This window comes from Brachycentrus maculatus, unplaced genomic scaffold (genome assembly GCF_059751285.1).
Source record: "Brachycentrus maculatus isolate JH-2025_06_01 unplaced genomic scaffold, ASM5975128v1 h1tg000905l, whole genome shotgun sequence".
Classification (NCBI taxonomy): domain Eukaryota; kingdom Metazoa; phylum Arthropoda; class Insecta; order Trichoptera; family Brachycentridae; genus Brachycentrus; species Brachycentrus maculatus.
In genome coordinates this window covers 1-263913 of record NW_028281630.1, presented here as the reverse complement: position 1 = coordinate 263913, position 263913 = coordinate 1, and the positions used below count along the sequence as shown (strand labels likewise).

Below are 263913 nucleotides of genomic sequence, written 5' to 3'. Positions count from 1 at the left end.
CACCCACTCTTATATACATATTTATTTTATCTCTTAAATATTTTTTAAATAGTTATTATAACATAAATGTGAAATTGTTAGTTGGCTTTATTTTTATTGATGTAACTATTTTCGTTAATGTAGTGTAATGTTTATTATTGTTTACAACATTTTGAGTGTGTCCAAATACTTGTTCACAAAATCTGGATTATCTCCAATTACAGCAGTTATTTTCATATTATTTTTTGACATCTCATCAAAGATGAAGAAGAATATGGAAGTCTGGGCATTTACGGGGCTGACGACCGTCATAGGCTGGTTTAAGTGATCACTTTACACACGTGTAACATTCACCAATTCTACCCATTATTGACAACCATAATACACAAATTCTTGGAAGTTCTATACATATGAACCAATTTAGAAACCTTGTTCTTGAATCACTAGAACTTCACTAGAGACATCTATTGGTGAGATGTAAAGAAGCTTTTTACTAAGCAGAAACTCTTATGTCAAAAAATAATATGAAAATAACTCCTGTAAGTGGAGATAATCCAGATTTTGTGAACAAGTGAGATGTCTTCTTCATCTTTGATGAGATGTCAAAAAATAATATTTATTATTGTTAATGTAACTATTTTTTATTATATACTTTTTTTAATGTAAATCTGTACAATTCTTGAACAAATAATAAAAAAAAAATATCCGTGATTACTTATTTCTATGATTGATTTCACTTCGTCGATGTCATTATATGACCTAAATATTACTAATAGTAAATATGATAATTCTAATATCAGCTATAAAGAATGCAATCCAATAGCGCAGCTATTTCATGCAATGCGGGTCGCAGATATAAAAAAGTGTTGTAACAGTAATACTGTATTTCTGGGTAGCTATGCCTTATGATTTGTATTTAACATATCGCTCACTCCTTTTAAGAACGTCATAAATAAAAATCGTGAATTTTGAGTTAAGCATGTTTTCCGAATGCCCAGAAAATGTACTATATCCCAGCAAAAGAGGCATATTTTTAACTTAATATTTACCCGCTACAGGGCAGAAAATGTTGTTTTTGCATTTTGAAGAAAAGGTATTGTTTAATTATTTTTTTAAATAAACTAATTATTTTTCAAATGGAGAAAAAATCTTCAGGTTTTACCTTAAAAGATCTGTTGCACAGTAAAAAGTTCAATAAGTGGCTTGATATTTATTTTTAAAACATTGTGTTTTATTTTTAAATTTAAAAACGTTCTCCTGAAAAATCGAGTTTTTTCATTTATGACGTTCTTGAAAGGAGTGAGCGATATCTCAATGGAACTGCATTTTATATACACAACGAAGGTTTGATAGTCCCAAGAATTAACAATAAAAACGGGAGTCTAACACTGCAGTATATCGTTCCTAACATTTTTAATTTGTTGCCGACGGATGTTAGAGGTCAAAATAAGATATGGAGCAAAGGCAAAATAAAGGAATGGGTAAAATGATCAAGAGTTAATTGAAAAATAGTTTAAATTCTTAATTTTTTCTCTCTTTTTTTATGTGTATGGTAGGTTAAAATGGATAAAAACAATAAAAAATGTATGTAAAAAGAACTCCACCAACAAGACACACAAGATGGCTTGGTGGGTCTCTGCAAAGAATATGTAAAATATGTTTTAAATTATGATGTAAATATAAAAAAAATATATAATGAAATAACAACTAAGTATATAGAACATTTTGAGTATGAACATGAAGAATAATATGAAAGTCTAAGCATTTACATGGATTACGACCGTCATAGGCTTGGTTAAGTGATCACGTTACACATAATTTGTTAACAACATATTTGATCAATATATCCAGGGGTTCCGAGTGTGTAAAGTGATCACGTAACCAAGCCTATGACGGTTTTACGACCTGTGATTGCCCCGACTTCTATATTCTTCTTCATCTATGTTGAGATGTCAAAAATGTACAACTATAATATATTTTGTCCGACTCCGTAGTGTTATGGTCAGCACGCTCGGCTACCGTTCTGGAGGTCCCGGGCTCGATTCCCAGGGGGGGTCAAATAAATATAAGTGATTTTTTCACTATAATATTTATTCCATGTTACCCTGTACTGTTGCCTGAGGCGGAGGGCTGATCACCTTTCCTTCATGTGTAAACGATCAAGATAACACTGCGTTTATATGATGCAGTGCCCTATGCACCATCGGGGTGCGGGTAAGGGTTTGAAGATGATTAGTATATAGTTTTTTTCCACTTAAAATTTGTTTTATTTGACAAACGACCAGTGACAGTTTTGTCGTTACCAACATCATCAGACTCGTGGCAGGCTTGACAAATATCTGTGTTATATATATTTAATGTAATTATTAGTGAAGTGAACTTCTCATAAATCCATTTCAATACTTTTATCGTTTTCTGCGGTCGCATTGCTAGCAGTAATAGATAAGTCTGATACTGCTAGTTTTAAAATTAGTGGAGCATAAAATTTATGCATATTTTGTCCTCGATTCAAAGCTAAAAATGGATTAAAAGGGAAAGTCACACATATATATATATATATATATATATATATATATATATATATATATATATATATATATATATATATATATATATATATATATATATATATATATATATATATATATATATATATATATATATATATATATATATAAATATATATAAATATATATATGTCTGTCCGCCTCCGTAGTTTAATGGTCAGCACGCTCGGCTACCGTTCTAGAGGTCCCGGGTTCGATTCCCAGGGGGGTAAAATAAATATGAGTGATTTTTTCACTATAATATTTATTCAATATTACCCTAGACTGGAACCTGAAGCGGAGGGCTGATCACCTTTCCTTCATGTGTTTACGATCAATATAACACTGCGTTTCTATGATGCAGTGCCCTGTGCACCATTGGGGTGCGGATAAGGGTTTTTATTATTATTATATAAGGACCGTCAGTTCATTTAATCTTCACATTAGTTTAAAAATACCATAACTTGGCGAAACAATTGTCACAAAATTGATTTTTATGTGTTTTTTCAACAGTAAAATGCAACTTAGTAGACTCAAAAAATCAGTGTTTGATTCAACATTTTATACATATTTTATTTTATTTTATTGACATTCGATTAGGGCCTTCGACATTCAGTGTTGCCAGTTGCGACGCTGGTAGTGAGGTCACTTGGGCAAGTAGGCGCGTGATGATGGCAACCTTGATTGTAGCGAATTTCTTCAACGAACTCAGCTGAAACGGAATTGAGTCTTAGAGTCTAGTCATGCAAACAAAAAAACGCGATATCGTAATTCTTTTGTTTCGATTACGTAATCCGATTTTGAATCAATTAAAGATGGACGGTGTTGATGTCAAGAAAATAGCGCAGTGTTATTTTTTAGATAAAACATATTATGGGTGTCCCAACTTGATATGAAGCATCTATCGTTATATTTTATTTGAGTGAAGATGGAAGTCTGAGAATCCCAGGGCTTACGACCTGGCATTTGGCTGGCTTATGCGATCACTTTGTACACATCGCTCACTCCTTTCAACAACGTCATATATCAAAAAACTTGATTTTTCAGGAGAACGTTTTTAAAGTTTAAGAATACAATAAAATGTATTTAAAATAAATATCAAGCCACTTACTGGACTTTTTTACTGTGCAACAGATCTTTTTAGGCAAAACCTGAAGGTTTTTTTCTCCATTTGAAAAATATTAAGGATATTTAAAAAAAATAATTAAACGATACCCATTCTTCAAAATGCAAAAACAACACTTTCTGCCCTGTAGCGGGTAAATATTAAGTTAAAAATATGCCTCTTTTGCTAGGATAAAGTACATTTTCTGGGCATTCCTCAAAACATGCACAACTGAAAATTGACGATTTTTGATTTATGACGTTCTTGAAAGGAGTGAGCGATATAGTTACATAGTTATTTTATTTTGTTAAACAATAAAGTACCCGATCGTTAACAATTTAATATGTAAAAATATATGAATTAGAATCGAATTCTTATATTTAGTATAAATTAAAGAAATGACAGAGATTTTTTGAAGATGAAACGCTATCACATGTGGGTGGTTTCATGCATTCGTACAGAAGTATGCACGGTTATCTAGAACGCGTCTCTCGTATGTAATTCCGTTTTGTTAATCTCTACAAATAGAAACTTTGTGTCACCTCTGACTAACTTACGTACCTGCACCTATACTCATAATGTCTGCTAATTATGTATTACGACCCAAAAGAACACATTGTATGTGTCATTCGTCTGTGGGATCGCACTTCGACTGCATTCAGTCTAAAAAAGGAAAAAATCCGGTCAAATGAAGAAAAATAAATTTCTTCTTGTTGGGTTATACATCCAAAATTAAACAAGGTTTATTGGATTGAATTCTACATTTATTTATGTATATGTTGAGTGTTTGATAATGTCTTCATAAGACGAAACGCGTCACGTATTGATATATACATAAATAAATGTAGAATTCAATCCAATAAACCTTGTTTAATTTTGGATATATTACCCAACAATTCAATATGGAATTCTACCAACTGTCTGCAGTTACGATAAAAAACGTTTTCTTCTTTTTCTTTTGCATGTTGTAGGCCTTGTGGCTTGTTTTTAAGAGGGATTAGCCTCCTGCGATGTCAATTCCCAGCTGTCAATCCATCTCTTTAGTGGTCTGTCCGGGAGTCATCTTCCTTAGGGTTGGCCGTGCAGCGCAATGTGGGAGAGTCTAGATGGTTCCATTCTCCTCACATGCGCATACCATTGAACGTCCATACCATACGTACCATAGAAATGTCCTGTTAATATTATACATACTTAAATTCAAGTGTCGCCGCGTGTAAACAATTTTTATCTGCCATGATAATCACAAATATAATTTTCTTTGCGTTGTTTTTTTATATCCAGATACAGTTTTCAGATTTTCAAAAAAAAAGTTTATTTTTTAATTTTTTTAATTTTATTTATTTAATATAGTTACATTTTTAAGTACAAGATAATAAATTTTCTAAACATTTATACATATGGCATACTTTTAGTTTTGGATTCGCTGTGCCTCTCCAAAAAGAGACTGAGCTCTTGTGCTTGGAGAGGGACTTACGCTCATGGTATTTTATTTGTTTTAAACCTATTTTTATATAAGGGACTTTCGGCTTTAACAGACACCCCCTCCCCCCAATTAGTCCGCTGTATCGAGGTTTTACTGTACTTTGTTTTGACGACATTCAGAAATTTCTTTCAACAAATATATACAAAGTAGAATATCCAATTTTCAGAGAAATTCTTGTAAATTGTTATTAAAATTCGTTTAAATCATTTTATGTATGTTTTTTAATGTCAATTTGTTATTTATGTTTTTTTTAATGTTCAAGTACTATCTACCATCTGATTGCAAATAGCTATATGGTATCAAACGTTTTGATCAATATCACTAGTGTGTTTTTAGTTGGTTGGAAGATATTGCTTTTTAGCAATAAGCCCGCCAATGTACTTATTTATTTTCTGTAAACGTAGTTAAAATAAATAAATAAATTTATTATTTACAACATTTTGAGTGTGTCCAAATACTTGTTCACAAATCTGGATTATCTCCAATTATAAGAGTTATTTTTTGATATTATTTTTTGATATCTCATCAAAGATGAAGAAGAATATGGAACTCTGGGCATTTACGGGGCTGACGACCGTCATAGGCTGTTTTACGTGATCACTTTACACACGTGTAACGTTCACCAATTCTACCCATTATTGACAACCACACAACTCATAGAACTTCAATGTAATTCAAAATCAACTATAAAGAACTTCCAAGAATTTTTGGTTGTCAATAATGGGTGGAATTTGTGAATGTTACACGTGTGTAAAGTGATAACTTAAACCAGCCTATGACGTAGTCAGCTTCGTAAATGCCTAGACTTCCATATTCTTCTTCATCTTTGGTGAGATGTCAAAAAATAATATGAAATTTATTATACTGATTTCGTGTTCGACCACTATGCAACTGACTAACTGTGTGGAAACTGCAAAACTGGGATATTACAATATCAAATTATAAATTTTATAAAATCAATCTTTATTCGGATTCGTGCGTGCGGAAAGCGCTGGAAAAAAATCAGGCCTTTCATACCATCGACTTTCACCGATATTAGCCCAGTTCACCATAAACGATATGATAATAACGATGTTACATCGTTTATGGTAAATTATCGACGAGTCGGCGGTAACGAAAGTTCTCGGCGACTTTTTGTCTTTCTTCGCTGTCGTCAAAACAGGGTTGCCGAAACTCTAAATTATTTTAACACGCGTAAAAATATATTTCAGAATATTTGAAAAAAAATCATTCAAACTAAGTATAATCCAAATATTATGTAAAAACATAATATTTGTATTATACTTGTATTATACTTGATTATCTTCTTCTTCTTTCTGTGCCACTTGTAACGAAGATCGGCGATCATCATGGCTATCTTCCCTTTTGATGCTGCAGCTCGGAACAGAGATTTGGTGCTTCTGCCAAACCATGGACGTAGGTTTTTCAGCCATGACGTCCTTCGGCGTCCTTGAGTTCTTCGCCCCTCAATCTTTCCTTGTATGATTAGGTGGAGAAGAGGATATTTTTCATTTCTCATGACGTGTCCGAAGTACATCAGCGCACTCTGCTTGATGGTTTGTAGGTATCTGCTTGATTATACTTGATTACATTATTTAATGATTTTTTTCAAACATTCTGAAATAGATTTTTACGCGTGTTCAAATAATTTAGAAAGGGTTATAGAAATATTCTCTAATCCTTATCCACACCTATGGTGCATAGGGCACTGCATCGTATTGTCGCAGTGCTATCTTGATCGATACTTATATGAAGGCAAGGTGATCACATCAAAAAACTTGATTTTTCAGGAGATCGTTTTTAAAGTTTAAATATATAGTAAACTGTATTCAAAATAAATATCAAGCCACTTATTGAACTTTTTACTGTGCAACAGATATTTTTAAGTAAAACCTGAATGTTTTTCCCCATTTGAAAAATATTTAGTATATTTAAAAAAATAATTACAATATACCTTTTCTTCAAAATGTAAAAACAACACTTTCTGCCCTGTAGCGGGTAAATATTAAGTTAAAAATATGCCGCTTTTGCTGAGATATACATAGTACATTTTCTGGGCATTTCGAAAACATGCACAACTGAAAATTGACGATTTTTGATATTTGACGCTGTTGAAAGGAGTGAGCAATATGTATTTCTTCAAATATATTTTTTAAAACCCTGAACAAGATTAGATTTTTTTTGTTGTTGATATAATTTGGGTTGAATTGAAGTATGTGGTCAATATTTTTCTTATATCTTGCTTCACGACCAGATTTAACAAGGCGATGATGACTTTCTTTCACGGTCGCTCGTTAAATATAACTAATCAATCATGAATATTGGATCCAGATAAATTATTCAAAAAAGAAATTGGATGATTGACACATTGAGCGAGCAGAAAACTGTTTAGATTCAAGACGAAGGCATTCAAAACCTGTCGTCGGAACGCATCGAGACACGTGTCACAATACGTTGGATGCTGGGGGGGACTTACAACAGCGCCTTGAACCCTATCAAAACATTATAAAATTAAATAACTTAGTTTTAACCACTTTTATATTATTTTTTTTTGACATCTCATCAAAGATGAAGAAGAATATGGAAGTCTGGGCATTTACGGGGCTGACGACCGTCATAGGCTGGTTTAAGTAATCACTTTACACACGTGTAACATTCATCAATTCTACCCATTATTCACAACCACACTACTCAAATTCTTGGAAGTTCTATATATATGAACCAATTTAGAAACCTTGTTCATGAATCACTAGAACTTCACTAGACATCTATTGGTGAGATGTAAAGAAGCCTTTTTCTAAGCAGAAACTCTTATATTAATACGATTTAACCTACCGGTTTCGACAAGAACCTTGTCATCATCAGGGTTTATTTTAATTAAAAAATATTAAAAACATTAAAACACTCGCACCAAAAACTTCCACACACTCCGTAAAATCATAAAATTTAAAATTTAATTTTTTTCCTCATTAAACCAGATTAAGGCACAGAAACGCTTGGCCAGGCGCAGCTAGTTATAAATATAAATATGAAATATGTAAGTAAACTGAGCAAATTTTGAATGTTCGTTCGTTTTGGTATTTAACTACATGATTGGACACAACGCAAGTGTAAATTTGCATAATCAAAACATCCGTGATGCACCATTTAATTCAATGATTCACAATTGTAAAGAAAACAATAATTATGCAACTATGAATACGCCTACTTCAATAAAAAAGCTTGACTTTGATTGCATCAGCGATCAAATTATACTGCAATATTTTTATTTTCTACTCTATTAAATTATTATACAGGGTGGCGCAGAATTAAACACCTTATATCGGATGATGTTATAATTTTTGAAAATTGCATCGTACGTCAATCATATTTGACATATCGCGCACTCCTTTCAAGAACGTCATAAATAAAAATCGTCAATTTTCAGTTGTGCATGTGTTCGGAATGCCCAGAAAATGTACTAAATCCCAGCAAACGCGGCATATTTTTAACGTAATATTTACCCGCTACAGGGCAGAAAGTGTTGTTTTTGCATTTTTAAGAAAATGTATAGTTTTTGTATTTTTTAAAAATATACTGAATATTTTTCAAATGGACATTGTATTATATTTTTAAACTTAAAAACGTTCTCCTGAAAATCGAGTTTTTTTTATTTATGACGTTCTTGAAAGGAGTGAGCGATATGTCTTAGAGTTCCCAGTCGGATCACCAGGCAACTGACACTTTAGCGCTTCCCACGAGTAGAACAAACTCCAAACAGAGTTCCTATATTTATCGCTTATCTAAATTGGTTAACGATGAATATGAGGATTTTGATATGTTCTACTCGGCATAGTCAGCGCTGAGATCACTAATATTGTAACTCGACATTTATATTGTGGTGTGTCCCTAGTTTCATATAATTTGTCTTGAGCTTTGATCTTTCACAAATTAACAAATGTGTGTGAGAGAGAGAGAAAGCCGCCTTCAAACATTTGACATACCTTATCATGCCAATTTTTCCTCGGTCGTAGTCTGCTTCTTTTTCCAACTACGCTCGCTTAATAAATTTGTTTAGCCGTTCTTTCTTTCCCCGCTCAGTCGTTCCACGTGTCCAAACCATCTCAACACACCTTTCTTAATTTAATGAGGAGATTCACGAATGAGGTAGAGGCGAAGATTGTTTTCAAGGACAAGGCCTACCCCTGCGTGAAGCGGCGTTTTGGTTAGCTAGTTAGTTTTTTTTTCAATTTGAAATGCGTTTGAACTAGATCCATGTTTAACACGTTAGTTCATTACAAAATTAACAATGTGTTTGCATACATAAGTGATACGTTATTTGAAATGCACAAACATTAAATTCAACATGAAAAAACGTATGTTCGTTGATTCGCGACATCGTCCTAACACGTTCTGAATAACCAAACGGGGAATTGTCGAAACACGCGTCGCGTGATTAGTAATAACAGTAGCGTGACACGGGTTTCAAAGGTAGCCATTTTCTAATTACCTAACGTCCAAGTGACTCTAAAACCTTACTACGGCTTACGCAACACCGCAAATCATTTGGTTCAATAATGGGCAGAATGGTGAAAGTTACATGAGGGCATCAAGCCACTTATTGAACTATTTACTTCGCAACAGATCTTTTTAGGTAAAACCTGAAGGTTTTTTCTCCATTTATATATTTAGTATATTTAAAAAAATTAAACAATACCTTTAAAAAAACATCACATTCTGCCCTGTAGCGGGTAAATATTAAGTTAAAAATATGCCTCTTTTGCTGGGATATAGTACATTTTCTGGGCATTCAGAAAACACGCACAACTGAAAATGACGTCGTTGAAAGGAGTGAGTCATCATTTGGTTCAATTATGGGCAGAATGGTGAACGTTACATGAGTGCATCAAGCCACTTATTGATCTATTTACTGTGCAACAGATCTTTTTAGGTAAAACCTGAAAGTTTTTTCTCCATTTGAAAAATATTTAGTGCATTCAAAAAAATAATTAAACAATACCTTTTCTTCAAAATGCAAAATCAACACTTTCTGCCCTGTAGCGGGTAAATATTATGTTAAAAATATGCCGCTTTTGCCGGGATATAGTACATTTTCTGGACATTCCGAAAACATGCACAGCTGAAAATTTATGATTTTTGATTTATGACGTTTCTTGAAAGGAGTGAGCGATATACGTTCCAGCAAATGTAAAACTTGTGTAAAACTCGGCAAAGCATTTGTGAAAGATCTCTCGCACGGAGGTTCATGTACTAACCACTGTGCCACGGAGTTGACTGGGAACGCCAAAGGTTTATCAATAGAAGTCTGTTCACTTTTGTAATTCTACACAAATGTGTAACGCTATCTTAGAACAATGGGAACCGATGATGTATCCGTTTCTAGGTCACCAACATGGGAGTTTACTCTCGACCAAGGAATGAACGGTTATTTTTTTGACATCTCATCAAAGATGAAGAAGAATATGGAAGTCTGGGCATTTACGGGGCTGACGACTGTCATAGGCTGGTTTAAGTGATCACTTGACACACGTGTAACATTTACCAATTCTACCCATTATTGACAACCACACTACTCAAATTCTTGGAAGTTCTATATAAATATATATATATATGTATGAACCAATTTTGAAACATTGTTCTTGAATCACTAGAACTTCACTAGAGACATCTGTTGGTGAGATGAAAAGAAGATTTTTACTGAGCAGAAACTCTTTTATTAGTATGTGTAGTCCGAATTCTGGATTATAATCACATACATGAGAAACGCCAGAAAACATCATTTTTATTATTTTAGCTTATAATTTGACCACTTGATTTATTTACAACATTTTGAGTGTGTCCAAATACTTGTTCACAAATCTGGATTATCTCCAATTACATGAGTTATTTTTTGACATCTCATCATTTATTCGTCTCACCAAAACGTAATAAAGCTCTTTTGCCTAGCGGCTAAAATATTTTCAATTTTGTTCAGTAGATAGCGTTTTAGTATTAATCAGTCTTGATTAAGAAGCTGTTAGCTTCGAAACCGATAGACATTATAGTTAAGTTATAATAAAATATTCATAGTGATTTTAAAACAAAGTCACATTTTAATTATAAAATGGAAAATCACAAAGTTAGTGCTTCAAATATAAATTTTATAAAAATATTTTAAAATAAGCTTTACCTCTTTTATATAATACATACATGAAACTTACTTAATATACAGTAGGCCCTGTATAATAGAATGCCACACCACTCTGTCTTTGCAAACATTCTTCGCCTCTTCCACATTCATGCATCTCCTCATACAAACCCGCCGATTATCGGTGGTTAAGTAACCTTCTTCTTCTTCTGCTTCTGCTTCTGCTTGGTGTAAACCTTGTGGCCTGTTTCTTAAGAGGGCTTAGCCTCCTGCGATGTCGATTCCCAGCTCAGTCAGACCATCTCTTTTGTGGTCTGCCTGGGAGTCGTGCTTCAAATATAAATTACATTAAATTCCTGATTTCTTAAAATCATTTATAATGGAAATGTAACCTTTTGGTGAGGACCTCCACAAATATGGTAATTTTTTTTATATGCTGTTCCCGTTGGTTTTGATATATCTCCTGGCTTTTCAGACGGGGAACCGCCTCTTCTTAGGCTCCGTTCACACGTATGCGAAAATTGAACAATGATTTAACGTGTTTATGTCATAATTCAGTGACTGAATCGCCGGAACCATCGGCTTCTTTCACCTGATCTCTGCGCGCAGATCACACATCCGTGGGAGCGCACGGCTGGCTGCGCTAAGGGTCATCAACCCACCACAAATGGGTTATAATAACCCCTCCATTTATCTGAAATCTCGGCCGATTTTCGTTAAGCCTTTCAAACATATTTAAAAAAAAAAACATTATCAGTTCGCTAATCTGAATGATTTCGAATTAAATGCATTTCTAAACTAATTATGGTTCCCCGTAAGCATGTAACTTTAAGGGTGTACTCTCAAATATATAAAGTGTGTACTCTCAAATATATAAAGTTCGTACTCTCAAATATATAAAGTGTGTACTCTCAAATATATAAAGTGTGTACACTAAAATATATAAAGTCAGTATGCGACCGGCTGAGCGAGAAGCCGCTCTTGTCGTTCGCGCACAATTTTTGTAGAATGTATATTTTATTTTGTATTATTTTAATTTTATTTATGTGTCAGTCACCCCGTAAAAGGATGTTTCTGTCAGTGTCACAAGTATTATTTTTATTTACAAACAAAATAATAATAGAAAATGATAATAAGAATCGTTAAGAGAGCGATTTATAATTTTTTTAGTTCGCTATGCGAATTGCTCGTTATAAGAGATTCCACTCTATTTATTTCGAAGAAAAACAACGAAAGAATACGAGATTCCAAAAATATGGCGTGGGTTGTACATTTATTATTATCTTCATGAAAGATAACATATAAATCTCATAAAATAATGATTTTTTGTGGGCAAATTATAATATTATAGTCTGTTCAATGAACCTCAATCTACGGTTTCCTAATAAGGAACCAAGTTCATGGTCGTTACGTCATTACTCAATTCAGTCTAACTATTTGTATGCCACACCGCCATGCGCAAAGTAGAGAATTACTCATATTAATGGGGGTATTATTTATCTTTTATGGCGGTCTGATACTATCAGCCATCAAACATGATGGGAATTTTTTTTAGACAGTGAAAATATTTTTCCAATTAAAGTATAACTTTGTTTTAAAATCACTATAAATATTTTATTGTAACTTAATTATAATGTCTACCGGTTTCAAAGCTAACCGCTTCTTTTTCAAGACTGAAAATCACAAAGTTATTGCTTCAAATATAAAAATATGTGTATATAAAAAAAAAATGTTTTACTTAAATTGAAAATACTTTCACTGCCTTCGGTTCGAACCGACTCTACCACAATTTGACACCTGTTTTTGATAACAAGCCTCTTAGGCTCACGGAAATAGAATAAAATTGAAGTTTACTTTATTAGAGAGGTAGAAACGTTATATATAAGATGTTCTGTATATTTACCTATTATGTATTTCAAAAATGTATTTTTGTAAAAAAAAAAAAAATAATAATAATAATAAATAAAATATATATATATATATATATATATATATATATATATATATATATATATATATATATATATATATATATATATATATATATATATATATATATATATATATTATATATATATATATATATATATATATATATATATATATATATATATATATATATATATATATATATATATATATATATATATATATATATATATATATATATATATATATATATATATATATATATATATATATATATATATATATATATATATATATATATATATATATATATATATATATATATATATATATATATATATATATATATATATATATATATATATATATATATATATATATATATATATATATATATATATATATATATATATATATATATATATATATATATATATATATATATATATATATATATATATATATATATATATATATATATATATATATATATATATATATATATATATATATATATATATATATATATATATATATATATATATATATATATATATATATATATATATATATATATATATATATATATATATATATATATATATATATATATATATATATATATATATATATATATATATATATAATATATATATATATATATATATATATATATATATATATATATATATATATATATATATATATATATATATATATATATATATATATATATATATATATATATATATATATATATATATATATATATATATATATATATATATATATATATATATATATATATATATATATATATATATATATATATATATATATATATATATATATATATATATATATATATATATATATATATATATATATATATATATATATATATATATATATATATATATATATATATATATATATATATATATATATATATATATATATATATATATATATATATATATATATATATATATATATATATATATATATATATATATATATATATATATATATATATATATATATATATATATATATATATATATATATATATATATATATAATATATATATATATATATATATATATATATATATATATATATATATATATATATATATATATATATATATATATATATATATATATATATATATATATATATATATATATATACAGTATCTACTCAATGAATTAGGGCCACGCAGAATTTCGCGCGATTTCTCAATTCAAACAGGAATAACTCAGAGAAAACCTTGAATAAAACAACATTGAATTTTATTTACATGAACACTTTACTACGCTTAAATAATGCATATATTTTCATATAAATATAGCTAGTATTTAGTATTTCCACCTTTGGCAGAAATAACTGCCTCAATTCTTTTTGGCATACTTAAAATGCACTGTTTTATCATGTTTTTTATTTCTTCGTCTTCTGACCAAATTTTTTGAATATTTTTTTTAGACAGTCTACTGTCGGATTTGGAAATGAGTATACCTTATTTTTTAACATGCTCCATACGTTTTCTATAGGATTAAGGTCCGTAAAATTTCCAGGCCAGGGGAGCAAAGGCAGATTTTTGTTAGACAAAAATTTTATTATTGATTTAGCCCGGTGGCAAGGTGCCCAAACCTGCATAAAGGTGTATGGACCTTCTGTTGGGTCGAGTGTATGGTAGAAGGGCAATAAAATTCGTTCGAGGACCTGCTTATAGGAATTTTGGTTCATTGTTCCTTCCACAAAAAACAACGGCCCAGGTAAATTGTTAATAATACATGACCATATCATTGTTGCAGGGGGGTGTTTGATAACTTTTACCACACAGGCCTCATTGTAACGTTCCATTGGTGTTCTCCTGACGAATCGACGGCTCTCTGTCACGGCTTCTAACCGGCACTCATCACTAAAGATGATCTGAAAAATAATGGAAATTTAAGTTTAATTCAAATATATAAGTTTATTTACTAAAATGATATGTTGAAAATTCAATTTAAATAAATACCTTTTTCCAATCATCTACCGAGTAATTTCGATGTAGCCTGGCCCATTTTAATCGATCCGCTTTCATTCGTGGTGTCAATTTTGGTACTTTTACAGGGCGCCTGCATTTCAAATTTACTTCGTAAAGACGTCGCCTCAGTGTTGATACCGATATATTTATACCCTCTTCTTCCAATTTTATTTTTAATGTTTTTGCTGATGCACTACGGTTTTCTAAGGCACTTTGAACGATTTTTCGATCAGTCCTCGGTGTTGTTTTTCTAATCCTACGACAGTTCTTTCGCCGATTGCTGGTGGCGGGTGACTGATTTTTTATTGATTTTGAAATTCTGTCCACTGTTTGACGAGAAACGTTTTCTTTTTTTGAAATTTCTCTATTAGATAGTATTCCTAATTTCAGTAGCACTATAACACTAGACTTTTTTTCCTCAGAAATGTCTTTATTTTTTCCCATTTTGTCCTTTTCAAAAAAACACTTGTGTTTACAAAAAAAATTATACTTTATTAACTAAAATTAAAAATTAGGTTTTTTTTTACAAGACACGATAACTATATAACCTCTCTGAACAAAACAACAACCAGAACTCAAGAAACTTCACTAATAAATGAGACAGGACTATTTTTTGAACTTTCAAACTATCTGTCTACCTGTACTAATTAGGGACCTTTCTCAGAAAAAGGGTTTGAAATTTGGAAAGGCTTATATAATCCAGGTATATATATATATATATATATATATATATATATATATATATATATATATATATATATATATATATATATATATATATATATATATATATATATATATATATATATATATATATATAAATATATATATATATATATATATATATATATATATATATATATAAATATATATATATATATATATATATATATATATATATATTATATATATATATATATATATATATATATATATATATATATATATATTTATTTATATATATATATATATATTTATATATATATATATATATATATATATATATATATATATATATATATATATATATATATATATATATATATATATATATATATATATATATATATATATATATATATATATTTATATATATATATATATATATATATATATATATATATATATATATATATATATATATATATATATATATTTATATATATATATATATATATATATATATATATATATATATATATATATATATATATATATATATATATATATATATATATATATATATATATATATATATATAAACAATATTATCATTATGTTGAACCGTTATTAAGAACATTCCTAAACCAATTCCGAATCGCGCTAGCTCTTTCACGCGCTTAAAGACTGTCCAAGAGCAAATGAAACGGCGATAAGCATGATCGAAGTATCTATTGGTGGCACTGCGATAGAATCATTGCCTTCTAGACAGGTGGAATAGTAACACACATTCCTGACATTCCATTCACCAAATATTTGTGGATGTCGACTTTCGTTATCGATGCCGACCACTGCACGCGAGTCGAGAATAGGGCCGCGCATACTAATGAATGGGGTACCTACCTGATTACGAAAACAATGTGAGGATGCGACATCAACCTGTTAAAATGTTAACAGTTTATTCACAACATTATGAGTGAATAGTTGTTCACATATCGCTCCTTTCAAGAACGTCGTAAATCAAAAAACTTGAGTTTTCAGGAGAACGTTTTTAAAGTTTGAAAATATAATACAATGTATTAAAAATAAATATCAAGACACTTTTTGAACTTTTTACTGTGCAATAGATCTTTTAAGGTAAAACCTGAAGGTTTTTTCTCCATTTGAAAATATTTAGTATATTTAAAAAAATAATAATTAAACAATACCTTTTCTTCAAAATGCAAAAACAACACTTTCTGCCCTGTAGCGGATAAATATTGAGTTAAAAATATGCCTCTTTTGCTGGGATATAGTTCATGTTATGTGCATTCCGAAAATATGCACAACTGAAAATTGACGATTTTTGATTTATGACGTTCTTGTAAGGAGTGAGCGATACCTGGATTTTGTTCACTCAGGAGTCACAATAATTCGAATTTGTCCATATATGTAATGGATTTTCTCCACTTTGGAATTAATTTTACATTTTGTGTCGAGTTGTGGTCTCGTGGTTAGTGTCGCGGACTCTCAAGTAAGAGTTTCTCGGTTCGGACCCACTCTACCATAATTTGATACCTTTTTCTAATAATGAGCCTAAGCGGCTCATTATTAGAAAAAGGTTCACAGAAATAGTATCAAATTGAAATATTTGTAGAAATAATAAAAACACAAATATTTATATTTTTTATAAAAAAATAAATAAAAAAAGACATCTAAAGTGTAATGGTCAGCACGCTCGGCTACCGTTCTGGAGGTCCCGGGTTCGATTCCCAGGGGAGGTAGGAATAAATACGAGTGATTTTTTCACTGTAATATTTATTCAATATTACCCTGGACTGGTACTTGGAGCGGAGGGCTGATCACCTTTCCTTCATGTATAAACGATCAAGATAACACTACTTTTATATGACACAGTGCCCTATGTACCATTGGGGTGCGGATAAGGGTTTTTTTTTTTACTAAACATAAATGAAGGAAAATATGGGAATATTTACAGGGATTATGACAAGTCATAGGCTGGTTAAGTGATCACTTACCACGCGTTCAATATTCACCATTCTGATGATTGACAACCACACTACACAAATTCTTGGAACTTCTAAGATACATTGAGCAAACTCGAAACGCAGTGATTGATAATCCAGATTTTTCCAGATAATCCAGATTTGTGAACAAGTATTTGGACACACTAAAAATGTTGCACTTAGTATTTATTCACAACGTTTTGAGTGTGTCCAAATACTGGATTTTTTCCAATTATTTGAGTTATTTTTATATTTTGATATCTCAACATAGACGAAGAAGAGTATGGAAGTCTGGGTCATTTTCAAACACCGAATTTTGAAAATGAAAATGATATGGCTGCATCGAAGCACGCGTCACAATAGATTTTAAGAAATAGTGGTATTTACTAAGTAAAACTCAAATTAAAAATTGAAATATTGTCTTATTATACTATAAGCTACTATGATTGCGGGTATGCACCTCTAGGTGCCATGGCCAATGCTGCTATGTAATTTTTCCTGTACCAAATGAACATTTTGACTATGGAATGTATTACCTTTCCTTGTAAAAAATGCACCTTCCCTAATAACTTTTAAGAAACGTCTGAGACATTACTACCTATCATTAGAATCCTAACTGTCCATCAAACCTCCTCTCTTAGTCTTTCCCTCTACCTCCTTCCCTAAACTCCCTTTTTCCTTTGCCCTCCTTATTATCGTCAATTTGTAATAATATGCTCTTTTATATGTTCCAGCACTATCTACCCTCTGATTTTAAACAGCTTTATATCGGCTGCCCAAACTCAAAACACAGTGAGGGACTTTTTTTGTAGTACTTTTTTTTGCATTTTCGGACTAAGTAGATTCTAATTAGTTCAAAAATGCAAAAAAACGCACTATAAAAATGTCCCTTACTGTGTTTTGAGTTTGGACAGCCGAGCTATATATGGTATCAAACGTTTTGATCAATATCACTAGTCTATCTTAGGTTAGTTGGAAAATATTAATAATAATACTAAGACCCTTATCCGCACCCCAATGGTGCATAGGGCACTGCGTCATATAAACGCAGTGTTATCTTGATCGTTTATACATGAAGGAAAGGTGATCAGCCCTCCGCTCCAAGTACCAGTCCAGGGTAATATTGAATAAATATTACAGTGAAAAAATCACTCGTATTTATTCCTACCTCCTCTGGGAATCGAACCCGGGTCCTCCAGAACGGTAGCCGAGCGTGCTGACCATTACACTACGGAGGCGGACATATATATATAATCAATATATAATGTATATAATATAGCTCGCCAATGTACTTATTTATTTCTGTACATGAAGTTTAAATAAATAATGAGACTTTCCTTATCCGCCTACGTAGTGTAATGGTCAGCACGCTCGGCTACCGTTCTGGAGGTCCCGGGTTCGATCCCCAAGAAGGGTAAAATAAATACAAGAGATTTTTTCACTGTAATATTTATTCAATATTATCATGGACTGGTACCTGAAGCGGAGGGCTGATCACCTTTCCTTCATGTGTAAAACGATCAAGATATCACTGCGTTTATATGACACAGTGCCCTATGCACCGTTCGGGTGCGGATAAGGGTTTTATTATTATTATTTCTTAATGACATGAAGACCAGTACTATTTACCCTCTGATTGTAAACAGCTATATATGGTATCAAACGTTTTGATCAATATCACTAGTCTGTTTTTGGTTGGTTGGAAAATATTGCTTTTTAGCAATAAGCCCGCCTATGTACTTTTTTCTTTTCTGTATATGAAGTTTTAATAAACATTTTGTTTTATGGAATTCCAGGTAGAAAGCGGGAGAGAAGAACTGAAGAAAGAGAGGGAAATTCTACAAATGGTGGCCGGCTTGGGGCTTGGTGACGATGGGGACAGAAGGGAAGTCCCACCGGGAATGTACCGCTTACCGAGGTAAAGAATCCTGGAGTGACGCAAACTAACCTAACCTTACATTACTAACCTTAAGATGCTATCTAACCAATTTGCCAATGTGTGGTCCTGTGATTAGTGTCGCGTACTCTTGAGTCAGAGTTTCTCGGTTCAAACCCACTCTACCTACCACTATTTGATACCTATTTCTAATAATTAGCCGCTTAGGCTCACAGAAATATGAAATTGAAGTATTTTTTGTAAATGATAGAAACACAAATATTTATCTTTAAATATAGCATTGGCGTGTATGTATGAAGTGATGCATGAATGTGGAAGAGGCGGAGATTGTTTTCAAATACAGATTGGTGTGGCGTTCTATTCACTCTGCCCTCCCTGCGTAGAAGCAACATGATGGTTAGTTTGTTATTTTTTTTAGTTAATATATTTTATTTTATTTTATTTTTATTTATTTATTTTCATAATACATAGATACATTCAATATACATATTCATTTCATATACACATTTATTATACGTATTACGGCTCTTTAGGCATGGCCTGTATTGAGCCGAATACTAACATGGTAATACAAAGTTTATATATATTTTTTTTAATTTTTAATATATATATTTATTTTTTAATGATTAGATTATAAACATAACATACAGGAGATACAAAAATAATTTATGTTTTAAGGTTTTTCAATGTGATAATTACACCTGGACTTTAATTAATTCACTTTCCACCTTGTCCCTTCCAATGTTAAGTAACCATCGACGGACACTGTTCTTAAAGACCTGATCACTCCTGGAAATCTTAATGGTTTCGGGCAGCAAATTAAATATTTTTGGAGCGAGGAAAGAAAAATTTTTTTGGGCAAAACTTGTTTTAATGGCTGGGCCAATGTAGTTTTTATTTAATGCTGCCCGGGTTCGAATAGTTTGTTGCATTCTAACCTTTTCCATTTTATTCCAGAAGTGAATCAGTACTTCCTTGACGAACAGTTGCCGTACGTCTAGTACCATATAGCTTGTAAATAGCTCATTGGATGGGTGTGTCGAGTTGCATTTATTTATTATTCTTAGGATAAGTTTTTGTACTTTGAAAATAGGGTCTAGCGTGTATATACATCGCTCACTCCTTTCAACAACGTCATAAATCAAATATTGACAATTTTCAGTTGTGCATGTTTTTGGAATGCCCAGAAAATTTACTATATCCCAGCAAAAGCGGCATATTTTTAACTTAATATTTACCCGCTACAGGGCAAAAAGTGTTGTTTTTGGATTTTGAAGAAAAGGTATTGTTTAATTGTTTTTTTTAAAGATACTAAATATTTTTCAATTGGAGAACCTTTAGGTTTCACCTAAAAAGATCTGTTGCACAGTAAAAAGTTAAATAAGTGGCTTGATATTTATTTTTAATACATTTATATTATTTTTTAAACTTTAAAAACGATCTCTTGAAAAATCAAGTTTTTTGATACATGACGTTGTTGAAAGGAGTGAGCGATATGTGAAAGTTTAAGGTAGCTTATAGTAAAAAATAACTTCAAAAGTCAGTTATAGTCAGTTAACGCATGGCGAAATCGACTGAAGTGGTAGACCAGCCGAGGACGGATAAGGGAGAATTCTACTGTACTCACTTTACTTGAAAAAAAGAGTCAATATAACGGATATGCCTTTCAATTTAGATAAAATTTTACTGATTTTTTTTCAGATGATTTGGTGGAGTCAAGACAGACACGGTGTAGTGGAAAGGGGGCAGCTATAGAATATCCGTCATTCATGTCATCAGGATCAAGAATCCTGGAACACATCTCCCGGATCAAGAATTCACTGATATATTCAACAATATAAGGTCACTTTGAATGGAGAGCGTCTAATTTTGGGGCGGCAATGATCACTCCAGAATTTAATTGGGAAAACCCATAAATATTATTACAAGCACACATTATTAAAATATTATATATTGTGGGTGTACTGGCAAAAATCGTTAACTCGAAAATCGTTAACCACCATTTATTTGGTGGTCTGCCCAGTAGTCTAATATTAATAAACAAACAATAAATATGTAATTCTTTCTTTCTGACTTTGAAACGAGGCTTTGAAATGATAATGCAGAAGGTAAAAATACCCTTGCTCTCCTTAACCGGATCCACGCGGCTCGCATAACCGTTTGTGTTTTTACAAGACATGCCCCATACGCGGCTGACATAAGCGTTTGTGTTTTCACTTTGCTCCAAGTTTCGAACCTCAGTTCAACTTGGAGGGATTTTTTCATGGTGTGGAACTTTGGATAAAATAATACGTCAATCCTCGGCCTTATGACATCTGTTGAAATATCTGACTAATAATTTGTAATATCACAAGGATAAATAAAACAACAGATCCCTGATTTTTCTTGCGGTCGGTAATTAGTCCGCGCCATAATCATGCCCTATATCTGTCTCACTCTCGACGCTACGCATCGCCAGTGGGTAAGAGTGACACACGATGCGTGCTTTGATTTATTTATGTTACGATCTAATTTGTTTATATTACGATATATTTCAAGAATAATGTGACACACGTGTATTATAGAGTACCAAAAAGGCACAATGAATCCCATTGAACGTTTTTGTTTAGGAAAATAAATCGTTTCATAACTAAATACATGATAAAAGTAATAATTTAAAAAACGGCGAAATACAGCCGCGCACGAGCGTCTCTTAGGAACAAAGTTAACGCGTTTAAAAGGTTAAGCATCAATCGACCGATGGGTAGAAATACGTTTCCCGTCCTTAGTGTGTCAATATTGTATATAAATTGGGGTTCCACCAAGAAATGTCGGTATAAAACTTAAATATTCAAACGTTTTATGAAAAGTGCCAACCGACAGATGGTGTTCACATTCAATCATTCTTTTTATATTAAAAGACAATGCCTAGAAGCTATCACACGAGCTACGTGTATAATTAGACCAATTTTATATCTCGTGTTAAGGTCACCAAGTACTCCCGGCTATTAAAACACAAGATACAAGCGACATGTTGTGTAATTCATATGAAAATTATTAATAAACACTTTGGTTTAAATCACAGATTCCCAAACTTTTTTGCCGCATAGACCGCTTGTCAATTTTGTTGCTCTCCGTAGACCCTTGCCTGTCTAATTTTGAATTTTCATACAGTTATCAATATCAAATGTGTTTTTTACAGTTAAGTCTGTGTAAAGTTTTCGGTATAAATGTCTTCTTCACTGTTTCAAACCCTCATCCGCACCCCGATGGTGCATAGGGCATTGCATCATATAAACGCAGTGTTATCATGATCCGTTTAACACGTGAAGGAAAGATGATCAGCCCTCCGCTTCAGGTACCAGTCCAGGGTAATATCGAATAAATTTCTTCTTCTAACCCTTATACGCACCCAATGGCGCATAGGTAACTGATCGTTAACAAGTTACAAAACAAAACTTGTAAAGTGTTGGCCAGTGTTATAGGAGTTATTTTTGATTATTTTTGACATCTCAACATAGATGAAGAAGAATATACAGATACTATACTATACAGAACTTAAAAGAATTTGAGTAGTATGGTTGTCAATCATGGGTAGAATTGGTGAATGTTACACGTGTGTAAAGTGATAACTTAAACCAGCCTCTGAAGGACGTAAGCCCCGTAGATACCCAGACTTCCATATTTTTTATTCTATTATCCATATTATCTATTTTGAGATGTAAAAAAAAAATATAATAATATAACCTTGTTCCATTGAAAGTATATGTTAATATGCATGTCCTTAAATTTTCACAAATTTACATAATGAGATGTGCATTAGTTTTGAGAGGAATTTCTCTCCCACAGTCGTAAGAGTGAATTAAGATGCTGTAAGATGTACCACGTACCATATCTCCTGGCCATATGGGATTCATGAATATTTATCAGCATTGTAACATATAGCCGTTTGCCAACAATGGATGATGGAAGTTTCAATTACTGTGCCGGTAATTATTCATAAAACGGAGTGGATAGCTCTTACATTGTGTTTATGGATGAAGTCACATTGAAATATATACCGCACACTTCAAATTTGTATGTTGCGTGTAAAAAATAATTAGGACACCGTGTAAAATTTGTATTCATCGCTATTCTTAAAGCTTCAATTAATATTAGGGGTGGCCAAAATGAAACTTGAAATGTTCTTAACCGGATCCACGCGGCTCGCATAATCGTATGTGTTTTCACAAAACATGCCCCATACGCGGCTGACATAAGCGTGTGTGTTTTTACTTTGCTCCAAGTTTCGAACCTCAGTTCAACTTGGAGGGATTTTTTCATGGTGTGTAACTTTGGAAAAAATAATACGTCAATCCTTGGCCTTATGACATCTGTTGAATTATCTGACTAATAATTTGTAACATCACAAATAAAAGAACAGATCCCTGATTTTTCTTGCGGTTGGTAATTGTCCACGCCATAATCATGCCCTATATCTGTCTCATCGCCAGTGGGTAAGAGTGACACACGGTGCTTTGATTTATTTATGTTACGATCTTATTTGTTTATATTACGATATACTTCAAGAATAATGTGACAGAAGTGTATTATAGAGTACCAAAAAGGCACAATGAATCCCATTGAACGTTTTTGTTTAGGAAAATAAATCGTTTTTTAACTAAATATGTGATAAAATTAATCATTTAAAAAACGGCAAAATACCACCACACGGTGCGCACGACGCGCACGGGCGTCTCTTAGGAACAAAGTTAATGCGGTCAAAAGGTTAAAGTACGCATAGGTGATCGATTTAAATAACTTTTTTTTTAATGTTACTTATATTGGTTTCTAGATTCGATCATGTAAAGCTGAACACACCAATCAGTGCATAAATTTATTTGCGTTTTGCGTATTTCTTCTTTTGTGCGTATCATGTCAGGTCCCCCTGATGTCGTATTTCACTTGTGGGTAATTGTCCTTGTCTTGGGCAGGTCTAAACAGCGCCTCGACAGTCCTGATCCCCGTCCAATCTCATATATTCCGGAGCCAGGAGATCTGCCTTCTGCCCACACCCCTTCCACCCTCTATTATGCCTTTTGTGCGTACTACTGGCTCCATATATTTAACGTCCATAACTGTAAAGCAATGTAAACCGAGAAAAAGTAACGAATACGTTCCCATTTGAATAACCGAAAAAAGTAACAATTCCCTATCAGAATAATGGTTTGTCCCTGTTCGATTCCTAGATGGGTTAAAACAGTATAAGGAAACTGAATTTTATATAATAAAACAACAACTATTTAGTTTTCTCCACACATATTTTATTTGATCATTCACCGCGTTTCGTCATTACCAATGTCATCGGACTGGTCTGAAAAGATGAATTTTAATTTTAATTTTTGGAAAAATAATATGAAATCATAGTTTTCAACCCCTGCTTTGTTGTGTTTATAACATAGAATTTTATGTAGCCTCCCATCGGTCTGATGATGTAGGTAACGATGAAACCCGGTCACTGGTCCAATAAAATAAATGAGGAATGAACTGTGTACTTATTTTATCATATAAAACGTAGTTCCGCCAAGAAAAATCAGTACAAAATTTGAATCTTGTAAAATGTCGTTGGTTTGCGTTATTCCGTTGATGTACCATGAGTCTTCTAGCGTTTCAAAACATCTCCTACCGGCAGTCATTACGAATGCAAAACATATTGGACATTTCGCTCACTCCTTTCAACAATGTCATAAATCAAAAATTGTAAATTTTCAGTTGTGCATGTTTTTGGAATGCCCAGAAAATGTACTATATCCCAGCAAAAGCGGCATATTTTTAACTTAATATTTACCCGCTACAGGGCAGGAAGTGTTGTCTTTGCATTTTGAAGAAAAGGTATTGTTTTAATTTTTTTAAATATAATAAATATTTTTCAAATGGAGAATAACCTCCAGGTTTTATTTAGAAATATCTGTTGCACAGTAAAAAGATCAATGAGTGGCTTGATATTTACTTTTAAAAAGTTGTACTGTATTTTTAAACATTAAAAACGTTCTACGCCTCCGTAGTGTAATGGTCACCATGCTCGGCTACCGTTCTGGAGGTCCAGGGTTCGATTCCCAGGGGGGTTTAATAAATAAGTGATTTTTTCACTGTAATATTTATTCAATATTACACTGGACTGGTACCTGAAGTGGAGGGCTGATCACTTTTCCTTCATGTGTAAACAATCGAGATAACACTGCGTTTATATGAAGCAGTGCCCTATGCACCATTGGGGTGCGGTAAGGGTTTTGTTATTATTAAAAAAGTTCTCCTGAAAAATCACGTTTTTTGATTTATGACATTCTTGAAAGGAGTGAGCGATATTGGACATTTGTTCCACATCTTAGTTTGGTTGCCTAATTTGTATGCAAGACGACGCGACTGTTACTAGAACTGTGTTACTCAACCCATAGTTGGTATCCGAATCATCGAGAACTTGCACTCGAAATATATTTGCATATGTTTAACAAGCATTGACACTACATACATAAATTAGTCCCTGTTATATATGCCAATGTATGTACATATGTATACATACATTCGAAATCCGGAAAATACGGAATATGGAAGTCCAAATTTGGGAAAATCCTAACAAGATTTTGAAGACAAACATTTGTAGGGAAACATTTTGAATAACAAGCAAAGACTGAAGAACACATTTATCCTCTTATTCTTGTTCTTCTTCTTACCCTTATCTGTACCCGATGGTGCATAGGGCACTGCATCATACATAAAAGCAGTGTCATTATGATCGTTCATCTCATTGTGTGCATACCCAGATTAGTTTAGCAAGGACATTCTAGATTTGTCTCTCCTAGAAACCAGTCACTCACTTAGAGCTACCTAGTAAATAATGTCCGCCTCAATCAAGATAACACTGCGTTTATAAGATGCAGTGCCCTATGCACCATTGGGTGCAGATAAGGGTTAGAAGAAGAAGTAATCAAACCCTCATCGGCACCCCATGGTGCATGGGGCACTGCATCATATATTAAAGCAGTGTCATCTTGATTGTTAACACATGAAGCAAAGGTGATCAGCCCTCCGCTTCAGGCACCAGTCCAGGGTAATATTAGATAAATATTAGAGTGAAAAATAACTTGTTTATTTGACCCCACCCTCTGGGCATCGAACCTGGGATCTCCAGTGCGGTAGCCGAGCGTGCTGACCATTACACTACGGAGGCAGACTTGAGTTACTTTAAAATTCTTTAGTTACTACAAACTTTTTAATGTCACAACAGTTTTTATATTGCTCATACAAAATTTCGCTGTTTTCTTACCTAAATAGACTATCCTACTCATTATATTAGCCAAGGTGTTTTTGACAGTTAATATTGAAACGTTCAGAGACATCTCTTGGGATAATTGTGACATACTTTTGCACCATTTACATCTTCTGCACCCGGCACAGGAGACTATCATATTAAAACTGTGTTATCTTGGTCGTTAACCTCTGCAGTAGTAAGATATTAATGACATTTTTATACATCATTTGTTCAGTCAGTCAGTTGATTTTTATATAAGGAAATATATGTATATTTTTTGTACGGTATCCACCGTAGAAACGGGGAGTTCAGTATATATTATGGGTATCTCAACTCGAGACAAAGCATATATCATTTTTATACGAAAGTAGATGGAAGTCTGCGCATGTGTATAATACCGATAGATGGCGAACCATCTACGAAGTCTCATCAGACTTTTATCTTTTTTTGTATAAAAATGATAGATACTTCATAACATAACACATATTAATGATAGATACACATCCATCTTTTTTCGTATAAAAATGATAGATGCTTCGTCTTGTCCGCAGGCTTCCATCTTTTTTCATAAAAAAATTATAAATGCTTTGTATCAAGTTGAGATTCCTTTATAATATTTAATTAAACTAAACTTTTATTCACATTTCGCTCATTCCTTTCAAGAACGTCATAAATCAAAAAACTTGATTTTTCAGTAGAACGTTTTTAAAGTTTTGAAATATAATACAATGTAATAAAAATAAATATCAAGCCACTTACTGAACTTTTTACTGTGTAACAGATCTTTTTAGGTAAAACCTGAAGGTTTTTTCTCCATTTGAAAAATATTTGGTATATTTAAAAAAATAATTCAAAAATACCCTTTCTTCAAAATGCAAAAACATCACTTTCTGCCCTGTAGCGGGTAAATATTATGTTAAAAATATGCCGCTTTTGCTGGGATATAGTACATTTTCTGGGCATTCCGAAAACATGCACAACTGAAAATTGACAATTTTTGATTTATGACGTTCTTGAAAGGAGTGAGCGATATGTTATTTATTATAATATCTTAGTTTTAATGATTTTCAAATGACGGATATAATTAAGCTTCCTTTCTAAACACCATATCATTTTTCTTTTATTGTGTAAATAATTTGAACGCTGTAAAGTGCTTTGTTTAACGTAGTTACTAAATTTACTTTATTATAACGATTTTTGGCCATGGTTTTACAAACTTTGAATTATTTTAGTTTTAGTTATAATTTATACTGTTTTAACGTAGACTTGCTTAAGTTAAAATTCAAAAATGGTCATAAATATCGTAATGTCGGACTGTGGTCCCGTGGTTTGCGTCGCGGGCTCTGAATCAGGTTCAAGGTTCGAACCCGCTATACCACAACTTTTATATCTATGTATATTGAAAAGCGGGCAGCTTATGCCTGTAAAAATAGTGTGTAATCATAATATTTGTCTATATATAATAAAAAATCAAATATTTATATGTTTTATATAATATTAAAAGCATTGTCTACTTTGTGGTATGGTAATAAAACTCTCCTTACCATTCATTATTTACTTTGTGTACTACCACTTTATATTTTTCTGAATAATCATACCATCATCAGGTCAAATGTAGTCTAAATTTGACCTAACCTCCATATCATCAATCTAGATTTTGCTGTGTCAATGAGATGCAGTGCCCTATGCATCATTGGGTGTGGGTAAGGGTCAGAGAAGAATTTAGAATAGTAAAATCATTTTCATAAATCCATTATAAATTTTTAAAAACCTTTTATATATGTAAATACACCTCATAGATTCATAGAAAAGTTTGTCTTTTAAAAAAATATATTTTTGTATAAAATAATAAGAATTTCAGATATAAAAAAAGATGAAGCGCAAGACAAATCAATTGCTGCAATGGTATATTTTTTAACATTTTTGTGAAATTCAGTTTTTTTCTTCTTCCTTTCTTAGAGTTACAGTAGAACCATTCTAAATTGTCAACTTAGGTACTGGGGCAACTAAAAGTATGTTTGGAACTCAAAAAAAGATCAAATTATCAGAAAATACAGAAAAATACAGGCAAATAAAAAGTCTTTTAACTCAAAAATGACTCTTTGTTTGTTTTCTACATTAAAAACAATGCGATATACCGCACAAAGGTTTTCCTAATATCAATTTGGACTTCCAATCAGTTTATACCATTTCTGTCATGTGTAAAGTGTGTGCATTCCCAATACCTTTATATATCATATGTACTACAATACTATTTGTCGTTAATTGATTATTGATCATATATAATGTCACATTGCTTGCGGGCGGTTTTTTCATTAACCCTGACCCTTACTATACTCAGACAGTCTGCCGCCCAACGCTCAGTATACTAATCACAAGTAACCGCAAACTCAATTCCCATCTGAACAATATTTTTTGGCATCTCCCGCGCTCTACCAAAAGTGAGCAAATAGAACGCTTATAAGCGTCTCCCGCTCTCTACCAACAGTATATTGAAGACGCTTTTAAGCGTTTGCTGCACAAAATTTTTGCATCATAGATACAAAATCGTCAATAATTGAACACTGCTCAAAAATGGTAGATGTTCATTCAAGGAAGTGTGTAATTTTGCTGTATCATTGTCATTTATATATGTGGAAAATGGACCCCTCTTACCGCTAATTTATTTGGACGCTCTATGTGGGACTAACTAACTAACTAACTAACTAACCATCACGCCGCTTCCCCGCAGGGGTAGGCAGAGAGAATAGAGCGCCACACCACTCTGTCCTTGCAAACATTCTTCGCCTCTTCCACATTCATGCATCTCCTCATACATACCCGCCGATTGTTACGACTCCTAACCTGACCACTTTCAAGTATTTGGCATACCTGATCGTGCCATGTTTTTCTCGGTCTTCCTCTGCTTCTTTTCCCGCTAACATTCGCCTCATAAATTTGTTTTACCGTTCTTTCCTCACTCATTCGTTCTACATGTCCAAACCATCTCAACACACCTTTCTTAATTTTATCGATAATGCTTATCTCAGCTTTGCATTCCTTCCTTATTTCACTATTCGCACATCTATCATACATCGTTTTGTCGCACATTCTTCTGAGAGATCGCATTTTGACTGCATTCAGGATATTACTGTAATTGGTTTATGTTAAAAACCATTAAAATAATGTATTGAAATGTTATTTACACACATTTTTTTAAAACAAATACATTACCTTGTATCTATATATACCTTTTAAAAACAACCATATCATATATACATACAAATATTGTAATATTTAGTACTTTACCGAACTCATATGTTTATGAAAACAAGTGTAACACAATTGTACAGAAGAATTATTAAAATGTAATCGTTCGTAAATAAGAAATATTAATAAAGATTTATATAGCTTATTGTTTTTATAATAGTGAAAGGCTGTACGTGCCATTTATGGAATATTTTCTAGAAAATATTCATAGTTTATTTTTAAGTAGTTACGTTTAGAAAAGTAGATTTATAAAAATATATTGCTTAGATAATTTAAATAGATTTCATGTAATCAATGTTCATTCTGTGTTTCAACAGATTAAATTGTTGATATGTCGCTCACTCCTTTCAACAACGTCACATATCAAAAAACTTGATTTTTCAGGAGATCGTTTTTTAAGTTTAAAAATATAATAAAATGTATTAAAAATAAATATCAAGCCACTTATTGAACTTTTTACTGTGTAACAGAACTTTTTATGTAAAACCAGAAGGTTTTTTTCTCCATTTGAAAAATATTTAGTATATTCAAAAAAATAATTAAACAACACCTTTTCTTCAAAATGCAAAAACAACACTTTCTGCCCTGAAGTGGGTAAATATTAAGTTAAAAATATGCCGCTTTTGCTGGGATATAGTAAATTTTCTGGGCATTCTGAAAACATGCACAACTGAAAATTGTCGATTTTTAATATATGACGTTGTTGAAAGGAGTGAGCGATGTGTACTTTTATTTTATTTTATAATAATTAATATCATGCTCAATATATTCTATCATAAAATGTCACATGTATTTTTACATTCCTTATCTTGTAACATTATCCAGACCAATTTGATATTCGAGTGAAGGATTATGCTTATATACATATATACTTATATTTTTTAAAATATAAATGGTAAATGAAACTAATGTATTTTGAGATGTATACATAAATTTAAATTAACAATAAATATTTAAAAATAATATGCTGTCTTTTTAGTGAAAACCTCAACCTTTACAGCTTTAGTGATTACGCATTTTTATCGATTGTTGCGCGGTATGATCGATAATCCTGAAATTATCCGAAGCATTGGTCTGTATGTTCCCGATAGTTACCTAAGACAGCGTGGGCATATATTGTTTCACATTTCTATACACAGGACCAACCTGCCGATGGTTATGCCTGTAGGAAGAGCTACCGCTATGTTGAGCAATATCACATTGGATATTGATCTGTTCCATGTGTCCGAAGGAGTTCTCCGAAGCGGGATTCTTCTACACCTTTAAGTCTTCTTGCTTACTTTTACTTTTAATATATACGCCTTGAATATTGTTTGTTATGTATATATTATTTTTTTATTGAATAAATTGATAATTGAAAATCACTCTGAAAACTCCCATCACATTCCCAGGTTTTGTATATAAACTCTCGGTTTTCATTTGGACCCATCCATGTAAAAACAAGAAAAGATAACCTTAAAACGGTATTTAATCAATCACGAAAAGCTTCTTGTGATCAAAGATTTGAGTGTGTGTTATTACGCACTAACAGGCCAACCTCCTGCACCGTATACCCGTTTCCCGACCCAAAGTCATAAGGAGAAATACCAAGCAGACCTAAGCTACGAAAGCAACCCTAATAATAAAAATCTTTATTCCAGCTTGACTAAGTGGTGGGTGCAATACTTAGTCAGCCATATATTGTAGTCATACAGGAGAAAGAGACCAAGTGTATTTTTTACAAAACCGTGATCATTGACTATTTGATATCTTACTAGCTTAATATTGCCCTGAAAATAATCCCTAAGGATTTTAAACTTGTGAGTATAATATATTGACTTGGTAAAAATGACTTACTGCATTGATGTTTATTTTGTTGCCAAGCAAATGTGACTTAAATGACCCTTCTGAACGTTTTACATTTTGTTAGTTTGTCACTTTCTCCTGTAAGACTACGATATGTTTTACAACATTTTTTTTTTATAAAATGAAATTAAAATAATAAACAAATAATAATAAAAATAATGACAAGAAAAGAAAGAAAATTTGGAGAGACGTAGACGAAGATTAGCTCGCTGGCAAACGCAGCACTGTGCTCCAGTGCCACCACATGTCCAGCCCCCATCTGTGCTCCACGACCCGCTTTATGATGAGGTTGGAGCTCTTCATCAGCCTTTCCCGGAAGCCTGCCACTCGGTGCCTTGAGGGCCATCCCAATGTGGTAGGCGTGCTGTGGCAAACATACCACTCGCGCTGCAGTGTCGAGGTAGCTTCATTTAAGCTCTGTAACCGTTGTTATAGCATATTTTCATGTTCTTTAAGCTTCGTTGTGTAACTTTACACCACAGCTCACTGCCATAAAAGAAAAAATACATAAAATAAACATTTCCTACTCTTAAAGATCAACCAGTTGAAGGCAGGGTGTGACTCGAAGTTCCGAGATGATCTATGCATTGACTAGTGCTATTAATATTATTTTTAAAAAGATTAAATTTATAGAAAAATATTTGTATTTCCATTATTCACTCAAATATTTCTTATTCAAACTATTTCTGTGAGCCTAAACGGCTCAATATTAGAAATAGGTATCATATTATGGTAGACTGGGTTCGAACCGAGAAACTCTGACTTAAGAGTCCGAGTCACTAACCACGGGACCACAACCCGACACAAATTATCAATTTCTCAGACGCCATCTACACGTCAAATACAAAACTGAATTAAAATTTCCATCGATGTATCATGAGAGCTATAAATATTGCATGTATTTAGCGCCATCTATGATCATTGCGTAAAATGTATGTAATTCCGACTGAGCAATGCTCTGCGTGTTGCGGATTCTGTTTATCTAGGCGCTTAGTATTTTAAACACAACGAGGGCACTATAATTTTTTTTCATTAGTTAGCGTATATTACATCAAATACAAACTATTTTTTACACTTAATTTACATCATATATATATATTTACATCTTCTTACAGTAAACAAACCATTTATTTTTTGACATCTCATCAAAGATGAAGAAGAATATGGAAGTCTGGGCATTTACGGGACTGACGACCGTCATAGATACATCTCACCAATAGATGTCTCTATTGAAGCTCTAGTGATTCAAGAACAAGGTTTCTAAATTGGTTCATATATATAGAACTTCCAAGAATTTGAGTAGTGTGGTTGTCAATAACGGGTAGAATTGGTGAATGTTACACGTGTGTTAAGTGATCACTAAACCAGCCTATGACGGTCGTCAGCCCCGTAAATGCCCAGACTTCCATATTCTTCTTCATCTTTGATGAGATGTCAAAAAATAATATGAAAATAACTCCTGTAATTGGAGATAATCCAGATTTTGTGAACAAGTATTTGGACACACTCAAAATGTTGTAAACAAAACATTTATTTTTAAATTCTTTCATACTCTTTTCATTCTTTATACATTCAGGAATCTCATCATACACACAATAGCGAAATAGACATGGCGATCGAGATAAAAACCGAATAAAAGAATTTATGTAAAAAAAATAGCTATTAATGTAACTGAACTTTTTGTTTCAAACACCGTTTCTGTATTTTAAATCTTTTGCATTATAAAACGTAGTAAAAATACAAATACAAAAATATCTATACAATGTAAATACAAAAAATATCGCACAAAGGCATGGCCTGTGTATGGGTATACAATATATTTTAGATCATAGTAAAGGCCACTGGCAAGAATACAATAGATATTATAAGTAGTAGAACTACAATAAAAGTGTTAATATAAAATACAAAAAATACAAAATATTTGTCTAGCAGAAAACCAAAAACAAATTAAAAAAACAAAAAATCTCAATACTGTAATTAAAAACTTAATCCAGATTTTCTAAACAAGTATTTGGACACACTCAAAATGTTGTAAATAAATTATCAGGTCAAATTATAAGCTTAATAATAAAAATGAAAATGGTATTTTCTGGCGTTTGTCATGTAATGTGTGTGATTAAAATCCAGGACTCGGACCTCACATACTAATATAAGAGTTTCTGCAAAAAAAAAGCTTTTTTACATCTCACCAATAGTTAGATATAATGTCAAAAAAGTCCTAAGTTAAAACATGAGTTAAATAAAAGTAATATTTTCACTTCAATATTTCTACAACATTACGCTGGACTGGTACCTGAAGCGGAGGGCTGATCACATTTCCTTCACGTGTTAACGATCAAGATAACACTGCATTTATGTGATGCAGTTCCCTATGCACCATCGCGTGCGGATGAGGGTTTAAAGAATAAAGAATAAGGATTAAAAAATACATAAAAATAATTTTTCTTTATATTGTATTTAAAAACAAAAAAAAACTTTTTTTGTTTTATTTTTTTAATCGAGCGTGAAAACACGTCTAGCCCTCGGTGCAGCCGAGTGCGTTGTGATTTGAACGCCCAAGATCTAGCTAGGCCTTAAGAATAAAATAAAAAATAATAGTTAAATAAAAGTTAAATAGTTAAATAAAAATAATAGTTATGAACGGCTAAAATGAATTTATTTCGTAGTATTACCCTGGACTGGTAGATACCTGAAGTGGAGGGTTGATCGCCTTTCCTTCATGTGCCAACGATCAAGCTAACACTGCGTTTATATGACGCAGTTCCCTATGCACCATCGGGTGCGGATGAGGGTTTGAAGAAGAAAGGAAGTGCATAATGTAGAACTATGTACATCGTAGCACTGTACTGAGTGGACTCCTCACTAAACTACTTCATTCTGTATCACATTGATGATAGGTAGTACCTATTTTTGTCCGCCTCCGTAGTGTAATGGTCCCGGGTTCGATTCCCGGGGGGGGGGGGGTAAAAAATAGTGATTTTTTCACTGTAATATTAATTCAATATTACCCCGGGCTGGTACCTGAAGCAGAGGGCTGATCACCTTTCCTTCATGAGTTAACGATCAAGATAACACTGCGTTTAAATGATGCAGTGCCCTATGCACTATTAGGGTGCGGATAAGGGTTTGAATTAATTTGAATTAATTAATGATACGGAATGAAGTCGTATATATGGGTACATGTGTGTAATAAATTAGCAGTCAGCGGTAATACAGGTAGACTAGAAGGTAGGTGGATTATAGAAAGAGATCACACATCATCTCTCCCGAGATATGCTGGTAGGTAGTTAGGTAGGTCCATCACGCGAAAGAAATGGCCACCGTCCCGCGCGAACTCAGAGCGGGAAACCGCCATTTTGTTGGCCTTCCGAAATCGGTAATCTACTCACATTTTGAATTTATCTGACATTTAAATTTTGGATTGTTTATGACCTCAGAACTCACTTATTACGAATTATTTTTATAAAATTGCTATAAAATTATTTTTTAAATATTAAATTTTGATTAAAAAACTAGACATTTTTATTTATTAATTTATTTAAACACAGACCGGTGTGGCGTTCTATTATGTTTGCCTATCCCTGCGTAGAAGCGGCGTGATAGTTGGTTAGATACTAAGTTTCAGATTTGAACATAAATGTACCAGCTTAAATTGCGGTGTTTTATCGTGCCGAGGACACAGTCTACGAAATTAATTTAAAAAATAATTATAATGTAAAAATATTGTTTAAGTGATCAAATACGACATGACTGAATGATGCGATCTATTTCAGATATGCACACTTCTCTGCAGGGATAAATGTATGTATTTATTATTTATTTATTTAAAAATAAATAAGTACATTGGCAGGCTAACTAAAACTTACTAACTAACTAACCATCACGCCACTTCCCCGCAGGGGTAGGCAGAGAGAATCGAACGCCATACCACTCTGTCTTTGCAAACATTCTTTGCCTCTTCTACATTCATGCATCTCCTCATACATACCCGACGATAATTACGACTCCTGACCCGGCCGCTTTCAAGTATTTGACATACCTGATTGTGCCAAGTTTTCCTCGGTCGTCCTCTGCTTCTTTTTCCAACTACATTCGCCTCATAAATTTGTTTAACCGTTCTTTCTTCACTCATACGCTCCACATGTCCAAACCATCTCAACACACCTTTCTTAATTTTATCGATAATGCTTATCTCAGCCTTACATTCTTTCCTTATTTCATCATTCGAACATCTATCAAACATCGTTTTGCCACACATTCGTCTGAGCGATCGCATTTCAACTGCATTCAGTCTGCTTTCATCCTTCTTTTGCCAACTCCATGCTTCGCTTCCATACATAAGGGTTGGAACCAGAACTCCATTGTGTACTGCCAGTTTAGCTTCCGCTGATAGATTTTTATTTGCTAAAACTGATTTTAGTGCACCATTCACTCTGTTCCCAGCGTTCACTCTCCTTTCTATGTCTTTATCAATCTTTCCATCCCTAGAAAACATACTACCCAAATATATGAAATCATCTACCTGTTCCGAAATCTCCCCATTTACCAACATTTCACACTCAGATCTACATTCATCTCTTTCAAAAACCATGATTTTGGATTTGGCAGGCGGGCTTATTCCTAAAAAGCAATATCTTTCAATCAACCAAAAACAGACTTGTGATATTAGTCAAAACGTTTGATATCTTATACAGCTGTTTCTAATCAGAGGGTAGTAGTACTTGAACATTAAAAATATATATTGCAAATTAATGATAATAAGGAAGGCAAAGGAAAAAGGGAGTTTAAGGAAGTAGGTAGAGGGAAAAACTAAGGGATGAGGTTTGATACACAGTTAAGATTCTAATGATAGATAGTAATGTCTCAGACGTTTCATAAAAGTTATTAGAGAGGGTGAATTTTTAACAATAAGAGGTAACTCATACCATAGCCTGGCCGCTTGAACAGAGAAGGAATTACTGAAGAATGAATTTACTACTATACGTATGAATGATGAACATACTTTTAGGGATAAATGTATCGACTTTTATTCTGCATCCAGAGATTATAATAATATCGAAATATATATCGCTCACCCCTTTCAAGAACGTCATAAATCAAAATTCGTTAATTTTCAGTTGTGCATGTTTTAGGAATGCTCAGAAAATGTACTATATCCCAGCAAAAGAGGCATATTTTTAACTTAATATTTACCCGCTACAGGGCAGAAAGCGTTGTTTTTGCATTTTGAAGAAATGGTTTTGTTTAATTTTTTTTAAATGTACTTAATATTTTTCAAAGGGAGAAAAAACCTTCAGGTTTTACCTAAAAAGATCTGTTGCACAGTAAAAAGTTTAGTAAAAGGCTTGACATTTATTTTTAATACATTGTATTACATTTTTAAATTTAAAAAACGTTCTCCTGAAAAATCAAGTTTTTTGGTTTATGACGTTCTTGAAAGGAGTGAGCGATATGGTTAGTTAGTTAATTAGTGGATCAGCTGCTCCGGCGCCCAACTCTGGAAGGCGCAAAGACCGCGACGTTCGCGCTTAACCGTAAAATGTGAAATTGGCCATTGATGGTATCCGTTAGTCGGTGCAGCGCTGACCACCGCCAGTGTGAAACTATCTCTCGCCCATATTGGCAGGCCTGTCGCTACTCGCTACTCGCTACTCCGGCGGCTGGCAAATCAACTCCAATCCGGAACGCCGCGAAACGTCAAACGTTCGAACGCGGAAATTTAAAAAAATCGAGATATTTGAATACGAGCGAATAAGTACAAAAATAAACGGTCAGTGGAATATTTATTAAAAAAAATAGACGCGAAGTACCTACCTATCTACCCGCATTATTTATTTATTTATTATTCTTTAAAGTGTTATAATTATTTTATTGAAATTAATGGTGTTTAATTTATTTATTTTAATGCTGTGAATATATATTTTGTGACAAGGATTTTTGCATTTTTGGGTATTTATTTTCATTAAAAAAATACTTACTAACTAAGCATCACGCCGCTCCCCGCAGGGGTAGGCAGAGAGAATAGAACGCCACAACAACATGTCTTCTAAAATAATCTTCGTCTCTTCCACATCCATGCATTTCTTAATACATCTTCATCAAACCTTCATCCGCACGCACCCGATGATGCATAGGGCACTGAATCATAAAAACGCAATGTGATCCTGATCTTTAACACAGGAAGGGAAGGTGATCAGCCCTCCGCTTCAGTTGCCAGTCCAGGGTAATATTGAATAAATATTACAGCAAAAAAAAAACTTATTTATTTAGTCATACATACCCGCTGACTATTCCGACTCCTGACCTGACCATTTTCAAATATTTCAAATACGTGCTCATGCCAAGTGTTCCTCGATCTTCCTCTGCTTCCATACCAACTACATTAGCTTTATAAATTTGTTTTACTATTCTTTCTTCACTCATTCGATTCACACCCCCAAACTATCTCAATACACTTTTATTTATAATCATATTTAAACTATTTTTTTGGGTCCTATATACACCTCAATGGTGCATAGGGCACTGCAACAGTTTGACACGGTATTTAATTGATCAATTATCCTGTGAAGCCAAGGTGATCAGTACTGCGTCCGAAATTTTTGAATCAAAGAGTGGAATATATTTAACGGAATACAAATGAAAGTAAAGAAGTGTGTGAAGGATATTACTGATATACAGGAAAGGAAACGGAGGAGGAATAGTTGTCAGGAAAAAGATAATAGCAATTACATCATGGGCACTCGGGTTTGCATACTCTTAATCGTATAAACTAGACACTGCTAATTTGTCCTTTGATGGGATGAATTCATTGTTTTTTTGTTTTTCTTTTAAGTATACTAATAGTATCAAAGAAATATGTTTTCATTGCCAGGTCGTAAGCCCTGGGATGCTCAGACTTCCATCTTCTTTCATATAAAATGACAGATGTTTTATCTCAAGTTGAGACTCCTATAATCTCGAATAAAGTAATAAGGTATAATCACCCGGGAGGAATATCTAATTTAACATACTCAACCTATAAAGGATTGTGTGAGACTCGTTTTGTGTTCACAACAGCCGATATAATCAATATTTTCATTCATTATTTTCCTTTGATAAATTAGCCTTCTAAAAAACGTTGTTTTCGTTAGTTGGTAACGAATGACGTCACAGAAACGAATCCACACTACTGCTATTACAGCTCTATAAAGCAGATACATAAAGGATACGCCCCATAACACACCCGATGACGTAACATTTGATGACGTATAGCGGTGTCCGTTTTTCGTTTTATTAAAATATCTAAAGTTTAAACCTTCATATCTACCTTACTTCTCTACAGATTTCAATAAGAATGTTACTGATAGTCTTGTGATTTTTCATATTAATTTATTAGTCAATAATAACACATCATGACGATGATCCATTAGAATTCTGAACATTGATGATAGAAAGAAAGGCAAAGAGGGTTGGATCACGTAAGGAGTTGTAACTTTTTGTTTTTATAGAATTATAATATTTCAAAGAATCTTTTTACTGAGCAGAAACTCTTTCATTTTTATGTAAGGTCCGAATCCCTGATTAAAATCTCATACATGAGAAACGCTAGAAATCTCCTTTTCATTTTATTGTTTTTTATTATTTATTTTTATGTCAAAAAATAATATGAAAAATAACTCCTTTAATTGGAGATAATCCAGATTTATAAACGAGTATTTGGACACACTCAAAATGTTGCAAATAAATTAACTGGTCAAATTATAAGCTAAAATAATTCAAATGAAAATGACATTTTCTGGCGTTTCTCATGTATGTGATTATAAACCAGGATTCGAACTTCACATACTGATATAAGAGTTTCTGCTCAATAAAAAGCTCTTTTAATCTCACCAATAGATGTCTCTAGTGAAGTTCTAGTTGTTTGGAGACGTTCAAAATATTTTATATTAAATTTGTCCGCCTCCGTAGTGTAATGGTCAGCACGCTCGGCTACCGTTCTGGAGGACCCGGGTTCGATTCCCAGAAGAATAAATAGAGTAAGAATAAATACGAGTAATTTTTTCACTTTAATATATATTCAATATTACCCTGGACTGGTACTTGAAACGGAGGGCTGATCACCTTTCCTTCATGTGTAAACGATCAAGATAACACTGCGTTTATATGACGCAGTGCCCTATGCACCATTGGGGTGCGGATGAGGGTTTTATTATTATTATTTAATAGTTATGAAAATCACAAATTGATGATAATAAGGAAGGCAAAGGAAGAAGGGAGTTTAGGGAAGGAGGTAGATGATAAACTAAGGGATGAGAAGTGATGGACAGTTAGGATTCTAATGATAGATAGTAATGTCTCAGACGTTTCTTAAAAGTTATTAGATAAAAATATATGCTATATATGTATGCATGTAATATGTTTATATAAATGACTACACTATCAAAATTCTTGGAACTTCTAAATATAACAAAATCGAAACACAGTGTTTGAGTTCACTAGAATTTCACTAGAGAAATCTCTGGTGAGATGAGAAGCTTTTTATTAGCAGAAATTTAAGCAGAAAATTAAGCGGAAAAACTAAGGGAGGTTTGATGGACAGTTAGGATTCTAATGATAAATAGTAACGTCTCTGTTTCTATTTTTTTCTCAACAAAAATAATTTCATTTTCATTCCAACAATACGGACATAAATAAATTCACATTGTAAAACTTATTATAATACTGGGCGATTTGTAATTCACTTTTACTTAATGACGTCTTTGAATATATTAACAAAATCCGTTTCGTACAACGCTTCTATGCACATGTGTAATTAAAGCGTGTGTTACCCACTGCTCGAGTGTATATGTGGTCTGAATCTTCCATTGCGGCGGCCGGAAATGGACCGGAAACGCCGGAACGCAAGTCGGAAATAGTCGAAAAACGTTACACACTCTGCCTGTAATAAGGAACCAACCATAACCAAAATATTTTTGACATCACAGCATATATGAAGGATAATATGGAAGTCTGGGTATTTACTGCACTTACACCATATAAAGTGATCACTTAAACTAAACTATGACAGGTCATAAGTCAATAATAATGTAAATATTAATAATGTTAATAATTTAAATATAATAATGTAAATATACATCCTGGAAATAGTCGAAAAACTTTACACACACTTCGTGTAAAAAGGAACTTACCAGAACCAAAATATTTTTTACATCTCAGCATAGATGAAGAAGAATATAGAAGTCTGGGTATTTACTGGACACGTGTATAAAGTGATCACTTAAACTAGTCTATGACAGGTCATAAGTCTACTAGTATTCATGTAAAATAATTCGGGAAGAATATTGCATAAACATCATGAAGGTCTCTGCAAAATAAAATAAAATTACACAACTAAACAATAGATGGTGCTGTGAACTCACAAGTGAAAGAAGGTGCCAATTTAAAGGTTTATACAACTTCCAAATTTTTAGTATTGAATTTGTCAATCATGGGTGGAATGATGAATGTTAAACGTGTAAAAAGTGATCACTTAAATCAGCCTTTGATAGCTCATAAGCTCTGTAAATACCCAGGTTACCATATTTTTCTTAAAATATGTTGAAATACCAATATAAATAACCCCTAATAGGACAAACCCAGATTTGTGAACTAAGATTGTGACACACTCAAAATATTGTTATAAGAACCACTTAAAATTTTGATTGAAACACTTCCCCTTCTTTCTTCTAACCTCTATCAGCACCTAATGGTGCATAGGGCACTGATTTTTACAGAATCAGTGTAATCTTGATCTTTAAATACCTAAAGGGAAGGTGATTAGTCCTGCGCTTCAGGTACCAGTCCAGGGTAATATTAAATAAGTATTAGAGAGAAAAATCACTTACAGTAGGTACACTCCCGATTTTCCGTTGCTGGGTTAGCGGATAATCCGGGACACTTGATTCATTGTAAAAATATTTTATTAAAACAGAAATATTTCACAATATTACTTATTATGTCGAAACACGTGTTGAGGGCCGAACGCATTTGTTGTCCGCAGTGATAGAATAACAGTATCTCACTTAAAAGTCACGTTTATGGCTTAAAATATTTATAAAATACCTTGAAAAACTATTTTTAAATCTGTTAGTCGTCATAATATTTGTGATAAAAGTTCTCCGGCCTTATCGGTGCGATTTATACGACGAAAGATCCTTTGTTTCGGTATTAGAGTACAGATTCAATGATTCGGATCTTCTAAGTGATCGGATCTTATGCACCATTGATCCAAACAATACTTTGTGGTATTATACTATTAAAATTATCATTTTCATGTGCAAAATATCAATTTTTAGGTTAGTTATCTCTAGTTGTGTCACACTGTCAATGAGTGCGTCTTACTAAGTAAGTACGTATACATAAGCGCATATCGCTCACTCATTTCAAGAACGTCATATATCAAAAATCGTCAATTTCCAGTTGTGCATATTCTCGGAATGCCCAGAAAATGTACTATATCCCAGCAAAAGCGGCATATTTTTAACTTAATATCTACCCGCTACAGGGCAAAAAGAGTTGTTTTTGCATTTTGAAGAAAATGTATTGTTTAAATATTTTTTTAAATAAACTAAATATTATTCAAATGGAGAAAGAACCTTCAGGTTTTACCTTAAAAGATCTGTTGCACAGTAAAAAGTTCAATAAGTGGCTTGATATTTATTTTTAATACATTGTATTATATTTTTAAACTTTAAAAACGTTCTCCTGAAAAATCAAGTTTTTTGATTTATGACGTTCTTGAAAGGAGTGAGCGATATACACGGTACTATTTTAAATGTATCAGTATTTAAATTTTTTCATGGTTTTTTTTTTTTTATTGAACATCCATATTGCATTAATTTTTTAAACTTGTAATAAGTATGTGGAGGTCCTCGACAAAATGTTACATTTCCATTTTTTTTTAATTACCTAACGTCCAAGTGACTCTGAATCTAACTACGGCTTATGCAACACCGCTTATCATGACCCTACTCAGGCTTCAACTTTTTAAGTTTCATAGCCTATTCGTGAGTGGATTTACTCTTTATGTTTAAAGTTACTATAATTTCATGTAATTCATAAGTGAAAATTCTAGGTAAAAACACAGTTACATTTCCAATATTACACAAAATATAATTTAAATGCAAATCTGTACTGTTTACTGTATTCTATCGAAATCTTAATTAAAGTTGCGACAAAACGTGACCAATCCTGTGTAAACCAATATGAAATCATTAAATCGCACCAAAACGTGTCAATTTTACATGTTAGAATTCCTGATTACTTAAAATCATTTAGAATGGAAATGTAACGTTTTGGTGAGGACCTCCACATAAATGCAATGATCCTAGATCATATAGGCAGATAAGTCGGGCAGATGTTCATTCAAACCCTCATCCGTACCCGATAGTGCATAGGGCACTGCATCATATAAACTAGCGGCCGTATAACTATAAGGTATGGGCGTATATATGATTTTTCTGCATCTTTAACTAGAGCATTCTTTTGCGACATTTTGAGTATGTTTAAATACTTGTTCACAAAATCTGGATTATCTCCAATTACAGGAGTTATTTTCATATTATTTTTTTAACATACTAATATAGGAGTTTCTGCTTAGTAAAAAGCTTCTTTACATCTCACCAATAGATGTCTCTATTGAAGTTCTAGTGATTCAAGAACAAGGTTTCTAAATTGGTTCATATATATATAGAACTTCCAAGAATTTGAATAGTGTGGTTGTCAATAATGGGTAGAACTGGTGAATGTTACACGTGTGTAAAGTGATCACTTAAACCAGCCTATGACGGTCGTCAGCCCCATATTTATGGCCCAGACTTCCATATTCTTCTTTTTTTGATGAGATGTCAAAAAAAAGAGTATTGTTCCTTATTTTCGATTATTTGTTAATTTTAACGCTTTAATTTTTAGTTTGTAATGTGGTTGTTAATTAAAAATAAATAAAATTAATTGAATTGAATATTGAACACGCGTGTGATATCTTGGGACAACTGTATGGACCCTTGCACATCCCGTTAGTCGTCAAATTTCATTCAGTGTTAATGATGATTGCAGTTCAGACCGCGTAGTGAGTTCTGCACATAGTATATGGAGCAACCACTGGCCTAGATTCGACTACCGACCATCATACCTGTTCTGAAACTTGAATCAGCAGAAAGCTATTAAGAGATGTGATAAACAATACTATCTGAGATAAAATCACGATTTTATGGAAAACAGTAAGTGTTTTTCGTGGTCTCTAGAATTTATGTCAAGGGTTGTGATGTACGTATACTCAAACTATATATAGAAGCATATATATATATATATATATATATATATATATATATATATATATATATATATATATATATATATATATATATATATATATATATATATATATATATATATATATATATATATATATATATATATATATATATATATATATATATATATATATATATATATATATATATATATATATATATATATATATATATATATATATATATATATATATATATATATATATATATATATATATATATATATATATATACCATATATTTATATAGTTTGTGCTCGGATATTTTATTTTATATTATTTATTTAGAAATTTAACAAGATAAGAATATTAACATAAGTACATTGACAATAATGAATGACAAATAAAACAGGTAATTGTAACATGTATAAAATTTCACAAATGTTAAATGAGTTAAAAGTAAACAGAAAGAATAAAATATATCAAAAGTTAAGAATTGATTAATCGATAAGCAGACTTAATTTAGAGCTTAAGTAAAAATAAAAATTATTAAATTTAAATAAAAATTAAACAGTTATAAGATGTACAAGTTGAAAAGAGCAGTAAAGTAAAATAGGTGCTATAAGGCAACAGCAGAAAAAAAACAGAAAACAAAATAATTTGATATTACCCTGGTACCTGAAGCGCAGGGTTGATCACATTTCCTTCATTATTTTAAGATAATACTGCTTATACAAGTATACAATGCATTGTCCTATGCACCATTGAATGCGGTGTGTGAGTGTGTATATGCAGGGTGTCCCATAATCCAAGATATCCATCTTAAATTGTGGTAGGTCAGCTCATGAACCACCAAAAAATGAAAATATGTAAATAAATCGTTTATATTGTGTAATACCACTTTGAAAATAATTAACAAATTGAATGTAACTACGGGTCCACTTTTCCCATTGTGATTCAGTTGTTTTTTTTTCTCTCTTTCAAAATTTAATTTTTGCATAAATATCAGACCGTTACAATTTAATTTTCATCTACATTTGACCTGATGATGAAATGATTATTTGAAACTGGTAGTCACAAAGTAGTGTTTTTTTAAGTGGTATTACACAAAGTGAACGATGAATGATAAGGAGAGTGTTTAAAAAATTGTAAATAAATTCATTCGGAAACCCATACCAAAAAAGTAACAGTTACCTATATTACATATAGCTCACTCCTTTTCACAACGTCATTTATCAAAAATCGTCAATTTTCAGTTGTGCGTGTTTTCGAAATGCCCAGAAAATGTACTACAATATATCCCAGCAAAAGTGGCATATTTTAAACTCAATATTTACCCGCTACAGGTCAGAAAGTGTTGATTTTGCATTTTGAAGAAAAAGTTTCGTTTAATTATTTTTTTAAATTTACTAAATATTTTTCAAATGGAGAAAAAACCTTCAGGTTTTTCCTAAAAAGATCTGTTGCACAGTAAAAAGTTCAATAAGTGGCTTGATATTTATTTTTAATACATTGTATTATATTTTTAAACTTTAAAAACGATCTCCTGAAAAATCAAGTTGGATATATGACGTTGTTGAAAGGAGTGAGCGATATATGTATTAAACTATACTCCCTACACTTATTAAAAAAAACTCTGCGCACGCCACTGTCTACCCATAAAAACCTTTATTAAATAAACTGTAATAATAATTACGTCATACGTTTTATACAGTTAGTTCCGTTACCTGCAAAAATCCTTGTGCAAAATTATTCAACATTTGTGCTTGCCCATTGTAAATAATCATTACTATCCGTCATAAAAGTGAAAAGCGAGCCGTTTTGGGATCAAACTGTGAAAATAACTGTGGGATATCGCCGAGAGCTCGACGGAACGCATTATTTTAAGAGTGGGTGAAAAGTGGACTCACGTGGGGAAAAGTGAGGTAAGAAAATTGTGTTATTATATTTGTGTAACATGTTTATTTTCCGCGTTTGTGTAATGACGCCTTATCGTCGAAATTAACGGCGTGTTCCTACTTGACGATGCAACGAAATGATGTATGTATCTGGCGTAGGTATACGTACCAGAGGCGAACAGTGATTGGAATTATCTTCTGACATTTCACTTAAAAAAATATAGTTTACATCATAATAATCTTTTTTATAAAATACAATGTAACGTCCAATTTGTTTTGGAAAACGTCCAATTGGATTTGTTAAATGTCCAATTTGATTTGTTAGGCGTCCAAATTGAAATAAATAACCAGTATATCAATAGTTTGCTTCCTTGTATCCTCTTAAAGGCAAACCGTTTTTTTTATACGAAAGAAGATGTAAGTCTGATCATCCCTGGCATTTGTCTGGCTGAAGTGATCCCTTTATACACTTTTGTACTTTCACAATTCTCTCCATTGTTAAACATCCATTTAAAATTCATTTTTATTAACGAAAAAAACGTTTAAGATAGAGGTAAAATATTGATTAATATTTTTTCAAATTATGTTTTTTTTCTTCAAAAAGTAAATGCCAAGCCATTACAAAGACATAAAAATTTATGAATTAAACATTTTCACTTTTTTTTTTTCAAAATAAAAATACCAAAGCTGGTTTCTTGACCTATTAGGAAAGCAGAAAGTTCAGCAGGCATAGAATCCTGTTTATAAACTGAGAAGCATGCAAAATCCGATATTCGCGGATAGGTGTCGAACCAAAACCAAGACGAGGTCAATAAAAAACTTGATGCAGTCTGTAATCTCAGCCTTAAAGGTTAAATTAAAACTCTCGTTTTTGTGAAAAAATCATGTGTATTGGGATTATATAGAGCTACACAATCGAATATAAATATACGAGTAACTTGATCGATATTTCACTTTTTAAATGCGTTCATGATACAATATGATTTCCAGCCGAAATGAAAGAATTCGTTGATTGAAGATATAATTTTAGCGTGAGAATAATACACCATTGCTGAGTGATGATAATTATCATGTAAAATGTATCGAAATCTCACTGTGAGATACTAAAATAATATCATATTAAAATTGATGATACCATTCCATAACTATGTAGGCTATATTCGTAGAAATTTTAAAAAATATATGAAATTATTTTTAACCCAGAGGAAAATAATTAAAAAACACAAGTGATATCATGCAGATATTGTGAAACTCTCCAAAGATCAATAATAAAGCTCTTGAAAAAAAAAAACAAAAAAACTCGAGTATTATTTATTGATTCGGCATTAACTTTGTGGAATGACATAATTATTTTATTAAAATTAAACACTTGAATAATCCACTTTATCGAGTTTTATTTTTATTTACGACTAGTTTCAAAAACGACAATTGTTTTCATCTTCTGGTACAGTTAGTTTTAATTTGTAACAGAAGATGAAAACAATTGTCGTTTTCGAAACTAGTCGTAAATAAAAATAAAACTCGATAAAGTGGATTATTCAAGTGTTTAATTTTAATAAAAAAATACTTGTGCATTGGAGGTCACTAAAGTGTTAATTTACGTCATAATAAAAATACCAGTTGTGTGTGTTATTTACATGTTTTTTTTAGTTTGAATTAAACATTTTACAAACCAATTTGGACGCCTTATCAAATTGGATGTTTATCAAATTAAGTTGGACATTTTGAAAACCAAATTGTACGTTTTATAACGAAATTGGACGCCATACAAATTAACTCGGACTTTCGGAGTAGAATCTGTACCAATTTCGAAGCTTTGTTCTTGTATCACTAGAACTTCACTCGAGACATCTATTGGTGAGAAGAAAAGAAGCTTTTCATTGTGCAGAAATTTCTGCTCAATAAAAAGCTTCTTTTCATCTCGCTAATATTGTTCTTATTTAAGAACAATAGTAGTGAGATGAAAAGAAGCTTTTTATTGAGCAGAAATTTTTGCTCAATTAAAAGCTTCTTTTCTTCTCACCAATAGATGTCTCTACATTTGTAGAGACATCTATATGTCTCTAGATTTAAGAACAAAGTTTCGAAATCGGTTCATAAGTAGAATCTACTTAATCCAAAATGGCAAAAAAAAATATTTAAAAAATGTCCCTTACTGTGTTTTAAGTTTGGACAGCCGACTTCCATATTCTTCTTTATATATTCATCATGTTGAGATATCAAGATATGATTATTGATTTTTCCTCTATCTTGTAAGAAATAATGCGTGATGCATTTATCAAATTATCTTTCCAGACAAATCATTAGTTACAGTACTTTTCTTAGTATTACAATATATAACTCACTGTGGCTGATACAATATATCAACACGCACAAAGTATTATACTAAGTATCAACAGTAAACGAATCATATCGCTCACTCCATTCAAGAACGTCATAAATCAAAAAAAAAATTCAGAAGAGCGTTTATAAAGATTAAAAATATAATACAATGTATTAAAAATAAATATCAAGCCACTTATTGAACTTTTTACTGTGCAATAGATCTTTTAAGGTAAAACCTGAAGGTTTTTTCTTCATTTAAAACATATTTAGTACATTTAAAAAAATAATTAAACAAAACCTTTTCTTCAAAATGCAAAAAAAAACACTTTCTGCCCTGTAGCGGGTAAATATTAAGTTAAAAATATGCCTCTTTTGCTGGGATATAGTATATTTTCTGGGCATTCTTAAAACATGCACAACTGAAAATTGACGATTTTTGGTTTATGACGTTCTTGAAAGGAATAGGCGATATGATTACGTCTTATTACTGTTCACAATTCTTATTTACCATAAAGGCTTGTCACGCATTTAACGCTTTCTTAAGGGTAGAGTTTCGAAATGGATAATGATGTAATCTATATCAGGGTGGCCAAAATTTTAATCTATCTAAATATATATATATGTATATATATATATATATATATATATATATATATATATATATATATATATATATATATATATATATATATATATATATATATATATATATATATATATATATATATATATATATATATATATATATATATATATAATATATATATATATATATATATATATATATATATATATATATATATATATATATATATATATATATTTTATTTTTTTTTTAAATGCCGATGCTTACTTATACTTAATGGTGTATAGGACACTGTATAAAATTTATGTAATGTCGTAGTCATACAGGAGAAAGTGACCAAGTGCATTTTTTTTATAAAAATTTGATCACTGACTTTTGATATCTTAGTAGCATAATATTGCCCTGAAAAAAATCCCAAAGGATTTTAAACTTGGAAGTATAATATATTGAGTTGTTAAAAATGACTGCATTGATGCTTATTTTCTTGACAAGCAAAAGTGATTTAAATGGCCCTCCTGAACATCTTACGTTTTGTTACTTAGTCACTTTCGTGTATACGACCACGATATATGTATATAAATGTATATTTATATATATATATATAAATATATATATATATATATATATATATATATATATATATATATATATATATATATATATATATATATATATATATATATATATATATATATATATATATATATATATATATATATATATATATATATATATATATATATATATATATATATATATATATATATATATATATATATATATATATATATTTATAAATATACTTAAATATTTGGATACCAAGAACTTCAATAACCTTACTACAGACATAAAAAATATATGAAAGTAGTAAAAAATAAATAAAATGAGTTATTTTAATCTTAGAAAGAAGCAACAAATATCGTTCATATAGACACAATATCAGAAGAAATGTGTAGGAAAAAATCTAAATCACTTAATTCTGTCCTATATGTAGGATGCTATGAAGAAATTCAATGAAATTCGCAGAACTTAAAGGGTTTATCCCCTCTTAAGAGTTTTTTGTCCACCTCCGTAGTGTAATGGACAGCATGCTCGGCTACCGTTCGGGAGGTCCCGGGTTCGATTCCCAGGGGGGTTTAATAAATATAAGTGATTTTTTCACTCTAATATTTATTCAATATTACACTGGACTGGTACCTGAAGTGGAGGGCTGATCACCTTTCCTTCATGTGTAAACGATCGAGATAACACTGCGTTTATATTAAGCAGTGCCCTATCCACCATTGGAGTTTTTACCGTTAATTTTGCAACAATTATTATTAATTACATTCATTGTGTGTAATGTTATAATTATTTTAGACGAAGTCATAATTTCGTTATTTGTGAATAAGACACTTTCTCCTATATCATATTGTTCATAGAACTAACTGATACAGTAAAACCTCGATATAGCAGACGTCTATTTAACTTAGGATATAACGCACGAAAAATCAGGTTAAATGTAAAAATAATTTAAATCGGCCCGTTGATATTATACACGCGTAAATTCAAGTGTCGCTGCATGTACCTACACAATTTTTAGCGGTCACGATAATCACAACCTTTGTCCCAAAACTTTAAAAGTGCCAACAAAACTTGATTCCTTTTTATATATCAAACAGCAACGTCAGTTTTCGACGAGTGTCCGAAGACAGAAAATTTAATTTTGTTTGTGTTTTGTATTGTTTACTTACATATATTTGTTATATTTTCTCATTTGTTTATTTAAAATATGCTTTCTTACCTTATGTTTTTCTCATTTTTCTTTTAAATATGCTTCTTATGCCTATTTATTATACCTGTTTATTGTTTTTATATTTTGCCATGTATTAGTTTTGGTTATTTTTTTTATACCTTTCTTGTAACTTTATTATTTGTGTTCCAGTTTTGTTAACCTTAATCCCATGTCCCTAAATGAGAAATAGAAATTACTTATCGGAAATATTATATATATGACATATGTTTGTAATATGTTTTGAAAAATAATTGAGTAAATAAATATATCTAAAACATTTTGTACATTTAAAAAAAAATCGATACCTATATTTATAAAACGGACTTTTGGCTTTAGTGGACACCCCCTTCCCCACAACTCGTCCGTTATATCGAGGTTTTACTGTATTTATAGATGTTTTTTTAACATTACCTCCAAAGTCGAAAGTGCTTGCTGAATTGCATGTAATCAAAGATCACTATTCTTATCAATGCTACGCATTCCATGGACCGATATGGTCAGTAACGCAAATATGCTCCAAAGAGCAAGAGCAGTAGTTGAAATGTAGTTTGTCAGGTGCCGTGGCGTAGTTGGGTAGACGCTCGACTGCGAAACCGGCGTCGCGGATTCGATTCCCACCAAGTGCAAAATAAATTCAAGAAACAACATTTTGAGTGTGTCCAAATACTTGTTCACAAAATCTGGATTGTCTCCAATTACAGGAGTTATTTTCATAACTCTTGTAATTGGAGATTTTGTGAACAAGTATTTGGACACACTCAAAATGTTGTAAATAAATTATCTGGTCAAATTATAAGCTTAATAATAAAAATGAAAATGGTGTTTTCTGGCGTTTCTCATGTGTGTGATTATAATCCAGGATTCGGACCTCACATACTAATATAAGAATTTCTGTTTAATAAAAAGCTTCTTTACATCTCACTAATAGATGTCTCTATTGATGTTCTAGTGAAACAAGAACAAGGTTTCTAAATCGGTTCATATATAGAACTTCCAAGAATTTGAGTGGTGTGGTTGTCAATAATGGGTAGAATTGGTGAATGTTACACGTGTGTAAAGCGATCACTCAAACCAGCCTATGACGGTCGTCAGCCCCGTAAATGCCCAGACTTCCATATTCTTCTTCATCTTTGATGAGATGTCAAAAAATAATATAAAAATTCAAGAAAGATTAATTTTCAATTGTTCTGGGTGTTTGTGATGTATTTTTTACATTTACCTTCCCTATCCTTACTATTTTGCCTGCAGAATAGCCTATTTAAAAAAAAACACAAAGAAAAGTAGTGGAAGACTGAGATAAAGATGAGATAATATGGAGGAGATGCATGGATGCGGAAGAGTCGAAGATTGTTTTCAAGTACAGATTGGTGTCGCGTTCTATTCTCTCTGCCTACCCCTATGGTGAAGTGGCGTGATGTTTAGTTAGTTATTTTTTTCCTCGTGTAATTAATTATCTTTGTGTCTGATTCTGTGACGTAACGCTAAAAAGTTACCGACATATAATGTTACGTATTTAATAATACGTTACACTTGTGTTTTAAAAAGGTCTTGCTTTATTTTGAATATTCTGATAGTTCCATCATACGAACCGAGATTACTTCCGATTGCGTATTTCCGGTACTAGATATACTATTTCAATATAAAAATACCATTCTAATATCTAAACCAGGCATGGGCAACCTTTCAATTTTCAATTGAATTTATTTATTTATTTATTTACGCTTGGATGGCTTGATTCTGGCCAATGTCTGTACCCGACGGATTCTCCAGTTCTTTGGACACGTTGCGCGTGGCAACGAGGATAGCCTGGAACAACTGGTTGTGATCGATAGCCTGGAGGGGAAGAAAGGGAGAGGAAGATCCCCACACGATGAACTGATCAAATTGAGGCAGCAGCAGGCACCTCGGTGGTTGGAGCGCAACGTGCAGCGCAGTCAAGGGATAACTGGAGAAGTGTCATTGCTTCTGCAAGGGTCACAACCCTCAGCAATGAGGAATAAGACGGAGAAGAAGAAGAATTTATTTATAATTTCTACCAATGGCTAGATGGCAGCACCCTTGCAAAGTGAAGTTGTGCGCGCTCACCCCACAACAGCGTCAAGATATCTTTTATTCTATGTCGTCATACTTAGAGCAATTAAAAAAAAATCATGGGGATGGATCATTGCCAGATGGGAAGAATATCTAATTTAACATACTCAATATATAAAGGATTGTATTAGACTCGTTTTGTGTTTATAACAGCCGATATAATCAATATTTTCATTCATCATTTTCTTTTGGAAAATTTGCCTTCGTAAATACGTTGTTTTCGTAAGTTGGTAATGAATGACGTCACAGAAACTATGGACTTATTTTAATATTGGTAACGTTGCAAAATTATTGGCGGCTCTATTTGTTGACGTCTATGTACTATTTTAATTAATGTAATTTTTAAAATAACTTCTCCGCAGTAAAATAATCAGTTTAATTTATAACATACTTATCATTGTACGTCATTGTATTTTGGTGTACCGCAAATTTTCCTTATGACCAAAAGTGCTCCATGACTTTAAGGTTCAGAATCACTGATCTAAGCTAACACCAAACAAACGTCCATTTTAACAGCTACAATAATAGGTGCCTACTCGTTAGATCATCAATTATTAAACAGTTCATTTTGAAATATTATAGGTAGTCATTTCATGTATGTAAATATTTTTTGCCGAACCTACATATTTAAAAAAAACGGATTAAAGTGTTTCAATATTATGTTATATGAACGAACTTAATACATGCATGTTTGATTTTGAGGTTATGATTTTAGTTTTACTTACCTATAATTTATCAAAACAACGAATAGCGATGAGGAAATTTAGCATTTAGGGCATCTATTTGAATATTTATGGTGGAGTATAAGATACGAGTATGAATAAGAAGTATGAATAATGTAATATAATAGGTATCGTAATATAGACGAATAACGAAACGGACAGATCCAAGGATCTATAAGAAGGAAGAAGAAGAAATGTGTATATATATATATATATATATATAAATATATATATATATATAAAAAAAAAATATATATATATATATATATATATATATATATATATATATATATATATATATATATATATATATATATATATATATATATATATTTTTATATATATATATATATATTTATATATATATATATATATATATATATATATATATATATATATATATATATATATATATATATATATATATATATATATATATATATATTTAAATTTATATATATATATATATATATACATATATATATATATATATATATATATATATATATATATTATATATATATATATATATATATATATATATATATATATATATATATATATATATATATATATATATATATATATATATATATATATATATATATTTATATATATATATCTTTATCGTTTACACATGAAGGAAAGGTGATCAGCCCTCTGCTTCAGGTACCAGTCCAGGGTACCTGAAGCGGAGGGTAGTCAGTCCATATTGAATATATGTTACAGTGAAAAAAATCACTGATAATTATTTTACCCCCCTTGGGAATCGAACCCGGGACCTCCAGAACGGTAGCCGAGCGTGCTGACCATTACACGACGGAGGCGGATAATATATATATATATATATATATATATATATATATATATATATATATATATATATATATATATATATATATATATATATATATATATATATATATATATATATATATATATATATATATATATATATATATATATATATATATATATATATATATATATATATATATATATATATATATATATATATATATATATATATATATATATATATATATATATATATATATATATATATATATATATATATATATATATATATATATATATATATATATATATATATATATATATATATATATATATATATATATATATATATATATATATATATATATATATATATATATATATATATATATATATATATATATATATATATATATATATATATATATATATATATATATATATATATATATATATATATATATATATATATATATATATATATATATATATATATATATATATTTACATATTTACATATTCTTACAGTGAACAAAACATTTATTTTTAAATTCTTTTAGACTCTTTTCATTCTTCATACATTCAGGCATCTCATCATACATTTTCGAACCCTTATGCATTAAACAATGGCAGTCTTATTTTATCCATATTTCTAGTAATATGTTCATGAAATTTTTGTTTTAAAACTATTTTATCCTTAAAATATTTGGGTAACTTATCTTCCACTACCTCAGTACATAGCAGCGTACAAAGACAATAATATTTTAATGGGAAGTCAGAGCTTATTTTTGGGCCAATTAATCACAATAAAATAACAGCTAGATTTTATTGTACACATAGTAGTCAAAAAGTCGTAAATCCGATGGCGCCCACACTAGAATATTCAAGTAATTGTAATATTAAACGATTTCGTTTACCAATTTTAATTAAACTGTAGAACTAATTGAGAATATCGTGATATTTCAAATAGTTGACTTATTATTCAGTGCAGTCGAATCACATTCACTTTTGTCTTGGGTAACAATTAACATGTCGAAAATTACGTTGCATTATCGCGCAAATCTTTACTGCCGACATATGTATAAATATTCTTCTTTTTCATCTTGGTGTAGGCCTTGTGGCCTGTTTTTAATAGGGTTTAGACTCATGTGATGTCGATTCCCAGCTGTCAATCCATCTCTTTGGTCGTCTCCCCGAGTCGTGCAGTGCAATGTGGGGGAGTCTGGAAGGATCCATTCTCTTTACATGCGCAAACCGTTGTCTTCGTCGTTACATTCCCCACGACATCGCTCTCTCCTTTCAAGAACGTCATAAATCAAAAAACTTGATTTTTCAGGAGAACGTTTTTAAAGTTTAAAAATATAATAAAATGTATTAAAAATAAATATCAAGCTACTTATTGAACTTTTTACTGTGTAACAGATCTTTTTAGGTAAAACTTGAAGGTTTTTTCTCCATTAGAAAAATATTTAGCATATTTGAAAAAATAATTAAACAATACCTTTTCTTCAAAATGCAAAAACAACACTTTCTGTCCTGTAATAAATATAAAGTTTAAAATATGCTGCTTTTGCTGGAATATAGTACATTTTCTGGGCATTCCGAAAACATGCACAACTGAAAATTGACGATTTTTTATTTATGACGTTCTTGAAAGGAGCTAGTGACATCTTCGATCTCACATATTTCTCTTATCCTGGTGTTCTTTATTCTATTTTCACCTAACCATCTAAGCATTCACATTTCAATAGATTCTAGTTAATATCCTTGTTGACAAATCTGGTTGTCTGCACTTAGGAGTTATTTTTACATTTTGACTCCTCAACACAAATGAACAAGAATTGAGTAACGTGGTTGTCAATCATGGGTTAAATGGTGAATGTTACACGTGTGTAAAGAGATTACTTAACCAGCCTATGACAGGTCGGAAGAGCCCTGTTAATACCCAGACTTACGTATTCTTATTTATCTACGTCGGTATTTCAAAATCATAGCACATTATTTTTTATGATGTATAATACTAGTTGTCATGTTATTTTTTGACATCTCATAAAGATGAAGAAGAATATGCAAGTCTGGGCATTTACGGGGCTGACGACCGTCATAGGCTGGTTTGAGTGATCACTTTACACACGTCTAACATTCACCAATTCTACCCGTTATTGACAACCACAAAGTTCTTGGAAATTCTATACATATGAACCAATTTTGAAACATTATTTTTGATAATATTATATATAATAATATACACACAAAAAAGAAAAATTATTTTACAATTTTTACAGTAGGTTATTAGTATTATCTCTTATATTTCCCATTCCTTTATTTTGCCTTTGGTCCATATTTTTGTTTGCCCTCTTACCTCAGTCTTCAAACAAATTAATTATATTTTAGAATGAACTGTATATTGAAGTGTTTTACTTCCATATTGATCGTTTACTTTTGAGAGGATTTTCTTACATTTTAATTATTTATACGTCGAAATCGAAAATTTTCGCTGGGCCAGATGAAAATCTTTACATAAATTTCTATTGTGTAGGATGCAACCTCATTGTAGAGATCTCATCACCTTCCTTCCGGGTTGGGTAATTTAAAGAGACAATCATTTACAGCAAAACCATCATTGTCAAATCATTGCAGTCATAATCATATTAGCGTTGTTTTAATGCATCACGGTTGTACAATCATGTTATTCGTGAATCATTGATATTAAATAATACGTCATTGTTGTTATCGATGTACGCCATTGTTGATTTTTTGTTTACAGTTCATGTTATGCACAATGAGCAAGTGTTTTTCTCTCTCAATAATATCCGTAAAACGAAAATATATACACACATCTTATTCTTCATTGCTTCACCCCAACTTATCGTATTTGTAAACTGTTAAGGTCAGCTATCCTCGTCTTCGAGTTGTATGTTTTTCAATTATATGGTATACAACGTCACCTAGGCCATGCCTTCAAATCATGTTATCTTTCTACAGCATCCATGAATTCTTTGATCTTTCTATGGATGTTTTTCAAGGAAGATCCGTGGCGATCTCCTGGTTTACAATATGTTCAGGTTCTTCGCGGCCTATGTGCACCATCTCAATTGCCTTTTCTTTACGTTACTATTGATATCAGTTTGAACTCCATATTTTGTCTCTAAGGGACACAGCTGACCATCTAAGCATTGGCATTTCAGCAGTTTCTAGTTGCCTAGAGTAGGTGTTATACATCCTCCAGTATTAGGAGCTATAGTCTGACAATTCCTCACTCCTTTCAACAACGTCATATATCAAAAATCGTCAATTTTCAGTTGTGCATGTTTTCGGAATGCCCAGCAAATGTACTTTATCCCAACAAAAGCGGCATATTTTAAAATTTATATTTACCCGCTTCAAGGCAGAAAGTGTTATTTTTTTTAATTTTAAAGAAAAGGTATTGATTAATTATTTTTTTAAATATACTAAATATTTTTCAAATGGAGAAAAAACATTCAGGATTTACCTAAAAAGATCTGTTGCACAGAAAAAGTTCAATAAGTGGCTTGATATTTATTTTTAATACATTTTATTATATTCTTAAACATTAAAAACGATCTCCTGAAAAATCAAGTTTGTTGATATATGACGTTGTTAAAAGGTGTGAGCGAATTGTTTGGTAGACTTTTCCCTTTTAAGCTTGGCTGCTGTTTTTGGGTCACAAAGGACTCCCGTCACGGATCGGATCTTCATCCATTGGATCTTCATCCCACATTAATTCCTTGTAACATCCTTTATTAGTACTTGATTACTTACTTTAGCCTTCCTCTTGTATCCAGCATTGAATAAAGGCTTCCCTCTTAGACTTCCACAGTTCTTACTATTTATTAGTGATTAGTGATTAGTGATATTTAAAGGAGTCGTTCTTCGGTATTTATTTCTCCATTTTACTGTATTAGTAGGATGACAGCATTTATATATACAGGGTGTCCCATAATCCTAAGTATTTCTTTTAAGGGGTGTTAGGCCAGCTTATTACTCACCAAAAAATTAAAATATGACCTTAGTAAAAGTGCCCTAATTTTTTGTAATATATATTTCCACTTTTACGAATTTCCCGAACATCTACGCCTAAGATCAGTTTTTTGAGTGCCACTTCTTCAATTTTTCATATTTTGGGATTCTAATTTTTGTTTCGTAATACTGAATAAAAATTCTAATAATCGCATTATAAAAGTCCAAAATATTACCATTACTGGCTTGCCTTGGCGGAAAAAAATATTAATGCCCGGTCAACGATTTTAAAATAAACCTTTAGGTGACTTTGACTCTTCGACCTGAAAAAAAATATAACGCTAACCTGGCAAGTTATTTTAAAAGTTTGTCATATATCGCTCACTCCTTTCAAGAACGTCATAAATCAAAAAACTTGATTTTTCAGTAGAACGTTTTTATAGTTTAGCAATATAATACAATGTATAAAAAATGAGTATCAAGCCACTTATTGAACTTTTTACTGTGCAACAGATCTTTTTAGGTAAAACCTGAATGTTTTTTTCTCCATTTGAAAAATATTTAGTATATTTCAAAAAATATTTAAACAAAACCTTTTCTTCAAAATGCAAAAACAACACTTTCTGCCCTATGGCGGGTAAATATTAAGTTAAAAATATGCCGCTTTTGCTGGGATATAGTACCTTTTCTGGGCATTCCGAAAACATGCACAACTGGAAATTGACGATTTTTGATTTATGACGTTCTTGAAAGGAGTGAGCGATATATGTACATACTTTATATACTGTAGCCAAAAAGATTATCATTATTAGAGTTCACAAACCACGTTTTCTTGACGTAACCTATCATATTATGGTAATATCTATGGTGCTACAACTGCAAAAGACTTGGCCTACCTTACATTACTATGGTCATGGTTGTATCTTCAGATAGATATTTCGAATCCGAACCGCACAGACCCTATTACGAGTCATTAGTTCCGCTGCGCTTACACTAAACCGCGGAGCACTTAAGGTTGAATTAAACTTTATATAACGTCAATTTATCAATTATTCTTCGAAATATCCGTCTTAGATCTGATTTCTGCAGAGTACAATGGAGACGCATAGTAAAACACACATTCTCTTTTCCAATACTAATATATTCAACACATTTCGAGTGTGTCCGAATACTTGAGATGTGTGGGATGAGAAAAACTTCTGTCAGAGATTTTTTCTATTTGTATGTGAGGTCCGAATCCTGGATTAAATTGACATACTTGAAAACATGACATTTGATTTATTTTTACTACTACTACCATTACGCCGTTTCCCCGAAGGGGTAGGCAGAAAGGATGGAACGCCACATTCTTCTGTACTGACATACATTATTTAAAAAAATCTTTTTTGTAACTTTATTATTTATGTTCCAGTCTTGTTACCCTTATCCCATGTCCCAAAATGAGATATAGAAATTACTCATCGGGAATATTGTATTTATATATCGCTCACTCCTTTCAAGAACGTCATAAATAAAAAATCTTCAATTTTCAGTTGTGCATGTTTTCAGAATGCTTTTTCAGCAAAAGTGGCATATTTTCAATTTAATATTTACCAGCTACAGGGCAGAAAGTGTTGTTTTTGCATTTCGAAGAAAAGGTATTGTTTAATTATTTTTTTAAATATACAAAATATTTTTCAAATGGAGAAAAAACCTTCAGGATTTACCTAAAAAGATCTGTTGCACAGTAAAAAGTTCAATAAGTGGCTTGATATTTATTTTTAATACATTGTATTATATTTTTAAACTTTAAAAACGTTCTCCTGAAAAATCAAGTTTTTTGATTTATGACGTTCTTGAAAGGAGTGAGCGATATGAAGGAGTTCCAAAAATTATAGTAGTTTGGTTGTCAATCATGGGCATAGTGAATGCTGTTACGTGTGTAAAGTGATCACTTAACCTGCCTGACAGGTTAAGGCAAGTCATAAGCCATGTAAATATCAAGACTTCCAAATTCTTTTTCATCCACGATGAGCGATATGACTTTGTATGTAATATGTTTAAAAAAAAAATAATAAAATAGATTTGCGCCGATATGGTCTTATTGACGTCGATGATTCAGCATTTGTGTGCGCATTTGCAATTTTGCGATCCCCAAATGTAAAGTGAATCCAGCGGAGTGTAAAAAAGAAAGTTATTATCATTCTAATCACTTCTCCCGTACAATATGCCCATCTCTCACCACTTACTCACACTCATCGAACATTCACTGTTTTCCACATCACACACATGAGTTTTCTTTAATTCATTTTTTTGTATAATTGAAATATTATACTTTAACTTAATTATAATGTCTACCTTGATAAAGAAGCGATTAGCTTCGACACCGGTAGACATTATAATTAAGTTATATTATAATATTTATAGTGATTTTAAAACAAAGTTACATTTTCACATTATTTTGTAACATCTCATCAAAGATGAAAAAAATATGGAAGTCTGGGCATTTACGGGGCTGACGACCGTCATAGGCTGGTTTAAGTGATCAAGAAAGAGGTTTCTAAATTGGTATATATATATATATATATATTTATATATATATATATATATATATATATATATATATATATATATATATATATATATATATATATATATATATATATATATATATATATATATATATATATATATATATATATATATATATATATATATATATATATGTATATATATATAACCCTTACCTGCACCCCAATGGTGCATAGGGTACTGCATCATAACGCAGTGTTATCTCGATCGTAAACACATGAAGGCGATCAGCCCTCCGTTTCCAGTACCAGTTCAGGGTAATATTGAATGAATATTAGAGTGAAAAAATCCCTTTTATTTATTTGACCCCCTCTGGGAATCGAACCCGGGACCTCCGACGGGAATAAGGAAAGAATGAAAGGCTGATATTATCTTATCTCACTGTTGATAAAATTAAGAAAGGTGTGTTGCGATGGTTTGGACATGTGGAACGGGTGAGTGAGGAAAGAACGGTAAAACAAATTTACTAGGCGAGATTTAAGACAACTTTAATACTGAGGAAAACTTAGCACTATCAGATTTGTTAAATGCGGCCAGGTCAGGAGTTGAAATAATCGGTGGGTATGTATCTCCTCATGGAGATGCATGAACGTGGAAGAGGCGAAGAATATTGTGAATATTGAAGACAGAGTGGTTCTCTCTGCCTACCCCTGCGGGGAAGCGGCGTGATAATTAGTTAGTTTAAGTTAGTTTTATTGTATTATATTACGTTAAATATCAAAAATGATTCAGGACAAACAGTTGTTTTTATACCACTTGAGTTAATTAATGACTTTATTGAAAACTTCCATCGTCAGGTCTGAATAATAACAGTTATTATTCAGACCTGACGATGGAAGTTTAGCTTCCGAAACTAGTAGGCATTCATTCACTCAAGTGGTATAAAAACAAGTGTTTCCTTGATCATTTTAACATGTCTTACAAAGTAAATGCCGAAACAATAATAAATAAAAAACGTGATATATCCATATGCATCTTCATTGGAAGCCTGTCACTCTATACCTTATCAGCCCATCCCAGTGTGTTACATATACTAAAGAAAACATACGTTAATATAACGTTCCCATGTATAAATTTGACTAAATTTTACATAAATTTGTTCAACCGTTGATTTTCAACGTAAATCCATTCGCCATTAGATTTATTACATAAGTAATTTCTCTTCTATCGGACCCTGTGATGTCGATTATTTTTTACACCGATAAAAAATGTGTACATAATCGAATTGATAATAAGTAGTCGTTTAGTCACGATAGAGACGTTACCGAGTAACAGGGCTTCAAGTTACAGCTCGCCGACCAGTTATCCATCAATATATTCGTAATATTTGGGTATTTCTACGTCTGGCAACATTCTTCTACCGTTAGGCGAATCAAGCATCAAAATTATTATTCAATAGCAAACACACTGACCTCTTGATATCATATTTTGGGTGTTATTTCACATAAACTTGTTAAAAATATTAGTGATGATATGTAGAATAGTAGATTGAGGTCAAAAGTCGACCGATCGGTCAATAAATTGCCCTAACATCTCAACATAGATTTTTTTCTGAATATTACATTTGATTTGTAGATGAAAATGTTTGTTTTTTACCATTTGAGTGGTAAAAAACAAGTATTTTCATTTACAATTTAATCATGTATTACCACATAAAGAATCCCGAAACAATAAATAAAATATATTACATTTAATAAAAACTATTTTAAAATTATCTGGTCAAATTATAAGCTTAAAAAATAAAAATGGAAATTGTATTTTCTGGCGTTTCTCGTGTGTGTGATTATAATCCAGGATTCGGACCTCACATACTAATAAAAGAGTTTCTGCTCAATAAAAAGCTTCTTTTCATCTCACCAATAGATGTCTCTAGTGAAGTTCTAGTGATTCAAGAACAATGTTTCAAAATTGTTTAATATATTAGAACTTCCAAGAATTCGAGTAGTGTGGTTGTCAATAATGGGTAGAATTGGTGAATGTTACACGTGTGTAAAGTGATCACTTAAACCAGCCTATGACGGTCGTCAGCCCCGTAAATGCCCAGATCTCCATATTCTTCTTCATCTTTGATGAGATGTCAAAAAATAATACTATTTTTAACACTTAATTTACACTTTACATAGGTATATGTATTTACATTTTTTTACAAAATACAAAACATTTCGGTTTATTTAAAAGTTGAAATATTTTTTGAGTGTTTTCTTTCAGACACTTTTCATTCTCCATAAATTACATTTGGACAACTCATCATACACTTCCAAACCCTTATACATACATTATTTCCTATTTTTTATGGCAGCTTTATTTTATCCTTATTTCTAGAAGGTACTGTTTGTGTTTTTTTTTTTATTTAAGCTATTTTTCCATTTATCGTAAAGAAATAATTAACAAAATAAGCTTATTATAATATTAGTCTCTTTTTTATAGGGAACCAGTTGAGTTCTTCCCTCATTTTTTGGGAGAACCCCCATAAAAAGTTGCATTTTGTTAAAAATCAATCGTTAGACTTCATTCATGAATACGGCAATATAAAATATACCTGTATTTCTGTCTTATGATTTCGCATAAAAAATTAAGTCAATGTTATACCGTTGGCATTTAAATGTTACGGAATAGATTAACATTATCAGAAATTTATTAGTATCATTTAAATTAATTATGTTTATTGAGTTTTATTATAATTATATTTTTTTTAACCTTAGATTTCGGGACATTCGTATAATTTACGACGGATATCCAAACTGTGAGGAGCACTGAGGCAACACAAGTAAAGAATGCAGTGACAACTACCATGTATGTGTTTTAATTTTTTCACTTATATTTTATGTTCGCATTTTATGGAAATTTCTCAAAAAAACGCGTGGCACTTGTTTTAACTATTTTTATTTTTATTTTTATTACTAATATTTTTTGTTTCTTTACTTCATTTACATTACGTTTAAAACAAACTATTTACGTATTACAATATACAAAACATGTATTTTTAAATTCTTTCAGGCTCTTTTCATTCTTCTCTTTATACATTCAGGCATCTCATCATATATTTTCAAACCCTTATACATTATACATTTTAATAAACGTATTTCGTAAAATGTGAATTTTTCTTATCGTCGTATAAAATATAAAATACCCGCTATTAAACATAAAGTTGAATTTACTTATAAAAACACATAAATATGACATTTCAAACTTCTAAATGTATTTTTCCAGTTTATAGAAGGTCTCAATTTTTTAATACTGCATCGTTAATTTTATTTAAAAAAAATTAAACACTTGAATAATCCACATAATGAATTTGATTTATATATACGACTAGTTTCGAAAACTTACAGATGTTTTCATCCTCTGGTAAAAATTAAAACTAATAATTGCTTTATCATTAAGTGGTTTATTCAAGTGTTTATTTATTTTTAAATAATCACACGTCTTTCCACAAAGTTAATGCCGAATCAATAAATAATATCATTAATTTTAATACAATTACATATTTTCGAGATAAGGTTTTTTGCCAGTACACTCAATTTATGTTCCTTATTTCAAGGAAGGCTGAAAAATCGGTCAAAAGTGGGTATGATAATCATGTCAGTTTATGGAGTTGGAGACCGTTGATTATCATCTTTTCACTCCTTTGAGTTGTCCTTTTCTTGGGTCCCTCCAAGTTGCCTTTTTATGGCTGAAAATCGGTCAAGCATCAGCCTAAAAATCACCTCAGCTTATCGAGTCGGAGATCTTTAGATTGTCATCCTTTCACTCTTCCAAGTCTGTCCAAGATGTCCTTCTCCCATGGCTGAAAATCAGATAACTTGTTTGAACCAAACAAATCAGAAATAAGATCTTTTTGTACAGTTTGTACGGATGTACATGACGTCTCTCGTTTGCGCAGAGATCAACAGCCCATGGCCGCGTATTGGTTTACCAAGACAGCCGTCTCGCCTTGAGGGATTACTAGGTCGATATCATCTTGCGAATTAGCATTAATTAGTATATTTCCACGCGTTTATCTACTTACGCGTATAATCCGCATACCGATTCCATGAAGATATGCTTCATTTTCTAATACTCACTTTTCTTTTACAATGATTAAAGAAAACACATCGTTTTTTACCACTTGAGTTTTATTATAGACTACACGTTTCAGAAGTTAAACTTCCATCATTCAGGTCTGTATAATAACTAAAATATAAAATATAAAATTGTTCTATAAATAAGGAGAGGGGAAAGTAAGGGGAAGGGGTTAGTCAAGGGACGTTTTTCCTTTGTTTTTCTTTGTTTTCAAACTCCGTCAAACACGCTTCAAACACGCGTAACATTCACCAATTCTACCCATTATTGACAACCACACTACTCAAGTTCTTGGAAGTTCTATATATATGAACCAATTTAGAAACCTTTTTGAATCATTTCTTCTTCGTCTTTGATGAGATGTCAAAAAATAATATGAAAAAAACCCCTGTAATTGGTGATAATCCAGATTTTGTGAACAAGTATTTGGACACACTCACAATGTTGTACCATATTTATTGCTAATTCTTGGGACTATCAAAACCTTCGTTGTGTATAAATCATATGTCATGGTTGTGTACTAGAAGGCTTTAATTTATAGCTAAAAATAAATGGATCTTAATGAATCTAGTAACTTGATTAAGTGAACAAGACTTCTTATCAGATCGTCCACTTTCAATTATGGTAATTAAACGCCTTAACGCCTCGAGAGGCAACATCACTGGGACAAAAATAATAATGAATTATTCCATGGAACCTACGCCAACTGTTTTATTTTGTTTCTAAATATTTCAAGTGAAACCGGCCCTAATTAGGTCTTGATTTTAATTTAAACCATGTGCCATTTTATAGCGTTAAAAAATGAAAAAATTCTCGTTCTGGAACGTTCGTTGAATAATCTAATTCAGTGTTTCTGTTAAATGTTTCATCATGTAAAGAGTCCGCCTCCGTAGTGCAATGGTCAGCATGCTCGCCTACCGTTCTGGAGGTCCCGGGTTCGATTCCCAGGGGGGGTTTAATAAATATAAGTGATTTTTTCACTCTAATATTTATTCAATATTACACTGGACTGGTACCTGGAGTGGAGGGCTGGTCACCTTTCCTTCATGTGTAATCGATCGAGATAACACTGCGTTTATATGAAGCAGTGCCCTATGCACCATTGGGGTGCGGTAAGGGATTAAAAAAAAAGAGTCCATACAAAGAATAAATAACCTACTCTTATCCATTTAAAAACTTGTACTTTCTGCCAAATTACGGTCAGAAATGTCCTTAAAACCTTTTCCATTTAAAATATGCAATTTTTACTAAGTTACAGTCGAAAATGTCCTTAAAATCGATTTAAATCCACACCGATTCATTATAAATTTTGGAAATTCCCAACGACAACAAGCATAATTTTTTATTAACTCCAAAACTTTTGCATTTTATCTATGCTTTTGTCCGTTCAATAAATATCATTTTAACAAATTATTAAAGTGAATTGATTCTTGATCACTATTTAATGAAAAACATCGTTTTCTACTAATGCACAAGTTATATTTCTCTTTCTCTTTAAAAGGAATAACCCACAAAGCCTCTATTAGAGGCTTGTCTGCAGGCAGGATAGTAAGGATTGTGAATGTCAATGCAAAATATATATCACAAACACCCAGACCAATTGAAAATAAATCATACTTTATAAAGTAAAGTAAATATTTATTTATTTGACTTACTTATGGATATTATGTATATAAGGCTTTCTTCTTTAGTAGTTGATACATATTCTTACATAGATTACGTCACACTATTCATAAAAATCTTAACTTCAGTCACAACATTTTTTGATGTATAAGGGTTTGAAAATGTATGATGAGATGCCAGAATGTATAAAGAATGAAAAGAGTCTGAAAGAATTTAAAAATAAAGGTTTTGTTTTCTGTAAAAAGATGTAAATATATATATATATATATATATATATATATATATATATATATATATATATATATATATATATATATATATATATATATATATATATATATATATATATATATATATATATATATATATATATATATATATATACATATATACATATATATATATATATATATATATGTATATATATATATATATATATATATATATATATATATATATATATATATATATATATATATATATATATATATATATATATATATATATATATATATATATATATATATATATATATATATATATATATATATATATATATATATATATATATATATATATATATATATATATTTATATATATATATATATATATATTGAGAAAATTTACGACCCAATGATTGTTTAATTTTTTTTTTTGAAGTTTTATTTGTTATTAACTTTGCTTATTATGTACAAGGTTTATAGATCATTAACTCTAGAACACTACCCTCAACTTTATAGGCATGAATACTACCGTGGGGTACCTGAGTACCCCGTAGATATTTATGAGTTAGAAATAAAACTATTAATTTATCAATTTATTGTTTGTATTTACTCAAATGTACTATTACTTAGGCATACAAATAAAACAAATTGAAATAATTTTAAAAATTTTTGTTTGCAAAGATTGCATATTTTTATATGATGGGTGCACAAATATGACGACGACAAGAGGAGCACGCGGTCCTCGATTTCCTATCTTTTATATGCGGACAGAAGCAGCAGCGACCGGGTTTGGTATCTCGAGGGACTGGTTCAGCAATGTCCATTTCATTTTTTAGAATACCATGTATAGATTCCCTTATATCCCGGGGCAAACATGGCCATTGTAATTTTTCTTGCATATACATTGTTATAAGAGATTTTGCCATTTCCTTAAAAAATAGACGTCTTTTCGGAATGAGTTTCTTGTCTGGACTTCTTGACATAGTATAAAAAATCCAGGATTTTACTCCTACTGTATTTGAGAGGGTATAGAAAATATACAAAGGCTATCTTCTCGTTTTTCTAGACGTAGAATACTTTTTACTCATCTGGTCAAAAACATCAACCCACATTTTATTTTATTATAAAATACTATAATTTCTGGCAGTAGTACTTTATTATCTTCATCGATACGATACCACGAATGTCATCTTCATCGCCACTATCAGCGTATTCGCAAGCAACAAGAGTGGAGTAGTGATTTTGAGAATTAACACCAGGCTCTTCTAAAAAGCGAAAATCTTTAATGAGGTCATCCAGTTCATCATCTGAAGCACCTCTAGTATTCAACTCCTCATTATCCAAATCTTCTAAAAACACTGCTTTTTCACCATCAGTTCTAAGACGTCGATTTGATCTATGAGACATAAGACTAACAAAAACGTAGATTACTTGTCATGGAAAATAACAAACTTATAAACATATGTAAAATAGAATAATAAAAACACGATTTTAAGTGATAATAAAAACATGATATACCTAATAAAAGAGTTAAATATTTATTTCAAGAATAATATTGAATAAAACTTACCAATAAAGTTCAGCCGCCTTCGAATTTGAGAAAACTTTGACAACTACTACCGTGGGGTTCTAGAGTACCCCGGAACACCCGCCCACACGTCTGTACCTGCGCGACAATAGCGTGCGATGGACAGTTCGTCGCAGTAACTAATAATTTGAGATTAGCTTGAATAGCGCAAGTGTGGTTACGATATTTTTTTTAAATATTAAGTTTTTTAAATCTTGTGGGGTACTCCAGTACCCATGATAGCGTTTAAGAGTTAAGTGGATTTAAGTTTTTTATAGCTGAAAAAATGTTTTACTTTAATCTGTGTTGGGAACAGGAGAGATAATCTAGTTTGGGGCAATCAGGATCTTCTCAGCATTGATATATAGACGACGCAATGCAAAATGTGTATGCATACTCGTATGTAGAATATGGAACCCTTTTATACATGATATCGAAAATTGGGATAGGGTAAGAAGTTTCCAGTATCAAAAATCAGCACATGCAAAAGATGTGCATATACCCAGCGTTATTAATTTATTATGTCTATGGTTCTTCAATTTATTCTCATTCACCAAAATCTAAATTTGATAATGGAACGAAAATAAAATACATTTAAAAAATACTCTGGTTCTATTCACCTCAGTACGGGGTGAATAGAGACAGTGCAGATTGATCATAATGTCGTTTGATAATGATCGTCGGCGCATCAAGAAACTACTATCATCCTTGTTGATGCTGGAAACGATGAGAAACGTATTCTTAATATTGTATGTGCATATGATTAGCCAGAAATGCACAATCTGCTCAGGAAAGTGCATAAATTTGCCGCTCGTAGATACACGCAGCTAAATGTACCACCCACAAGAAGTGTTATATTATACGATAATCATAAATTCCTAGATGCACTGCATTCCTTTCTGCATGTCTCGTGTACCAATCATAAACCACAAAACTGATTTGTGTTGCAATGTCTGCTGATCACAAATAGTTTCACAAATTTCCTATTTTTCACAATTTTTCATTAATTGATTCGGCAGTCTCTTTGTGGTTATAACTATCCATTTTTAATTTGTTTTATTTTAATTTACTATGAGGTTAAGGGATCTTGCATCCCTTATGTCACTGCCACCATATTAGGTCTTTTGTGACCTCCCTCTGTGTCATAGCTCAAATTCAAGTCACCTGTCTTGGTGGTAGGAGCTTCACCTTCTCGAAGTCTACTTGTGGTCCTCCAAGGATGTGACTTCGTTTGCGATCGAATGCGTCACAGTTATAGAGAATGTGTATTTTTTTATGTTTTACTTGGTAAATACCACTTTTTCTTACGATATTTTTTAAATTTTTAATCATGTAAAATTCAAAACAAGAATCTGCGAACATGCATTAAATTTTTAAACTTTAAAAACGTTCTCCTGAAAAATCAAGTTTTTTGATTTATGATGTTCTTGAAAGGAGTGAGCGACATGTCACAATAGATTTTTAGAAATAGTGACATTAACCAAATAAAACTTCTTCCTGGCTAAATTCCAATTTTTTGTCTTTGTAAACTGCTGGGGTCAGCTCTCCTCGTCCTCAGGTTATAGGTCCTTCTGTCCTGGACAACGCCACCTAGGCCATGACTTTGAATCATGTTATCTTTCTGCAGCACCCATGAATATTTTGGTCTTCCTCTAGATAACTTTCGAGGAAGATCCATTTCCATTTATTAATAACCAAGTAATTAAAAAATTTAAAAAATTCAAGTATCTCATTTATTTTATCAGACAGTGGATTGTCCCTTTGGGTTATTTTAATTAAATTAAACACTTGAATAATCCACTGAATTGAGTTTTATTTTTATTTACGACTAGTTTCGAAAACGACAATTGTTTTCGTCTTCTGGTACAAATTAAAACAATAATCCCTTTGGGTTTACTGAATTACTTCTCAATCTTCTTCTGCTCCTATTTTCATCTTCATACATCCGCCACATAAGTTTATTTTACCGTTCTTTCTTCACAACACAAATTTAAAAAACCAATTGTTCAACTAAATTCACTGATTCAATCGATCGGCTGTTATAAATATCTGCGAATTTTTCTCATTATAAATAATTTAGCGATAATTACAACCTACATACTCGCGGCGATTTTAACTGATTGAAAAATAAGTAGGCTTAATTTTTCAATTAATTTCATACATATTTTTTTCAAAATAGATACGCATAATGTAAGTATAGTGTTGGGATTCGGCACGTTTGTGTTCACCGTTCTACGATCCGTTATTTTGCATGGAACGCAAATATGCTTACATGACTGATGGTACTGTCACTCGCGGAAATGGTCATTATTATATTAACGTTTCGAAGAATAAATTATAATCTATATAAAAATAAATCGCCTGTAGAAATAAATTCACCGTTCTGGTGGTCGATTATGATGGATAGATTAGTATAGAAAACTTTTTACTATATTTTTGGTAATTATAATAATAAGTCTTTATTCCAGCTTGACTAAGTGGTGGGTGCAATGCGTAGTCAGCCATATAAGTTTTACAATTTTTTTTATAAAATGAAATTAAAATAATAAATAAATAAAATAAAGAAAAGAAACGGCGAAAAAAAAAGAAAAACTAAGGTAATAAAACAACAACAAAAAAATATTATGTACGGAATTTTGAGTAAGTCTGTCCAAATCTGAGTTTTCTACACTAATTTTTACATTTTAAATTTTATTTTTACTTTTATTTATTTTTACGTTATTTTTACATTTTTCTTTGATAGATAGTTAAGTTAAGTAAATTTTTCTTTACTTTTGGAATATAAAAAAAATTAAAAAATACATATTATACGCAACATTTTGAGCGTGACCAAATACTTGTTCACAAATCTGTATTCACTCACTTAGGAGTTATTTTCACATTATTTTTTTGACACCTCAACGTGGATGAAAAAGAATTTGGAAGTCTTGATATTTACAGGGCTTATGACCTGGCTTTACCTGCCTGCCAGGTGTCAGACATGTTAAGTGATCACTTAACACGTAACAACATTAACTATACCTATGATTGACAACCACTCTTCTAAAAAATTTGGAACTCCTACATATATGATCAATCTCATGACATATGTAGTACATATGAATTATTACTTATCCCTTTCTTTTTATTCTTCTTTTGCTTCAATATACTGTCTTTGTAAACAACCTTTGCCTCTTCCACATTAATGCATCTCCCCATAAATCCCCGCCGATTATTCTGACTCCTGGCTTGACCACGCCCAAGTAATTGAAACACTTGATGCTAAAATTTCCTCGGTTTTCCTCTGCTTTATGATAAGTATTCATTTTCTTCTTCTTTTATTGCTTTTCGCCCTACAAGAGTGTCAGTCTACCCTAGCAAGTGTCTAGTTGATAATAATAATAATAATAATAAAATTCGTTAATTTGTATCGCGCCATTTTTGTAAAATACTACCTCAAGGGCGCTTGATATCAATCATGTAATACATATCGAATCGCTCACTCCTTTCAACAACGTCATATATATAAAAAAAAAAGATTTTTCGGGAGATCGTTTTTAAAGTTTAAGAATATGATAAAATGTATCAAAAATAAATATCAAGCCACTTATTGAACTTTTTCTGCGCGACAGATCTTTTTAGATAAAACCTGAATTTTTTTTCTCTATTTGAAAAATATTTATTATGTTAAAAAAAATAATTAAACAATACCTTTTCTTCAAAATGCAAAAACAACACTTTCTGCCCTGTAGCGGGTAAATATTAAATTAAAAATATGCCACCTTTGCTGGGATATAGTACATTTTCGCGGCATTTCGAATACATACACAACTAAAAATTGATGATTTTTGATATTTGATGTTGTTGAAAGGAGTGAGCGAAATGTCAAATTTGTAGTAGGTACGTCCACACTTAAGTACTTACCTAAAGTTGCGTTTATTTTTTTAATAGTATTGAAAGTGAAATCATTGAAATTAATTTAATCAACTAGACACTAGCAGCTTCTCGTTTATTCGGCGCTTTCTAGAACATTAACGTGATACATTTACTTGAACTTGTTCGTAAGTAGACTCCGGTGGGTACCTGAAATCGACTTGCTCTTTTCTTCGTGCGTAGGTACTCGCTTACATTGCGCATTTTTCTCGGCTTGCAACACTCATAGTCCAGATTCATGTGCCAAAAATCGAACGGTGATTTCTATAATCGAATTCTAGCTTTCCAAAGATAATTTGCGCGGAATCTATGGATTAAATTATTTAGAATGTAGCGTAGGTACTTATTTATTTGCCTACATATTGAAACGCGCCGATTGTCTAAAAACATAGGAAAAATATAACTGTTTTTAATTTGGGTTTCTGTTTGTAAATATAACTATTTCTTAAAATCCATTTTGACGCGTATTTCGATGCATTACGCATTATTTTCAAACACCGTATGTGAGGATGTCTGTAGGAAGGGATATAGTTAATTTTCATTGAAAATGTACATTGATTGAAGAAAACACTTGTTTTTTACCACTTGAGTTTTATTATAAACTACATGTTTCAGAAGTTAAACTTCCATCATTCAGGTCTGTATAATAACTGATATTATATATATTTAGTTATTATACAGACCTGAATGATGGAAGTTTAACTTCTGAAACATGTAGTCTATAATAAAACTCAAGTGGTAAAAAAACAAGTGTTTTCTTTAATCATTGTAACATGTCTTACCACAAAGTTAATGCCGAAACTATAAATGAAAATGTGCATACTATATCCCAGCAAAAGCGGCATATTTTTAACTAAATATTTACCCGCTACAGGGCAGAAAGTGTTTTTTTGCATTTTGAAGAAAAGATATTGTTTAATTATTTTTTTAAATATACTAAATATTTTTCAAATGGAGAAAAAACATTCAGGTTTTACCTAAAAATATCTGTTGCACAGTAAATAGATCAATAAGTGGCTTGATATTTATTTTTAATATGTTTTATTATATTTTTAAACTTTAAAAACGATCTCCTGAAAAATCAATTTTTTGATATATGACGTTGTTGAAAGGAGTGAGCGATTATGTTCTCGATGTAATATGTACCTACCTATTATTACCTATACTTTTTTAAAGTCTTTTACAATATCCCAGCTATTACGAATGATGTGTAACTAAATAGGCATAATATGTAATTATTGTCGTGGTTAAGAAATGCGTTTGCACAGTAACTGTAAGCCTGGTTGTCCAGTCCAGTGGTCTCCAACCCGTGAGTCGCGTGCCAGCTCTACTCGCATAATAATAAGCAAGGTTAATAATAAATGTAATACCCATCTTTAAAAAAAACATCCAATTCAGAAAGCGACCGACCGCGCGACTAGCCAGACGTATTTCCACGCACAATTTTTTGTTTGTTGGAATATTGATTGGAATATAGAATTTTTTTGTAGAATATACATTGAAAGAATATTTTCATACATTTTTGAACTCCTTTCCTTTCAGTTACTTTTTTCTTTTCTGAACTTTTTTTTAAACTTATTTAAACAATACAATAACGGTGTTTTAAAAAAATTCGTTACGTTACCTGGGTTTAAAGAAAATTAAGTAATCGCGCGACAGTCAGACGTATTTCCACGCACAATTTTTTTTGTTAAAATATTTATTAGAATTGTTTTGTTTAGAATATACAAAAAAAATATACATATTTATATTTTTTTAAACTCTTTTCCTTTCAATAACTCTTTTATTTTCTTAAATGATTTTTTTAAACTTATTTTTTCAATAGGAAAACTGTGTTTTAAGAAAAATTCAATTACGTTCAATGTTCGTTGGGTTAAAAGAAAATTAAGTATCAGGCTATTGATTACTGGGCCTTAAATTAAAATTAGGCCTTTAATTAAAATTAAAAAGAGGGGCCGATCGAGGGAATAAACGCCAGAGGACGCCCACGCCGCGAATACCTAAGCGACTTATACGAAGACATGGGCTGCTTGACGTATGAGGAGCTGAAGAGGACTTCCGAAATAGGCTAGAATGGCGAAAGAGATGTCATCCGTTGCTACAGACCAATCTGCAGGATTGAGACCAGAGTGAGAGAAATTAAAATTATTAAATAATCTAAAATTTAAACAACAATCAACGTCCCTCTATCAGGGAGCCGCTGTGAAATTATCAAACGTTGACCAGTCGCGGCGATAAAAAGGTTTAGGACCACTAACCTCTAGATGCACCGCTTACCGCCAACCGTTAGCGCGTTTCTCGTTCTAGTAGGAAGAGGGCAGTTTTTTAACCTAACTGAGAAAACGGTACTAGACCCAGAAGAGACTAGACCTACTCCACCCGAGCAGTAGGTCAGGATTCAGTGCACGAATCAGGTACTAGTATTTTAACATACTGACTCGATCTGTATATTCAACAGTTATCTTTACTTGGTCCCCTAGTTATTTAGAAATTGGAACAGCGGTTACATATCTCTCACTCCTTTCAACAACGTCATATGTAAAAAAATCATAATTGTTAGTTGTGTATGTTTTCGGAATGTCCAGAAAATGTACTATATTCCAGCAAAAGCGGCATATTTTAAACTTAATATTTACCCGCTACAGGGCATAAAGTGTTATTTTTGCATTTTGAAGAAAAGGTGTTGTTCATTTATTTTTTTCAAATAAACTAGTTATTTTTCAAATGGAGAAAAAATCTTCAGGTTTTAACTAAAAAGATCTGTTGCACAGTAAAAATTTCAATAAGTGGCTTGATATTTATTTTTAATTAATTGTACTATTATATTTTTAACTTTAAAAACGTTCTCCGAACGTAGAAGAGGCAAAGAATGTTTGCAAGGACAGAGTGGTGTGGCGTTCGATTCTCTCTGCCTACCCCTGCGGGGAAGCGGCGTGATGGTTAGTTAGTTAGTTTTAAAGCGTTCTCCTGAAAAATCAAGTTTTTTTATTTGTGACATTCTTGAAAGGAGTGAGTGATATGGTATTTTACCCAAGAGGGTCATATGTTGTAAACATAATCTTCTTTTCCGAAATTTTTAAGATGAACACTCTCCTATCTGTAACCGGAAACATGTTGCGAGACCGGGTAAGAAACACTGATATCCGGAACATGTCGCTCACTCCTTCAACAACGTCATATATCAAAAAACTTGATTTTTTAAGAGATCTTTTAACGTTTCAGAATATAATCAAATGTGTTAAAAATAAATATCAAGCCACTTATTGAACTTTTTACTGTGCAACAGATTTTTTTAGGTAAAACCTGAAGTTTTTTTTTTATTTTTATAATTGGAGATAATCCAGATCACACTGAAAATGTTGTAGATAAATTAACTGGTCAAATTATAAGCTAAAATAAGAAAAATTAAAATGATATTTTCTGGCGTTTCTCTTGTATGTGATTATAATCCAGGATTCGGATCTCACATAATAATAAAAGAGTTTCCGCTGAGTAAAAAGCTTATTTTCATCTCACCAATAGATGCCTTTAGTGAAGTTCTAGTGATTCAAGAACAATGTTTCGAAATTGGTTCATATATAAAACACTTCCAAGAATTTGAGTAGTTTAGTTGTCAATAATGGGTAGGATTGGTGAATGTTACACGTGTGTAAAGTGATAACTTGAACCAGCCTATGGCGGTCGTCAGCCCCGTAAATGCCCAGACTTCCATATTCTTCTTCATCTTTGATGAGATGTCAAAAATAATATAATGTACGTTAGTTTACTTGTTAGTTTAGTTTTCTTGTCGAAATGACCATTAACTGTTGAGTGTAAGCTGTTTAGTCTCAGTTTCACTAAATTATCTTAAATTACACATTTTAGACAGTGAAGCCGAGTTCGATCACGTAATATAAAGTCAAATTGTTCATTTTGAATATTTGAAGTTCGTAAGAACCAGGTATTTAACGTTTTAATATTTACATATAACCGTTATCACGACTCTCTAAATATAATTTGTATGACTTGGGGCCATATAAGAAATCGTAGTGCAGAGGAGTGTTTGACGTATTTTGATTTTATGACTCCCTTAGGGGGCTTGTGCATTGCATAGAATTTTACCGTGCGGCAGTCCGGTTTAGAAAAATAAAAGCGTGTGATTTTTTCACTGTAATATTTATTCATTATTACCCTGGTCTGGTACATGAAGCGGAGGGCTGATCACCTTTCCTTCATGTGTAAACGATCAAGATAACACTGCGTTTATATGACGCAGTGCCCTATGCACCATTGGGGTGCGGATAAGGGTTTTCCATGTATATATATATATATATATATATATATATATATATATATATATATATATATATATATATATATATATATATATATATATATATTTATATATATATATATATATATATATATATATATATATATATATATATATATATATATATATATATATATATATATATTTATATATAAATATATATATATATTTTTATATATATATATATATATATATATATATATATATATATATATACATATGGATTTATGATGCGAATGTAGTTTAAAAACTTAGCAAAAGAAGACCAAGGGAATCTTGGCATGATCAAATATTTCGGAATAATCGCGGGTACGTATGAGGAGATTCATGAATGTGGAAAAGGCGAAGAATATTCCCAAAGCCGGAGTGGTGTGGCGTTCTATACTCTCTGCCTACACGTCCGGGGAATAAGCGTGTTAGCTAGTTATATAGTAAGCTTTATTTAAACTCATGTACAGCGCTGATTGTTTATTTTTTAAATCATTCGTGTCACAATTTGACATGACATGAATTGGGTGTCAATTTGTTTAATTTACATAATATGATATAAATATACATGTCATATAAGAGGTAATACGATGTCAACGTCACCTAGATTCAACATGCTACTGACATAAACAAATATCTACATATATATGTATAATAGATATCAAATAGGCCTCCGTGAAATGACTCGTATTATCTTGATTCAAATTAACATGTTAACACGTACGAGATCAACAAAAAATCGACATAATTAATTATTAACGGAAACGGATGCCGTTAAAATCTAGCTCATATATCAAAAACAGATACAAACGTTTTATTTAAAACGTTTACTTATTAGTGATCTTGATTAAAACATGGATTTGAATTATGGTTCAAGAATTTATTTACAACATTTTGAGTGTGTCCAAAACTTGTTCACAAAATCTAGATTATCTCCAATTACAGGAGTTATTTTCATATTATTTTTTGACATCTCATCAAAGATGAAGAAGAATATGGATGTCTGGGCATTTACGGGGCTGACGACCGTCATAGGCTGGTTTAAGTGATAACTTTACACACGTGTTCACCAATTTTACCCATTATTGACAACCACACCACTAAAATTCTTGGAAGCTCTATATATATGAACCAACTCTGAAACATTGTTCTTGAATCACTATAACTTCACTAGAGACATCTATTGGTGAGATGAAAAGAAGTTTTTTACTGAACAGAAACTCTTTTATTATCATGTGAGGTCCGAATTCTAGATTATAAGTCCCTCAAAAAGTTGTAAACAAAAATAATAATTCCTAATTGGAGATAATCCAGATTTGTAAACAAATATTTGGACATACTCAAAATGTTGTAATTATCCTTTTTACTTTAGGTTTTACTTAGTAAATAACACTATTTCTTAAAAAATCAATTGTGACAAGTGTTTTGATGAATGATTAAAGAAAACACTTGTTTTTTACCACTTGAGTTTTATTATAGACTACATGTTTCAGAAGTTAAACTTCCATCATTCAGGTCTGTATAATAACTGAATTATACAGACCTGAATGATGGAAGTTTAACTTCTGAAACATGTAGTCTATAATAAAACTCAAGTGGTAAAAAACAAGTGTTTTCTTTAATCATTGTAACATGTCTTACCACAAAGTTAATGCCGAAACAATAAATAAAATATTAGTGTTTTGATGTATTCCGCATCATTTTCAAAAACCAGAATGCGTCGGAACAAGTGTCACAATAAATTTTAAGAAATAGTGGTAATTACTATGTAAAAATTAAAAATTAAAAATGGATAGATTTTGCCACAATGTGACTGCTGAATCAATCAATGAAATTGTTTTAAACATCTCTAACAGCTACTTTTTTTTACTTTTTTACTTTACTTACTTTTTTCATTGAATCTCAAATAAAATCATGTGTATTTAATTTGACAAATATGTATAGTCTGGATTCACGATTTTTTGCTACGAAAATGAAGACTGAGTTATAAAAATATTCAACGGTAGCAATATATTTCTACTAATCGGACACCTTAGTAATTGAACATCGTTAATTTCGGCGAGCGCCATTAATTACGTTACATCTGAGGAATGTATTGGAATGAACGTATGTTAGTTAATTGAGCCGTTTTAATATGAATTTTACAGCTGTCGGATCGATTTAAGCTGTGACACAATTTCCGGTGGACATTGCTATGTTTCTTGTTCAAAATGATTTACTCACACTCATCTGCCGATAAACTGCGAGGTGTTCTCTCCGCTGAGAGATAACATCACGTATCACGTTATCGTATGTACGGTAATACCTCGTTTAGTCGAATATTGAAGTTTCACCATACTAACGTGTAAAGGCGACTTGCCGTAACTCAAGTTGCAGCTGTTTGGCGTAACACAGCTCGAAGCATTCTTATAACTGGCCTCTATCGTATACAATCACAGATTTTGCTCTTTCTCTTTCCTTTACCGAGATATTAATTATCAAAATAGTCGAAAAATTGTATTAATTTGATACATGTTTTGGCAAAAGGCATCATTTTAAGTTAACTATAACCTCGTTTTTGTCCGCCTCCGTAGTGTAATGGTCAGCACGCTCGGCTACCGTTCTGGAGGTCCCGGGTTCGATTCCCAAGGGAGGTAGAATAAATATAAGCGATTTTTTCACTGTCATAATTATTCAATATTACCCTGGACTGAAGGTACCTGAAGCGGGGGGCTGATCACCTTTCCTTCATGTGTAAACGATCAAGATAACACTGCGTTTATATGACGCAGTGCCTTATGCACCATTGGGGTGCGGATGAGGGTATTATTATTTTTTTATTATAAACTCGTTTATCTCAAAACTACTGTTTTCAACTTTTTAAGTTTCATCATTGATGTATTAAATTATTGATAATATGACACTGGCTACTATGTAAATTTGCCTTTGCATATTAGTAAAGTAAGGGTTGTCTTTATCGGTTGACTAATTGGACCAATTTTATTTTAAATAAAACAGCATAAGAAATTGTAAGCGATTACTCCTTTTTTGGGGTTTTTTACTATTAACTTTTATTTATTGACATTTTTTTATACATTTAATTTGAAATATTATGATTAAATTCATTTGCTAGACATTTCTACTTTTAGCATATCTTAATATTAGTCACGCTGTTCCTCTCCAATAAAGAGACTAAGCTCTTGTGCTTGGAGAGGGACATACAAACGTTTTTTAAGTCAAAAATTAAATAATAGTTTTGAATATGCCATTTGAATTTGACATATTGAATTATTGACAATATGAATAGCTACTATGAAAATCAGCATACCTAAATGACCCGATATCACAATAAATACTGGTAACAATGTCTGAAAGGAAACACATTTTGTATAAAAAATAGAAATATTTGTGTTTTTTTTATTATTTACAAAAATACTTCAATTTCATACTTATGTGAGCCAAAGAGGCTTATTTTTAAAATAGGGATCAAATTGTGGTACAATGGGTTCGAATCCAGAAACTTTGAGTCAAAATTGCGCGACACTAACCACGGGACCATAGCCCGGCCCGACACGTTCGAAAGATTGTTAGAAGAAGTCAAATTTGCGTTTTTACGAATAGGGAATAAAAATAACAAAGGATTTTATAATTTTTTTTTACTTGGGACATTATTTAAGATTTACATATATATATATATATATATATATATATATATATATATATATATATATATATATATATATATATATATATATATATATGTTCCGGATAATAAAATTCTTGTAAAAATACCTGGAAGAGAGACGGGAGGAAGGATGAGGGGAGAGGAGAAAGATCAAAGCTTAAGTCACAGACAAATTTCTTTTCTCGTTTTGTATGATGCAGTGCCCTATACACCATTGGCTACGAATGAGAGTCAGTAATATTAATTTTTATTTCACTTAGTCCGCAATTTCGGCATAACCTATTATGATCCGTACTAAGCGAGGTATACCCGTGATTATCATATCTTGGATGTATTGTAAATTGGAGAGCATTAGAGCTAGCTGAGCTATGTGCAAGTTGTAACTAATTATGACCGCGTGCGGTTCCCCTACTTTGAAAACTGACCCAACTGGTTGCGATCGATCAGCGTCGGATTGTACGTTAGCTTTTTTTTAAAGCTTTTTTGCAGCATTAGCTTTTTTTCAGCATTAGTAAAGGTTGAAAAAAATAATACTAGGAAAGGTGATACGCAAAATTTAGTGAAATTGAGTTGAACGATTGATTTACATAGCAGTTTAAAAACTGACTGTCGAATCAATTAATGAAATTTAAGAGCAAATTAAAAAAAAAATTTGTACGATTTTTATTAATATTTATTTATTTAAAAAAAAAAACATATTACATACATGAGTCCTGTACATGCTTGTTTAAAATATTCCCTATGAGTAATTTCCATTCCTCATTTTGGGACATGGGATTAAGGTTAATAAGACTAAAACACAAAAAAATAAAGATAAAAAATTAAACAAAACTGACTCAGGGCTAAATATAAAATATAAATCAATAAACGGGGTTTATGTTCAAGTATGAAACTAACTAACTTTCACACTTTTTTCTGCAGAGGTAAGCAGAGAGAATAGAACGCCACACTAATCTGTCTTTGCGAACAATCTTCATCTCTTCTGCATTCATGCATACCTGCCGATTATTCTGACTCTTGACCAGATCGCTTTCAAGTATACCTTCTTGACCATGCTATGTTTTCCTCGGTCTTCGTCTGCTTTTGTTTCCAACATCATACCTCATAAAATTGTTTAACCGTTTTTTCCTCACTCATTATTTCAAGTACATATTTAAAATACTTGATCAATTCCTCACCTGACTTGTTTGTGAAGACAGAGTAGTGTGGCATTATTTTCTCTCTGCTTACCCCTACAGAGAAGCGGCGCGATAGTAATTAAATAAAAATAAATAACATTTATGTTAGTAATATTAGTATATAACCACTCACCTAGATTTTTCTGTCTACCAGTTTCGAGACGTACCCGTCTCGGGTGACGGGTAGTATTGTTTGCATGCAGTTGTAGTGATTGTCCTGACGAAGAGACGGGTACGTCTCGAAACCAGTAGATATAAAAATCTCGGTGAGTGACTATATACTAATATTTCTAACATATTTGTAAAAAATAAATAAAAGTAAGAATGACTAACCACGAAGTAAATGTTGATAAAATTAAACAACTTTGTTTTAACCACTTTTTTACTTTTTTTATTAGTACAATTTAACCTTCCGGTATCGACAAGAACCTTGTCATCATCAGGGTTAAGAGGAAGTTTTTGGTAAGGGAGTGTAATTAATTATGAGTATTTTAATGTTTTAGAATTTAATAAATCCTGATGATGACAAGGTTCTTGTCGAACCCGGTACGTTAAAGTGTACTAGTAATACAAAGTTGTTTAAATTTATAAAGTTTATAAAATGTGCCACAAAGTATCTGCGAAAAACATTCAAGAAACAAAGTAAATGCTTTAAATATTAATCATATTTTTCATAAAATTCATGCATTATATGTAATCCGGCCCTGGTCAATCGGGTCTCAGCTGTCAGGAAGCGCTACAGCTAAAGATATTATTACTGTACGAATATATTGCAGCTAATATTATACTGACCTTGTTTCTACTGACGGTAGTTCACGATCGAACAGATATGACCCTAGAACACAAATCGTTACATCTATATTGTATTTTTTTACCGTAGATTTGCCCAGAAGCAAGCCATAAATAGTCATTTTAAACACATACACACCTGTATATTAAGTAAAAGTTATTTTTTTGATACTTTAATATATAATTACAGATGATTCGGTTATTAAGCTGATATTCTCGCTGTATTCCATGTTTCCATTCGCTGTTTTGATATGAAATTAGTTATTGAAAGGTGAAGAGTCAAATAAATATATATATATATATATATATATATATATATATATATATATATATATATATATATATATATATATATGTATATATATATATATATATATATATATATATATATATATATATATATATATATATATATATATATATATATATATATATATATATATATATATATATATATATATATATATATATATATATATATATATATATATATATATATATATATATATATATATATATATATATATATATATATATATATATATATATATAAATATATATATATATATATATATATATTTATATATATATATATATATATATATATATATATATATATATATATATATATATATAATATATATAAATATATATGTATATATATATATATATATATATATATATATATATATATATATATATATATATATATATATATATATATATATATATATATGTGTTTCTTCATCTTCAAACCCTCATCCGCACCCGATGGTGCATAAGCACTGCATCATATAAACGCAATGTTATCTTGATCATTAACACATGAAGGAAAGGTATTCAGCCCTCCGCTTCAGGTACAAGTCCAGGGTAGTATTAAATAAATATTAGATTGTAAAATCACTAATATTTATTTTCGCCTTCCCCCCTGGGAATCGAGTCCGGGACCCCCAGCACGATAGCTTAATACGCTAACCATTACACCACAGAAGCGGACAATTAAAATATATAGGTACATAATTGTATTTTTTTTAAATCCAATATACATACATTCTTTAAAAAAAATCGGGCGTGAACAGACATTTGACCTCTCCGGCGAATATCCCCTTAATAATAATCTTAAAAACGGTTTTATACGAGTGTTTTGTTACGAGTGGCATGTGAATCGAATGCGTGATGAAAGAGTAATAAAACTAATTTATGAAGCTAATGTGGCTAGTAATAGAAGCAGAGGAAGACTGAGGAAAACTTGGCATGACCAAATATTTCAAATACTTGAAAATGTTGAGTCAGGAGTCGGAATAATTGGCGGGTATGTATGAGGAGATGAATGAAAGTGGACACAGATTGGTGTGGCGTTCGATTCTCTCTGCATACCCCTGCGGGGAAACGGCGTAATGATTAGTTATTTCGTTAGTTAAATATATGTTTTTTTTCTTTCATTAAATAAATTGATTAAAATTGAAACAAGTTTAACTGCTAAAAATGAAAGTCTTTTAAGGTCATTCATTTTTTATTACGAATGGGTGATAGACAATCATAATTATTAAAAAAAAGTATGTATATAATCGTTTCTCTTTAATCATGAGTGACGTTTTGTGTCGAGAAGTAAGTGAGCTGTGAATTATTGTCGAGATCGTGTGTTCGAACCCTGCCCGCGGCTTACTTGACAGCTATTTCGTGTGATGCGTGATTTTGGATTCGTTGGAAAGTTTCGACAAAACTTAACACATCGCTCACTCATTTCAAAAACGTCATAAGTATATAAAAAACCTATTTTTGATTTTTCAGGAGATTGTTTTTAAAGTTTAAAAATATAATAGAACGTATTTAAATAAATATCAAGCCACTTATTGAACTTTTTACTGAGCAACAGCTCTTTTTAGGTAAAACCTGAATGTTTTTTCTCCATTTGAAAAATATTTAGTATGTTTAAAAAAAAATTATTAAACAATACATTTTCTTTAAAATGCAAAAACAACACTTTTTGCTCTGCAGCGGGTAAATATTAAATAAAAAATTTGCCGTTTTTGCTAAGATATAATACATTTTCTGGGCATTCCGTAAACATGCATAACTGAAAATTGACGATTTTTGATATATGACGTTGTTGAAAGGAGTGAGTGACATGAGTTGTTTAGTACAGTATATTTTATTTAAATATAATGAACAATAAATTTTCTAAGGCCCAACATACTTAATTTTCTTCAAACCCAGGTAACATTTGACGTAATTTTTTATCTTAAAACACCGTTTATGCATTGAAAATATAATTTTTTCATCAAAACAAATATATAGTTTTTAATGTCAATCATGGGTAGAATGGTAAATGTTACACGTGTGTAAAGTGATCAATTAACCAGCGTATGACAAGTCGTTAGCCCTGTAAATACCCTGCTTCTTCTTCTTCTTCATTTTGTTGTAGGCCTTGTGGCCTGTTTTTAAGAGGGATTAGCCTCCTGCGATGTCGATTCCCAGCTATCGACCCATCTCTTTGGTGGTCTGCCCGGGAGTCGCCTACCATAGGGTTGGCCGTACATTGCGATGTGGGGAGTCTGGATGGTTCCGCTAAATACTCAGACTTCCATATTCTTCTTCATCTTATTTTATTTATTTATTGATTTTATTTGTTCGGGAATTGTACAGCTTTACATTAAAATATATATTTAAAAAAACAGGTGTATTAACACCAATAAACATTACATTACATTAACAAAAATAGTTATTTTCATATTACTTTTTGTCTTCTCATCAAAGATGAAGAAGAATATGGAAGTCTGGGCATTTACGGGGCTGACGACCGTCATAGGCTGGTTTAAGTGATCACTTTACACACGTGTAACATTCACCAATTCTACCCATTATTGACAACCATACCACTCAAATTCTTGGAAGTTCTGTATATATGAACCAATTTAGAAACCTTGTTCTTGAATCACTAGAACTTCACTAGGGACATCTATTGGTGAGATGTAAAGAAGCTTTTTACTAAGCAGAAACTCTTATATTAGCATAAACTCTCATATTATATTATTCTTCATCTTTGATGCGATGTCAAAAAATAATATGAAAATAACTCCTGTAATTGGAGATAATCCAGATTTTTGTGAACAAGTATTTGGACACATTCAAAATGTTGTAAAAATAGTTAGGTACATTACTAATAATAAAGACAATTAAAAAATTCCACATTTATGTTATAATTACTATTAAAACATAAAGAGATAAAAAAAGAAAAATCTGTCTCTGTTGAGATGTCAAAAATGGAAAGATAATAGTTTATTGTGAAACGGTAAAAGAAACAGTATTTTTTTATTCCAATTTGTTAAATTGTTTTTCGCTAACTCTAAAAATATTGCATTCTTCTGCTTCTTTCAGACGTTCTTTGAGTTATAAGTTATGGCAATATATGTTAAGATATTATACTTGACCCAATACATCAAGAGCTTTGAATTGTTAAAGATTTTGACGGTGTCAAAGTTCGTACATTTATAAGAGAGCTTTCTAAATGCGGTCGAGAATGACACACGGTATCTAACTGTTCACTAATGTATATATTAAACAAGTTCCATTTAGCGGTCATACTGTGCAAAAAATATTCATCTTCTTCTTCCTGGCTCCATCCCAGCTTATCGACTTTGTAGACTATTGGAGTCAGCTCTCTTCGTCCTCAGGTTGTAGGTCCTTCTATCATGGACAACGTTGCCTAGGGCATGGCTTCGAATCATGTTATATTTCTGTAGCATCCATGGCTTTTTTGGTCTTCCTCTAGATGTCTTTCGAGGAAGATCCATGGCAATCACCTGGTTCACAATATAATCAGGTTCTCTGTGTCCTATGTGCCCATACCATCTCAATTGCCTTTCCTCTTCCTTACTATTGATGCCTGTTACGCCCAGGCTTCCAGGAATGCGTGAACTCTTGATTTTGTCTCCAAGGGACACTCCAGCTCACCATCTAAGCATTCGCATTTCAGTAATTTCTAGTTTAAATCATTATTGACAAATCTGGGTTTTTCCACTTAGGAGTTATTTGTTACATTTTGACATCTCAAAAAAGATGAGGAAGAATTTTTGAGTAGTGTGTTTGTCAATCATGGGTAGAATGGTGTTTTATTTATTGTTTCGGCATTAACTTTGTGGTAAGACATGTTACAATAATTAAAGAAAACACTTCGTTTTTTACCACTTGAGTTTTATTATAAACTACATGTTTCAGAAGTTAAACTTCAAGAAGAAGTTATTATTATTTTTAAGTTATTATTTTTAGAAGTTATTATACAGACGTGAATGATGGAAGTTTAACTTCTGAAACATGTAGTCTATAATAAAACTCAAGTGGTAAAAAACGAAGTGTTTTCTTTAATTATGGTAGAATGGTGAATGTTACACGTGTATAAAGTGATCAATTAAACCAGTTTATCGTCTTCATCTATGTTGAGATGTAAAATACAGATGACTGAGATCGAGATAATCGATGTTGTATCAATGAGTTTATTTTTCTTCTTCTTCTACTTGGTGTAGGCCTCGTGGCTTGTTTTTAAGAGGGATTAGCTACCTGCGGTGTCGATTCCCAGCTGCCAATCTATCTCTTTGGTGTTCGTCTACCTTGGAGTTGGCCGTTGAGTGCAATGTGAGGGAGGGATGGTCCATTCTCCTCACATGCGCATACTATTGTCTTATTCATTGCCTTCCCCACCTAACGACATCTTCCATCTCGCATATTTCTCTTTCTTCTTCTTCTTCTTCTTCTTCTTATTATTATTATAGGCCTTGCGGCCTGTTTTTAAGAGAGATTAGCTTCCTGCGACGTCAATTCCCAGCTATCGGCCCATCTCTTTGGTGGTCTACCCGGAAGTCATATACCATGGGGTTGGCCGTACAGTGCAATGTGAGGGAGGGATGGTCTATTCTCCTCACATGCGCATACCAATGTCTTCTTCATTTCCTTCCCCACCTAGTAACATCTTTGATCTCGCATATTTCTCTTTGAGTTTATTATAAGTATGTAGTAACTAATTACTGAGAGCTTAATAAAAATAGCTACGATGTTGGATGACTACATCTCATATAACTTTAATAGACTGAATATGATATTAATTTTCCTTGATGTAGCGACTTTCATTGGCTTGAATTATACCGGATTAATATGTAGAACAGCTCAAGTTTGCACGAACAACTTAGATATCTATAGCAATCGACACTGCACAGCAGCGTAAAGATCCTGTCTTAAATTCGACATAATTTCATTTCTGCATTCCAATAATCTACAATAAGTATAAAGAACTCGCTTTCCAATACATTGATAATTCGAGATATGTTTTACAGGCAAATTACCATAATTTTCTCGTTTATTCTATAAATATACAACGCAAAATGGATGTTTTTATATAACTACTAATTAACCATCATAACCAAACAGGGGTAGGCAGAGAGAATAGAACGCAACATTAATCTGTCATTGCAAACAAACTTCGCCTCGTCAACTTTTGTGCATCTTCTCATACACATATCGCTCACTCCTTTCAAGAACGTCATAAATCAAAAAACTTGATTTTTCAGGAGATCGTTTTTAAAGTTTAAAAATATAACACAATGTTTTAAAAATAAATATCAAGCCACTTATTAAAATTTTTACTGTGCAACAGATCTTTTTAGGTAAAACCTGAAGGTTTTTCCTCCATTTGAGAAATATTTAAAATATTTAAAAAAAAATGATTAAACAATACCTTTTCTTCAAATGCAAAAACAACATTTTCTGCCCTGTAGCGGGTATATATTTAATTAAAAATATGCCGCTTTTGATGGGATAATTTACATTTTCTGGGCATTTCAAAAACATGTACAACTGAAAATTGTCAATTTTTGATATATGATGTTGTTGAAAGGAGGGAGCGATATGTGTATTGATAGTTTGTATAAATATTATCAGTAGGGTGAATAATCTAGTGTCTGATAGAATAAATAATAATTTATTGTTTTTTTTTCCATTTTAATTTCACTTGTATACTCCAATTAATTAAATTATATTAAAACACTATAAGAAAAAAATGAAAGGCTGAGGTTAACCCTTTGTTGTCACACAATCTTCCGATTGAGATCATGCATAGGAGCACGCTCGGTTTACTCGGTCCGATACGTTGTAAAAATATTTGAAACTCACGAAGAGCGAAAAAAAAATGGAAACATGAAAAAATATCAGGAAATGGAATGTTCTGTTTATGTGCAGAATAAAAAACAAAGAAATGAATAAATGTAAAAACTATTTTTTATAGGGGGAGGGGGTAGGGGATGTACCTAAATGGCGAACTGGTTCTTGAAAAAATTTAATCCCATCACTGCCATAAGGGATATGTTTAGCATCCTTCTCTCAGTATGTAATAGGAAAATTTAAAAAAATTAAGAAACGTTTGAGACATTACTATCTATCATTAGATTCGTAACTGTCCATCAAACCTCCTCCCTCTACCTCCTTCCCTAAACTCTCTTTTTCCTTTGCCTTCCTTATTATCATCAATTTGTAATTTATGTTTTATTTGAATGTTCAAGTACTATCTACCCTCAGATTGCAAACAGCTATATATGGTATCAAACGTTTTGGCAAATATCACTAGTCAGTTTTTGGTTGGTTGTGAGATACATATTGTTTTTTTAGCAATAAACCCGCCAATGAACTTATTTCTTTTCTATACATGAAGTTTAAATAAATAATAAGACTTCGGAGAATTTTCTGTAATGACATGAAGACCAGTAACTACACATATGACCGCACGGACGGTATCTGTCAACTAACTGTTTGCGTTTATGTAAATAAACTGGTCTTACATACGTGCACAGACCATTAAAATACTCAACGTCACATACGTACTTGTGTTATACTCAGAGTGTGATTTTTAACAATGCTTGACGTCTGAAACAATTGACTTTAAAACTGAAATAGAGACACATAAAACATACATAGTATTTTTTGACATCTCATCAAAGATGAAGAAGAATTTGGAAGTCTGGGCATTTACGGGGCTGACGACCATGTTTCTGCTAAATAAAAAGCTTCTTTACATCTCACCAATAGATGTCTCTAGTGAAGTTCTAGTGATTCAAGAACAAGGTTTCTAAATTGGTTCATATATATATAGAACTTCCCAAAATTTGAGTAGTGTGGTTGTCAATAATGGGTAGAATTGGTGAATGTTACACGTGTGTAAAGTGATCAATTAAACCAGCCTATGACGGTCGTCAGCCCCGTAAATGCCCACGCTTCCATATTCTTCTTCATCTTTGATGAGATGTCAAAAAATAATATGAAAATAACTCCTGTAATTGGAGATAATCCAGATTTTGTGAACAAGTATTTGGACACACTCAAAATGTTGTACAAACATAGTACTTTACACTGTTTTTTCTTGTTCATTCATCTCTAATCTTAGTGAAGTACAAAATGATTTTTTTTATTTTAAGGTATATGTATGCATTTCCAATATTGCACAAAAAATCCTTAAAATGCAAATCTGTTCTGTTTACTGTATTCTGTCGAAATCTTAATTAAAGTTGCGACAAAACGTTACCAATCCTGTGTTAAACCAATACGAAATCATCAAATCGCACCAAAACGTAATAATTTTACAAGCTAGAATTCCTGATTACTTAAAATCATCTGGAATGGAAATGTAACGTTTTGGTGAGGAACTCCACATGTACATTATGTGTAACTTTTTTACATTTCAATCTAATATTACAGTACTTGAGTAGCAATACAGGTACTGTACTGTATACTTTATTAAATTTTCAATAATTTTTAATCAAATATAGGTTATACATAAGAGTTTCATGTAATAATTGATGTATTCTTTAGTCTTTGCATGTTTTTAAAATGTCTTCCTACAAATATTTATCTTCAAAATCTTGTTTGGATTTCCGGGGTGCATACAATAATTAAATAATGAACCTTTAACCATGCTTTGATAATTTTAAGGCCCCGAAAAATATTAAGTATTTCTAAAAGGTTCCCTTACAAAAAAACGTTTGAGAAATACTAATCCAATGATTTAAAAATACTACATCTTTTTTTTATGTATTTTTTTTGCTTTTTATAATAAATTTATAATTAAAAGTTCAAAAAAATATTTAATCTTAATAAAAAAAAGGTCCCACAAAGGTAGGGCATACCTTGTGTGTGTGATTAAATTAAGCGTTATATGGGTATATTTTAAATGTACATATTTTACGTTTTAAATTAATTATGAATCCAATAATATCGCCTACTTCAAGCATTGCAGATAATTAATGAATTATGAAACTTTATTTTTCGAGGACGTAAAAAATGAAAATAATAGGTGCAGATATCACTCCTTTCAAGAACGTCATTAATCAAAAAACTTGATTTTTCAGGAGAACGTTTTTAAAGTTTAAAAATATAGCACAATGTATTAAAAATAAATATGAAGCCATTTATTGAACTTTTTACTGTGCAACATATATTTTTAGGTAAAACCTGAGTATTTTTTCTCCATTTGAATAATATTAAGTATACTTAAAAAAATAATTAAACTATACCTTTTCTTCAAAATGCAAACACAACATTTTCTGCCCTGTAGCGGGTAAATATTAACTTTAAAATATGCCTCTTTTGCTTAGATATAGTACATTTTCTGGGCATTCCGAAAACATGCACAACTGAAAATTGACGATTTTTGATTTATGACGTTCTTGAAAGGAGTGAGCGATATGTTTTCATTACATCAATTTCACGACTAAATGAAAATAATTAAGGTCAATATTACAAGCTGATTTCGTGACCTTAAATCATTTAAAATTGCTCCCACTAAACCTGTCTCATGAGTAGGTTATAATATGCAAAAAATAAGATGGATGTTTATACGAGTATTGTAAATATGTTTTTAAACAATTTAAATCCAATGCAGTACATATGTCGCCTTTTTGCATTAAAACTGTATAATCTCAAAACATACTAATTTTACAGGAGAGCGTTTTAAACGTTTAATGTTTTTAATAATAATGTTTTCTTGCTAGTTACATTATCTCTCTTTCAAAGTAAGAAAATTTTTTATATTTTTAAAAGTATTTATTCGGCAGTCACTCGGTGAAAGGATGTTTCTGCCAGTGTCAAGTATTATTTTTATTTACAAACAAAATAATAAAAGAACATAATATTAGCAGTTAATACAAAATTTCATAGTTTAAATGCTTTATCATTTTAGAAATTTTGTTATATAGTAGCCGAAAGGTAGGTCAGAAAAATAATCGTTTGGGTTTTAATACTTTTCTACAATAGATGAAATATTATTTTTTGACATCTCATCAAAGATGAGGAAGTCTGGGCATTTACGGGGCTGACGACCAATTTACATCTCACCAATAGATGTCTCTAGTTCTAGTGATTCAAGAACAAGGTTTCTAAATTGGTTCATATATATAGAACTTCCAAGAATTTGAGTAGTGTGGTTGTCAATAATAGGTAGAATTGGTGAATGTTACACGTGTGTAAAGTGATCACTTAAACCAGCCTATGACGGTCGTCAGCCCCGTAAATGCCCAGACTTCCATATTCTTCTTCATCTTTGATGAGATGTCAAAAAATAATATGAAAATAACTCCTGTAATTGGAGATAATCCAGATTTTGTGAACAAGTATTTGGACACACTCAAAATGTTGTAGATGAAATGTTGCTTGATTTTTACGATTTAATTTGAATTTGAAGAATTAATTTAACAAATACGATAAAATTTAAGGAAAAAATTTATATCTTTTGTAGTAAAACAATAATATTTTATAAAATATTTATTTCTTTTAGTACAATTGTAAAATTATTCTACTATATATGGACTAAAACTTTGGAACAAAGCGAGCGTTTGTTGAACTACGCTCTTTTGTCAATACTATATATTGGAGAAGCATACTGGTGATACTAAACGTTTCCGCATATTAATTTCGAAAAATTTTGTACAATTTGTGCACTTATAATGTGAAGAATCAGTCTTTGAGACTTTGTATGGTTTTAAAATGTTTTTCTACAAATCGCTCACTCCTAGTCAAGAGGTCAAGAACGTCATAAATCAAAAATCGTCAAATTTCAGCTGCGCATGTTTTCGTAATGCTCAGAAAATGTACTATATCCCAGCAAAAGCGGCATATTTTTAACTTAATATTTACCCGCTACAGGGCAGGAAGTGTTGTTTTTGCATTTTGAAGAAAAGGTATTGTTTAATTTTTTTTTAAGCATACTAAATATTTTTCAAATGGAGAAAAAACCTTCAGCTTTTACCTAAAAAGATCTGTTGCACAGTAAATAGTTCAATAAGCGGCTTAGTACTTATTTTTAATATATTGTATTATATTTGTAATCTTTAAAAACGTTCAAAGGAGTGAGCGAAATGTTTTTCAAAAAAATATTGTTTTTCTGAAAAAAATTCTTGGGTTCCACTGTACAAACTTATATTTTAAATATTTTACGAGTACTTATCTTTGCTTTCAATATCCGAACGTTCTATAGTAAATGCATTTTTTTATTACATCATTATTCCCTTCAATAAATACAATGTCCATTTCCTCTTTTAAGTGACCGTAACTTAACTGTACAGCTACAATGTCTTACGTCTCAACATAACCTGTTCAATTCTCCAGTATTCTGTGCCTGTGTAGGTCAATAATTCGCTCACTCCTTTCAAAACCGTGATAAATCAAAAATCGACAATTTTCAGTTGTGCATGTTTTCGAAATGCCCAGAAAATGTACTATATCCCAGCAAAAGAGGCATATTTTTACCTTAATATTTACCCGCTACAGGGCAGAAACTGTTGTTTTTGCATTTTGAAGAGTATTGTTTGATTATTTTTTTTAATTTACTTAACATTTTTCAAATGGAGAAAAGATATTCAGATTTTACCTAAAAAGATCTATTGCACAGTAAAAAGTTTAATAAGTGGCTTGATATTTATTTTTAAAACATTTTATTATATTATTAAACTTTAAAAACGATATCCTGAAAAATCAAGATTTTGATATATGACGTTGTTGAAAGGAGTAAGCGAATTGTCGGCATAGGATTTTTTTTTATTGAATATCTTTTTTTATAAAATACACATTTAAATAATACAAAATAGTTGGTAAATATACAATACATTTAAAATATAACGTTTCTACCTCTCTAATAAAGTAGATACTTGTGTTATGTTGTGTTGTGTAGTAGAGAGGGAGTTGGTTTAACAATTTTTTATATAAACAAAGTAAATTAAACAATTCAAACCCTTATCCGCACCTCAATGGTGCAAAGGGCACTGCATTATACAAACACATTGTTATCTTGATTGTTAACACACGAAGGAAAGGTGATCAGCCCTCCGCTTCAGGTACCAGTCCAGGGTAATATTGAATAAATATTATAGTGAAAAAATTATATAAATTTTTTGACCCCCCCCTGGGAATCGAGCCCGGGACCTCCAGAACGGTAGCCGAGCGTGCTGACCATTACACTTCGGAGGCGGACGAAATAAATTAAACAAAGTAAATTATAATTAAAAATAAACAAAGTCCATAAAAAAATTTAAAAAAATATTCCTCGGTATGGAGTCTAGGTAGGAGTGAGTCTTATATCGCTCACTCCTTTCAAGAACGTCATAAATCAAAATACTTGATTTTTCAGAAGAACGTTTTTAAAGTTTAAAAATATAACACAATGTATTTAAAAATAAATATCAAGCCACTTATTGAACTTTTTACTGCGCAACAGATCTTTTTAGGTAAAACCTGAAGGTTTTTTCTCCATTTGAAAAATATTCAGTATATTTAAAAAAAAAAATTAAACAATACCTTTTCTTCAAAATGCAAAAACAACACTTTCTGCCCTGTAGCGGGTAAATATTAAGTTAAAAATATGCCACTTTTGCTGGGATATAGTACATTTTCTGGGCATTCCGAAAACATACACAACTGAAAATCGACGATTTTTGATTTATGACGTTCTTGAAAGAAGTGAGCGATATGTGTTTTTTTTATTTTAGTTTTAAAGGTTTGATAACTTTTTATAGATTTTAATTTTTCCGGTAGTTCATTTTTTTAAATTACCTACGCACGTATAATGGTTTAACGCTGCTGTTGTTTTACATCTGTGCTATATTAAATTATTAGAAAAACATAGGCATTTATTATTTCCTTTGCTTTTTATGATAACACTTATAGATCAATTAGTGCATTTCAATAACTTCTAGCTAAAAAAATATTTATTGTAATCTGTGTTAGGAACAGGAGGGGTAATTATTCAATTTCAATGCAATTCAATTTTTTCAATAATTAATATATACATTACAAACTAACATTTAAGGCGTATACATTAAAAAAATAAATTAAAAAATAAGCAAGAAGACTCTTGTTAAAGGTGTAGAAGAATCCCGCTTCGGAAAACTCCTTCTGACACATGGAACAGATCAATATCCAATGTGATATTGTTCAACATAGCGGTAGCTCTTCTTCTTATTGATAGTGTTTTTTATTTCCTTCTTTTCTTCTGGAGGTCCCGGGTTCGATTCCCAGGGGAGGTCAAAAGTGATTTTTTCCACTCTAATATTTATTTTCAATTTCAATTTATTCAACAAAAAAATAATATATGCAAAACAAACAATATTCAAGACGTATATATTAAAAGTAAGCAAGAAGACTTAAAGGTGTAGAAGAATCCCGCTTCGGAAAACTCCTTCGGACACATGGAACAGATCTATATCCAATGTGATATTGTTCAACATAGCGGTAGCTCTTCCTACAGGCATAACCATCGGCAGGTTGGTCCTGTGTATAGGAATGTGAAACAATATATGCCGACACTGTCTTAGGTAACTATCGGGAACATACAGACCAATGCTCCGGATAATTTCAGGATTATCGATCATACCGCCAATCTAGTGTGGGCCAATCAGGAACTTGACAGTATTTGCTCATTGCTGGGAGGAAACCACGTTGCACTCCTCGGGAGAAGCCGGACTGCTGACTGTCGTCAAAAAGCCTTCCGTTCCACTAGAAGACGGTTCGGCATATTGCGTTGTAGCTTGGTTTATGGTACCAATGTCCTTCACTAGTTTTATGACGTATATGAAACCAAAGAATGAAAGGCTGAGTAAGATAAGCTTTATCGATGAAATCTCATTGAAATAAATATTATAAACATTATTTTATTTTTTTTCAACATTTTGAGCGTGTCCAAATATTTGTTCACAATCGGGATCGGGATTATCTCCAAGTATAGGACTTCTTTCATATTATTTTTTGGCATCTCATCAAAGATGAAGACTGATGAAGAAGATGCCCAGACTTCCATATTCTTCTTCATCTTTGATGAGATGTTAAAAAAATTGAAATACTTGGTCATGCCTAGATTTCTTCAGTCTTCCTCTGATTCTATTAAAAACCACGTTCGCCTCATAACTTTGTTTGACTGTTCACTCATTTGATTTACTTCCCCAAACCATCCCAACACACCTTTCTTAATTTTATTTTAATTCTATCTTAAGAAATAAAATTATATCAAATATATTTGATACACTGGATCATGCCAAATTTTCCTCAGTCTTCCTATGCTCCTATATCCAACTACATTCGCCTAATTTCTTTCCTTCCATGTTCTTTCTTCATTGATTCGATTCACACGCCCAAACTATATCTTTATTTTATTTTACTCAAATTTTATTTTAATTTTTAAGTAATATAAACGTTATGAAAGGTATATACCATAAATAATTCCTAAATAATTCAAGTTTGCTTTGTATCTAGACTGTTAGAAAATAAAACATAAATCATACCAAAAATTAAAGTATTCTTCCCCACTAATCACTAGTAGCGAAACTGTGAAGATTCTAATTAATTACCAATTTATTATAATCAAGATATATACTATTAAAATGTAAATAGCTCTACGTACGTATTTCTAAATTAATACGATGTTTTAAATAAAGAAATAGTGAAATTATAAAATTAGTTAGTGCTGCTTGAATAATAAATGTAGGGCAGTGTTTCTCAATAAGTGGTACGCGTACCTCTAGATATATCGCTCGCTCCTTTCAAGAACGTCATAAATCAAAATACTTGATTTTGCAGGAGAACGTTTTTAAAGTTTAAAAATATAGTACAATGTATTACAAATAAATATCAAGCCACTTATTGAACTTTTTACTGTGCAACAGATGTTTTTAGGTAAAACCTGAAGATTTTTTTCCATTTGAAAAATATTTAGTATATTTAAAAAAAATAATAAAACAGTACCTTTTCTTCAAAATGCAAAAACAACAATTTCTGCCCTGTAGCGGGTAAATATTAAGTTAAAAATATGCCTCTTTTGCTGGGATATAGTACATTTTCTGGGCATTCCGAAAACACGCACAACTCAAAATTCACGATTTTTGATTTATGACGTTCTTGAAAGGAGTGAGCGATATATCACTTGACTAAGATAATTTAATAAGTAAAAAAATTACACACACAACAATTACAGAAATATTTTATTTATTGTTTCGGCATTTATTTTGTGGTAAGACATGATGAAATTATTAAAGAAAACACTTTTTTGCCATTTAAGTTTATTTAAGACAACTTGTTTCGGAAGCTAAGCTTCCATCTTCAGGTCTAAATGTAAACATTAGACAGCTTAAATTTAGTTCTGAAGATGGAAGCTTAGCTTCCGAAATTTGTCGCCATAAAATAAACTCAATGGTAAAAAAACAAGTGTTTTCTTTAATAATTACAGAAATGTATATTTTTTCAATCGGTATAAACATGACATGAATGTGTAATATTTTTTGTTTAATATATACAGGGTGGCCAAAATTGATCACCCTATCGGAAGATGTTATAATTTTCTCAAATGGCGTCGTACGTCAGTCATGTTTGATATTTATGAACTAGACAGCTGAAGTATACAAACAGATTGATAAAACGGGCACAAATGTGTATCAACACTGGCGGTAGCCACTTGACTGATATAATCTTTTCCACTTAACAGAAACATTTTGTAAAGGTCCAAAAAAATATTGACATCAATCAAGTATTTTTTTTAAATTTAAGACTTAATGTGTCGGTGGAATTCTTTTTAAAACGTTTTTTTAAATAATATTTATATGGATATTTTATATACACTTGATATGAAAAAAATATATGAAATTTCATCCCTGCGTGATAATTATAGCCCGTGTCAACGAGGCCCCGAAAAATTTCGAAATAAGTGAACCTAAGTGGAGAAAAGCCCGATTTGTGAACAAGGATTTCGATAATGTTATCGAACTTCAAACTTCAATTTGATTAAATAATTATAATTTTTTATACACATTATTACACATTTAATGATGTATTCAATATAACTGAATTGATCGATCAAGCCGTCAATTTTACGGTACCTTTTTACCTGCGCTACATCGTAATAATAGTTTTGCCAACATCATTTATGGCTAGATAATATTAAATTACTAGCGAAATTCCGTTAGGCTGTCCGTTTTTTCTATGTCTCGCCTACCGACTGCCTAAAATACAGATACCGATCCGTACAATTATAATTTCCGAGTTAGGGATAACTGATTTTAATGTAATGGTTTTAAGGGGAGAAAGACATAATGCAAAAATCGAGTCATCGAACTCGAATAATTTCGTAAATAACCACACTACTCAAATTCTATATATCGCTCACTCCTTTTAACAACGTAATATTTCAAAATACTTGATTTTTCAAGAGATCGTTTTTAAAGTTTAAAAATAAAAAGGTTTTTTCTCCATTTGAAAAATACTTAGTTTATGGAAAAAAAAATAAACAATCCTTTTCTTCAAAATGCAAAAATAACACGATATATGACGTTCTAGAAAGGAGTGAGCGATATGTTAGAACACCTGTCTTTGCGAACATTCTTCGACTCTTCCACACTCATGCATCTCCTCATACATACTCATAGTAGTATTTTATTCAACAACGAAAAAAATTATATATATATATATATATATATATATATATATATATATATATATATATATATATATATATATATATATATATATATATATATATATATATATATATATATATATATATATATATATATATATATATATATATATATATATATATATATATATTATATATATTTATATATATATATATATATATATATATATATATATATATATATATATATATATATATATATATATATATATATATATATATATATATATATATATATATATATATATATATATATATATATATATATATATATATATATATATATATATATATATATATATATATATATATATATATATATATATATATATATACGTAACAAACAATATTTAAGGCGTATATTAAAAGAAAGCAAGAAGACTTCAAGGTGTAGAAGAATCCCGGTTCGGAAAACTCCTTCGGACACATGGAACAGAGCAATATCCAATAAGATATTGTTCAACATAGCGGTAACTCTTCCTACGGGCATAACCATCGGCAGGTTGGTCCTGTGTATAGGAGTGTGAAACAATCTATGCCGACGCTGTCTTAGGTAACTATCGGGAACATACAGACCAATGCTCCGGATAATTTCAGAATTATCGATCATACCGCGCAACGATCGATAAAAATGCGTAATATAATACTCATATTTGACATCTATAGAGACATTATTTATTACAATATCGTTATAAATATCCAATTTTTTTATTTATTATTATTACCAAGTTATTCATTACTGTGAGAATGTTTTGTCAGGAAGTTTTATACAAATTAATTACATAAAAAGTAACATTCTTGAGCAATCTTTATAAGGTTTATTTTGTACCGGTAAATTTACGCAAATAAATACCATAACAATTCATTTTTTACCCAATACTTAGAAATAGTTTGACATAGATTTTATGCTATTTCCGTATTCACTAATTAATAAATACAATACTAATTTTAAATGTCATCATTCTTAATTGAAATAAGTAAATATGTATTACCATATATCTACTTTTCCTTATTTTATTTGCATATTTATATTATTCTGTTTCAATATACTCGTATTTACATTCTTTTTAAATTTAAGTTAAACTTGGTAATTACCAAATATTTCTTAAGATCCATGGTGACACGTCGCTCACTACTTTCAAGAACGTCATAAATCAAAAAACTTGATTTTTCAGGAGAACGATTTTAATGTTTAAAAATATAATACGATGTATTAAAAATAAATATCAAGCCACTAAAACCTGAAGGTTTTTCCTCCATTTGAGAAATATTTAAAATATTTTTAAAAAATGATTAAACAATCCTTTTCTTCAAAATGCAAAAACAACATTTTCTGCCCTGATGCGGGTAAATATTAAGTTAAAAATATGCCTCTTCTGCTAGGATATAGTACATTTTCTGTGCATTCTGAAAACATGTACAACTGAAAATCGACGATTTTTGATTTATGACGTTCTTGCATGAAAATGATGCATCCCGCATCATTTTCAAACACCGTATGTTATACCAAATGAATGCATCGAAACACGTGTCACAATAGATATTAGGAAATAGTGGCATTTACCAAGTAAAACTAAATTAAAAACGGATTGATATTACTACAAAGTGACTGCCGCTTGTGTTATTATTTTAAAATTGTTAACTTGTGTTCGTCCGCCTCCTTGGTGTAATGGTCAGCGTGTTAAGCTACCGTGCTGGAGGTCCCGGGTTCGATTCCCAGGGGGGTTGAAAATAAATATTAGTGATTCTACACTGTAATATTTATTCAATATTACCCTGGACTGGTTCCTGAAGCGCAAGAGTGATCACCTTGCCTCCATGCAAGTAATGATCAAGATTACACTGCGTCAATTCGATTCGGTGCCCTATGCACCATTGGGTGCGAATAAGGGTTACAAGTAAGTAATAAAGTAATTATTTTATAATAACAAACGAAAGAACGAAACAAATTAATTGTATGTATTACTTTTTAAATACCACATATCGATAATTTATTAACAACATTTTGAGTGTGTCCAAATACTTGTTCTCGAATCTGTATTATCTCCTATTTTAGGAGTTATAACATTAATCACATAATTTTTTTGATATCACAACATAGATGAAGAAGAATTTTGGAAGTCTGGGCATTTACGGGGCAAATCAATCATGGGTAGAATTGGTGAATGTAACACGTCTGATCACTTAAATCAGCCTATGTCGGTCGTAATCCCCGTAAATGCCCAGATCTCCATATTCGTCTTCATCTATGTTGAGATGTCAAAAAAATAAATCGACATATTTATTTTCAATTATTTATTTTTTTAATATACCTACATATGTTTATTTTCAATCATTATTTTTTTTAAATACCTATTTTTTTCACTCTAATATTTATTCAATATTACACTGGACTGGTACCTGAAGTGGAGGGCTGATCACCTTTCCTTCATGTGTAATCGATCGAGATAACACTGCGTTTATATGAAGCAGTGCCCTATGCACCATTGGGGTGGGGTAAGGGATTTATTATTATTATTTCATATATTTTTTTATACGAATACTTTTTGTATGCGTATAACATAATAAAAATGTATGCACTATTACAAACATATTGAGATGACTAAAATTAGGTGTTTCATTCCTTAGTCTGGTTGTTGAATGTACAGTGTAGGAATTGGTAAATAATGAAGTGTTATAACAAGGAATGGAAAGTATGCTGGAAAGATTTTTTTAAATATAATTTGAAAGCCATGTGTGTACCGAATCTTTTAAATTGTCCAAATACAACGGTAATCTGAACTCAAAAGCCAAGAATATAAAGCATCCACTGTTCTATTTGCTTCTTGCATTTCCAATATGTTGGCTATTTTTTTTCTAAAATTATTTCTGACAGATGTATTACGATAACTCTTTGCTTAAAGTACAGAAAGTTCAAATTATAACCCGTTAATTTGCAATAACATCTGGCGAAACATATGTTAAATAAACTAATACTTATAATAACCGTTATTTATTTTATGGCAAGTAGCTACCTCTGCGGCGGATTTGGTTGCCCTAAATATTAGATATTTATTGTTAAAAGTGATGTATCATACTACTCCAATCAAGTGTTTAGAAGTCGTGGAATTGTTATTTTCATATTAAAATATATTTATTTATAAATCAGTGAAGAGCAAATGGAAAGGAAAAAGATCTGTTGCACAATAAAAAGTTCAAAAAGTGGCTTGATATTTATTTTAAATCCATTGTATTATATTTTTATATTATTATATTATTTACTATCGATAAAATTAAGAAAGGTGTGTTGAGATGGTTTGGACATGTAGAACGAATGAGTGAGAAAAGAACGGTAAAACAAATTTATGAGGCGAATGTTAGCGGCAAAAGAAGCAGAGGAAGACCGAGAAAAACATGGCACGATCAGGTATGCCAAATACTTGAAAGTGGTCAGGTTAGGAGTCGTAACAATCGGCGGGTATGTATGAGGAGATGCATGAACGTGGAAGAGGTTTGTTTGCGCGGAATGTTTGCAAGGACAGAGTGGTGTGGCGCTCTATTCTCTCTGCCTACCCCTGCGATGAAGCGGCGTGATGGTTAGTTAGTTAGTTAGTTAGTTTTATATTTTTAAACTTTAAAAACGTTCTCCTGAAAAATCAAGTTTTTTGATTTATGACGTTCTTGAAAGGAGTGACCGATATATGTTTTTCTTAATTTCTGAACATATGGTTTTTATTTTTTTAGACCCTTATCCGCACCCCAATGGTGCATAGGGCACTACATTATAAAAACGCAGTATGATCTTGATCGATAACATACGAAGGAAAGGTGATCAGCCCTCCGCTTCAGGTAACTAGTCCAGGTTTACATAACACATGGTTTACGAAGAGATATTGTTATTTATGATGTGAATCTGTTTTTGTATGAGTTTTGATGATGCAAGTATCCGTTTGCTAGGTATATTTATATATTATTCTAAAGTAACTAACTAACTAGCTAACTTACCATCACGCCGCTTCCCCGCAGGGGTAGGCAGAGAGAATAGAGCGCCACACCACTCTGTCCTTGCAAACATTCCACGCAAACAAACCTCTTCCACGTTCATGCATCTCCTCATACATACCCGCCGATTGTTACGACTCCTAACCTGACCACTTTAAAGTATTTTGCATACCTGTTCGTGCAATGTTTTTCTCGGTCTTCCTCTGCTTCTTTTCCCACTAACATTCGCCTCATAAATTTGTTTTACCGTTCTTTCCTCACTCATTCATTCTACATGTCCAAACCATCTCAACACACCTTTCTAAATTTTATCGATAATGCTTATCTCAGCTTTGCATTCCTTCCTTATTTCACTATTCGCACATCTATCATACATCGTTTTGTCGCACATTCTTCTGAGAGATCGCATTTCGACTGCATTCAGTCTACTTTCATCCTTCTAAAGTAAGAAATAGTAAAAAAAAAACAATATGCATATTTGGTAGAAAGGACGGTAAAACAAATGCTTGAGGTGAATATAATGTTAATGTGGGCAATAGAAGCACAAGACGACCAAAGAAAACTTGGCTTAGTAAAATAATTTTAATACTTAGACGTGGACAGTCCAGAAGTCGAAATAATCGGCGAAAATGTATGTATGAGGAAATACATGAATGTGGAACGGGCAAAGAATGCTTACAAAAACAGAGTCGTGTATGTTTCGGTTCTCTCTGCCTACCTCTGTGAAGAAGCAGTGTGATGGTTAGTAAGATAGTTATATAATTATTGTTGGAATCTCTTTAATAGAAAAAAGAATAAAATAAAATAAGAATGAAAATGAAATAAGAACGAAGGATGAAGGATGAAAGTAGACTGAATGCAGTCGAAATGCGATCTCTCAGAAGAATGTGCAACAAAACAATGTATAATAGATGTGCGAATAGTGAAATAAGAAAGGAATGCAAAGCTGAGATAAGCATTATCGATAAAATTAAGAAAGGTGTGTTGGAGATGGTTTGGACATATAGAACGAATGAGTGAGGAGAGAACGGTAAAACAAATTTATTGAAAAACAATATTATAAAAAACATGGCACGATCAGGTATGCCAAATACTTGAAAGTGGTCAGGTTAGGAGTCGTAACAATCGGCGGGTATGTATGAGGAGATGCATGAACGTGGAACAGGCGAAGAATGTTTGCAAGGACAGAGTGGTGTGGCGCTCTATTCTCTCTGCCTACCCCTGCGGGGAAGCGGCGTGATGGTTAGTTAGTTAGTTAGTTTTAAAATTAAATAAAAAAAAAAGTTTTTTCTTTTGTATATTTTTTGTATGAACTAATCACCTTATATTTATAACGGAAACATTCGCGCATAGTGTGTAAAAGAGATTAATGGACGACGTTTAAATACCATTTTGTAAGTATGATTAATTTGTTCCCCAAAAGATATGTGTACAGTTAAAAAGTAACGAATGGTTTTGTTTAAAACGGAAGAAAAAAATGTATTCAACGTTTTACAAAAAACACGGAACGAGCTGTAAGTAACTGTAAAGAAAATGTAGGAATTAATTTAATTTAACTCTTGATATTTCTATTTTAGAATTGATTATTAGTCGATTTTATAATCTGTTAACTATAGTCAGGTAAACTAAAATTGGGTAGGATAAAATTTCAAATATTTGGGATTCAAATAATATATTCAATAGCCTCCCTACGAATATCAAAAAAATAAAGGTGAAATATAATTATTTATTACAACTCTATATAAAAACACAAAAAAATTATACGAAAAAATGACTATTATGTATATCCTTAATTAAGTGCTTTTTAAAGAATTTAATTTTTTAAAGAAATGTATAAGTATTGCCCAGAGTTTTTTTCATTTATCAATTTTAGAGTACCGGTAGTACAGACCAGAAACAAAACTTTATTCATATGATCCCTGAAATGCATACGAAATCCTACCAAAATTATTTTTTAAATAGAGTCTGCGATATCGCTCACTCCTTTCCAGAACGTCATAAATCAAAAACCGTCAATTTTCAGTTGTGCACGTTTTCGGAACGCCCAGAAAATATACTATATCCCATCAATGAGGCATATTTTTAACTTAATATTTACCCGCTACAGGGCAGAAAATGTTATTTTTGAACTAACACCCCGGTATATTGAACAGATAAAAATATATATTTAAAAATCTTGCTGCCCCGCACATTGTCTAAGTCTTATGAAATCTCTTTCAGTTTTTCGTACTTTGTCCTTTTATTATCAAGCTCGCAAAACTGACAAATTCTGAAAATTTTCGACGTAAATCGCGGGAGAAAAAAACCCAAAAGCAGCAATAAATGTACTTAAATATCGGGACTGTAATACTTAAATGTAATTGGCGGGAAAATATTAAATCCAGGAACGCAAAATTTAGGTTTTACTACATTACGCGCGCAATAATAGGCAATAGAATTTACTAAAATATCGGGACGGAATTAATCACACGCAATTGGCGGGAAAACGTAAAATCTGGACTTCACTGCACATTTTTGGATGGGCAATAAATGTAATTAAATATCGGGACTGAAATAATTACATACAACTGGTGGGAAAACGTAAAATCTGGACTTCACTGTACATTTTTGGATGGGCAATAAATTTACTCAAATATCGGGACTGAAATAATCACAACTGGCGGGAAAACGTAAAATCTGGACTTCGCTGTACATTTTTGGATGGGCAAAAAATGCACTAAAATATTGGCACTGAAATAATTACACGTAACTGGCGGGAAAACGTGAAATCCGGGGTCGCAAAATCCGGGTTTCGCTATATTTGGACATGCGTGTGATTAATTCAATATTATGGGCGTAAGGTTAATTTTAACCGCTTCGTCTGGCATCGGCTTCTCATCTCGCGTGATGAGTGCGGCCGTCTCGATATTCGATCATTATCACGCATCACAATTCCCGAGGTACTCCAGAGGTCGTCAACCAGCGGTTCGCATTCCACTTTTATAGATGTTCATACTTTATAATAAAATAACAACTATGTAATTTATTCTAAATTAATTTTATTTGACTAGCAACCGGGTCTCGTCGTAATTGACATCATCCGACCAGTTTGATGAAACCCGGTTGCTGGTCAAATAAAATTAATGTGGAAAAAATTACAAAGTTGTTATTTCATTCTATAAAATGCAGTTCCACAATGAAATGTTGGTAGACCCGTTAGGGTTAGTTATAACCAGAGCCTGTGACTAGACGTTCATTTACTTCTTCTTTTTCTTCTAACCTTATCCGCACCCAATGGTGCATATGGCACTACATCGTATTGACGCAGTATCTTAATCGTTACTTACATTAAAATTTACATTACAAATATAAATATATTAGCAATTACAAATAATTTAAACGTAAAAATTAAATGATTTATTGTAACTGCAGAAAGTTGGTAAAGTTCCATATTGAATTATTGGGTAATATATCCAAAATAAAACAAGGTTTGTGGGATTTAATTCTACATTTATTTATGTATATGTTAATACGTGACGCGTTTCCTCTTCTTAGGACATCTAAGAAGACTTCTAAGAAGACGAAACGCGTCACATATTAAGATATACATAAATAAACGTAGAATTCAATCCAACAAACCTTGTTTTATTTTGGATATATTACCCAAGAAGTAAAAATTAAAGACTTCCCCACCCACCCTACTCGCCTGATCTCGCTCCTTCTAACTTCTTCTTGTTCCCCAAACTCAAAAGACATTTGAAAGGAAGAAAATTTGAGACGATTGACATCACAAAAGAAGCGTTTCAGGACTTTTTTGGAAACACCATTGGGATAAGTGTGTGCGTCGGGGAGGTGAATACTTTGAAGGGGACCCAGACATGTTACTTCTAAATAAAAACTCATTTCGTTTTATGACGTCAGTCTACGTACGCTAGTAAATATGGCTGATGGGTACAAGTAAAAGTATTTATTGATTTGGCGTTTAATTTGTAGAACTCCATTTTGATTTATGTATTAATTTTAAATCAAACACAGATTTTTTGAGTCTACTAAGTTGTATTTTATTAACAAAAACACATGAAAAAATTATACTGTGACAATTGTTTTCCCTTGTTAGGGCATTATTAAACGAATGTTAAAATACAAGTAAAAGGTTGAGAGCGGCTGGTTATTCGATCGCCGTTTACCACACATGTGTACCGGCTATGGACACGTACGTGTACTGTTAAATGTTTATTAACTGATCCAGTTTTCTCTCGGTCTGACCACCAATAAGGAACACGATGCTACCAGCTGCCTACTTACTTAATTCCCCTTTTCGTTTTTCAATTATAGCTTTAAAAATATTGTAAAAGCCGTCGTGATTGTCACTAAAAATAGTTAATGGTTTGTTACATAAGGTTTATTGACAATACAAGCGCGATACGATTTATGTATGATCTGCATAGGTCCATAGGAAGAAGTGCGGGTCGCCAACGGTCGTTTTTCAGTACACGTGCTCCAGGCAACATGGCGGGCATCCATTGGCTGACATCATTCCCCACTCCTTGACATTAAGGTTGTCATGTTGTATTAAATTGTTAATTTTCCCAAAATATCTTCTTCTTCCTTCTTATAGATCCTCGGATCTGTCTGTTCCGTTATCCGTCTCTTGTGACGTAGACTGGCATCGCTTTTTTTATTTTGTTTTAAAATAATAAGCAGCAAAGTCTCTACTTTTAGAGACTTGTCTGCAGGTAGGATAGTAAGGATAGGGAAGGTAAACGTGAAAAATACATTCACAACATTTTAAGTGTGTCCAAATACTTGTTCACAAAATCTGGATTATCTCCAATTACATGAGGTATTTTCATATTATTTTTTGACATCTCATCAAAGATGAAGATAATATTTCTTCATCTTTGATGAGATGTTAAAAAATAATATGAAAATAACTCCTGTAATCGGAGATAATCCAGATTTTGTGAACAAGTATTTGGACACACTCAAAATGTTGTGAATAAATTATGTGGTCAAATTATAAGCTTAAATAATAAAAATGAAAATGATATTTTCTGGCGTTTCTCATGTGTGTGATTATAATTCAGGATTCGTACCTCACATACTAATAAAAGAGTTTCTGCTTAATAAAAAGCTTCATTTCATCTCACCAATAGATGTCTCTAGTGAAGTTCTAGTGATTGAAGAACTATGTTTCAAAATTAGTAATAAAATACTGCTACTTAACACGCCATACGAGAGATTTTTTACTGTATTTTTTAAATGTTTATATTTTCATAAAAAAAATTTTTCAATCTTTGTTTTCTATCATTTGTTATATGCAGATATTTCAATTTGATACTGTTTTCGAAAAAGCCCAAATAGAGGCTTGTGTTTGAAAATAGGAATCAAGTTGTGTCAGAGTGAAAGTCAAAACAAGAGCTTCTGACTCAAAGTGGCTGACATTGTCCACGGGATCACAAACCGACCAAATTTTATATGATTTTTTTCAGTTTTAAACTACAATTGAAAACCTTGACCCCTCACATACAATATTGCCTCAAGTACGGTAAATACGAGTATATATGACTATTGTAAAAAAAATTGTATGCATTTTCCCGTGCAATTTATAATTTTTTCTTTACTTTCATGCTACTAATTAAAAAATGACAAAACAAAGTTAACTACAGCATGTTGTTTTATTTTTCGCAATGCTACCTGAATATCTTAAGGGTGGACTCTCAAATGTATTAATTAGGTACGCGACAGGCTGTGCGAGAAGCCACACGTGTTGTCTGCGCACATTTTATTTTAGATTATATTGGAATTTGATTTTTTTTATAAATATTTTAAATTTGAAAAAATCATAATTTTTTAACTCCTTGCCGTTCAATGACTCTTTCTTTTCAAAAACATTTGTTCATTTCGAAGAAAACTTATTTTTCGAAAACCTTTGATTTGAGAACTCGATTTAAATAAATTTGAGAATCCAGATCATGTGATATTTTGAGGAAAATGGTCGATATACTCGCTATTAAGGCCTAGTATTAGTTAAATAGCAACTTAATATTTTTTGAACCCAGGTAACATTTGACGTGCCGTAGAACGGGGCTACTTGAACTTTGATGTGTTACTTGAGCCCAGAACATAAAAAATAATATGTATTTGGTCTACAATAATGAACGTATTGACATGATTCATTGTTTCCCTAACAGGTGACACTTATTGCCACGATACTTCGATCGATACCACGATATAAATATTTTTTTGTACTCGGCTCAAGTAACACATCAAGAATCAAGTAGCCCCGTTCTACGGTAAACGTTTTTTTTAACACCATTTTTTAGTGAAAATATGATTTTTCTTCGAAATAAATATATGATTTAAAAAATAAATTATTATTATTGAGTTATGGAAAGGTTTCAATACATATACCAAAAATATTAAAAAATCCAATATATAGGGGAGAGTGCCCATGAGTGGGACAAAGGATGAATGGGACAATCGTCAACCAGGCCAACCTATTTTTACAAAAAAAAATCTTAAATTACCCAACATTAACGCTACGATATAAGACAGATTAATCCTCAAACCTCAGTTCTCGACTGACAGTGAAGCGAGTAAGACGTGTTACTTTTTTTTGCGTCAAAAAGTAAATTATTTACTGTAATTTGATTTTGTTTGCACATATAAATTGTGATAAGTGCTCCAATTGATATATACAATTATTTAAGTCGAAAGTCATATTTAAGTATGTATTCTGAAAAAAATGGGCGTATCCCGACGACCGACTCTATGCGTTGCCGGAAGCCAACAGAGTTTTATCAATGCTAGTTTAATAAAAAATATTTTTTTTTTGTTACAGATGACAGTTTTAGTGGCTCAAAACGCATCCACTTAAGAGAAGATTAACGTTACTATGCTGTGAGGAACAACGAAATCAACAAGGTAAATGGTATTTTTCATTCGTATTCTCAAACCATGTTAAAATTTTACCTCATCACGAAAACTTTTTTATTTATTACTGATTTTATATTACTAACTCCCGATTCGCTCGCATAAGTGCATAAGACACTGCATCAATTAATATTTATCATATCATTTATTATATGAAGATAAGATGATTAGCGCTTCAGGTGCTCAAGGTTAAGGGGTAACTCGCGATCTGTATGATTCATTATGCGTATGGCTGCACTGAGAGCCAGTCGTCACTTAACGGGAAAACGGGAAAAAAAACTCCTAAATGTTGCTTATATTGAGCATTGCGCAGCGAATACGTCCACTCCGGAAGACCACTTAAAAAGTGTACCAATAAAAAGTGGTTAAAACAAAGCTGTTTTATTTTATAAAGTTTATAAAATGTGCCACAAAGTATCTGCGAAAAACATTCAAGAAATGAAACTAGTCACGTCTAGAAAAAACTATTTAGTTGTTATTTTATTATATTAATCATTTACAACATTTTGAGTGTGTCCAAATACTTGTTCACAAAATCTGGATTATCTCCCATTACAGAAGTTATCTTCAAGAGTTTGAGTACCTAGTGTAGTTGTTAATAATGGGTAGAATTAGTGAATGTTACACGTGTGTGTTCTTCTTTATTATTTTTTTTAAATTTATTTAATATATTAACATTTTTAAGTATAACATAATACATTTGAAACATTTATACATAAGTATGGAAAACTTTTATATTTCGATTCGCTGTGCCTCTCCAAAAAAGAGACTGAGCTCTTGTTTATTAAGCAGAAACTCTTATATTAGTATGTGAGATCCGAATCCCGGATTATAATCACACACATGAGAAACGCCAGAAAATACCATTTTCATTTTTATTATTAAGCTTATAATATAAGAGTTTCTGCTTAATAAAAAAGCTTCTTTACATCTCACCATTAGATGTCTCTAGTGAAGTTCTAGTGATTCAAGAACAAAGTTTCTAAATTGGTTCATATATATAGAACTTCCAAGAATTTGAGTAGTGTGGTTGTCAATAATGGGTAGAATTGGTGAATGTTACACGTGTGTAAAGTGATCACTCAAACCAGCCTATGACGGTCGTAAGCCCCGTAAATGCCCAGACTTCCATATACTTCTTCATCTTTGATGAAATGTCAAAAAATAACATGAAAATAACTCCTGTAATTGGAGATAATCCAGATTTTGTGAACAAGTATTTGGACACACTCAAAATGTTGTAAATAAATTATCTGGTCAAATTATAAGCTTAATAATAAAAATGAAAATGGTATTTTCTGGCGTTTCTCATGTGTGTGATTATAATCCGGGATTCGGATCTCACATACTAATATAAGAGTTTCTGCTTAATAAAAAAGCTTCTTTACATCTCACCAATAGATGTCTCTAGTGAAGTTCTAGTGATTCAAGAACAAAGTTTCTAAATTGGTTCATATATATAGAACTTCCAAGAATTTGAGTAGTGTGGTTGTCAATAATGGGTAGAATTGGTGAATGTTACACGTGTGTAAAGTGATCACTCAAACCAGCCTATGACGGTCGTAAGCCCCGTAAATGCCCAGACTTCCATATACTTCTTCATCTTTGATGAAATGTCAAAAAATAATATAATATTAACTAACTAACTAACTAACCATCACGCCGCTTCCCCGCAGGGGTAGGCAGAGAGAATAGAACGCCACACCACTCTGTCTTTGCAAACATTCTTCGCCTCTTCCACGTTCATGCATCTCCTCATACATACCCGCCGATTGTTACGACTCCTAACCTGACCACTTTCAATATTAATCATATTTAAACATTTTTTAAAGATGGTGGCCGAAAGGGCGGGGGGCAGGAGCTCCAGTTTCCACCTGTCCGGCCGCGACAGTGTGTCGTCCGCCTCGCTGTACAAGCAGAGGATAGACAGCATGTTCGACGAGGAAAGGAGCGTCATCAGCCACACGTACGGCGTCACGCAGCAGCCCAGCATCCGATCCGTCAGGAACAAGGTAAACAAAAAACTGACCAACCATTCAATTTAATTTATTTCAATCAATATATACAGTACAAACTTTAACAAATATAAATCGTATACATTAAAAATACATACAGACCAATGTTCCGGATAATTTCAGGATTATCGATCTTAACGCGCTACAATCGATAAAAATGCGTAATCAAATACACATTCCTTCTAGTAATTATTTACCTTACTTATTATGCACCTGGTTTATAGATCATAAAGTGAATTTTTGTTTCTTGTAGCTAAAAAACATGTTTTATTTTAATTTGTGTTGGGAACAAGGATAATAATCTATTGCGAGCCAATCGGGAACTTATCAGCATTTTCTCATTGCTGGGAGGAAACCATGTAAAACTCCTGTTTTCAAAAGGAGAAGCCGGACTGTTGACTGTCGTCAAAGGGCCTTCCGTTCCACTATTAGTCGCTTGTCTCAGACTATAAGTCTTTTTTTAGATGGGAGTTGCCTTTATTCAATTCAATTCAATTTATTTATTTCAATTAATCTATACATTACAAACTATAAAAAATTTAAATCGTATACATTAAAAATACATTAAAATAAAATATATGCAAGAACTATTGCTAAAGGTGTAGAAGAATCCCGCTTCGGAAAACTCCTTCAGACACATGAAACAGTTCAATATCCAATGATATATTGTTCAACATAGCGGTAGCTCTTCCTACGGGCATAACCATCGGCAGGTTGGTCCTGTGTATAGGAATGTGAAACAATCTATGCCGACGCTGTCTTAGGTAACTATCGGGAACATACAGACCAATGTTCCGGATAATCAGGATTATCGATCATACCGCGCAACAATCGATAAAAATGCGTAATCAAATACACATTCCTTCTAGTCTCTAAACTATCCATCACATTGCTTCCCAGCAGGGTAGGCGGAGAGATTATCGCTCACTCCTTTCAAGAACGTCACAAATCAAGAAACTTGATTTTTCAAGAGAGCGTTTTTAAAGTTTAAAAATATAATAAAATGTATTAAAAATAAATATCAAGCCACTTATTGAACTTTTTAGTGTGCGACAGATCTTTTTAGGTAAAACCTGAAGGTTTTTTCTCCATTTGAAAAATATTTAGAATATTAAAAAAAAAATTAAACAATACCTTTTCTTCAAAATGCAAAAAAAAACTTTCTGCCCTGTAACGGGTTAAGTTAAAAATATGTCTCTTTTGCTGGGATATACTAAATTTTCTGGGCATTCCGAAAACATGCACAACTGAAAATAGTCGATTTTTATTTATGACGTTCTTGAAAGGAGTGAGCGATATGTTAGAACACCTCTGTCTTTGCGAACATTCTTCGACTCTTCCACACTCATGCATCTTCTCAAACATACTCATATTATTCCGAATCCCGATCTGCCCAAGTATATGAAATACTTGATCATGTCAAGTTTTGCTCGGTCTTTCTCTGCTGCTATTTCGAATCACATTTGTGGCTGTGGAGGTAGTGATTTCATTTTAAATTTGAAACCGATTCTCTGCTTAATGATTCCTGAGAATATCCTGATGGCCGATTTCTGTTAATCCAGTGTTCATTGTTCAGGTTGATTAAAATTTAATTCGAGTTATATATTTAACTAATAAGATTCTAATTTTGAGGAGAAAACTTCTATTTTAGCCGTTAAACATCTTTATTTTTGGCTAGTATCAGAACTAACATTAATTTACCTGTATCTGAAAAACTAGAGCTGAAAAAATATAGTGGCGTTTTTCAAATCAGCACATTGAAAACGTTTAAAATCAGTTTTTGGATTTCCGGCACCATTTTTTCTTCAATTTGTTGGCCTGTGTTATTCATTATCTTTTTTACTTATACTTTTTATTTACTAATACTTTTGGTGTATGTATTGCATAATAAAAATGTACACACTATTCCATACATAATATATGCACATACTCGTAAATATAATTTTTATATCTACAATACAATATATCATTATTTCGTTATTATTTTCGGCATGTAACGTAATGTAACATCAGTGGCGGTACTTCCCTAGAAGTCCAAAAGCCCGGCTTGCCTAACAACTCCAAATAAAAATGACTAAATCTAGACCAAATGATTAAAAATACTTAATTAATGAATGACTGTTTTTAAATTATCGCGCGCTTACATGATTATTAAACACTATGCATGCCATTATATGGTGATGGTACTTATTGGTTATGGTTAATATCCGACGAAAAAAAAAAAAATAAATAAAAAAAAAAAATGCCGCCTCCGTAGTGTAATGGTCAGCACGCTCGGCTACCGTTCTGGAGGTCCCGGGTTCGATTCCCAAGGGGGTAAAATAAATACAAGTGATTTTTTCACTGTAATATTTATTCAATATAACCATGGACTGGTACCTGAAGCGGAGGGCTGATCACCTTTCCTTCATGTGTAAAAACGATCAAGATAACACTGCGTATACATGACACAGTGCCCTATGCACCATTCGGGTGCGGATAAGGGTTTTATTATTATTTTTATTAATATCTGAGGAAGATATTTTATTTTGGTGAACATTTTCTTTATTTCCAGGTGATGGCTATACCTTACAAAAGTTACATGTTAGCATATTTTTACAATGATTAAAATACATTGTTTATATTTATAATACTTTCTGGGTGCTTACTATACTGGGAATGATATGAGGTGAAGAAATTATAGGTACATCATGTACTCACGAATGTGAAAAATAATGGGCTTGCCTTACTGGTAAACCCTAAGCACGCCACTGTGTAACATATACATTTTTTATTAAGATCACATGTAGAGATAACTTTTGCACAAAATCCACCGTAACTCCTGTTTGAGTCGTTAATTTATTGCGATTGTGTTATTTATGCACAAAAAATACATCGAAAATCGCCAAATGAAGATTACCTTTCCATTTTCGTAATGGATTCGTCCACGCGCCGCCGCACTCTCTCAAAATAAGCCTGTAACAATATTAGAATCGTTATTTAAAACATATGAGAGGAAATGGGCGTGTCCAACGTCATATTAACTACTCAAAATAAGCATTGCAAAATTATAATAAATGCATTATGGTTTAGGAATTACGCGGATTTCTCTATTGACAGTAATTTATGAAGCTTTTCCCGCCAAATAGTGGCAAGTGAATGACATTAAGGTGTGCCAATATGAAAAATAAAAATAAAAAACAAAATTTTCTGTTGCTATTTCTATTTGTCATTTATTCTCCTCGACAATTTTTCATTTTTTAATTGTTTATTTCAAGCCAGCTGTACCCGGCCACAGGTTGTTGTGGCTCAGTCTAGTTACATGTAAAATAAAAAATTAAAATAACACACATTTTTTTAAGTTTAATTTTACACTGCTTGTATAAAATAATTAAATTCTAAAACACAACAAGGCATGCGAAAATCATTAAAAATGATTACAGCTTTCAAGAGGCACATTGTCCCCTGTGGGCAACGTTTAGTATTGCACGAGTTGATGTTACGTTCAACAGATGGCGCTGCCATCGCTGTAAAAAAAAATTAAGAATTTAATCGTACCCTATCTTCGCGACCTGTGCTTTGTTTTGAGCAAACAATATTGCTCAATGTAACGATAAAAATTAACAAGTGAAAATTTTGACCGACATTTATGGGCGTGGTGAAGTATTATTTAAAGAATAAATGAATAAAGTGCAAAAGAGACTTGGCTTAGCTATTGGGAATTTTGAATTTTCGAAAATATTGATTCAAATTTTTTCTTACAGGCCCCTTCAATATCTGGAAGGCTAGACGGTCCAGGAGGGCTAGCTCAGGCCGTGGATTCCATGAGGGGTCGTACTGGAAGCCACGGAGCCAGCAGTCTGCGAAGAGAACCAGCGGATAAACCCAACAGCAACCCGGATACTGGGAGCATCAGCCGAGCCGGAAACTCAGTTCAGGCCAGTATAGAACGCATGTTCAGTGAACTCGCAAAGGAGACTGATAATACCATATCCGGGACTCATACCTTCTCTGTCGACTATCTCGGCTCCACACCTCTTCCCAGGAGAGTCACCAGCCTTGCGGGACTCCAAGTTCCTTTGTCTAAGCTTTACCTGGCTTATAGAAGAACAAAACCTATCGGAACGCTTCACAGCGCTCCTGATCTTGCAGCAAGACTAGATATATCTAGGGCAGGATTACACGTCAGACACTGCGGACCAAAAGGAGAATTAGAGCAATTGAACCCATTCCCGACGATTGCGGTCTGGTCCGCAGTCAAATTCGTCTTGCAACCATCAGAAGAAGATAAAAGTATAATCGAATATGCCTTCCTCCCTTTGATCACCGATCCTGATAATATAGACAAACAGGCTCTCTTCAGAAACTTGGAACCGTCAGAAAAGAAGTTCATCTTAGGGCGAGACGGAAATTCACATTCCCCTCTCTTTACTGTCGTTATGAGGAAGATCGGAGTCGCAAAACAATTAGAGTGCCATGGGTTTGTGTGTCAGACCTCCGAAGACGCAATCGTGATCGCGGCGACATTATACAAGTCCTTGATGGCGCACATGAGCCGCGTGCCGAGAGCGAAAGGCGGAATAACAGGGCCCAGTATTGCCAGTAGCACGCCAGCCCCTGTCCGGCCGCCGAGAAGAAAAAGAGCTCCTTCTACTGTCAGTAATGACAGCGACAGACACTCAACAAGACAAGATACACTAACAAGAAAACAGTCGATAAAAAGTAAAAGATCTCCGGAAAAGGTCAATCCGCCTCCTCCACCTCCACCCCCTCCGAACAAACTCTCAGGAATAGACGAGGTAAAAGCTAAACTCGCGCAAATTAAGAATGCTAATGAAACTAGCAGTGACAAAGAAAGAGAAAGCAAAAGTCCACCCAAGACCATCTACAACGAATCAATGGAATTCCTGAACAAACAGCTCAAGAACACGGAAAAGAACAGCAAAGAGTCATCGCTACGTAGCAAGGTGTCTGAGAGGATAGAGATGTTTTCCGGCTTAGAACGGAGTAAGGACATTCAAAGACCATTGACAGTACCTCCTCCAGTTCCTATAAAGCCGAAAAAAGATGAATCGACAGTGAAAGAAGCGACCCAACCAAAATCTGGACCTCTAGAGCCGTTACGGAGAAGCCATAGCATGAGAAACTCTTCGGAACCCGGTGATATATTGACCAAAGTTGCCATTCCACGTTCAGGTAGCTTCTTGAATGCTAGCGGCCTGAGCAGATATAAATCAACTGGACAGAGGTATGTAAATCTAGAAATATTAGAAATATATTCGATGTCTTATTATTATTATTTATCTGCCTCCATAGTAAAGTTGTCAGCGTGTTTGGTTGCCGTGCCTTTATTTATATATTTTTTTTTTAAGATGGGAATTGCATTTATTATTTACCTTGCTTATTATGTACAAGGTTTATAGATCATTTAGTGGATTTTTGTTTCTTCTAGCTAATTAAATATGTTTTAATTTGAATCTGTGTTGGGAACAGGAGGGATAATCTAGTGTGGGTCAAATAGGAACTTCTCAGTATTTGCTCATTGCTGGGAGGTTGCCGTGCTGGAGATCCCAGGTTCCATACCCTTACTTACTTTTTTTTTATGAGGTCAAGGGATCTTGTCCTTTATGTCTCTGCGACCATATAAGGTCTATTTTGAACTCCCTTGTATCATAGCTCACTCTCAAGACCTATGCGAGTCATGTAGCTCATGACCTGTCTTAGTGGTAGGAGCTTCACCCCTCTTGGAATGTAGTAGTGGTCCTCCAAGGATGTGACTTCGTTTGCCAGCGAGTGGGTCACAGTTATAGAGAATATGGATTGGTGTTTCGTTATCCTCCATACTTCTTACTTACTTCAGCCTTCTTCTTATGTTCAGAATTAAACATGGCCTCCCTCTTGGACTTCCACAGTTGTCTGTTGGACTGTAGGCCCACCACTTTCTTATTGTCATTGGACTCTTGTATGGGGCCTACCCACGCTTCTGCGTCCTGTTCTATGACTCCAGTCAAGCACCTTTTTCGCCCATCTATCCTAAAACATACGAACCATATGACCTGCCCGGTTCGATACCCAAAGGGATCAAAATAAATATAAGTGATTTTAATTTATATCTCATATTTATTTTATACCAAAGCACTTTTTTACACATGTGCCGGTAAAGCACAAAGATGTATTATCTTTACTGTTCAAACAAATGATTTGACCGTACGAACATAGTCCGTCTCACTTCAAGTCAATGTTTCAAGAATAGAAAGATTCACTTATCACAATTTAAGTTTTGTACTGACATTTCTCGGTGGAACTGCATTTTATAGAATAAAATAACAACTGTGTAATTTTCTCCACATTAATTTTATTTGACCAGCAACCGGGTTTCGACCAGCATCTGTTGTAACGACATTCGTCGTAACCGACACCATCAACCCGGTTGCTGGTCAAAGTTCATGTGGAAAAAATTACATGGCTGTTATTTTATTTTATCACAAATTTACAAAATTACAATATATATATATATATATATATATATATATATATATATATATATATATATATATATATATATATATATATATATATATATATATATATATATATATATATATATATGGAAAACCCTTATCCGCAGTGTTATCTTGATCGTTTATACATGAAGGAAAGGTGATCAGCCCTCCGCTTCATGTACCAGACCAGGGTAATAATAAATAAATATTACAGTGAAAAAATCACTTATATTTATTTGACCCCCCCTGGGAATCGAACCCGGGACCTCCAGAACGGTAGCCGAGCGTGCTGACCATTACACTACGGAGGCGGACAATAAATATATATAAAAATATCAAATGTAAAAACTGAAATGCCAAGATTTAATCAGAAGCATTGCTGGAGAAATTAATGGTTATAGTTAGACAAAAAACTTGCTCTTCGCATGTTTTTATAAACTGGTTTTTGTGGATGTGCATTAAAAAAACCCAAGTTTTTTTACCATAATTATAATACACTGATTGCCTTACATGATCTTTAAAATTAAAATAATGTTAAATATTATATCTTACAATTATACCAAAAGAAATATGTAGTAGTGATTTTCGTTTGAGATGTTTTTTGCACACATTTCACTAACATGTCGCTCACTCGTTTCAACAACGTCATATATCAAAAATTGTCAATTTTCAGTCAGTTGTGCATGTTTTCCGAATGCCCACAAAATGTACCATATCCCAACAAAAGCAGCATATTTTTAACTTAATATTTACCCGCCACAGGGCAGAAAGTGATGCTTTTGCATTTTGAAGAAAAGGTATTGTTTAATTATTTTTGAAATATTTTTCAAATGCAATAATTTATGGTATACAGTTTTAACACATGTTAAAACTGTCACATAGAATTGTATAGCTACATAAGGACCGTCGGTCCATTTGATCTTCACATTCGTTTGAAAATGCCATAACTAAGCGACACAATTAGTACAATATTAATTTTTTTTGTATTTTTGTTAGTAAAATACAACTTAGTAGGCTCAAAAAATCTGTGTTTGATTTAAAAATTAATACATAAAAAGCTCATATCTTTGTACAAGTCGCAAATTTGGACCACGTGATATGACTGATGTTTTTACCTTTGAGAGGTAAAACATGTTTTTTTAGTTGCGTTTTGAAAGTTGCTGTGGTTTCAATTGCATCATTGCTTCAAAGATTTTGAATATTTTCATTGCTTCAAAGCATTGTGAACATAGAAAGGAGAGTGAATGCTGGGAACAGAGTGAATGGTGCATTAAAATCAGTTTTAGCAAATAAAAATCTATCAGCGGAAGCTAAACTGGCAGTACACAATGGAGTTCTGGTTCCAACCCTTATGTATGGAAGCGAAGCATGGAGTTGGCTAAAGAAGGATGAAAGCAGACTGAATGCAGTCGAAATGCGATCCCTTAGACGAATGTGTGGCAAAACGATGTTTGATAGATATTCGAATGATGAAATAAGGAAAGAATGTAAGGCTGAGATAAGCATTATCGATGAAATTAAGAAAGGTGTGTTGAGATGGTTTTGACATGTGGAGCGTATGAGTGAAGAAAGAACGGTTAAACAAATTTACGAGGCAAATGTAGTTGGAAAAAGAAGCAGAGGTCGACCGAGGAAAACTTGGCACAATCAGGTATGTCAAATACTCGAAAGCGGCCGGGTTAGGAGTCGTAATAATCGTCGGGTATGTATGAGGAGATGCATGAATGTAGAAGAGGCAAAGAATGTTTGCAAAGACAGAGTGGTGTGGCGTTCGATTCTCTCTGCCTACCCCTTGCGGGGAAGCGGCGTGATGGTTAGTTAGTTAGTTAGTTAGTAATTTGGCATAGGCGCTTTGCATTTTCTTTATTTTTCACTTAACCAGTCTGAGCCACAGCAACGGGTAGGCGGGTGGAGCTACTCATAAATAAATAAATAAAAAAACAAGAAACATTGAAACGTTTTATTAAAAAAGTATAAGTATTTATTTACAATATCAACGTTACAAACATCTTCCATTCATTCATTCAAAAATACAAATTTTACCCCTAGTTTTAGAATATATCAAGACAAAAAGTGGCATTTTAAGGGTTAATACTATGCCGGTTTCATTTATTAATATTTTTACCAAGTAAAATATATTAGATCGCCTCCATAGTGCAGTGGTCAACGCGTTTGGCTAGTATGCTGGAGGTCCCAGGCACAATAAGGTTGAAAAATGAGTGATATTTTACGATAATACTTAATTATTAATATTACCCGGGACGCAAGACTGATCACATTGCCTTCATACAATTAGCACTCTTAATGTAACACAACATCAATGCAATGCAGTGCCCTTTGCACCATTCGGCGCGAATAAGGGTTAGAAGAAGAAAATATACTTTGCTCAGTAAGTTTTCTTCTTACTACCCTTTTCCGCACCCAATGGTGCATAGGGCACTGCATGTGTTGATGCAGTGTTATCTTGAATGTTACTTAAATGAAGGCAAGGTGGCAAGGGACCAGTCCAGGGTAATATAAAATAAATATTAGATTTTAATTATTATTATTATTAATATTTATTTTCGACTCCCCCTTGGGAATTGAGCCCAGGACCTCCAGCACGGTAGCTAAACACGCTAACCATTACACCACAGAGGCGGAGACAAAATTATTATATACAGTATATTTTATACATCCATTTTTAACATATTATTGACTTAGCATTGGATAGAATTGGGGAAAATATTAATTTGTCATTTTATTTCATTTTCAAATTTCTTATCTCACGCACACATTTCGTATGGTTTAATATATATTTTCGAGTAATTTACACACAGAGAAAATTATATTACAATGTGTGTATAATTTACATCTTACAGAGAAAATTATTTTACAATGTGTATATAATTTTTGTTGCACAGGATGGCGTAAAATTAATGAATATCAGAGGATGTTTTAATTTTTGCAAATGGCAGCGTATGTCAATAATATTTGACATATCGCTCACTCCTTTCAACAACGTCATATATCAAAAATTTTCAATTTTCAGTTGTGCATGTTTTCGGAGTGCCCAAAAAATGTACCATATCTCAGCAAAAGTGGCATATTTTTAACTTAATATTTGCAAGATACAGGGCAGAAAGTGTTGTTTTTGCATTTTGAAGAAAAGGTATAGTTTGATTATTTTTTAATATACTAAATATTTTTCAAATGGGGAAAAAATATTCAGGTTTTACGTAAAAAGATCTGTTGCACAGTAAAAAGTTCAATAAGTGGCTTGATATTTATATTTAAAACATTCTATTATATTTTAAACTTATAACTATTTTAAACTAAAAACGATCTCCTGAAAAATCAAGTTTTTTGATATATTACGTTGTTGAAAGGAGTGAGCGATTTGTGAACTAGACAGCTGCAGTATACAAACGGATTGATAAAACGGGTACAAATGTGTGTTAACACTGGCGGCAGCCATATGAGTTGGAGTTTCTAGGTTCAAACCCACTCTACAACAACTTGATATATGTTTTTATTAATAGGCCGCTTAGGTCTATTATATGGAAAATAGCATAAAATGTAAAAATATTTTGTATTTTAAAAGCATTAATAACTTTGTGGTATGGTAATATAACACTCTCCTTATCATTCATCGTTCGTTTTGTGTAATACCACTTAAAACTCTACATCATGACTGTGGTCAATCCATTATCAGGTCAACTGTAGACTGGTTATGATGGAATGGTTATTTTGAAGCCGGTAGTCATAAAGTAGTGTTTTTAAGTGGTATTACACACGTTTTCGTTTAGTTAAGTGAACGATGAATGATAAGGAGAGTGTTATAATAGAAATATTTAAGTATATAATAAGAACACAATTTTTTTTATTTAAAAGAGAAATATTTGTGTTTATTTATTATTTACAATTGTCCGCCTCCGTAATGTAATGGTCAGCATGCTCGGCTACCGTTCTGGAGGTCCCGGGTTCGATTCCCAGGGGGGTTTAATAAATATAAGTGATTTTTTCACTCTAATATTTATTCAATATTACACTGGACTGGTACCTGAAGTGGAGGGCTGATCACCTTTCCTTCATGTGTAATCGATCGAGATAACACTGCGTTTATATGAAGCAGTACCCTATGCACCATTGGGGTGCGGTAGGGGTTTTATTATTTTATATTATTATTATTTACAAAAATACTTTGATTTCGTACTATTTTGTGAGCCTAAGCGGCTCATTATTAGAAATAGGTATCAAATTGTGGTAGAGTGGGTTCGAACCGAGAAATTCTGACTCAAGAGTCCGCGACACTAACCATGTGACCACAACCCGATACATCTAATAATCTTTTTTTTTTACATATTGTACAATAAAAAAAGAAGGTATGTGTCAATTTCATAATGGGAATACAATAATGCATTATTTTTAAACATTATTTTCAAAAATTAAACAAAATTTGTCAATGTTTTGGTGGAAAAAGCTGTCAGGTATTTCAAATATTTATTTTGAATTTTTCTAACTACAAAGATGAGATAATTCTCAAAAAAACAAAATCATATAAGTTTATATATGTCAGATTTGGAAAGGAAATAGCATTCTAAAGGATAAAATTTAAAGAGGGCTATATATACAATGTCCGCCTCTACATATAGTGTAGCGATTACCACGCTGGAGGTCCCGGGTTCGATTCCCGGGGGAGTCAAGATAAATACAAACGTTTATTCACTCTAATATATACTTAATATTACCCTGAACTGGTACCTGAAGCGTAAGACCGATCACCTTGCCGTCGTATAATTAACAATCAAATTAAAATTACATCAATTTAATACAGTGCCCTATGCACCATCGGGTGCGGATGAGGGAAAGAAGAAGAAGAATATATACATTTGGAAATATTTTTAAACACGTCATTAGGTACCCCGGAGATGGTCGGCATAATTGTCAATTTTGCTCGTTGATGCTCCAATTGATCATTTAGAGTGACAACTGAGGCAAATTATGATAATATAATTTATATTTGAAGCACTAACTTTGTGATTTTCCATTTTGTAATTAAAATGTAACTTTATTTTAAAATCACTATGAATATTTTATTACTATAAATATTGTATTAATCAGTTTTGATAAAGAAGCGGTTAGCTTCGAAACCGGTAGACATTATAATTTAAAAAAAAACTAACTAACCATCACGCCGCTTCCCCGCAGGCAGAGAGAATAGAACGCCACACCATTCTGTCCTTGCAAACATTCTTCGCCTCTTCCACGTTCATGCATCTCCTCATACATACCCGCCGATTGTTTCGACTCCTAACCTGACCACTTTGGCATACTTGGTCGTGCCAAGTTATTCTCGGTCTTCCTCTGCTCCTTCTTCCAATTACATTCGCCTCACAAATTTGTTTTACCGTTCTTTCCTCACTCATTCGTTCTACATGTCCAAACTATCTCAACACACCTTTCTTAATTTTATCGATAATGCTTGTCTCAGCTTTGCATTCCTTCCTTCCTTATTTCACTATGCGAACATCTATCACACATCGTTTTTTCGCACATTCTAATTGAGTTTTAATAAAATATTTATAGTGATTTTAAAACAAAGTTACATTTTAATTATAAAATTATGATAATTTTGATTTGTTTACACATTGAATAAAATAGTTTATATACAAATACATTGATCTTAACTAACACAATCGAGTCGAGGCTATATGTATATCGCTCACTCCTTTCAAGAACATCATAAATCAAAAATCGTCAATTTTCAGTTGTGCCTGTTTTCAGAATGCCAAGAAAATGTACTGTATCCCAGCAAAAGTGGCATATTTTTTACTTAATATTTACCCGCTACAGAGCAGAAAGTGTTGTTTTTGCATTTTGAAGAAAAGGTATTGTTTAATTAATTTTTTAAATATGCTAAATATTTTTCAAATGGAGAAAAAACCTTCAGGTTTTACCTAAAAAGATCTGTTGCACAGTAAAAAGTTCAATAAGTGGCTTGATATGTATTTTTAATGCATTGTATTATATTTTTAAATTTTAAAAACGTTCTCCTGAAAAATTAAGTTTTTTGATTTATGACGTTCTTGAAAGGAGTGAGCGATATATGCATCAACAGTTTATATACCTAAATGAAGATTTTACACATACCAGTTTAAATAATTTCTGTATACTGTGTTAGGTCCGCAAAGCGTATACATAATACGGCTGTCCAAATTTAAAACACAGTGAGGGACATTTTTTTTGTAGTAGGTTTTTTTGCATTTTTGGACTAAGTAGAGTCTACTTAGTCCATAAATGCAAAAAAAACCTATTACAAAAAAAAAATGTCCCTTACTGTGTTTTAAATTTGGACAGCCGAATATCGTAGGTGTACTGGCAAAAAACGTTACCTCGAAAATATGCAATTTTGACTTAACGATGCATATTATAAAGTTTTCAACATTCTTTAAACTGGCAAAACACACTGAAATGTCATACATCTGTCGTTTTAAAAGTAAATTCAACTTTAAGATTAAAAGCGGGTATTTTATTCAGTCCGCCTCCGTGGGTAGTGGTCAGCGTGTTTGCTGGAGGTCCCAGGTTCGATTCCCAGAGGGGGGGGTGAAAATAAATATTAGTGATTTAACACTGTAATATTTATTTAATATTACCCTGGACTGGTTCCTGAAGCGCAAGAGTGATCACCTTGCCTTCATGTAAGTAATGATCAAGATAACACTGTGTCAATTTGATGCAGTGCCCTATGCACCATTAGGTGCGGATAAGGGTTATAATAGTAATAATAATTTTATTCAGGCTAAAAGCTTTGTCCGCCTCCGTAGTGTAATGGTCAGCAAGCTCGGCTACCGTACTGGAGGTCCCGGGTTCGATTCCCGGGGGGGTCAAATAAAAAGTGATTTTTTTCACTCTTATATTTAACCAATATTACCTTGGACTGGTACCGGAAGCGGAGGGCTGATCACCTTTCCTTCATGTGTTAACGATCAAGATAACACTGCGTTTATATGATGCCGTGCGCTATGCACCATTGGGGTGCGGATAAGGGTTTGAATGAATGAAAAATAAAAAGCTTTAAATAACAGCGATTATTCAAACGGGGATTTTTGAGTCAATCTTTTATGCCAGTATACCCACGATACATTGTTTTAATTGAATAGACTTTTTAGCTATTTAAAAATATGAAAAAATAAGTAAATGCAGCAAAATATTAAACTGTAATTTCATTTGATATAATAAAATCATATATATTCTGCATAAATAATTTTCTATTTAGTAAATTTTATTTCATAAAAAAAACACTTGTTTTTTTACTACTTGAGTATTAGATTTTATTTTAAATTACTAGTTTTAGCTACAGATGCTTCCATCTACGGGCTGGAATATTTTTTTCTTTTAAAAAGAGTAATATTTGTGTTTTTATTATTTACACAAATATTTAAATTTCATACTGTTTCTGTGAACCTAAGCGGCTCATTATTAGAAATAGGTATCAAATTGTGGTAGAACGGGTTCGAAACGAGAAACTCAAGAGTCCGCGACACTAACCACGGGACCACAACCCGACACTAAGCTGCTTATATTCAAACCCGTAGATGGAAGTATCTGTAGCTTCTGAAACTAGTCGTTAAAATTAAAATATAATACTTGGGCGGTAATAAACAATTGTTTTATTAATAATTCTATCATGTCTTACCATGAAGTGAATGCCGAAACGATAAAAAACATCAATTTTATTTCTGTGATTTACAGACTTCGTAAAACGGAAGTATGACTTTAGCTTTTACAAACGCACACTTTACATGTGACATTCGTTTGAAAATGCCATAACTAGGCGAAACAATTATCACAAAACTGATTTTTTATAAGTGTTTTTTCAACAATAAAATACAACTTAGTAAACTCAAAAAAATCAATCTTTGATATAACATTTAATGCCGTAGAACGGGGCTACTTGGACTTTGATGTGTTACTTGAGCCCAGTACAAAAAAAAACTTAAATCAGTATTTGTTCTACAATAATGAACGTATCGTGGCCATAAGTGTCACCTGTCAGGGAAACAATGAATCATGTCGATACATTCATTATTGTAGACCAAATACAGATTTAAATATTTTTTTGTACTGGGCTCAAGTAACACATCAAAGTTCAAGTAGCCCCGTTTTACGGTACATAAATTAAAATGAAGTTCTACAAATTAAATTTCATCGCCAAATTTATAAATACACACACTTTACGATTGTTTTAAGCGTAAATATACCGTTTGCCTTTCCGCAGTGAACACATATTATAATTAGTTAGAATCAAGTATCTCGTAGCCACTCACTCTCTCTCTCTCTCTCTCTCACAACGCGCACAGCTCATAATTTGATAAATGAGTTACAGTAAAACCTCTATCTATCGTTCCTCGAATAATCGTTTTCCCGGATGTGTCGTTTATTTCTTCTACCCCGAATTCATTTCACACAAAAATAGATCGCATCGATCTTTTCTATCCAACATTTTACCGCATTCATCGTTTGAATTACGCTACATATCTGATATAATTTGTCACAATGATTAAAGAAAACACTTGCTTTTTACCACTGAGTTTTATTATAGACTACATGTTTCAGAAGTTAGACTTCCATCATTCAGGTCTGTATAATAACAATAATAAGTTATTATACAGACCTGAATGATGGAAGTTTAATTTCTGAAACATGTAGTCTATAACAAAACTCAAGTGCTAAAAAACAAGTGTTTTCTTTAATCATTGTAACATGTCTTACCACAAAGTTAATGCCGAAACAATAAATAAAATATAATTTGTCTGTTTTTTTTACATTTTCTCAATTTTGTTATATTGAACAACAATATTTCAACGTGCGGGATACAGACTATCAAAAGCTTGTGTGATGGATACAGATGTCTGAATCTTTGGTTTCTGTTCAACTTTGTATTTTTTTTAATTAATACATTTATTTACATCTAAAATTTGTATTCTTAAAATTTCAACCTACCAATGGTTATGCAATTGGGAGGACGGTATCTTTATTCGAGCGTATATACTTGTGTATTGACTTATTTATTGATTTGGCGTTTAATGTGTAGAACTCCATTTTAATTTATGTATTAATTTTAAATCAAACACAGATTTTTTGAGTCTACTAAGTCGTTTGATAATGCCCTAATAACAAGGCGAAACAATTGTCACAATATAATTTTTTATGTGTTTTTGTTAATAAAATACAACTTAGTAGACTTAAAAAATCTGTGTTTGATTTAAAATTAATAAATAAAGTGTGTTGACTTCTTTATCCCACATTCATTGTTTTCCCGCATTTATAGTTTATTTCACTAGGTCCCTTTGAAAACGATAGATAGAGGTTTCACCGTATTTATAAAACTAGTCAAGTCTTAAAATGTCTTTGTTTGGCAGTTATTTCGAATTTTGGTCTTTCGATCCGTTGTCTAAGCTAGGGAAGGTGAACACGCTTCCCGGGTTGGAGTTTAGTTATCTGCGGTCGTCCCGGTTGGCCCCGCGATGGCTACCGCGCCCTACCCGCTGGTTCATCTTAGTAGGAGGTTTGTTCTGCTCTCCTTGGTACCTGTCTCCTCCGATGTTGTTCTTCTGCTGGTTGAGCATCATCTGCGAGTGCGGCAGCCCGCTGATCATCTGCCTATTCATCCCGGGATTGGACCCGTTATTCGTCCCGTTGTTGGTGTTATTCCCGAGCGGCACGCTGTTCTGCAGCAGTCCGGCTGTAGAAAGCGCCGGATTCGGCTCGCTCATGTTCAGCTGCTCGTTGAACAGCATGCAGAACTCGCCTATCTTCTGAATGTCGCCGTTTTTCCCAGAGTAAAGCGTCAGGCACTGCCTCCAGACGGAGGCGTAGCCTTTCGTCAAGCGCACAATGTCCCCGGGCACCAGAAGCTGGCCCGGCTCGTCCCACACCGACACATTCACGCACGCCGTCTGATCCGCCACTTTGAAAGTCCGGACCTCCCTATTTTCTTTGGTTATGGTCGGCGGACCCACGTCCAAAACGATGAATATGACATTCAAGTTCTTTAACCCCGGCCGCAGATCTTTGATCAAAATGTACTCCATAGCGCTCATTTCGGTACTTATTTATATTAAATACGTTTATTTACTTAAATCTACGAACTTATTCGTATAATACTATAGTATTTCACGATTTAATTTCGTTTTACGGGAACCATGTCACCGGAGAACTTTCGCGGAATTCGCAAGTGACAGAAGTGACAGATGCGAAATGCGGACGTTTTATGAACTGCGACTGCGCAGTACGCCGCACTGCCGCTGCGCTGCGCAGTTGGTAGCGATGCAACAAGAAAAAAAAAACAAAAAAACACAGGGTGTTCAGTCGTTCAATATTTAAAGAAAATAAAAATTATAATTTAATTTAGCGAATGTTGTTGTCTAGAATTTTCAATCGTGAATTAAATGAAATTATCGTAACTTTAAATAAACATACAGAGTAAATGCACTCACAAGTATTTTTTTTTAAATTACCTAGCGTCCAAGTGACTCTGAAATCTAGCTACGGCTTATGCAACACCGCTTTTCATGACCCTACTCATGCTTCAACTTATTAAGTTTCACAGCCTATGCCTACTCGTGAGTGGATTTACTATTTATGTTTAAAGTTAATATAATTTCATGTAATTCACGAGTGAAAATTCTAGGGAAAAACACTCGCATCCACACGCAACTTTTAAAGTTGAAGCCTAAATAGGGCCACGATAAGCGGTGTTGCATAAGCCATAGTTAGAATTATTTGTACACAATGTAATTAAAAAATAAAAATGAACAAGAGGCTAATTTTGTTATTTGGAAAATGTTTACTGTTAACAATAACAATCTGTAGGGAAAAAAAAATAAACTTATTATAAAAATAATATATATTTAAATATATGTATTTATTGGTATGTAACATTATATGTAACTAGGTACATAGAATATTACATATTGGTTTTTCTTTTTTATTTCAGAAACAATGGAAAAAAAGGGGGAGGTTCTCCACTAGGATTTAGTGAATTATTCAATGAATTCAGGGTCCAGGAAGATTTACACAGTATGGACGATATACTCGGGGCCATAATCGACGCGGAAGGAATGTCCTTCAACGACTTGAAACCTATTTACAAAGAATTCCTCCTGAAACTGGCGGTTACGCTCACAAAAGACGAGCTTTTCCAGCACAGCAAGGCAATCATGCGACGCCAAAAGAAGAAACTGCTACGAAGAAACAGCACCGTCCAAAACAAGAGGAAGAAGATGCTGATAGGTGCCAGAGGATTGAAACTAGTGTTTAGAAAACCGTTTGGAAAAGATTTGTTAAAGAATAAAATCTTAAGTCTAGGAGAGAAGAGCATACCGAAAGCGAATACGTTTGAAATGCCGAAGATTGCACACAAGAAAAAACTGATCATCACCTCCGAAAGCTCAGTTTCTACGTCTAGCTACGATTTGAGGCAGTTTCATCCGAAGGAAGCCACGCCCAATCAGACCCCGAAGAGGCAAAGCGTAAAACGGAGAAATTCCAAGCGTTCTGAAAACGCACACCTGATCAGGAAAAACTCCAAGCGCCAGGGAAAGGGGCGTAATACGGACCGAGTCAGCACTTCCGAGGATTCCGATTTCTTGACTTTGAGCAGGAGAGTCGGATGCCAGAACAGAAACAGCTCGAGCGGATACGTGTCCTGTTCTGAATGTGAGTCGGAGAGCTGCGCTGACCGATGTTACTGTGCGGTCAAAGTGAAACCCAGACCACCTCCGGCTCCAGTTCCTTTGGAAACTTGTGACAGGTAAGTTATGTGCTAATTATTTTATCTATACTCTCTATCTCATTTAGTATCTTAACAGATGTGCAAGACTGTTGACTTTGCTCTTACAAGATCAGCCTTGGTGATATCATAATTATAAATAAAAAAAAGTAGAAAAGAGGACAATTTCCATGATAACAATACTAATTTACTTGCTACCTAATCATCACGCAGCTCCTCATAGGCAGAGAAAATAAAACTCCACACTAATCTGTCTTTGCAAACATTCTTTACCTATTCTACATTCATAAACCTTCTCATACATACATATGTATTTGACATACCTGATCATGTCAGGTATTCCTCAATCCTCTGCTCCTTTTTCCAACTACATTTACCTCATTAATTTGTTTTACCGATCTTTCCTCGATCATTCATCCTGACATCCAAACCATCTCAACCCACCTTTCTTAATTTCTTTACTTATTTTACCATTCGAACATCTATTATACATTGTTTAGCCTTACTTTTGTCTGGGGGATCGCTTTTCAACTGCATACAATCTACTTTCATCCTTCTTTCGCCAACTCCATGCCTCACTTCCATACATTAGAGTTAGTCCGAGTGCTTTGTTGTTCACTACCAGTTTAGGTTCTAGCAGTTTAACTGATAGTTTCCAGACCATACAGGTAGGATACATGTTTCGATCACTTTTCTTTTTAAGTTCACAGAAATATCCTTATTCTTAACATGATTGTTTAACTGTTCCAGGGCTGAAAAGTGCTGCGACTGTACAGCCGGAGAATCCAGCCAGTGCTACAGCTGCTGCGGCTGTGACACGGAGAGCTGCGCCGACAGCGACAAGTGCTACTGCCGCACAGTCCCCGGCGTCCGCAGCCTGACTGCCAACAGCCGCAACGCCAAGGGCAGCAACCGGCACTCGCAGAGCACCCGCGTGCCGCTGCCCGCTCACCGCACGGGCACCTGCAAGTCAGGGAGGTGCCTGCCGGTACGGTCTCAGCGGTCTCCTCGACGGAGGTCCGTTCCCGGACCGGCCACCCTCGACTCACTGTACTACGAACCCCTCAGGCCGAAGGCGAGATCTGTCCTTAATCACACTTCCACAGGGCTGGAGTTTTTGACAAAGAGAAACTCACGGTGAGTAAAAAAGTTTTTTGTTACAATTTATTTATGAAATTCGAACGGGTGAAGAAAAAACACTCGCCAACACGCCTTATAAAACAAATTTATGAGGCAAACGTAGTTGGAAATAGAAGCAGAGGAAGACTGTAGAATACTTAGCATTATCAAGTATTTAAAAAACTTGGGTGTGGTTAGACAGTAAAGCATACTTTACATAGGTACCATAAACCAAGCTAGGACACAAAACCCTCTTCTAGTAGAACGGAAGGCCCTTTGACGACAGCCAACAGTCCAGCTTCTCCTGAGGAGTTTTACGTGGCATCCTCCCAGCAATGAGCAAATGCTGATAAGTTCCTGATTGGCTCACAATAGATTATTATCCTTGTTCCCAACACAAATTAAAATAAAACAATTTTTTTAGCTACAAGAAACAAAAATTCAGTTTATGAGCTATAAACCTTGTGCATAATAAGTAAGGTAAATAATTACTAGAAGGAATGTGTATTTGATTACGCATTTTTATCGATTGTGTTGCGCTGTGTGATCGATAATCCTGAAATTATCCGGAACATTGGTCTGTATGTTCCTGATAGTTACCTAAGACAGTGTCGACATAGATTGTTTCACATACCTATACATAGGAACAACTTGCCGATGGTTATGCCTGTAGAAAGAGCTACCGCTATGTTGAACAATATCTCATTGGATATTGATCTGTTCCATGTGTCTGAAGGAGTTTTCCGAAGGGGAATTCTTCTACACCTTTAGCAATAGTTCTTGCATATTTTTTATTTTAATGTATTTTAATGTATACGATTTTTTTTATAGTTTGTAATGTATATACAGTGAAACCTCTATCTATCGTTCCTCGAATAATCGTTTTCCCGGATGTGTCGTTTATTTCTTCTATCCCGACTCAATTTCATACTAAACTAAACCGCATCGATCGTTTCTCTATCACCATTTACCGCATTTATCGTTCGAATTCAGCTGCATATTTGATACATTTTGTCTGCTTTTTACATTATTTCCATTTTTTTTACTTTCAACGGCAACATATGGGATAGAAACTATCGAAAGCTTGTGTAACCGATAGCAGGAGAGGTAGATATTGATGAAAAGGAGCCGCTGCCTGTACCTGCATTTCCAGAAGCGCGCACACTCTTTGAAAGAAAACTTTCTACAATGCACATTCAATAACCGATGCTGAAAAAAATACTATTTGCAAAGCCGAAAATATACTATTGACTTATAAAAATAAAGCAGTTAAAAAACAAAATATTTTTTAAAATTCTATTCAGGTTTGTATTTTTTTTTTAATAAATACATTTGCATCTGAAACATATATTCTTCTTAGAATTTCAGCCTACGAATGGTTATGCAGATTGGGAGGACGTTATCTTTACTCAGTCGTATCTATTTGCATATTGACCTCTTAATCCCGCATTCATAGTTTATTTTAATAGGTCCCTTTAAAAACGATAGATAGAGCTTTCACTGTATTAATTGAAATAAATTAATTGAATTGAATTGAATAAAGGCAACTCCCGTCTTTAAAAAGACTCATAGTCTGAGACAAGCGACTAATTGATGTTGTGTTTGATGGTTTGCGTGGCAGGTTCGACACATTTGAGAGAATGAGTTGCTCGACTGAGGTGGGACGCCCAAGCACCGGCCTTACCCGGGGAGGAAGGAAGAGTTACAGCTCCGACAATCTCCACTTGGATTACGATCTCTTTATGTCAAGCAGAGGCATGGGTCTCTACGGGACCAGGAGCGGATCCATGCAGCTTCCAAGTAACTACTTTATTCATTTGTACAATAGGAAATTTAATGAGTAAAAATCACCTATACATAATGAATTAAACCCTTACCCGCACCCCAATGGTGCATAGGGCACTGCTTCATATAAATGCAGTGTTATCTTGATCGTTTACACATGAAGGAAAGGTGATCAGCCCTCCGCTTCAGGTACTAGTCCAGAGTAATATTGAATAAATATTACAGTGAAAAAGTCACTTATATCTATTTGAACCCCCCTGGGAATCGAACCCGGGACCTCCAGAGCGGTAGCCGAGCGTGCTGACCATAATACTACGGAGGCGGACAAAATAATGAAAATAATCAAGTCAATCATTATTTTTTTGTATTAACACACTTCGGATGGGAAAGGATGGGAAGGTTATTTTTTTGCATTCTGTGCCAGCCTCAATTGAAAAGGCAGAAAAGAAGAAATTATCCGATGTTTTTATATGAATAGTAAATATACTAATCTCTTTGTTAAGGTGTTAACTACAATATATCTACATAATTATCAAATCCCGTCGCCAGCGATCCGCAGGCGCAAAATATACATACCTGAAATGTGTTAAAAGTACCTACCTTCAATAAAAAAAATATACACATGTTATCAGTGTCTCAATTTTTATTTGTAAATGAAGGAATATAGAAGTTCAGACTTCTGAACTTCTATCTTCTCAGACATACCAGGGCCTACAGCATTGAATTTGGCTGGCTTGAGTTATCAATTTTTCTTCTTCAGACCCTTATCCGCACCCCGATAGTGCACAGGGCACTGCATCATATAAGTGCCCTGTTATCTTGATCACTAACACATGAAGGAAAGGTGATCAGCCGTCCGCTTCAGGTACCAGACCAGGGTAATATTGAATAAATATTAGATTAAAAAATCACTTTTATTTATTCAACCCTCCCCCTGGGAATCGAACCCGGGATCTCCAGAACGGTAGCCGGGCATGCTAACAATGGTAACAGTGTAATGACACTGCGGAGACTGAAATTTTAACACTTGTGTAATGTTCTCCATTCTGCCCATCATTAAACATCTATATTGCATTAATTCTTGAAACTGGTTCAATGAGCTTTTAAAATCTAAGAGCCACAGGTAAATAAACTTTGAATGGTTTTGAAATTAAGAGTTTTTTGTCCGCTTTCAGTGATGATGCATCGCTCAAAAGAAGCGTTGATATCCCAAAAGGAAGCGGAAGTAGGAGCCCTATTTTCCGACGGAAGACTACTAAGCGCGAGGAGAGGACTATACCGAGGTCCATCAGCTGCACTAGCCGACTCTTTAGGCTACCTCCCTTAAACATGTCTATATATTTATTTTTTAAATAACTTGTAAATTTTTTATTATTTTTACTTTTTTTAGTAGTTACGAGGTGAAAGTTTTTTACGACGTTTACCTTTAGAGTGCTGAGAATCGGTATAATGACTCTGTTATACTTTGCCAAAAGCGCGGTCATCAATTTATTGACGATGACGCCAGTGTATTTTGGCGGTCGAGATGGGATGTTGTGTCGCAGCATACGCGTTTCTCAAATTCTGATTCGTCAATAATATTCACAAATAAACAAATTTAACTAATTTGTAGTGAAAAATAGAAGTAGATTTTTGTAAAAACTTTGTTTTTGCCCTTAAAATGTCCACTGAATTTGAAATGTGCTATTTTAGCAAAAAAGTCTTCAGCAATTTTAGCAAACAAATCTCAGCACTAAAATATTTAAAAATATGTAATTACATAACATGTATGCATTTATGCATATATATTTAAGAGTTATTAATTGATTTTAAGCAGTTTTAATGTTCTTTAATCTGATTTTGGGGGATATCAATCTCATATATATTAGATTATCTATATATTAGATTATCATAATTTATTAAGATAGCATTTTTCACATTTAATTACTCATTAATACTAAATATTACTATACTGTCTAAAAGTAAAAATTGTACAAACTTATCTCTTTGCAGGAGAGGTATCTATACTTTAGTATGTATCTTCTTTTTCTAACTCTTGTCAGCACCCAATGGTGCATAGGGCACTGCTTCGTATCGACGCAGTGTTTTCTCGGTCGCTAACTACATGAAGGCTAGGTGATCAGTCTTGTACGTCAGCCAATTAGTCCAGAATTTAAGAATGAAGAATTACTTATATTTTATTTCCCGCTCCTTGAGAATTGAACCGGGAACCTCTAAAATGGTGCCAGAATACGCCAACCGCTATGCCACATAGGTGGATAATATTATAGAGCTATTATATTGAGATTATCTTTGTAAATAAACACGGTGAATGTTATATACAAGTTTATATGGAAGTGTTTTAAGTATATAAGTGGGACATTCCATTTTTTCATATGTTACTTTTCTATAATGATTTGCTAATATATATGAAACTCTTTCAGTACATTTTCTACTGGTGTATAAATTAAAAGAAAATTTAGTTTATTGTTTTTAAAAAAATTAAAGGTTTTTTGACGTAATATAATCTATAAATATATTTTGGAAATTTAAACAAAAAAATTCAGAGATATTTTATTATTAATCAAATTCAAGCAAATAGGCAAATCTAGTATTCTCTAATACATGTCCTTATTTATTAAAACCTCTCTTGCAGACAGCTTTGAAATTTTTACTTTTATGACGAAAAATAGCATTAAATATTTGCATTAAACAATGTCCATAGTTTAATGAAATAATTTGAATATTTTCTAAATAACTGGTTCTGGTATAAACATAATATTCATATGCAATCATTAGCTTATAAAAATACTCGGGATCATAAATTATAATCCTCAATTCATAAATTTGTGCATATTGCTAGGAATTTTTTAAACAGTACTTAAAATAAATTGAGCTGTCAAAAAAATTTAAACATTGGATCATCAACAACCAATCAGATAATGGTGTTGTGTCTTGGTATTAAAATGTTAATTGCAATTTTCTCTGAGCATAGCACAGCTATTTTGCATAAGTCTGTTTTGTGTTGTTAATTTGAGTGTTGCCATAAGAACTACAAAAGTACCTTTCCACTGAGAAGAGAATGTCTTCATACATTATGATGTGCAACATGTTAAAAAAATATGTTGCACATCATAAATGTATGAAGACAGTCCTGCGCACCGGATTCATGGATAAATGAGTGGAATATTTTTTTATGTGATGATATATCTGTAGGAGCAGATGATGAGATGCAGATGACATATCGCTCACTCCTTTCAACAATGTCAAATATCAAAAAACTTGATTTTTCAGGAGATAGTTTTTAAAGTTTAAAAATATAAAACAATGTATTAAAAATAAATATCAAGTCACTTATTGACCTTTTTACGGTGCAACAGATCTTTTTAGGTAAAACCTGAATGTTTTTTCTCCATTTGAAAAATATTTAGTATATTTAAAAAAATAATTGAACAATACCTTTTCTTCAAAATGCAAAAACGAAACTTTCTGCCCTGTAGCGGGTAAATATTATGTGAAAAATATGCCGCTTTTGCTGGGATATAGTAAATTTTCAGGGCATTCCGAAAACATGCACAACTGAAAATTGGCGATTTTTGATACATGATGTTGTTGAAAGGAGTGAACGATATGTGTAGGAGCTTAATGAATGTGAAAGATATTCTAGCTATTTAGGAAATGAAAAAGAATAGGTACTTTAGGCAATGAAAGAATTGCATTAATGGCAACACCATTCAATGTTTTATGTACTAGCTAACAACTTGAGAATATATGGAACTCAATGCTTGTTATTTTAAACTATACACTGTTTTAAAAATTCTAAAATATGCACCAATTTATGAATAAGCATTCTAATATAAGGTGTATATAAAGTTTATGGGATTTTTGGGGATGGATAACTTTAAATGTATTGTAAAAAGTAAAAATCTCTTTGCTCTTGTGAATAAATAATGGATAGTTTTAAATAATGTTTTGAGGAGTACCTACTTATAATAATTTGACGGGGGATGATTGTTGATTTATTTTATATAATGGAGAAACCAACCCCCTTACAATTATTATGACATTTCAAAATATAAACTTGTTTAAGTTGATAAACGTAGTCTTAAGTAATTCTGTAACAAATATCTCAGTTTGTGCAATATTTTTCATTTTTTAATTATGTATTACGTTGGAGTTTGTTTGACTCTTTTGATTTGTTTTATTTTAGTATATTTTTTTACAATTTTTGTTGTTATCTTTTGATGTTTGGAAATATTAAAGTAAATCTAAATGATGTTAATATAGTTGTGAAACTTTGTTTTTCAAGCAAATAATGTTTATTTATGATTCAGGAAGCTGGCAAATAATCGAAATTAAAGGGCAGATCAAAATGATATCACAGAGTGATGTGATTAGGCTTATGCCTCATCCAATGTTGGTATTATTTTGTATGTTTCATACAAAATAATACGTTATATATCGCTCACTCCTTTCAAGAAAGTCATAAATCAAAATACTTGATTTTTCAGGAGAACGTTTTTAAAGTTTAAAAATATAATAGAATGTATTAAAAATAAATATCAAGCCACTTATTAAACTTTTTACTGTGCAACATATTATTTTAGGTAAAACCTGAAGGTTTTTTCTCCATTTGAAAAAAATTAAGTATATTTATAAAATAATTAAACAATACCTTTTCTTCAAAATGCAAAAACAACACTTTCTGCCCTGTAGCGGGTAAATATTAAAACAACACTTTCTGCTCTTTGCTGGGATATAGTACATTTTCTGGGCATTACGAAAACATGCACAACTGAAAATTGACGATTTTGATTTATGACGTTCTTGAAAGGAGTGAGCGATATCTTAACACATTGTTGTCGGGCAGTTTTTTCATCAACCCCTACTCAAATTGGTATACTAATTAGGGTCGTATACTAATCACAAGTAACCGCAAACCCAATTTTGATCTGTAGAAGGTTTTTTAGCCTATCTCACATTTAAAAGTAAGCAAAAGCAAATAGAATGCTTATAAGCATCTCCCGCTCTCTACCAACAGTATGTAAAATACACTTAAGCGTTTCCCGCAAACAATGTGTTAAAATCATATATTTGAAATAAAAAAACTTGCCTTTTTCAAATAACATCCTTATTAAAACTGAGTATATCAAATACGATAATCTTCCTTAGCAATCAATATCTTTTTATTGCAATCAAACAGAAGGATGCTGAAGTACAGATCGTTAGAAAAATAAGTTTAAAACTATAATTAAAATCTTGCAATGAAAACTTGTCATATTTTTAAAATTAATTTCGATAATAAAGCATTTACTTATTTATAAGGAGCTGTGCAATGAAGCGTAAGGTTTCTTTTGTCAAATGAAGTAGTATATGATAAAAAATAATAAAATTTCTTTGATTTTTACTGCTATTCAGATGGTGATTGCGTTTTTCTGAATTATTATGCTGTGGTCTTGTTATGCAGACATTTTAGCAACCATTACAGCGGTCATCATCAACTATAATTTTCGACAAACTCTTCCTCCTGGCTTCATCCCAACTTATTGTCTTTGTAGACTATCGGGATCGCTCTCCTCATCCTCAGGCTGTAGGTTCTTCTATCTTGGACAACGTCACCTAGGCCATGCCTTCGTATCATATTTGTACCATCCATGAATTCTTTGGCCTTCCTCTGTCTTTCGAGGAAAATCCATGGCGATTGCCTGGTTGTCAATATGATCAGGTTCTCTGCGTCCTATGTGCCCATACCATCTCAATTGCCTTTCCTCTACCTTACAATAGTTGTGTTTTCCGAAAATTTTCGACAAACTATGAAATAATAACCCGGAAAAACGCAATCAAGTAAAAATTATCATGTAATGAAATTTTTTCATTCACTTCATAGACAAAAGACATGTATTAGATTTAATATATTGTTATATTATTAGTTAAGTGATATTTTTAATGTTTCATACCTTATATAAATGTGCAATTTTTCAATCCCATGTGCAATACTGGAAGATGCAATATATTTTAAATAAATTGATAAGAATTACGAGGCTTTTATTTTTTTACTTAAAATTTTACAAAGATGGAAATTTTAGAGTGTTGTTTCAGCAATAAGTGGTGGACAGACTTCTGCACTCTATTGATGCAGCAATAACATGGTTGTAAGTACTTCTTTTCTAACCCATATCTGCACTCAATGGTGCAAAGGGCACTGCATTGTATTGATGCAGTTTGATCTTGATCATTAACTGCATGAAGGTAAGTAGTTCCGTGCGTCATGTACCAGTCCAGGATGATATTAAATAAACATGAAAGCGAAAATCTTCTTGTTTTCCTTCTTGGTGCCTGTACTCAATAGTGCAAAGAGCACTGCATTGTATCGACGCAGTGTTATCTTGATCATTAATTGCATGAAGGTAAGTAGTCCCGTGCGACATGTACCAGTCCAGGATGACATTAAATAAACATGAATATAAAAAATAATTGTTTTTCTTTACGGTGTAGCCTTGTGGCCAGTTTTTAAGAGGGAATAGCCTCCTGCAATGTAGATTTGGAAATCCATCTCATTAGTGGTCTGCCCAGAAATTGTCTACCTTGGTGTTAGCCGTACAGTGCAATACAGGGGAGTCTGGATGGTTTTATTTTACTCACATACCGCATACCTATCTTCTTTGTTATCTGAGTGTAAAAATCATATATTTATTTAGACTCCCCGGGAATCGATCCTGGAACCTCCAGTATCTCACGATATTTTCCTTCTTGCACATGCTCCGGATATCAATGTTATTAACTGAGTTGATCTGATCAAATATATGATCATTTTCATCGTTAACTGAGATGACCTGATGAAATATGGAAAATGTTAATAATATTAGTATATAACCACTCCACGAGATTTTTATGTCTACCCGTCTCTTCGTCAGGACAATCGCTACCACAGCATGCAAACAATACTACCCTTCACTACCATAGTACCAGGGTACGTCTCGAAACCGGTAGACATAAAAATCTCGGTGACTGGTTATATACTAATACATATTATTAACATTTTTGTAAAAAAAAAATAAGTAAAAATGACTAACCACAAAGTAAATGCTTTAAATATTAATAATATTGAAAATAAAGAAGATAAAAGATTTTTGGTAATATTTTAATAGAAAAAAATTTAATCTATACATATTTACAAACACTATCGTTGTCAATCATTCTTTATCTTACAATCATTCATTGTAACGGAATAATATTTATTCTTGGCATTATCTGCAGACTAACGACTGCGCATATAATAATCAATAACAGTTGAAAAGGCAGCAAAACCAGCAGCGCCTACAATTCCAGCTCGCAAACCAGCTGTAAATAACATAAAAATATATATATTATGCATACAGGTTATCAAAATTTGAAATTAAGTTATGAAAACAGTATTAAAATATCAAGAAAATAATAAAATGATGACGAAATAGTATTATTAACCTATCTATGAATGAGTTTGTGCAAATTAAACCATGTCAGTACATTAGTTTGGCCAAAACCATATCAGAATATCAATGAAACTGTCTGTATTATAATAATTACAGTAAAACTGAAGGTAATTTGTGAAAAAGTCCACAGATGTCACTGCAAGTCCTTTTTTTTTAAATTACCTAACGTCCAAGTGACTCTGAAATCTAGCTACGGCTTATGCAAGACCGTTTATCATGTCCCTACTCAGGCTTCAACTTTATAAGTTTCATAGCCTATGCCTACTTGTGAGTAGATTTACTCTTTATGTTTAAATTTACATTATCTACTGACACTTCGTGATGGAATTGCATTTTAAATATATTATTAGATTAAAACCAATATTTTTAGCTTTTCCACTTTATTTTTATTTGACCAGCGACCGGGTTTCGTCGTTACCGACATCACCAGACTGGTGGGAGGCTATACAAATTGTTATGTTATATATAAAACAAGGCAGGAGTTGATAACCATGATTTGATATAATTTTATTGAGAACTTGAATTCACAAAATTAAATTAATTTCTCAATAAAATTATATCAAATCATGATTATCAACTCCTGCCTTGTTTTATATATAACATAACAATTTGTATAGCCTCCCACCAGTCTGGTGATGTCGGTAACGACGAAACCCGGTCGCTGGTCAAATAAAAATAAAGTGGAAAAGCTAAAAATATTGGTTTTAATCTAATAATATATTTAAATTTACTATAATTTAATGTAATTCATGAGTGAAAATTCTAGGCAAAAACACTCGCTGGCTGCTAAGTCCTATTTTTAGAATATACATTTATATTGAATTTTTTTATCATTTTTATTAAATTTATAACCTTTCAATAACTCTTTTCTATTCAAAAGGATATACAATTTGTTTAAAAAAAATGTATTTTCTCAATGCAAAAACGGTGTTTTAAGAAGAAAATCATTTGCGTAAAATGTTACCTGGATTAAGAGAAATTACTTAACGAATACTGCGCCTTAAAAATTTCCTGTTCTATTAAAACTATTTCGAAGATAAACTTATTTTTTCAATACAAAAAAGGTATTGTAAGTAAAAAATCGATTATGTCAAACGTTACCTGGGTTAAAAGAAAATTAAGTTGCAATTTATCTCCTATATTTATTGGTCAATATCATATCTAATAAGTATCTATAATATCATACCTCTTAGTCCGATAAGACCTCCGGTCACTCCTCCCGCATATGTGCCATTCTTCCAGTCCGATTTCCCCCGAGCCGACTCGATGTTACACTCGATGAGTGCAAACACGGCTCCGATCATGGCAAAGTTCTTGGCGTAGCTGAGCGTGGTCCCCTTCATCTCCCGGAAGATCTCCCGGGCTGTTTGTTGCTTCTCTGGCCCCACACTCGCAACATTCGGGTTGACTGACGACGTAAACAGACCAATCGCCGCTCCCAAACCATACCCTTGTAAGAAAAAAAAATACTGAGGGATCTAATTGGCTGTCCAAGGTCAAAATATAGTAAAGGACATTTATTTGTAGTACTTTTTTTAAGTAGAATCTCCTTAATCCAAAAAAGCAACAAAAAAAAACGTACTACATAAAAATCCCTTACTGTGTTTTAAGTTTGGACAGCCGTAATGGTACGAATTGTAACAAGTTACGATGCGAGCAATGGTATAGTCAGTACAGCGAACCGAGAGCGTTTCGAGTACTCTATCCAATGTTCGGATGCTCGCCGCGAATGTACGTTACGACGAAACGCGGAGGTCAGTGCTCCGCACCTTAAAAGGTGTGTGAGATAAAATGCAGTGTGTGAGATAAAAGAGGAAAGGAAGATATGTTGAAAGCTGTCCCACTGCATTTCTAGATCTGATACAGCATCTAGGCTTCCTGACAGACCTGCTCTTGCAAAGCAATTTTTAAAAGCAATTTGAGGAAAAGAAGAGATAGGAATATAAAAAATTCATTGATAGTACTACGGTAAAACCTTGTTATAACAGTGTAATTGAGAGGAGGTGGCATCTGTTAAAGCCAAAAGTCCGTTATATAAAGATATGTTAAAAAAATATATCCCTCACTCCTTTCAAGAATAAAACAAAAAGCTTTTTCAGGAGAACGTTTTTAAAGTTTAAAAATATAATACAATGTATTAAAAATTAATATCAAGCCACTTATTGAACTTTTTACTGTGCAACAGATCTTTTAAGGTAAAACCTGAAGGTTTTTTCTCCATTTGAAAAATATTTAGTTTATTAAAAAAAATTATTAAACAATACCTTTTCTTCAAAATGCAAAAACAACGCTTTCTGCCCCGTAGTGGGTAAATATTGAGTTAAAAATATGCCTCTTTTGCTGGGATATAGTACATTTTCTGGGCATTCCGAAAACATGCATAACTAAAAATTGACAATTTTTGATTTATGACGTTCTTGAAAGAAGTGAGCGATATGTACTGGTTACCCTTACCCATTAGTGGTGAGTATAAACAATCTCTACTCATGTATAAATCAATACATAAACCGAGTCCAGAGTATTTAAAAGAGCTATGTATTTATAGACGCCTCACTCTTCAATCGGCAATTTTTTTTAAAACAGAAATACTTTTTTATATTATTTACAAAAATACTTCAATTTCATACTATTTCTGTAGGCCTAAGCGGCTCATAATTAAAAATAGGTATCAAATTGTGGTAGAGTGGGTTCGAACTCAGAAACTCTGACTCAAGAGTCCGCGACGCTAACCACGGGACCACAACCCGACACTATAGGTTTAGATATTATAGGTATCTCAACTGTAACGAAGCCTCTATAGTTTTATATATTTCACATTTCACAGTCAAAAAGAACAACTATCTTACCTATAACACAGCTCATGAGAGATTTGAAAGCGCAGCTTTCAACGGCAGATTCGATCATTTTCTCCTCATTTGCTTTTATTTTGACCGGACCAAATGTTCTAGGGATGATGATATTTTCACGATACCTCGTGTTGTTCCCTACCAAATACTTTCCCAGTGAATCCCAATCATTTTTCTCAATGAAAGCCCTCACTTCTTTAGATATTGGAACACTTCCACTTGCGTTTTCAGACATTTTTTCAAATAATCTAATCCGATTTTTTAAAATTACTTAACAGTTAGATCATATTCTGTAATTCTATTCACGATTCACAAATAAATACAGAGAATATTAATCATTTTATCATAACCATGTAATCAAAAATTAAATACTTCGTAATTCTAACCTCAAACGACTTTTTGACAACTGATTCTTTTTATTTGGTTTTAAGGCGCTAGGGAAAAATTTTTCAGGTACACCAACTTAAGGAGTTATATTCGAGAGGTACCTACGTTCGACATTAAAACAAAATATAGTTTTCTATTCATTTATAATCAAAACATATCCAAAATATGTGCCCCATTTTACAGAATACGTGTACCGAATAGGTTCGTCTTATGTATTAAAGTAAAATTTGTAAAGGAAAATATAATATTCATGTCACATCAAAGTAACCCAGAAAAATTATTTGATGATTGGAATTTATAACAATTAAGTACAAACGTTTATTCCTTTGATATATGTATTAAGATCATTCGAAGCCAATTCTCAAAACACTTAGTGTAATTTTCACCTTTAAAAAGTCCAAAACACTTTAGTCAGCACTTTTTCTTTTATTTGAATTTTCACTTGCAATGAGTAGTAATAGCGCCAATTATTTTTGAAATAATTTTCTTAATCATAGTTTTTTTTAACATTGTTATTTGCTTCTCTAATATCAATTGCTATCTCCACATGTCTTTAAATTACATTAAATATTCAAATCACCAATTTAAACCATTATTAAAAACTTATAACTTTTTTTTTTAACTTTTACTTTTTTAGTGGTATAATAGTATAATATAATAAAACATAATTTGGTAATAAATCAAATCAATTATTCTATAATGCTTCTGTTTTTGTAGAACTAAGTGATTGTTTTAAAAAAACATTGAAAGTTAAAGAAATTATTTAAATTGAACCGATCTTTCGCCGATATATATCTGAATGACGGTCATTAGTGTTTTTTTTATATAAATATTAATCTGGTATTATTATTCTATTACGTACAATTTCATGGAATAAAAATTAATATATTCGCCGCAAGTTGTAAATGTAATGAAAAACGTTCACGAATATATATATATATATATATATATATATATATATATATATATATATATATATATATATATATATATATATATATATATATATATATATATATATATATATATATATATATATATATATATATATATATATATATATATATATATATATATATATATATATATATATATATATATATATATATATATATATATTTAATAAAAATAATAATAAAACCCTTATCCGCAACCCAATGGTGCATAAGGCACTGTGTCATATTAACGCAGTGTTATCTTAATCGTTTACACATGAAGGAAAGGTGATCAGCCCTCCGCTTCAGGTACCAGTCCAGGGTGATATTGAATAAATATTACAGTGAAAAAATCACTTATATTTATTTTACCCCCCTCGGGAATCGAACCCGGGACCTCCAGAACGGTAGCCGAGCGTGCTGACCATTACGCGACGGAGGCGGAGGTGATGAAACGCCACACTCTTCTGTCCTGACATACACTCCTAGCTTCCTTCATATCCATACATCTAGTCAAACATGCCCTCCGATTACGCAGACTTTTCACACCGCCAGATTTTAGGTTCTGATTGATCTGATCGTGCCAAGTCTCACATTCGTCATTTATACTTTCTTAGTCATTCTCTCGTTATTAAATTAATGTCTCCTTTGAAAATGCTACACGATATTAAAACATAAATACAACATATAATAGTAAACAATATTTAAAAAGGACACTACATAATTTAAAAACGGTGTCCTTATTAAACAGTGAATATCAAACTATATATTTTCACAGGATTACTTTTTAACTGGGTAAAAATAAAAATTAATTAAGAATCCTTTTTAAAGTTTTATTGTTCAGTAGATTATAAAATATATTTTTTACAATAAATGTAGCAAAAACGAAAAATTATTACATTTTCTGGTTATACAATTTTTCATAAAATTAAAGAGAATAATAATAATCTCCAGCAAGAGCAACTTATAATTTGAGACGATAAAGTAAGAAATGATACAATAAATATTCTCAAATATTGAAATCGTTGTAGAATAGTATTCATATTTACATGAATTCTGTGCAAAAATGGCAAACACATATATTTTAAAAGCATAATAATATGAAAGAATGAATTTCAAATTAATGTTTTATTATTTTTTTAACATCAACATAGATGAAGAAGAATATTTAAGGGTATTTACAGGGCTTACGAACGTCATTGGCCACTTTACACACGTGTAACATTCACCAATTCTACCCATGATTGATAACCACATTCTTGGAACTTCTATATATATATTGTTCAAATTTGAAACATTTTGGTGGAATCACTAGAGACATCTATGGTGAGATGAAAGAAGCTTTTTTGTTTTAAATCAAATAATTTAAATAAAATGTTTAAAGTATTTTTTAACAACACAATATAGTATGTTACATCTTGAAAAATAATTGCATATTAGTTAGTAATAATAAAAATAAAAATAGTCAGATTAATAATGACTTACTTTTAATACATTCGGTAGATTATTATTTCTTTTTAATTATTGATTATAATTTACAATATTACAGTATTTTATCATTATTATTATTACGAAATATGGCATCATGAAAAATAAGATGTATGTACATTTAAAAAATCCATATCACCGAAAAATACATTCGGCACTGGGATTCGATAAGGATATGGACTCTTAAACTGCGTAGTAAAGATAAGTTCAACTTAAGATAACTTTTTTTATAGTAAAAGTAAAAGAGTTATCATCCTTGTGTAGATAACTTTAACTTTATTTTTGGGCTGAAATTACAGTCAAAAATAGATGAGTTAACTTTGTGTAGATAACTTAAACTTTGCTTCTCTAACGGCATTGGCATTTTGTAACAGTATGTTGATCAATATTGTCAAGAAGTTAATGTCAAATTTTCACTATAATTATAAAGAAAAAAAAGCTTTAAGAGTGTAGATTGCTTTTAACTTATTATAACATTTACTTGGTGACAACCGGTTTTAAAATGCGAAAGCCGTTAGAAATAAAAATTCAGAAGTAAAATTATGTACACTATGAAGATAAATGGGTACATTTTTCTTTGAAACAGACCTCCATAATCTACAATTAGTAAAAATATATTAGTTACTCATAAATGTCATAATTATAAATACATTTTTCGGCAGTGTTTCATGAGACGACACATTACGGCAGCCATTAACAATTATTATAGTTTTCTCTTCACGCGAAATGTCAATAAAATGGCGATGGCAAAAAAACACACCTAATATAAAACTACACAATTTTAGTGTTTGATTTGTTCATTCTTTTTGCGTCTCTTCATTGTCTTTCCATCTGCCTACAATAATCGCATATTGATGTAAATGTTCTTCAGGAATACGCCTCCAAATGAATTGGAGAGTTTCCACCATAACATGTTGCGTTCCAGTTGTCTGTTATGTTAATTCTGTCAATATGATCAGACTTGATCGATATCTGTTGGCGAGCCGGCACGGAAATCGATTCATTAAAATTCGCAATAGCAATTTTATAATTTGATATAACCCAGATCCAATAGAGGCCAACAGTAGGCAAGTTCCAAATAATTAATGATACTGAGTTATTTCTGAACGCGTGGAATACAAAATATACTACTAGTGAATAATACATGGGTACCTATTTTTTTTCAAAGGAAAGTACAGTATCGCTCATTTGCTGTAACAATAACATATTAAAATTGTTTTTAGTTATTACTTTAGAAAGATGTGTGAATCTTTAATTACAAATGTAACAATTTTTAACACTCAAATCTCTGCGAGAGACCGTTAGTTTTGAAAACAAACGAGTTTTTACATAACCTCAAAAATATCTACGACCTATTTTTTCACTCTAATATTTATTAAATATAACCCTGGACTGGTACCTGAAGCGAAGGGCGGATCACTATTTCTTTATGTGTTAACACTCAAGAAAACAGTGCGTTTATATGATGCAGTGCCCTATGCACCATCGGGTGCGGATAAGGGTTTGAACAATTATACCATTTAATATGTCACTTTGTTTGATGGCTGCCAATGTTCAATATATCGAAATAATACAATATTTTTTTGATAGGAAATTAGTCAGATATCGAAGAGATTTTTTATCGATTTAAGACGTCATAACCTTACTTTTGATAGTCAACATAAACTTCGAGTAAAAAATAATGCTCGTGTTATGCGTAAAAGAGACTTTTCATAAAATATTGCACAGGTAGGTACCGATATAAATTGTAATTGAAAATCCAATCAAAAATCCTTTATATTTAACGAGAAATAAAAGTTGACCGCCTTAATACGTAAATAAGATGAGGGTAGGCTACGGGAACCTGAACATTCGTAATATCTCTGTTGTATGGATATTTTCTCACATTTTGTAATTTTCGGGTGAAAGACTCAAATTTGTCTCGCGAAGAAAATGGATGGTCTTTTTTATTTAGTACCTAGTAAATGAGCGATACAAAAGTTTGAGCATCTGGGCTTTATGTCAAAGGCTAGAATAATTATTCCGTCAAGTTGGTGCTTGATTTCGCGCGGCAAAAGAAAGCGCGCGCTTTGCAATGTCAAAGTGACACTTGTCACAAAGTGATGCCGCGCATTATTTGACATTTGAACTGAAAATATCGAAGATGAAAGCTAACGCATGACGCGACACAGTATCGTAGTTCCGGTTGGGCTTTAAATTTAAAATAACACCACTTAAATATTCAATAATATATCTATAAACAAAAGAAAAATAAAACAATCACCAGCGCGATACGAATCTACGAATTAATTTGACACTCATTTCAAAAGTTGGCAAAAATGTATCCAACTCATGGCAACACTAGGGTATAAGTGAGTGCCCTAGCCATTCTGTTATTCTCTAGTTCCTACCTACAATTCTTCTTACATTTCCTCTCCCGAATAGCAGAAATGTCCTTCATTTGCGACATTCGTATCTCAAACTACTTCTCAATTCAAGAATTTGGATCGCAGACTGATCACCTTACCTTCACAAATTATGATCAAATTTAATGACCTGATGTGGTCCCCTTTGCGCCATCTGAGTGCGTATAGGGCCTAGAGAAGAAGAATGCTATACCATATATGAGTACAGTAGAACCCCGAAAATCCGAACTACATAATTGGGGCTGTGGCTTGTTCGGATTTGGAAAATTTCGGATTAGCCGAGAATTTTGTAATACAGTACATACATCGTACTAATATCTAGTACTAGTATATAATATTACAGTACTTGATTAGCAATATTGTATATTTTATTAACTAAATTAGGTTATATTCAATAATTTTACGTAATTATAAGTGTGTCTTTGCGTGTTTTAAAAATGTTTTCATACAAATACTTTTCTTCAAAACCTCGTTCGAATTTTCTGCGATTTCGGATTTCTGGGGTTCTACTGTATATCATTCTTATAATAATTGACAGTTTTCTGGCAGCTACACCTTTTAATGCTTAACTTAATAGAGTAATATACAAATATAATATAAATGTACCATAGTTTTTAAGATTATTTTAAAATAAAAGGCAGTAGAGTTTCAAAGGTTGATTCTTCTTTTCAAAATGGTGCTACAGTCGCCATTCCAACGCGAGTGCGAGCCACAGGCTCTGCATAACTGTGTCTGGCCCTCGGATCTCTTCTCGGCCGATCTGCGTCTCCGTACGGTCTCCTGACAGCATCCCATTCCCTGGACTCCACGGGAATTCTTCCAGGGCCATCTTGAGGCCTGTCATACCGGTCATCTAAGGCTGGAACTCTCCCCATTCTCCCAGATTCGATTTGCCTCTGTCTTTCTTCCAGGAGTTCTATCCTTCCATCTCGAATTGGCTCTTTTTTCGGCATTCTTTCGACTGGGTCGATTTTAGAGCTTCTTGGTTCTGGGTCACGCCGTCTTGGAGGTTCTATGTGCTGGACATACCTGATCTCTTCAAATTGCTTCTCGCTTTCGACTCCTTCGTCATCGCTTCTCGAGTCGTGCTTGTTGTAGCGGTTGTCGAAATATTTGTCGTTACGTTCTCCTTTGTACTCGTAGAATCTCTTTTCCAGCTGAGGCGTTCGTTCTCTCGAATCTCTCGATTCTCTTCTTGGTTCTTCGACATGTCTCGAATCACGATATTCTCTAGGATACTTGAAATCTCTTGGTTCTTTGTATTCCCTAGGATCCCTTGATTCTTTGTATTCTCTGGCATCTCTTGGGTCTCTAACATCCTTATATTCCTTGATGTCTCTGGAATTATCTTTATAATCTCGAGCGTCTCTCGGGTCTTTGATGTTTCTCGAATCTGGAATATCCCTGATGTATCGGGTATCCCTGATATCCCTTACATCCTTAGGTTCCTTGTAATCCCTATAGTCTCTGCTGTCTCTAACATCTCTATGATCTCTGTCGTCTCTGATCGGTCTCTGGTCTCTGAGATCTCTCATGTCGAGTGGATCTCTCAAATCGCGACTGTTCCTCTCTTCTCTGAAATGACGCGAGTCTCTAAAATCTCGGACTTCTTTGTCCCTTCCCCTGCTCAGATCTCGTTCGTCCCTTGAATTTCTCCACACGTCTCTGTGGTCTGCTCTCGCGACAACTCTCGGCATTTCTGCGCGCCTGTCCAAGAGTTCGTCCTCCTCGTCATCCCATTTGGACCGTCTGTCGTTCTTCATGTCTGAAGGCGTCAGAGGTCCCCGGGACAGGACGTTGTTCAAGTTGCGTCGGATTTGTGCACGCTTGTCCAGTTCTTCGGAGATCTTTTCCCTTTCGAGGTTCATGAACTTTTCCTTTGCGACGTGGAACCTGTCCTTTGGCGAGACGGAGCCAGCTGCCCTGAGAAGTGGTTTTGTCGGAGACGGAGAACGCGGGCGGCGCGGTGGCGAAAGGGAAACATCATATCCTTCGTGAAGAAGATAGGCTGTACTGTCTCCCCAGTCCTCCTCTGAAACAAGAAGAGAAAAAAATATAAATAACCATTTGTAAACCTTGTAATTCAGTTCAGTACAGAATATCAGCGTTTGGCTTTAAGGGTTATTCCTTTTGCAACAATGAAAAATTATGTTTGCAACAATTGAAAAGGAAAACTAAAACAAAAAAATAAAATTGTATTAAAACAATAAGCAAACATATAAGACATTGTCTATCCTCGCAACATTTAGTAAATACACTTTCTGAGGTAGGCAGTATACTTATTCATATAAAACATATTTAGTGTAAGTAATATCTATTAAAACCATAACTAGAGTGTTCACGAGGTGTGGGCAGATGACAGATCTCTTGGCTCCTGAATATACGAGATTAGACGGGGATCAGAATAGTTCAGGCGCTATTTAGAGCTGCCTGAGACAAGGACATATACTCTCAAGTCATAGTCGAATAGTGGGAACCTGATATGACACATGAAGAGACAAATATAAGATAAAAGATGATTTAAACATGGAAAATTATATTTTAAAAAATACACTGATAAAACAAATTTGTATCATACACCAACTCTTATTTGCTGCTCCAACTGGCTTTTACAAACTATTATTTTGTATATACATATGGTGAACTTTGACAAAGATGTGTGAATAATTAAAGTAGGTCGAAATTGCACTAACAGCGACATAAAGACAAACATAAACTATCACTGACGAACTCTCAACCTGTTTGCGAAGACGTAACAACAACAAAATAATAAATCAAGCTCGCAGAACTCCGGCAAAAAGTTAATTTGAAATAAAAGTTGACAAATTGCTTCAACTTTTAAGCGTCTCTACAGACAGAGAGATTATAATAGCCATCTCAGTGTTTGTTCCAAGAAATATCCCGTTAGCGATAATCTACCTAAGACTGGTTAACCTTTCATGTATTCATCCAAAAATGAAATGTGATACGAAGCGGGGTACTAAAAGCCCCAGTTTAAATTTGTATGGAAATCGCAGTACGGACCTCGTAACTCGAGTCAAGGATTTCATGTCCTCTTCAGCGCGCCGCTATGCGCCGACTGGCAGCCATCTGATAAACGAGAGACCGGAAATCGGATCAAACGGAAGCGGGGTAATCTAATTGTCTTGTGATAATACCAATTTATTGGAGTGAAAGAAATAACATGTCGCTATCAGACTAAAAAAAATGTTCTCATATATAAATACGCAGAACTATTGTGCTTTTTATCAAAAAAATATTTTTAAACATTTAACGATTTGAAATTATAAAAATTAAAAAGGGAATATTTTCTAAAATATACTAACTAACTAACTAACCATCACGCCGCTTCCCCGCAGGGGTAGGCAGAGAGAATAGAACGCCACACCACTCTGTCATTGCAAACATTCTTCGCTTCTTCCACGTTCATGCATCTCCTCATAAATACCCGCCGATTATTACGACTTATTATTTTTCTTAAAAATTATTGCAAAAACTATGGAGTAAGTAGCTCTTATAATACTAAAATTATCGAATTAAAATTTATATACGGGGGATTTTTATCCCCCTATTCGAGCCGGCTAGGTTAAGTGCTAAAATCATCGAAGATAAGCAAATAACAACGATTTCACTCGACACAGGTGCCAAAGAAGAGTCACCATGTAGAAATATACAAGTTTTTGTTTTATTTATATAACAATACTCTTACGATTATAGGCCAAGTCATGACATTTGTTATTTTAAATGAATTGTATTAACGCGGAAGCATCGTGAACTCCTTTTGCCACACCTCATTCAAAATATAACTCTGTTAGTTGTATAATGGTTTCTTTCATCACACTGGTATCGTCTTGCGAGTGATGTCATCAGCTCTCCGATTTCAACTCAGAAATTAACGAAATTAAATATTACATAATAAAGATAATATTTTGAATCCTGCTTGATCGTTTCAAGTATTTTTCGCACGGAAAGCATCGCTCAAGCTGTGTGATTTTTTGTTCACATGGTATTTGCCAAGCCGTTTGAACGTCTCTACTAAAATCAGGTACTTTATTTCAACAAAGACTTGATTATTTTCATTATTTTTACTGCAATTAAAGACTATTACAAAGAGCAACGAGCAAGAGTGAGAAGACATGACTGATATAAATGTCTGGAAGGTGTTCTATCTGGGGCATGTGTTTAAAGGAGAGAAGTACAAGCTATATATTTTTTTAATTGGGAGTTACATTTATTATTTACCTTGCTTTACATACAAGGTTTATAGATCATAAAGTGGATTTTGTTTCTTCTAACAAAAAAAAATACGAGCTATTGCACCTATTCATAAAAGGTAAAATAAAATTTCTTGAATGTTTTCAGCGGGTACTTTGTGGCACATTTTATAAACTTTATAAAATGAAATAACATTTTTTAAAACCACTTTTTTATTTCTACAATTTAACCTACCAACAAATTAGGATTTTTACGGAGTGTGTGGTAGTTTTTTGGTGACAGTATTTTAATGTTTTTGAATTCATATAAACCCAAATGATGACAAGGTTCTTGTTGAAACCGGTAGCTTAAATTGTATTAATAAAAATGTGGTTATGACAAAGTTATTTCATTTTATAAAGTTGGTAAAATAGAAGGTCGACGAGGTGTGGGCAGAAGGCAGACCTGGCTCCGGAATATACGAGATAGGACGGGGATCAGGACCGTCGAGGCGCTGTTTAGAGCTGCCCGAGACAAGGACAATTATTCTCAAGCGATAGTCGACGTCAGAGGGACCTGACATTTAAGATTATTTCGCTTAGCTGAGATAGAAACAATAACGAAAATCGAATAATAAACGAATGGTTACAATACATCATGCTAACAGTCTCGTGAATACATAAGCTAGAGTGGCGTCATTATTTGGGGTATCAAAAAGCAACATGGCGATTTTTGATTGGCGTAAAGAGATTTTGATTATTGTATTTATCATTGATCTCACGGGAAGATCAATCAGTGAAAGATAGTACTTATTGTAAAGACTTAAAGATAAGATTGTATAAATATAAATGCTATACTTTCTATTCGATTGGAAACATGTAAAGACAGTTTTGTTTTCTCTAAGATAAAAAGATATTCGCAAATGATAAAACGTCGATATAACCAACTGCCAAATATCGATATTAATGAATAGTTTCTAGAAAGTGCAAGGTTTAACCTTTGAAAGACAATAAAGTAACGTTACGTAAAGTACAGTAACTCAAAAGGCGAGCGACTGACTAAGACTGGGTTTTTTAATCATCGTTTTTGCTGTGGAACAGTAGAAAATATAAGAGATTTTATTTTCTTTTTTTTATTGAACTTTTTTTTTTACAAAATAAATATTTAAATATACAAAATAGTTGGTAAAATAAACAAAATATTGAAAATAAAACGTTTCTAACTCTCTAATAAAGTAGATACTTTTTTTCTTTTCATCTCACCAATAGATGTATCTAGTGAAATTCTAGTGAATCAAGAACAATGTTTAAAAATTGGTACTTCCAAGAATTTGAGTAGTGTGGTTGTCAATAATGGGTAGAATTGGTGAATGTTACCCGTTTGTAAAGTGATCACTTAAACCAGCCTATGACGGTCGTCAGCCCCGTAAATGCCCAGACTTCCATATTCTTCTTCATCTTTGATGAGATGTCAAAAAAATAATAGATACTTGTGTTTAGAGAGGGAGTTCGTTCGAATATAATAGGTTATTATGTTATCTAGAATAGTTTTATCAAATGGGTCCTACACGTTCAAGTATTGCAAATCCTTTTTTAAAGAGAAATATAAGTATGTTTTTTTTTTTAAATAATCATTTATAAAAATACTTCAATTTCCTACTATTACTGTTAGCCTAAGCTCGGAGTCGTAATAATTGGCGGTTATATATTATATGAGGAGACGCATGTATGTGGAAAAGGCGAAGATTGGTGTTGCGTTCTATTCTCTCAGCTTACCCCTGTGGGGGAGCGGCGTGATGATTAGATTGTTAGTCAATTAGCTGTCAATGTTAATTTTTTTGTTTTTGATATTTAAAGCGTCTACTTTTTTAATAAGTTTTTATTTTTTACGTATTTTTTTTTACAAAAATGTTAGTAATGTTAGTAAATAATTACTCATTGGGATTTTTGTCTACCGGTTTCGAGGTGTACCCGTCTCTTCGTCAGGTATATACTAAAATAGTAATTGTCCTGACGGAGAGACGGGTACGTGTTGGCACCGGTAGGAAAACTCTCAGTGAGTGGTTACATACCAACATTACTAACATTTATGTTAAAAAATAATAATAATAATAAAGTAAAAAAGTATCATTTTAATTTCACTTTGTTACAGTAGAGTAAATATTTAATCAATTTTCGAAGGAAAAAAAGTATATCAGTTAGTTGTAAGAGAATAAAAACAAATTTTAGTTATTTTAAATATCTAGAGTATAATTTTCTTTTCCGTTAGTTGACGTTGATTGAAAAACTTGACCAAATTTATAACATGACATGCAATCTCTCTACGTTGTCTTCCTTGAGTTGGATAGCATATTTTGATCAACGTCACCTTTGATTTTCTTCTTTTTCTTTTGAAATAATAAATCAAACGTCGATACACCCAAAATATTGTAAATAAAATAAATGTTAAATTTACAAACTAACTAACAGAGAATAGAACTTTAAAACAAATTTATGACGCGAATGAAGTTGGTAATAGAAGCATGAGAAAGAGGAAAACATGGCATGGTATTTTAAGTACTTGAAAGTGGTCAGGTTAGGATTCGGAATGATCGGCGTGTATCCGCGAATGTGGAAAAGGCGAATATTGTCTGCAAAGACAGATCGATGTGGCGTTATAATCTCTCTGCCTACCCCTGCGGAAGCGGTGTGATGGTCAGTTAGTTAGTTGGTTAGAATATTGAGAGTTTCCTTCTTGTCCGAGCGTTGATATTTCTCAGAACAAACTGTGAGCGAACTGTTTTTATTCTCGATTTTAAACTGAATACAGTGGAAGTCGGTTATAACGCGGATTTGCGGGCGGTGTATCTGACCCGTGTTATATGATCACCATGGTATAAACGAATTGTTAAAAATTATGATTAATTTATTCTACGTAGCACACAAGATTTTTATCTGTTTTTTCATTATTTTTATACATTTATTTTTAAAATCTTTATAAAAATCATAACACGCGTGTATTCTGCGCACAATTTCTTTTGAATGTATGTTGAAATTTTATTTTTTGAAGAATATACAAATATTTAAAAAAATATATATATTCTTTAAACTCCTTACCTTTCAATTATTCTTTTCTTTTTGAAACTAAACATTTATTTCAAAGAAAAACTTATTTTTTCAAAACAAAAACGGTGTTTTAAGCGAAAAATTCAATACCATTGAATGTTACCTGAGTTTATTTTTTTTTTTGAATTAGGTAATTAAAAAAAAAACTTCCAAGTAACTCTGAAATCTAGCTACGGCTTATGCAACACCGCTTATCATGACCCTACTCAGGCTTCAACTTCTTAAGTTTCATAGCCTATGCTTATTCGTGACTGGATTTACTCTTTATGTTTAAAGTTACTATAATATCATGTTATATCAAAAACACTCGTTTAGTTTAAAGAAAATTAATTTGCGGATTATCAATTATCCCGCTTTAAAATAAAAATGTCAAAAAAAGACAAGCGTTATATCCGAATGATCACGTTATAAAAGAGGCGTTATAACCGGCTTTTACTGTATTCGTAATTTTATCAACGATTAAGAACGTTGTAAGAAAAAAAAGATAATAGTTTTTATTGAGTATGAATTATAACGCTACCAAAATAGATCAGAATCAATCATATCATTATTTTAAGTAAACGCCCTTGAATTTAAACCCGTTAAATTTATCGCTCAGTAACGCAGATTATAAATAATTATTATGTCATACACACATCGATATAATATTAATAGCAATTACGTTTATGGTTTTATATAAGGACCATATAACTAGGCATTCATACGTATAATAAAAGGAATGCAACAATTTATTATATTGTTTTATTATTATCACGATAAACCATTGATACAAGGTCAATTTATTAGATACGAATACAACAATCGAACTAATCTTCATGCAGAGTATTTTTAAAAAGTCCGAATTTTACATATACATACATATGAAAATTTATATATATATATATATATATATATATATATATATATATATATATATATATATATATATATATATATATATATATACATATATATATATATATATATATATATATATATATATATATATATATATATATATATATATATATATATATATATATATATATATATATATATATATATATATATATATATATGTGTGTGTCCGCCTCCGTAGTGTAATGGTCAGCATGCTCGGTTACCGTTCTGGAGGTCCCGGGTTCGATTCCTAGGGGGGGTCAAATAAATATAAGTGATTTTTTCACTGTAATATGTATTACCCTGGACTGGTACCTGAAGCGGAGGGCTGATCATGTGTAAATGATCAAGATAACACTGCGTTTATATGATGCAGTGCCCTATGCACCATTGGGGTGCGGATAAGGATTTTACTATTATATATATATGTATATATATACATATATATATATATATATATATATATATATATATATATATATATATATATATATATATATATATATATATATATATATATATATATATATATATATATATATATATATATGTATATACGCAATCTTAAAATCAATAAAACAGCTCTCTCCAATAAAGAGACTATGGTCTTGTGCTTGGACAGGGACTAACACTCATTATTTATTGTTTAAATTTGTTAGTAATATAAATAATTTTTATTATAATTATTTTATTTTTTGTTTGTTTTTTCCTTCTTAGATTAACGTGTATATACATATTTTTTATTTTATTTATTTACATACATATATAATTGTATACATCTTGTATTTAAAAAAACAATTCAAATTTAAAAAATGCAGCTACCTTGTGTGTCATAATCCATTCAATTAATTTTTAGGGTTTTAATTTCTTCAATTTTTTTTAAATATCTGTAAGAAGGTTATTGAAGTACTTGGTTCCCAAATATTTAATGTTCTGTTGGAAGTGTTTGGTATTGCATTTTGGCATTTTAAAGTCATTTTATTAAAATTAAACACTTGAATAATCCACTTAATTGAGTTTTATTTTTATTTACGACTAGTTTCGAAAACGACAATTGTTTTCATCTTCTGGTACAAATTAAAACTGTATTATGTCATTCCACAAAGTTAATGCCGAATGAATAAATAATATTTCAAAGTCATGTCATAAAGTCATGTTTATAACTCAAAGATGAACTTTTAAATGTTTATACCATTTACTTTGTCGTTCAATTTTACGTTTTGAACTCAAAATAAACGGTAGTTCAAATTCCAATTATTAGATCCACCCTTAACTATTTGGACGTCCGGTGGTTCTTCAACTTTTTGAGGTCATCCTCCTTCTCCAGTATTTCTCAAGCAGGTACCTGTTGAATTATGCGTGGTATGCGCGTGGTACATTGTCCGATGCGTTGCCCCGAGGTCCGCGAAATGCCGTTGTCCTCTTTCGAGTAGTTTTCTCTCGTGAATAAGATTATTATTCATAATTTCGCGTGTGTGGAGCGCTCAAGGTGCGAGATGACACCGTTCTGCGCTATGTGGGTCGCCGTGCGGCTACGTCACACACAGCTTCTCGCAAAAACAGTGTCAAATATTATACCCACAAGTATACTGGCGCAAGTCAAGTAAAATACAACAATATTAAAGTAAAATATAATAATTTCATTAATTAATTCGGCAGTCACTTTGTGGTAAAATCTATCTATTTTTAATTCTTGTTTTACTTAGTAAACACCACTATTTCTTATAATCTACTGTGATTGACATACGGTGTTTGAAAATGATGCAGAATGCATCGAAACACGTGTCACAGTATATTTTAAGAAATAGTGGTATTTACTAAGCAAAAGATTATTTAAAAATAAAATACAATAGTTAAAACACTTACAATTTTCCATATTCTCAATATTATTAATATTTCAAGCATTTGCTTTGTGTCAGTCATTTTTACTTTATAAATTTTTTTAAACAAAAATGTTAATAATATTAGTGAGTAGAGGAAGATGAAGTAAGTAGAGGAAGACCGAGGAAAACTTGGCACAATCAGGTATGTCAAATACTTGAAAACGGCTGGGTCAGGAGTCGTAATAATCGTCGGGTATGTAGAAGAGGCAAAGAATGTTTCCAAAGACAGAGTGGTGTGGCGTTCGAATCTCTCTGCCTACCCCTGCGGGAAAGCGGCGTGATGGTTAGTTAGTTTGTCAGTTTTAGTAATATTAGTATATAAAAGCTCACCGAGATTTTTATATCTACCGGTTTCGAGACGTACCCGTCTCTTTTTTTTTAAAGGAATAACTCGCAAAGCCTCTATTTTAGAAGCTTGTCTGCAGGTAGGATATTAAGGATAGGGAAGGTAGATGTGAAATACACCACAAATGTCGAGACCAATTGAAAATTGGTCTGGGCGTTTCACATTTAATAACTTTCTTGAATGTTATTAAATGTGAACTCACAGTAAAATCGGGATGTAGTGCTATTCTAACGACTTAAAAACTTCTCTATTTCGGGCTTTTTCGACCCATTTGGGTTATAAATGGATGGATTAAAAAATCATATTCTACCACAAAGTGAATACCGAAACAATAAGTAGCGTTCTGAAAACGTTTTGATTAGACTTGAACCAGTATAACCACGAGCCTATAATGAGTAAACCTATTATGTTGAATTTACGGAGTGAATTTCTAATTTTATTGGGTGCGAAAATTAACCTACGGAATGTCCATAAGTCGCTACTTTCCCCAAATTATATGTATTGTTGTATATTTAAGTAGTTAAAATAAATAATGACCCCGAAATGCGGTATACTTTGAAATTATTTATTGATTTGACATAAGCTTTGTGGAGTAACAAAATGATTTAATATGAAAATAAAACGCTTGTATAAAACCACTTTTTTGAGTTTATTAATGTAAACAAGACTAGTTTCGAGAAATACAGATGTTCTCATCATCGGGTGAAAAACTATATGTATTTTAATTTATAATTTTAATTTTAATTTCATTTGTTTCTTTAATTAGCTTATATTACACTAATATAACTATTATTTACATTTAATTTAAATCATATATATATATATATATATATATATATATATATATATATATATATATATATATATATATATATATATATATATATATATATATATATATATATATATATATATATATATATATATTACATCTCCTTACAGTAAACAAAACATTTATTTTAAAATTGCTTCAGACTCTTTTCATTCTTCATACATTCAGGTATCTCATCAAATATTTTTTTTCAACAATGGCAGTCTTATTTTATCCTTATTTCTAGTAATGTGTTCATGAAAAATTTTATTTCACACTATTTTATCCTTAAAATATTTGGATAATTTATCGTTTAAAAATTTATGTATACAGTTCGAGTTTTCATTTGCTGATCAGAACACATGTAGTTCTCAAAACTAGCCTTGATAACATTAATAAAACACAATAGTGGTCATATATAAGTGTTTTATAATCATATTTTATTTAAAAAAAAAAAAATTCGCATAAGTTCATAACTTAATTGTTAGTTTACAATCTGAACAAATTGATGGTGCACAACATTCACCATTCTACCCATGATTGACAATCACACTCCTCAATTTTTGGAACTCCTACATATATCATTAATCTCATGAAACTGTACATATGAATTCACGTGTGTAAAGTGATCACTTAACTAGAGTATGACAGGTCATAAGCTTTAAAAATATTTAGCCTTCCATATTCTTCTTCATTAATGTAACATGTAAAAAAAATAGTTAAATAACTCCTGAGTGGAGAAAACCCAGACTTGTGAACCCAGACAAGTATTTTGACATACTTAAAATGTTGTTATATGGTATACTAACATCCAATAACGTGCTTTTAATATATGCACAAAGCCACTTCCTACCCCACACTAGCATATAAATATAATTTTTTTATATTAACAATCACAACTACTATTTGGAATTTAGAAATTAGCGAGAAAACCCAGACTTATGAAGTGTTTAGACACACTCAAAACGTTGGTCATATCGCTCCTTTCAAGAACGTCATAAATCAAAAATACTTTATTTTTTAGGAGAACGTTTTTAAAGTTTAAAAATATAATAAAATGTGTTAAAAATAAATATCAAGCCACTTATTGAACTTTTGAATGTGCAACATATCTTTTTAGGTAAAACTTTAAGGATTTTTTCCATTTGAAAAGTATTTATTATTTTAAAAAAAATTATTAAACAATAACCTTTCTTCAAAATGCAAAAACAACACTTACTGCCCTGTAGCGGGTACATATTAAGTTAAAAATATTACTCTTTTGCTGGGATATCGTACATTTTCTGGGCATTCTGAAAACATGCACAACTGAAAATTGACGATTTTTGATTAATGACATTCTTGAACGGAGTGAGCGATATGTTAGTCTGACCCTGATACAGGATATTTCGAATTTTGAACTTTTTATAATACTTTTTGTAATTACTTTTTATATACTAATTACCTATAAGTACATAAGTGTTATACTGCTAATAAGGAATAATACAAACTACGTATTATCCAATCACTTTTTTTCCTTTATTTCGCTTTGTATAACTAATTACGATTTACTTTCTTTGTTTGACTTTTTCTTTACTCGCTTTTACGTAATGGGTTTTGTTTTAATACATACATACATATGTGTATTTATAATAAATTTCGTTAGATAATAACGAAGGCGTATTATCAAATACAGTATCGAACAGATTAATTGAAACAAAACTTTTTTGTTGTATATTCGAAAAAAGTTTTGTAAATATATATATATATATATATATATATATATATATATATATATATATATATATATATATATATATATATATATATATATATATATATATATATATATATATATATATATATATATATATATATATATATATATATATATATATATATATATATATATATATATATATATATATATATATTGTATATATATATATATATATATATATATATATATATATATATATATATATATATATATATATATATATATATATATATATATATAATGTCCGCCTCCGTAGTGTAATGGTCAGCACGCTCGGCTACCGTTCTGGAGGTCCGTTTTAAGGAGCATATCTGGCAGTAGTGTACGAGATAGAATAAGAAACACCAGGATAAGAGAAATATGCGAGATCCAAGTCGTTAGGTGGGGAAGGCAACGAAGAAGACAATGGTATGGGCATGTGAGAAAAATGGAACCATCCAGACTCCCCCACATTGCACTGCACGGGCAACCTCAAGGTAGTCGACTCCCAGCAGACCACCAAAGAGATGGATTGACAGCTGGAAATCAATATTGCAAGAGGAGAAGAAAAAACTTTTTTTTAAATACAAAAACGGTGTTTTATGTAACAAAAATCAATTACGTCAAATGTTACCTAGGTTTAAAGAAGATTAATTTGCTATTTCACGTATGTAGGGCCTTAATGTAGGTAACAGATTAATACTGGCCACCCAGTACTTAACAAAAGCCGAATAAATCCAGCTTATCTACATTCCGACGCTATAAAAAACTTGTTTTCTTTATAGTATCTACTGATACTAAGATATATGTGTGTTGTTTATCCACGTCGTGTATTTTATTTTAATGTATCGTCTCCTTTGTGCTTTTGGGTATTTCGGCCGGGACTTAAGATGGGTGAGTAGGTAACTATCTAGCTACTTTATTTTATCTTGTATGATACCAAAATGATAAATAATAAAAATAGTGAAGAGTATTGCTACTATAAACCAAGCTAGGACACAAAATGCCGAACCTTCTTCTAGTGGAACAGAAGGCCTGTTGACGACAGTCAGCAGTCCGGCTTCTCCTGAGGAGTTTAACGTTTCTTCCAAGCAATAAGCAAATGCACTTCCTGAGCACAAATTAGAATATCCCTCTTGCCCCCAAAACAGGTCAAATTATAAGCTGAATTCATAAAAATGAAAATGATATTTTCTGGTGTTTCTCATGTATGTGATTATAATCCAGGATTTGGACCTCACATACTAATATAAGAGTTTCTGCTCAGTGAAAAGCTTCTTTTCATCTCACCAATAGATGTCTCTAGTGAAGTTCTAGTGATTCAAGAACAAGGTCTCTAAATTTGTTCATATATATAGAACTTCCAAGAATTTGAGTAGTGTGGTTGTCAATAATGGGTAGAATTGGTGAATGTTACACGTGTGTAAAGCGATAACTTAAAACAGCCCAGGACGGTCGTCAGCCCTCTAAATGCCCAGATTTCCATATCATTCTTCATCTTTGATGAGATGTCAAAAAATAATATGAAAAATAACTCCTGTAATTGGAGATAATCCAGATTTGTGAACAAGTATTTGGACACACTCAAAATGTTGTAAACGTCATTTTTTTTAGTTAGAAGAAACAAAAATCCACTGATTGATCTATGTATAAACCTTGTACATAATAAGCGAAGTAAATATTTTTTCAATATATCGTGGGTAAACTGACAAAAAACGTTAACTCCAAAATATAAAAATTTTGACTTAATGATGCATATTATAAAGTTTTCAACGTTCCATAAACTGGCAAAATACACTAAGTTGTTTGAAATGTCATATTTATGTGGTTTTAAAACGAAAGTCAGCTATAATATTAATAGCGGGTATTTTATGCAGGCTTTAAAGAACAGGGATTATTCAAACAGGGATTTTAAAGTTAACGTTTTTCGCCAGTAGGTATACCACCGATATATTCTTTAAAAATAAACTAATTATACCGCATACAGGTAAAGTTAAATTTATCTGCAGTTCGTCGTTAAAATGTTAACTTCTGTTTGTAATCGATCCTGACTACAAATATTTTGAATAACGTATTAATATTATGTACCGACTAAAAATCCTTGTCCTTGCATACCTGATAATTTCCTATGTAGGCCTGTAGGGTTCCTTAAGCCTTATTGGAATTCCATTCACGGTGTTTTTATGAAAGGGACTAAATACGTGGACAAGACCGGTTTTGGTACTGTGGAGAGGCGCCCTTCTGATAAAGAATCATAAAATATATAAAAAAAATTCTTGTATACTCTGAAATGTATTTCCAACATTTTGAGTGTGTCCAAATACTTGTTCACAAAAATCTGGATTATCTCCAATTACAGGAGTTATTTTCATATTATTTTTTGACATCTCATCAAATATGAAGAAGAATATGGAGGTCTGGGCATTTACGGGGCTGACGACCGTCATAGGCTGGTTTAAGTGATCACTTTACACACGTGTAACATTCACCAATTCTACCCATTATTGACAACCACACTACTCAAATTCTTGGAAGTTCTACATATATGAACCAATTTAGAAACCTTGTTCTTGAATCACTAGAACTTCACTTGTATTCTTCTTCATCTTTGATGAGATTTCAAAAAATAATATGAAAATAACTCCTGTAATTGAAGATAATCCAGATTTTGTGATTCAGGATTCCAGGATTCGGACCTCATATACTAATATAAGAGTTTCTGCTTAGTAAAAAGCTTCTTTACATCTCACCAATAGATATCTCTAGTGAAGTTCTAGTGATTCAAGAACAAGGTTTCTAAATAGGTTCATACATATATGTAGGACTTCCAAGAATTTGAGTAGTGTGGTTGTCAATAATAGGCAGAATTGGTGAATGTTACACGTGTGTAAAGTGATCACTTAAACCAGCCTACGACGGTCGTCAGCCCCGTAAATGCCCAGACTTCCATATTCTTCTTCATCTTTGATGAGATGTCAAAAAATAATATGAAATGTATTTCATTTAAATAATTTTTTTGTATCTTATTTATTTTTTAGAACAGAAAAAAATTAAAAATACAGTCATTTTACAATTATTACTATATTAACTCTTGATCGTTTACTCATTCCTTCATTTTGATTTTACTTTATATTTTTGTTTTCCCTTTTACCTCCCACGGCAACAAATAAGAAATGATTTGAAAATGCATCGAAACACATGACACAATAGATTTTAAGAAATAGTATTATTTGCTATGACACCCGCTTCACCCATAACGAATGATTGATGGTCCCAAGACTGAACAGTAGAATACTTCAATACATATCGCTCACTCCTTTTAACAACGTCATATATAAAAAAAACTTGATTTTTCAGATCGGTTTTTAAGTTTAAAAACATAATAAAATGTATTAAAAATAAATATCAAGCCACTTATTGAACTTTTTACTGTGCAACAGATCTTTTTAGGTAAAACTTGAAGGTTTTTTCTCCATTTGAAAAAAATTTAATTTATTTAAATAAATTAATTAAACAATACCTTTTCTTCAAAACACAAAAACAACACTTTCTGCCCTGTAGCGGCTAAATATTAAGTTAAAAATATGCCACTTTTGCTGGGATATAGTACATTTTCTGGGCATCCCGAAAACATGCACAACCGAATATTGACGATTTTTGAAATATGATGTCGTTAACAGGAGTGAGCGATATAATAATAAAATGTATTAAAAATAAATATCAAGCCACTTATTGAACTTTTTACTGTGCAACAGATCTTTTTAGGTAAAATTTTAAGGTTTTTTCTCCATTTAAAAAATATTAAGTATATTTAAAAAAATTATTAAACAATACCTTTTCTTCAAAATGCAAATATGTACAACACTTTCTGCCCTGTAGGGGGTAAATATTAAGTTAAAAGTATGCCGCTTTTGCTGGGATATAGTTTATTTTCTGGGCATTCAGAAAACATGCACAACTGAAAATTGACGATTTTTTATATATTTTGGTTGGTTATTCATTAAATTATATACAAAATTTTCTTTAAGTGACGACACATTTGCCAGAACACAGATAATCGTATGGAACTAAGAAGCCATCTGTTGAGTAATTAACATAACAATTTACATGAGTCCGACTACACAACTATTATGATCAGCTAAAATATTGAAACGTGGGTATATTGCATTGTAATATTGAATGTAACTCGCAAATTTGCGTTTCTATGCTGTCACCGCAATATGTTAATTTATAGCGAATTACTGCAAATGAAATCCAATGAATAATGCAATCGTGGATTGTTCAATTATAAACAATCTGCAAATTCACCATTTTATTATTAAAACACATTTACACATTGCCAAACCATTTTATTGATAATCGGGCATGTATTTCTCTTGTATTTTCGCGAGTTCAATTGTAGTGTGGGTTCGAACCAAGAAACTTTGATTCAAGAGTCCAGAACACTAACCATGCGATCACAACGAAATATAAGTTTGACGGTTGTTTTTTTTTTATGAAGGCCCAGCATTTGTTAAGTCGCATTCATTCCTCTTCCTCTGACCGGAGAGGTCACATGTCTCTTCACGTCCGATTTAAAAAAATAATGTATATTGGATTTTTTAAATATTTTTTTTATTAACATAAATTGTAGACGCAATTTAAAGAACAATTTTAAAGATTTTTTTAACCCTTATCCGCACCCCAATGGTGCATAGGGCACTGTGTCATATAAACGCAGTGTTATCTTGATCGTTTACACATGAAAGAAAGGTGATCGGCCCTCCGCTTCAGGTACCAGTCCATGTTAATATTGAATAAATATTGCAGTGAAAAAATCACTTATATTTATTTTACCACCCTTGGGAATCGAACCCGGGACCTCCAGAACGGTAGCCGAGCGTGCTGACCATTACACTACGGAGGCGGAAAAAATTTTAAATTTTTTTAAAGATTTTTAAAGATTTTCCCATTTTAAAATATTTTTAAAAAAATCCAGAGACCCACCAAGCCACCGTGTGTGTCTTGTCGGTGGAGTTATTTTTAAATACATTTTTGTTTTTAACATTTTAACCTAATATACACAAAAAAATATAGGAAAAATTAAGAATATATACTGTTTTACAATTTTCATAAAATTAACTCTTGATCATTTACCCATTCCTTTATTTTGCCTTTGTTCCATATTTTATTTTGACCTCTAACATCCGTCGGCAACAAATTAAAAATGTTCGGAACGATATATTGCAGTAACTCCCATACTTTTTGTTAATTTTTGGGATTTTATTTTTATTTTTTAAGATGTATAGAAAAATATTTTTAAATATTTTCTTACGTCCTAACCTTTCAATATCTCTTTTCTTTTCAAAACCATATATTTATTTCGAACTTATATTTTTTCAGGGCTATATTAAGCTAGTAAGATATCAAATAGTCAATGATCACGTTTTTGTAAAAAAAAGCACTTGATCACTTTCTCCTGTGTGACTACGATATGTAAACTTTGTAACCCTGGAGAATGTTGTCGAGTTGACATAAACGACATAAGTCAACTATGCGATTGCCAAATGTCACGGCTCACAATGCAAATGAGCCAACTCGCAAAATATTCAATAGCGTTCATATCTACACAAAAACAAGCGTTGTGCAAGTCATTTCGAAACGCCTTGCCACGCAAATATGCGACTTAATAGCCTACACAATAAGTACCGCGGGCAAATTGCAATCTGTGATGCATTTTCATGGCTGACCTTTTATTGCAAATAGGAAAAAAAATCGAGAGTTTTCAAAAGAAACTTCTCAAACAGAGATTCGATGATCGGTAATTGGTCGGGAAATAGTGGAGTCCTGGTTCCAATCCCATTCCCATGTAGGGTTAATAATCCAATGTCATAAAAATTGATAATTTTTTCACATTTTTCTGTAATTATTTAGTTGTCCGAATTCATTCTGAATTACTCTATCCGCCTCCGTGGTGTAATGGTTAGCGTGTTTAGCTACCGTGTTGGAGATCCCGGGTTCGATTCCCAGGGGAGGGGAATAAATATTCGTGATTTTACACTTTAATATTTATCTAATATTACCCTGGATTGGTCCCTGGAGCGCACGAGTGATCACCTTACCTTCATGTAAGTATCGATCAAGATAACACTGCGTCAATACAATGCAGTGCCCTGTGCACCATTAGGTGCAGATAAGGGTTAGAAGAAGAATTATCCATTCGTGAGGTGAATAAAAACAACACTTTCTGCCCTGTACCGGGTAAATATTAAATTAAAAATATGCCGCTTTTGCAGGGATATAGTACATTTTCTGGGCATTCCGAAAACATGCACAACTGAAAATTGATTGAACGTTTTTTGATATATGACGTTCTTGAAAGGAGTGAGCGATATATGAACCAACTTAGAAACGTTTTTCTTGAATCGCTAGAACTTCACTAGAGACATCTATTGGTGAGATGAAAAGAAACTTTTTATTGAGCAGAAAATTTTTGACATCTCATCAAAAATAATATGAAAGATAACTCCTTTAATTGGAGATAATCCATACTAAGTATTTGGACACACTCAAAATGTTGTAAATAATTACAAGTCATTAAAAAAGCATCCTGCATGCGAGTACCTACTTTCGTGTGATAAATAGACATAGGGATACATGCATTAAGGTGTTCGCACACTGCACAATACGATAATGCGCGAACGTCCCTGCTTTCTCGACATTCCTCCGCGACGAGAAAGTAATATATTGCCTGGACAAGTCGTTCCGCACACCTGAATGGCGAGCAACCGGCTTTCCTACCTGCCGCCAATTCGTAGCGGGAAGCAGGTGCTCCACTTCTCACAACCCGACAATGCTACGCGCTAACCCCTTCGGCACACTTGCGAAAATGAGACACTTATAAAAACGTCAATTTACTTTTTAATAGATTTATATTATCCACTGACACTTCGTGATGGAATTGCATTTTTAATTTATTATTAGATTAAAACCAATATTTTTAGCTTTTCCACTTTTTTATTTGACCAGCGACCGGGTTTCGTCGTTACCGACATCATCGGTCTGATGATGTCGGTAACGACGAAACCCGGTCGCTGGTCAAATAAAAAAGTGGAAAAGCTAAAAATATTGGTTTTAATCTAATAATAAAAAAAAAGTCAATTTACTGCTTAATAAATAAATAATTTTGCATATATCGTAGTCATACAGGAGAAAGTGACCAAGTGCATTTTTAAAAAAAAACCTGATCATTGACGATTTGATATCTTAATAGCCTAATATTGCCCTGAAAAAATCCCAAAGGATTTTAAACTTGGAAGTATAATATATTGACTTTTTAAAAATGACTAACTGCATTGATGCTTATTTTCTTGCCAAGCAAAAGTGACTTAAAAAGCCCTCCTGAGCATTTTACGTTTTGTTAGTTGGTCACATTCTCCCGTACAACTACGATATATATATTTTTAAACCCTCATTCGCACCCGATGGTGCATAGGGCACTGCATCATACAAACGCAGTGTTATCTTGATCGTGAACACACGAAGGAAAGGTGATCAGCCCTCCTTTTAGGTACCAGTCCAGGGTAATATTGAATAAACATTAGTATGAAAAAAATCCCTGATATTTATTTGACCCCCCCCTGCGAATCGAACCCGGGGCCTCCAGTACTATTTTTTTGCCAAATTTAACATTTTAATAGCCAAGTATAACATTTTCGAGTCTGATGATGTACGTAATGAGAAAGTGGTCATTGACAAAATAAAACATGTTGAAATAGCAAGTAGATCTATATCCCGAAAAAAAACATCATATGGTTATTATTATTTGAAAGTGTTTTCTTTTAACTTTAAGCGTGAAAGGGTTAGGATATTGTGCGACTTGTAATCACAATATATGTGTTTCATGTTCACTTTATATAGAAGATAATATCGGTGAGTTCGAATAACAACTTAATAGTATATATTGTTTAAGTCTTTAGGGCACTCAGTGAAATGACTATAAAATAAGAAAAAATAGCCATTTTCACTTCAATGAAATCGTTCACCAGAAAGTAATAATTTTTTTTTGAGATATAAAAAAAGAAAGAAAATTCGTTAATTAAAAATATTATAATGAAACTAAATTGTGTGCGATCCATAGTGACATATGGGATCAAATGCAGAGCGGACACCGTAGTAACAAAAAACGCGCTAAGAGTGTCAGAAATGAAGAATCTCAGGAGCATATCTGGGAAGAGTCTACGAGATAGAATAAGGAACACCAGGATAAGAGAAATATGCGAGATCGAAGATGTCGTTAGGTGGGGAAGGCGACGGAGAAAACAATGGTATGCGCATGTGAGGAGAATGGAACCATCCAGACTCCCCCACATTGCACTGCACGGCCAAGGCCAAGGTAGAGAAATCCCGGGAAGACCAGCAAAGAGATGGATTGACAGTTGGCAATCGACACACAGGAGGCTAATCCCTCTTAAAACAGGCCACACGACTTATACCAAGAAGATGAAATATTCTAAAGTTACTAATCGATTGCATTTATTTTGACACAACGTTACATTCCAACGCGCGTATTTCTATCCACATTATTTTCAAACACCGTACGCATGTGAAGAATGCGTCGAAACACGTGTCGCAATAGATTTTAAGAATAATGGTATAAGCGAAGTAACATTTAAATTAATCCACTGACTAACCGCGACGGGGGTAATAGTAGAGAAAAATGTTGTACATAAGTGGATTGAGAAAGCCGAAACGAGAGAAGTCTGGAAAAAAATTGGAAGAGGCCTACATCCAGCAGTGGAGAGATGGCTGACAAAGAAGAAGAAGAAGAACAAGAAGAAGATTGATGTAAAAATGGATGGATCTTGACGGTCCCAAAGTGACTGCAGAATCAATTAATGTCAAATCGCTGATGCAATATTTCTCAGTGTCGTTTGTTCGAATTTTCTAAAATAATTGTCGTTCTCTCCATATTTAACTGTAAATCATTGATTTTAATGGCTCATAATTCACTTCTTAATGTTCAATTCTGTATTTTTATTACGGTATGTACCACATTTGTGATGTATTCCTTTACACTCGAGATATCTGCGTAGGGCATCTTTATACATTACCCACCTCCTCTAAAAAATGTTTAAAAAATGAGACAGCATGATATGATTCATTGACTTGACATAAGTTTTGTGCCCTCGGCACGGAAAAACTCAGTGAGGGCACATTTTTGTAATTTAAAATTATATGTATATTAAAATTAGAGAAGGTCATTTTATTCTAAATATCGATGTTAAACTTATTGAAATAAATAAATAAATAACATTATTGTGTCGGGTTGTGGTCCCGCGGTTAGCGTCGCGGATTCTTGAGTCAGAGTTTCTCGGTTCGGACCCACTCTACCATAATTTGATACCTATTTCTAATAATGAGCCGCTCAGGCTTACAGAAATAGTATGAAATTGAAATATTTGTGTAAATAATAAAAAATAAAAACACAAATATATATCTTTTTTAAAAAAAAATTATATGATTTGAAATTTTTTGAACAACCCTGAAGGAATCCCTAACATACTATCTAAAATATATCTGATACTTTTATAAATCATGACGTCAGACCAGACGGATCCGGTATTTCTCGCCAGAATACTGAAAGCCGATATATCGGATTTCGGTAGTCAACAGGATAAAACAATAATATGTTATTTACTTAAGTTAAGTTTTTTTTTAAAGAAAAAAAAATCACCAACAAAAAATATCGACGCAATCACCCAAGATAACTTCAGAGGAATCCTTTTGATGCCAGAGTAAAAGCATTGTCAAGTGAGATCACCAAGCAAAAACCTCCCGATGACCTTTACGAAGATTGTACAAGAAGACAGCTTCCTAAATGCCAAGGACACATTCGGAATGCGAAGTGTTAATTGAGTTCAAACCGAAAAAACTGCATAACAAGACACAAAACATGCTCAAAAAAACGTACTAATAAAATATGTTAAGTCAATTTTATGTTGTATTTTTAATTTTATTTATTTATTGATTTGGCGTTTAATTTGTAGAACTCTATTTTAATTGATGTACTAATTTTGAATGAAACGCAGAATTTTTGAGTCCACTAAGTTGCATTTTACTAACAAAAACTTAAACAATTAATATTGTGAGTCCGTCAAGGACCGTCAGTCGATTTGATCTTCACATTTGTTTGAAAATGCCATATCTAGGCGAAACAATTGTCACAATTTTATTTTTTATGTGTTTTTGTTAGTAAAATACATCTAAGTGGACTCAAAAAATCTGTGTATGATTTAAAACTAATACATCAATTTTATGAATTTTTAAATTTTATTCACAATACAATGAAACCTTGATATAACGGGCTAATTGTAGGGAGGGGGTGACTGTTAAAGCCGAAAGTCCATTATTTAATAATAGGCTTAAAACCAATATAAAAGAAACTCGTATTTGGATATAAATAAACAATACAAAATTATATTTATTGTCTTCGGACACTCGTTGTGACATATCGCTAACTCCTTTCAACAACGTCATATATCAAAAATCGTCAAATTTTAGTTGTGCATGTTTTCGAAATGCCCAGAAAATGTGCTTTATCCCAGCAAAAGCGCCAAATTTTCAACTTAATATTTACCCGCTACAGGGCAGAAAGTGTTGTATTTGCATTTTGAAGAAAAGGTATTGTTTGATTATTTTTTTAAATATACTAAATATTTTTCAAATGGAGAAAAAACATTCAGGTTTTACCTAAAAAGATCTGTTGCACAATAAAATGTTCAAACTTTAAAAACGATCTCCTGAAAAATCAAGTTTGTTGATTTATGACGTTGAAAGGAGTGAGCGATATGACAATTTTATTATTTTTAATTAAAGTTTTACTCGGTAAATACCGATGTTTCTTAAAATCTATTGTCACACGTGTTTCGGTGTATTCCGCATCTTTTGTTTCCACGGTATTTGAAAATGATGCGGAATACATCGAAACACGTGTACCAATAGATTTAAAAAAAAATAGTGGTATTTACCAAGTAAAACACAAATTCAAAGTCATAAAATTGTCATAGTTTCAGTCATTTATCAGTCAGTCAGTTTCGTCTGATACCAGGCGAACATGAGTAGATAGTAGGTGTACCATAAGTATATAGGAACAACTCGAGTTACCCTCGCGAGTAAGATTCTCAGATAACTCGCTTGCTTCAGTACCTAATTACATTCTATTCTGAAGCAATTATTTCTTTTAATTTGCCTCGGAGGTTATATCTGATTTGGGAGGAATGTCTCACCAGTACATGTTCATCTCTTCCTATGTACAGACCAGATTACAATGGTGTTTGAATTATAATGCGGGAACGGTTTTTCACTTTCAGTTCAAGTGAAAATATCATATTATATCTTGAATGTTTTTCGCAGATACTTTGTGGCACATTTTAATAATTCTATATATATATATATATATAAATATATATATATATATATATATATATATATATATATATATATATATATATAAAAATATATATTTATATATATATATAAATATATGTATATATATATATATATATATATATATATATATATATATATATATATATATATATATATATATATATATATATATATATATATATATATATATATATATATATATATATATATATATATATATATATATATAAATATTTATATATATATATATATATATATATATATATATATAAATATTTATATATATATATACATATATATATATATATATATATATATATATATATATATATATATATATATATATATGTATATATATATATATATATATATATATATATATATATATATATATATATATATATAAATAAATATTTATATATATATATAACGTGGGAATATTTTCCTTTTGAAAATTAAGTGTAAATAATATGTAAAGTGGGTGTATAATAATAAAATAAACAATGTGTTGCTTTGTAATTAAAGTTTATTCTTAATTTATCTTTATAATAATTTTTATATCTATCTATCTATCTATCTATCTGATTCTGACAGTTAATAAATATTATCGGAAGTCTTTTGTTTTATTCTGAGCGACGCATGCGGCATCTGGTGGTAGAACTGTTTTATGTAGGTACTTTTTGTAAGTACTTAATAAAATGTATAGGTAGGTACCTAGTTATTTTATTACATCTCCCCCCTTGGGGATGAAAATTCATAGTAAAATTTTCACTCGTCCTCCGGATCATCTCCTTGTAGTGAAGGGACTGGTATAAGTTTAGTGATATGATAAAGTTTTTTTTTTCTTTTCTCCGTTCTTTTTTTTTTCTTTCTTTTTTTTTTTTTTCTTAACCCTTTTAAAGTAGACACAGTTTTTTTTTAATCCATTTGTTTTTTTCTTTTGAATTCCTTCATTTTTATTCTGATCTCTTAAAGTATCTTCTAATTTAACCGAATTTACAACTTTTAATTGTTCATCTGCATTTTCATTCGAGTTTAATACTGGATTCCTGCTTAGACAATCTACTTCTAAATTCTTCTTTCCTGGAGAATATTTTATTTTATCTTGCGTAGAAGTTTTTTCTACTTTATTTTTATTTTCATTTTTCAAGCACTGTTTCTGTGTTCTTTGTATGTCTTTATTTTTATTCTGATCTTTTAAATTATCTTCTAATTTAACCAAATTTACAACTTTTAATTGTTCATTTGCATTTTCCTTCGATTCTATTACTGGATTCCTGCTCATACAATCTGCTTCGAAATTCTTCTTTTCTGGAGTATATTTTATTTTATATTTTGTAGAAATTTTTTCCACATTATTTTTATTTTCATTCTTCAAGCACTGTTTCTGTGTAATTTATAAATCTTCATTTTTATTATCAATCTTATCATCCTCCTTTGTTTTAAACCAGCACGTTGCTTCAGGGTGATATCGAGTTCCCTTATTTAAATTTTCACAAATCTTACATGGACTTTTATCTTTAATTTTATCACTAGTTCTTAGATTTCCACGTCTTCTTTGATTATCTTCTAATCGTTTTCTTTGATCATCTTCTAATTTTTCTCTCTCACTCCGAACATATTGTAGTAATTGTTTTAATACATCTAATGTTTCATAATCCATTTCCATTTAACAAAATTGTCGTTTTATAACGTGGGAATATTTTCCTTTTGAAAATTAAGTGTAAATAATATGTAAAGTGGGTGTATAATAATAAAATAAACAATGTGTTGCTTTGTAATTAAAGTTTATTCTTAATTTATCTTTATAATAATTTTTATATCTATCTATCTATCTATCTATCTGATTCTGACAGTTAATAAATATTATCGGAAGTCTTTTGTTTTATTCTGAGCGACGCATGCGGCATCTGGTGGTAGAACTGTTTTATGTAGGTACTTTTTGTAAGTACTTAATAAAATGTATAGGTAGGTACCTAGTTATTTTATTACATATATATATATATATATATATATATATATATATATATATATATATATATATATATATATATATATATATATATATATATATATATATATATATATTTATATATATATATATAATAACAATAATAATAAAACCCTTATCCGCTCGCCAATGGTGCGTAGGGCACTGTGTCATATAAACGCAGTGTTATCTTGATCGTTTACACATGAAGGAAAGGTGATCAGCCCTCCGCTTCAGGTACCAGTCCATGGTAATATTGAATAAATATTACAGTGAAAAAATCACTTATATTTTATTTTACCCCCCTTGGGAATCGAACCCGGGACCTCCAAAACGGTAGCCGAGCGTGCTGACCATTACACTACGGAGGCGGACAAAAATTATATTTATATATACATAAATACATATATGTTATACATAGAAGAAATTTTGTTTTAAGGCCCGGTGTAAAATGTCATTTCTAAAATCTGGCCTGGCTGCTGAATAGGTTGATCATGACCCATGATCTAATCTGAGTGTGAAAAACTGACCCAAAAGCCTAGGCGCATTTATATATGTTAATGATGTACCTAGCTGAAGCTTTGTAGTACAGCTATGGCCAGGTCTAACCGTGAGATTAACAGCATTATCAGGACGCCGAATATTCGAAGTTGAATATCTCAAAGCAAACATTTTCTAAAATAATTTAATGAAATGTATATTATTTTTTGACATCTCAACAAAGATGGAGAAGAATATGAAAGTCTGGGCTATTACGGGGCTTACGACCGTCATAGGCTGGTATAAGTGATCACTTTACACGCGTGTAACATTCACCAATTCTACACATGATTAACAACCAAACTACTCATTTTCTTGGAACTTTTTTCTATTTATATATACTATATTTGTCCGCCTCCGTAGTGTAATGGTCAGCACGCTCAGCTACCGTTCTGGAGGTCCCGGGTTCGATTCCCAGGGGGGGGGGTCAAATAAATATAAGTGATTTTTTCACTGTAATATTTATTCAATATTACCCTGGACTGGTACCTGAAGCGGAGGGCTGATCACCTTTCCTTCATGTGTTAACGATCAAGATAACACTGTGTTTATATAATGTGTTATGTTACAAAAAATCTAGTTCCTTAACCCCCGTCCTCCCTATATTTATTACCCTGTCAACCTCTATATATATACCCCTAAATATTTTTTGCTGGTTAGTTTGAATTTTCACCTGTAGATGTAAACATCTGTAAGTTTTCGAAACTAGTCATGTATAATACAAATAAAACCCATATTATTTTTTGACATCTCATCAAAGGCGAAGAAGAATATGGAAGTCTGGGCATTGACAGGGCTGACGACCGTCATATTGTAAAAAAATAATATGAAAATAACTCCTGTAATTGGAGATAATCCCGATTTTGTGAACAAGTGTTTGAACACACAAAATGTTGTGAATAAAACTCATTAAGTGGTTTATTACAAGTGTTTATTTTTTTTTAAATAATAAATAAAATACCGCTCAGTAGATGTTTTTTTTGTTTATATGTTTTTTAACAGTAAAATACAACTTAGACTCAAAAAATCTGTGTTTGATTGAACAATTAAAACACAAACGTAATAAATATTGTATATTACAGGTATCTCAACATAGGACGAAGCATCTATCGTTTTAATACGAAAGAAGATGGAATTCTGAGCATCCTAAGGCTTACGACCTGGCACTTGGCTGACTAAAGTGTCCACTTTATACACTACAACATTCATCGTGCTGTCCAGATTGTACCAAAAGCTTTGCGCAGACTTTTTTTGTTCGTCAGGTTGAACAAAACTGTGTCAGCCGCTGAAATACGCTTGAATTGATAAGTTTAGGAAAATTCTATATTAGATACGCGGGGTTTTACCGAACACACTATAAAAATACAAGTGGTCTTCGGAGCATAAAAGTTTGGGAATGTGTGGTTTAGACTATACTTAGCATCAGATATTAAAAGTCATTGTATAAAAAATTACTTCAAAGCAATATCCAATGGCAGTCATTGATTGATCCAACACTCTTGACGCCTGACATAAAAAACATCAAACAACATATTGTATTTTGTATTGTAACTAACAGGATGTGTTAAAAGTCATAAGTTGTAAACTCTGGAAGAGAATATCACGTTGACATCTCAACATAGACGAAGAATATGAAAGTCCTGGTATTTACAGGGCTTACAACCTGCAATTTTAAGAGATCGCTTTAAATATGATGTCTTCTTCCTTGCTCTAGTACTAGTTTCGAGACGTACCCTGCTCTTCGTCAGGACAATTACTAAACCAGCATGCAAACAACTACTCGTTACTACGAAACAGACAGATTCAAAGATGTATTATGTAAGAAGGAAGAAGAAAAATTGTGTAACTAAGAGGTAACAAATCTTAATGAACTTCGTAATTTGAAACTTTATTTAAAAAAAAACAACTTTGTTTTAACCACTTTTTATTGTATTCGTTGCGCAATGCACAATAAAAACAACATTAAATAAATAATAATAATAAAACCCTCATCCGCACCCCAATGGTGCATAGGGCACAGTGTCATATTAACGCAGTGTTATCTTGATCGTTTACACATGAAGGAATGGTGATCAGCCCTTCGCTTCAGGTACCAGTCCATGGTAATATTGAATAAATATTACAGTGAAAAAAACACTAATATTTATTTTACCCCCCTTGGGAATCGAACCCGGGACCTCCAGAACGGTAGCCAAGCGTGCTGACCAATACACTACGGAGGCGAACATTATAATATAATATAACCAATTATTCGTACGGCGATCGAAACGATTTTCTAAAAATCTCGCTAACGGTTCGCTTTAGTATCTGATACATTATTATAATGATTGAAATACCGTTGTGATTATTCTTCATCGCTTTGTTTAAAGCATCTTATTACGTGCTCAAATCGCTGTGTAGCCTAAAACAAAGTTCATTTCATCATTTCATCAGAACGACGTTTGACCTGCCAGTTTGGTGACCCCACTTGATATCTGGGAAACATCTTAATTGCGCCATTGTTGACCCCAAAATAACTCTATGTAGGACTAATCACGGACAAGGGTTTTTTTTATATTATACATATATTATAATTACTGATAAACAACGGAGTCCTGGTTCCAACTCTATTGTATGGAAGTGAAACATGGAGTTGGCAAAAGAAAGAAAGAAGGGTGGTATTGTTTGCATGCTGTGATAGTGATTGTCCTGACGAAGAGACGGGTACGTCTCAAAACCGGTAGACATAAAAATCTCGGTGAGTGGTTATATACTAATATTATTAACTTTTTTGTATAAAAATAAAAAAGTAAAAATGACTAACCACAAAGTAAATGCTTTCAATATTAATATAATAATATTGAGAATTATATTATAATTTAGAGATTAATTTTATTTTAGTATATAATTTTACAATTTAGAGTACCCCCAAAAAATACAAGAAGTACTGATCGGTTCTATATTCCTACCCCATCCTCCAATCATCAAAATTTTGTTACCTTACCAAGAATCCATAATCTTGGTAACACTAGTGAACCTGCAGACATTTTTTCCAACTCCCTTTCTGCTTATAAACAAGCACTACGCAATAGTTTCTGTCAGCTAGACTTTTTATGACTAACTAACTAACTATCACGCCGCTTCCCCGCAGGGGTAAGCAGAGAGAATAGAGCGCCACACCACTCTGTCCTTGCAAACATCAATAACATTCGCCTCATACATTTGTTTTACCGTTCTTTCCTCACTCATTCGTTCTACATGTCCAAACCATCTCAACACACCTTTCTTAATTTTATCGATAATACTTATCTCAGCTTTGCATTCTTTCATTATTTCACTATTCTTTTTATGTATTTTTTATGACTTTTTGTGTATTTTTTGTAAAGTAGATCATACTTTCTTGCTATTTTATTTTATGTATTTGAATGTTTTTGTCTGAATACTTATAACAACTCTATATTTTTTTGTAACTTGAATTTTTACTTTTAAAAGCCGTCTGGGCGTCTGTGTGAATAAATAAATAAATAATATATTTAACTTTAATTAGTATACAAGGTATGCATAAGATCAATCATGTAGAGACAAGAGCCGATTGAAAAAAAACTGAAGACATTAAAATACTTAAAACTAAATTAAATCAATTATATTTATGTGAATTCAAGGAAAAATAATTACTTAAAAAAAATAATTACCTATAAAAATAAACAATACATAATAAGTGTAAGTCCCTCTCCAAGCACAATAGCTCTATTGGAGAGAACTGCGTTATTAATTTAAAGATTGTAAAGTAGAAATGTCTAGAAAATGAATTAAATTATAAAAAAAGTCTTGTAACTGTATTAAATGTCAACAGGATGAATGAATCGATGATCTCATACATTGCTGCTAACGAGATACCACCGGTTCACAGCCTTCTCGGAAGACCATCAAAAAGATGAATAGCTGGGCGTCAACACCACAGCATGAGTCGCTTTCTTGACAGATCAACAGATCTTATTTAAGAAAAAGAAGAAGTAAATAAGTAGAAACTCACCGCTGGAGGTGTGAGGCCTCTCTGGCGATGGAGCCAGATCACTACCAATCCCACTGGATCCTGCCGAAGATCCCACGACAGCAGCGCGAGTGTTTCTCTTAGCCACAACTTGAGGAACAGCTGTTGGAACCCTTCGATTGGTATCGTAGTCTCTCGGAGGAAGCAGCAGCGGTTCTCTTCCGGCCAATCTGGTTCTCAGTTCAGCGGCCAGCTTTTCTGCGACGATTTCTTGTTCAGGATCCAGCCTCATTTCTATAGGAGGTACTCTGTTGTCATGTGATCCATGTCTGATATCTCGAGGATCTATAATATGATCTCTGGTATCTAATCTTGTATCTCTAGAATCGATTCTGGTTTCTCTAGGATCTGTTCTTAGATCTCTGTGTTCAATCCTTGGAGCTCTGAATTCGTTCCTCGTATTCCTGCTGTCGACCCTGGCTTCTCTGGGGATTATCCTGCTTTCGATCTTGTTATCGTAGGACCCGCTTCTGTTTTCGCGGGAGCTGTTTCTTTCGCTGTACCTCGGAAGCTCCACGTCATTTCTAGAGTCTATGTCCGAAGGGATGTTATCTTCTGGAATTTCTGGTTCGTCGTCTTCCTCCGGACCTAGACCAGCTATGGCTCGGAGTTGGGTACACAACGCCTGGGCAGTTTGTTCAGAGTCGCATCGATATGCGTGAGCATGAAGTGGACATCTGGAATATAAGTATACCATATACTGACAATGTTTTGAGTTTGTCCATATAAATATATATTTTTTTATTTAAGTTTTACTTGGTAAATACCACTATTTCTTAAAATATCTTTGTAGGGCTAAACGATTATTGTCACATACTTATACGAATGTAAAATGGTTGATCGTGGGTACAATGGTGATTGTAAGTTATGTTCATATGTAGTAATATCTATTTTAAGTTAGCCCATACGAACACAAAAATTGGTTTAAATCCAGAAGAAAGTAAATTTACCAATGCCAAACAATAAGTTACACAGTGAATTATTTGTGGTAAAAACATTTACCCAACATTTTGAGTGTGTCCAAATACTTGTTCAAAAATATGGGTTTTGTCCCCTTTTATTTTTACATTTTATGAGTTATTTTTACATTTTTTGACATCTCAACATAGGTAGACGAAAGAAAAGATTCTACTTAGTCCAAAAATGCAAAAAAATGTACTACAAAAAAATGTCCCTTACTGTGTTTTCAGTTGAGACAGCCGACGTGTTACAATCGGTTTTTAAGAAAAACGTGGTATTTACCATTTGAATACTGTTTAACTGTCCCGTTCCGAAGGGGGTATCAATTTCTTTACTAGCGCTCCACAGTTTAATTATCGGTGGTACATCGCCAAGTTTGCACGTGTGTGTGTTGTGTTTCCAATACCCAAACGTTATTTGGCAAATACAGAGTGTTTTTTCTCGTTGCTAAGAAAAATTATAAATTATTCAAATTATCTACTAACATTTCTTGGTGCATCGCATTTTTACATTTATTTTATAAAAATCTGCCTTTTTACACTGTAATTAAGTTGTCATAATTTTAATATTTATAAACTTTACCCTAACAATGAGTGGAAAACAATTGACAGATGATATGATTGAGCAACTTCTGAACGATACGGACACTGATGTATCTTTAAGTGATGATGAAAGCGATTTAGGGTTAGAAAATAAAGATGATGTTTCCGACACAGATAACTATATAATCGAAGAACTTTCAGCGTGGAGTCCGTAGATATAGAAGACAACAGTAGAAATGAAGAAGAAAATTTGTTCACTTCCAAATCAGGCTACAGATGGACAGATATTCCTCCACCTTCTTCAAAAACCCATTCCCACAACATAATAAGATCAACATCTGGTATAGCTGGACCACTAGCAGCTGCAAAGAGTATGAAAGAAATGTTTTTTTCTTTTATTACTCCTACCATGATGACTGAGATAATACGTTGTACCAACAAATATTGTGAAGAACGAGGTATTACGGGAAACGCAATAACAGAAAGCGAAATACAAGCTTTTATGGGATTTTTATCAGCATCTGGCAAAAATAGAGGTAGAAAACAACACATTAGTGAGCTTTGGAAAACCAACAGAGTATTTAAACAGTTCTTTTATGCAGCGGCAATGCCTCGTGACCGGTTCCAGTTTATTTATAGCAAAATTCGGTTTGATAACAAAGCTACGAGAAATGAAAGGATGGCTCTGTCTGGCCATAAACATGAGGCAATAAAATTATTTTTTGAACAGTTTGTGGAAAATTGCACGATAAATTATTCACCTGGATCCCACTTATCAATAGATGAGCGCCTAGCTGTCTTTAGGGGAAATTGCCCATTTAAGGTGTATATAAAAAGTAAGCCAGGGAGGTATGGAATAAAAATATGGGTGGCGGCAGAAGCCGATAGTGGATATATTTGTAATGCACAGATTTACACGGGCAAAATTAACAATGTACGGGAGGTGAATCAAGGTCATAGAGTTGTGATGGAGATGGCCACACCGTATTTTGGCAGTGGACGAGGAATTACAGTCGACAATTTTTTCACATCTGTGGCCTTAGCACAATCATTGATGGCGGAAGGACTTTCTCTCACGGGGACAATGAGAAGCAACAAAAGAGAAATACCTGTAGCATTTCAGAAATCTCCTTCACGAGAGTTATTTTCCTCACTGTTTGGGTTTTCGAATAATATGACCCTGGTATCGTATGTTCCTAAAATTAAAACTGCTGTAAATCTTCTAACGACAGAGTTTTATAACAAAAGCGTCGACGTTGGATATAAGAAAAAACCGGAAATAATTTTGCATTACAACAAAACTAAAGGTGGAGTTGATTTGGGAGACAAAATGACGAGAGAATATTCATGCGCCCGGTCTACAAGGAGATGGCACCTTAGATTTTTTTTTGAAATCCTTGATATGGTGGCATTGAATTCTTATTTTCTTCGGCTTAAAAAAAATCCAGAATGGAAACAAAATGACAGAAGTAAGAGAAGAAAATTTATTCAACAATTGGCCATGGAGCTCGTGACAGATAACGCAAGAAAACGAAGCAGATTAAAATCAAATGATAAGCTCCATCAAAAGGCATTTAGCTTATTTGCAGATGAAATGGGGGAAGAATTCCCCTTAGATAAACCATGTACTTCAGCTTTCAATCCACCTACACAACGAGGTCGCTGTAATTTCTGCCCCCGCAAATCTGACAAAAAAAAAACAAAATAAAGTGTGTCGTTTGTGACGAATTTATATGTTTGATACATAAACACGAGGTAAAAAAGTTTCACTGTCCAAACTGTTCATTCAACGTTATGTGATTTTTTATATTGTTTTTTAATGTCTGAATTTTGTAAACATTCTTTGTTTTCTTCCCATAATATAACGACAAATTATAAGCACGCTGTGTAGTATGCTTCACTCTCTCTCCTCACCCCCCCCCCCGCACGCATCGTTCCGGCCAACATCCGGCCGAAGCGCTCCAGTGATGATTGAACTTCGGTTAGAATTGGATGCAATCACCGCAGAGAACTTCTTCGCAACTATGTTTTTTCGAAAATTATTATGTTTATTGCAGAAAAAACAAATTATTATGGATAAAATAGAATAACAATAGTATGATAAACATTTTGGCATAAGTAGAATTTGTAAAAACACTGTATTTATAGCATTTTACTTGGGGTATTGCCAGTACCCCCTTCGGAACCTACGGATTATTTTTTTTTCCTCCGGACCGGAAAGGTTAAAAACATGCTGAGGATTATTTTGATTACCTCGTGGCCGGGTTGTATAGCAGCAGTATGCACACCACAGCATCCCCCTTGGACCTAGCTTCGGTCACACTGTCCGCAGGCAGCAGGTGCTTGACGGTCCTTCCGGCCACGTTCTGCACGATCTTCAACCCCCTGCCCGACACCTGGAGGGTGACCTTGGTGGGCGGGGAGGCCGGGTTGGCCGCGGAGGCGGCCCTGGACTCGAGCCTCGCGAGGGCGGTTAGGGCCTGCCGGGCGCCTGTTGCGCTCCTGGCTTCCTGGGCGCCCAGGAACCAGACGTAGTACGAGGACTTCTTCACGTCCTTCTTGCCGGCCCTTAGAGCCATCTTGGTGATTGGTCGCCGCGGGCGCTATGGGTGGGACATATTGGTAGAGGAAGATGAAGAGATCTGTTGAAAAAAGAAATAACCAATTAGCAATCGAATATAGTGATGTTAAGGAAACCACATACGGAAGTAGCAGTTATGTCTAAATAAAACCTGACATGACCAAAATGCATTCTTTATTTATTTATTTATTGAACGGCTAAAGCCTTTAACATAATACATATCGTAGTCGTACAGGAGAAAGTGACCAACTACCAAAACGTAAAACGTTTAGGTGGGCCATTTAAGTCACTTTTGCTTGGCAAGAAAATAAACATCAGTGCAGTTAGTCATTTTTAACTAGTCAATATATGATACTTTCAAGTTTAAAATCCTTTGGGATTTTTTAGGGCAATATTAAGGTAGTAAGATATCAAATAGTCAATGATCACGTTTTTGTAAAAAAAATGCACTTGGTCACTTTCTCCTGTATGACTACGATATATACAGTATCTAATATAAAAATACACTAATAAATACACTAATAGAGAAACAAAAAGTCTTAAACATAAAATAATAATAAAATAACAAATAGTAAGCACTGGTAAATACACCTCTCCTTCACACATATTTATAAACATTTATAAACAAAATATAAACATTTTTCAAATGGAGAAAAAACATTCAGGTTTTACCTAAAGAGATCTGTTGCACAGTAAAAAGTTTATTTTTAATTCATTTTATTGTATTTTTAAACTTTAAAAACGATCTCCTGAAAAATCAAGTTTTTTTTATCTGACGTTGTTGAAAGGAGCGAGCGATATGCAAGTTCCAAAATTTTTAGTAGGTACTGTAGTTGTCAATCATGGGTAGAATGGTGAATGTTACAAGTTTTTAAATACTATGAGCGAAATCATCTATCAAAATCACAATAAATTTAAATAAACTAAATATAGTGTAATGGTCTGCCTCCGTGGTGTAAAAGTTAGCTTGTTAAGCTACCGTGCTGTATGCCCCGGGTTCGATTCCCAGGGGGGGTTGAGAATAAAAATTAGCGATTTTAAATTTTAAGATTTATTTAATATTACCCTGGACTGGTCCCTGAAGCGCTGGAGTAATCATCTTGCTTTCATATAAGTAACGATCATAATAAAACTGCGATGCAGTGCCCTATGCACCATTGGGTGCGGATAAGGGTTAGGTTAGGTTAGACGAGGCGCTGTTCAGAACGGTATATTGAGATGTCAAAGAATAATATGAAAAATAACTCCTATAATTGGAGATAATCCAGATTTGTGAGCAAGTATTTGGACACACTCAAAATGTTGTAGATATTATAAGTGTCTAAGATATTATGTTGTATCGGAATTTCAGTCGATTCTCATATCAGTCGATGCCTTGACGAATGGGTGGAAATACCCTCATTATTTATGGCTCGTTCGACCCGACAAATTACGGACGACACGTGGATTCCCGGCCGACCCAGCGGGCTCGGGCAAATGTCCCGCCCGGCGTGACACAGTGACACACTTGGCGAGCCGGGGGCACCGGTTCGAGTCCGCGGCGGGGCGCAAGGCGGACGGAAGGCGGTGGCCGCGGAATGCGGTCTTCTTAATTTTGAGTTATGAAGATGAAAAAAAATCGAGAAGGCGTGTGCGTCATGCTTTATAAAGAGGCTCGTAAAATCGTTGGAACTGGCTCTAGCGATTTATATTTGATTTATTTTTATTATTATTTGTACAGAGCATGTCGTAAACCAGGTAATAAGAATAGATCTTCCTCGCAAGGTATCTAGAGGAAGATCAAAAAATTCATAGATGCTGCATAGAGAGAACATGGTTCGAAGGCATGGCCTAGGTGACGTTGTCCATGACAAAAGGACCTACAACCTGAGGACAAGAACAGCTGACCCCAACATTCTACAAAGACGATAAGTTGGTATGTAGCCAGGAAGACGATTATTTGTACAGCGCAAACTCGCTCGTATGAATTATATCATACATATATCGCTCACTCCTTTCAACGTCATCAAAAATCGTTAATTTTCAGTTGTGCATGTTTTCAGAATGCCCAGAAAATGTACTATATCCCAGCAAAAGCGGCATATTTTAAACTTAATATTTACCCGCTACAGGGCAGAAAGTGTTATTTTTGCATTTTGAAAAAAAGGTATTGCTTAATTATTTTTTGAAATATAATAAACATTTTTCAAATGGAGAAAAAACATTCAGGTTTTACCTAAAAAGATCTGTTGCACAGTAAAAAGTTTATTTTTATTCATTTTATTGTATTTTTAAACTTTAAAAATGATCTCCTGAAAAATCAATTTTTTTTATATGACGTTGTTGAAAGGAGCGAGCGATATGCAAGTTCCAAAATTTTTAGTAGGTACTGTAGTTGTCAATCATGGGTAGAATGGTGAATGTTACAAGTTTTTAAATACCCAGACTTCCATATTCTTCTTCATCTATATTGAGATGTAAACATAGATGAAGAAGAATATGAAATATACGTTATTTTTTGTAATTAAACACTTGTTTAACCATTTAATGAGTTTTATTTCATTACACACGACTAGTTTCGAAAACTAACAGACATTTCATACTACTAAGTAGTTTTACTTTTCGCCTGTAGATAAAAGTATACACGTGTTTAGTTACAAAAAAAAATCAACATGTCATTCCACAAAGTTAATGCCGAATCAATAAATAATATGAAATATACGTGATTGACCATCACACGGTTCAAATTTCGGAAGAGATCTCCATGATATATATATATATATATATATATATATATATATATATATATATATATATATAATATATATATATATATATATATAATATATATATATATATATATATATATATATATATATATATATATATATATATATATATATATATATATATATATATATATTATATACATATATATATATATATATATAAATATATATATATATATATATATATATATATATATATATATATATATATATATATATATATATATATATATATATAAATATATATATATATAATATATATATTATATATATATATATATATATAATATATATATATATATATATATATATATATATATATATATATATATATATTATATATATATATATATATATATATATATATATATATATATAAATGTTAGATTCTTCCCGATTTTTTACATACTGGGGTAAACCTGAAAAATGATTTTCAGTTTTTATTGAACTAATAATTTGACCAGTTGTAGAAGTTTTTGAACTGACCACGCGTTGAACTCTACTAAAATAAATCGTAAATAAATAAAATAAAACGTGAGTATTTTTACATACTATCAGTATGTAAAAATACCTACGTTTAAAAAAAAAAATTTATAAAATTTAAAAAATTAAACAACTTTGTTTTAACCAATAATAAAAAAGTGGTTAATTTTATGAAGTTTACCATAGTGTGTTAATTGTGATTTGAGAGCTTTCCTGTTGTGTTAAGCGATGACAAAATGCCGAATGAATGTTTTATCATCAAATTTGAAAAAAAAACTATGTATAAAAATAACGTTATGAAATACTTAAATAGGTTTTTTTCTGAAATTTAATGAGAATCACTTTATTGACATGGTTGACCCCAAATACGTAATTTCTAAAATGTCCGATAATTCCGCATACCCAAAATTTCAACACGCATTTTTCTCACGTTAGGTCAGGGGTGGTCAAACTGTGGCTATACTACTGTTTCAAAGGGTTTTATTACTAATCTCTGTATTTATTTTTTGACATCTCATCAAAGATGAAGAAGAATATGGAAGTCTGGGCATTTACTTGGCTGACGACCGTCATAGGCTGGTTTAAGTGATCACTTTACACACGTGTAACATTCACCAATTCTACCCATTATTGACAACTACACTACTCAAATTCTTGGAAGTTCTATTATATATGAACCAATTTTTGAAACCTTGTTCTTGAATCACTAGAACTTCACTAGAGACTTCATCTATTGGTGAGATGAAAAGAAGCTTTTTATTGAGTAGAAACTCTTTTATTAGTATGTGAGGTCCGAATCCTGGATTTTAATCACACACGTGAGAAACGCCGGAAAATATCATTTTCATTTTTATTATTTAAGCTTATAATTTGACCAGATAATTTATTTACAACATTTTGAGTGTATCCAAATACTTGTTCACAAATCTGGATTATCTCCAATTATAGGAGTTATTTTTCATAATTATGAAAAAGTATTTGGACACACTCAAAATGTTGTAAATTAATTGTTTTAGCGTATATCGATTTGACTGTCATAAGTTGCAATTTGTTGAATATATCCTCTGTGTCACAACATTGAGTATCATATTTTTTAATCAAGATCCTAACTCAAGCCTTATTTTACATCCATAAAGGTGAAAAAAAATCCCATCTGAATTTATTTATGAAAAATTGGCGCACAGAATGATTAAGGTTGGCCACCACTGCATGGGTGAATTTTTATGTAAACACGTGTTACCAAACACTGTCACAACACCTTGATCTCATAGATCAGTTCGTTCTTAGTTCAACTTTGGTGGTCGAAGCACTGTGGGCCAATGGCAATAAGGAAAGGAAAAAATATTTACCAGCTTCGGCATTTATATATTGTAGTCATACAGGAGAAAGTGACCAAGTGACCAGTTTACAAAAAAGTGATTATAAACTATTTGATATCTCACTAGCTTAATATTGCCCTGAAAAAAACCCAAAGCGATTTTAAACTTGAAAGTATAATATATTGGCTTAAAAATGACTAACTGCATTGATGTTTATTTTCTTGCCAAGCAAAAGTGATTTAAATGGCCCTCCTGATCATTTTACATTTTGTCAGTTGGTCACTTGTTCTTGTACAACTACGATATATTTTATCATTTTACGTATAATAAATACTTTTTCTTGTGTAGGCCTTATGGTCTGTTTTTAAGAGGGATTAGCCTCCTGTGATGTCGATTCCCAGCTGTCAATCCATCTCTTTGGTGGTCTGCCTTGAAGTCGTCTACTTTGGGGTTTGCCGTGTAGTGCAATGTGGGGGAGTTTGGATGGTTCCATTCTCCTCACATGTGCATACCATTGTCTTCTTCGTTGTCTTCCCCACCTAACGACATCATCTCGCATTCTTCTCTTATCCTGGTGTTCCTTATTCTATCTCGTAGACTCTTGCCAGATATGAACCTTAGAGTCTTCATTTCTGACACACTTAGCGCGTTTTTTGTTACTGCGGTGTCCGCACTCCATTTGATCCCATATGACATGATGGGTCGCATACAAGTTTTACAAACAAAAAAACAGATAAATATTTTAAGATATTTCGCACATTAAAAGCATTGTAAACTTTGTGGTATGGTAATATAACACTCTCCTTATCATTCATCGTTCACTTTTTGTAAAACCATTTTTTTTTTAGGAAAAAATCTATTTTGTTTTCAAGTTCCGCATTTGGGTTTGGCAATGATGCCTGAAATAAAAGTAAAAAAATAATTCGGTATCTTTTTATTAAAGTCAATTGGTGTTTGAAATTCCTTATCTAGGGCTATGTGCTAACGACGCACAATCACACAGAATCTCAATATATCTGACAATAATTTTGTCCTCTTGTTCTGCGAATCGACCCAGAGTGCGAAGTGTTGAAATGAGTCGTGAAAGTTTGATCAGTGCAGTCGTGAGAACGCGCCACTAACGCCAATGCCGGCGTACTCGCGAAATTAGGACGAGTTCCTATCGACTGAATACCCGATACAACACATTCAACGTAATTACTCGTTAGATAAGTGTTGATTTATACATGTATCGTCATTTTTCTAAGATTTACACGGAGAAGATTTATAACTGTGAAAAAACTCGCGTATTTATAATTTTTTTCCTTGTATACCTAATAACAAGTTACAATAATATGTAATTATATTTAAAAAAAAAACAGTAGTGTAGTTGTCAATCATGTAGTGGTAGAATGGTGAATGTTGCACGTGTGTAAAGTGATTACTAAAACCAGCATAGACTTTCATAGGTCGTAAGCCCTGTAAATACCCAGACTTCATCTATGGTAAGATGTGAATAATATATATATATATATATATATATATATATATATATATATATATATATATATATATATATATATATATATATATATATATATATATATATATATGAATGGTGCATAGGGCACCGCATCATATAAACGCTGTGTTATCTTGATCGTTAAGAAATGAAGGAAAGGCGATCAGCCCTCCGCATTAGCTACCAGTTGAATAAATATCACTTGTTATCAGTGAAAAATCACTTTTATTCATTTGACCCCCCCTGGGAATCAAAACCGGGACCTCCAGTGTGGTAGCTGAGCGTGCTAACCATTACACTACGGAGGTGTACTGACTTTTTTTACATTTTAAACCACGTTTAATTAATTAAAATTAATAATTTCATACTAAAAATACCTTTTTTTTTTGTACAAATGTCAAACCGTAATAATTTTATTTTAATGACCTGACGATGGAAAGGTTATTCCGAGACCGGCAGTCACGAATAAGTGCCATTACACAAAGTTAATGATAAGGAGAGTGTTATATTACCATACCACAAAGTTAAAAATACTTTTAATATACAAAATAAAAATGCCATTTGGAGTTTGCGATGTTTGCACACAGTTTAAATACATTTACAAATATAATAAACTCAAGTGTGTCATTAAAAAGCACTCGTAAAACTTAACACCCTACGATTCTTTAGTAGCGGGTCTCGATTCGCCGAAATTTCGTAACTGAGTTTTTATAACATATTTCTTATACTCCATTTAATTTAGGTAATATTTCAGCCTCCAAAGACGTAGATACAAAGATCCATCCATCTCTTTCCTTATCACGTTTCCCTGTCTTTCGCGTGATGTGAATTTGATTGAAGAAACAGAACCGGAGTAGGGTAAAATTACCTTTTATATATCGTAGTCGTACAGGAGAAAGTGACCAACTAATATAACGTAAAATGTTCAGGAGGGCCATTTAAGTGACTTTTGCTTGGCAACAAAATAAACATCAATGCATTTAGTCATTTTTAACAAGTCAATATATTATACTTCCAAGTATAAAATCCATTAGGATTTTTTTCAGGGCAATATTAAGCTAGTAAGATATCATTTAGTCCGCCTCCGTAGTGTAAGGTCAGCACGCACGGCTACCGTTCTGGAGGTCCCGGGTTCGATTCCCAAGGGGGGTAAAATAAATAAAAGTGATTTTTTCACTGTAATATTTATTCAATATTACCATGGACTGGTACCTGAAGCGGAGGGCTGATCCCCTTTCCTTCATGTGTAAACGATTTAGATAACACTGCGTTAATATGACACAGTGCCCTATGCACCATTGGGGTGCGGTAAGGGTTTATTATTTATTATTAAGATATCAAATAGTCAATGATCACGTTTTTGAGAACAAATGCACTTGGTCACTTTCTCCTGTATGACTACGATATATATATATTGTTCAAATCACAAATTCACTAGAATTTTACTAGACATTTATTTATGGTGAGATGAAAGAAGCTTTTTATTGAGCAGAAACTCTTTTGATGACAGTAAACAATCCGGTTTTTCTTGAGGAGTTTTTAGTGGTTTCTCCAAGCAATGAGCAAATGCCAAGAAGTTCCTGATTGGCCCACACTTGATTATCCCACAGAGTAAATTAAAAAGCGTTTAAGCTACAAGTTACAAACATCCACTAATTGATCTATATACAAAGCTAAAAACCAACTAATTAACCATCACACCGCTTCCCCGCAGGGGTAGGCAGAGAGAATCGAACGCCACACCACCCTGTCTTTGCAAACATTCTTCGCCTCTTCTACATTTATGCATCTCCTCATACATACCCGACGATTATTACGACTCCTGACCCGGCCGCTTTCAAGTATTTGACATACCTGATTGTGCCAGGTTTTCCTCGGTCTTCCTCTGCTACTTTTTCCAACTACATTTGCCTCGTAAATTTGTTTAACCGTTCTTTCCTCACTCATGCGTTCCACATGTCCAAATATCCAAAGCATCTCAAAGCGTCCAAAACATCTCAATGTACAAAGTTTGTACATAAAATAATAAATGCAACTCTCACCTATAAAAAAAATCTCTAAATGTTGAATTTTTTTAAACTTTGATATTTAAAATTAAGTTCTTACCACTAATGAGAACGTGTTCGTATTGATTTTATTTTTCAATAATGAATGAAATACGTTCCTGCATTATTGAAATACAGAACGCAGTTATATTCGTCAAATAAAAAGTGACCAAAAGCCTCTGGTAGGAGCGGCCAATGATCCTAAAACTTGTCGGAACGTACCTCGCCGTATTTTATTGAAACGGGTCAAATATTATGTAATTACTAACAACGCTACTTATGGTAAAAAATACAACTTCCACGAAAATCGTTAGAAGTACCATTCCAAGCTTTTAAGTTATGGTAAATTTCCACTTTGAGACGGCCAGCACACGGGCGTTTTTTGCTTTCGAGAAACCCAAAAAAAAAACCGAATTCGAAATATTTTCCGTTCGGAAAAATAATACTACTAGTACTGACATTTTCCGTACCCAATGGTGCATAGGACACTGCATAAAATCGATGCAATGTTTTTTTGATTTTTTTATAATATGAAGGTAGGTGATCAGCCCTGCGCTTCCACAGACGCTTCCACAATCCCGACCAGCACAACAGACAGACACGGAACAGTGTCAAGGCATTTGCAGAAAATGTTCAGTCAAAAATTGGTCCAGGTGTTGGTGATGTATTTTTCACATTTACCTTCCCTATCCTTACTATCCTACCTGCGGACGAGTTTTTTATTATTTGAATTACCTAACGTCCAAGTGACTCTGAAATCTAGCTACGGCTTATGCAACACCGTTTATCACGTCCCAACTCAGGCTTCAACATTATAAGTTTCATAGCCTGTGCCTACCCGTGAGTGGATTTACTTTTTATGTTTAAAGTTACTACAATTTCATGTAATTCATGAGTGAAAATTCTAGGCAAAAACACTCGCGAAAAGTAGAGGTTTTGCGTGCTATTCCTAAACGTAAAAACATATTTCAATGACGTAGAAAAGAAAAACCCTTTATAACAATGGTAAAACCTCGCGTCGCGATCCCCCATTTTACGAAATTCCAAATTGTGAACGTAATGCCCCCGCAAATCGTAATGACGATTATTGAGGTCAGTGGCGTTTCGTGGGAGGCATGCAATGTTATTGCCATCAAACGCTATTAAATTCGACTGGCAGAAACGGTCGAGTGGGGTTGATTAGGTCAGAGAGTCGAGGTCAACGGAATGCCCGAACAATCCTTTTGACAGCTCAGACAATCCAGACAGATTAATCTCCATTAGATCTGCAAACAGCTCACTTCTCTACTATCTACTGTTATAAAACAGCATTTTTGTCATTGTGATAGGTAGGCACTGTTGTCGGCTCACAATAAAGGAATTCCGGAGTCGATTTGAAATATTCACGAGAGAGCGTTCATTCACATAAAAGATGATCGAATGATTTCATTTAGAAACTAAGTCGGATTTTGAGAACACCAAAGAAAACAGTTGATAAAATATCAATGAGAACATTGATGCAAATATGAAGACTTTCAAGTATTTCTGATGAATAACAAATAAAATTTGATCGAATATATTCATTTTGAACCTAATTGTTCAATATCAGTCGGATTTTGGGATCACCGATTTAATAATAATAAAATAATAATAAAACCCTTATCTGCACCCCAATGGTGCATAGGGCACTGTGTCATATTAACGCAGTGTTATCTTGATCGTTTACACATGAAGGAAAGGTGATCAGCCCTCCGCTTCAGGTACCAGTCCATGGTAATATTGAATAAATATTACATGATCACCAATTTAGTTGATAAAATTGGGGAAATTGACTGGGGTGCCTCAAGGTTGAGTTCTCGGACCTATTTAATGTCTCTAGTAAAAATTTTTGTGATTCAAGCACTATGTTTCAAAATTGAATCATATTCGCTGATAGTGTGTGAAGGAGACGCTTATTTACCAGTGGTTACTATTTGGTATTTTATTTTATTTTTAAGATTTTATTTTTATTTTTTAGTGTATTTTTATATTAGGTACTTTATATACGTATTAATTGTGTTAAAGGCATTAGCCGTTCAATAAATAAATATATATAATAATAATAATAAAACCCTTATCCGCACCCCAATGGTGCATAGGGCACTGTGTCATATTAACGCAGTGTTATCTTGATCGTTTTACACATGAAGGAAAGGTGATCAGCCCTCCGCTTCAGGTACCAGTCCATGGTAATATTGAATAAATATTACAGTGAAAAATTTGTCCGCCTCCGTAGTGTAATGGTCAGCACGCTCGGCTGCCGTTCTGGAGGTCCCGGGTTCGATTCCCAAGGGGGGTAAAATAAATATAAGTGATTTTTTCACAAATATATATAGAAGTTCCGATATATTTTTTTAAATTGGCATAGCACCCGAAATTCAGTGATTCAAGAATTTAAGTACCTAGTGTGGTGGTAGTCAATCATGGGTAGAATTAGTAAATGTTACAAGTGTGCATAGTGATCACTTAACCAGTCTACGACGGTCGTATACCCCGTAAATGCCCAGACTTTCATATTCTTATACGTCTATGTTGAGATGTGTATTTGGGTAGTATGTTTTCTAGGGATGGAAAGATTGATAAAGACATAGAAAGGAGGGTGAATGCTGGGAACAAAGTGAATGGTGCACTGAAATCAGTTATAGCAAATAAAAACCTATCAGCGGAAGCTAAACTGGCAGTGCACAACGGAGTCCTGGTTCAAACTCTAATGTATGTAAGTGAAACATGGAGTTGGCAAAAGAAGGATGAAAGTAGACTGAATGCAGTCGAAATGCGATCTCTCAGAAGAATGTGCGACAAAACGATGTATGATAGATGTGCGAATAGTGAAATAAGGAAGGAATGCAAAGCTGAGATAAGCATTATCGATAAAATTAAGAAAGGTGTGTTGAGATGGTTTGGACATGTGGAACGAATGAGTGACGAAAGAACGGTAAAACAAATTTATGAGGCGAATGTTAGTGGGAAAAGAAGCAGAGGAAGACCGAGAAAAACATGGCACGATCAGGTGTGACAAATACTTGAAAGTGTTCAGGTTAGGAGTCGTAACAATCGGCGGGTATGTATGAGGAGATGCATGAGCGCGGAAGAGGCGAAGAATGTTTGCAAGGACAGAGTGGTGTGGCGCTCTATTCTCTCTGCCTACCCCTGCGGGGAAGCGGCGTGATGGTTAGTTAGTTAGTTAGTTAGTCTATGTTGAGATGTGAAAAAAAAGCAATATAGAATATTATTATTATGATTTCAACACCTAGCATTTCTCTGTTCCCATCAAATACTTAATTTGTTTTATTAATGTTTATTGTAACGGTTTCAAATATTGATGTGATGTCGTTCAATTAAAAATCTCAAACTATAAAAATGATAATGTTATCATTCCGCGGAATTACGGTAGTTTAATCAACACGACTTCCGTCCCGCTGGCAAATGATATACATAAAGAAATTAAAAATATAGTTTACGACTTAATTAATATTTAAACAATTATAGATCTTTATTTGGCATTCGCAAATGGCGGACAAATATATAAATGGCGACGATCAAAAATTATATCAGCACTGCGTGTTCGTAGAAGCACCTAGAACGAGTTTGGTGCGATAATCTGATTGGAGGAACAGCTGTCAAAGTGCCTGTTCATATCCGACACACAACTGTCAACGACCTAGAAACATAAATCGGGGTATGTTGTGAATCATCGGACGTACACGAAGAAGTTACAGAATAGGGACGATGGGCAAAGGAATTTGAACTTGCGTACCCAATAAATATTACAAACCTGATTTAGTAAAAAAACATATTTTATGCATTAATTTTTTAATCAAACAGATTTTTTGAGTATACCAAGTTGTATTTTATTGTTGAAAAACACATAAAAATTAATATTGTGGCAATTGTTTCGCCTAGTTGTGGCATTTTTAAACGAATGTGATGATTAAATGGACTCACGGTCCTTATATGGCTAACGGAGTTCTACAAATTAAACTCCAAATCAAAAGATAAATAAAAATTATTTAAAAAAAGTAAAAAAATAAAAAAATATTTTTAAAATTATATAGGCTCTTCGCTCTGAAATCTATGGCTAACGAAATCATTTGGCATGATATAAAGAAAAAATAAACTTTTTTATTTCTTCAAACCCTTATCCGCACCCAATGGTGTATAGGGCACTCATCATATAAACGCAATGTTATCTTGATCGTTAACAACGAAGGAAAGGTGATCAGCCCTCCGCAACAAGTATTTGGACACACTCAAAATTGAATTAAATTTCTATTAAATTTATTCTAAAATAAATATATACATTACAAACAAAACATTTAAGGCGTGTATATTACAAACACAAATTTAAAAAGAAATCAAAAAGACTCTTGTTAAAGATGTAGAAGACTCCCGCTTCGGAATACTCCTTCAGACACATGGAACAGATCAATATCCATTTGTGACAAATGTGCAAAATGTTGTCCTGTCAACAATGTCATAACTCCAAAAAACTAGATTTTTCAGGAGATCGTTTTTAAAGCTTCAAAATAGAATAAAATGTATTAAAAATAAATATCAAGCCACTTATTGAACTTTTTACTGTACAACAGATCTTTTTAGGTAAAACCTTAAGGTTTTTTTCTCCATTTGAAATAAGCTTAGTATGTTTAAAAAAAATAATGAAACAATACCTTTTCTTCAAAATGCAAAAACAACACTTTCTGCCCTATTGAAAGGAGTGAGCGATGTATTAAATGTAAGTTTCGAGTTTGAAAGTTGTGTCTCAGACATTACAAATAACCAAATAGGATGTGTTATATAAAATTAGGCATGTTGAATTACCTACTGGCCAAGAATGAAAGCGTAACGAATAAATTCGCGCCCGATCAAAAGTAGATGTCAGATTTGTTGACCCGCTGGGAATTTTTAATTCAGATGAATGGTCCGTGGGCTGAATTAATAAAACAACAGAATGATACCATCATGTCGTAAAAACTAATGGCGTTGTAAAATAATTTCGCTACGAGACAAGAGAGTGTCTGGCGATTTTTGGACTTTCAAAATATAATAGATGTCACCATATTGGTAAACCGCGATCGATTTCATTAAGTGAACGTTTTCACCTTTTACTATTATTATAATAAGAAAGGTCCGCCTCCGTAGTGTAATGGTCAGCACGCTCGGCTACCGTTCTGTAGGTCCCGGGTTCGATTCCCAAGGGGGAGGGGTCAAATATACGTGATTTTTTACTTAAATATTTATTCAATATTACTCTGGACTGGTACCTGAAGTGAAGGGCTGATCACCTTTCCTTCGTGTGTTAACGATCAAGATAACACTGCGTTTATATAATGCAGTGTCCTATGCACCATTGGGGTGCATAGGACATTGGGCATTGGACATTGGACATATAAGTATATTGGGCGTTAAGAAATATGGATTTATTGAATATACTTATTGGTCTATTAAATAAGATTACATATCGCTCACTCCTTTCACTAACGTCATATATCAAAATATTTGATTTTTCAGGAGATCGTTTTTAAAGTTGAAAGATATAATAAAATGTATTAAAAATAAATATCAAGCCACTTATGGAACTTTTTCTGGGCAACTGATTTTTTAGGTAAAACCTGAATGTTTTTTCTCCATTTGAAAATATTTAGTAAATTTTAAAAAATTATTAAACAATACCTTTTCTTCAAAATGCAAAAACACACTTTCTTCCCTGTAGCGGGTAAATATTAAGTTAAAAATATGCCGCTTTTGCTGGGATATATGTAGTACATTTTTTGGGCATTCTGAAAATATGCATAGCTGAAAATTGACGATTTTTGATATGTGACGTTGATGAAAGTAGTGAGCGATGTGCAAAATTTCTATTAAAAATTATTTATATCACTTAAAAATATTGTAAAACTTTTCAATGATCCATCAAATCGTTACAAATATGATAATCAAATTCGAATCGTGGCCCGATTGTCCATTTAAAAGCATTTTTTCAACATTTGCGATGTGAAAAATATTCGGTCACAGAGTCGATAGTGACGTGTAGTTGCATTTCAAAAATAGCCATTAGAAGTGGAACAAATCGAGAATGCTAATTTATCGAACATGGGTGACCGTTACGAACGTTCTTCATGCCGATTTCGAACGAGGAACGATTTTTTTCCCTCCTTTTTATGGCTGGTCGTTATTGTTTTTCTGCGGTCATGTACGTTCACATGAAAAAATTATGGAGCGGTACCTACCTACCCAACTACTTTTGTGTAATGGAGTAGAAAATACACGATCGCGAGCGCAAAAACACACCTTTACGATTCGTTTTTTTCGTGTCTCGATTGTGTCAATTTCCTACGTGTAGTTGGTTTTTATTTCATTTTCTAACTTGGGAATCGTTTCCGTATTTTGAGACACCTTTTTATGGACACTAACGCTGGGTTACTATCATTGGTTTTATAATATATATATATATATATATATATATATATATATATATATATATATATATATATATATATATATATATATATATATATATATATATATATATATATATATATATATATATATATATATATATACATAAATATATATATATATATATATATATATATATATATATATATATATATATATATATATATATATATATATATATATATATACATAAATATATATATATATATATATATATATATATATATATATATATATATATATATATATATATAAATGTATAATATATAAGGTGTGTTGAGATGGTTTGGACATTGGACATGTAGAACGAATGAGTGAGGAAAGAACGGTAAAACAAATTTATGAGGCGAATGTAATTGGAACAAGGAGCAGAGGAAGACCGAGAAAAACTTGGCACGATCAAGTATGCCAAATACTTGAAAGTGGTCAGGTTAGGAGTCGAAACAATAGGCGGGCATGTATGAGGAGATGCATGAACGTGGATGAGGCGGAGAATGTTTGCAAGGAGAGTAATGTGGCGTTCTATTTTCTCTGCCTACCCCTGCGGAGAAGTGGCGTGATGGTTAATTATTTATATATATATATATATATATATATATATATATATATATATATATATATATATATATATATATATATATATATATATATATATATATATATATATATATATATATCGTAATTTGCTGCCTGGAACCAATTAACCTAACGTCACCAAATTATGGTCATACGTTAGTCTGGCCCTAACACAGGTTCTTGCAAATTAACCTCCAACCATAATATGGTGCTATTAGAGTTATTTCGATAAGTAAAAAACGTTATAAAATATTACATCCAATTTGAGGTCGTTTCCTTGGTGAGTATTTCTCGTTTTATTTGATTTTTTCATTACCTCATTTGAACACGCTCATTTCCTAAATTGTGTTATTAATCTGAACGATTCACAGATCGGTGCGCGTGAAAACGGCCAATTATATCTGCAGAAGATCTTCATGCATTTCATTATCTATTCTGTCCATTTAGCAACTAAGACTCATCACTCAGGTATATATTACTTCCTTGAGACTTGTTTGTTATGAAATATGTAATTGGTTACGGAATGATAAAGAGTACTCTCTGCTGTATGTTAGACTGTTTATACTAAAAAATAAATATTGTGATTTCTTGAATGTTTTCCAGCCTTTTTCCAGAATGTGCGCAGCTTCATACTGTTTTTTTTGGTAATTCCATTAGTTTTTATTTGGGGTTGCTATACAATGATATAATTTTGTCCGCCTCCGTAGTGTAATGGTCAGCACGCTCGGCTACCGTTCTGGAGGTCCTGGGTTCGATTTCCAGGGGGGGCAAAATAAATATAAGTGATTTTTTCACTGTAATATTTATTTAATATTACCCTGGACTGGTACCTGAAGCGGAGGGCTGATCACCTTTCCTTCATGTGTAAACGATCAAGATAACACTGCGTTTGTATGAAGCAGTGCCCTATGCACCATTTGGTGCGGATAAGGGTTTTTATTGTTTATTATTATACAACGAATAATAAAAAAACATTTGGGATTTTATGGAGTGTGTGGAAGTTTTTTGTGAAAATATATTAATGTTTTTAATATTTTTGATTTAAAATAAACCCTGATGATAACAATGTATTGTTGAAACCGGTAGGTTGAATTGTATTAATAAACAAAGTTAATTTATTTTATAAAAATATTGCGATACTTATACTGGTTATACATATAAACATACGCGAGTGTTTTTGCCTAGAATTTTCACTCATGAATTACATGAAATTATAATAGCTTTAAATATAAAGAGTAAATCTACTTACAAGGGTAAAAACTTATAAAGTTGAAGCCTGGGCCATGATAATCTGTGGTGTATAAGCCGTAGCCAGCTTTTAAAGTCACTTGGACGTTAGGTTATTTAGAAAAAAAGGCAAAATAGGTCCTAATAATAAATAAGTGGAGAAAACCCAGATTTGAATAAAGTAACTAACAATCACGCCGCTTCCCCGCAGGGGTAGGCAGAAAGAATAGAATGCCACACCACTTTGTCTTTGCAAACATTATTTACCTCTTCCACGTTCATGGATCTACAATTGTGAATTTATTAAAATTCCTCCCATAACGTGAGGTGTCTAAAACTTGACGCATCTTTGAAATTTCACTCTCGATTCTGGTCCAAACATCGATTATCGAACCACCGCCTTACATGATTCACTTCAAAAACAATATGAGAGTGAAAAATAATATCTACAACGTTTTGAGTGTGTACAAATACTTGTTCACAAAATCTGGATTATCTCCAATTACAGGAGTTATTTTCATCTTATTTTTGACATCTCATCAAAGATGAACAAGAATATGGAAGTCTGGGCATTTAATATTTAATTCAATAGTCAAGTTTTCTTGACGAGTATATCAATATTTTTTTAATTTTTCATTACCCAACAATAAAAATTTACACATCATGATAATTAATATTAAATTGGGTCGAATTTGGTGAGATTTCTTTTTACATCATTGACAACAATGGCGATTTTCCTGAAAGCAACGTTCGAGCTCGTTCCTAGTTATTCGTTACGAGCTCAAAGTCGCCAATTACAGCAACGCCGGCGCACGCAACGCAACTGTTCCGACTTCTCGACAGCGCGGTGAACACATCTGGTTCTCACAAGCGATCTTATTATGATTTGAGTGAGCTAACACACTTTTTTATAGGCCCGATTGTCAATGGCCCATTTTTTAAAAAACAGTAGTTCGCTTACTGATATTATTTTTATATTATTTTTGACATCTCATCAAAGATGAAGAAGAATATGGAAGTCTGGGCATTTACGGGGTTTACGACGTGTCATAGGCTGGTTTAAGCCATTCAAACCAGATATCCACATTCTTCTTCATCTATGTTAAGATGTCAAAATTAAAATTTGTAACTTCTGTAAGTGGAGAAAGCCAGATTTGTGAATTTATGCATATAGATACACTTAAAATTTTGTGAATTTCAAATATTTAGGAACCAAATATTTCAATAACCTTCCAACATATCGCTCACTCCTTTCAAGGACGTCATAAATCATAAATCGACAATTTTCAATTCTGCATGTTTTCGGAATGCCCAGAAAATGTACTCTATCCCAGCAAAAGAGGCATATTTTTAACTTAATATTTACACGCTACAGGGCAGAAAGTGTTGTTTTTGCATTTTGAAGAAAAGGTATTGTTTAATAATTTTTTTAAATATATATATATATATATATATAAATATATATATATATATATATATATATATATATATATATATATATATATATATATATATATATATATATATATATATATATATAAAACCCTTATCCGCACCCAAATGGTGCATAGGGCACTGTCATATAAACGCAGTGTTATCTTGATCGTTTATACATGAAAGAAAGGTGATCAGCCCTCCGCTTCAGGTACCAGTCCATGGTAATTTTGAATAAATATTACAGTGAAAAAATCACTAATATTTATTTTACCACCCTTGGGAATCGAACCCGGAACCTCCAGAACGGTAGCCGAGCGTGCTGACCATTACACAACGGAGGCGGACAAAAATATACTAAATATTTTTCAAATGGAGAAAGGAGAAAAAACCTTCAGGTTTTAGCTAAAAACATCTGTTGCACAGTAAAAAGTTCAATAAGTGGCCTGATATTTATTTTTAATACATTGTATTATATTTTAAATTAAATTTTAAAAACGATCTCCTGAAAAATCAAGTTTTTTGATTTATGACGTTCTTGAAAGGAGTGAGCGACATAGAGTCAAGTCTGACGATAATTGAGAGTCAGGGTTTACTTTTAAAATCAGTAAGTACTTAAATAATAAACGCAAATCGTGCTGTTGTCAAGAATCGAATTTTCCACTTGAATGATTACCAAACAATGTAACTATGTACTGTTGAAAACTATGTAATAAATCACATGGTGTATTTAAACTCTATCGGCAAGAAAAATCAATATCCATAATTCTTGCAATTTGTTATGGCACGAAATATTATTGTTGGTATTAAATATTATCGCAACATTTTGAGTGTGTCCAAATACTGGTTAACAAAATCTGGTTTATCTCCAATCACAAGAGTTATTTTCACATTATTTTTTGACATCTCATCTCTCTTAACCAGCCTATGACGGTCGTAAGCCCTTGTAAATACTCAGACTACTATATTCGACTTCATTTCTGTTGAAATGTGAAAAAATCATTTAAATTAAATTTAAAAAATAGTTTGCATTCAATATGGAGTTTGTTTTATGAAAATTGTTTATATTCTTCTTAAGAAAAATGCTTATATTCTTAATTTTCTCTCTTTTTGTGTGTATATTAGGTTAAAATGGTTAAAAATAGTAAAAAATGCACTAAAAAAGAACTACATCAAAGAAGAAGAAGAATATGGAAGTCTGGGCATTTGCGGGGCTGACGACCGTCATAGGCTGGTTTAAGTGATCACTTTACACACGTGTAACATTCACCAATTCCACCCATTATTGACAACCACACCACTCAAATTTTTGAAAGTTCTACATATATATAAGAACTAATTTTGAAATATCGTTCTTGAATCATTAGAACTTCACTAGAGACATCTATTGGCGAGATAATAAAAATGAATATGATATTTTTTGGCATTTCTCATGCGTGTGATTATAATCCAGGATTCGGACCTCACATACTAATAAGAGTTTCTGCTCAATAAAAAGCTTCTTTTCATCTCGATGAAACCAAGTCTAAGATGGTAGTAAGCCCTGTAAATGTTCAAACTTCCATATTCTTCTTCATCTATGTTGAGATGTTAAAAAAACTGATAAAAATCTCCTTTGATTCCCCAAATATCGTTACGTCACAGTTTATATTTGGCAATACTTATCCGCTTGTGGTCTATTACCTTCCACGTGATGGCATTCGTGTACATACCCACATTTGCTGCAATTCACCATTAGTACTCGTACATGATTCAATTTCTGGCGATAATTCACTATTTGAAAGGCAGCCAAAGACTGGAATCTAGAAGCACGTTTCATTTGCCAACGTCAGTCGAGTCGTGATCCACAGCGAGCTGTTAAAAATCACAACACTGCCATTCTACATTTACTTCAATCTGACCAAATTATACATTCTGCCCTGTCATTACACACAACACTTCACAGCCAAACTTAATAATGCCTGTAGGAATTTTAATCTTATCCTTTCTCAAATTTTAACAGAGAAATTCATCGTTTTATTATACGAATACATGATAAAATACATGGGGAGGCGATACACAAGTAAGTTTGTAGTAAGATCCTTGCAATATATTAGCTATAGCTAAATTAACCAGCTGCCTGACATGTCACTCACTTCTTTCAAGAACGTCATAAATTTAAAAAAATATTTTTCAGGAGAACGTTTTTAATGTTTAGAAATATAACACAATGTATTAAAAATAAATATCATGCCACTTATTGAACTTTTTACTGTACAACAGATCTTTTTAGGTAAAATCAGAAGGTTTTTTCTCCATTTGAAAAATATTTAGTATATTTCAAAAAATACTTAAACAATACCTTTTCTTCAAAATGCAAAAACAACACTTTCTGCCCTGTAGCGGGTAAATATTATATTAAAAATATGCCGCTTTTGCTGGGATATAGTACATTTTCTGGGCATTCCGAAAACATGCACAACTTGACGATTTTTGATTTTAGACAAAAAATTGACGATTTTTGATTTATGACGTTCTTGAAAGGAGTGAGCGATATCATTACGATTAATTTTTATGTTTCCGCAATTTCGCAATGAGTTGCAACGCCTCCCATATAAGCGATAATGTGTAAATAATATTTAGTTTTAACTGGCAAATTGCTTTCAACACCAGTATCGCAATGCCCTGTATAAGAGATAAACAACATCGTTTTATGGTATGGTTGACTTTTTGTTGAAATACCCATGGTGTTTGATAACATTGTGTAACCTCTCGATTAGATAACGTTTTCAGCGTTACGTTTTTAAATGAAAACCCATTTAATATTGTAAAAAATAACAAGTGGCGTGTACAGAGAATTCAATAAGGTAGGCAGTTGAGGTTGGTAGTAAGGTAAGGTAGATATTCCTTACTAGGGTAAGCAGAAGTACTTTATTGAAAGCTGTCCCACCGCATGCCCAGATCTGATACAGAAGCATCTAGGCTTCCTGACAGACCTGCTTTTGCTAAGCATTTTTTTTACGTAACTAAGTTTATTGAAAATGTGAAACAATATATAATTGTTTACATTTAATTTACATTTAAAAGCTTTCAATATACCTGTCACTGCCAATCTAAATAATGCAGGTATTCCTTGCTAGGGTAGTAGAGATAGGTAGTAAGGTAAGCTAGGTACTACTTAGTAAGGTAGAGTAGGTTCTGGATGCGTTTTTATGTCACGCGGGCGCGGGTATGTAAGGATAGGCACTGCTTTTCTGGGTAAAACATATACTTTAGGCTAGCCACTATTTATTTCATTTTTAATCTCACCAATAGATGTCTATAGTGAAGTTTTAGTGATTCAAGAATAATGTTTCTAAATTGGTTCATACATATATATATATATATATATATATATATATATATATATATATATATATATATATATATATATATGTGTGTATATATATATATATATATATATATATATATATATATATATGTGTATATATATATATATATATATATATATATATATATATATATATATATATATATATATATATATATATATATATAAATATATATAACGTGGTAATATTTTTCTTCGTAAATTGGGTGTAAATAATATGTAAAGTAAGTGTATTATAATAAAATAAACAATGTGTTGCTTTGTAATTAAAGTTTATTCTTAATTTATCTTTATAATATTTTTCTGTCTATCTATCTGATTCTGACAATTCAGAATATTATATTTTTTCTATCTGATGTCTTTTGTTTTATTCAGTGCGACGCATGCGACATCTGGTGGTAGAACTGTTTTATGTAGGTACTATTTGTAAGTACTAAATAAAATGTATAGGTAGGTACCTAGTTATATTATTACATATATAGAACTTCCAAGAATTTGAGTAGTGTGGTTGTCAATAATGGGTAGAATTGGTGAATGTTACACGTGTGTGATCACTTAAACCAGCCTATGTCGGTCGTCAGCCCCGTAAATGCCCGGACTTCTATACTTCTATATTTTGATGAGATGTCAAAAAATAATTAAAAAAAATTTTAAAAAATATTTTTTTTGTATAATTAGAGATACTTCGTTCGAAGGTTTAAACTTTCTCCTGCAAGTTACTCCGAAATAACTGCGCGCATCAATATAATAATGCAGTTGCATCGGTATTTATGTATGTAATTAAGAGTAGTGTAAAGAAAAGGAGCAATTAAAGCACGATTTACTCGTGCCTAGAGTTGTTTGAAACTAGTATTCACTTGCGCTCTTCTGAAATTGACAAGAAAATTCCGGTTTTCTCATTAGCACGAGCATTCGTTTTCCATTAATTATTATAAAAAAGTCAATTGCGGAAAAAGGATGTCAACTCTTTTTGTTTTAATTGTATAAGATATGTAATTATTACATTAAAAAATAATGATGAAAAAAAAAACAGAATCGCAAGATTGTACTGTATAATGTATAAAGGGTTGGAAAATGTATTATGAGATGCCTGAATGTATGAAGAATGAAAAGCGTCTGAAAGAATTTAAAAAGAAATGTTTTGTATACTATAAGTAACATACGAGTATATATTATTTAATTTTTAATTTAAGTTTTACGAAGTATTTTATTTTATTTTTTACATAAATTGTATAGATTGATTTAAATCACAATTTTAAACATTTTTAAAACAATTGCAGAGACCTATCAAGCCACCTTGTGTGTCTCGTCGGTGGAATGCAGTCAATACCATTATTTCAATTGCAACATTTTTATTGTGTCCAAATACTTGATCACAAATCTGGATTATTTCCAAGTAGGAGTTATTTTTATATATATTTTTTGACATCTCAACATAGATGAAGAAGAATATGGAATTCTGGGCATTTACGGGGGCTAATATTTACATATCGCTCACTCCTTTCAAGAACGTCATAAATCAAAAATCGTCAATTTTCAGTGGTGCATGTTTTCGGAATGCCCAGAAAATGTACTATATCCCAGCAAAAGAGGCATATTTTTAACATAATATTTACCCGCTACAGGGCACAAAATGTTGTTTTTGCATTTTGAAGAAAATGTATTGTTTAATTATTTTTATAAATAAATAAAATATTTTTCAAATGTAGAAAAAACCTTCAGGTTTTACCTAAAAAGATCTTTTGCACGGTTAAAAGTTCAATAAGTGGCTTGATATTTATTTTTAATACATTGTGTTATATTTTTAAACTTTAAAATCGTTCTCCTGAAAAATCAAGTATTTTGATTTATGACGTTCTTGAAAGTAGTGAGCGATATATGTAGAAGTACCAAGAATTTGAGTAGTGTGCTGTCAATCATGGGTAGAATGGTGAATGTTACACGCGTGTAAAGTTATCACTTAAACCAGCCTATGACGGTCGCAAGCCCCTGTAAATACTCAGACTACTATATTCGTCTTCATTTCTGTTGAAATGTGAAAAAATCATTTAAATTGAATTTAAAAAATAGTTCGTATTCAATATGGAGTTTGTTTTATGAAAATTGTAAAATGTTTATATTCTTAATTTTTCTCTCTTTTTGTGCGTATATTATATATTGTGGTTAAAATGGTTAAAACAATAAAAAATGCATTAAAAAATTACTCCACCGATAAGACACCCAAGGTGGCTTGGTGAGTCTCGGCATTTTAAAAAAAATATGTTTAAAATTGTGATTTAAATAAATAAATACAATTTATGTTTAAGTATTTAAAAAAAATATATAAGCTAATTAAATAAACAAAAAAGGAAAAAACAGTAAGTCAGATATTAACATTCTATCCTCTCTGCCTACCACCTTCAGGAAATGATGTAACAGCAGATAATTTTAGAATACTCTACTAAAACAGAGACCTTCGACGATTTTTCTTGTATTATTGACCATTATTTAGCAGAAAATGCTACAATCCTTGAATCTATTCTAATGCCAAGGTTGTCGAAACTACCATTTAGCCAGAGCTAGCATTAAGTGAAGTATATGCATTATCATTTATCGTATACTTATCATACCGGACAGTACAGCACGCGAAGCTAAAAATATATACGCCTGAGTTAGGTAATTCATAAATAATTCAACAGATAAATTAATTACAACATTTAGAGTGTGCCCAAATACTTGTTCACAAAATCTGTATTATCTCCAATTACAGGAGTTATTTTCATATCATTTTTTGACATCTCATCAAAGATGAAGAAGAATATGGAAGTCTGGGGATTTAAAGGACTGACGACCGTTAAAGACTGGTTTAAGTTATCACTTTACACAAGTGTAACATTCACCAATTCTACCCATTATTGACAACTACACTACTCAAATTCTTGGAAGTTCTATATATATATATATGAACCAATTTTGAAAAATTGTTCTTGAATCACTATAACTTCACTAGAGACATCTATTGGTGAGATGAAAAGAAGCTTTTTATTGAGCAGAAACTCTTTTATTAGTATGTGAGGTCCGAATCCTGGATTATAATCATAACTTCTGTAATTAGAGATAATCCAGATTTTGTGAACAAGTATTTGGACACACTCAAAATGATGTAAATTCATAAATAATTCAACAGATAAATTAATTGGTATAAATTCAACAAAATAAGAGAGATTAATCGTTTTAACGTAGTAAATTACTTACAACATTTTGAGTGTGTCCAAATACTTGTTCACAAATCTTAAGCTAATCAAATCACAAATCTTGGTCAAATTATAAGCTAAAATAATAAGAATGAAAATGATATTTTCTGGTGTTTCTCATGTATGTGATTATAATCCAGGATTTGGACCTCACATACTAATAAAAGAGTACATGTTAAACCCTGATGATGACAAGGTTCTTGTCGAAACCAGAAAAAGTGTACCAGTAAAAAAGTGGTTAAAAACAAAGTTGTTTCATTTTTATTTTATAAAGTTCATAAAATGTGCCACAAAGTATCTGCGATAAACATTCAAGATATAAAAGAGTTTTTAAAATAAAGTAACAACATATAAAGTTTTTCCATTAATATTTTCATCAGTCTGATGATGTCGGTATATAGAGTCTAGAAATACAAAATAAAACGTTAAGATCCATAATATAATGTAAATTATTAGTAATAAATTATTTTTACGCATAACTGTAATAAGTATATTGTGTATAAGTACATGTTCAACTTTATTGTATAACAAACTTTTATACAATATGGTGTAAGATGTAAAGAACTAAAGGTAACGGTTTTATTGGCAGTGTGAAATTTGAATCGATGGCGTTTCTAATGAAACAATGGTGGCATCATGGGATATTCCCTTCCTATATAGTAGGTACTTAGTATAAATATCTAGTTTAATGCCATGAAATCAATTCATCACTCGTTATTATATCTACAGGTATTTTAACGTAGGTACATGATATTAGTCGATTTCAACGCATGGTCAGTTCAGAAACTTCTATAACTAGTCAAATTATAAGTTTAAAAAAAATCATGTTTTCGGACATCTCCCGGTACACAAAAAATTCTAAAATAATCTTAAATACATTTCATAAAAATCTCTGTTAAATAAAAAGCTTACTCAACTCAACCATAGATGGTGTCGAGAGCTCACATGTGAAAGAAAGTGTCAATCAAAGGATATATACAAGTTCCTAAATTTAAGCAGTGTGGTTGTCAGTCATGCGTATTCCATATTCTTCGTCATCTATGTTGACATCTCAACATAGATGAAGAAGAATATGGATGTTTTGTTTTTACAGGGCTAACTATATTTATATCATATCGCTCACTCCTTTCAACAATGTTATATTTCAAAAAACTTGATTTTTCAGGAGATCGTTTTAAAAAGTTTAAAAATATAATTAAATGTATTAAAAATAAATATCAAGCCACTTATTGAACTTTTTACAGTGCAACAGATCTTTTAAGGTAAAACCTGAACTTTTTTTTCTCAAATTGAAAAATATTTAGTGTATTAAAAAAAATAATAAAACAATACATTTTCTTCGAAATGCAAAAACAACGCTTTCTGCCCTGTAGCGGGTAAATATTAAGTTAAAAATATGCCGCTTTTGCTGGGATATAGTACATTTTCTGGGCATTTCGAAAACATGCACAACTGAAAATTGACGATTTTTGATATTTGACGTTGTTGAAAGGAGTGAGCGATATGCATAAACTTATGTGTATTTGTGTTAATATATATTTTAATTAATGAAATGAAAAAAAAACGGAGGTCATTTTCGCTACGAAAAGGTTTATTTAAAGTACTTATGTGCAAGTTTATAATTGTAGCTGTAGATGTGTAGCTACATTTTGTATATTGTATTTTCAAGGATTATATTGTAAAAGGTTATTTTTTTCTAATTAGTAACGAAACAAACAATTAAAACTTCAATTTATTTCTTGTGTTTTGACACCACAGACTTTGGTAATGTGGATTTGAAAATTTGATGTTAATTAACGCGAAAAAACGTAATCATTCCACCGTAAAGGTCAAAGACCACAAAAGTTCACCTGAACTAGGATGAATCTTACTCTTCACGTTGATTGGATGTCTAATTACTCTCTTAATTTCAATTAATTAACATTGCAAAGCATAAAATAATGTCCGCCTCCGTAGTGTAATGGTCAGCACGCTCGGCTACCGTGCTGGAGATCCCGGGTTTTATTCCCAGGGGGGTCAAATAAATACAAGCGATTTTTTCACTCTAATATTTATTCAATATTATCCTGGACTGGTACCTGAAGCGGAGGGCTGATCACATTTCCTTCATGTTTTAACGATCAAGATAACACTGCGTCTATATCATAGAGGGCACTGCATTATATAAACGCAGTTTTATCTTGATCGTTAACACACGAAGGAAAGGTGATCAGCCCTCCGCTTCAGATACCAGTACAGGGTAATATAGAATAAATGTATTTATTTCCTTTATGTGTCAACAATCGAGGTAACACTAAGTTTACGTGATGCAGAGCCCTATTCATCTTTGGGGTGCGGATAAGGGTATGAAGAATATGAATATACAGTATAACCTCGATATAACGTACTTATTGGGGGGAGGGGGTTTCCGTTAAAGCTGAAAGTCTGTTATATAAGAAAAAGGTTTAAAATAAATCAAACAATTGTTGGGTAATATATCCAAAATTAAACAAGGTTTATTTGCAACATTTTGAGTGTGTCCAAATACTTGTTCACAAAATCTGGATTATCTCCAATTACAGGAGTTACTTTCATATTATTTTTTAACATCTCATCAAAGATGAAGAAGAATATGGAAGTCTGGGCATTTACGGGGCTGACGACCGTCATAGGCTGGTTTAAGTGATCACTTTACACACGTGTAACATTCACCAATTCTACCCATTATTGACAACCACACTACTCAAATTCTTGGAAGTTCTATATATCTATATGAACCAATTTAGAAACCTTGTTCTTGAATCACTAGAACTTCACTAGAGACATCTATTGGTGAAATGTAAAGGTCGTCAGCCCCGTAAATGCTCAGACTTCCATATTATTCTTTGATGAGATGTTAAAAAATAATATGAAAGTAACTCCTGTAATTGGAGATAATCCAGATTTTGTGAACAAGTATTTGGACACACTCAAAATGCTGTAAATAAATTATCTGGTCAAATTATAAGCTTAATAATAAAAATGAAGGTTTATTTGGTTGAACTCTACATTTATTTATGTATATGTTAATACGTGACGCGTTTCGTCTTCTTAGGACATTATCAAACACTCAATGATGTTTGATAATGTCCTAAGAAGACGAAACGCGTCACGTATTAACATATACATAAATAAATGTAGAATTCAACGAAATATACCTTGTTTAATTTTGGATATATTACCCAACAATTCAATATGGAATTCTACCAACTGTCTGCAGTTACAATAAATAAATCAAAAAATTTAAAGTAAGCTTCTTTGTTCGAAATAGTACGGATTGTCTTTGGTATATACAGCATGTTGCATTTACCTTATGTTGCAGATGTAAAATGATGTAATTGCATGTAGATTGCGTAATAACTAGACCCTAGACCCGTTTGCATTCTGCCCGGAACACGCTCGGACCAGGAAGGCTTCCCAGAAGAGATGCTGCCCATAGAGAGATGTCGGTAGTTATATTTAAAATAAGTGTAATATTTCAGCCGATAGTTGTCGAGGTACCGTTGCGGCAAAATTGAACGGAGCAACATACCGACTGCCTTGGGATAACTGGCTCTCACAGCTGAGTCAATGGCCGCACTGCCTACTAGAAGAATTTTGACACAGCGCTGACAAGAGTTGAACAATATCGGCGTCAATAATTAAATACAGGCGGACCTCAACTTTCGCACATGATTGGTTCCTGAAAATGTGTGCGAAAGTTAAATGATCGAAAGTAGAGGGATATAAATTATTATTTTTTTAAAAACACCAAAAATTGTATTTTAAAATTTGTAAAATTGTACTTTAAAAATCACTTGTGATATAAATACAAGTAATTTTTTCACTATAATATTTATTAAATATCACCCTTGACTGGTACCTGAGGGCTAACCATCTTTCCTTCATGTGTTAACGATCAAGATAACACTGCGTTTACATGCAGTGCACTATGCACCATTGGGGTGCGGATAAGGGTTTGAAGTTGAAAGACACAGGGATAACTGACAAGGATAACTGACAGGGATAGCTAACAGGGATTTTAGAGTTAACGTTTTTTGCCAGTATACCCACGATATCATGGTAGGTCTTAAGCTAACGCTGGTTGCTAGTTAAGTAATGTTTTTTAGGTAACCAAATGCTTAGTCGAGGGCACGGAAAAACCAGTGAGGGTAGATTATATTAATTTGTTATTATGTATACGATGAAATATAAATAAATAAATAAATAAATAAATAAATAAATACGAGTATATTCATTACCGCATTAAAAAAATATATAATAAATTGTCATACTTAATTTTTTGCATATAAACAATTTTCTTTCGTATAGTTTTATAATTAAGTATTGTAAAAAGTTTTGAATATTGAAAGCATTAACTTTGTAGATCATATTGATATATTATTTCGAGAAATAAAAATACTTTGTGTTCTGATCCACTCACATTTTTATTAACCAACTAGTTTCGGCAACAACCTGTTGCCCTCTTCAGGGTTACTGGGTACAGGGTACAGGGTTAATAACACTTTTAGTAATAAATGTAACCCTGAAGAGGGCAACAGGTTGTTGCCGAAACTAGTTGGTTAATAAAAATGTGAGTGGATCAGAACACAAAGTATTTTTATTTCTCGAAATAATATAAATACTAGTATATTCATTACCGCATAAAAAAATAATATTAAATTGTCATACTTAATTTTTTGCATACAAACAATTTTCTTTCGTATAGTTTTATAATTAAGCATTGTAAAATGTGCCCTCGGCACGGGAAAATTATTATTGAGAGTACATTATATTAATTTGTAATTATGCGTGCAATGAAATACAATAAATAATGGATAAATATCACTATGTGTGATAATTGGCTAATAAATTAATATGAAAAATCACAAGACTATCGATGACATTCTTATTGAAATCTGTAGGGAACTAAGGGAGATATTAAGGTTTAAACATTAGATATTTGAATAATACGGAAAACATGCGTTCCCATACGTTATCAAATTTCCGTCATCGAACGTTTTATGACGTCATATGGTTTATAGAGCTGTAATAGTAGTAGTATGGATTGTTTGTTTACCACCACACTACCATTTGTGTTATACAAATATGAGGGGAGGAGGGGGGTGGGAGGGTGGACCATAGACATCAACAAATAGAGCCGCCAATAATTTAGCAATGACGCCAACATTAAAATAACTCTATCATTTCTGTGACGTCATTCATCGCCAACTTACGAAAATAACGTTTTTTCGAAGGCGAATTTTCCACAAGAAAATGATGAATGAAAATATGAATTATATCGGCTGTTATAATATAATATAATCCTTTATAGGTTGAGAATGTAATATTAGATATTCCTCCCGTCTGACAAAGATCCATTACGAGTATATTCATTACCGCAATAAAAATTTGAATATTAAATTGTCATACTTAATTTTTTGCACGTTCTAAATACTAACGCTGAAAACGGTGACCGAATTTATTACCGTTATCGTTTTAATAATAATAAATTTAACTCGTACTATACTGCGTGCGGAAAATCGACACTGGATTTTTCTCATAATGTTGGTTTATTTGCCAGTAAATTAAGATGAGAAATCACAAGACTATCGGTAACATTCTTATTGAAATCTGTAGAGAACTAAGGGTAGATATTTTAATAAAACGAAAAACGGACACCGCTATACGTCATCAAATTTTATATCATCGGGTGTGTTATGGGGCGTATGTCTATGTATCTGCTTTATAGAGCTGTAATAGTAGTAGTGTGGATTCGTTTCTGCGACGTCATTCGTTACCAACGTACGAAAACAACGTATATACGAAGGCGAATTTTGCAAAATAAAATGATGAATGAAAATATTGATTATATCGGCTGTTATAAATACAAAACGAGTCTTACACAATCCTTTACAAATTAGATATTCCTCCCGAGTAATAATACCCTATTCGTTCGTTAAGAGAAAAATGTGACTAATTGCAATTTCATAAATTTAAGAAAAATATAAATTATATTTTTATTCTAATTTTTCATATTTTTCCTTCTTATAGATCCTCGGATTTGTGTGTTCAGTTATAATTAATTTAATTTGTATCATACTGTATCCATTCGAAGCGGTGTTATTTTGATTACTCAAGCAAGATTGCTGAACGCTTTAACCACTACAAAATATATACAACGTGGAAAATTAATGCAATGTGGATGTTCAATAATTGGTAAAATGGTGATCGATACACAGGCATATAAAGTGATCACTTAAGCCCGCCGACAACATGTCATAAGCACTAAAAATGACAAAAAAATACAAACTCTTTTACCATAACAAAATGTATAATGTGTATGGGTAATAATGTTATCTATAATGTGTACTTTGATTATTTAAAAAAATAATAGTAAAATGAACTCCCTCTCTTAACACAAGTATCTAATTTATTAGAGAGGTAGAAACGTTATATTTTAAATGTATTATATATTTACCAACTATTTTGTATTATTTAAATATGTATTGTAAAAAGAAATCAATAAAAAATAAATGGACGTCTATAAAATTATATATCTTGTAAAAAAATCTTTAATGGAAAATGAGACTTTTCTATTGTATGTACTTCAATATATATAAAGCAGTAGTGTGGTTGTCAATCATGGGTAGAATGTATAAATATTACACGTGTATAAATTGATCAATAAAACCAGCATAGACAGGTCGGAAGCCCTTTAAATTCTCAGCCTTCCAGATGCTTTTTCATCTCTGTTGAGATTATCAATATAAATAACTAATAAGTGCATACAACCCCAAAATTTGTGTACAATGATTAGGACATTTAGTACCTGAGGCGTAGGACTGATTACCTTGCCATGTATGTATACAACTTTCAAGAAAACATTGCATCGATACGATGCAGTGCCCTATGCACCATCGGGTGGAAAAATGAGCTAGAAGGAGAAGTACGAAAAATATTTACGATATATCTGCTTCTAAATAAAATAAAACCGTTAAATTTTTCTTAAAATATATTATTTAGGTACCAACATAACCACGGTTTTAAAAATCACTAAGGTTTAGTAAGTAGGTACTTACTTGTATAAAAAATAAAATGGGTACATCATTATTTGCGCTAAAGAAAATAGTAGAACATTATTTCTCTGTCGTGTTCCCGCAAGATTTCCTTGCGAAATGTCAGCTCTACCTTTTTGTATGAATCTGTATTTGTATTGTATTTACTAAAATAGGTCCTTAGAATGAAAACGGGTTCAGGTCCTTGAAGACATAAACACAACAAAAGTAAAAGGACACAAGTAAGACTCACCAATACAGAGTTATTCCAAGGAATTCGGTTAATTCTTTCAACTATTTCACTGAAAAAAACCGAAGAAACACCAAATAATTTAACAGTATTTTGAACTGCAGTCACTATGAATCTTTTCGGCGGGCGAAAAGGTCACGAAGAGTGTCAAAAGACGATCAGAGAACGGTCGGCGTTCCTGTCAAATGGCGCGTTCGGTTTCTCGACCAATGGGAGGCGGTTAGTCGGAATTGCGGATCGAGCGATTGGACGTTGTGGAGAAATGGCCGACGGTTCGCGCGCCAAGACGGACGGCTAGATGCGTGCGCAGCGGCGGACGGAGAGCGCCACACTACCGCGGGACAAGTCTCGAGCCCCATGAAGCGATGGCCTCGATAAAATTAAGAATTGCTTCTGGCACGAGCAGACCAAACTGTGGCGCGGGCACCGCTGAAATTGATAACAATAAACCAGTTCCCAGTTATAATAGTGTTAATTTTCTTCTTTTTATAGATCTTCAGGATCTGTTTGTACTAACAATAATACTAATATAAGGAATAATCGGCGGGTATGTACGAAGTCCACCTCCATAGTGTAGTGGCTCGATAGGCTACCTTGCTGGAGGTCTCGGGTTCGATTCCCAAGAGGGTCAAAATAAATATACGTGATTTTCCCGTCTAATATTGATTTAATATTAGACTGAAAGTAGTACCTGAAGTGCAAGGCCGATCACCTTTCCTTCGTATATTTGACGAGTAAGATAACACTGCATTTATGTGATGCAGTACCCTAAGCACCATTGGGTGTGGATAATGCTTAAAAAATGTGTAATTATGTCATTGTTGAATCAAATGAGCGATATATTTTAAATCCCTAAGTAATGCCAATCAATAACCATATTTACAAGTCCTGATAATATCTGATCTAGCAACGAGAACTCCACAAAAAAATATATTTAGCCGGTCTTCATCCCCTGTATTATACTCATTACAAAAAGGAAGCTGAAAACAGAAAAATCAGCGTCAGAAACCCATTAAAAAAAGTTTGACATTCCTCGTTTCCAGCATAACATCGGCGCAGGGCACTCCCGCCTCACGCACACCAGCACAGCTCACCTGTGTTACATTACACCCACCAACACACTCGCAATACACCTGTGGAGCACCCACACCAGCGCATGATCAATTCGCATTCACACGCTACGGCCAGAACTATTCACTTTTAATGTAACAGCATACCATCACACACACAAACACACACATGCCACTTGTGACCAAAATAAGAAATCGGGTGATAAAAAATAAACAGGTACTACTAAATCGAAAATGCACAGCGTGTTGCATTCTTCTACATGACCCTATGGTAATCATAAGTGGTACAACAAGGCACCACATAAAACCGATGCGATGTTATCTTGATCGTAATATATAGTGAATTTGTTCAATTTGGCTACGAATGCTGGACGATATATAACACCTACTCTAGGCGACTAGAACCTGCTGAAATGCGAAATTAGATTTTTTCAATTTATTTAGTGATTTACAACATTTTGAGTGTGTCCAAATACTTGTTCACAAATCTGGATTATCTCCAATTACAGGAGTTATTTTTCATATTATTTTTTGACATTTTCTTCATCTCACCAATAGATGTCTGTAGTGAAATTCTAGTGATTCAAGAACAATGTTTCTAAATTGGTTCATATATATAGAATTTCCAAGAATATGAGTAGTGTGGTTGTCAATAATGGGTAGAGTTGGTGAATGTTACAAGTGTGTAAAGTGATCAATTGAACCAGCCTATGACGGTCGTCAGCCCCGTAAATGCCCTTTTTTGCCTAGAATTATCACTCATGAATTACATGAAATTATAGTTATTTTAAACATAAAGAGTTAATCCACTCACGAGTAACATAGGCTATGAAACTTATAAAGTTGAAGCCTGAGTAGGGACATGATAAACGGTGTTGCATAAGCCGTAGCTAGATTTCAGAGTCACTTGGACGTTAGGTAATTTATAAATATATATATTGAGTAGTGTGGTTGTCAATAATGGGTAGAATTGGTGAATGTTGCACGTGTGTAAAGTGATAATTTAAACCAGCCTGTGACGGTTGTCAGCCCCGTAAATGCCCAGATTTCCTTATTCTTCTTCATCTTTGACGAGATGTCAAAAAATATTATTTTGTAATAATTAATATATACTCATATATTACAAAATGTCCACCAATTATCCGCCTCCGTAGTGTAATGGTCAGCACGCTCGGCTACCATTCTGGAGGTCCCGGGTACGAATCCCTGGGGGGGGGGGGTCAAATAAATTTAAGTAATTTTTTCACTCTAATATTTATTCAATATTACTCTGAACTGGTACCTGAAACGGAGGGCTGATCACCTTTCCTTCGTGTGTTACCGATCAAGATAACACTGTGTTTATATAATGCAGTGCCCTATGCACCATTGGGGTGCGGATAAGGGTTTGAATTGAATTACAAACTAAAATTTCAAAGCGTCTCATCAGAGATGAAGAAGAATATGGAAGTCTTGGCATTTGCGGGGCTGACGACCGTTATAGGCTGGTTTATTCTTCTTCATCTTTGATGAGATGTCAAAAAAAATATGAAAATAATTCCTATAATTGGAGATAGTCCATATTTTGTGTACAAGTGTTTGAAGCAGGTTCTTGTTGCCTAGGGTAGGTGTTATACATCTTCCAGCATTAGGAGCCGAATTGAACAAATTCACTATATATTACGATCAAGATAACATCGTATCGGTTTATGTGGTGCCTAGTTGTACCACTTATGATACCATAGGGTCATAGGGTATATATATATATTTATATTTATATATATATATATATATTATATATATATATATATATATATATATATATATATATATATATATATACATATATATATATATATATATATATATATATATATATATAATTTCTTATTCTAAAAAAAAAAAAAGATTCTTCAAAAGATTATCCAAATAGATTCTTTTAAAAATCGAGCGTAAGGACATTCTGATTTGAACGCTTGAAATCTGGGCCTTAAAATGGCTAACCACAAAAAAATTGTAAAAATATGAATAGCATATGCATTTTTATTCGTATAGATTCTGTACACTTCAGTCAGATGGTCGCTCAGGTAAATGTGGATATTATCGATAATTTATTGATCTTCAATCAAAGGAAAATGAGCACGAGATCGGGTAGGTACTTTCTGCACTCTCTCGAGTCATAAGTTAGTGGAACGCGGCATCCGCAGTTGCAGGTAACCCATATACCCAAACTCTGTTCTCGGCGTCTCGTACTATGTTCGGTCACATCCGACGATCATCTAGTGATCACACATTGATTACTTTAAATTATCGTTACTGCGAAGGCAGTAACGATGTTGCGCAGTGTTGCCATCGCCAGTGATCTAATCTTCCCTCTGAATACTGGGAACAGGTGAATTGCGTACGGAATTTAGTTTTAGCAAATAAAAACCTTTCAGCGAAAGAGTCCTGGTTCCAACTCTGTAAATGTATGGAAGTAGTGTTGGCAAAGGAAGCACGAAATTAGGTTGAATTCAGTCGAAATGCGTTCTCTCAAACGAGTGTGCCGCAAATGGAATAATCGGCGAGTAGGTATGTATGAGGAGATGCATGAATTTGGAAAAAGGGAAGATTGTTTGCAAAGGTAGATAGATTGGTGTGGACAAAAACAAAAACAAAATAATGCACATTTCGAAATGACGACACTTTATGACAATATATCTAGTACATTTGTTATGACGTATTTGAAGTCCCATCCCATTAAAAAAAATACAATGCGAAGTGCGTGCATTGTTTTAGCGTTAAGCTGTTGTATTAATTTTATTGCTAGATTGATATATTCCTTTCAAATAATGTACTAGATCTAATGGATAAATTAATATATTGTACGACGTGTCTTTTTTCATAATATCGTACAATAAGAGCGTTCGTGCACTACACGGAATTTTACCGTCCGGCAGTCCGGTTTTTTAAAATAAAAGCGACTACGACAGTTTAGCGTGATCGAATTAATGCACCGTGATCACGCACTGATCCGAAGAAAGACGGCCAAAAGCACAAGCCAATCCAAGCCAAGCTAACCGGACTGCCGGACGGTAAATTCCTGTATTGCACAAGCGCCCTAAGTCGGGTGAGTGTTTTGACCTCCGCCGAACCCGGGAGACTGACTCACCAAACCCCTGGGGTTCCATCGAACCCAGGTTAAGAACCACTGCGTTAGAGCGATCATTCAATGATCAGAAGTAGTAACAGAACGCTCTGAAGTCTCTCTACATCTTTGTACCTAGTAGCTTCTCGCATGCACTGTTCATACTCGTAAACTAATTCAATATAACATGCCGACTTCCGACTGGTATACTCTGCAGTCTACAGGATGTTACAAACAGATGTTATAACCGGAAGCTGTATAAAAGGTGAGTGAAAATGGTAATGAAAATTATATCGAGATATATTTTCGACTTATGCTTGAATTGGCGGTTTTAAATCAATCTATATCGCGCACCTAGATCAAAACTGTATCGACTCAAAAATTATGATTTTTTAGACAGTCACTTATTCGGATTCTACAAACGAAGACGCATACCATATATCAAATTATCCAATTGGTCAATATCTTAAATATTCTTCAAAATATAGCACTACATGTTCCTTTTTGTGCATAAAAGAGCTCGATTCTCTCTGCCTACCCCTTCGGAGAAGCGGCGTAATGGTTAGTTAGTTAGTTACAATGAAATGTTTTGATGTAAATATTCTTAAATATGCATTGTCCATTCATAAAAGAAAACAGGAAAACTTGTATTACATAAGACGACATCACTATAAGTTTTTCGTCTCTCCTGAAAACACAGTTTTTTGATTTGATACTCTTTTGACCTAGGGGTGCGATATAATATTATAAAAATTAACATTTATTTGTTAAATATATACAGTAAACCCCCCTATAGCGTTGAGATAAATACTACGTTATCGGAGAGAACGTTATAGAGGATAAATGTTTTTAAATTGTATTTTAATATAATAATGGCTCATATCAGTTATTTCGGCTGGTTTTAATGTAAAAATACAATTTAAAACATTAACTTCTTATAACTTTTCTTCGACAACGCGGTACCCGTCAACGTTATAGGGGGGTTACTGTATTTACATATGTATAAATACATATAAACATTCATTTGAAAATTCATATTAACATAATTGACTTTTTTTGCAAAGACCCACCAAGCCACCTTATGTGTCTTGCAGGTGGAGTCTTAAAAAATGTAATTCCAACCCCATCAGCGAAAGCTAAACTGGCAGTACACAATGGAGTCCTGGTTTCAACCCTAATGTATGGAAGTGAGGCATAGAGTTGTCAAAAGAAGGATGAAAGAAGAAATTTGATTATTTTTGTAAAACGTCCAATTTTATCAGTCAAACGTCCAATTTAGTTAGTTAAACGTCTAATTTGATTAGTAAAACGTCCAATTTGATTAGTTAAACGTCCAATTTAATTAGTTAAACGACAAATTTTATTAATTAAACGTCAAATTTGACTAGTTTAACGTCCAATTTGCTTAGTTAAACATCCAATTTGATTAGGTAAACGTTCAATTTGATTAGTTAAACGTCCAATTTGATTTTGAAGGCATCCAAATTGGTTTGTATAACGTCAAATTTTAAGTGAAAACCCTGTATTGTCTCTGTAGAAGTCAGAAGTGTATAATGATTTTTTTGAATGATATTCATAAATCGATTAAAACTTAATAATGAACATAAAACCCAGGTTTTATTCATTTTAAGGTTCCTATGAAACATGTGGTGTTTCTAAGCGGTTCCGTTACCAAAAAAGTTTGAGAGTCGCTCATAGAATCTCAAGTTTTTTCTTGTAATTTAAATACAATCAAACTTTAAATCTGGCTCTGTATAAAACATAAGTAAGTACTTATTAAAATGTTATAGTTTTCTCAGACAGTTAGCATTATCTGGTTATTTATTTTCACATATCAATCAGCGGCAACAATCACAGAAATAAATCCACTCATTCTGAAAACTCCCAAAATGTAGAATACATGATTACATTCTCGAAAAAAGGTACATAGAAAACCAACCATGGCAACTGATATTTTAACTTTATAAAATAAATAAAACATGATATTTTAACAACATATTTTAACTTTATAAAATAAATAACATTTAGACTCTGTTTTGAACCAGTTTTATTTTATATTATTTTTTGACATCTCATCAAAGATGAAGAAGAATATGGAAGTCTGGGCATTTACAGGGCTGACGACCGTCATAGGCTGGTTTAAGTGATCACTTTACACACGTGTAACATTCACCAATTCTACCCATTATTGACAACCACACTACTCAAATTCTTGGAAGTTCTATATATATAAACACATTTAGAGACCTTGTTCTTGAATCACTAGAACTTCACTAGAGACATCTATTGGTGAGATGAAAAGAAGCTTTTTATTGAGCAGAAACTCTTATATTAGTATGTGAGGTCCGAATCCTGGATTATAATCACACACATGAGAAACGCCAGAAAATACCATTTTCATTTTTATTATTTAAGCTTATAATTTGACCAGACAATTTATTTACAACATTTTGAGTATGTCCAAATACTTGTTCACAAAATATTATTTTATTTTAGTATTATTTTTTCAAACGGTTTTAACAAGCACGTTGTCTTTTTCAGGATATGTAAGTAGTTTTGGCAAGCATCTTGTCTTCTCCAGTTTGGAGGTCTCGATGCTTGTCTTCTTTAGGATATATTGGAAGTTTCAACAAGGACCTTGTCTTACTCATGATATATTGGAGATTTCGACAAGTATCTTGTCTTCCTCGTGATATATTGGAGGTTGCGACCAGCACCCAGTTTTCTTTAGGTTGAATAGGAGGTTCCGACAGGTAGCTTGTCTTCTTCAGGATGTCTCTGCGTAATAAAAGCTTTTTAAATCCAATCTGTTGTCCAGTCTGTTGTGAACTCAATCACGGAACATCAAGAGATGGATCATATATGAATGACTTGAATTGGAATTTGAGAAGTGTGAGTGAATTTACGTAATGTACAGGAATGTATGGATAATAAAAACAAGATTTTTCTGAAAACAGAATGAATATACAGTAAAAGCCAAATTTTACGTCCCCGGATTTAACATTTTCCCGCCAATCGCGTGTAATTATTTCAGTCTCGATATATTTTCGTATATTTATTACCTGCATTTAGGTTTTTCCCCAGTTTACGTCAAAAATATCCTGTTATTTGATTTTTGTCTCTAACTGTGACGCTTTTTTTGTACATCAATCGCAGTTTTTACGTTTTTTGTTTGCTTTGTTCCTCAAGTCAATTGCAGTTTTTACAAAAAAATCAATTAAAATGTTTTTTTTAATGCATTTCCCTCCACATTTTTTTCTATGCAAAAATTCTCAACTACATAATTTTCACAGGAAATAATGAAAATTAATTTTTTTTTTCAATACCCCGAATTCATATTTTCCCTTTCTTCTTCTTCTTCTTGGTGTAGGCCTTGTGACCTGTTTTTATGAGGGATTAGCCTCCTGCGATGTCGATTTCCAGCTGTCTATCAAATTTTCCCTCCATTTTTTTCAGTCCTTTTAAAAACGTAAATAGGGGTTTCGCTATGTTTAAAATAATCGCGTGTCAGTAATGATTTACAATTAATACATAGATACACAGTATATGAGAGTCAGTGATGCGGAAATTATTAGTCTACGTACTCGTATGATGCATTGTTACCGACGTACTGAAATCTCAATTCTTGGTAATATGGTATTATCCATTGTTTGATGAGACCCAGGCTTTGGTTACCAGGTCTTCTAAACTCGAAAAAGATCATTTATATGTTAATATTTATAAGGGGGTACTCTGAAACGTAAAAATTTAGTACCACACCTGTTTTCTGCGCACATTTTTTCTTAGAATATCTAAATATGTATTAGAATATATACTGATGTCTGGAATAATATATTATTTTGAGAAATAAAAAGACTTTGTGTTTTGATCCACTCACATTATTATTAACCAACTAGTTTCGGCAACAACCTGTTGCCCTCTTCAGGGTTTAACTTTTGATAAATTACTAGTTGGTTAATACAAATGTAAATGGATTAAAACACAAAATCTTTTTATTTCTCAAAATAATGTATCAATATTTTATTTATTGTTTCAGCATTAACTTTGTGGTAAGACATGTTACAATGATTAAAGAAAACACTTCGTTTTTTACCACTTGAGTTTTATTATAGACTACATGTTTCAGAAGTTAAACTTCCATCATTCAGGTCTGTATAATAAGTTATTATACAGACCTGAATGATGGAAGTTTAACTTCTGAAACATGTGTCTATAATAAAACTCAAGTGGTAAAAAACGAAGTGTTTTCTTTAATCATTATAATATATCAATATGATCCACAAAGTTAATGCTTTCAATATTCAAAACATCTGGAATAATATATATTGATATATGGAGTATACATTATTAATATGTATATATCTATCCGCCTCCGTAGCGTAATGGTCAGCAGGCTCGTCTACCGTAGAGGTCCCGGGTTCAATTCCCAGGGAGGGTAGTCAAATAAATATATAAAAAAAATTCACTCTGATATTTATTTAATATTACTCTGGACTAGTTCCTGAAACGGAGGGCTGATCAACTTTCCTGATCAAGATAACACTGTGTCAATACGATGCAGTGCCTTATTTCGTCAATACATAAACAGCGTTTAAAAAAAAACAATTACTTCATGTTACCTGGGTTTAAAGATAATTAAGTTGCTATTAAACGCTCCACATTTTTTGCATTAAATAAAAAATTAGTTACTTTTTTGAACATGTTCGGTCCAAAAGGTTGACGATTTCTTTTGTCGGTAAATATATCATTCATCGCGAGAGCACCTCGTGAGATAGAAGATCGCAGGTACAAATACTGACTGTGAAACAATAACTCCGTAATTATGGTTTCCATCAATACGATGAAGGTACAACTGAATTGGAACATATGAGAATATAAAGCATACATTGTAGGATGATATACTTGTCTTCGTGAAGGCTGAGTTTCATTCTTTCGGATAAGATAATACTCTCCGTTGCATCATCCGAGAAAACGCGTGCATTCTATTTATCTAATGAAGTCAAACTGCTTAGGCGGTGGTTCGAAAGTCAATAACATGGTATTATCACTCGGGAGGAATATCTAATTCAACATACTCAACATACAAAGGGTTGTATAAGACTCATTTTGTGTTTATAACAGACGATATAATTAATATTTTCATTCATCATTTTCTTTTGGAAAATTCGCCTTCGAAAAAACGTTATTTTCGTAAGTTGGCAGTGGATGACGTCACAGAAACGTTGGAGTTATTTTAATATTGATAACATTGCTAAATTATTGGCGGCTCTAATTGCTCATGTCTATGGTCCACCCTTCCACCCCTCACATTTGTATTACACAAACGGTAGTGTAGTGGTAAACAAACAATCCATACTACTACTATTACAGCTCTTTAATATGACGTCATAAAACGTTCGATTGGAAGCCCTGTAAATGCCCAGACTTCCATATTCTTCTTCATCTATATAGAGATGTCAAAAAATAATGTAAAAAAATAACTCCTGATTGGAGGTAATCCAGATTTGTGAACAAGTACTTGGACACACTCAAAATGTTGGTTGATATGGTCTAGTAACGGTACTCGGCGAGTGTTTGACGAGATATCGGGTCGCAAAGCAGCCTTCACATTTCGTTATGAGGTGTTACAAAACGGAGCCATCTTCTAGGATAACTTCCCATCGCACAGCTAGCTACTCACTGCACTGCTCGTAGACTCGCGAACTTTCACCATATCGGTCACTCGTTTCAACAACGTCATATATCAAAAATCGTCAATTTTCAGCTATGCATATTTTCAGAATGCCCAGAAAATGTACTATATCCCAGCAAAAGCGGCATATTTTAACTTAATATTTACCCGCTTCAGGGCAGAAAGTGATGTTTTCGCATTTTGAAGAAAAGGTATTGTTTTTTTTTTTTAAATATATTAAATATTTTTCAAATGGAGAAAAAACATTCGGGTTTTACCTAAAAAGATCTGTTGCACAGTAAAAAGTTCAATAAGTGGCTTGATATTTATTTTTAATACATGGTATTATATTTTTAAACTTTAAAAACGTTCTCCTGATTTATGACGTTCTTGAAAGGAGTGAGCGATATGTCATGGGCAATTAATATGAAAAAAATTCTATGCTAATAAATTAATATGAAAAATCACAAGACTATCGGTAGCATTCTTATTGAAATATGTAGAGAAATAAGGGATATATGAAGGTTTAAACTTTAGATATTTTCATAAAACGAAAAACGTGCGTTTGCATACGTCATCAAATTTCCGTCATCGAACGTTTTATGACGTGATATGGTTTATAGAGCTGTAATAGTAGTAGTGTGGATTGTTAGTTTACAAATACACTACCATTTGCGTTAGACAAATGAGGGGAGGGGGGGTGGGAGGGTGGACCATAGACATCAACAAATAGAGCCGCCAATAATTTAGCAAAGTTACCAATATCAAAATAACTCCATCGTTTCTGTGACGTCATTCATTGCCAACATACGAAAATAACGTTTTTCGAAGGCGAATTTTGCAACAATTCTCTCTGCTTTCCTCTGCGATGAGCAGTGTGATGGTTAGTTAGTTAGTTTTACGTTCAACGAATCAATGGGTAAGGAATTAAAACGCAACATAATTATAAATGTTTTATTCATAAAAAAAACATTCATGTACTTTTTTAAAACATTTTCAATAGACTGCATATATTTATATAATAATAATATGTACTACTACTTGTCTTCTCCATGTATACATCCTAGAATGAAAATTCGTAAATCAATACAAATAATATAAATAAAAAAAATACTTGCATAACTAATAAATAATTGCCATATAATTTATATTTGAAGCACAAACATTGTGATTTTCCGTTTTATAATTAAAATATAACTTTGTTTTAAAAACACTATAAATATTTTATTATAACTTAATTATAATGTCCACCGGTTTCGAAGCTAACCGCTTCTTTATCCAATACATTACACACATGCAATAGAGGACTAAAATTAGATTACTTAAAAATATTAGAAATTAAAAAGACAATTGATAATAATTTACAATTAATAAATACACAAGTAAATGATTTTTCTTAAAGTCTGTTATTAAATATGTTTCCAATCACTCATCATCCCTGATCCCTTTTGACTGTGACTGCCAATCAACACAAAAAATGAAGCCGCTTGAGATCTAACCAAGCTCCTTTGACTAACCGTCAAAATATTTAGAATTTTGTTAAGTAGATAGTGTTTTAGTATTGATCAGTCTTGATAAATAAGCGGTTAGCTTCGAAACCGGTAGACATTACAATTAAGTTATATAAAATATTTAGAGTGATTTTAAAACAAAGTTACATTTTAATTATAAATAATTGCCAACTCAGATACTTACAAATGCACAATTGGAAGCATGTTACGGAATGTGCAAATGTGTACAAGATCCAAAAATATTCATGATATTGGTTTAATACTATATGCAGGTTATTGTGATATGTTGAATTATATTATATATTACACATGTTCTTTTAAATTTTATGACAGTAAAACCTTGATATAACGAACCTCTATTTAACAAACTTCGGGTATAACAGACAGAAAATCCGGTGAATGTATTCAAAATAATTTAAGAATGAGTTTAAAACCCATTTTCGTCATTTTAGACAGTTGATTTAAAAAAAAAACAGCAAACTTCTAAAATGCAAACAAACCATGATTCTTTTTTCAAAGCGGGATTACCGAAAGTAAGCGTTTCGATATCAGACAGCAACGTCACGTAAATATGGTTTTAATGATTATTTATATTTAAATACTTAAATTTTTTCAATTCAATTCCAACCCCTTACTGCACCCCGATGGTGCATAGAGCACTGCATCATATAAATGCAGTGTTATCTTGTAGTTAACTAATAAAGGAAAAGTGATCAGCCCTCCGCTTCAGGTACCAGTCCAGGGTAATATTGAATAAATATTAGAGTGAAAAAAACACTTATATTTATTTGACCCCCCTGGGAATCAAACCCGGGACCTCCAGAACGATAGTCGAGCATGCTGACCATTACGTTACGAAGGCGGACAGATATTTAAATACAGTGTTTATATATTTTATTATGTATAAGTTCCTGATTAAGTCTTGATTAGATTTTGATTAGTCAGTTATATCGAGGTTTTACTGTATATTATAAAACAAAGTAATAATTTCAAGAGGAAACTGCTTTAACACAACATATTAATGCAGATATTCCCAAAAATGCATTTAACAATCTAATATACATTGACGTGTCAACATAGATGAAGAAGAATACGGAAGTCTGGGTATTGATACACTGATTACACGCTTGTACCATTCACCATTCTACTCATGATTGACAACCACATTATCAGTCGCTTCATGTGTGAGTTCACAGCAGCATCTATGGACAATTTGAGTCAAGTTTTTATTTAGCAGGGATTAACTATTATTGTTTTTAAATGTATGACAGATCCTTTTCAGAGTTATTTCGCATACTGGGAGACAAAGGTATTTTAGACTTTACAGTTATTTTCAGTGTCTGAGTCCTTGTTAAAAAATCAGGGTTTTTCCAAATTTTTAAATTATTTAATAAGTGTGTGTTGTAGAAGAAATTTAATGGAATGAAGGTAAGAAATACAGATAAGTCATAAAAATCCGTAATATTACTAAGTAAATTTATATATATATATATATATATATATATATATATATATATATATATATATATATATATATATATATATATATATATATATATATGTATACATATTTATATATCGTAGTCATACAGGAGAAAGTGCCCAAATGCATTTTTTACAAAAACTTGATCATTAACTATTTGATATCTTACTAGCTTAATATTGCCCCGAAGAAATCCCAAAAGATTTTAAACTTAGAAGCATAATATATTGACTTGTTAAAAATGACTAACTGCATTGTTGTTTATTTTCTTGCCAAGCAAAAGTGACTAAAATGGACCTCCTGAACATTTAATGTTTTGTTAAGTGTTCACTTTCTCCTGTATGACAACGATATTAAGGTGGAGACTAACCGGAGCATTTCCTCGTAAGATAACGTCGTAAAATTTCTCGCGGCGAGCATAACCGAGCATCCGAAACTACGGATGGAGCGCTCGGCTCGGTGTACTGACTGCCTGAATGCTCGCATCGTAACGTGTTATGCTACGATAAAATGCTCCGGTCGGTCTCCACCTTTACAGTCAACAATTTTGAAAATGTTCTCGTAAAACTTTACAATAGTTCAATATAAATTTGTCAGAGCACCTACTACCTATATTACTAATATCACTAGCTAAGTTCTGACTGTTATTTTATTGAATTGTTACTTCATTATAGTAAGATTTTATAAATGACACATTATCTCAATCAACAAGGATTGAAAAAAAATAGGTAGATGAAAAAAATAAGAAAATAACAGTGTTTTTAAAAGGTTGAGTCAAGTATTGTATATTCACACATTTTTCTTGATCCATGTTCATTCCCTAAGTGTAGCAAGTTGACTCAAAGCCACTTTCTCATCTGTCATAATATTACTAACACGTTGACACCCAACTACGAGATTGCATTCTTTACTAGGACGCCGACTAGGAGTTATCTCATAGGGCGATTGTCCACTACCCGGAATTTGACCATCCGGCTGTCCGGTTTTGAAAAATGAAAGCGACTACGACAGTTTAGCGTGATAGAATTTAAGCGCAACGTGTTCACGCTCCGATCCGAAAAAATATGGACAAAAGCACACCAAGCCAATCGTCATTTTAAAACGCTAACGCTAAGACGGTAACATTCCGTGTAATTCCGTGTAGTGGGCAAACACCCATACTGTTTACTTGCCGTATTCCTGCAGCTATGATAAAATTCCTAGTATATCAGTGTTAATATGGATAGATGGCAAATGGGAAGAGAACGAAAAATGAATGCTGGCGCTTACATGAACGGAAAATGGATGAATAAATTAACAGAAATCAAAATAAAAAAGTAAAAGAATATCTGTATTGAATATGATTTGATGAAATTGGCTTTTTTAGATCATAATTATGAATATTGCCTAAGCAGTCAACGTGTTAAAACAGCATTCAATGGTTTAGACATTTTGAGAGAAAGAATGATTGGTAAAAAAGTTTTACAATGCAAATATTGTCAGACATAGAAGCCGAGGAAGACCATGAAAGGCATGGAATATCAGACATGACAGGTATTGAATTAAAATGAATTCATATTAGTAATCAAATATGCATATATTTCAAATTGGAGATTTCTATAGTCTAAATAATTGGCATATTTGTATAAGGAAACTGGAAGGTCAAGAGGGTGATGTGAGATATTTTGTAAAAATACTGACATATCATTAATCCAGTACAGTCAAACTCGGTTAAAACATGTATTTAAAATTCACAAAATAAAAAAATACTTTGATTTTTACCAAAACACTTAATGATAAGCTCATTGCTTTTTACATACTCAATATGTACTCATCTTTAGAGCTTTATTTGATTGTAAATGTTCAAAAGTGAATTTTTAAGTGCCATGAAATTATATTTAAAAGCTATGGGTATATTACGAATGATATATTTAAGAATAGGTCATAGAAATAGTGGTCCAATATCAAAGGGATATTATAAGAAGAAAATAATTCAATACTTTAAAAGTGTATTGCGTTGTACATACTACTTTATCTAATGTATACATACAGTATCTACTCAATGAATTAGGGCCACCCATTATTTTTTTGAATACTCTGAAATCTTTTGGATTATTATATTTATTTTACATAAATACTTTAAGTTTTCTATTGACATCTAATATCATGTATATTACCTTCAATAATATGTAAAATATACCTGGATTATTTAAGCCTTTACAAATTTTCAAACCCTTTTTCTGAGAAAGGTCCCTAATTAGCACAGGTAGACAGATAGTTGAAAGTTCAAAAAATGGTCCTATCTCATTTATTAGTGAAGTTTCTTGAGTTCTGGTTGTTGTTTTGTTCAGAGAGGTTATATAGTTATCGTGTCTTGTAAAAAAAACTTAATTTTTAATTTTATTTCATAAAGTATAATTTTTTTTCGTAAACACAAGTGTTTTTTTTGAAAAGGACAAAATGGGAAAAATTAAAGACATTTCTGAGGAAAAAAAGTCTAGTGTTATAGTGCTACTGAAATTAGGAATATTATCTAATAGAGAAATTTCAAAAAAAGAAAACGTTTCTCATCAAACAGTGGACAGAATTACAAAATCAATAAAAAATCAGTCACCCGCCACCAGCAATCGGCGAAAGAACTGTCGTAGAATTAGAAAAACAACACCGAGGACTGATCGAAAAATCGTTCAAAGTGCCTTAGAAAACCGTAATGCATCAGCAAAAACATTAAAAATAAAATTGGAAGAAGAGGGTATAAATATATCGGTATCAACACTGAGGCGTCTTTACGAAGTAAATCTGAAGCGTCTTTACGAAGTAAATCTGAAATGCAGGCGCCCTGTAAAAGTACCAAAATTGACACCATGAATGAAAGCGGATCGATTAAAATGGGCCAGGCTACATCGAAATTACTCGGTAGATGATTGGAAAAAGGTATTTATTTAAATTGAATTTTCAACATATCATTTTAGTAAATAAACTTATATATTTGAATTAAACTTAAATTTTCATTATTTTTCAGGTCATCTTTAGTGATGAGTGCCGGTTCGAAGCCGTGACAGACAGCCGTCGATTCGTCAGGAGAACACCAATGGAACGTTACAATGAGGCCTGTGTGGTAAAAGTTATCAAACACCCCCCTGCAACAATGATATGGTCATGTATTATTAACAATTTACCTGGGCCGTTGTTTTTCGTGGAAGGAACAATGAACCAAAATTCCTATAAGCAGGTCCTCGAACGAATTTTATTGCCCTTCTACCATACACTCGACCCAACAGAAGGTCCATACACCTTCATGCAGGATGGGGCACCTTGCCACCGGGCTAAATCAATAATAAAATTTTTGTCTAACAAAAATCTGCCTTTGCTCCCCTGGCCTGGAAATTCTCCGGACCTTAATCCTATAGAAAACGTATGGAGCATGTTAAAAAATAAGGTATACTCATTTCAAAATCCAACAGTAGACTGTCTAAAAAAAATATTCAAAAAATTTGGTCAGAAGACGAAGAAATAAAAAACATGATAAAACAGTGCATTTTAAGTATGCCAAAAAGAATTGAGGCAGTTATTTCTGCCAAAGGTGGAAATACTAAATACTAACTATATTTATATGAAAATATATGCATAATTTAAGCGTAATAAAGTGTTCATGTGTAAATAAAATTCAATGTTGTTTTATTCAAGGTTTTCTCTGAGTTATTCCTGTTTGAATTGAGAAATTGCGCGAAATTCTGCGTGGCCCTAATTCATTGAGTAGATACTGTACATACAAATATATGTATAAATATGTACATATACAGTGAAACCTCTATCATTCCTCAAATAATCATTTTCCCGGATGTGTCGCTTATTTCTTCTACCCCGAATTCATTTCATACAAAAATAGATCGCATCGAAAGTTTCTCTATCACCATTATACTGCATTCATCGTTTGAATTACGCTGCGTTTGCAGCATCAAATGGGTGGATAAGTCATTTTAATGATTGCAACGGTCCACATTCAATAACAGATGATGAAAAAAATATCATTTGCAAAGCCTAAAATATACTGTTGACTTACGGAAATAAAACATTAAAAAGCAAATGTCGATGGCAGATTATTTACAATACAATAAACTTAAAAATTTTCATGGTTTGTTTCAGCTTTGTATTATAAAAATACATTTATTTGTATCTAAAACTAGGATTCTTCCTAGAATTTTAACCTACCAATGATAATGCGAATTGGGAGGAAGGTATCTTTACTCGATCGTATCTCCTCGTGTATTGACCCCTTAATCCCGCATTCATAGTTTATTTCAATAGGTCATTTTAAAAACGATAGATAGAGATTTCACTGTGTATAAGTAACACACATATATAAATATGTGTGTGTAATTTTTATGATTATCTCTATGTATATCTTCAAATATGTTGCCTTCATTAACACACTCCGGACGCATATTTTTTACACCTGCAGACCGCTGGCGACGGGATTCGATAAATATGAACATAAAGTTAAGACCAACAAAGAGATTGGTACATAATATTCATATAAAAACATTAAATATGAAATTCTTTCATTTCTGACATTGAAATGATGCTGGCGAAAAAGGTAAATATACCCTTCCTGTCCTTAAGCATCAACCGACCAAACGGCCAAAAATACCTTTCCCGTCCATAGTGTGTTAAGTATGCAAAACTTGATTTTAACACAACTTCAAAATAACAATTTTGACAATGCGTAAATATTATTTGAAATCTTCTACATCCCTCGCATATACTTACTACTCAGTACATACTACATATGCGCAGAGAGGTATGGGGAAGAGGGTTGAGTGAAAATTTTTGATGCTTTTTCTTTTTTAGAAATATTTTTTAAACAAAATAAGGATACGATAAGCAAAAACGAATTTTATTTTTGATATCATGAATTGATTTTTACATAAAGAATCATTTCCACCATAGTTTTATTTTATTTAAGAATACTTTCTTTACACAGTATTGTGTGAATTGTATCTAATATGCAAATGTGGAGTTCTGTGTGTACATAAAAAATATCACAAGGAATAAAGTGTAAGCAAATGTTCAAAAGAAAAAAGAAAATATTTACAATTAAACTGTTTGCAGGACAATTCAGCAAGGATTATAATGTTTTTCTATATATTTCCAATCGTAAAACAGTAAAATCTCATTGATTCGAACAAGTAAAATTTAAATTTTGTCGTAATTTGAAAAATATTTCAAAATTCTGGTCCCTCTACTAGCATTCATAAATAATATTAAATAATAATTGGAAATCGTCGGGATAAGGGCATAAATTTGTAAACAGACAAACAAAGAAATATATATAATAATGATAATCATTAGAATAATAATTTAAGCTTGACTAACTTCAAAATGAATAAATAAATGGATGAAATAATAAAAATGAGTGTTTTAAAAAATAAAAACAAATTTGGTATTGCGAATTTTGAAATATGTTTCAAATTTCGTTTCTTTTAATTATGAATCAACAAGCTTTAAGTAGAATTAAAAATAACAGCAAAATAAATATACATATTCGATATGCAGGATTTCATGTTTAAATAAATAAAAAATAATAAATCTTAAATGTAATTTAATAACAATATATTTAACAATATATTTTTTTCAAGTGATCTTAATAAATAGAATATAAAAAATATAAACATAACGAGATTAAGCAGACAGACACTATTTAAAGTAAATAATAATCACGCGTCATATGACGTGATCCACATGCCTCAACCATAGGGCGATTAGGCATTCGATAGCGGCCGCAACGCACACCAGAAATTCCGTATGACTCTGGTGCAAGATGGCACTTTTAGCGATCAAGTCTTTGCTCGGGAATTCCTTCAGACCGCTTGGACTAGCTTCCACCGATATGCTCTTCATCTCTGCCGCCAGATCGAGAGCCGAACCCGCGTTCGCGCCACCGTAATTGGGTATCGTCTTCAAGCAGAATCTGCAAACCGCCCCGTAGTCTGGAAGAATCGACAAGGTTCTAGAAGTTGACGTCACGACCGAAGATGCGGAGTCCAATCGAAAAAAACCTGGCTGATTTACCTGACTAGCTGTCTTTGTCAATTTGATACTGTCATTTAAAACAATTTCGACGCGGAGAGTTTGATTGTCTTCAAAGTAAGGGTTGTTAATTACTTGATCGCTGGTCGCATTTTCTAACGAATAAAATTCAGATTCTAAATCAGAATCAAATGGAGACTCAATTCCGGAGTTGGAACGACTAGAAAAAGATCCGCTCAACTCGCTATCCGATATTTCATCCACGTATTCCCGGGATCCGTGATCTCCGCGGGAATAAAACGTATCCTCTACACCTCTACACTTGTCTAAAGTACTTGAACTCTGTTCCCGACAGAGCCGTGGAATGTCTAGTTTTGGCCTCTTAAACTTAATACCATAGTTCCTGTTGCAAGAGCACACCTCCTCGGATAATACTGAAGAAGAAGAAGAGTAGGATCTGGGGCTGGCGGCCTCACTTGTCCGCGCTGATACCGGCCATCTTGGTGGTGAGGGAGGAGAGGGATCTCCCGGGAAACGATCCAACAGCGACATCATATTCAGAAAACAACTTCCGAAAACTGGAAAGATAAAAAATAAAATAATAGAAAACATTAAGAGATATATTCATTTTTAATTGGTCAGGGTTGTGTATATTAGTGATGTTTTTGTGAGTAAACAACTGGTAAAAGTTTAAGTTAAATAAAAAATTAAAACAATGTTTTTGACCACTTAATGCTTTTGAAGGAGCAGCGTTCGCGGACAGAGCACGTGTCATATCGTGCCAATCCGAGCACTGCTCGCGTGTTTCACTTGTTTGCGTTACAAAAGATAAAAAACCCAACTGAACTAGCCAGTTTACAATTTACTTAGAATTCTCCTATATATTACCAAATTTTTTGTTTTAGTTATTATTATTAAAGTTAGAAACATTTTTTTGGCACATTATATGTTAAATTTTTAAAATATTTTATGGCTTTCTTTGTTTTTTACAACTGGACAACTTTTAAATTATGTTAACTATTTAAATAAAACATAAAATAACCTATATATATATATGTAAATAGTTTATATTAGTGAAAAAAAGTCTCATTAAACATTAAGCATTAAGTGGTTAAGCATCTCCTAGTTTGTAAAATAATGTTTTGAATCTTGTGATTCTATGTACATTTTCATAAAGTGTGTTAATTGTGGTTTGCGTACTTTGTTAGGAGGTGCTTTCTTGCATTATATGAGAGTTATTCTTAAATGCATATGTAAGGATTGTTTTAGTATATGTATAGTTGTTTGTCTGTCATAAGTTGTAATTGGTTGAATATTTTCTCAGTGAAAGTCCATCTCGGAACGGAGTGAAAGTGTCAATAGGATCTTTATAAAATTAATAAACTTTGTTTTCACCACTTTTTTTATTAATACAATTCAACCTACCGGTTTCAACAATACATTGTCATCATCAGGGTTTATTTTAAATCAAAAACATTAAAAACATTAAAATACTTTCACCAAAAACTTCCACACACTCCATAAAATGATGACAATGTATTGTTGAAACTGGTAGGTTGAATTGTATTAATCAGAAAAGTGGTGAAAACAAAGTTTATTAATTTTATACAGATAAAATTATTATTTTTTTTAAAAGAAAAAGAGAAATATTTTTGTTTTTATCATTGACACAAATATTTCAATTTCATACTATTTCTGTGAGCCTAAGCGGCTCATTATTAGAAATAGGTATCAAATTACGGTAGAGGGGTTCGAACCGTGAAACTCTGACTTAAGAGTCCGCGACACTAACCACGGGACAACAAACCGACACAATGTACCACAAAGTATCTGAGGAAAACATTCAAGAAAAGTGTTAATAGGAGATTAGCTGTTTTATTTATGAAGGAAACTCACAACTTCCGTATGCCGGAGGGCTGTCTCTTCCAGGGAGCATCGTCAGGCTCGCAGGGCAGCGGCCCCTGCACTGCCGGCTCCGAGTCCTCGTCGTGGGCAGCCGCAGATGTAGATTCGGAGTTGCTGCAGACCGTGTGCATGGGAGACACCTCAGCCTCATTGTCAGTCCTGGCACAAATAGTTTGTAATCAGATCAAAGTGTTTCAGATTATAGTTTCCTCGTGTTATCCAGGAATTCTTAGCATAATGTAGGTGATGCTACGGATAATACACACATTCTATCACATGCGTGCAGTAAAAGTTTGTTAATTCTAACAATTATTATTACTGTGTTTGGGTGATTTCCTTTTTTTACAAAATATTATGAATTAACACGTTGTCGTCGGGTTTTTTGCGGACTGTCGGTCAACTACGGGACACGGCAAATGCCGTTTTTGTCGACTGTTGGATATCGGCGGGAAACGGCAATATACAGGTTTGTTATCAGCGTAAAATAAAACGCGTTGAAGGGTAATTTGCTACCTGGGTGCAAGGCGACAGTCTGTCGACGTTATTTGAGATGCCTTGTCCGAATTGGCTAGTGTGCCGCTTGTAAAGGCGTCGCCAGAAATCTAGAGTTTTTATGCGATCTCAATCTCCAGTTTAGTTTGAGTCATTTCACGTATTGGACTATTTTACATACTGCTCGCACTGTTTTGTTTACTGTTTGGTATTTTATTATTTGAATATATTAGCATTGTATAGGGAATGATACTTCGGAGGGGAAGACTATTTTTTAGAGTTTACAATGCTTCTAAAATTGTGAAATCCGGAATACTTAATTAAAAATTATGATTATAATTTATTTTTGATGAACAAATGTCATATATGATTTCTTTGAAAATTTCAATTGAAAGTATTATTTGGTTTTGAAATTGTGTCAATTTTAAGAAAGCAATATATTTTTGCGGTAGGTAATCGCAAAAAACATCCGCTATAGGCTAGAGTCTAATGATCGAAGCGCCCGACTACAATGTGTTAATAAACAGTATTCAAATAAAAATTACAAATCACGTTTTCAGGCATCTTCTAGGACGGTAAAAAAAATCAGGAAGAATCTGACATACATTTCATGAAGGTCTCTTTTTATAAATGAATAAAATATACTGAGCTTAACCATAGACGGTACAGAAGAATCACATGTAAAAGAAGGTGTCAATTTAAGGATATATAAAACTTTGGAAATTTGATTGGTGAATGCAAATGCAGTGGTTAAAGTGTTAGTATTTTGCAAAAAATATGCAGTTTTAAGCGTTAGTTTCTGTCGAAATTGTGCGGTTGGTAAAGTGTTAATTATTATTGAAGAATATAAGCACATGTCCATAATATTTCATGATTAGTGTAAATACCGTATTTTTACTTAGCTGGATAATATTTCAGATACCAATAAGTTCAATAAACAAACTAAATGTTCTTATCAAGATAAGATTGAACAAATACCAAATAATTCTTTAAACAGAAAAAAACAAATGATAATTAAAAACTTATGGGCAGAGAATTAGAATTAAAAATATTTACACAATTTTGAGTGTGTTCAAATACTTGTTCACAAAATCTGGATTATCTCCAATTACAGGTGTTATTTTCATATTATTTTTTGACATCTCGTCAAAGATGAAGAAGAATATGGAAGTCTGGGCATTTACGAGGCTGACGACTGTCATAGGCTGGTTTGAGTGATCACTTTACACACGTGTAACATTCACAAATTTTACCCATTATTGACAACCACGCTAATCAAATTCTTGGAAGTTCTATGTATATGAACCAATTTTGAAACATTATTATTGAATCACTAGAACTTCACTTAAACCAGCTTATGACGGTCGTCAGCCCTGTAAATGCCCAGACTTCCATATTCTTCTTCGTCTTTGATGAGATGTCAAAAAATAATATGAAAATATTTATTAAACGACTAGCTGTAGACACACATTGCTGAGTATCAGTCTGGTTAAATGGAAAATAAATATGATAGAAAGCACACATTTCTAATACAGTGGAACCTCTTATAACGAGCATAATTCGTTCCAAAATCTTAGTCGTTAAACAAAACATTTTTTGTTTTGACTGGCACATAAGTCCCGGCTCACAAGTGAATGTCGTGAAAATGGGACTTTCTTTCTTTATAACTTGTTATGCGAAATATTGCTTGTTAAGGGAGGAACATTTAATTCTTTTTTGCTTATTATGAGGGGTGCTCTTTATGAGAGGTTCCACTGTATTTATAATTTAACAATGCTCGAAAGCAATGAAAATACAAAAAAAATCTATTGAACAATAATGCCATCGAAAAGAAAAGAATTTATTGATTTGAAATTAACTGTGTGGATTAATATGATGATTTAAATAAAATAAAAGCATGTGTAAGACGGAGGATATCGTGAGGTGGGGACGACAACGAAGGCGATACTGGAAGGAACACATGTCAGAAGACAGACTTCCACGTATCGCCCTCCAAGGCAACCCTGAAGGACGCAGACCACCAGGCGGACCTCCGAAAAGTTGGAAAGACAGCTGGGAGTCAACATCCCAAGAGCGACGTGCGGAGGCACAAACAGATCCCTAGGATCTACAAAAAGGAGAAGAAGAAGAAGAAGATTTAAATAAAACATTTTTATGAGACCGATTTTTGAGATTGTTGATGTAAACACAATTAGTTTCAAGAACTACAGATGTTCTCATCAACAGTTGAAAATACAAAACTGTTTTGTAAAATTATACAATGAGACAAATGTCACAAAAGATTTGGAGAAATAGTGGTATTTCTCTTCTTCTTCAAACTCTTATCTGCACCCGATGGTGCATAGGACACTGCATCATATAAATGCAGTGTTATCTTGATCACATGAAAGAAAAGTGATCAGCCCTGGGCTTCAGGTACCAGTCCAGGGTAATATTGAATAAATATTTGAATGAAAAAATCATTTATATTAAATACATATTTGACTCCCCCTGGGAATCGAACCCTGGACCTCCAGTACGGTAGCCGAGCGTGCTGACCATTACACTACGGAGGCGGACTTAATAATAATATTCACATTATTGTGATTTGTAATTAATTAGATGTATAATGATTAAAGAAAACACTTCGTTTTTTACCGCTTGAGTTTTATTATGAAGTGTTTTCTTTAATCATTGTAACATGTCTTACCACAAAGTTAATGCCGAAACAATAAATAAAATTAGATGTATGATGAAATATAAATGAATTCATAATAATGGACATTATTTCTGACTATGGAAAGTCCTCTGCATACATTAAGGTGGACACTGACCGGAGCATTTGGTCGTAACGTAATGCGTTACGATGCGAGCATTCATATGGTCAGTACAGCAAGCGGAGCGCTCCATCCATAGTTTGGGATGCTCGGTGATGCTCGCCGCGAGCGATGTTACAACAAAATGCTCCGATCAGTCTCTACCTTTAAGTTAACAGGACTGACTGACTCGACTACACCACTCACACATACACAGAATGCGACACTGAAACAGTACGGGTGCGACGTGGCTGAAGTAAGGAAGAGTGCAGATATTACCATGCAGTTTGAGGTACCTGACAGTCTTCTGGAAGGCCTCGAGCTGCTCCCTCAACTGGTCGCGCTCCTTCAGGAGCTCCGCCAGTTGAGAGGCACCTCCTCCGCCATTCTGCAAACAAAAATCCAGAATATAAAGGTCTTAGTATAATTACTTGTTAGTCCACGGCGATGTTCTCTTATTCTAATTCTTAGACTTCTCGAAGTTTGGCCAGTATATTTTTTATCGCAGTCACCGCAAGAAATTTCATAAATACCGCTTCTAACTAATACGTTAACTATTGATTTTGAGTTTCCGAGAATTTGACCCAAGTTGTTACTCATATAATACGCAGGTTGTATATGAGAGGGTAAAAGTTTAGTAATTATTTTTCGGAATTTGCAAATCATATCACGGAAACTAACCACTCATTTGACTCTCATACACTTAAACTATTGCACTCTGTTACAAATAAAGGTCAAATAATGAATAATTTAGAAAATTTAGAAGTACATGAAAATTTTAATTCAGATAAAACATTAATTAATAATATACTGTTTCAAAATACGTCACCATTATTATCAATGTTTCCTTTTACAAAAAATCTTGTTCCTTAACCCCCCTCCCTATATTTATTAACCTATATATATACACCTAAATATATTTTTGTTCATTAGTTTTAATTTGTACCAGAAGATGAAAGCATCTGTCGTTTTCGAAACAAGTCGTAAATATAAATAAAACTCATTAAAGTGGTTTATTCAAGTGATTAATTTTAATAAAATATTGTATAAATTGCCAGATGCTTTTTGGAAGGTCCGGACCTATGCAGTTTCAACAATACTTTGAAACAGTAGGAAGGAATGTGCAATTTGTAAAAAATGTAATAGTAAATAAATAATCTAAACTTTATTTCCTTACATTATCTGTGGTCAAGGCTTGCCGTAGCGAAATCAACTCTCTCTGACGGGTTTGTGCGGCCGCCTCGAGTTCAGCTCGCTGATTGCAAACTACTCGCATCTGGAAATATCGCCATGTCAATAAAACATCAACAATTTTTATTTTTTTAATGAAAAAAGAAATATTTGTATTTGTTATTATTCAACAAAATACTTAAATTTCATACTATTTCTGTGAGTCTAAGCGGCGCATTATCAGAAATAGGTACCAAATTGTGGTAGAGTGGGTTTGAACCTAGAAACTAGACTCAAGAGTCTGCGACACTAGTCACGGGACCATAACCCAACACCCAGTTGTTATCCCTTAAAAACAACATGGAGTTAGCACATTGATTGCTGAGTATGTACACGCTACCGACATTTCGTTAAGCGTGTAATACACGGCAAGTGCATACATTTTACAAGGGAGGTTTATAATATTATAGGTGTCTCAATTTGAGATGAAAAATCTATATTTTTTTATATGGAAGAATATGGAAGTCAGAGTATCCTAGGGCTAACTAACGACCTGGCATTTGGCTGGCTTAAGCGGTCACTTTACACACCTGTGTAACACAAGTGTGTAAAGAGTTTACTTAAGCCAGACAAATGCCAGGTCGTAAGCCCTGGGATTCTCAGACGTTCATAAAAACATGTTTCACACCTATAATAATGACATTTCATCCGTAGGGTGAATAATCCAGTGTCTGAATAAATAATACTAAATTGTCACAGATTTATGTTTTAAGTGATCACTTTATACATTTTACACAAGTGAAACAAAAATTTTCTTTTGAAATAGAGTTTTTTAAGGGGTATTACACAAAGTTAACAATGAATGATAAGGAGAGTATTAAGGTGGAGACTGACCGGAGCATTTTGTCGTAATGTAACACGTTACGTTGCGAGCATTCAGGCAGTCAGTACACCGAGCAGAGCGCTACATCCATAGTCTCGGATGCCAGGTGATGCTCGCCGCGAGCGATGTTACGACATTATATTACGACGTTATGTTACGACGAAATGCTCCGGTCAGTCTCCACCTTAATATTACCATACCACAAAGTTAACAATGCTTTTATTATACAAAATACTGTCTATAATAAAAGCATCGTTAACATTGAAAAAAAAATCTATGTATCTGTGAAAAAAATAATTAAATACTTTTCTACCACTAGCAGATGTAAAAAAAATTCTACGGTGGTATGGAACAGATAGACCAACATCACAGCAGAATTAATTGGCCAGTACAATGGAATTTTCGATTGGTATCATAGTTTTTAAAACAGCCTTGTAAAAGTTCATTTTCCATTTATCTTGACCATATGTCAGGAATGTGCAAGGACATATATTTCCCCCAAAATTACTTGGACAATTTGGCTATATATATTTTTTGCTATAAAATCGTCAAAGACACCATAAGATGTGGATATGAGAGTGTTATACTCACTTGATGGAGAAGATATTTTTGTTTGCGTCTCACTTCACGACTTGTCGCTGCCAATCTCTTCACTTGAGAAGTGAGCTGAAAAAAACAATATTATTCGGTTAATTTTAAAGAACAAAATTGGAAAATGTTTGAGAAAATTATATTTTATACTATCAATACATTTTTATAAAATTACTAGCCAATACAAAAACTTAAAATAAGAAAGGTGTGTTGAGATGGTTTGGACATGTGGAACGTATGAGTGAAGAAAGAACGGTGTAACAATTTTATGAGGCGAATGTAGTTGGAAAAAGAAGCAGAGGAAGACCGAAGAAAACTTGGCACAATCAGGTATGTCAAATACTTGAAAGCAGCCGGGTCAGGAGTAGTAATAATCGTCGGGTATTTATGAGGAGATGCATGAATGTAGAAGAGGCAAAGAATGTTTGCAAAGACAGAGTGGTGTGGCATTCGATTATCTCTGCCTACCCATGCGTGAAGCGGCGTGATGGTTAGTTAGTTTAGTTATTTTTTCAAAAACTTTTATTATGCAATAAAGTTGTAAAACCTGGTTCCATTATTCATAAAGGCAGTAAAAATAGAAGCTAAATATAAAAAAGCTATTCATAGTGAGTATAAAAAGGGGTTTGACTACCTCTAAAATTGCAGTACCTATTTACATATAAATATTCACTGCTTTATTTAGTCATTCTATTTGGACCCTATCTCCCTCCGTGCATTCTTTATTTAAAATTTACTAGTCCATTCCATTCGTAGATTCAGAAAGTAAGTAATGAAAATTCTTAAATTAAATTTTAAATTATGCTGTTTACTTTGATTTTTACACACTGGCAACACAAGATTTATAAGAAAAAAGATGGCGGACAGACGAATGGCTTGTCAGGCGGAAAAAAACTTATAAATTGTTATGAACTCAGTCTTGACTATGTATTTTGGACCAGTGATGAGAACCCATAGAATAATGACATAAAAAACTACTTTTATATGGATATAAAGATTAAGACACCAATAATTTATGACTTTTTTACCAATAAAAAAAGATGAATGGATATTTCAATAACAATTAACTCACATATCAAAGTCGTACAAGAGAAAGTGACCAACTATAACAAGACGTAATATGTTCAGGGGGGCCATTTAAGTCACTTTTGCTTGGCAAGAAAATAAACATCAATGCAGTTAGTCATTTTTAACAAGTCAATATATTATACTTCCAAGTATCAAATCCTTTGGGATTTTTTTCAGGGCAATATTAAGCTAGTAAAGTATCAAATAGTCGTTTTTGTAAAAAAATGCACTTGGTCACTTTCTCCTGTATGACTATGATATATTTAATAACTTTAAAAAAACACTTAATGAATATATAATTCAATGTAAACTGTATGTTGGAGTTAATGTATTTAAAAATTTAAATACTATTGTTTTTTTTTTAAATATCTTACATCTTGATTGAAAAATTTATCTTTGAATACTGAATACATCAATGACCAAAAGACTACAATCATTTTTTTTTTAAAAAAAGGACAGCAAATTATAATTTTTATTTTATCTGGTTTTGGATATACATGCAGATTGTTCACTGTAGGATTTTCAAGCGCTTCAGAATTTTCCCTACCTTTTTTTTTTAGTTGAATAATAATTCTCAAGTTTGACCCAAACCCCAAAGATAAAAATAGAACAGATAATGGGTTTATGAGCAACTTAAGAAATGATTGATTTGCACAAAGATAAACAAAAGAATTCTACCATTCTAATTCTAGGGCAGTCTTATATTTCTGAGGATAAAAATATTTGTATTACAGTAAACAGAAATAGTGATCAGTCATGTTTTTACTAAAGTTTTAAGCTTATAATACGTTGCTTTCATTTTGTAATGATGGATCTAATTTTAATAATATTAGCACACAAACCTAATCACGCAAAAATGTAGAAAATTATAATATCTATTATTTTCATTATCATTAATACCAAAGTATTATATTCATCTATTCACAACACATTTAGTCCACCTACGTAGTGTAGCGGTCAGCATGTTTGGCTACTGTGCTGGAGGTCCTGGGTTTGATTCCCAGGGGAAGGTCAAAATAAATTTAAGTGGTTTTCAGCTTATAATACAATGCTTTCATTTTGTGATGATCGATCTAATTTTAATAATATTAGCACACAAACTTAATCACGCAAAAATTTAGAGAATTATAATATCTATTATTTTCATTATCATTAATACCAAAGTATTACATATTCTATTACTTTGAGAAATAAAAAGACTTTGTTTTTTGATCCACTCACATTTTTATTAACAACCAACTAGTTTTGGCAACAACCTGTTGCCCTCTTCAGGGTTCAATTTATTACATCAATATGATCCGCAAAGTTAATGCTTTCAATATTCAAAACCAAAAATATTATATATTCATCTATTCGCTCCACATTTGTCCACTTATGTAGTGTAGCGGTCAGCACTTTTGACTACTGTGCTGGAGGTTATGTATGGGTTTGATTCCCAGGGGGGTCAAAATAAATATAAGTGATTTTCCAATCTAATCTTATGCGCGTATGATGTCAGGCCCCCCTGACTTCGACTATCACTTGAAACTAATTGTCCTTGTCTTGGGCAGCTCTAAACAGTGCCACAACAGTCCTGATCGCCGTCCAATCTCGTATATTCTGGAGTCAGGAGATCTGTCTTCTGCCCACACCTCGTCGACCCTCTATTTTGCCATTTATGATAAAACTACCTTGTCTAATAGTCATTTAATATTACCGTTATATACGATCAAGATAATAATAAATTGCATGTGTTATGTCACTTGGAGATTTACTAAAACTCTTATAAATGTTTGTCAAGGAGTTCGAGAGATGTCGCTAAAAAAAATCTTCAGAGCTTGTGTTCAAGCAATTTCCAACCATTAATCATATGAAACTGCCGAGATGTACGCGCTTGAACTTCACTATGTATGGGTCTTATACGGCAGGACTTGTATACATGCTAAGTGCCGTACAATGCTACATATGTTACATATGCAATACACATTGTATATTGCATATGAGCTTTGTACGGCAAATTGTATTATTGCAAATGAAAACCCTTGTTTTTTACCATTTTGAGTTTTATTTATTTTCCAGGATTCGGACCTCACATACTAATGAAAGAGTTTCTGCTCAATAAAAAGCTTCTTTTCATCCCACCAATAGATGTCTCTAGTGAAGTTCCAGTGATTCAAGAGCAATGTTTCAGTATTTATGTATAGAACTTCCAAGAATTTGCGTAGTGTGGTTGTCAATAATGGGTAAAATTGGTGAATGTTACACATGTGTAAAGTGATCACATAAACCAGCCTATGACGGTCGTCAGCCCCGTAAATACCCAGACTTCTATATTCTTCTTCATCTTTGATGAGATGTCAAAAAATAATATGAAAAATACTCCTATAATTCGAGATAATCCAGATTTGTGAATTAGTATTTGGACACACTCAAAATGTTGTAAATACATTTATTTTAACGACTAGTTTTTTGTGAAGTTACAGATGTTTCCATCTAAGAGTCTGAATTTAACATTGTGTTTATATTCAGACCCGTAGATGGATGCATCTATAGCTTCTAAAAGTAGTGGTTAAAATAATTGTAGCTTTAGTGGTAAAAAACAAGTGTTCTCATTAACGATTTCATCATGTCTCACCACAAAGTGAATGCCGAAACAATAAATAATGTTGTGTTATGTTTTATATTCTTACCCCTTCGATGATCTTTAGTTTCTCCTGCAGCAAGGCATCCTTCTCTCTCAGGGTGTTCCTCTGTTGTTCTTGCATCTCGCCCATGCGCTTCCAGAGATTCTCGTCCCCGGAGCCGCTCTCGGCCGATGAGGAGGCGCCCTGCGGACCCTTGGCGGCCGCAGTCGGGCCCCCGTCCTTCTCCTTGTGCAGCCGCCGGTTCTCGTCTTGCAGTCTGGTCACCGCGGAGACCAGCTCTGCGGTCTCGGTGCGCCATTGCTCTTCGATGATCTCTAGCTCCTAAAAATAACATCATCATATTTTATTATGCTGGAAAAAATGCAGTTGGGAAAATGGCTGACTTAAAATCTGGCATTGGGGGTTAGATTTTAGACAGTCGCAATTATGAGTCACAAGAATGTCATAAATCAAAAATCAATTTTCAGTTGTGCATTCGGAATGCCCAGAAAATGTACTCCCAGCAAAGGAGGCATATTTTTAACTCAATATTTACCTGCTACAGGGCAGAAAGTGTTGTTTTTGCATTTTGAAGAAAAGGTATTGTTTAATTATTTTTTTAAATTTCTAAATATTTTTTAAATGGAGAAAAAACTTTCAGGTTTTACCTAAAAAGATCTGTTGCACATTAAAAAGTTCAATAAGTGGCTTGATATTTATTTTTAATACATTGTATTATATTTTTAAACTTTAAAAACGTCCTTCTGAAAAATCTAGTTTTTTGATTTATTTTTTATTTTTTTTTTTATTTATTTCTTAAGTTAGCTTATATTAAAACTAATATAAACTATTATATACATTTACATCATCTTTATATATTTACATTTCCTTACAGTAACTTAGACATTTATTTTTAAATTCTTTCAGACACTTTTCATTCTTCATACATTCAGGCATCTCATCATACATTTTTAAACCCTTATACATCAAGCAATTTTGCGACTCAGCTCTTTTCAATAATGGTAGTCTTATTTTATCCTTTTGTCTAGTAGCATATTCATGACAATTTTTGTTTAAGACAACTTTATCCTTAAAATATTTTGGCAACTTATCGTGAAAAAATTTATGTACAAATATCAACATATTAAATTTAAGTCTTCTTCTTACAGATAACCATTTTAGTTCATCTCTCATTCCTTTTACATTGCTATATTTATTCTTCCCAAGAACTATTCTCATCGCCCTATTTTGTGCAATTTCTAGTTTATTTAGATTTCCTTCGTTTGCTAAAAATAACACTGTTGAGCAGTAATCTATATGTGGAAGAATGATTGTTTTGTAAATTAGTTCTGCAGTATCTTTATTTAATTTATTCCTTAATCTACTAAGGAAAAATATTTTTTTTTTGATATTTTTTTATTAACGTGTTCAAAATTTGCATTTAATGTCAATTTTGAATCTAGTATTATGCCCAAATATTTCATTATGACGTTCTTGAAAAGAGTGAGCGAAATGTGCAAAGCAATCCATGGAAAGATCCGTGCTTGGTGTAAGCCTGATGGCTAAAGTAAGAAATGAAGATATTAGGAACAGCATCAAAATAGAAGATATCATGGATCGCAGAGCAAGACTTAAGTGGCAATGGGCAGGACATATTGCAAGACAGGACCCCAAAAGATTGACAGCAAAATTTAAAGATGGGAACCTTGGGAGAATAAAAGAGGAGTCGGAAGACCCCAAAAGAGATGGTCCGACGACATAGTTGCTCTGAGGGGTAGAAACTGGCTGCACAGAGCAACTGGCCGAAGGAAATGGAAGGATACGGAAGAGGTCTATATCCAGCAGTGGAGGACAGAGGGCTCATGAAGAAGACGCTCTTCCGTAAGAGTTGAGTATAAACTGTGTCTACTAATACACTCAAATATTTATTCCATATTACCCTGGACTAGTACCTGAAGCGGAAGACCGATCACCTTTCCTTCACGTGTTAATGATCAAGATAACACTGCGTTTATATAATGCAGTGCCCTATGCACCATTGGGGTGCGGATAAGGGTTCGAGTTGAAAAATTTTAGAATTTATGTTTTTACTCTATCCTATAAATAAAACTCAGTTAGACACTTTGGTGTATACAATGGTAGTCTTATAACATATGGAACACAATAAAGTATATTTTTAGAAATAATAAAATTTGCTTTATTTGAACTTTAATGTGTCAATCTCCTTAATAGAATTAGCCCTGATGGAGTTAGACACTTTACGAATTAAGAGGACTATATGTATCCATATGCCTCTCGGGTAAAACCTGTTTTAAAGACTCAAAATTATGACCAATATGTTCTGTTTCTATTACAAATGCAGTGAACCAATGAAGTGATTTTAAATTGGCTTATTGATTTTGAATACTTACTTTACTTTTCATATGGCTATAAAAATAAAGCAAGTTTTCAACTTATGCAAATCAATAAGCCAATTTTAAATCGTTGAATTATAACATATTTTTATTAATAACTGAGGTATGACATATCGGATTGGTTCACTGTATTTGCGATAGAAACAAAACATATTAGTCAACACTTCGAGTCTTCAAAACAGGTTTTACTATGCGTGAGAGAAATATGAAAGTTCAAAATGCAAATACGAGTATTTACGATATCAAAGTATTAATCGTTACACAAAAACTACCTAAAATGAACTTCTCGCGATGTGACCTTTGAAGCGAGGCACAGGCATAATTTTAAATGTCACAAACTACGAGTAAAGTACAAATATAACAAAAAATATGTATGGAAACCGGGAGAACATACCTTTTCAAAACGCTGCCTGTATTCCGCTTTTTCCAGCTTGTCATTTTCCAGTTGCGAAATTTTATCGTGCAGATCTTGGAGGGTAGAATTTTCCCTCTCATTTCGTGTGGCCGAGTTTTCCAATAATTCCAGGGCATTGATTACTTTGGGGAGAAGAGACGTGATCGCCTCCGCCCCGTACTTGTCTATAATAATTTCACATTCCTTCCCGATGTCCGAAGCGATATCGTAAACGTCCACCACTGTCACATCGTCACCGTTCTCCGCATCCGACATTTTCGACGCGTACCGCCTATAAAGTGGCATAAATTCGATTTCTTGTTTTCTATTTACGATCCTATCCCGACAGACAGACGCAGATGTCACTCGGGCGCCATAACTTTTTTGATGTCATTAAAAGTTTATGGCTATAAAATATTTAATGTTGCCAACATTTGAATTGTAAAATAATATAACCTACTTCATTTTAAAAAAAAACGGGGTAAAACTATAAATTTAATAGATTATTCATTTTCATACATTTATTGATTAGGTAGGTAGTAATTATAAACAACATACTAAATATTTTGATGAAACAAAGCCGTTCGAGTATACTGCTATTAAAAATACATATTAAATATTAATTATTATATATTGTTAAATACATTATTTATATTTTTACTCTAGTAGAGTTATAATTTTTAGTGACCTTATTTTAAGTATAAGGACAAATACGATATGATAAATCGCAACTTTTTTTGTAAACCGTGGAAAAATTTTACGTAATTGAACTTTTTACTTAAAACACCGGTTATGTATTGAAAAATAAGTTTTTCTTCGGAATAAATCTTTGTTTTAATTTTTTAAAGGTAGGGAAATACCAATATTATTATATTATTTATTGATTCGGCATTAACTTTGTGGAATGACATGATTATTAGACATGTTTTAATTTGTACCAGAAGATGAAAACAACTGTCGTTTTCAAAACAAGTCATAAATAAAAATAAAACTCGATAAAGTGGTTTATTCAAGAGTTTAATTTTATTAAAATTACCAATATTATTATTTTTTTAATTTATTGGAAACACGTCAAGCTCCTAGCGCGGCTGGTCGCGTACTGAATTTGAACGTTTGAAATCTCAGCCTTAATACTGACTATTTACTTATGTTTATTAGGTACTAACTTTTTGTAACACAATTTTATGTCTCCAATTATCATTTTCATTTACTACTGTGTTAAAGGAAAAAATACTTCACCTCTTATAATTTTATAAATAACTTCACATTTCAAAGTTCACCACTTATTATTATTGAAGTCAACGAGTTATTTACATTTTCTTTGGCAATGTTGGATTTTAGTCGAATAATCAAGCTATGCGGGTTGCATATATTAGGCGCACAAACTAAAAATATATAATACATTTTATAATAATAAAAAATCTGTAAATAAAGAATAAATAAGTAAATCTACCGAAAACGTAAACAAGGTTTCTGACATTGATGAATCAAATACTTTTTAGGTGTTTTATTACTCATTGAATTCACCAAATTGCTGCTTTGCATTGAAAGTGAGGCAACTCCAAAAATAAAATAAATCTAACACAATTATTTGAATAATAACAATGATTATTTTTTATTATAATTTAAAATTAACTTGGTAAATACCACGAATTTAAAACACATATTTATGACACATCGCTCACTCCTTTCAACAACGTCATATATCTAAAATCGTCAATTTTCAGTGGTGCATGTTTTTAGAATACCCAGAAAATGTACTATATCCCAGCGAAAGCGGCATATTTTTAACTTAATATTTACTCGCTACTTGTTGTTTTTTTAAATAAACTTAATATTTTTCAAATGGAGAAAAAAACCTTCAGGTTTTACCAAAGAATATCTGTTGCACAGTAAAAAGTTCAATAAGTGGCTTGATATTTATTTTTAATACATTTCATTGTATTCTTAAACTTTAAAAATGATCTCCTGTTTTTTTTTTGATAAATGATATATGTTGTTGAAAGGAGTGTGTGACATGCTTCAATGTACTGATTATTATCACACAGCGAAATGATAATTATAATGATGTTGAATGCGTCGAAACGCGCGTCATGATAATAAGATAATAATTTGTGGTACATATTTAAAAAGTTAACTTAAAATTTTACAATGGTTACATAGATATTACCATAAAGTAACTTCCAAGTTAAATTATTAATAAATCATTATTATTCTTCATTCATTTCTTGGCCCCTATCTGCCCCCAAATGGTGCACAAGGTACCGTATCACATTCTTCATACATTCAGGCATCTCATCATACATTTTCAAACCCTTATACATTAAACAATTTTGTGAACCGGTTTTTTTCAAAAATCATTTTCAAAGTCTTATTTTATCCTTATTTCTAGAATTTCCTTATCCTATGTTCTAGAATTTTATCGTTAAAATATTTGGTTAATTTATCGTTAAATTTTTTATTTACAAAGATTCATCAGTAAGTCACTTTCCTTGAACCCATTATAAACCTTTATCACCAAAGCCTGTATTCAGTCTACTTTCATCCTTCTTTTGCCAACTCCATAAAAAAATATATAGACTTTCGTTCGTTAAAATCCATCAGGCTTAGTTGGGAGGGCGGGAGTAGTCTACCAAAATACCTGGTTAGGTATTCTGCATAAGCTCAGTAGAAAAGGGGGATATTCTTTTCAATACTAAGGTAGCTACGCAAGCATTTTCTTTTACATGCAAATATATTTCATTCAATTACAGTAAATTTTCAGTCAGAGATTCTAAATTGAATTAGAAATTCTCAATGCGTATCACGTATTAAGGGGATATTCGCAAACACAGAATTCAATCATATGTAGGTCGACCATTGGAGAGGAAAACGTCTCTTTACGGCCGATTTTTTAAATAATGTTTTTGGATTTTTTTTGTTCTTTAGAATATGTACAGAAAAATATTTATATAATTTTTCCTAACTCCTTACCTTTCAATAACTCTTTTAAAATTTATTGAATGATTTTGAAGGAAAATGATTTTTTAATGCAAAAACGGTGTTTTAAGGAAAAAAATATTACGTAAAATGTTACCAGGATTTACAGAAAATTAAGTTGTTACTTGATAAATACTCTGCCTTAAAAAAATCCTGCTTTTCCATTACACATGAAGTCATTTAACAGCAAAACTATGTACAAAAGAGCTTACTTCATAAATGGAAAACGGGCGTGAGTATACGAGTATTTGAAAAACATTGTATCATTCGGCCATATCATCCATGATTGAATGACTCATGATGTACAAATAACCAATAAATATCTTAATAAACAAACAAACTATGTAACTAACTAACCATCACGCCGCTTCATCGCAAGGGTAGGTGGAGTAAATAGAAGGCCATACCAATCTGCCATTGTAGACAATATTCGCCTCTTCCACAATCATACATCTTTTCATACATACACGTCTATTATTCCGAATGAAATAAATAAACCCTTCTTAATAACCAAATGTTGTAAAATGTGCCTACGACACGGGAAAACCCAGTAAGGACACGTTACTTTAAATTTTAAATTGTAAATACAGCAGGACCTGTTTAATCCGAACTCCCGCTAATCCGAACACCTCTGTAATCCGAAAGCCTAACCATCCCTTAAATGCACGCCTGAAATGGGCTGACCAAGTGGATATTCCTGTGCCAGAGAAGATGCTTTTTGGTAATTGAGAGTCAAAGCTTTTTACTTATCATTAAATAAATCTAGGAACTAAAATATTTACAACATTTTGAGTGTGTCCAAATACTTGTTTACAAATCTGGATTATCTCCAATTATAGTTATTTTTCATATTATTTTTTACATCTCATCTAAGACGAAGAAGAATACCCAGACTTCCATATTCTTCTTCATTTTTGATGAGATATCAAAAAATAATACTAAAATATTTGATTTCTTTAAAAAAGTTGTCTAAATACATTTAAAATTTAAAAATACTTATATTCGTTTTATTTGATAATATTCGTTTTATTTGATAAAAATACTCTACTTTGTAATCTGAACGCTCCACTAGTCCTTGCAGAGGGTAAATTTACGGTTTGGATTATGATAGAGGTCCTGCTGTATGAGTTTCATCAAGATATATCAAAATAAAATAAAATACCGGATCGATCCGTGACCTTGAACACGGTAGCCAAACTCGCTAGCCACTCCACCACGGGGGCGGACATTATGTATTCCAGACGCCACCTGTATCGCGCAGGCATTGAACCCGCAACCTTGCTGGTTAGGAAATCTGGCGTAATTACATGGGGGCGATTGAACTACATAATGCAAACGAACCGGCGACCTTCAAAACCGTAATCCTTGGAGCCAGTCACTCAACTGATAAGCACACATTATACAGTTTAATGCTTCTAATCTCCAAATAACTTTATAAAATTAAACAGCTTTGTTTTAACCACCTTTTTTGTATTATTCGTACACTTTAAACAACCGGCTTCGACAACAACCTTGTCATCATCAGGATTTGTTAAATTCTACTACTACTACTACTACCATCACGCCGTTTCCCCGCAGGGGTAGGCAGAGAGGATGGAACGCCACACTCTTCTGTCCTGACATACACTCCTAGCCTCCTTCACATCCATACATCTAGTCATACATGCCCTCCGATTACGCAGACTTTTGACACCGCCAGATTTTAGGTTCTGATTGATCTGATCAATCAAATTCTGAAACATAAAAATACTAAAAAACATTAAAATACTCATAGTTAATTACATTCCCTTACCAAAAACTTCCACACACTCCATACACCATGTGAAAATATAATTAAAATATGATTACAACATTTTGAGTGTGTCCAAATACTTGTTCACAAAATCTGGATTATCTCCAATTACAGGAGTTATTTTCATATTATTTTTTGGCATCTTATCTTTGGAAGAAGAATATGGAAGTCTGGGCATTTACGGGGCTGACGACCGACATAGGATGGTTTTAGTGATCACTTTACACACGTGTAACATTCACCAATTCTACCCATTATTGACAACCACACTACTCAAATTCTTGGAACTATGGTTACTACTACTACTGAGCCTTATCCAATGGTGTATAGGGCACTGTATCAAATTGATACAGTGCTAGATTACTAAACTATCCTACGAGCTACGAGTGACGTTGTTACTAAAAATTCGAAAAAAAATATGAGAGAAATAAAAATTTATGTTTCTAATCTGCAAATAACTACATATATTATGATTACTACAGCTACTGAGCCTTCCCTGCCCCCAATGGTGTATAGGGCACCGTATCAAATTGATGCGGTATTAACTCTAGATTACAAAACTATCCTACGAGTGACGTTGTTACTAAACACTCGTAAAAATTACAGAATTAAAAATTACGCTTCTGCAAATGACTACCTATACTATGATTACTACAGCTACTGAGCCTTCCCTGTGCCCAATGGTGTATAGGGCACTGAATTACGAATTGTTCTTCGACTGTATCCGCTCGTCGTCTGTTTTTTGGTCACGTGGGTGAACACGTGACTCGTGTGATCATAGGCGTGATCTTTATACAAGTAAATAAATAAAATTTAAATACTAATATTTTTTAGGTTTGAAATGATTCTAGGTACCTACTTGTATCTACTTAGTTGCAACCCTTATTTTCATTCAAAAGTGCATAGAGTTACTGGAAGTCAGTAACAAATATGATCGTTCGAGCCACAGCAGGGTGATTACGATCCAGTGGAAGAGATTTCACACATCTATAAAAATTACAACCAACATGCGAAAGAACTCCAACAATAGTGCATATATACAAGTTTGAAAAAAAGCAATATGGATGTTCAATAATGGGTAGAATGGTAAACGATAACACACTTAAGTCACCTATAAAGCCATCAAGACTGAAGACAGCTAAATGTCAGGCCGCAAGCCCTGGAATGCTCAGACTTCCATGTTATAGTCTTAAAAAAACAACAGATCTTTCGTTTCAGTTGAGACACCAATAATAATTAAAATAAATGTATGTATGAGCAGATGAACGAATGTGGAAGAGGCGGAAATTGTTTTCAAAGACACATCAGTGTGGGATTCTATTCTTTCCGCCTACCTATGAAGGAAAGCGGCGTGATGGTTAGTTAGATAATTGTATAAATATATATTTATATATATATATATATATATATATATATATATATATATATATATATATATATATATATATATATATATATATATATATATATATATATATATATATATATATATATATATATAAATATATATATCATCGTCTATAGGGTATAACATCCAGTGTCTGATATAATAAATAATGAAGTAATTCATTATTTATCAATTTAATTTAATTCTGATTTCACATAAACAAGCATAGCTGAGTGACTATCAGAGCTATTTTCAAAGGATTCTGAAAATTAAACCATTCAATTATTGGCGAATTAATTGGTAAATTAATATATCAGCCTCAATACATTTCTGAATAAAATTTGATGAGCACAGCTGACAGCCATTGTGGCAAAATTTCGTGATATTATTTGAAAGCGTGGGATTATCACGATAGTATAAGTATTATAACTATTAAAATATAACTAATGAATCTATATCTTATAAATAGTGTCTGGTATTCTATTTCGTTAACTAATTCGTTATCTGAACCAGCGGTTCCCACCTGTGGTACGCGTAAACCCACATGGCTGGTGGTGCGCGAAAAATAATCAGTAATATCGGATATAAAAGGTAAAAGTGATCAGACATAAAAAAATTAATTTAAAGTTTAAATAATAAACATATTTTCTATTAATATCGGTATTTTTTTTGAAAAAAAATGCGTGCGGTGCATTTCATTGTTTTATAGAAATATTTTTTTAATTCTGTTTTTTTTTTAACATAATAATTACTTGTTAACTGAACTAACTTGTTACTTAAAAATATACTTCTTTATTTCGAAGAAAAACTTATTTTTTTCAATTTAATCAAATAATTTATTCTATTACGTTAAATGTTTTTTTTTCAAACCCTTATCCGCACCCCAATGCTGCACGGGGCACTGCATCATATAAACGCAGTGTTATCTTGATCGTTAACACATGAATGAATGGTGATCAACCCTCTGCTTCAGGTGCCAGTCCAGTATCAAATAAATATTAGTGTGAAAAATCACTTATAGTATTTATTTGACCCCCCCTGGGAATCGAACCCAGAACCCAGAACGGTAGCAGAGCGTGCTGACCATTACACTACGGAGGCGGACAAAAATGGCGTTAAATGTTACCAGGGTTTAAAGAAAATCAAGTTTAAAAAAAATGAGGCCCAAAATACTATTTATCGTATATTCTTCATAATTTTTGTTACACCCTGTAAATATAAAAAAAAGTAAACATAATCCAACAAAAGAAAATGTTTACTTTTTACCCTAACGTCTTTTGCTAAGAAGGGCTTAGTATAAAATCATATTGCTTACATTTATAAATAAAACAGAAAAATTATCTACTCAAAGCTTCTATTATATCTTACCCTGTAATCCCTCTTTAAAGGAGATTGATATTTTTTTAATGTTCACGGAACTAAAAAGTAAAGCCTGCCTTTTAAGCTTCTTTTGTTAAGGATCAAGAGTCTGGAGAGGGGGAAGATTAGAACAGGAGGAATGAAATATGACCCAAAAAAATCTGGACAAATAATTTTCAAAGCGTTTCCAAGCGACTCGTATTTTAAACAAAATATTTTTAATAATAAATGTGGGTTTATAATATTTTTAGTGTATCAAATCTTTCAAAACTTTATTCATTCAATTCAAACCCTTATCCGCACCCCAATGGTGCGTAGGGCACTGCATCATATAAACGCAGTGTTATCTTGATCGTAAACACATACGGAAAGGTGATCAGCCCTCCGCTTCAGATACCAGTCCAGGGTAATATTGAATAAATATGAGAGAGAAAAAAATCACTTAAAAACTTATTTATACTGATCAATATATATATATGAATACAATATATATATATATATATATATATATATATATATATATATATATATATATATATATATATATATATATATATATATATATATATATATATATATATATATATATATATATATATATATATATATATATATATATATATATATATATATATATATATATATATATATATATATATATATATATATATATATATATATATATATATATATATATATATATATATATATATATATATATATATATATATATATATATATATATATATATATATATATGTCGCATGCGTCGCACTGAATAAAACAAAAGACATCAGGTAGAAAAATATTATAAAGATAAATTAAGAATAAACTTTAATTATAAACTTTAATTACAAAGCAACACATTGTTTATTTTATTATTATACACCCACTTTACATATTATTTACACTCAAGTTACAAAAGAAAATTATTACCACGTTATATATATGTTCTCAGACACTGTATTATTCAACCCACAATATCAATATTAACTAAGGGAGTACTTTCAAATATACAAATCCACATAGGAGACACACCTGTGTCCCACGCTCATTTTTTGTTATTAAAATATGTATTGAAATTTGTTTTGTTTTAGGATATATTAAAAAAAAATTGTTTTAAATTCTTTCAATAACTCTTTTCTTTTCAAAGGCATTTTTTGCGAAAAAATCAATTACAACAAATCGGCTGTCCAAACTTGAAACACAGCAAGGGATATTTTTTGTAGTACGTTTTTATTACATTTTTGGACTACGTAGAGTCTACTTAGTCCAAAAATGTAAAAAAAAACGTACTACAAAAAAATGTCCCTTACTGTGTTTTGAGTTTGGACAGCCGAAATGTTACCTGCCTGCGTTTAAAGAAAATTCAGTTGCAGGCTATCGAATATCCCGCCTTCATGCAATATGAATGTTCGATTATGGTGAACGTTAAAAAGTGATCACGCCCACAATCTGATCATAATCTGCCCACGAACATTCTCACATAATCTCCCCAGAATTCTTCTTCGTCGACTTCATCACTTGAGAGTAATTCTCCATATCTTGGGCAGCTCTAAACAGCATCTCAACAGTCCTGATCCCCGTTCAATCTCGTATATTCCGGAGCCAGGAGATCTGTCTTCTGCCCACACCTCGTCAACCTTCTATTTTGCCCTTGAATCATAATTGTTATTTATTATACAGAAGTCGTATCCCAATTTTCGTCTAAATTTAGTTCTTTATTTTCATATTATTTTTTGACATCTCATCGAAGATGAAGAAGAATAAGGATGTCTGGGCATTTACGGGGCTGACGACCGTCATAGGCTGGTTTAAGTGATCACTTTACATTCACCAATTCTACCCATTATTGACAACCACACTACTCAAATTCTTGGAAGTTTGATATATATGAACCAATTTAAAAATATTATTCTTGAATCACAAGAACTTCACTAGAGACATCTATTAGTGAGATGAAAAGAAGCTTTTTATTGAGCAGAAACTCTTTTATTAGTATGTGAGGTCCAAATCCTGGATTATAATCACATACATGAGAAACGCCAGAAAATATCATTTTCATATTTGTTATTTAAGCTTATAATTTGACCAGATTGAATGTTTGCATCACAACATTTTGAATGTTTGCAAATACTTGTTTACAAAATCTGGATCATCTTCAATTACAGGAGTTATTTTATTTTCTTAGTTAGTTATTTGTTTCTTTATTTTCCAAATTTAGAGTTATTTATTTTCTTAGTTAGTTAGTTATTTGTTTCTTTATTTTCCAAATTGAGAGCTATTTATTTTCTTAGTTAGTTAGTTATTTGTTTCTTTATTTTCCAAATTGAGAGCTATTTATTTTCTTAGTTAGTTAGTTATTTGTTTCTTTATTTTCTAAATTTAGAGTTATTCATTTTCTTAGTTAGTTAGTTATTTGTTTCTTTATTTTCCAAGTTGAGAGCTATTTATTTTCTTAGTTAGTTAGTTATTTGATTCTTTATTTTCCAAATTGAGAGCTATTTATTTTCTTAGTTATTTAGTTATTTGTTTATTTATTTTCCAAATTTAGACTTTTGAAGGTGTGGGTTTACTTTTTAATATTAAAATGAGACTTAAAGGTGGAATTTATTGCTGGGCTTTAAATTTGATTTTCCAAGAGAAGTGTACAAGAAAATCTGAGTAACTTGTAAAATATTCCAAATTTTAATATAAAGGAAACGACTAATGGAATTGGATTCCTTGAAAGCATTTTGCTTAATTTAGAAGCAACTTTTGCTCACCGATTTTAAGAAATGTACAAAGAAATAAATTTTATGACTACGGAAGAAAATTTTCAAATACTTTCGTAATCTATCTATATAAACAAAAATGTATATGTTCGTTTGCTCAAAATCTTAAATCATAAGTAATTCATTCACTTTTGAAATATTGTCAAAACTTTGCGTTCAAATTCACACGAGTTTTTATTTTTTGTCTTCTTCTTCTTCTAATCGTTATCCGCACCGCAATGGTGCTTAGGGCACTGCATTGTATTGACATAGCGTTCTTTTGATCGTTACTTGTATGAAGGCAATGTGATTACTACGTTTCAGGGACCAGTCGAGGGTAATATTAAATAAATATTAGAGTGTAAAATAATATGACATATATTTTTGGCATTTTATTCTCTCTGCCTACGTTTAAGTTATTTAGTTTAAGTTATTTAAACTATCACTTGTTGAGTTTTCCCTAAACGGTGTAAATATTATGTATTCAAATATACAAAGCATTATAATGAATGCTAAAATAATCTGTCTCGGTGCTTAGCAACGTAGAAAAAGGGTGCATTTTAATTATTTTTATTTTAATAAATAGCCTTTACATGCGTAAACAAATGACGCGGAACGGATGATCTATTTGAATCAACCCTTGGAAAAAGGAAACTTTTTTCAGTTTAATAAATATTTTAAAAAAATCTCCTTGCCTACAATGATTTATATCATATTTAGTTTATATGTCGCTCACTCCTTTCATGAACGTCATAAATCAAAAATCATCAATTTTCAGTTGTGCATGTTTTCGCAATGCCCAGATACTATATCCCAGCAAAAGCGGCTTATTTTTTACTTAATATTTACCCGCTACAGGGCAGAAAGTGTTGTTTTTGCATTTTGAAGAAATGGTATTGTTTAATTAGTTTTTTTAATATACTTAACATTATTCAAATGGAGAAAAACCTTCAGGTTCTACCTAAAAATATCTGTTACACAGTAAAAAGTTCAATAAGTGGCTTGATATTTATTTTTAATACATTGTATTATGTTTATACACTTTAAAACGTTCTCCTGAAAAATCAAGATTTTTGATTTATGACGTTCTTGAAAGGAGTGAGCGATGTCTTAAAAATGAAAGTGGATGTGTATTGTTTATAATAAATTAAAAAAGTTGATTCCCAAAAAATACAAAAGATACAACAATACAATAGACATAATGGATTCATTATCTTATATCAATCAAGATTTGTCACTAGGTTCATTTGTTTGTCTTATTCGTCCTGTCATACTTTCTAAATGAGACACCACTAAATCCGATAGATCTTTAACTCCTATTGCCTCATCAATTTTTGTCATCTGCATACCATCATTAACAAATTCTGTTTCCAATTTAAACCTTTCTATTTACAGCATCCCTTAAAACCATCTACATAAATAAATAAAATAAATTTTTTGAAGGAATTTTCATCTGGGTGGACAAATTTTTATCTTCGTAGTATTGTGGTTAGCACATTATCTACCACGTTAGAGGTCCTGTATTCGATTGGCTGAAGAAAAATAAAATATCTGATTTTTTCAAGCACATTTATTTTAGCTTGAAAAAATCAGATATTTTATTTTTCTTCAGCCCATCGAATACAGGACCTTCAACGTGGTAGATAAAGTGCTAACCACATCACCACAAAGATGACTATTTGTCCACCCAGATGAAAATTCCTTCAAAGTTATTGTTTTTTTTTAAATTTATTTATGCAGATGGTTTTAAGGTATGCGGTAAATAGAAAGGTGTAATATTATTTTTTGACATCTCATCAAACATGAAGAAGAATATTAATATATGGTCGTCAGCCCCGTAAATGCCCAGACTTCCATATTCTTCTTCATCTTTGATGAGATGTCAAAAAATAATATGAAAATAACTCCTGTAATTGGAGATAATCCAGATTTTGTGAACAAGTATTTGGACACACTCAAAATGTTGCAGAAAGGTTTAAATTGAAAACAGTATGTGCTAAAGAAGGTATGCAGTTGACAAAACTAATGAGGAAATAGGACATATATGGTAGATCTATCTGATTTAGTGATGTTTTATATAGAAAATATGACAAGACGTAAAAGACAAATAAATGAGCTTTGTGACGAATTTTGATTGATATAAGATATTGAATCCATTGTATTGTTTTTAGGTATCAATTTTATTAATTTATTATGATAACACATCCACTATCATTTTTAAGACATATGAACTAAATATGCCATAGATCCTTGTATTTAATAGGCAAGGAGAATTTTCTAAGGGGATTTTTTTTTATTTTTACAAAGGGATGCTGTAAATGTGCGCTTCAAATAACTCGATTAATACTGAACGCACAAATAGCCCATTTGCATACGGTGTCACTTCGAGTCTATTCGCTATCCTGCGCCGACAGGGATACAGGTTTTGACGTATCTCTGTTTATTTATGTGCGAAACTGTGAACAGTCGGGAGAATATCGATCACGTAGTCGAGAGGAGAGGAGTGGGGAAAATGAGGGAAAACACAGTAACTAAAACAAGCGCATTCATCAGTATCATTTCGCCGCTGCGTCGAGGCGCGCGCGTCGGCCGACATCTCCGCGTAACTATCACGACAATTGTTTTCAAACATGATGGGGTATAATGGTTCCCCAAACAAATACGTGTGTCCGAACGACAGGCAACTCTCACTAAGAGCAAAGTAAGTCTAAATTATACTAAATCATCTGTTTATATTATATATTTATTTTCAAATATGCACGCTGTTGCGTTCGCTTGGACCTGTTGCTTATTTCAGGTTATTTGTGACAATATGTTAGGGAAGTCTTGCCTAAACACGAAGCACCTACCTCTACATATATGGGATAATATGTGTAATTTTTTGTGTTACTATCAAATACTGATAACGGTTCTTTTATGTCCCGATATTCATTTGATAAATGGTGAATTGTATGTATATACCCCGAGCTTCATAATATTTATCAGTAAGATAACTAACGTTCCTGTTTCATAATCTTAAATTAATTTCATTATTTTTTGTTTATTTTGTTGGCTTATATTACATTTATTACAACACATTTTTTACACATAATTTACATTAATATATATAAATATATAAATATATATATATATATATATACATATATATATATATATATATATATATATATATATATATATATATATATATATATATATATATATATATATATATATATATATATATATATATATATATGTAATAATAAAACCCTTATCCGCACCCCAATGGTGCAAAGGGCACTGCTTCATATGAACACAGTGTTATCTTGATCGTTTACACACGAAGGAAAGGTGATCAGCCCTCCGCCTCAGGTACCAGTCCAGGGTAATATTGAATAAATATTACAGTGAAGGCATCTCATCATACATTTTCAAACCCTTTTTCATCATACAATTTTGCGACTCAAAATGGCTTATTTTATCCTTATTTCTAGTACTATGTTCATGAAAGTATGTTTAAAACATATTATCCTTGAAATATTTAGGTAATATATCCACTATTTTTATAGTTTATCCACTATTTTTTCTTTTATTTAATCGAAGAATAAAATGACAACTATACAGTTTTTTTCACGTGAATTTTATTTGATCAGTGACAGGGTTTCGTCGTAACCGACATCATCAGACTGGTGTGAGGCTAGACAAAATTCTATGTTACATACACTACCATGCAGAGGTTGAAAACCAAGATTTTTTAAAAAATTTCTGGAAAAAAATAATTTTAAATGAATGAGATTAAGTATTGTTTTAAAATTTACAGTTTGTAATATATAATTTTTGTCCGCCTCCGTGGTGTAATGGTTAGCACGCTAGGCTACCGTTCTGTAGGTCCCGGGTTCGATTCCCAGGGGGAGTTAAATAAATTTAAGTGATTTTTTCACTCTAATATTTATTTAATATTACTCTGGACTGGTACCTGAAGCGGAGAGCTGATCACCTTTCCTTCATGTGTTAATGATCAAGATAGCACTCCGTTTATATGATGCAGTACCCTATGCACAATTGGGACGTGGATAAGGGTTTGAATGAATGAAATGATAATTCACAACATTTTGAGTGTGTCCAAATACTAATTAACAAATGTGGATTATCTCCAATTCGTTATTTTTCATATTATTTTTTGAAAAAAAATTGTCAAAAAATATTAAATTGTCACATTATTGTAACATTGTATTGTATTGACAAAAAAAATTGAGACACCTATAATAATCCATATTGAAATATCAATTAAAGGGTGAATAATCTAGTGTTTGATAATAAAAAAATGTGTATTAAGGTACCAAGTACCTATATTACAAATAAAGCACTGGGTAGGATACCCTTTTCCAAATAACCAAATACGAAATCAGGCATGCAGAATTTTCCAAACAAAAAATAAATATGTCAAATCGGATTGACGTAGGTAAGCTTTGAAAACCAGAGAGATTTTTCCATTACATAAACTGATTTGTTATGCGATGGATATGAACGGATTCCTATTTTTTATTTTAACCTTGAATATATCGTAGTCGCACAGGAGAAAGTAACTAACTAACAAAACGTAAAATGTTCAGGAGGGCCATTTAAGTCACTATTGCTCGGAAAAAAATTAAACATCAATGCAGTTAGTCATTTTTAACAAGTCAATATATTTACAACATTTTGAGTGTGTCCAAATACTTGTTCACAAAATCTAGATTATCTCCAATTACAGGAGTTATTTTCATCTTTGATGAGATATCAAAAAATAATATGAAAATAACTCCTGTAATTTGATATAATCCAGATTTTCTGAAAAAGTATTTGGACACACTCAAAATGTTGTAAATAAATTATATGGTCAAATTATAAGCTTAATAATAAAAATGAAAATGGTATTTTCTGGCGTTTCTCATGTGTGTGATTATAATCCAGGATTTGGATCTCACATACTAATATAAGAGTTTCTGCTTAGTAAAAAGCTTCTTTACATCTCACCAATAGATGTCTCTAGTGAAGTTCTAGTGATTCATGAACAAGGTTTCTAAATTGGTTCATATATATAGAACTTCCAAGAATTTGAGTAGTATGGTTGTCAATAATGGGTAGAATTGCTGAATGTTACACGTGTGTAAAGTGATACCTTAAACCAGCCTATGACGGTCGTAAGCCCCGTAAATGCCCAGACTTCCATATTCTTCTTCATCTTTGATGAGATATCAAAAAATAATAAGTGAATATATTATACTTCCAAGTTAAGAATCGCTTTGGGATTTTTTTTATTATGTTTACAATCCCTCAACATCCCTGATCCCTTTTGACAGTGACTGCTAATTAATACAAAAAAATAAAGCCACTTGAGATCTACCCAAGCTCCTTTGCCTAACCGTCAAAATATTTTCAATTTTGCTAAGTAGATAGTGTTTTAGTATTAATCAGTCTTGATAATGAAGCGATTATCTTCGAAACCGGTAGACATTAAAACTAAATTAAAATAAAAAAATATTAATAATAATTTTAATATAAAGTTACATTTTGATTATTCACTCAAAATGTTTATTATTAACAACATTTTGAGTGTGTCCAAATGCTTGTTCACAAAATCTGGATTATCTCCAATTACGGGAGTTATTTTCATATTGTTTTTTGACATCTCATCAAGATGAAGAAGAATATGGA

General features: G+C 32.3%; 5 protein-coding genes across 7 annotated transcripts; 1 reads left to right on the top strand and 4 right to left on the bottom strand.

Annotated features, from left to right (window-relative positions):
• Positions 1 to 37746: 37746 nt before the first annotated feature.
• Positions 37747 to 133921, top strand: LOC148299888 (uncharacterized). 2 transcript variants are annotated; one of them, XM_088275532.1, is made up of 10 exons: positions 37747 to 37896; positions 46200 to 46319; positions 63843 to 63933; positions 109253 to 109335; positions 111177 to 111356; positions 115103 to 116586; positions 128823 to 129638; positions 130368 to 130754; positions 132358 to 132536; positions 133697 to 133921. In XM_088275532.1, the coding sequence occupies exons 5-10, from the start codon at positions 111177 to 111179 to the stop codon at positions 133846 to 133848; spliced, it is 3198 nt and encodes a 1065-aa protein (XP_088131658.1). In that variant the 5' UTR covers positions 37747 to 37896; positions 46200 to 46319; positions 63843 to 63933; positions 109253 to 109335; the 3' UTR covers positions 133849 to 133921. The 2 variants fall into 2 exon arrangements, with proteins under 2 accessions (XP_088131658.1, XP_088131657.1); XM_088275531.1 differs by having other exon boundaries at positions 46109 to 46319.
• LOC148299889 (SOSS complex subunit B homolog) lies at positions 127036 to 128051 on the bottom strand. Its single transcript, XM_088275533.1, has one exon. It carries the CDS (start codon positions 127924 to 127926, stop codon positions 127321 to 127323), a length of 606 nt encoding a protein of 201 aa, XP_088131659.1. The 5' UTR covers positions 127927 to 128051; the 3' UTR covers positions 127036 to 127320.
• A 5706-nt stretch (positions 133922 to 139627) lies between the features above and the next one.
• LOC148299887 (mitochondrial import inner membrane translocase subunit Tim22-like) lies at positions 139628 to 143256 on the bottom strand. Its single transcript, XM_088275530.1, has 3 exons — positions 142819 to 143256; positions 141159 to 141422; positions 139628 to 139841 (listed from the first exon to the last, which is right to left on the bottom strand). The coding sequence occupies exons 1-3, from the start codon at positions 143051 to 143053 to the stop codon at positions 139759 to 139761; spliced, it is 582 nt and encodes a 193-aa protein (XP_088131656.1). The 5' UTR covers positions 143054 to 143256; the 3' UTR covers positions 139628 to 139758.
• Positions 143257 to 148399: 5143 nt separating this feature from the next.
• Positions 148400 to 215135, bottom strand: LOC148299886 (uncharacterized). Its single transcript, XM_088275529.1, has 4 exons — positions 214803 to 215135; positions 182734 to 183122; positions 178961 to 179655; positions 148400 to 150065 (listed from the first exon to the last, which is right to left on the bottom strand). The coding sequence occupies exons 2-4, from the start codon at positions 183057 to 183059 to the stop codon at positions 148702 to 148704; spliced, it is 2385 nt and encodes a 794-aa protein (XP_088131655.1). The 5' UTR covers positions 183060 to 183122; positions 214803 to 215135; the 3' UTR covers positions 148400 to 148701.
• Positions 215136 to 233206: 18071 nt separating this feature from the next.
• LOC148299885 (RILP-like protein homolog) lies at positions 233207 to 248335 on the bottom strand. Of its 2 annotated transcripts, none has more exons than XM_088275535.1 (7): positions 247965 to 248335; positions 245223 to 245498; positions 241486 to 241560; positions 240019 to 240117; positions 239138 to 239229; positions 235546 to 235713; positions 233207 to 234227 (listed from the first exon to the last, which is right to left on the bottom strand). In XM_088275535.1, the coding sequence occupies exons 1-7, from the start codon at positions 248268 to 248270 to the stop codon at positions 234122 to 234124; spliced, it is 1122 nt and encodes a 373-aa protein (XP_088131661.1). In that variant the 5' UTR covers positions 248271 to 248335; the 3' UTR covers positions 233207 to 234121. The 2 variants fall into 2 exon arrangements, with proteins under 2 accessions (XP_088131661.1, XP_088131660.1); XM_088275534.1 differs by having other exon boundaries at positions 239121 to 239229; positions 247965 to 248270.
• Positions 248336 to 263913: the final 15578 nt, after the last annotated feature.

Coding starts and splice junctions, on each gene's coding strand:
- LOC148299888 (XM_088275532.1), top strand. CDS start 111,177: ATGGTGGCCGAAAGGGCGGGGGGCAGGAGCTCCAGTTTCCACCTGTCC. Junction 129,639..130,367: donor CCTTTGGAAACTTGTGACAG/GTAAGTTATGTG, acceptor TAACTGTTCCAG/GGCTGAAAAGTGCTGCGACT. Junction 132,537..133,696: donor CGGATCCATGCAGCTTCCAA/GTAACTACTTTA, acceptor GTCCGCTTTCAG/TGATGATGCATCGCTCAAAA.
- LOC148299889 (XM_088275533.1), bottom strand. CDS start 127,926: ATGAGCGCTATGGAGTACATTTTGATCAAAGATCTGCGGCCGGGGTTA.
- LOC148299887 (XM_088275530.1), bottom strand. CDS start 143,053: ATGTCTGAAAACGCAAGTGGAAGTGTTCCAATATCTAAAGAAGTGAGG. Junction 141,423..142,818: donor TCTCATGAGCTGTGTTATAG/GTAAGATAGTTG, acceptor TTTTCTTACAAG/GGTATGGTTTGGGAGCGGCG. Junction 139,842..141,158: donor AGGTCTTATCGGACTAAGAG/GTATGATATTAT, acceptor TGTTATTTACAG/CTGGTTTGCGAGCTGGAATT.
- LOC148299886 (XM_088275529.1), bottom strand. CDS start 183,059: ATGGCTCTAAGGGCCGGCAAGAAGGACGTGAAGAAGTCCTCGTACTAC. Junction 179,656..182,733: donor CTATACAACCCGGCCACGAG/GTAATCAAAATA, acceptor CTTATATTCCAG/ATGTCCACTTCATGCTCACG. Junction 150,066..178,960: donor GAGGCCTCACACCTCCAGCG/GTGAGTTTCTAC, acceptor TTCTTGTTTCAG/AGGAGGACTGGGGAGACAGT.
- LOC148299885 (XM_088275534.1), bottom strand. CDS start 248,270: ATGCCACTTTATAGGCGGTACGCGTCGAAAATGTCGGATGCGGAGAAC. Junction 240,118..241,485: donor AAAAATATCTTCTCCATCAA/GTGAGTATAACA, acceptor CGATATTTCCAG/ATGCGAGTAGTTTGCAATCA. Junction 239,230..240,018: donor AAGCCTTGACCACAGATAAT/GTAAGGAAATAA, acceptor TTTTGTTTGCAG/AATGGCGGAGGAGGTGCCTC.